This window comes from Spermophilus citellus, assembly GCF_964194105.1.
Source record: "Spermophilus citellus genome assembly, chromosome: 4".
NCBI classification, from domain to species: domain Eukaryota; kingdom Metazoa; phylum Chordata; class Mammalia; order Rodentia; family Sciuridae; genus Spermophilus; species Spermophilus citellus.
This window is the reverse complement of record NC_138185.1, coordinates 159,641,859-159,927,052: the sequence shown is the minus strand read 5'-3', so window position 1 is coordinate 159,927,052 and position 285,194 is coordinate 159,641,859. Positions and strand designations below refer to the sequence as shown.

The 285,194-nt window shown below is 38.9% G+C and overlaps 7 protein-coding genes and 1 long non-coding RNA gene across 16 annotated transcripts; 2 read left to right on the top strand and 6 right to left on the bottom strand.

Annotated features, from left to right (window-relative positions):
• Positions 1-9,139: 9,139 nt before the first annotated feature.
• LOC308648372 lies at positions 9,140-18,275 on the bottom strand. The gene is made up of 3 exons (XR_014021804.1): positions 18,217-18,275; positions 17,614-17,688; positions 9,140-9,249 (listed from the first exon to the last, which is right to left on the bottom strand). It is a non-coding gene; the product is annotated as an uncharacterized lncRNA (long non-coding RNA).
• A 20,710-nt stretch (positions 18,276-38,985) lies between these two features.
• On the bottom strand, positions 38,986-67,355 carry PPP1R36 (protein phosphatase 1 regulatory subunit 36). Of its 2 annotated transcripts, XM_081291810.1 has the most exons (11): positions 65,258-67,355; positions 64,600-64,664; positions 58,357-58,443; positions 57,436-57,533; positions 57,273-57,339; positions 54,889-54,987; positions 49,647-49,781; positions 40,519-40,561; positions 40,023-40,201; positions 39,746-39,937; positions 38,986-39,241 (listed from the first exon to the last, which is right to left on the bottom strand). In XM_081291810.1, the coding sequence occupies exons 1-11, from the start codon at positions 65,573-65,575 to the stop codon at positions 39,094-39,096; spliced, it is 1,431 nt and encodes a 476-aa protein (XP_081147936.1). In that variant the 5' UTR covers positions 65,576-67,355; the 3' UTR covers positions 38,986-39,093. The 2 variants fall into 2 exon arrangements, with proteins under 2 accessions (XP_081147936.1, XP_081147937.1); XM_081291811.1 differs by lacking the exon at positions 58,357-58,443.
• Positions 67,356-71,456: 4,101 nt separating this feature from the next.
• On the bottom strand, positions 71,457-73,946 carry HSPA2 (heat shock protein family A (Hsp70) member 2). Its single transcript, XM_081289692.1, has one exon. The coding sequence runs from the start codon at positions 73,808-73,810 to the stop codon at positions 71,906-71,908; it is 1,905 nt and encodes a 634-aa protein (XP_081145818.1). The 5' UTR covers positions 73,811-73,946; the 3' UTR covers positions 71,457-71,905.
• A 5,678-nt stretch (positions 73,947-79,624) lies between these two features.
• ZBTB1 (zinc finger and BTB domain containing 1) lies at positions 79,625-105,684 on the bottom strand. Of its 8 annotated transcripts, none has more exons than XM_081289999.1 (3): positions 104,659-105,682; positions 87,834-89,749; positions 79,625-82,505 (listed from the first exon to the last, which is right to left on the bottom strand). In XM_081289999.1, the coding sequence occupies exons 2-3, from the start codon at positions 89,729-89,731 to the stop codon at positions 82,502-82,504; spliced, it is 1,902 nt and encodes a 633-aa protein (XP_081146125.1). In that variant the 5' UTR covers positions 89,732-89,749; positions 104,659-105,682; the 3' UTR covers positions 79,625-82,501. The 8 variants fall into 8 exon arrangements, with proteins under 8 accessions (XP_081146125.1, XP_081146124.1, XP_081146119.1 ...); XM_081289998.1 differs by having other exon boundaries at positions 79,625-80,358; XM_081289993.1 differs by lacking the exon at positions 79,625-82,505 and adding an exon at positions 97,767-97,896 and having other exon boundaries at positions 84,273-89,749; positions 104,659-105,684.
• Positions 105,685-105,942: 258 nt separating this feature from the next.
• ZBTB25 (zinc finger and BTB domain containing 25) lies at positions 105,943-131,561 on the top strand. Its single transcript, XM_081290004.1, is given in 4 exon segments — positions 105,943-106,381; positions 126,136-126,315; positions 130,097-131,169; positions 131,172-131,561. Coding segments are annotated over 3 exon segments (1,305 nt in total). The 5' UTR covers positions 105,943-106,381; positions 126,136-126,142; the 3' UTR covers positions 131,231-131,561.
• A 14,500-nt stretch (positions 131,562-146,061) lies between these two features.
• AKAP5 (A-kinase anchoring protein 5) lies at positions 146,062-148,093 on the bottom strand. Its single transcript, XM_081291485.1, has one exon. It carries the CDS (start codon positions 148,016-148,018, stop codon positions 146,711-146,713), a length of 1,308 nt encoding a protein of 435 aa, XP_081147611.1. The 5' UTR covers positions 148,019-148,093; the 3' UTR covers positions 146,062-146,710.
• A 6,547-nt stretch (positions 148,094-154,640) lies between these two features.
• Positions 154,641-224,495, bottom strand: MTHFD1 (methylenetetrahydrofolate dehydrogenase, cyclohydrolase and formyltetrahydrofolate synthetase 1). Its single transcript, XM_081289991.1, has 28 exons — positions 224,417-224,495; positions 207,935-208,019; positions 197,565-197,624; positions 197,107-197,160; positions 194,587-194,723; positions 194,341-194,441; positions 192,285-192,421; positions 190,774-190,885; positions 184,973-185,100; positions 184,455-184,552; positions 184,105-184,278; positions 182,451-182,587; positions 180,902-180,948; positions 180,170-180,277; positions 179,979-180,053; positions 176,942-177,044; positions 173,145-173,221; positions 172,405-172,545; positions 170,718-170,786; positions 170,322-170,433; positions 170,088-170,227; positions 167,143-167,184; positions 164,170-164,270; positions 163,165-163,342; positions 160,407-160,514; positions 159,828-159,980; positions 156,920-157,013; positions 154,641-155,415 (listed from the first exon to the last, which is right to left on the bottom strand). The coding sequence occupies exons 1-27, from the start codon at positions 224,455-224,457 to the stop codon at positions 156,924-156,926; spliced, it is 2,808 nt and encodes a 935-aa protein (XP_081146117.1). The 5' UTR covers positions 224,458-224,495; the 3' UTR covers positions 154,641-155,415; positions 156,920-156,923.
• Positions 224,470-271,939, top strand: LOC308646705 (uncharacterized protein). The gene is made up of 13 exons (XM_081290000.1): positions 224,470-224,706; positions 228,337-228,365; positions 229,706-229,898; positions 230,366-230,423; positions 232,937-233,247; positions 234,462-234,590; positions 249,672-249,928; positions 257,855-257,990; positions 260,258-260,569; positions 261,678-261,878; positions 267,077-267,286; positions 268,283-268,498; positions 271,691-271,939. The coding sequence occupies exons 5-13, from the start codon at positions 233,131-233,133 to the stop codon at positions 271,850-271,852; spliced, it is 1,740 nt and encodes a 579-aa protein (XP_081146126.1). The 5' UTR covers positions 224,470-224,706; positions 228,337-228,365; positions 229,706-229,898; positions 230,366-230,423; positions 232,937-233,130; the 3' UTR covers positions 271,853-271,939.
• The last annotated feature ends 13,255 nt before the right edge of the window (positions 271,940-285,194 follow it).

Genomic DNA, 285,194 nt, shown 5'->3' with positions numbered 1-285,194 from the left:
TGCTTTGGAATGCTTTGATTTAAAAAAGAGATTGCATCAAAAAACTAAATTCTGATAAACAGTGATACCTCTATAAAATGGAATGTTATTCAGCACTAAACAGATATGAGCTATCAAGTCATGAAAAGACTTGGAGGTCCTAGTGGAGTGCTTGGTGGAGTGCTTGCCTCACAGGCACAAGGCCCTGGGCTCCATCCTAGCAACCCCCTCCCCCCACCCCGGAAAAAAAAAAAAAGACATGGAGGAAACCTAAGTACATAGTACTAAGCAAAAGCCAATCTGGAAAGAATCCATACTTCATGGCTTCAACTATATGATATTCTGGGAATCGCAAAACTATGGGTACAGTGAAAAGATCAGGGATTGCCAGAGGTTAGGGATGAGGAGGGATGAATAAGCAGAGCACAGAGGATTTTTAGGGCAATGAAATTATTCTACATGATACTATAATGGTGGACACGTGTCCTCTATGGTCAAAACCCATAGAATGTGTGCCAAGAGTGAACCCTAATGTAAGCTATGGACTTTGGGTGGTAATGATTCAGAATGTCAGTTGTCAAGGGTAATACACTGGTGGCAAGTGGACTCGGGTGAAGCTGTACATGTGGCAATATGGAACTCTCTGCACTTTCTGCTCGGTTTTATTAAGAATCTAAAACTGTTCTTAAAAAATGACATTTAGCAGGGTACTGTGGCACACACCTGTATAATCCCAGGGGTTTGAGAGGCTGAGGCAGGAGTTTAAAGCCAGCCTTAGCAAATTAGTGAGGCCCTAAGCAACTCAGTGAGACCCTGTCTCTAAGCAAAATACAAAAAAAAAAAAAAAAAAAAGGGACTAGAATGTGGCTTAGTGGTTGAGTGCCCCTGGGTTCAATCCCCAGTACAAAAAAAAAAAAAAATCTGTCACGTGCAAAACTTTGCCTTGTAATCATTTGCAGTATTCTGTCCATGATGGACATAAAAATGAGCCCAATGACACCTATGTTTCTGTGATTGTTAGAATATTGTTGAAATCAAACATACCCCACACATCTCTTTAAGACCTTTCAAACTATATTACCCACTCTGTCCCACCTCTCATTTATATTATAATCACCCAAAGCTGAAGACATACATAAGTAATCTATGCCAAAGCCAGTTTCTTAGTTTTTGAATGACCTGGTTCACATTATGTTGCAATCTCATGTTTTATTTAATTGCTGTTACAAAACACAATCCATCTAATTTGCTTATAAAATGACATAGGAGCTAAGCCCATGGTTCTGTCACCAAATACAGATGGCCAGTGTTGAATTCTGCTGAGTTCTGATTGGTTGGATTCCAGGGTAGTCTTTAATCTGTCAACAATGCCTGTTCATGAGCGTACAGAATATAGTTAACTGTGTTTATAGTGATATGATGTACCCTGGCTTTATATTTACACAGAAAGCAATTTATTGTTCTGAGTACACACCCTCAATGCTTGATTCAGTGGATCCCAAAGCTGATATATTCCAAAACACACTCCCTTCAAACAGCATCGAAAAATATATATGCATTTCTGCTGCATGGTTTGTGTATATGGTGCTTCTTTGAACAAAGTAGAAACTTTAGTGTGGAATGTTCTCCCATCAGACCAGGCTGATATTTGATGAAACTTATCAAGATCTGAATTCAAGTACAGTCTTGCAAGGGTTCGAACCTCAAAGGAGGAAGCACCTCATTATGCTCCGTGAACCCTACCCCAAGTCCCCCAAGTCTAGCACAGAAAGGGGACATGGGAAGTATCCATGGAATGAAGAGTGCACTCAGCCAGGTGCAGGTGGATTACTTGCCTGTTATCCCAGAGGCTTGGGAGGCTAAGGGAGGATCACAAGTTCAAAGCCAGCCTCAGCAATTTAGTGAGGTCCTAAAGCAATTCAGGGAAACCCTGTCTTTTAATGAAATATTAAAAAAAAAAAAAAAAAGGCTGGGGATGTAGCTCAGTGAGTAGGCACCACTGGGCTCAATCCCTTGTACCTGCACTCCCAAAAAAGTGGGCTCAGGCAGTGTTTCCTGGCTCTGTAGAACTTTCTTTCAACTTTACTTCCTCCCTCTTCTCTCTCTCTCTCCCTGGCTTTGCAGATGCTGAGCTGTTTCCTAACAGTTCTCACCTCTCACCCCGCCTCTTCCACTCCCACCCACCAGCACACAGGGCCTTTTCCTTAGGTGGCCTCTCTAGTTTGATTTGCTTTGTTTCAATAATATTTCAAAAGTGTTCTCCTCCCTTCGCCCACTTGCTACTGAATTGCATGCTTTAATCAGTGACTTAAATTAAAATGCGAAGGCGAGAAATGGAAGTTCTGAAGGCAAATTGGCCTCTAAGGGTCCAAGAGAAAGAATCCCTTCTCTTCCTCCCCTGCGTCAATTGTGGTTCTTCTGGCACATTCTGGTCAGAATTCTTGCTGTGTGTTGGAGAGCATGTGGTTTTTTGTTTTTGTTTTTCAGGAAACCCAGGACAGTGGAGCAAGGTAGCCCTAGAATAACAGGGAGAGTAGGGCTGGGTCAGAACAGTCCCAAATTCAGTGCCTCACTTAGAACTGGACCTCAGCCAAAGAGAACCAAGAAGCTTAGTAAGTTAGTAGAGGATCTACATATTACCATGTTTTTAGATTTCATATAATTTTAGAATCATATTAAGAATAATAAAAGCACTCTTTATTGATCATTTACTATGTGCCAGGATTTTTTGTTTGTTTTATTTTTAAGATACTGGGGTGTTTTGAACCCAGGAGTGCTCTACCACTGAGCTACATCCCCAGCCCTTTTTATTTTGAGACCTGTCTCATTAAGTTACCTAAGCCGGCCTTGAACTTATGATCTTCCTGCCTCTGCCTCCTGAGCCACTGGGATTATAGGCATATCCATCATGCCTGGCTTGTGCCAGGATTCTAAAAGTCTTATAATAGTCCTATGGGGTAAATATTACTACTGAATATAACTATTGACTTGAGGCTTGCTCCATGTCACATGTCTGGTAATGGTAAAGCTAGGAAAAAGGACAGTTTTGCTAATCTAACCCAATATAATTTGATTGTGTTCATTTTTATGAAGGCAATTTGATTGTAAGACAAAATAGATTGTTTCAGGAGGCAAGTATTGGAATTTTCATTTAGCACAGTTCTTTTAAAGCTTAAAAATAAGGTCTAGATGATTATGTTTATATTCTGGTCAGTTGGGTAATTTCTCCCTGGGGCCACTGGAAAAGTCAGTCACAGATCTGGAATCCTATATGCTCCCCTTCTGGCTGCTGAAGGGAAGGTGGAACTGAGTTTGAAGGGCAGGGCCCACTGACATTCTCAAAATGCCCCAGTAGGTGGCAGTGTGTCCCACATCAGCAGAGCCCAGAGAGGCCTAGGAGCTTTGAAGTACAAGGCAGAAAGACCAGACCATCTGCTTGCTTCTCTTTCGTTTGTTCTGTTGTTTTGTTTTGCTGGGGATGGAACTCGGGGAGTTGCAAGGCAAGTGCTCTACCACTGAGATATACTACCAGCCCTCATGTTTTGTTTTGTTTTTTAATTTACCTTTCTATACACTTTATTTTATTTTATTTTATTTTATTTTGTGGCACTGTGAATTAAAACCAGGGGTGCACTAACACTGAGTTACATCCGTAACTTTTTATTTTTGAGAGAGGGTCTCACTAAGTTGCCCGAGCTAGCCTCAAACTTGTGATCCTCCTGAGCTGCTGGGATCGTAGGCATGTGTACCGTTGCACCAACTTTATACACTTTGAAATTTTCTTGGTAGAAACAATCAGGGTAAATTTAGTGAAAATTTTTAGAAATAACAGCAGGTGCCTCCTTCCCCGCATGTCATCAGCTACCATCGGCGTTGCTCCCCACAGATCTGTCCATCCAGAAACAGACCCAGAGGATTAGTTCCAATCTCCACTTTCACTCACCTGTCCCAACCCCCACCCCCACCTACCTGTCCACTCCTAGAGCATCCTGTGTGCATCTGGTGAGCAGCTCTAACCCTTCACGCCCTGTCATCTGTCCTCAGCTGTGGTTCTTCTGGGGGATCCTTGTACACTTCCAGGGAGACCAGGAGGGAAGCTGTCTGGGAACAATTCTGGTGCCCAAATGAGTAGAGTAGCTCAAGGTGTCAGTTGTTTGCTGTGAGAAAGGAACTGTACAGGCTTTGCCAGGTCTGTGCCCGCATATCCAATAGAAAGCTACCCCAAGTTCAACCATAAGCCACCGTGAGAAACATCTCCCTCCCATCCGTAGGCTTTTTAAATTTTTTAAAATATTTTTTTAGTTGTCAATAAATCTTTATTTTTGTTTTGCTTATTTATTTATATGTGGTGCTGAGATAAAACCCTGGGCCTTACACATGTTAGGCAAGCGCTCTACTACTGAGCCACAGCCCCAGCCTCCATCCGTAGGCTTTTTGTAAATATTTTTTCTATTGTCTGTCACATAGCCTGAAGTCCCAGTAAGGGTGACATGCCCCTTTTGATTTTGAAGATGATCAGGTTTTCAAGAGCTTCTTACTAAAAACACAAATGTATGTGGGCTAGGTAGCTTCGAGATGGGATATAAATACTATGGAAATGGGGAGAGTGACTTAGGAGATGGGCGATGTGACAGAATGTGGATGACGATGCTAGGAGACTCTTGGGCAATTTTTCTAATAAAAACCTAAAGCATTTTCACATGCAAAAATCATTAATTTGGACTGGGGTTGTGGCTCAGTGGTAGAGAACTTGCCTAGCATGTGTGAGGCACTGGGTTTGATTATCAGCACCACATACAAAAATAAATGAACAAAATAAAGGTCCATCAACAGCTACCAAATAAATTTTTAAAAATCTTTAATTTTCAATTGGAATGTTACTCATTTCTAGAAGTTTTGTTTCTAAAACAGACCACTTTAAACAACACCTCCAAGTTCTGGTTGGAGGGGCAGGAATTTGGTAGTTAGGATCTCACTCAGTTGTTGAGAGTCTTGCTAAGTTGCTGAGACTGGCCTTAAACTTGAGATCCTCTGCCTCAGCCTCCAGGAGCTGGGATTACAGGTGTGAACCACCATATCTGCTTTGATTTCCTTTTAGATAAGTCTAGCCTTTATCTGTTATCAGCAACTTTAATGAGGATTGCTAAATGCCTACTATGTGCCAAGTGACACAATGGACTCTATTATGCATTATGTTCTTGTATTGGGACTATTTTATTAATAGGAAACCAAGGCTTAGTGCAGTTGAATTTCCCAAGGTCACCAAATGTGTAAACAGTCTCCAGGATTCAAGAATTTGCTGGAGTGATCTTGGCCACTTTAGTTAATGCCAGAGTAAATTGACAACAGACCTTGGGTAAGTGACCAGTTACTGGGAATCTCCAAATGACCCTTAATCTTTGTCCCAGGTCTATATTGAAATGGAAGAACAGAATTCATGTAGCCTATTCTCTTGACTTCCTGGGTTCTCAAATGTTTCCATGTGAGAAATGCTATATTTGCAAGGATATCATATTTCTGTACCCACAGTCAGGACTGGGGTTCTGACAGGGGGACCTCCAGGTGGAGTAGCATTCACAATTCAAGAGCAGGATTTTCTCAGTTCCTGGGACACGTGGTCATCACAGCCAGGCTCTGATTCAGATTGCGTGTTCTTTTCTATCCCCAGCACATAGACCTTGGCGCTCTTGCCTTGTCCTGCACGGACCTCCTGGGGCTCCCTCCTCCTGCAGGTTTTAGGGCCCACCCACTTTTGCTGACAGGACAGCACCTGTTGTCATTCCAAGTAGGGTTGGGGATGATGAGCATAGCACATCAGTCTTCCAGTGATGACAAAGGACATGTTGTGCCCAACCAAGAGACAGCTTGTCCTGCTCTGAGCAGCAGGGGCCAGCCCATTGCAGTTTGTTTCCACAGAATGGAGACGACTCTTCTGAATACATTCTACTGGTGTATTTTTGTTTCTGCTTAAATCATGATGCTCAGTGGCTCTCCACCCACTTAATCAACAGGTTTCTATGCTTCAGGGTGAGAGAGAGGCCGCTGAGAACAACCAGGCCATTGCTCAGCTCTGGCTGCCAGATTCTTTTTTTTTTTTTTCCTCTTTTCTTTTAATCCCTTGGAAGACAGTAGTATTGAAAAGTGGTCTCCAAAGTGGGGGGGTGTACCCAAGACAGCACAATGGGGTACGGAAAGAGAAAATAGGGCATTTATTTTCATTTTTGTCTATCCTTTAAAGTACCTATTTGTGGATATATGCTTTATAATACATGTACAATATTAAATGTATAATGTTTTTTAAAAAGGTAGGTAGTTTTGAGACTATCCCATATATATAGGCTGTCCATCCAGAAACAGCCCCAGAGGAAACTGGCTCAGGGCACACTGGCTCACTGCCTGTAATCCTAGCAGCTTGGGAGGCTAAGGCAGAAGGATCTTGAATTCAAAGCCAGCCTCAGTCACTTGGTGAGGCCCTAAGCAACTCAGAGAGAACCTGTCTCAAAATAAAACATAAAAAAAAAAAGAGCTGGGGATGTGGCTTGGTGGTTAAGCAATATCCCTGGATCCACCATATATATATATATATATATATATATATATATATATATATATATATATATATATATATGTATATATACACACACACATGTTGTTGCCATATATCTATTCATATATGTTATACATATACGAGTTGGCTGTCCATAACCATGCATTCTTTAAAAAAATGTGCTTTGTACTGAATATGTGAAGACTTTTTCTTGTCATTATTCTCTAAACCATGCACTATGACAACTCTTTATATAGCACTTACATTTTATTAGGTATTACAAGTAAACTAGAGATGATTTAAAGTATACGGAAAGATGTGTATCGATTAGATGCAAATACCATGACATTTTATTTAAGGGACTTGAGTATCCACAGATTTTGATATCCAAGGAGAGTCCTACAACCAATCTCCTGCAGATACTGAGGACAGTTTTATGTGTGTGTGTGTATATGCGTGTGTGTATATACATAGAAGCATATATATGCTCAAATTTTTTATAAAGCATGAATATATATAGTTTGAGACTCTCATATGTATACATATCCATATATATCAAATATATGTGTAAATGCTCAATTGTTGTCATTAGGATACATGATAAAAAACTAAGGCCAGGGGCTAGAGTTGTGGCTCAGGTGTAGAGTCCTCGAATAGTACATCTGAGGCCCTGGGTTTGATCTTCAGCACCACATAAAAATAATAAAATAAAGGTATTGTGTCCAACTACAACTAAACAATAAATATTTTTTAAAAATGAGGTCAGTGCAAGCCCAGCATGTGTAAGGCCCTGGGTGTGATTCCTATCACAATACACACACACACAAAATCAAGGCCACTGATCTTGAAAAGCAAGACTTGATTGTTGTTGTTGTTGTTTTGTTTGTTTGTTTTTGTACCAGGGATTGAACCCAGGGGTGCTTAACCACTGAGCTACATCCCCAGCCCTTTTTTTGTATTTTACTTAGAGACAGAGTCTCACCGAATTGCTTAGGACCTCACTAAGTTGCCGGCTTTGAACTTGCGATCCTCCTGCTTTAGCCTCCAGAGCCACTGGGATCACAGGCGTGCATGACTGCGCTGAACCCATGGCTTTGAGAGCAGCCTGGACAACACAGGGAGACCCACATTGCACACAGGCAAAAGTGCATCACCTTTCACTACAATCCCCAGGTAGAGATAACTTAAATACCTACCCTCTGGGGAAAAAGCAGACCACATTTCCAGTGGAGGAAACTTGGAGAAAGAGGAGGAAGAGAGGCCCATGGCGGCCGGTGTTGGGGGAGAGGGGTCGCGTCCCACTCCACTCCAGGTAAGTCTAGGAGGCTCCCAGAGCAGGGGCCTGCTGCTTCTTTCCTTAGACTCCTTAAGAAAGGTCCTCACTGGGGACATGGGCCACGTAGTCTGAAGGTGGGTGGTGTCACAGAGTCCTCCACCCTATGGTAGTAGTGTAGAGGGGACTGAGGGTCCTAAGTCCCCAAGTGGATTGACACGAGAGGTCAGACAATGTGGGAACCAGACAACCAGAGGGGCTCCAGACACAGGGGCCCAAAGAGCTGGGTGGGTCCAGCTTTGCCAGTGAACAACCTGGCTCAGGAGGCTGAGTCCGATCGGCCTCTCTACCCTGAAGGCCCAGAAGGACACGGAGCATGGCCCGCAGACCTTCACCCCCATGAGGACACAGGCATTTCCCTTTCTTTCCAGATGTTTCTGCAGCCAGATACCATTGGTGATGGGTTAAATTGTCCCCCTGCCCCCAGCCCAAATTTATATGTTGAATTCTTTTTTTTTTAAAGAGAGAGTGAGAGAGGAGAGAGAGAGAGAGAGAGAGAGAGAGAGAGAGAGAGAGAGAGAGAGAGAATTTTTAATATTTATTTTTTAGTTCTCGGCGGACACAACATCTTTGTTGGTATGTGGTGCTGAGGATCGAACCCGGGCCCCACGCATGCCAGGCGAGCGTGCTACCGCTTGAGCCACATCCCCAGCCCTATATGTTGAATTCTTAACCCTTAGAACCTCAGAAGGTGACTTTTTTTAACAGGGTGGTGGCAGATATCATGAGTTAGGAGGTGGTCAGTGGAGTAGAGTGAGTCCTGATCCAATTGCTTGGGTCCTTCTAAAAAGGGAAGTTTGGAGCCAGACACTATAGGGAGGACACAAGTGAAAGACAAGGAGGAAGATGACCTTCTACAAGCCGAGAAGAGTGGGCCTGGACTAGATCTTCCCTGCCTGCCCCCAGGAGAAACTAACCCTGCCAACATCTTGAATCTGCATTTCTGGATTCCGGAACTGAGAGACAATGAATTTATGTTGTTCCAGCTTCTCAGTTTGTGGTGCTGTTACATTAACATTGCCAACAAATTGACCATCTTTGTTAAAGAAGTGAAATGGTTGGGAGAAATCAGAATTTCTGATTCAAGAGGGGCTGGGATAACCCAGAAAAGATCATTCTAAACTGAGAGAAAATGAGTTGTCCGGAGAAGTCTTTCATGGACCAGTGGAGTCCTTTGCCCCAGTAGAGGCAACTGAGGTCTCAGAGGAAGGTAAATGTCATGATCCATTTTCTGTCACTATAAAAAATACCACAGACTTGGTAATTTACAAAGAAAAGAAGTTTATTTGGCTCACAATTCTGGAGGCTGGGAAGGCCTGGGGCATGGCGCCAGCGTCTGTTCAGCTTCTGGTGAGGGTCTTCTGGCTGCTTCATAAAAGGCAAGAGAAGGCTGAGGAAAATAAACTTGCTTTAATAACAACTCACTCTTAAGAGCATGAACCCGCTTGTGAGAACTCACTCACTCTTGTGAGAATGGCAGCAATCCATTCGTAAGGGTGTTCCTCATCCCCTAACCCCCTCTCAGGAGTCCAGCCCCCAACACCAACCCATTGCAGCTCAAGCCCCCAATATATAAGTTTAGGGGGAACTTCCAAGCCATGGCAGTAAGATAATCACCAACAAAGCAGCATGCCCTTTCTTGCACATTCTAGTAAACCAAATAAAATGTCATTCCTGCAATACTTGAATCTTTCAGAGATACAGGCCTACCCTGCCCCACTCTCTAAGTGTGACTAGAACTCACTTTCCTGAATATTTTAGTTTCCAGACTGGTCACTGTCTTATAATAGATAGTGGCCTCCTCATGCCTTGCCTGAGGTGGGTTGCAGGCATGTTGAAGTCTACTTGTTCTCAGCTCACAAGAGTTGGCTGTTAAAGTCTCAGGAACTCTGTAATCCTGATGTTAAGCATAACCATTACCAAAAATTTAATTATCTTATTATAATTACTTATTATAACAACTTACAATCAAATAAATTACATTTTTAAAAAGTAACAGGCTGATTCAGGAGAGGTGGCACATGCCTGCAATCTCAAAGACTCAGGAGGCTGAGGCAGGAGGATCAAAAGTTTGAGACCAGCCTCAGAAACTTAGCGAGGCCCTAAGCAACTTAAGGAAACCCTTTCTCAAAATAAAAAGTAAAAAGGGTTGAGGATGTAGCGCAGGGGTAAAATGCCTCTGGGTTTAATCCCCAGTACCAAAAAGAAAAAAGTAGTGAATGCTCAAAAATCATTACCTAGCCAGGCACTGTGGCACATGCCTATAAATAATCCCAGCAGATCTAGAGACTGAGGCAGGAGAATGACAAGTTCAAAGCCAGCCTCAGCAAAAGTGAGGCACTAAGCAACTCAGTGAGACCCTGTCTCTAAATACAATACAAAATAGGGCTGGGGATGTGGCTCAGTGGTTGAGTGCCCCTGAGTTCAATCCCTGGTCAAAAAAAAAAAAAAAATCATTACATCTTAATTATTTATTTCCATCCATGTTGTAGAAATACTTGATAATGAGTAGATACTGCATCTCTTTCTAGTTCCATGCTCTGTGAATTCAGGCTGGTAGCTTGAAATCGCCTGTGTTGTGGGTAGGCATACCATGGAAATTGGCAAATGCTATTTCCCAGCCCCTGCCCCCAGGAGAGCCTGTTGTGAACTCTGACGAGCACACTGCTCAGTGTAGACACTGCCCTGGGCTCCATGTTCCGCAAATTAGTAGACTAAGTGCAAAAGCTTAAGAAACAACTAGTTCAGCTGTGTGCCGGTCTGAGCTGGAGTTTAGACCATCGAGGAATGAAGAAAACAAATCCAGTCCCCCACACTTACACAGAGGGACACACCCAGTGACAGCGACACCAGGAAAGCCTCTCGCATCTTCCCAGGGTTGAGGTTGGACACTAAACAAGTAGTGACTCACCTTGATACCCGTGACACCTGCGATACCTGCATTGTCTTTTGCAATTGAGTAACAGTGCTGAACAGGGAACATCTGAGCAGGTTTCCACCTAACTATCCCCATGGCTATAAAATACCCCAGAGTGACTTTTTGCACTGCTTCCAAGAAAATGAGAGACTTCACCTGGGCCCCAGGCCTCCAGGACTGTGAAATCTATTCTGTAAACACTCTTTCCACCTGCTCATGTGGTTTTGTTGGGGGGTGTACTGCGGATTGAACTCAGGGGCACTCGACCACTGAGCCACATCCCCAGCCTTTTTTTGTATTTTATTTAGAGACAGGGTCTCAATGGGTTGCTAGTGCCTTGCTGTTGCTGAGGCTGGCTTTGAACTTGAGATCCTCCTGCCTCAGCCTCCCAAGCGACTGGGATTTCAGGCGTGCACCACCACACCCGGCTTAATGTGGCCTTTTAACTCTCTGGTAGAACCAAGTCCTTGGGGCAACAGCTCTTTTTGCACAGTAACAGGTATAAAAATAGCAGGCGACCCCACTTCAGCGATAGATGACAGGTAAAAAGTGTTTCAGGGACCACAGCAGTTACGCTCTGTGCTGTAGTAGTTTGGAGTTTGGGGGCTGACCTGGGCCGGCATCCAGCACTACCACTTATCAAGTGCGAGGCCTGGACCAGGCATGACTTTCCCAAGCCTCCACTTTCTCATGTGTACAGGAGGGAAAGAAGAAAGATTGTCACGGTTGAAGGAACAAGAGATAGAGGTTTAAATACATATATTAAATCTCAAAATTACAATGTTAGCCAGGCTGGTGATGCATGCCTGTAATCCCAGCAGCTCAGGAGTCTGAGGCAGTTTCAAAGTTCAAACCAGCCTCAGCAACAGCAAGGCCCTAAGCAACTCAGTGAGACCCTGTCTCTAAACAAAATACAAAACAGGACTGGGGATGTAGCTCAGTAGTTGAGGGCCCCTGAGTTCAATCCCTGGTACCAAAAATAAAAAATAAAAAAGGAAAAGAAAGAAAGAATTTTGATGACATTATTTCATTTCCCCCACTATTAAAATGTCTGATGCTATTATGATTCTTTGATTTTTTTATGTGACCTCTTTTCTCCATGGACATATTTATGCATGTATGTATTTCTAGTTTTTCAGTGCTGGGGATTGAACCCAGTGCCTCACACATGCTAGGCAAACTCTCTACCACTGAGCTACATCCCAGCCCTCCTTGGACACTTTTAAAATCTTTCCTTTTAAGCCGGCGCAATGGTAAGTCTGCTTGTTCTAAATAAAATACAAAATAGGGCTGGGGATGTGGCTCAGTGGTCGAGTGCCCCTGAGTTCAATCCCCAGTATCCCCGCCCCCCCTCCCCAAATTACAATGTTAACCAATGCAATAAAAGGAAAATAGTCATTTAACTACAAAGAAGTTGGGGTGGGGGTGTCACAGGGATGGTGACGACTCTAAATCCTTGTTATTTAGAGCAGAGCAATAGAAATCATACAGATTATTTAAAGATGAGGAGGTAGCCCCAGAAACAGTAATAGAACAAAGAGCAGTAGTTATCTTTAGGGTATGGGAGTCAAGTTGGGGGGAGATGTGGCCATTCCATTCATTGCTGGGCTTTCCAAATTTTTTACTTTCACATCCTGTTCACGTATTACCCCAATTCAATTTTTTAAGTAAAGAAAATAGTTCTACGTTACATGAGCTAGATTTCTAATATGTCTCCCTCTAGAAAATTTAGTTGATTTCTTTCTGCTCTTTTTTTTCTAAAGTTGAGTTTACATGCCTTGCCATGGGGACATTGGAAATAGTTCATATTTATAGCCCGATGTCTCTGTAAGTCTCTGTAGCTCTTTGAAGTCTGTCCTGTGTGTCTCTTGATTTATAAGATGCTGGCGAATCATTCCAAATAAAGCCTTCTTTCCTTGCAAAAATATGTAAAGAAATAGCAACAGATGATTCAGAGTTTGAAGCAAGTGTTTTAATCTCCAGAGCCTAAGCTGCCAGCCTGAGCAACCTGCCATGGCTTCAGAGCCAGGCTGCTTCCTGCTTGGTCCTCTCCAGCAAACCCAGCTCTCTCCCCCAGCCTCAGCCCCAGCCCCAGACCCGCCCCCAGATGGAAATCTTGAACCTGTCATTGACCTACTGATAAGCTTCAGGGGTCCCACAGATGCCCAGAATAACATTTGCAACCATATACTTTCCTGGGGAGATGGTACAGACAATCTCCAGAGCCCTAGAATTGAGGTCTCCAATCCTCCTAACAAAGCAAATTTAAGTGGTTTTTATACCCAGAGAAATAGTAAAATTTGTGGTTCTCTACCATTTATGTTTCTAATGTAGCATGGTGGCTAGGAGTATCTACTCTGGACCTGGATGTCTGGCTTTGAAGTCTAATTCCATTATCTCCTAGCTGTGTGACCTCAGGCAAATTACTTAACTTCTCTGTGCCCTTTCTTTCCCAAATATAAAATGAGACAAATAATGGTACTTACTTACATCATTGGCTTGTTATTAAATGGGTTAATACAGGTGATGTGCTTAGAACAGAAGCTGGTACCAGGGCAGTTTTAGTTGGTCTTTGATCCCTTTCTTGCTCAGACTGACAACTCATAAGTGGTCACTCTCAATTACTGTGTGACTATTTTCAGTGTGCTTGGGGTATGACTGAAGCACATCCTGGGTGGCAGTGCAGCACTTTGGGGGGTCCTAATTCATAGATGACATTGCACTGATCCTATGGATAACAGCAGAACCTTTCAATGGCTCTGTGTGTGTGTGTGTGTGTGTGTGTGTGTGTGTGTGTGTGTCTGAGGATGATCCTGGTGGCTTGTGCACTGAACACTCACTCCCCCGAGGGCCTCCTGGGCCTCCTTCATCTGCTGGGCCTAGAAGGACCGTGTCATCCTTCGCATCACCATCCCCTGCCGTACACTCTCCTCTCTGCCCACTTAGCCAGATCCACTCATCCTGGAGGACTTAGCTCAAGCCTCTCCTCTGAGAGCTCTTTTGTGCACCCCCTACCCCACATGGAACACAGTGTTCTTCCTTTGGGACTTGCAACCTTCATGCCTTAGCTCTTAATCACCACAACAACCCTTATAATATACCAAACTGATCATTATCTCCCAGTTACAGATAAGAAAATTTAGGATAAGAGAAAAAAATTTGACCTGTCGGAGGCTCTGATCCACTCCTCCAGACTTCCTCTCTGACTCTGCCCAACTCCTGGCCCATCATTTGGTCTTTCATTTATTTAAAGTCTCCCGTGACCCTTGTGATCATCTCTGTATCTCAAGCATCTATCCTTGTGCCTGGCATCCCGTAGGTGCTTAATAAATGTTAAATGGACAGAGCGATCTCAAATTTAGGCTCTGCAGAACTTTTACCATGGCTTTCCCCAGATTGCAACCTTTCAAGGAGGCTTCTAGCCTTGACCAGGTGGTTAGCAAATGCCTTATTAATCTGATAATCAAATATTTCCCTCATGGCTACTATGGGACAAGCACCAATATTACACAGTAAACAAAGTGGCAAAGTCCCCTGCCTCTTGGAGTGTATACTCCCCTTTCATTGAAGAAAGCTTCATGGGCCCCTCCCCCTGGCAGTACCACTGTGATGCCTCCCGCTGGGGAGATAGGACAGACCTCCTCTCAAGAGTTATATTCCAGGGCTGGGGATGTGGCTCAAGCGGTAGCGCGCTCGCCTGTCATGTGTGCGGCCTGGGTTCGATCCTCAGCACCACATACCAACAAAGATGTTGTGTCCGCCGAGAACTAAAAAATAAATATTAAAAATTCTCTCTCTCTCTCTCTCTCTCTCTCTCTCTCTCTCTCTCTCTCTCTTTCTCTCTCTCTCCTCTCTCACTCTCTCTTTAAAAAAAAAAAAAAGAGTTATATTCCAGATGAATAGATACATGGCTACTCCCACACTACAGCCAAAATGTAACTTCCAGCACCCAGGCCAGCTGACAGCCCAGGGCCTCTGTCTCAGGTGCACAGTGACCTTGCAAGTGTGAGCAGCTCTTGTGTCTGGCAGAGGCCCTCATTGAGCAGGTCAGGAAGGGCTCCTGGCTTCCTCCTCTGTGTTCACCCTTTGCATGTGCCCCGCTGTGGCCTCCTCCTCCTCCTGGCTTCTCAAGCCAGGGCAAGAGCCTGGGCAGGCCCCGTGACACTCCTATCTCGCCTGGGCTGCTGTTAGCTTGGGGATCAAAGAGGCAAGTGCAGCCAAGTTTACAGGGTGGGAAAGCTGGAGGGTGAGGCTAGAGCTGGCTCAGGGTTGGCAGAAACTGGAACACCCAAGGTCAGGTGCAAGCAAGTGCTGTCAAGGTTCTGACACTGACCAGGGGCCCAAGGTCACAGAAGGCATGACACATATCCTTCCTGTCCTTTTCCCTCCATGCACAGATTTTTAACTATGAAATCCCTTGTATTCTAGAAGGGTGGAGAGGTGTATCTTGCTGCCTCAAAGAAAATCTTGCTATTAGATTATGAAGGCTCCACACAGAACTCAGAGGGTGAACCCAGAACTGTAGTTTGATCTCGAATGTCTCCAAAAGACCATATGTTAAAACATTGCTTGGCACTACTAGTAGTCAAAACCTTTAAGAGGTGGGGCCTCGTATGAGGTTTTAGGTTGTTGAGGATGTTCCTTTGAAGGGGACTGGAACATCAATCTTTTCTTTTTTTTCCTCACCCCATAGTTAGCCATGGGGTGAGGGCTTCCTCTGCCACATGTTCCTGCCATCAAAGGGCCATTCAACCACAGACTGAAACCCCCAAAACTAGGAGCCAAAACAAACTTTTTGTTCTTTTTAAGTTGGTTATCTCAGGTACCTTTTTGCAATAACAAAGAGCTGAGTATAACACCATGGGTCACATTAGCCCTTGATTCTGTCCTTCCAGTTGCCTCTCTGCCCACCCTTCTAGCAAACAGCAATCTGTTTGTCTGACTGTCTCGTACCACACACAAATCTGGGCACTGATCTTCAGCATGCTTTACCAGTCCTTTCTGGGGTCTCTCCTAACCCCTCACCTTCTCCCCTGACCAGCTTGGCACCCAGTGACGTCTCCCTCTGCTCCCTCCACCCCTGCCACGCCAGCTCCCACAGCTAGCTACCCTTACTTCAGGGATTATGTACATGTGCTGGGCTACTTGTGACAGAGGCTCCTTCACCCTCAGAATTCTGGATTGAACTTTGATTTAGGAGCAGACTTGCGGCACAACAGGATTCTCTTTCTTGGTTAAACCAGATGAAGGGGAAAATCTGGAAGAACTTCAAAGTGAAGGAGGGGACGCAGCGTCAGGGCTGGGAGACCTTGGCTCACTTCACTTTTATGCACCATGGAGCAGCTTTATGGTCCCCCTCGACCCCCCACCTACATAATTTGCCTCAGATTTTGAAGATTCGGTTCAAACAGCCTCCCTTCTTTTTCTCCTCCCCTGAGCCCTCAGTCTACAACTACCTCAGGCTGCTCTGAGTCTCTAGAGCTTCACCCAACATGCAACACATCAAATTCCCACTACCTGAGTACTTCTGGCTTGAGTACTGACCTGCTTGTCACCAGCACGTGGGTGTGTGCTGAGCTGTTCCCAGTGCACAGCCTAGGTGGTGACCTCCGGGGCAGGCTGTACCCCTGGGAGCCTCCCACGGCCTCTTGGCATCTTCAGGGGTGGGGGTGGGGGGCATTTGCTTGCTGATGGATGGATCATTAAAGATGGAAACTTGCTCCGTCATCTGATTCACCTTCCTGATAACAGGCAGGTAGGTGGCACTTTGGGCAAGGGGCCCATATCTGGTCTGTTCTTTGCCAATTGTGCTGTCTCAGCAAAACCCAAGGTTGAACAGAGCCCCAGAGGAGTGGAAATACAGGGAAAGCTCTCCTTTTCTAGGCCTGTGTTCCAACGTGATGATAAAACATCCAGCTACACTTTCATTCCCAGCCTGGAAACCACCGCACATGGAAGTCAGTGTGGGCGGTCATCAGAGGCCAGGGAGAGTGAACAGAGGCATCTGCAGGCTCGGGGAACCTCATCAAAGGAAATCTGCCCAGAGAATAAAGGCTCCTAGGTTTGTTTTGAAAGAAAGGAGGGGGAAATATATCCTGGCTCCTTCAAGTACAAGAGACCTGGCACCACGTTGGACCATCCAAATATGAAAACTAGTAATTATGTGCTGTGGGCAGGGCCGGGCTGGTTTCTCAGTGCCACATCCATTTCCCGTGGTGGGCGGCAGTTGTACAAGGAGCAGCGATGCCAAGTTTCCTCAGCTTTCTCCTCTTCGTGGGGAGTTTAGAGCATGGCCAAAGTGTCAGGTTTGCAAACACAAAGTGAGCCACTGGGAAGGTGCTGCGAGCACAGGAGGCCAGGCTGCAACCAGAATGGCCAGTTTTTGTTTGCTTGCTTCTGGGTTTTTTTTTTTTTTTTTTTTTTTTTTTTTTAGTTGTAAATGGACCTTTATTTTATTTATTTATATGTGGTGCTAAGGATCAAAATCAAGGCCTCACACATGCTCGGCAAGCGCTCTACCACTGAGACACAACCCCAGCCACTGTTTCTATTTTTTTTTTATGGATATTTAGCCAAGCCATAGAACATTCTCCCATGGTGGAAGCAGGGCAGGTGAAAACAGATCTCCTGGATAAAGAGGCACTGAAGGCAGGCAGGGCATGAGGAAGCACCTACTCAGATCTGGCCAGTGATTCCCACAGGAGCATCCGGGGATTTCTGAACCCATGGCCCTGGCCCTCTCCTGTGGCCCTGCCATTAGCAGTCTATTAAGGGAGAGGAGCCCTGCCAAATCGACTGAATAGAAGCAACCTAATGGCTGGGTGCTGCAGCACACACCTGTAATCCCAGCCACTGGGAAGACAGGAAGATTGCAAGTTCAAGGCCAGCCTGGGTAACGTAGAGAGACCCTGTCTGAAAATAAACAATAAAAAGGGCTTGGGGTGTAACTCAGTGGTAGGGCACCCCTGGGTTCAATCCCTAGTACTAGGAATAAACAAAAATAACCAAATATAGTAAAATTAGCCATTGGGTACCTTCATGTGTAGACCTATGGGACAGGGAGGTACTAAGGAGGAAGAAGCTATGGTCCACAGGGTTTGGAGCTCAGAGGGTGAGATGGCCACTGGTATGCCAGTTTAGCCAGTTTGTCCCTTTGAAAAGGAGTCCTTCCCAGTCATTACCTCAGGTCATCCGTCTCCTTCTGCTCACGCGACTGGCTTAAGCCCAGGGGAGGAGATGGTCCTCACAGAGTTTCTTTGAGGTCAAGTTTCCCAAAGGACCTCCCCCCCCCCCCCGCCCAAATCTCTTCAGCTTCACTTCCCAGAAGGTTCTGGAATAGGGCCCTGTTGATAGCTAGTGCTTGGTGATCTCAGTGGGAAGCTTGGACAAAATGTGCTCACCTCATCTAAACATCCACATTTTTAGGAGGCACCCACTTACTGAGATGTGTTGTTCAGCACTGTGGGAGTTCCTTCTCACACTGCGATGGTTGGCACGGACTTCACTGCGTTGGGAAAGAGAGAGGCCAGTTAGCTGGGGAACAATGCGCCTCTCTTGTTCTCCTCTTTCTATGGAGCTGAGTCACCAAATAGTTCCTGAATTTTTTAAAGATGGAAAATAACTTTTTAAACAACTTAAATAATTTAAACAATTATTTTAAGATAGTACTTGCTAACATAAAAATATTTGTCCACGGGATACAGGTGGAAGGAAAAAGCTACCAATTTATTAAAATAATTTGTAATTGCACAAACTAAGGACCCTTCAGGAAACATGCTTCCACTCTTCTTTCTCTGCCCCATCTTTTTGTTTTTAAAATTGAGACCCATGGTGTATGAATATATGCATCACGTCTTTTATTTTGTCACATTACAAATAGTAATAACAAATTTTTCTTTATATACTCATAGAACCACTATCATATTGAAGACATGGAATATTTCCATTAAGAAAAAAAAATCCCCTTGTGCCCTTTCTGAGTCAATACTCTCAATCTCCAGCTCTAGGCAAACACTGGTTGGCTTTCTGTCATTATAAATTACATTTGTTTTTTGAGTGTTCATATAAATGAGGTCACACAGGATGCATTCCTTTTGTGTGTGGCTTCTTTTAGTCAGCATGTTTTTGAGGCTCATGCATGTCTTGTCAAGTGTAAGTGTAAGAACCTCACTTCTCTTGATGGCTAAGTAACATTCCATTGGATGGCTATACCACAATGTATCCATTCACCTGTTGATGAACATTTGAGTTGTTTCCAGTTTGGGGAAATCATAAAGCTACTATGAACAGATTTTTGTGCAAACATATGTTTTCATTTCTCTCTATTTTGGGGTATGTGTGTGTGTACCAGGGAGTAAAATTGACCACTGAGCCACATCCCCAGCCCTATTTTGTATTTCATTTAGAGACAGGGTCTCACTGAGTTGCTTAGTGCCTTGCTTTTGCTGAGACTGGCTTTGAACTTGCAATCCTACTGTCTCAGCCTTTTGAGCCACAGGGATTACAGGCATGTGCCAGGGTGCCCAGGATATGTCTTCATTTCTCTTGAGTCAAGGCCTAGGAGTGAAATTTCTGGATCATAAGGTATGGATGTATTTAAATTTACATATCTTACATATGAAAAGTGAAGTGTTTTCGAAGTTGTTGTACCATTCTACAGTCCTACCCATTGTGTACGAATGGTCTAGTTCCTCCACATCATCACCAACACTTAGTATGATCCATCTTTTAATTTTAGCTCTTTTATTGGGTTTTCCATTACATACAGTCTTAAATTCTACATTTTAAAATTTATTATTAGATCATGCGTGTTTATAGTATTTGTAAATGTCCTTTTTAATAGATGCAGTATGTATCATTATATGGATGAACCATCGTAGTAATTTCCTAACGGTGAACATTTAGGTTGTTTGTAGTCTTCTTTGTAAATAATGCTGTTAAAACATCTTTTTCAGAATAGGCATTTTTTTTGGTAGAACAATAGATAAGAAAAAAGAAAAAAATCTATAATTTTAGCATCTAGAGAAAATCATAACTTTTGGATATGCCCTTCTAACCAATTAGCTGTCTAGTAACATTTTTTTTTGAGTCTATGTTCTTATTCACTGCAACAAACTGATAAACCGCATTTTTTTTTCTGTAATGGGACTTAAACCCATTAAAGTGGGTTTAAGAGCCTCACACATGCTAAGCAAGTGCTCTACTACTCAGTCCTTTTTATTTTATTTTCTCACTAAATTGCCTAGACTGGCCTGGAACATGAAATCCTCCTGCCTCAGCCTTCTGAGTTGCTTGGGATTACAAGGCACATGCCACCATACCCAGCTTGATACATTACATCTTGAAATGTGACATGTATATGTTTGTGTTTAAAGCCATCTCCCCTTTTAAAGGAGAGGGATCATAGTGCAACGTGAATCTTTTTAGGGCTCTTGATACCAAGACTTTCTTTCTAGCACCGTGAGCCAAGAGGAATTCTAGTGTTTCAACCTGTCCAGTGGGCAGCTGCTTCCAATAGAAGGAGTCAGAACTTCAGGATAATCTCTTGCAGACCTCAGGAAGACTCCAGAGAACCTTAAGAACCTCAAAGATAGCCCCTGCTTGTCCACCTTCCCTCTGGCAAACACAGACATATGCAAACTCTTAAGAGCATTCTGATGCAATCCTCCCATTTGTGAATTTAGGGGAAAAATGCATTGCTAGACACACCCTCTCTGGATCAGGGAGGAATTTTCTAAATGCTGGGTGTGTGTTAAAAGGAAGGAGCTGGTTTGTTAGGACAAGCCCCAACAGGCAAATGTCTCCAAGCTCCAGGCTGGTGAGTACCTAGTGAAGACAGAGAGACAGAAACCACCAGTCTCAGGAGGGCAAAGAAGGGAAGAGAAAACCGCAGCTTTATTTTTGTCCAGAGATTATAGTGTAGGAGTGAACGACTACTTCCCAGGAGGACTCAAGCAGCAACACCTGGAAATGTGAGATGACGTTGTTGTCATGCCTCCTATGTGTCAGACACAGGATCAGGTGCTTTATGAACAGCAACCCCTTGAATATTTGCAGTGACCCTATGAGGTCATTGGTATTATCAGCCCAATTGTAGAGAAATTGAAGTAGATGAATTAAGTAACTCCTTTGAGGTCACACATACCCATATATGGACCCACATACCCCAGTAATGCCAAGCAGCTTCCACAACAGTACTACTACAGTGCTCTGGGAATGATACCTCTGCTCTGCTTATAATATCCAGACCTGCCTCTCTAGCTGATCACACTGGTGCTTTGGAAAATGTGTACTTAAAGAATGTGAGTGATTCTCCTGGGGCACCCTGGGAAGGACGTAGCATCGTCTTGAGAAAGGGCACTGGCCTGAGGTCTGCCTCAACTGCCCATTATCCACTGGCAAGTCACATGACCTCTCTGGGCCTCTGTTAACCCCCTGTGACACCTTCTGTACCCACTTTCCCATTCAATCATAAGGGTCCTGGTGAGGGTTCGCTGAGACCAAGTATTTGACCTGCTAGGGCAGACTGCCTGCATGGAATCCTAGATCTGCCGCTTGCTGGCTGTGGGACCCCAGGTCATTTCTTTAACTTATGATGCCTCAGTCCTTCCTCTGCAGAATGGATCTACCGACCTCATAGGGTTACAGTAAGGATTAAAGAGTGAATGCCTGGGACCGAGAAAGCAGTACATAATGTTATGATTACCATTGATAACATATAGCCTTCCATCCCCACGTGCCAGATAGCTTCTCCTCTTTTCTTGCTGTCTCAACCATGTCACACGGGCCTCTGGTTCTCTTCAGAAGTTTGCAACAGAGGCCAGATACACGCTTGGTGTTGTTCTTTGAAAGTGTCTAACTCGGGGCCAGTGAGAGAGTTTCTCCTACTCACGGAGGAGAGAACTTCCTGGCTCTTGGTTCACTGCAAGGGCAAGGGCAAGGGCAAGAAACACCCAGAATCAGTTGCCACCAAGTCTGGAGTGAGATTCTATTGTGTGTATTCACAAAAATGCACTTGTACTCTGAAACCAGGACCCAATAAGGGATGCAGGAAGAAGGGAAGAGGAGGGTCCTGTGGACACAACCCATCTGCTCTTCATTTTAGAGACTGATGAGAATGCAGTGTCCTTGTTTCTGTATTTTAATAAAATCTCTCCAGTGGTACACTGCTTTATAACCAGCAGACAAACCACATTAATTCAAACCAGGTGGACTTTATACAATTTTAGCATTTTAGAGTAGTTTACTCAATTCAAAATGTTTTCTAATTTCTCTTTATGATTTCTTCTTCAACCCATGAGATATTTAGAAGTGAGTTGTTTAATTTCCAAATAAGGGATTTTCTGATATCTTTCATTTATTGATGTCTGGTTTAATTTCATTATGAATGGAATTGAATAATGAGAGAACATACTTTGTTTTCAGTTCTTTAAATTTGAGAATGTTTGTTTATGGCCCATATTATAATGGGAGCTCTTCCATGTGCATCTGAAAATCATGGGTACCTACTATAGTGGAGTAGAATGTTCTATAACATTCAGTTATGGAACAGTTGTGGGTGGTGATGTGGGGATCTTGTCTATCTGTGATCCTTTTCTATATACTTTGTCCACTTATTGAAATCTCCATCTATATTTATGGTTCCTCCTATTTCTTCTTTCATTTCTACCTGATCTTGTTTTGTTTTGGTACCAGGGATTGAATCCAGAGGCACTTAACCACTGAGCCACATCCCTAGCCCTTTCTAAATATGTTATTAGAGACAGGGTCTCCCTGAGTTTCTTAGAGCCTTGATAAGTTGCTGAGACTGGCTTTGAACTTGTGATCCTCCTGCCTCAGCCTCCAGAGCTGCTGGGATCACAGGCCACCAGGCCCAGCTCCGATCTTTCATATGCATTTTGAAGCTCTGTTGTTAGATATATACACATTTAGAATTGTTATGTCTTCTTGATACAGCTATTACTTTATCATTATGTAATGTATCTGTTTATTCAGGTAATAGTTCTTGTTTAAAATCCACTCTGGTATTCTTTCAATTAGTATCAGCCTGATTTAGCCCTTCTCCATCCTCTTACTTTCAATCCATTCCTTTTTATATTTAAAATGTGTTTCTTATCGACAGTCATAAATGGGTCTAGTTTTTTAAATATTCAATCTGACAAATTCTACCTTTGAATTGGGGTAGTTTAGACTATTCACATTTGATGCAATTATTGATATGTTGGATTTAAGGCTACCATCTTGCTAGTTGTTTTCCATGTGTCACATAATTTTCTCTTCTGTCTTCTTTTGAAATGAGTATTCTAATTATTCGATTTTATCTCCACTTTAATTGTTTTAATTGAAAGTGTTTCCCTGCCTACTGAACCCAAATTAATGATCCTTTTAATGTATGGCCAACTACAGTTCCATTTTATTTTAATTAAAAGAGTATGGACTTTGGAGTCAACCAACCTGACTTTGATTTGAAACTCTCCGACAAACTGGTTATGTGGCCTTCGTCAGTTTAACCTCCTTAGAGTTCAATTTATCCATTTGTACAAGTAAATGACCAATACTGCTTTTCAGAGTACCATGAGAATCAAATGAAATGTTTATTTAAAGTACTAGCATAGGTCCAAAACATTAAAAATAATTTTACTTAATGTTATTTGCTTTTATTTTATCTATGTGTTTGCTTTCTATACAGCTCTCTTTCTAAATCTACTTGAGCCATTACCAGGAGGCACACACCTGGCCTAACAGCTAACCAATCTTGTACCTTCGTTCCTGAGCCTAGAGCAGACATTGCTAATCAATCACAGAGCTGTTTCTAAATAAGCTCAGATATAATGTCTCTTCCTTTCCCATTCTTTCTTCTTTTTTCTTTTTATTAATGCCATACTGTTTCTCAGTGTTTTGTCAGCCAGTTGTAGATTGACCATAAGAAAACCTAAAACATACTTGAAGTCTTTTTAATGCATTTATTATTTAATTGAGTTAAATACCTCCTTTCTCCAATAAACTTTTTACTTTGTTCATTTATGTGCCAAACCCTTCTTGAAAAGGTACTGCAAAAGGAGAACTTCAGTTTCAGTTTTTTCAGGTCAACGGTCCCAATTGCTGAATCAATGAGGTTTTTATTTTGTATCTGTGAAACCAGACACCAAGGAAGGGAAGGGGTTGGAAGAAGGGGGGGGGGCAGGCCAGAGGTTAGGGACAGAGCCTTAGGGCTGTCTCATCACATTCTCCTTTTAAAACCACCCTCAGGCATGTGACAAGGTCATGGTGTCTTGTGACAGGTACCAACTATTCCTCATGGAGCCTTGGGTATCATTTAGCTATGGATGGACAAAGGAGGATCTGTCTTTTGCTTGGAATGAAAGCCCTGACCTTGTACCATGGGAAAGCACTGAACATTCTTCATTCAGCTGCCTCTCCCCAGCCCTGCTCTGGAAAAAATGACTTCCTGTTAATGATGCTGGGGCTTTTTCCACTTCCAGAGACTTGCTGGTGCCCAGGAACATTGGGAAGCTTTGCACTCTCAGATCCTGAGCCCTCTGGGCTGGGACTGATCTTGTCAGTGGCACCACCACCACCTCCTTGTGACCCCAGGAGAGGCTGATTTATAATAGAATTCACTTCTTATCACTTAGGAAATCATCACGAGAGAACAAACGTGTTGCCTGAAGGAAATTAAAAAGCGATCCCCTCTCCACTGCCAGCCTGGATCCGCAGGGATGCCGGGTGCCCTCGGCCTGAGCTCTTCCTCCCCCAACCTCCTCTTTCTCTGCTTTCTCCCTCTTTCTGGTAATGAAAAATAGTAACAATATTTAGGGGCTTGGAACTTCTTGAACGTTCCCACATTACTTGAAGAGAGTTCATGACTTTTCACCAATTTGGAACATAGATTAAACTGGAACGAGTGTCTACTTATTTTTTTCCCATATTTTTAATTGATGCATTATAATTATATGTAAGGGTATATTCATTGTTACATACTCGCATGTGCACACTATATAGCAATATAATTTGGCCAATATCGTTCGCCAGTACTTCTCCTTTCCTTCCTCCTGGTCCCTTTCCTCTACTTGTGTCCCTTTAATTTTCATAAGACCCCTGTAGGGGCTGGGGTAGAGCGGTAGAGTGCTTGCCTAGCACATGTGAGGCCCTGGGTTCAATCCTCAGCACCACATAAAGATAAATAAGTAAAATAAAGGTATTGTCTCCAACTACGACTAGAAAAAAAATTTTTTTTTAAAAAGACCCCTCTACACACTTTTATTTTCCCTTTTCCTCTCTAGTTTCCACAGATGTAAGAAAACAGATGACCCTTGACCTTCTGACTTTGACTTATTTTGATTAACATAATATTCTCAAGTTCCATCCATTTTCCTGAAAAAAACAACTATCCTTCTTTGGCTGAATAAAAATGAGTGTCTATTTATAGTATATTTGTGTGATTTTGGGTGACACTACCAAAGCCTTTAGAAACAAAGTTCAAGGAAAGAGTTTCCTTCTTTTTCATTTACTACCAAGGGGACGGCTTGCTCTGGCATTTTCTGTTTTACTATTTAGAAAATGGTCTTATTCCAAATGTAGAAAAATGGTTATAAACACACACACACACACACACACACACACACACACACACGTACGATTCTTATCCTGAAATCTTTCTGCAAGGCAGGGAGAGGGGTACAGTTTAAATCCATGGCCTCTGAGTTCTCATTGCCTCAAATACTGCTTCATGTTCAAGTGTATCCAAGAATGTCATAGCTCTATGCCAGTACTACTTAGGCAAAATAATAACAACAAAAATCCTCCCAACGTGAACAGAGCACCTCCTTAACGCAAGCTGCTTTCCTTTGACATACAATCTGTTTTCATCCTCATCACATACTCGGAGCTGGGCATTTCCAAGCCCTGTTGGAAAACTTGAGCAACCTACCCAGGAAGATGCTGCTACTATGGCGGAGCTGGTATTTGAACACAGATCTGGAACCTCATTCAGCCCTCATTCCACTACCTGTGATACATAAAGAGACAGGTTACTATCCAACACCACAATTATGAACTAACTGTGTATGTTTTTGTCTGCTGGAAGATGGAGTTATTCATATAATTTACATGAATAATTTCCAGACACAGAAGGTAGGAGAGGAATTGTAAATCCTTCTTAGAGATTACCTACCAACCCTAGGAGAACTCTAGCAGAGCCAGGAAACATGGCTCACCACCATCAGCTCCTGGGATACCTGGTCCTTGTCCCCTGGTGTGTCTCCTCTTCCCTGGACTCCAGCCCTACTACGTAGTTCCTGGACCTGGCAGAAACTCTCACTTCCTGGCTGTCCTCTCAGCTTCACCTTAATAAATTCTCCTCTCTTGACCTGCTTTCTTCCAGGCTTGCTTATGTGTCTGGGCTTATGTCAGCCTTTGGTGATTTCCCCAGGCAAAAATCATCAGTCAAGCTCTCTGCTTCCATAGCCATTTGCACCTGAAATAGAGCATCTAGCACATGATATTAACATGAATTATTTCTGTTTCTTTTTCTTGTTAGATAATGAGGTCTCTAACTGCAGGAAACTAGAGTTATTTGTCTTTCTAAGGGCCTACCAAAGGTCCTCAACCATGGTTAGTTGAACTGAATAGGGCTTAGGACGTTGCTCAGTGGTAGAGCGCTTGCCTAGCCTGCATGTGGCCCTGAGTCACATCCCCAGTCCTGCAAAACAACAAGCTGGCTTACCAGCACAGAATTCAGGCATGAATATATTTGAGGACATGTTATGGAGACTATTTGTTTATACCTCTGTAATATCTGTTTTAGTCAGCTTTCTCACTGCTGTGACTAAAAAACCTGGCAAGACAATTTTAGAGGAGAAAAAATTCATTTGGGGGCTGTGGTTCAGAGGTCTCTGTCCATAGCCAGCTGATTCCATTCCTTGGAGCTCAAGGTGAGGCAAAACATCATGGCAGAAGAGTGTGGTGGAGGGAAGCAGTTCACATGATGATCAGAAAGCTAAGTGATAGACTCCACTCCCCAGATACAAAATATATACCCCAAAACCCATCTCCTCCAGCCACACCCTACCCACTTTCAGCTACCACTCAGTTAATCCTATCAGGAAATTAATTTGCTGATTGGGTTAAGACTCTCATAACCCTTTCTCTAAACCTTCTTGCATGGTCTCACACATGAGCTTTTGGGGGACACCCAATATCTAAACTATAACATATTGAAAGGCAAAGGAATACATATTCTCAAGAGCCACATCCAATTTGAAATCCATGTGATGGTACATGGGTGCCGTGTATGGGACAGCCATAGCTGCGTGTGCACAGTTTATAATTTTGGGATATAAATGATGGGATAGAATGAGGCAATTTTGAAATTATAACTATAATTTTGTGTCAGTGAGATGTTTAATATAAACATCATGTTTTGTCAGAGTTGACTCAAATAAGAACTATGAATTTAACTGTGAGTTTAAAATTGTCTTTTTTAAGTGTTAAGAATGGACTCAAGGATCTCTTCCAGGGGCCTATTTTACTTTTTTGTTTTCTGTACTGGGATTGAACCCACAAACCCTTAACCACTAAGCCACCTCCCCAGCCCTTTTTATTTTGAGGCAGGGTCTCATTAAGTTGGTTAGGGCCTCGCTAAGTGCCGAGGCTGGCTTTGAAATTGTGATCCTCCTGATTTGGCCACCCGAGTCCCTGGGATTACAGGTGTGCACCACTGCACCTGGCCACCCATTTTACAATTTTTATCATCATAGATGATCAAGCCATAATCACCGTGTCCTCAGAGCTTTCCAAACATTGTCTTAGACCCATCTCCCCTTAGGAGGCAGACTTTATTAATCTCTCCACTTCTCTTATGAGGAAACTGAGGCAGTTTGAAGTGAAGTAATCTACCAGAGGCCTCGTAGGTGGTAAGTGGAGAAGCTGTGATCTGAACTCAAGCAGAATAGCCCCGGAGTCCACATCCTATATACCTGCACGTATACTAAGTTAGCAATACTCAACTGGACCTCAGGCAAACACGTCCTTGGATCTTGTGTAACCTGAATTGGTATCACAGATTTGGTTCTTTCTTTTCAGTTGTACCCTCTGTAGATGACAGAATATGATATTCAGCTCTCTCCTGATAATGTCACCATCAACCCCTGAAGATAGATTTTTAGTTTGTGAGTTTTCCTTCTATGTTTGAATAATTCTAGTTAGCTTACAATTTCTCCAAAAAGGTGGGCACAGTGGCACATGCCTAGAATCCCAATGACTAAGGAGGCTGAAGCAGGAGGACAGCTTGGGCAACGTGATGAGAACTTGTCTCAAAATGAAATTTAGAAGCAGGGCACAGTGGTGCACACCTGTATTCCCAGTGCCTTGAGAGGCTGAGGTAGGAGGATCTCGAGTTCAAAGCCAGCCTCAGCAACTTAGTGAGGCCTTAAGCAACTCAATGAGACCCTGTCACTAAATAAAATACAAAATAGGGCTGGGGATGTGGTTCAGTGGTAAGCGCCCCCGAGTTCAATCCCAAGTCCAAAAAGAAAATAATAATAATAATAATAATTTAGAAAAAGGGCTGGGGATGTATCTCAGTGGTATAATTGAACCCCTAGGTTCAATCCCAGCACAAAACAAAACAAAACAAAAAAGTGTCTCTAAGATTCTCTCCTCCCTATAGCTTAAGCCACCCACATTTTTCTGTGCATACTTTACTCTGGGAGGTAGACTTCTCAAATTATAAAGTCTAAAAGTGGAGAGGAGTATTCTCCAGTTAAGACCTGACCCATGCCATATGTGGGAAAAGAAATCAGGACTTTTGCTAATATTTTCTCATTAACATTCCAGAATTACATTCTTTTGCTGTCCTGCTGGTTCTCTATTGCTGACTAATTTTGTACTTGTGACAAAATTGCTAACTTTGAAAACAAGACCACATTTTTTTCTTTTTGATGCTAGCTCCTTCAGGCCACTTCTTGGATTTGCGGTATGGATCTTGTTCTTTCTAAATTTGTCAAGATCCATCTGAAAGGGTCGAACTTAGTTCTCATCGTCTGTGATGTTAGCAACTCCACCTAATTTGGTATCATCCACCAAACACAAGATACTTGTTCTCAACTCCATCATGTGGGTCACTGAAGAAAGTATTTATATAAACCTCTTTTCCCATAAATATACTTTTGTGGCTTCCAGATAACTTGGGAGTGGTGAGCTGAGTTCACAATTTAATCCTTTCCAAGAACTGCAGTTGATTATCTAAACTGTATGCCTTCTTACAAAAAAAAAAAAAAAAAAAAATCAAGATTCATTTCCAAATCTGAAGAAATGCTGATGTTTGGCTATTACTCAGTTCCTGGAGGACAACCAAAGTTGAATTTATTCTAAATACAGGAGAGACGAGAATGTGCTTTGGAAGCAAAGCTTGGCCTGGATATCTGGAACCTACTCTCCAGACTACCATTCTTTTTTCTTATTATTAAGCAGAGCAAAACTCAGGGAGGGCAACTGTAAACTGAAGTACTGGGCATCTTTAAACACAAGTTTCCATAACATTTATTTTGTATCTTGTCCCTTAGAAAAGTAAAGACAGGGCCTTTTTAAGAAAAAGAAGTCCTGGGCTGGGGCTGTAGCTCAGTGGTGAATGGTTTACACAGCATGTGTAAGACTGGGTTCAATCCCCAGCACTGCAAAAAGAAGTTCTGGGTCTTTCTATTTTCTTTCAAATTTTTAGGGAAATCTGGCATTGTTCATACCAATAGATCTCAGTCCTGGCTGAGATGATCAGGGCCACCAGGAGAACTTGGGAAAATGCACATGGTTGACCTTCCCCAGACTCCCTGAATCTCCAATGTTGTGCCACTGACTGGAGGTGGGGGCAGGACATCTCCATTTTTCAAAACCTCCCCTAAATGCTTATGTTAATTATGTTTAAATCCATGTAATGAACCATGTAAAACATATATTTTTAAAATGAAGTGAATTGTTGGGTGTGGGGACACACACTTGTAATCTCACTGAATCCAGAGGCTGAGGGAGAAGGTTTGAAGGTATGAGGCCAGCCTCAGCAACTTGTGAGACCCTGTCTCAAAATAAAAAAAAAAAAATTAAAAGGGCTATGGATATATCTCAGTAGTAAGACACTCTAGGTTCAACTCCTAGCATCCAAAAAAGAAAAAGAAACAAATCTAAATATGTTAATTCAGAAAGATCTCACATTGGCTATACAGAAAGTATAGTAAGTTTTCATTTGATATGAATTCATTATGAATTTGAAGAAATTTATGTAGACTTATACCTTAGGTACACATACACTGTATCATTTGGAAGTCTCATCCCCAGGTCATGACAGGCACCAATCAGAAAGAATGTCATGTGTAGTGCGGAGCACCTGTGCCTGTGGGGTGTGAGCCCTTTAGGTGATGGATTGCAGGAGAGAGGATCTCTGGGAGGGACCAGAGTAGATGGGTCATGGGGGGCTGGGGAAGTGTCTGCTTACCAACTGCTGTGGAAGTATTTCAACATGCTCACAACCTATCGAGGATTCCTGAATTTATATGCAGGAAAAAAAAAAAAGTCTGGGATGAACCTCAATCAACATTGGTAATTAAAGCAGAAAGATGATTTGGGTAAAATCACCAGGAATATTTGGGAAATAGCCATGAGTATAGGGAGAGTGGATAACCAGCCATTATCTACAGGCAAGACCCCTTTGCTGAGCCAGTCCAATGAGCCCACTGCTGCCACTGCCCCTTGCAGACCCTGGAATACCAGTGTATTATCTTATCACTATTGAGATGTGCATCTCCCTCCCTCACTGGACTATGAGCCCCTTGAGCACAGGAATGGGATTCCTATTAATGTTTGGATTTCTAGTGTCATGCCCTCCCCCCCCCCACACACACACACTCCACAGGTCCACAGTTCTTGCCACAGAGGAAGCAGAATGCTGAATGAAATAAATGAGCAAATAGAATTTTCTGGATACACTAATAATAGGCAGAAAGAGTGAGAGCTGTATATAACTGGATGTGTCATTCCTGAACCTCAAAAACAAAAACGAAAAAAATGCACACTCTTTCTCATTCTCCATTCCTCCACTGATGAATTGTCAGATGTAACTTCAACCAAAAACATGTGGCTTGGCTTTCACGGAGGACTAGCTTTGTCATTTTCTCTGAATTAAGCATTGTTTTTAGCAGAGATCTGTATAAAACCATGATTTCATAAAATGATTGTCTTAATTTTAAATGGTAGATTCTGATGAACCAAACTACCAACTCTATTGGGATTCCCTTCCCCCCACCCTTTGCAGTTCTAGAGATGAAACCCAGGGCCTGTGCACACTGGGCAAGTGCTCTACAACTGAGCTGCACACCAGGCTTGGGCTTTTTGTTTTAATTACCCATACCTTCAAAGAATTCCAAACACATACCTTAAACAAACAACTTGAAACCAAACATGGTTCATAATGACCAGGATTCTGGAGCAATAAAGCAAAAATAAACTATATATTCAGAATTAGTTTTCATAATAAGCCAGGAGTCAGGAACACATAAGAATCTGACTCCACCACACCCACAAATTATGTAACAGTCTCAGATTTCATCTGCTTTTTCTAGGCCACAGGGAAGTTAGAGACTGGGAAGCTCTTTAAAAATGAAGGATAATGGCATTCTAATAACAATCATGATCCGAAGAAAGTTGGTTGTCTTTGCTTATTTATGATCATTTATGATCCACCTCATACAATATACTATAAAAGGCAAAAGCTCAGAGAAATAAAAACTGATGTTCACACCACAACCTGTACATGAATGTTTGCAGCTTTATTTGTAATAGTGCAAATCTGAAATCAATCCAAATGTCCTTCAAAGGATGAATTAAACTGTTCCATCGGCATCATGGAATACTACTCAGTAATAAAAGGGAACAAACTATTTGATATGTGCAATGAACTGGATACACTTCCAGAAAATGCTGAAAGTCAATCCCAAGAACTTACATACTGTATGAACCCATGTATATGACATTCTTGAAATAATATGTGTGTGTGGCTATAAAAGAGAGACAGGAAGGATTCTTGTGGTGATGGAATGTTCTGTGTCTGAGCTAGATCAATATTATGATCAATATCCACTATGAAATTATACTATAATTTTGCAAGATGTTACCATTGGGACAAGCTAAGTAAAGTTTTCATAGGATCTCTGTATTATTTTTTACACTTTGAATCTGGAATTATCTCAAAATTATCTCCAAATAAAATGTTTAATTAAAGAAGGAAACAAACAAGAAAAGGTATAAGCAGCACAAAAATAAAAATAGGAAATATGTATAAAAATGGGAAATAAAAATCTGAGCAACCAACCTCAAGCTCTGATGATTAAGTATTAGTTTTAAATTTGTGTGTTTTCTTGCAGTAAAATGAAAAGAAGAAAACATGATAGATTGAATACTATCATTCTCTGATGAAAGTAATCATAAGGAGAGGTGATTTTTCCCCCCCGTTTAGCAGTCAATTCTAAAAGAGAAATTAACAGTTTAAAATACAACCCACTGAGCTCAGCCAGCTGAAAACTCAGGTGCTGCTTAATTTAATGATTATTAATCCATGACTTGGTTATTTGAGATCCTAGGGAAAAAAAGAAACCCAATTTTCAGGCGGAGTCCTACACAGATGTGGAGCAGATGAACACCCAGAAGGAGTGGCTTTGGGGAAAACAAAACAAAAACACATCATGCCCAACTGTCTTTTCCTATGCACGGTCTGAAAGCCCGCCATTTGGGATGAACTTCTTTGGACTAAGAAATTTTACTACCTGGATTTCTGAAAATTCAGGGCCTAGTTGTTGCTGAAGTGATGCTCACAGAGGAGCTACTGGGCATTCAAGAGCCTCAAGAGAACATGGAGAGATTTATACCCTGAGCTTTCCCATCCAGGGCAGCCCCCAGCCCAACCCTCTTGCCTCCTCAAGTCTCACCTCTCCAAGTATCCCCTGGCCCTCACTGCCTCATTGGTTTTCCACCTAAACTGGATCATGCCTATTAACACACACACATGTATTCCAGTATCTCTGAAAAGCCAAAGCCAAAACAATTCAACAACAAAATAATGCCACCCCTTTGGCCCACTGCGCTGCCTATTGACTGTATTCCTTTCCTTTGCTTCACAGCAAATCTCTCCTTCTCATAGTCCTGGTCTCCACTTTGCCCTCTGCCTTTCCCCACAGAACCTGTTTCGAGAGGGCGCCACACCTCCAGGCCTGCACAGCTGACTTCCATATTCCCAGATCTAAGGTCACGTCTCTGTTCTCATCCTACTAGTTCTCTCTGTGGCATTTCTTCCCAGCTTCCCACTCCCTACTTCATGACATGCTTTCTCCTTCCACGATTCCTTGCTCTTGGTTTTCCTCTTACCTCACAGGCTATTGGCACATTGTTGATCTATGTTGCTGGAACACATAAGGGATTTACTGCATTTTCCAGCTCCTCTTCTGCTCTTTCCAACATGTGGAAAGCTCTACAGCTGGGTAAGGACCCAGTGTCTTTTCTACTTGCATTAAATCTCTCCTTAGCCAATTGTATCCAATCTCAATGGCCACTTACTTCCAAATCTACATTTCCAGGTCTGATATCTACCTCAAATCAGTAGCCTCTCACTGATCTCCCAGCCTTCATTCTCCATTCCCCACTGCCTTCAACTCCAGCCCACTTTCCACACAGTAGCCAGATGAATCATTTTGAAAATAAATCGAATCATGTCACTACTTTACCTAAAACCCCCATCTGCTCCTCAGCCCTATTAATATAGAATCCTAACACCCTACCCACTTACAAAGCACAAATCATCTGGACCTTGCTAACTGCTCCTCATTCATCCAGAAAGACATGGACGACATCTGCCTCATCATGGGAGAATTTGGAGGTCATAGCATAGCAGGTGTACTATAAATATATATTTCTTTGTGAATCAGTAAACTAATAATTTAGTAAGACAAACTTGTAATTCTAGACTGGTAGCAATAACTCAGTTCCTCAGAGTTCTGATTTGAAAAGTTAGCATCCGTCACCAGCATTCTTCCTGGTTTGCTGTAAGAAGTCATGGGGGTGGGGGAATTGTCTAGTTCTAAAAATCCACGCAATAGGCCTTTAATGGGTACATGTTACTACGGGAGTCCTGGGATGACACTTAGGGCTCCTCCCCCCTTGATTCTTGGTGTGAAATGACACAAGACTCTTGGATTCTCAAGCAGATGCTGCCTTTGTGTCTGCATCAGTGTGTGACTGTCGGCACATATTAAAGGAGGTGTGAGAAGAGAGATGGTGAGTGTGGGGGAGAAGATAATTACCCCAAGGGAAGCAACAGCACATTTATACAGTCAGAGGCTCGGAGAAGCAACACAAAAGAGCATGGAAATCCACTGCACTTCCACCCAGGCCTCAAGCCAGCTGCTTACCCATCTATAGGATTTGCTGCATTTTGTGATTTTCTTTTCTTTTCTTTTTTTTTTTTTTGAGGGAATCTTTTTTTTTTCAAACTTTTCATGCATGCTTTGGTCTGTGCTTGTTGCAAAGCAAAAGAATAATTGGGGGGGGGGCGGTGTTGTGGCTCAGTAGTAGAGCGCTTGCCTAGCATGCATGAGGTACTGGGTTCGATTCCCGGCAGCACATAAAAATAAAAACAAAATAAAAGTATTGTATCCATCTACAACTAAAAAAATTTTGAAAAAAAAAAAAAACTGGGGAGGGTGCAATTTTCACCAATCACATCCTGGTAGTTCATGGAGAGCTGATACCTACTTGTTTTTAATCTCCCAGTGTCCTTTCCACTTCTGCTCCCCCTGCAACTGTAAATATTTAAGTCTTTGCCTCTATTTTTTTTTAAAAAGAGCAAAAGCTTAGAAAACCACAATGACATTATTATACCTAACAAATTTACCAATAATTCCTTAATATCAAATATCCTCCCAGTATTAAATTTCCCTGATTGTATCACAAACATTATATATGATATGTATTACATATATATCATAAAACAATTATTAGCTTGTTTAAATTAGGATCCAAACAAGGTCCACAATGTATTTGACTAATATATACCTTAAGTCTACTTTTCTCACTTAAAGATTCACCCTTTATTATTTGTTGTGGAAACCAGGCCACTTTTTCTGTAGATTCCTCCCTTTTTAAAATTTTCCATCTGCATGCCTGCAGTGCTATGTAGCATTTTCCTCCTTTCTTAGGTTTCCTAGACTTAGGCTTAGAGACTCTGTTCTATGCAGTTTTAATTTTTTGGAGGGACTTCTTTAGAGGAACTGTTGTAGACTCCCTACATGATGCCCAGGATGTCAGCTGCTACTGGCGATCAATGCCTGATCCGTTATTCAATTTATGATTTACAAAATGATAATATTCTAGCTCTATCCCTTTGTGGGGGTTGTTTTTGTTAATTTTTTTAGTTGTTGATGGACACACAATACCTGTATTTTATTTATCTATTTATTTTTTGGGGTGCTGAGGATCGAACCCCATGCCTCACACATGCTAGGCAAGTGCTCTACCACTAAGCCACAACCCCAGCCCTATCATTTCCTTTTAATTTATTTCCTGAAATAGTTCTGCAGAGAAAAATTGTCCCTCATCCACTATTTGGGTTGCACTGTTCAGTTGGAAAGGGAAATTACTACCTGTCATTTGTTGGGTAGAAAGAGCCAAGGAAAAGAGAAGCTCAGAAGAACAGCTGTGCTGTTTTATCAAAGCACTGGTGCAGGAGGAGGAGGAATGACTGATGGAAAAGAAATGTTCATTCCCCTCTCTGTGTCCTCATCACTTCTGAGGGGGTGATTTCGAGTTGGCCAGCTGCTTGGTCCGAGCCTCCACTTCACAAGTTAGCCTTACCCGCTTGCTCTCCCGTTCTGTCACAGAGTTTTGCTCTTGACTTCCTAGTTCAGCTCTGAAGGCTGGAACCCTCTTGATATGGTTTAGATCTGAAATGTCCTGCAAAAGCTCATGTGTTGAAGGCTTGGTCCACAGTGCATCGGGTTCACAGGTGACCTTTGGGAGGTCATTGGATCATGAGGGCTGTAACCTCGTTAATGGACTAATCCATTTATGGACTGAGAGCTTAAGGGGCTATTGGGAGGTGGTAGAAACTGTAGGAGGTGGGACCTAGATGGAGTAAGTCACTAGGACTGTGCCTCTGAAGGGTATGATCTGTCCCTGTTCCCCCTCTCTGCTTCCCATCAGCCATGAGGTATAGTTTTGCTATACCATGTGCTCCCCATCATGATGTTCTGCTTCGACACAGGGCCAGAAACAATGGAGCCAAGTGATCATGGACTAAAACCTCTGAAATCTTAAGCCAAAATAAATCTTTCCTTCTTTAAGTTGATTTTATAAGGTGTTTTGTCACAGTAATGGAAAACTGACTAACACACCCACCTTATACTTCTTTTTTTTTTTTTTTGGTTTTGTTTTTTTAGTTGTAGTTGGTCACAATACCTTTATTTTATTTTTATCGAACCAGTACCCTGCACATGCTCAGCGAGTGCTATACCGCTAAGCCACAATCCCAGCCCCTCCACCTTATACTTCTTAAGTGTCTCATAAACCTAGCAAGGTACTGAGCACTGAGTAGGTTATCAATAAATTACTTTTTATAAGGTAACAAAATATTTACTTTATCATTGTTCTAATCATTCTAAAAAGAACTTTTAAAGTGCTTATTTTGTTACTGGGCTGAATAGAATGATACATTTCCACCCTTCAATGAGTGGTAAATCAATAATGGACATCTTCAGAGATCAACATGAACAAGCCAGATATTTGAACTAGCCCTAAATGAATACACAAATATGCTTGAAAGGTAAAATATGTTACTGCCAAATTTCCTTCAGAAGGGTCACATCAGAGCATACTGCCACTCCCTCATTCATGTGTGAGAGTGCCTGGTTACCCACCCGCTTGCCAATGTTGGTCATTATTTCTTTCAATCTTTGCAAATTCTATAGATAAAGAGTGAAATCATATAATCTAGTTTATTTTTCCAATTGTTTAATATTTTTTTACTGGGCACTTTACCCAATGGTGCTCTACCACTGAGCTATGTTCGTAGTTCTTTATTAGATTTTATTTTGAGACAAGGTCTTGCTAAGTTGTTCAGGCTGACCTTGAACTGGTGATCCCCCTGTCTCAGCCTCCTGAATTACTGGAATTACATGTGTGCACCACTAGGCCTGGAAAAAATTTGATTCTGGAAAGAATTTGATTCTAAATAGTGTCAATGTTCTCAAACTAGCCAGTGGAGGTGGGAGAGGTAACACCTCTACAAAGGTCCTAGTTGCCACCCACCATTATGCTGGGTTTCAGAGTGACCTGACTGAGGTTCTCAGACCCAGCACATTTTTCTTTTGCTTTGCTTAGGACTCTGGGTTTGAGTTAGGAGAAGTAAAGGAAATGAGAATGAATCTTTGCCCAGAGAAGAAAAGGGAGATTATTTGCAAAAGAAGTGATCTGCCATACCAAGCCCTTTGACATGGATCACCTAGACTGCCTTAGACATTATCCTGAGGGGGGGGGGAGAGAGAGAGAGAGAGAGAGAGAGAGAGAAAGAGAGAGAGAGAGAGAAAGGGCATGCTAGCAGTATGTTGCTAGCAAACTCTGGACACAGAACAACTTTTTGAACCTACTGCCAATCAGACTGCTCTGGAGATGGAAGCACAACAGCCTGTCAATAAAACAAGGGGGGAGTTCACTGGGCTCTCAGCCCCAGAAACTTTCTTTTGCAACCTAAAACTTGTTTAGAGGGAGGTCCATGAATGGAGGAGTCAAATCTACTTTTCTTTCTTGGTATGGAGATTAGCTGAGATCAGAATGCCACATATTAAGTCCTAAACAGGAATGGTTTGTATCTATGATGGAATTGAAGCCCAAAATAAATGCAAAGACAGAAATGTTGACACAGATAGGTATCAGAAGCAGAACCAGGGAGTAGGTGGCCTTAAGACGATGGCCAAACTAGAAGACAGTTCTGCAGCCACTGACAAAAGCTTAAGCAATAAAATAGCTCCATCTTTCCTAAGTGCTTACTACCCCCACCAACCCCACAGCTCACCTCCACTAAACAAGGCCTGGCCACCAGGTTTTCGGGTCTGAGCCCTGGTATCTTCCACCCATAGCTGCCTGTTCAGGCTCCACACAACTTCAAGAGCCATCTCCATATCCATCCCTCCATCCCCAACTTGAAAACCTCTCTCCTTTAAGCTGAGTAACACTGTTTCTCTTTATATCTGACTTCTAGCCTTCTTTTCCTTGCCCTGCTCAGGGAGAAACCTGAATGAAGACTGCATGTCAATCATCTCTACAATACCAGGTGCCACCTAGGTACTGGTTAAACTTTTTTTGTGTGTGTGTGCATGTATGGGATAGTACTCAGGGGCACTTTACCTCTAAACTACATCCCCAGCCCTTCTGATTTTTATTTTGAGGCGGGGTCTTGCTAAGTTTCCCAGGCTGGCCTTGAACTGAACTTGTAATCCTCCTGCCTCAGCCTCCAGAGTTGCTGGGATTAGAGAGGGTGCTCCATCATGCCTGGCTTAGTGTTAAATTTTTAATTTGCCTTTTTTGTTTCTGAAATTTTATTTACACACATACCAAAGATGCTTTTTCATAAGGCAAAGTTGGATTTAGAAATGAATGCTTGGGCTGGGGATGTGGCTCAAGCGGTAGCGCGCTCGCCTGGCATGCGTGCGGCCCGGGTTCGATCCTCAGCACCACATACCAACAAAGATGTTGTGTCCGCCGAGAACTAAAAAATAAATATTAAAAATTCTCTCTCTCCTCTCTCACTCTCTCTTTAAAAAAAATAAAATAAAGTGCTGCAAATTTAAAAAAAATTCTCTCTCTCTTTCTCTCTCTCTCTCTCTCTCTCTCTCTCTCTCTCCCCCCTTAAAAAAAAAAAAGAAAAGAAAAAAAAAATAGAAATGAATGCTTCTTCACCAGTCAACTAAAATACTATTTAAGTGGCCTAATACTCTTGAAGAGTCACACTGAAGTAGAGGAAGCAAGAAAGTAACAAAATAAACTAATAAAAATAAGAAAATGAGCTTTCAAGAGATTTCTGGAATTATTTAATAGTCTATTGAACTTTTAACAAAATAACTTGAACAAACAAAATTAACTTGAATAACTTAAAAAGTTTAATAATAATAACACACATATTGATCCTATATCAAGCAGTTAAGTTGAAGTAGTTTACCTCAAGTGCTGGGACTTGATTACAGAAGTGGAATATACCAGATTATTTAGGGCATATTTAAGAAGACAATGTTTTCATGACTCCAGTGCGTCCTGAATCTGGTTGTTATTTCTCTCTACCAGGGATGGAAGTCTTTTAGATGATTTTGCATTTTCTTTTGGTTCAAGGGGGAGAAGGGTATGAGGGTTGAACAGACATCGTGGCTCCCCCAAAATGCCAACTCTGTAAAAAGAATTTTTGGTATAGCTGAGGTAGTATACTAAAACTAAGACAGACACAGACAGACAGACAGACAGACACACACACACACACACACACACACACACACACACTTTTTTGAAAGTTGTCTCTATTTCATGAATAACCACTGTGGTCTGACATATGAATCCAAAACTCAATCCACAGCAAGATTTTGTATTGACCCTTCCTAAATTTCCCAAAGATGATTCTTACAATACATAACCATCAGCCTTAAAGAATCTGTTACTTACTTCTCTAAGATACAACTATTTGGAGTCTAGCACAACTTTCTAATGATTTTTTTTCTAATCTCAATGGATATAACTAGAATTAATCTGGACAGGAAACAGACAGCCAGGAGCAGGGGATTCATGGAAACACAGATGCCTTGTCTTCATTCAGTTCTCTGCAGAGGCCTGGTGCTGAGCCCCTGCCCCTTCCAGGTCCAACCCTCAGGCTGTCCGGCCTCCCTCCTGAGTCACTTACACTGACATAGGCACAGAGTCCAGACTTTGCATGTGTTTTTGTACCCGGCCTGGGAGTTTGATGCCTACTAGATGATACTTTTTCTCAACGATATTCTGAGCTTTTTCTCTGAGAGATGGCAGCAGAGTAGACAGGACTGGAGAACGCATGTTAACGGCTTTTTTAATGGCTGGGCGTTTTGCCATCATTCGCCTGTGGGAGAAGAAAGATGCCATTTAGATCACCTTATCCAGCTGTCTAGAAACAGCCTCAAGTTTACAAAAGTCAAAGATCAAACCTGAATTGTACAAAAGTCATGCGTTTCTTCTCCCTTCCTGATTCTTCATCCTTCCGTTTCCTTCGAGGAATGTTGAACATATTAGAGCGGAAGAGCCTTCCTATTTCTTCCTCGATTTCTGTCAAGTGTTGACGTTGGAAGACAATCCATGCTACATATGTACAGAAAATGAATAAGGACTATGACAAAAAACAGACAAGAATCACGATTTTTCAGAAATCATAAGAAAAATTCTCAACTGTTCATATAACATTGCAAAGTAGCTACAAACCCAAATGACCCAATTTCTCAATATCCCTGAAAAGCCATGAAAAATTGGACATGTACTCACCTTCATGGGAGAAAAATAAGACCAAAATCCTAAGGTGTACTATGTGGCTTGTTAGCATTTTTTTAGAAAGAATATTCACCAAAATAAGTGCCTAAGAAATGACTATTCATCATTGCTATGCACTATGTATCACAGCACAAAGAAAATCCCTAAAATGTGACTCACCTCGAAGAATTTCCAGTCTTTTTGTGTGTCTGACATTTTCTCCCTGCAACATAGCACATTATAACAATAGGCTGAGAGGCAAGTTTAGTCTTTAATATTCTAGCTCTTATCTTTCCCAAAATGTAGGCTCATGACCTGTGGCTCCAAGACAATTAGCTACATGAATGCTAGCAAAAGGCAAAGAGAATACAAATGCCTTCTATTCAACTTCCTAGGTGACCCAGGTCAAAACCTCTGGAGTGTTTGGGCAAAAATTAACCAAAATCACCAGGCACGGTGGTGCATGCCTTCAATACCAGTAGCTCTGGAGGCTGAGGCAGGAAGCTTGCAAGTTCAAACCCAGCCTCAGCAACTCAGCAAGGCCCTAAGCAACTTAGCAAAACCCTGTCTCAAAATAAAAAAGAGTTGGGAATGTGATTCAGTGGTAAATGCTCTTGGGTTCAATCCCCAATTCCCAAAAGAAAAAAAAAGCCAACATAAATTCAGAATAAACAAGTCAATGAGAAATTGTATATTTTCAAATGCTTCTGGTGATGTGAGTGTTGGGGACATGATGAGAGTGGGAAGGTGGTAAACAGGTTATGTGAAGTGATAAATAGATGTGGTTGCACAGAACTAGAGAGTAAGTATAGAATGAAGAAAAACAATGGTTTTGGCTGCTGGATGCAAAAAAGAAAGAGAAACAAAATTAATAAAATCAACACCACACAATCAACAGACTAAGAATTATATTGTGCTCCTCCTTCTTCTGAGTAACATCTGACATTAAAGAGTCTAGAGCTTTTTCTCTCTTGTTAAACCACACACCCAGACCTGAGCCTTAGCTCTTAAAGGCAGATATTTGCCCAGCAGTCCTTGCAACACAAATTCATTGTTAAGGCTATTGTACTGGGATGAGCATGCTTAGTAAACCTGACCTTGCATCTTACACAGGTTGTTTTGATTTTGACTTTCAGCTTTAGGGAAGCAGACATGTTCTGAAGAGTTCTTGAGAGTTGACTGTGGGGGCTGTGTACCTGCAGTCACTCCATCAGTCATGGGGAAGGAGGTCAGACCCAGGGTGCTCCAAGGTTGAAGCTGGTTTCACTTCTGCTTTTCCTTGTGCCTTCCTTGGAGTAACTGTGATTCCTAGGATTCTAGGATTGGTCCTGGGACCAGGCTTTCCAGAACCATCCTGGAAAGTCTAGGGAAGATAATCCCCAATCCTCAGGACCTCCATCCTTCTTCCAGGGACTTTGGTTTTTACTGGCCCAAAGCGGCCTTCCACTGGGGCATGAGGCCAAAGACCTGGTTCATCTTTTACAGCTCTTATCCTACCTGCTTCTTTGTATACTGGATTCCTCATGTACAAGTCTTCAACACAAAATTAAGGCAACAATAATTACATTAAGTGCAGACTATGTGCCAGATACCATGCTGAAACCTTTATGTTGACTACCATATTTAGTCTTCATAATACCCATATGAAGTAGTCAGCACTATTATTCCCACTTACAACAAAAAAAAAAAAAACTAAATTTGAGATTAAAAACCAAATATATATGTTTAAGTAGGGACAGATCTTATGCTAAAATTCATGCCTGTAAGATATACACATCTGTCCTCATAACCAGAATGCTTGGGAAATGGCTTTTTCTTTAGAATAGTTTGCAGATAAAAATATTGAACAACGGAGTCCAGCAGAAACTTTTCAGGGAAAGAAGCTTCCATGTTTCTTTGCTTTATTCAGAAATTCAGGTATGAATTTCTGCCCTTTCATACCTCTACCAGATTGAAACTAGAGCCCATGCAGACCTGCCAAGCTGAAGCAGAAAACCAAACAAACTGTTTTTGGAATAATGAGTCAGCTTATGTTCTGGGAGAAAGTTTAGAGAGACAGCATCTTGGCAAGGTTTTGAAATTAGAGAGTGACATCCATGAAACACACATTCTCCCACTCTCTCTCTCTCTCTTTCATTTTTTAGTTTAGAAGGAAAGGTAACATGAACGTCCTTCACTTTCCTTCAAATTGGCATAAATACCTGAACTCTTATCTCTCTTAAAACCTAAAACAAACTGATGTGGCCCACACCTGGGAAATGAAGAATGGAAGACTGGGTCTTGCCATTCTGATTTATCTCTATGAAGGAAACTGAAATAAGTCCAGGAAATGGATGTGTGGCAGGGGCACTGTTTGGGATCTCACAGTTCAATCTCTGTAAATTCATCTGTTGCTGGTGAACTGTGGATCATTTTCTCTTTTTTTGTATTTTATAATTTCTATATTAAGTACATAGAACCTAAAATCAATTGATTTAAAATTTAGAAATTTTTTGATTAATAGAATGTAAGACACTTTCCCCTCTGCCAAAATCACCTGCAAAATTAAACAAGGTTTGTAATAGCACAATCCAATAGTAACATAAGGTAAGCCATAAATATAATTTTAAAATTTCTAGCAGCTATGGTTAAAAAAAACCAAACAGGTGGATCTGGAGGTATAGCTCACTTGCTTAGCAAGCACAGAGCCCTAGGTTTGATCCCCAGCACTGCAAAATAAAAAAGTAAAATAAAATGGTGATGTTAATTTTAACAATATATTATTTTATCCAAATTCCTGAAATATCATTTCAATATATACTCAATATTTTAAATTGATAAGGTATTTTATTTACCTTAAAGCTTTTTGTACATATTTTATATACTACATATATTTCACCCTTATAGCATCTCTCAATTTGAAGCTACATTTCAAATGCTCAGTAGCCACATGTGGCAAGTGGCTACCATGCTTGTCTGCAAGAGCACTGTATAATCCACCTTTGAGGGCACAATCCAAAGGAAAGAAGGGAAAGGTGACCTGATGGTAAATCTAGAGATTTTTTTTTGCAGTGGCCTATTAAGATTCTTTCTTATTCCTTGTTTCTACTTTAGATTGTTAGCTCTAAATCAAAATGAAGAAAGTATACTATTAGTTATTGTGAAAGGATATAAAGCCTAGAGCCAAGGTTTGAACCTAGGCTCTAGGCTGGGGAAAAGAAAAAATTGTGTTTTCCCATTTGCCCACTATGGCTTTAGGTGAAATCAAGTGTGTTAGTAAGTTTCCATCACCATAACAAAATTTCCAAGAGAGTTAACTTATAAGAGAAAAGGTTCATGGGGCTGGGATTGTGGCTCAGCGGTAGAGCGCTCATCTAGTGTGCGCGGGACCCGGGTTCAATTCTCAGTACCACATAAAAATAAAGTCATTGTGTTATGTCCCTCTACAAAAAAAAAAAAAAAAAAGTTCTCTCTCTCTCTCTGTTTGGTCCACAGTGTTGGAGGCTTCAGTCCATCATCAGCTGCCCTATTGCTTTGGGTCTGCAGCAAGGTAGCACATCATGGCCAAAGCACATGAACCAGAGAGCAGAGGAAGAAGGGGCCAGGGCCCCACAATCCCTTTCAAGGGCACAACCATAATGACCTAAGGATTTCTCATTAAGCTCCACCTCTTCAAGCCTCTGCCACTTCCCATCCTGGGGACCAAGCCTTTAACTCATGGGTCTTTGAGAGACATTCAAGATCTAAACTAAATGAAGGTCAAATTCTGCCCTATACAAGGAAAAAGAAGCTTCAAAGATGTGTTGGTGGAGAGGGGAAAGAGTCCTTAATGCATGTGACTGAGCTGGGAGGCAGGTTTAAGAGTGATTTAGAGCTGTGTGTTGTGGCATGCATCTGTCATCCCAGCTATTTGGGAGGCTGAGGCAGGAGGATAATTTGAGACCAGGAATTTAAAACCAGTTTGGGCAATATAGTCACACCCACCACCCAAAAAATTTTTTTAAAGATGATGTTTTAAAAGAGCCTACTTTTCTCTCTATCTCTACCTCCACCACCAGCCTCTTTGGTCCACCATGAGGTGACAGCCACACTGAGAGTGTAGGAAGAAGGTTCATATCCTAGGATGGGGGTGAGGATGAAGCCTGTACTAGCTACAACCAAAGAACAGATCTAAGTCTATAGTTTACACCAAAAAGGAGGCTTTTGCATGTATCTCCAACACACAGATAAATTTTACTGAACACATTCATCAAAATTTTGCTGATTTATGTGATACTGGATTTTCACAGATGTGTTTAGTATAGAGAAGCATCTTCTCTTACTTCTCAAGCAACATGAAAGCACTAGATTAACAGCCCCAAATTATTGGTTCTAATCTTCTATAATCTTCACTTTAACTCCAGAGATAAATGGCATGAGGTATTCTAGTCCAATATTAGCCATGCATGTATTAGAGGGAAAAAATCAGAAAACCCACATGAAAATATTAGCTTATTCAAATTATAGTGAATAAGACATGTTAAAATCAGCTAATTACTTATAACTGAAAAAAATGACTGTCCTCATTTTCTACATAAAACCCACCAATGCCAGGCACGGTGGCACAGGCCTATAATACCAGTGGCTCAGGAAGCTGAGGCAGGAGGACTGTGAGTTCAAAGCCAGCCTCAGCAACTTTGCAAGATCCCAAGCAACTCAGTGAGACTCTGTCTTTAAAAAAGAGGGGGGGCGGGGCTAGGGATGTGGTTCAGTAGTTAAGTGTCCCTGAGTTCAATCCCCAGTGCAAAAAAAAAAAAAAAAAAAAAAGCCCACCAAAAAGAATACTATAAATTCCTGAATCAAGGACATAATCCATGGCCATTAACAACTCACTGGCAGAACTATCCTGCAATCTGCTTTCCTCTAAGTCCTTTGTTCTATACATGTCAGTCCTTTGACATGTATGGAATTTGATACATAAATGGTGCATGGTGAGCTCTAAGCCTGTTCTTCTCCAAACTGCCATCCAATGGGCAGAAGAAAAGCAAGTGATGCTGCAGATGGTGGAAAAGGGACCAGGATCTTGTGATAACCAGAGGCATTCACCTACTTTCAAACATCATAGTTTCCTTTAAAAATCGTATTGTAAGAAGGAAAAAAGAGGATGGGGAAGGAGGAAATATTGGAGGACAATAATGACCAAATTATATTGTTATATCATGTGCATATACAAATATGTAACAATGAACCCACTATTGTATATAATTTTACTGCACCAAAAAAAAAAAAAACATGGAAAAGATTGTAGCTGGGAGCAGTGGCACACACTTGTCATCCTAGGTATTCAGAGGCTGAGGCAGGAAGATCCCAAGTTTGAGGCCAATCTGGTCATCTTAGCAAGACCCTATCTCAAAATAAAAAACAAAAAAGGGCTGAAGATATGATTCAGTGGTAGAGCACTTGACTAGCATGTGCAAGGTCTTGTCTTTTGCAATCAAACCCACATTTGTTCTACTTTAGTCCTGAGCATTTGAATGCAGCTAAAGATTCTCCAGATGCTCAATAGTTTCTAGATTTGAATTAGCAGTAGTTGATTTTCCAATGTTCCACTTATCTTTTTCTAAAATATAGGGGAAATTCAATAGTGTATTCAAATGGCCCAACAAATTAACACAACTGTCTAAATTGAACAATTAGCTGACAAACAACACTATGGTATAATTGCTTGAAAGGCTGAGTAAAGCAAAATTCTTATGAAAACACAAGAGTGCGTGTGGTACAAAAAGGATGCTGTAACGCAGTGGCTTTCAAACTCTTTAAATTGTAACTCACAGCAAGAAACATACTTAATATTGAGTCCCTAGAATACACACATTGACTGCTATGGTGTGAATCTGGTTTGTCCTTGCTGAAATACAAGCTGAGGCTTACTTACCCAAGGTGACAGTATTGAAAGGGAGTGGGACCTTTAAGAGGTGAGACCTAGTGGAAGATGGCAGAGTCACCACTGCCCTCTACAAGGGATTGATGCTGGTATTATGGAGAGTTGGGTTGGGTCTCATAGAAGTGGATTAGTTTCATAGCAGGTTATTAAAGAGAGAGCCTGGCCAGGCACAGTGGCACATACACGTGTAATCCCTGGGACTTGGGAGGCTAAGTCCAGAGGATCACAAGTTTGAGACCAGTCTTGGCAAATTGGCAAGATTCTGTCTCAAAAAATAAAAAGGACTGAGATGTGATTCAGTAGCAGAACACCCTGGGTTCAATCTCTAGTATTAGGGGGGAAAAAAAAGAGCAAGCCTGCTTTCTCCCTGATTTCTTGCTTCCTTTCCCACCATATGATCTATCTTGTACACTATGTCACGACACCTGACTCCTCTGTCTTCTCTATCTTCACTCTCTCTCCACTTCCCACCTTTGATGCTATCTGCCATGAGGTCCTTACCAAAAGTGAAGCTTGGTACCATGCTCTTGGACACCAGTTCTATGAGCTCATTAAACCTCTATTATTTAGAGAATAATAATAGAGAACCCAGCCTCGAGTATTTTGTTAAAGCAACTCAAAACATACTAAGACATAGACACAAAAGTATCCTGAAAAAAATACTTATCTTTATTTCATATGATATACTTGATTTTTAAAAAAAAAATTTTTTAAATTTTTTAGTTGTCAATGGATTTTTTTACTTTATTTATTTATTTATTTATTTATTTATTTATTTATTTATATGTGGTGCTAAGGGTTGAACCCAGGGCCTTACACATGCCAGGAAAGTGCTCTACCACTGAGCTACAACTCCAGCCCCAGATATACTTTTTTTTTTTTTCAGTTGTTTATTAAAGTATCCCTGGACTATGGATTTCTATTTATTACTTTTATGCCAGATATACTTATTTTTTAAAACTATTTTATTCTCTTCACAACTACATTGATTTCAAGATCTACCAATATGCTATGACTTATAATTTTAAAAACAAATTGGTTTAGGAGCATTACCATAAGGAAAAGCAGGCTGTGGAAAGCCGAATGTGTAAGGACTATCTATACTTTTAAAAGATACAGAAAGAAATAATGACTGCAAGCCAGATGTGTTGGTCCATACCTATAATCCCACCTACTTGGAAGGCTGAGGCAAGAGGATCAAAAGTTCAAAGTCAGACAGGGAAACTTAGTAAGACACTATATCAAAAAATAAAAAGGGCTGGGAATGTAGCTCAAAGATAGAGTAGCCCTGACTCAATTCCCAGTACTGGGGGGAAAAAAATCAATAGGAATTTACCAAATTGGGTTAAAATGTTAGAAAAATTCAAAATATAACAAGACATGTTACTGTGGAGAAAAAAATCACTAATAGATATTACTAGAAAGTTTGATATTAGTTAAAAAAATAAAAAGCTTATATTCATAGTTCATCTGATATGTTGTAACAGATTTCAAATGGAGCAAAGTCACATTTCTTTAAAATGCTAATTTTAAAAAATTAAAAAGAAAGATAATAAGTTTAACCCAGGAACGGCAAGAACTTGTATGACTATCAAATATCAGAAAAAAGGTGGACATGTTTGAATAAAACATTTTTCTAATGTTTAAACATATAAATATTCAAAAGAAAGCAACAAACTAAAAAATACAAATGATCAATCCTTGGTTTAGGATGTAAATAAAGAAATTAAAAAATTTTCCAACTCCCCCTTGGAAAATGGTTGAAACTAAATGAGTAGACAGTGAATAATTTTAAAAAGAAAAAGAGCAGAGACTCTAAAAGCCTGAAAAATATTCATTCATGTAAAACATCTTTAAGCTTTTAATACACCTTTAAACTATCAAAAATATTAAAATAATAAAACCCAACACAACCAAATATGCTTATTGCTGAGGGCAATACAAAATGTTTTAATTTTTTTGAAATCACTTTTCCCAGCCTCCCATGCAGGAGGTCTGTGGAGGGTTCTGGATTCTTTTCAGTTGGTTGGTCTTGGTTGGTTGTTTGGAGATGGTGTCTCCCTATGTTGACCAGACTGGCCTCAAACTCCTGGGCTCCAGTGATCTTCCTGCCTCAGCCTCCCAAATGCTGGGACTATCGGCACATACCACTACCTCTGAAATGAACATTTTTGGAGCACAATCTGGCAATATGTTATGAAGAGCTTTTTAACAATCGTTTGCGCCCTATAGGTAAATACATTCTGGGTAATAAGCCATAAGGAAATAGTCCACATGAACAAAGTAATTTATGTAAAGCAATACAAACTACAATAAAACAGAAAAACTGAAACCATATAAATGTTTACAAAAGGGATGGTTAAGCAATGGATATACTATACAACAGGATAACTACAGCTGCTATGGAAAGTGATAAGTGAAATTACGTATGCAGAATAAGAGAGGAGAGCACACAGGAAATGTAGAACACAAAAAATACATAGGAACAACTGGGTTAAGTATGTTCATGGACAAAGATATCTTTGAAAACATGGGGGATTTAGAGAGAGGTATATCATGTATTGTGTTCTTTTCCTATTGAGGGTTTTGTTTTTTTTTTTTTTTTTTTTTTTAAAGTTCTAGCTATGGCCATGGGATGGCTCTTGGGCTTGTCATGAAACTGTTCAGGGGGAGATTTGGGGTTAAGGATCAAAGTTTTTCTTCCTGTGATCTCCAACTTTCTGGTGATGAGACCCCCTTTTTAAATTTCAATTACAATTATGCAGACATTGTCATCCTAAGACAAAAATTGTATTCCCATAGACAGTGTTATTTTATAACCCCCACCTCTGCAGCTCTTCCTGGCAGTTGCAAAACAAGCAGACATTCCATCCCCCACCAACATTGGTCTATCACTCGGTATGTGCTAGAGGCCACCAGTAGCCCTGCCTAGCATAGGAATCCCTCCTGGTTGAGAGCAAGATTCCATTGAGAAATCAAGTCATTTAATCACAAGCAGGGGAGAATTTTTGAATATCAGCTGAGCCGGGTGTCACGGCACACACCTATAATCTCAGTAACTCTGGAGGCTCAGGCAGAAACACGGCAAATTTGAGGCAAGCCTTCAGGAATTTAGCGAGACCCTGTCTCAAAATAAAAACAAAGGGCTGGGGATGCAACTCAGTGGTAAATACCCTTATGTTCAATTCCGTACCTAAATAAATAGATATTAACTGAGATTCTGGGATGTCTTCCATACTCACTTGGCTCTCTCAAAGCAGACAACCCCCAGTGCTTGGGGCAGATTTTACCTGAGCCCAATTATTCTGGACAACAAAAAGGAAATGCTTTTCTCCCCGGTACCAGAAGTCAAATGCAAGGGTCCTAAGGGTGTCATGATCTACTGGCATCTGGAGTGCACACTTACTTTCCACAGCACATGTGATGCTTATCAGGCATGCCCAACCCCAGCACGAGGACACAGTACTTCTGAGCCAAATATTTCTGTGCTGCTTCTAACTTACTTAAAACCAGCTCCATCTCTTTTTTCTCTACAAGGCCCCTAGAGGGAAGAAAAAGACAATATGGATTAATTTGAGTAAATGCCTATTAATTAGCATTTTAAAAGTCTGAATTATAAACTTTTTTGAAAGATATACTAGTGAGTCAACAGACCTGACTTACCAATTCATTTGTTTTATTTGAGCCATGACATAGGAAAATCCTCAAAGTCCCTTAAATCATTATTAATCACTAGAATCAGTAACTCAAAGTTTATGGTCAATTTTCACTTGTTTATAGATAGATTCTTTTTGCTATCTATGGAGCCTCTATTTTATATACAGCTAGTCCTAATATCTATAGAACAGCTCAACTAACAAGTGACCCATAACTGGTTGCTGAGGCAGCTGGCAGCTTTTCTTTCTACTGTGTTCTCAAAGCTGCTGTAGAGACTCCCTGCCACCTCAGCTTTCCCAGTTCCTGGTGTTTCTATTAAGCTTGGGGGCTTCAAGTACAGCACTGGGCCACTCTCAGTTCTGAGTTTAGGTGTGTTGCTAAAGAGGCATTTGTGGACAACTATTTTGGGAACTTGGGTGTCAATTATAATAACATTGCTTCCCTGTGAAAACACAGCCCCAGCTCCAACTGAATTGCAAATGATCTTTGTAAAAGTCTTTTCTTAGGTTGCAACATGTCTGAATCCTAATTTAAAATTTTTTTTTGCAGCACAGTAGGGAACTATATTCTTGACAATACATTCCAGTGCACTGTTAGTCACTAGATACCAAATGAAATGCACAGTACACAAAAACAAATTACTATCCCTTCTGAGGTTAACCACTACAATGACTAGATGAAGATATGCTGTGAGGGGAAATGGTGACTTTAAGGATAATATGGCTGTTTCAGAGCACAAAACATTATTACACATGATAAAAGGCTTGGAAATCACTAGAATAAAATGAGTTTCTTGAATAGATAAAGTGGGCTCCAACTATTTAAATTTTGTTTTAAATTTTTAAGAGAGAGAGAATTTTTTAATATTTATTTTTCAGTTTTTCGGTGGATACAACATCTTTATTTTTATTTATGGGGTGCTGAGGATCGAATCCAGCGCCCGGCGCATACCAGGAGGGCGTGTTATCACTTAAGCTACATTCCCAGCCCTAAATTTTATTTTTAATTTGTTTTAATTAGTTATATATGCCAGTAGAATGCACTTTGATACATCATATATAATGGAGTATATTTTCTCATTCTTCTGATCGTACATGATGTAGAATCACACTGGTCATATAGTTATATACAAACATAGGGTAATAATGCCTGATTTGTTCTATTATCCTTTCTAACCCCATACCTGCTCCTCTCTCTTCACTCCCCTTTACCTAATCTAAAGTAACTATATTCTTCTCTAGCTGCCCCCCCCATCATGGATTAGCATCCACATATCAGAGAAAGCATTTGGCTCTTTTTTGGGGACTAGCTTATTTTGCTTAGAATTAAGCTCCATCCATGTACCTGCAAATGCCATAATTTCATTCTTCATTAAGAATGAGTAATATTCCATTTTTTAAATCTATTCATCTGTTGAAGGGCATCTGGGTGGTTCCACAGTTTAGCTATTATGAATTGAGCTGCTATGAACATTGATGTGGCTGCATCACTATATAAGCTGATTTTAAGTCCTTTGGGTATAAACAAGAAGTGGGATAGCTGGGTCAAATGGTGTTCATTCCAAGTTTTCTAAGGAATCTCCATACTGCTTTTCATAATTCTTGCACCAATCTGCATTCCTACCAGCAATGTATGAATGTATCTTTTTCCAGTAGGCTCCAATATTAAGTGTCCAAATGCCATGTAACCCAAACACACCCCTCCACATGAGCCCCAATGGCCACATCACAGCCTCTCTCCCTGCTTCCTGCACCTTCAAACTTCCTTTGTCAAAGCTGCCAGTAGCTTTTGCTGTAATCCCAGCAGCTTGGGAAGCTTAGGCAGGAGGATCTCAGGTTCAAAGCTACTCTCAGCAATGTAGCAAGGCTGTGGGCAACCTTGTGAGACCCTGCCTCAAAATAAAAGGCTGGGGATTTGGTTCAGTGGGTAAGTGCCCGTGGGTTCAATCCCTGGTACACAAAAAAAGAAAAAGAAAAATTCTATATCTGAAAAACCATTCCCTATAATGTTTCAGCCTTTTTACTTCATTCTGTAGCACTGCCTTAGACAGCCCTAAACACTAAATTAATAGTTCACCTGAAATAACGAGTATATTCTTTAAAAATGCCAGGGTGCAGTTTAATGGTGGAGCATTTGACTAGCATGGCCCTGGGTTCCATTCCCAGAACTATTAAAAAAAAAAGTAAATGACAAGAATGACAAATTTTGCTGAAATTGATGCTTCAGTAAGAGAAAAATCAGCATAATACTGTGAAATAAACATCTGAAAAGAATTTCAACTGGAGTGTGGTCGTGTACATCTGTAATCCCAGTGGCTCAGGAGGCAGAGGCAGGAGGATAGCGAGTTCAAAGCCAGCAAAAGCGAGGCATCAAGCAACTCAGTGAGACCCTTCTCTAAATAAAATATAAAAAAAGGTTGGAGATGTGGCTCAGTGGTCGAGTGCCCCTAAGTTCAATCCCCTATACCAAAAAAAAAAAAAAAAAAAAAAAAAAAAAAAGATTTAAAGAGCCACAGAAATGATCATATTAAACCTATGAGATTTAACCCAGGCACCAAAATATGCAACCTTAACCACTGTAATAAATTACCCCTTAATAGCTAAAGTCAAGTCATTTACTTAATGGAAAGTTATGCCACCATTAAAAAATCATAAAGGAGGTCATAACTTGAAAAATGTTTATGGTACAGTGTTTATAAACTCAGGCAAAATTGTGTCTTGTTCAGAGCTATAAATCTTGATTCTGAATGGATGAACTCTGGAAACAGACCCATAGTTGATCAATAGAAGGTGCTGGGTGTGGTTAAGCACAGGCTTTTGAGTTAGACCTGGGTTCTAGCCTCATCTCTACTACTTAGTAGGTATGTCATTTCAACAAATTACTTCACCTCTCTGAGCCTTAATTTTTTCATCTTTAAATGAGGGAAGAGCTTTCTTTTTTTTGGAATTAGGGCTTTTAACCATCTAGTATCATCTAAATGCATCTCCCCCTGCCCTTGGTTACACAATTTACTTTGCTGTATTTTTAAATTTTTTTAAAATTTTAATTTGTTATATATGACAACCAAAGACATACGATTCATATAACCCATATACAGCACAATTTTTCATATCTCTGGTTGTACACAAAAGTAGAGTCACATCCTTCGTGTCTTCATACATATACTTAGGGTAATGATGACCATCGCATTGCACCGTCTTTCCTACCCCTCTGCCCCCTCCCTTCCACACCCTCCCTTTTTCCCCTTTGCCCTTTCTAGAGTTCATTTAATCCTCCCACCTCCCCCCACCCAAAATGCATCTTTGACATCTTTCTCCATTTCTTTCTGCCCTCCTCTCACAGGATGCAAGCTTTCTTCCCAAGTGCCACCACTGGGTTAAGACAAGACACTATCTCGTTTATTTCTGTGCAACACTGTGAATTAGGCACTATCATTATCCCTATGCTAGTTGGACTGAAATCAATTTTTTTCTGTGCTGATATCACATTGCAATCTATGTTTAATTCTAAATAATAAGTAAATGGACTGACTACTGGAAAGCCTGAAAATGAAAGGTTATAATGCTTTTTTAGAATCAAACCCCAGAATCGATCATTTTAAGGCCTACTTTGCTTTTGGTCATTTCTGTAATTGATTCCTTCTAAGAAACAGTCTTACACCTCCATGTTTTAAAGAGTTTTCATGCATTTTAAAAATAACTAAGGAATCTTTCTTCTCTGTTACCTGTTAATTAAGATATAAAACAAATTTCTTTGCTAGATTAGCAATAAGCCTCAAAATGAGAAAAGACCACACAAAATAAGCCAAAATACCACCAAAGTCTAATAAGTTTCTACTTGGGAATAGTAAGAATCCTTGTACCTTTGAAGCTCACACTGGCTTTAGCCCTTTTGCTCGCTACCATAGAAACACTGCATGCTCTGGCTGTCTTACTGTGAAAGGTTGCCCTGAAACAACACCAGCATTGCACATTATGATAGCTTTATGGTAGCAGCAGTGTTTGAATTATTTATTTGGTCCTTTACAAAACTGCTATCCAGAAACTATTTCTCTATCCATAAAATGTTTTTCAAACTGCTTGATTATATACAGGAGTTTTGCATTTCAAAATACTCTGTAGCAAGTTAATGGCTCTATTCAACATTCCTAACAGCTAAGTCACTGGGTTGGTTCCACATGTACGAGGAGGGCAGCTGGGCACTTGGAAAGTTCCATGCTTGTGAAAGGTCATGGCCAAGTCTGCAAGGCATTGTTCTGCTGTGGACTCCAAGTTCCCAGAGCTTGCCCCTGGGTGTATATCTCTAAGCCACCTCTGTGTAAAGCAATTAAGTTCTTTACAAGTAACCTAAGAAAGTTTGGGGTTTTTTCCTGTGATGACATTTTGGCCAATTCTGTTATTTAAAAAAAAAAAAAATCTTAGTTTTTTTATTAGATGCTTACAAACCCTTTAGCAAGAACTTTTATTAGCATAGAAAGCATAACAAAATAAATCTATTTCTGCACTACTGGATATGGTAGCTACTAACTACATGTGGCTGTTGAGCATTTAATGTGGCTAGTTTCAACTGAGATATATTGTAAGTATAAAAGACACCAGGCTTCAAAGACTTATTTCATAAAAAAAGTAAAATATCTCATTAATCACTCACTTCCTAATATTGACTACTTGTTATAATAATATTTTCCAGTCATAGGGTTAAATAAAATAACTTTTAAAACTAATTTAACCTGCATCTTTTTAAAATATGGTTACTAAAATTTTTTAAATTACTAATGTGGCTTTCATTAAATCTCATTATTGGGTACTGTTATTCTTTATTAGTTGGAATATTTTGTTGTACGGAATACCCATTATTCAATGAGCTTTAAAAACAGGAAAACTTCTCCCATGTACACCCAAAAGATTTTTAAAATTCCATTATCTCTTCACCTTAGGTAAAAGTTACTTTTAAACTGGCTGTGATAAAAAGCACTTACAGAACTTACTTACACCATATAGCTTTGGGGCTTCTTTTCCAGCGAGTTTTTTTCCAAGTAATGAGATAAATAGTACAATAATGCCATGAGGAAATTGTCAAGATTCTTATTTCTATGAAGAAATTTAGAAAACAGAAAGAAAGAAATCAACACTAACCTATTTCAAATATGAGGTTTTTCTCTTTTTTTTTTGAGAGAGAGTGAGAGAGGGGAGAGAGAGAGAATTTTTTTTTTTTTTTTTTTTTTTTTTTTTTAGTTCTCGGCGGACACAACATCTTTGTTGGTATGTGGTGCTGAGGATCGAACCCGGGTCGCACGCATGCCGGGAGAGCGCTGCTACCGCTTGAGCCACATCCCCTGCCCCTCAAATATGAGGTTTTTCATAAAAAATATGGGCATAGGACATGAGTAGAAATACATGTTATCATGCCTATCACACAACTAGTTTACTTACCATTTAAGATTCTATCTATTACACTACTGAAAGTTAAGAAATTCACTTTTTGTAAAAAAAAAAAAAAGATTTATTTTTGGAAAGTCAGACACTAAATTCTTTTTGTTTCTTTTGTACTGGGAATTGAACCCAGGGATGCTCTTCCATTGAGCTACATTCTCAGTCCTTTTTTTATTTTTTATTTTGAGACAGGTCTCACTAATTTGCTGACACTGGCCTCAAACTTGCAATCCTCCTGCCTCCGCCTCCCAAGTCCCTGGGATTACAGGCTCCATTGTGCCTGACTACTAAATTCTTACAATTGTGCTTATTAATTAAATTTTTAAGAAGTTCTTACTATACAAGTAATATATATCCATTGTTTAAAAAATGTACAGAAATTGGGGCTGGGGCTATAGCTCAGTGGTAGAGAGCCTGCCTTGCATGTGTGAGGCACTGGGTTCGATCCTTATCACCACATAAACATAAATAAAGATATTGTGTCCAACTACAACTAAAATATTTTTTTAAAATGTACAGAAATATATAAAGTAAAATATTCTCTCTTCTATCCTACTCCCTGGTGATGGCCACTATTAAGTCTTTGGAATGAATTCTTCCTAAATGTTCTAAAGCATAGGTGTTTACATATAACATCCTCCCCCACCAACATGTATACATATGTATAAATATATGCCTTAAAGTATTTTTTTCTATAGACATGGTTTATTGCCACTTGCTTTTGTCACTTAAATGTGTAGTGTGGACCTCTTTCTATGATGCTATGTATAGATGTCCCTTATTCTTTTAAACAGCTGAATATTCTCTCTTCAATTACTTAACTAGTCTTCTGTTGAAGGATATTGATGTCTTTTTAAAATATTATAGACAGAAGTGAAATTGTTAGAACACAGTACACAAGCATATTAAGTTTTCATGTTTTGCTCTCCAAAAAGAATGCACTGATTTACAATGCTATCTCATTTTTCAATTAGAAGTTATTGTTTCTTTATATTTTTATCAGACTTTTACTACCTTCTTTCTAGCCCCCAAAGGACATTCTTACTCTGACATGCTTTCTTTTAACTGCACCTTTAGAGCAGAATGAAGGTGACTATTACAGATTTTTTGTCAAGATATTAATAATTACTTATCTAACTTTGGGTTTCCCCAGAAAAAGATCCTGAAGCAAGGAACTGAGAATAAGCAGATGATGTGGGACGTGATCTTAGGAAACATCCTATGGAGAGTGGAAATGAAATAGGAAAAGGAAGGAAGCCAGTGAATGGGGTGTTATCACCGTGACTAGTATAATTCAGTTCTGCAGGGGCTCTGGGAGGTTGTATAGAAAATATCATGTAGAAAACAACTCTAAGGAGTTGTCCTGCTTGCCAAAGTCAGTGCTCAGGCCAAGTGGGCCCCTGCAGTGGAGCAAAACCTGAGGGCAGAGTCTCAGGTATTCATCACAAGCAACCTGCACTGGAAATCTGAGGGGATGTAGGAGAAGTGCCTATAGGATTGGGTGCCCAACTCTAATAGACCAGTCATATGTGCAGATGCCAAGAGAAGCCCAGGCACAGGCGGCCATAGAAAGGAGACACTATTCTTAATTTTGTAGCTAAGAGAACTGATGCTTAGAAAAATCAAGAAACATTCTACAGTAAATGGGTACATTCTGTGAATGGTATATAAATATAGTGCAGTCTGCATGGAACTCTGGCAACATGCACTCTGTACTCCTTGCCCTGGGACTTTGTTGGGGTTTCCTGTGGGCTCCTGTGACTTTTGGATTCCTCTGCCAGACTTTTTGATTTCAGTCTTTGTGACTGAGTGATGAGTTGATGGTTTACATAGAACCTGCTTCCTGCTGTTTCTCTAAAGATCAGATCTATCAGCATTTATCAGATGAAATTACTGCAAAGTAAAGGGGAAAAGACTTACAATGTCTTGCAAGTATTACACACCTCATAAACGTTGTAAAAGAACAGATCTTCTGCATCTCAGTATCTTGTAGCAAAAGCAAAGCAACAACTGAAAGGAGAGAAGATGGTAATTGAAGGAGAGACAAAGTGCTGCCTTAGAGGTTCATACCAGGTAGTGTGTAAGGAGGAGGGAACAGCTACTCACATTTAACATCATCCAGTGTAACGTTGCCCTGCTGACCTCGTTTCTCTAAGGCTTTCGCTGACTTATCCTCTCTTGAAGAGAGCCTTTTATCTGTCAACCTGTTTTGGAACAATAGCATGTAGTAGTGGGTTTTTTTTTTTTGTTGTTGTTTATTTTTTGGTACCAGGGATTGAACCCAAGGGCATTTAACCACTTAGCCATATCCCCAGCCTTTTTTATTTTTTATTTTGAAACAGGGTCTCACTAAGTTGCTAAGGCTGGCCTTCAACTTGCAATCCTCTTACCTCAGCTCTTGAGCCACTGGGATTACAAGTGTGCACCACCATGCCCAACCCCTAGTGTTTTAAAAGGTTTTAGTTGTATCTACTCTATCTTGCAGTGAGTGAATCATTTACTATAAAGTAAGGAGATCCTCAGAGTTATGCATGGGTTTCATTTAAGGAAATATCATTTGGGGATGTATTTTATTAAACATTATATTTATTATGCTAGATGTAAAAGGAATGCACACTGTCTGATATAAAATGTACACATAGGGCTGGGGATGTGATGCAGTGGTAGAGTTAGTTGCCCAGCATGTGCAAGGCCCTGTTCAACCCCTAATATCATATGTATGGTACACACACACACACACATATTCCATCCAAAAGAGATCATTTCAATCATCTATTTCTGGATAGTTACAATATTCAGATTAAAAGAAAACTAAAAAATTGAAATGTACTAACAGCCAAGTTATCACAGATACATTTATAGGGATGATTTGTAACTCCCACTATAATTCTGAGGTAGTGCCTCATTTTTCCTTTATTGATACTGCATTTCAGCCTGAGATAATGGAACTTAGAGTTTGTAAAGACTTAAGTGATTCCACTGAGAGGCACCATTGGCAGAACTGGCATGGATGAGAAGTGAAACCACCTTTCTGAAGCGGGGCCATCAATTTCAGCAAAGTGAACGGCTTTGCCTTTCTTTCCTTTTTCCTTGAGTTCTACTGAAGATATAAAACTGCAATAGAAATGAGATGATTAGGAACTTGATGTTTTCCCAGGGAAAAAACTAATCACATCATGATCATAACTCATACAACCTTAGGATGGCATATATTATGAGCAGAGGCCAAATATTTTTGGGCACAACAGTGTTCCGTTTATGTATTTATACACAGAATGATTAAAACTTCAGATTTTACATTAGGCTCTCAGCCTCAGCAGCCTCCACAATACTACCATACACAAAAATTTCTATCTAAAAATCTTGTAGTAACTTCTCAAGAAGCAGAAACCTCACTAAGTTTGGAGGGATTTTAAAAATTTATCAAGTACTTGTTATGGGCCAGATGCTTTTAGGAAAAATCTTATTTATTTATTTATTTTTGGTACTGGAGTTTGAACCCAGTAGCACTTTACCACTGAGCTACATCCCCAGTCCTTTTTATTTTTAATTTTGAGACAAGGTCTTGCTAAGTTGCTTAGGACCTTGTTAAGTTGCTGAGGCTGGCTTTGAACTTGATCCTATTGCCACAGCCTCCCTAGTCGCTGGGATTACAGGCATGTGCCCATGCCAGGCAGCACAATCTCATTTAATCCTCATAGCAACTCTATGAGAAAAATAATATTAACACCATTTTTATATCTGGGAAAAACTGAAGCTTAGAAAGAGATTAAGTAACTTGATTGAGATCACATAATAAATGGCAAAGCCAGGATGGGCACCCAGGTTCTCTAGCCACAGAGCTATGGGCTTAGCCACCAGGCAATCCTGCCCCCAAGAAGTCATCTTGGTAATTTTGAACCCCTCTCAAGAACTTGCCTGTCTCCAGAAGTTTTCAGAACCCTTTACTTGACTCAGGGTTTCCTTACAGGCAGTATAAGACTTATTAGGCAATAATGGATCTAATTAACAAGAGACCTCAAAAAACAACAAGTTTATACTGAGGCCCCTGAGACTCTTGTCAGCAATTGCTGACAGTGAACATGAGATGGTATCTGATTACAGCCAACACACGCTCTCAGAATATCAGCGAATGCTAACAGGAAAATAGAAGTCTTTCAAAGATCAATAGGATATGGTTCCTACCTTAGAGAGAGTATATTTTCCACAACTGTGGTGTTTGCTACATACATTGGTTTGGTGGCCCAGTGTGGGTTATGAATTGCTTTTCTGCTTGGAAACAATATGGCATTGATAACCCAACCAGTAGCTTTATCTCTGCCCAAAGTTGTATGTGCCTCTGTTAAGCTGAAATGTAGATACAGTAATGGAAGTACTTTTCCCCCAGTTTTAGTCATTCTCTAAAGATGAATATCAATCATATAGATCCTTATTGCCTCCTTATCAAATCTCAGCAAGGAATTATTTTGGAGGAATACCTCCCCAGCAGCTTTGGCCAACCTCCTAATGTCCTGTTGTATCATATGTCAGCTCCAAAAAGTGAGTACATGATTTCACCTCAAGAGAATGGATTACTTGTATTTTTCCACCTTTCTTTTCCTTTCCTTTTTGAAGACACTGGCACCATGCTGGCCAATGGATGATTTCCACGCTTTTCATTCTTTCTGATGTTCCTCTTATCATTGGTCTCCAAGGATTGGGATCATGGGGGAGGGTGTACTGAGTTATTAGGGTGGGGGAAAGGCAAGAAAAATAAATAAATTTATGAATACCAACTGTTAATGGTGGCTATTCCAATGAGGGGTGGAGGGCTGGGGCAGACACGAGATAGTGGTAAAGAAATCTGTCTTCCACATCTGTATGCTTCTGCATTATTTGAATTGTTTAATAATAAGAAGGTATGTTTATTACCTGTATAACTAAATCTTTCATCCCCTCTACATGCTTACTGACTCACCTACTGTCCTAATCTCTCTATTCTGTTAGAATTCATGGTCCTACCCCCTCACTCTAAGATTATTCACCTAATTGGAATTTTGCTCCTCAGTGCTCCCACAGGAGGGGCTTTCTAGAGCAGAAATGTAGCCCATGTACTCAGTAAGGGTTCCTGGACAGGCCTGCCACCTCTGCAGCTTCTACTCCGACCACTGCCCACTCAGATATGTTCAGACTTTAATAAGAAATCAGCACCTATATTTCCACTGAACCCAAACACTAACTCTGGCCATAAAATATACAAAGGTCTATTTTCCTCCACCTTAGTACTGTCCCTAATAGCAGGACACTTAAGGTAACCTAAGGCTTGCCAAACTGAGTTACTTAAACATGAAACAGCTTCATCATATTCCTTTCTACATCTCCTCAAACTGTCCCAGAATGTATGTGTGTAGGCCACATAATACTTGGGGTATTTACTTTTTTTTAATTGAGTTGTAACTTATAAGTACTAAAGCAAATAAATCCTAAGTATAAAGCGTGATCAAGTTTTTAATATGTATATACCCACGTAACTACCACTAACACATAAAAACCATTTCCAGTACATGGGCAGGTTCCCCTGTACTGTCCCCCACTATATGCCAGTTGATAATACCCCTAAAGGTAACTGCTATTTTTTACTTCTAACATGGCAATTCCTTTTGTTTTAAAAAGTTTTACACACATATAACCATTCATTCAACCATTTACTTTTTCATTGGGGGGCTTTGGTGTTTGGGGGGAATTTATTTATTTTTGGTACTGGGGATTGAACCCAGGGGCATTTAACTACTGAGTTGCATCCCCAGCCCTTTTTCATTTTGAGACAGGGTCTAGCTAAGATGCTGAGGCTGGCCTAGAACTGGCTTGAGGCTCCTGCCTCAGCCTCCCAAATTACTGGGATTATAGGCATGTCCCACTGTGCCCAGCAGTATTTACACTTTGTATCTAGCCTTTTTGGGACAATATTATACCATGTGACTTAGATATTATTTTTAATACATTTAATCAACATATAGTAACTGGGGTACAGTGTGATATTTCAATACATTTATATAATATCATGATCAAATCAGGGTAACTGGTGTATCTATCACCTTAAACAATTATTACTTCTTTGTGTTGGGTACAATTATAAACCTCTCTAGATTTTTTAAAATAGACAATTACAACCAATATTTTAAGTCATACCATCTCTAAAACTAGGGGAAATCAAATCAAGTCATATTTTAATAACAATTTGGTAACAAAAGAAACTTTAGCTTGTGAATATGAATATTTTATAAATATGAAAAACTATGAAACTGATTATCTGTAAGTTTACTAGTAGGCTCAAATATGAAATAGTGCTACCTGGATTAGCACTGAAGATTAGTTTGAAAAGTACTGCTAACTGGGCTGGGGTTGTAACTCAGCAGTAGAGTGCTCACCTAGCATGTGTGAAGCCCTGGGTTCGATCCTCAGCACCACATAATAATAAATAAATAAAGGTATGATGTCCAACTACAACTAAAAAGAGTAAATATTTTTTAAAAATACTGCCAATTAACTTCATTTATACAGAAGTTCAGTAAGTATGGTACAATTTTCATTAGAGAAGAGGGCTAAGATGGCCTTTATTTATATTTATTTTATTTTTCATTATTGAAGATCAAACCCAGGACTTCACATGTGCTAGACAAGCCCTCTACCACTGAGTTACATCTCCTTACAGCCCTTTTGTAATTTATATCTTACAAAAGGGCTGTCCCTATCTATTCTTCATCATGTTCCTTTCTACACCTCCTCAAACTGTCCCAGAATGTATGTGTGTAGGCCACATAATTTTTTAAATTTTGAGACAAGTTCTTGCTAAATTGCCCAGGCTGGCCTCAAATCTGGATTTTCCTGCCTCAGCCTCCTGAAGCACTATGTCACTACCTAAGATAGTCCTTAAATATACATGAAGAGGGCTGGGGATGTAGTTCAGTGTAGAGTACCTGCCTAGCATGCTGGGTTTGATCCCCAGCACCTATATATATCTATATCTACATATAGATACATAGAGATATACATATGGTATGAAGAATAGATATGTATATCTGTATGTATCTATATGTAGATGCAGGCATATATAAGAAACTTTTAGACCCACATTCTATTTTGATTCCTGTGACTAGTCTTTCATTTAATAACCACAGCTGTCTGTCTCACAGTCACCAAGTGTAATGCTTTAGAAGCTGCCAAACAGAATCTTCTATGACATTTCTGAGAAAAAAAAAAAAAAGCAAAACCAAAATTACTACTTTGAACATAAAAGATTCCTTAATCCTGGAACAAATATATTCTATGAAACTTGATTTTGATGCTAATAAAATGTGAAGCCTTTTAATTATTTGTTTGACCTCTATGTCATTACATTTATAATGTAACTATATATACTTAGCAAAGTTCTTCCTGGCCTGCAGCCCCATTTGTCCAACAGCTGAAGAGTCATATCCATGTGAACATGTCATAGCAAACTCAAACACACATTTGTGTCTTTTAATCTGTATTTGAGTGAAGGGCAAGCCTAGCCACTCACTTTCTCCACTCAGACACCTGGGAGTCAATAAAGACCCCTATTTCTCCCTCTCCTTTTATATCCAGCCACTTGTATTCTATCAATTTTATCCAAACATTCTGTCAATTACACCTTTTAAATATTTCTTTGTCCTTCACCCTTCTGTTTTTAACTGCATGGAGTTAATTCTGCTACTTACTATAACTATCTCTAATCCTGCAATCAATGGCCTTCTGATTGGTCCCCTACCTCTAGTATTCCTCCACTTGAATCCAGCTGGTTAACTGAACATCTCAATAAACATTTGTTGAGCACCCATTCTGTAAAGTTCTGTAGACAGATCCTGGGACATAAAGATGAGTAAGGCATTTTCTGCTGCTGAGGGGCTTACAGTCTAGTAGAGGGAGACAGCTTGTACGTTGAAAGGGTTTTGGCATCACACTAATTTTGGTTCAAACTATCAGTTGTGCTACTCAATGTCTATATGACTTTGCTTAATCTCACTGACCCTCTGTTTCTTCACCAATAAAATGAGAATATTTTTAAAAATTTTTAAAAATATTTATTTTTTAGTTGTAGTTGTTTGGACACAATTCCTTTATTTATTTTTATGTGGTGCTGAGGATGGAATCCAGGGCCTTCCATGTGTAGGCAAGCACTCTACTGCTGAGCCACAACCCCAGCCTCCATAAAATGAGAATATTAATGCTCACTTCACATAGCTATTTATAAGAATTAGAAAAATATGCACTAGATACACAAGTAGTGGCTAGTATTATCAGTTTAGTTATATAGTTTTAGAGTCAGTATTTATTTTTTCCATTGATAGCAGGGTACTTAACCACTGAGTAACATCCCCAGACCTTTTTTGTATTTTAATTTGAGACAGGGTCTCACTGAGTTGCTTAGTGCCTTGTTAAATTGCTGAGGCTGGCTTTGAACTTGTGATCCTCCTACCCGAGCTTCCTGAGCCACTGGGATTACAGATGTGTGCCACCACTCCCAGCTAGATTCAGGATTTTAGATTAGTTTTTCTAATCTAATTATATTTCCTTATAAAATGTACCATCATTGTAGGAGGTGTAATATGATCCCACTCATGTAAAACTATTTCTATAACTTACAAAGGCAACTTTATACAGTATTAAGAATATGGACTCTGGAGCCAAACATGCATACATTTAAATCTTCTTAGTCACTTATGAGCTATGCTATTGGACCAAGTTACTTAATTTTCAAATCACTTAGCCCTTTGAAATCTCAGTTTCTTTATCTGTAAACTGGATAGCAGCTGTTTCAAAGGGTTTGTAGACTGATTAATAGAAAGGCTGGTTCATAGGAAGCAGCTGGTAAGGGTTAATTAACAGAAAGTGATGTCTGCCAGGCTGTTCAGTAAAACGATAATCTCCAGATAGTTGGACTTCACCAGATATTTATTTTATTCTCTATACTTTTTTTTCAATACAAATTGTAATGTTACATATTTGAAATTGTTGTCAAAAGAATGAGAATTAGGCAATAATTCCAACTAGTAATATAAAATATCATTTTTGTAGAATAATGCTAAATAACACTATAAAGGGAACACACTGGTTAAATATTTATTTTTCTAGCAGTAGGGAAGATATATATTCCTGTGTATTTCTTAGCTTCCAGAATCTCTATACTTTTCTTCATTGCTTATTGCTTATTTTTTATCCCACACATATGTAATTTTATAAAACTGCTAATAAAGTTTTATTAAAATTTACCTTCTGAATTCAAGAGTTTTGGTTTCATCTTTCCAGTACCACATCCCTAACTGTAATCCTGATTGCTGCAAAATGAAATGATTGAAGCAAAATTAAAAGTTCAATTTTCAATCCACTTGTTACATAAACCTTTAATAACTCACACATCTTTTTTTAACTCTAGTCAATAAAGATGTAGAATCTTAAAAGTGTATTTTTAACTTATCCTTTTTGATTGCTTTTTGGTTTGGTTTCAGTAGGAAGGGAGGGAGGGAGGGAGGAAGGGAGGGAAGAAAGTAGGAAGAGGAAGGAAGGGAGGAAGAAAGAAAATTTCAACTGCACCTAATTCAAGATTCATCGGACAAAAATATTTGGGACAAAATAAATTGATGCCGAGCATAACCACAACCTTTGACCTGATTTGGACACAAAACAGCAGCCTGCTCCAAACCCTTCGCCCTCGGTTCCGAGGCAATCGCCAAAACCCTTTCAGGTAGTGGTAGAGAGCAACCCACCAGCTCTTCCTTGCCCCGGGTCCTATCCAGAACAGGGCTGCTTCTCTGCCCCCACCCCCGACGCTCCCCAGCTGTTGGGCTACTTTGCAACCCTCCAATCAGAGGTGGGCTTTCACATCTGCGAGTGGAGCCAGAATTCAGTTCCTACCGACTGCTCAATGTACCTCTCTAGGTCTGTTTTTGTGGGCAAATATGCCGGTATGTTTTTGAGAACTACCGGTCCCGGAGGAAGGCGGCGACCCGCCTGGGGAGGAGGTCACGGAGCGCAGCAAAGGACGAGGGCGTGCGGGTGCCGGTAGGTTGTTGTCCCGGGCACCCGCCGAGCCTGCGACCGTCGCCCGCGGCGCCGATTGCCGATCCGGGAGAGCAGGGCCGCCTTCACCAGCCCCCGGAGAGGGGAGGACACAGGCGGTTTGTACGTCCTGCCGGGAAGGGGCCTGCTTGTCCCACCGCTTCCTCTTAGACTCGGGCAGCCGGTACATGGCTGCACCCTGGCCGCCTCACAGCGTCGCCCAGGCCACCGGACGCGGGCGCTGGCTCACCGGACGCGGGGCGGGGTCGGGAGCTGCTTCCGCCGCGTGTCGGCTGGACTCGCGCTTCTCTCCAGGTCCCTAAAGCCCCACCCGGTGCCCCGTTAGCACCTTGCAATCTTCGCTGGATCGGTTTACTGTCTGACCCAGTAGTAAAGCTGCGCAGGACTTGAGGGCATTCCCTCGGTGATAGTACACTTCTGCGTTGTTTCAAAGCAGCAACTATATTCCCTCCTATAGGGAAGAACTGTCTGTTCCCACCTTTCTACATTAAGTAGGTTGGACCTACGTTGATTTTGAGGTGTTGCGGGGGAAGAAGCAGTGTGGCCTAGTGATTGAGACACCAGAGGAGATTTTCAGAACATTTCTGCCTCTTCACCAGTTGTGGAACCTAGGGTAAAACAGCTCCCATCCTGCTTCTGAAAATACCCAAATCAGAAGTTATGAAGATTTTCATAGTTGTGTGCGTAAAGCACCAGCCTTAATAAGTACTCAAAATTAGTGTTGCTCAACTCAGAAAACGTGCTCGGTGTCAATGTGTAATTAAGTTGCTATTTTTACATATATTTTTCACTTTTCAAATCACATATCTTGTAATTTCCTTTTGCAATTGAGTTGGTATGCAGATTTTGGTTGATATTTTCCCCTTCCAACACAGAAGCAAACAATGCAACATGATTAGGAATACCGAATAGTATGCTTTTGTATCCCCATAGTTTAAATGGCATAAAAGATACTCAGTAGCTTAGGGATTTTTATGTTCCCATAAACTTTAAAATTGTGGCTAGAGATACCCTGCTGATTCCTACCCCTACCCTCCCATCTCACTACTTGGTGACAATTACTGATTATATCAGGATAAACTATAAAATAGTAATCATCTAGATCCATTCTGGTAGCTGTTCAGGTTGGCTCGATATATGGAAACCCATCTATACATTGGCAGTGCTGTTTTGAGACTGAGGATAGGCTTGCTTACTACCAGATGACTACCTTGAAAGGACAAGAGAAATATTCCAGATGCCAAAAGTCTTTTTTTCAAACAATGTACATAACTTGAGGTGGGGAAAACAGGGAGAAAAAAATGAAGAAAAGCTCCCCGGAAAGTCTAAGAAATCTGGATGGAATCTGGATGGAATTCAGTCATTTCACAATCATACTCAGAGTGTGGTCATTAAACTCTTCAAATTGCTCCCCCAAATGTGTGAAGTTTTAATGAAAAACCAAAGATCTTATATACCATACCATAATGTAACTCAGGCAGTGTAATATACAAAACTAAGGTAAAAAATGTTATTGAGAATAAAATTATGGTATTTTCAGGTAAATGGGTAGAGTTGGAGAATATCATGCTAAGCAAAGTAAGCCAATCCCCCCAAAACAAAGACAGAATGGTCTCTCTGCTAAGTGGATGATGATCCATAATGGGGAGGGGGGAGGCATGGGGAAAATGGAGGAACTTTGATTGGGCAAAGGGGAGGGAGGGTAGGAAGGGTGCATGCAGAGAGGAAAGAGGGTAGAATGAGATGGTCGCCATTACCCTAGGTACATTTTGACTGCACATATGGTGTGATGCTACATCATGTACAACCAGAGAAATGAAAAGTTATGCTGCAATTGTGTACAATGAATCAAAATGCATTCTGTTGTCATATATGCCAAATTAAGATAAATAAAAAAAGAAAAATTATTTCCAGTACAAAAGGCATTTAAATAAATCTATACATAATTTGAATGCTAAAAAATAAGTTATTGAGAACTCAAAATATCTACACAAGTTATTTCACATGTTCTAGAAGAACAATGTTTAAAGAGAAACTTCAGTAACTCTGATGGACCATCTTAGAATTCTCTATCACTTTACCTAAGAATTCTTTTTAGATTTTTATTTTTAAAATAGCACTAGAAATTTACAACCTACACTAGAAATGTATTTATTTAAAGAAAAACAATTTGTGACCTTTAAAATAGGAATATAAAGATGACTTATAAATAGCTAATAATTCCAAGTGCCCTACAAGACTTTTTTTTTTTGCCTAATTAAAGGAATAAAGTTATACTCCTCAAAGTATAACTAAGAGCATATAACACAGAAGTAAGCTGTTGGTCTCAAACTTTAGGCTCAAGATATTAACTGAATACAGTGTATGCTTATACTATGAAAAAGTCATAAGGGAAGACTTACATAGTTAAAATTCTACCTTAAAAATTAATTTTCCATAAAAGAAAATGGCAATACCAAATTCTGAATAACACCACTTTGGGTTTCTTATTTCCCTACCCATCAATTCACAAACAACCTGATCTATAATGAAAGGGGTCAAGGAAAGGGCCTATGACTTCTTGATTTGTTCTAAGGGAAATATAACATTAAGTATCACACTATACAATTTTAAAAATGCTAAACCCCTAAAATATTTCCATTCCAAGAGTCAATTAAAAATAAAAACTGGGGGCTGGGGCTGAGGCTCAGCGGTAGAGCACTTGTCTAGCATGTGCAAGGCCTTGGGTTAAAATAAAGATATTGTGTTAACTACAACTAAAAAAAAATGTTTAAAAAAATAAAAACTGGTCTGGAGTTGTATGGTGCAGTGGTAGAGCACTTGCCTAACACGTGTGAGGCACTAGTTTCAATTCTTAGCACCACAAACAAAAATATATATATATATTGTGTCCATCTACAACTAAAAATATTTTTTAAAAAACTGCACTCTTTCTGAAGATCAATAATTTTTCTCCAAGGAACAAAATTCTGCCTCTAATTTCTAATTCTGTAATTAATTCAAAACAGTTTACTCACATATTATAAGCTATATATTAATTCTCTTAGCAATTGTCTTGTGGCATATGATTTTTTAAAAAATTCTAGTATTCAAAAATCAAGGGAATATCTCTCTCAACAATTTTTTTTTTTTTTTGTACTGGGGATTGAACTCATGGGTACTCTTGAGTACCACTGAACCACATCCCCAGCCCTATTTTGTATTTTATTTAGAGACATGTCCTCACTGAATTGCTTCGTGCCTTGCCTTTTGCTGAGGCTGGCTTTAAACTTACCATCCTCCTGTCTCAGCCTCCCAGCCATTGGGATGACAGGCATGTGCCACCAAGCCCACCTCTCAACACAATTTTTATAAACTATATTCAATTTAAAGTAGCAATTTCTTATAGGCCCCATTTAGCTTCATAAAAAGACTTTTGATTTCATCCAGAGAGAGCCACTGTATTCCTGGTTAATACATAATACCAATAATTAAATTATCATTTAAAATCTCTGACATACTGAACAGGTGGTGTATTAAATATCCTATTTATGCATGTAAATTTAAAGATGTCAATAGCATTAGTATCTCCTAATGTACAAGTTTTAATGCCTTTCCATTGACTAGTTACTGTACAAAACAAAGTGAGATTGTTTTTGAAATTTCACACATCTCAAATTCTGTAAATAATCTGTTGTGTCTCATTGTAACAGATGTCTAGATTTATCACCTTAAAACAGGGACAACCTTTAATTATACATTCAGATAAGAATGTAAGTGCCTGGAGAAATATATCTTTCCAATCTCTTAGCATCTATATATAGTACATTTGCTTTAATCGTGATCAGTAGTCTCTACTGTAATTTACTACTTTTGAGTTCAAGTGATGTTAATGATTCCTTAAACTGTAATTTAGCCCTATCCTAACTTCAAGTACTTTTTCCACTGTTATTTGACTATGGCTGGCCTTATATCTTCTAAGGAGTTCCCAGGAGTTCTTGGGTTACCAGTTTCAACTAACTCCTGGGAAACACTAAATGGCCACTTTGGTGCCTTTATCTTAGTAATATTTGAATTCAGGTAAATTTGAGAAGAATTAAATTTAAGAACACTCAAGGCAGCTAAAAGTTGTATAAATTACTTTTTAAAACAACAGAAAATAAAGCATCTAATACATTAAGGTTAGGACAATAGCTGGTTGCACGACGCCAGGCCATATGATCAAGGACTACCAAAGGTCAGTTTAAGACTTTAGAAACTAATTTCTATGATGAGGTTTAAAATAGTCATACTAATACCAAATTGCACTTAAAAGATATTATTTTTTGAAGTCACAATAAAAGAGCAACGCTTTCAGCAAAGAACTGGAAAAGGGCAATAGTATGAGTATTAACTTGGTAAAACTCACGTAAAAAAAGTCATTTTAGGGCTGGGGATATAGCTCAATTGGTAGAGTGCTTGCATTGCTTGCACAAGGTCCTGGGTTCAATCCCCAACACCACAAAAAAAAAAAAAAAAATCACTTTAAAGCCACTGTTCACCTGATTCTGTCAGTACTATTTTGTCAAACATTTATGTGATGCTGTGTGTAGACAAAGAAACACCCATTGCCAAAAACTTTCCACCACTATAACACTAACACTAATAAACCCAAGTTACCATCAGCTTTTCTAATAATCACCTTTAAATTTCTTAAGAAGTATTCTGAAGTAATTTCACAATTGCCTATTTATCTTCTTCTCTCTCCCCTGACCCAAGTGAGACTAAAGTAAAAATTATCTGCATGTAAGGGTCAACTATTGTGTGAGAAGCCCTAAATTATTACTCATACTATTATTCCAAAAATTAATCTCTTCATGGCCCCAAAGGGTCTGCTGCTAGATTGAAAATAAAGTTTTTATAATTCATAATTTATATAATTTATAATCCAATTATCTTTGAACAACATGAGGAAAATCTTTTCACTTGGAAAGAGATAAAAGGACATTTATACAGTGAAAACATTGGGTTAAAACTATGAATTTTTTCCAATAAGGTTTACTGAATTTCTCCTAAATTCCCTTTAAAGGAAATGAGAATAAAGCAGAAGTGTCATCCCATTTAAAAAAATAATAAAAATCACCTCCCAAGGATGTGGATTTCCAAAGGGTTTGAAATATTCTATTTGTAACAATCTCAAATCAGAAAGATAAATGGTCATGTTGTATATTAACAATATACAGTACTATCTTGTAGTTTGCCTTTTAAAAAAGAAGTTTATGGGTTGAGGCTGTGGCTTGGAGGTAGAGTGCTCGCCTACCATGTATGAGGCACTGGGTTTGATCCCCAGCACCACATACAAATAAAATATACTGTGTCCACCTATAACTAAAAAATAAATATTAAAAAAGAAGTTTATTATAGTGATCTGTGAGGCAAGTACTGCAAAAACATTATGAGCTTCAAATGGGGGAGGGGCCTATATATCATCTTCCCCTATCTCCCAATAGTTACAACTGCTGGAAACATGTTCTTATATAATTTTCCACAAACTCAGAAGTTGAGCTGTTTTACTAGAAAATTAAAGTTAAAACAAATTTGACTTGATTTGTACTTAATGTTAAGTCACTTTTAAACTTTAAAGCAGGCAAGCTTTAAAGTGATTTACAGGCACCTGTATGTCACAAAATACAACTTTTTTCTATACTACCTTTGACTATTATGAGAAGATAACTTCTGCCTCCACTAGGTTAAAAAAAATCAATCATTTTTATACTTAACCCCAAAATATAGCTTGTATTTTCCTTGAATAGTCAAGTGGATTTTCAGTAGAACACTTAAACCAGGTCTTAGGAGCCTGGGTATACTAGAAAACCCCAGTCATGTTAAAAAGGGAGAAGAAAAGTTTACCCAGATTCTTCTCCCCTTAAGTTGTTGATAATTCAAGGCGGGAACTTCATCTGAGAATTAGAGAAGATTGGATTAGATAAATTTCACATCACACTAACATTTTAAAAACCAACATGAATAAAACATGGGAAGGAGGTAAAATTGAAAAACTCCAAGACAATAAGTTTGAGATTAATTTCAGCTTTACTTGAAATTTGCATTTATTTGCAAAATATACCTGTCCTTAAGATCACTGTGTTGCTTAGTCTTAAAGTAGTACATAAAAATAAACAATTTTAAGCATTTATGTATTTTGTTACTAAGCTTCCATAGGACAGGTGTGCAAAGGCCAGGTTTCCCATCTCAAACAAATCTTCATGCACAAACTAAACCAAAAAATGCTCAAATCAGCAATGACACAAATGCATTAAAGAGAAACCGCAAATCTTTTTTTCCTCAAAATTAAACTTTAGAACTAACCTTTTATAGTTAAACTTAAGTTGTTGTACCTTTCCTTTCATATGCATACACCAGGCTAAAGACTTTCAACAATAGATTTCATACTTGGCACAAGGACATTTCAAAGAAACCAAAACAAAAGGGGGGGAAAAAGAGAAAGGAAAAGAAATTTACGCTGATTTAAGTGCAAGCCTTAGTCCACTTCCTCAATAGTAGGTCCCCCGGACGCTCCAGAACCGCCGCCAGGACCTCCTTGGTAAAGTTTGCTGATGATGGGGTTGCACACTCTTTCAAGCTCTTTCTGCTTGTGTTCATACTCGTCTTTTTCTGCCATCTGGTTTCGGTCAAGCCAGTTGATCACCTCCTGACACTTGTCGAGGATCTTGTTTTTGTCCTGCTCGCTAATCTTGCCTCTCAGTTTCTCGTCTTCCACTGTCTGCTTGATGTTGTAGGTATAGGACTCCACCGCATTTTTGGCTGCGACCCTGTCGCGATTAGCTTCATCTTCCGACTTGTACCGCTCCGCCTCTTGAACCATCCGGTCAATGTCATCCTTGCTCAGACGACCCTTGTCGTTGGTAATGGTGATTTTGTTTTCCTTACCAGTGCTCTTGTCAGCAGCGGTGACGTTGAGGATGCCGTTGGCATCAATGTCGAAGGTGACCTCGATCTGGGGGACCCCACGGGGTGCCGGGGGAATCCCAGTCAGGTCGAACTTGCCTAGCAGGTTGTTGTCCTTGGTCATGGCCCGTTCACCTTCGTACACTTGCACCAGCACGCTGCTCTGGTTGTCTGAGTAGGTGGTGAAGGTCTGCGTCTGCTTGGTGGGGATCGTGGTGTTCCTCTTGATGAGTGGGGTCATGACGCCGCCAGCCGTCTCGATGCCCAGCGACAACGGAGTCACGTCTAGTAGTAGCAGGTCCTGCACGTTCTCCGACTTGTCTCCGATGAGGATGGCCGCCTGCACTGCGGCGCCGTAGGCCACCGCCTCGTCGGGGTTGATGCTCTTGTTCAACTCTTTCCCATTGAAGAAATCTTGCAGCAGCTTCTGGATCTTGGGGATACGGGTAGAACCACCCACCAGCACAATCTCCTGGATCTGGCCCTTGTCCAGTTTGGCGTCGCGCAGCGCCTTCTCCACCGGCTCCAGGGTCCCGCGGAAGAGGTCCGCGTTGAGCTCCTCGAAGCGGGCGCGGGTGATGGACGTGTAGAAATCCACGCCCTCGTACAGCGAGTCGATCTCGATGCTCGCCTGTGTGGACGAGCTCAGCGTGCGCTTGGCGCGCTCGCAGGCGGTGCGCAGCCGCCGCACCGCGCGCTTGTTGGGCCCAATGTCCTTCTTGTGCTTGCGCTTGAACTCTTCTGCCAGGTGGCTGACCATACGGTTGTCGAAGTCCTCGCCGCCCAGGTGGGTGTCACCGGCCGTCGACTTCACCTCAAAGATGCCATCCTCGATGGTCAGGATGGACACGTCGAAGGTGCCGCCGCCCAGGTCAAAGATGAGCACGTTCTTCTCACCACCTGCGCAGCCTTTCTTGTCCAGGCCGTAAGCTATGGCAGCCGCCGTGGGCTCGTTGATGATGCGCAGCACGTTGAGGCCCGTGATAGTGCCCGCGTCCTTAGTGGCCTGGCGCTGCGAGTCGTTGAAATAGGCGGGGACCGTGATGACCGCGCTCTGCACCTTGCCCCCCAGGTAGGCTTCGGCGATCTCCTTCATCTTAGTGAGGACCATGGAGGAGATCTCCTCGGGGAAGAAGGTCTTCATCTCCCCCTTGTACTCCACCTGCACCTTGGGCTTCCCTCCCTCGCTCACCACCCGGAACGGCCAGTGTTTCATGTCCGACTGCACCGTGGCGTCCTCGAACTTGCGACCGATCAGCCTCTTGGCATCGAAGATGGTGTTAGTGGGGTTCATGGCCACTTGGTTCTTGGCGGCGTCGCCGATGAGGCGCTCGGTGTCCGTGAAGGCCACGTAGCTGGGGGTGGTGCGGTTGCCCTGGTCATTGGCGATGATTTCCACTTTGCCGTGTTGGAAGACCCCCACGCATGAGTAGGTGGTGCCCAGGTCGATGCCGATAGCCGGGCCGCGGGCGGACATCCTGACTGAAAGATAAATGAGCGATGTCAGGACGAGAAAACCAGGGAGAGGCAGTCCGCGGCGGCGTCAACTAACGGTCACCTCGCACTACTCTCCGCGAGCGCAACCAGTCTCCCCGCTCCCCCCTCCGGGTTCCCCGCTCTTATAGCCGCCTTCTGGAAACTCCCAGAGCCAATCCGCTCCCGGGACCGCCCGCACAAACTCTTCCAGCCCAGCCACAGGCTTGCCTGGGTCGGAGTGACCGACCTGAAGCCCAACAGATGTCTAGTTGGGTGAGGGGCGGGACCCCGACCCTCGCTAGAAGACCCAAGGATGGCCGTTATGCAAATGAGGCTCCTCCCAGTACCTCCAGCTGCTTGGGGGCGTTAGGCTCGTGCCCTGGCCCCCCGGCCCCCCGCCCCCGCCAGGTGTACGCGCTTTTTCCGCGGTCTTGGCTTTCCAGAAGCGGGATTCGTCGATGCGCAAAGGATTGGCAGGGCACGCGGCCAGTGAGCAGCGCGGACTCCTCAGTGAGGGCGGGGAAGGAAGGGTTGAGGCGTGGCGCCGGGAGGAGGTGCGGAAGGGGAGCGGGGTGTGGGGATTATTTATTGGTCCCGAGGCCGCAAGTGCTTTTAGTGCCAGGTGTCCAGACTGACCTAGCACGAGGAAGAAGGGGAATTCATTTTGAGTTCGTTGTACCAAATAAATACGGCCAAACCCGGCCCGTTTGGCCCAAGCTGAGGGGATTCCGGTCTCTGCATGACAGGGGGGTGGGGGAGGCTCCCCTGGACGGAGACAAAAATGAGGTTCTTTTGAGTCGGTGGTCAGCGACTTGAAATTTTATATAGCGTGTTTCGTTGCAGCTCCGTGGCTGTAAAGCACTCGGTGAAAGCTGCGTGGCGCGGGGGAGGACGAGCCCGAGAAGGCCAGCCGTTTTCCTCGCTGCGCGCGGGCGGTTAGCTGGGGCGAGACGGGAGTGTCGTCAGCCCGCCTCCCAGGAGCCTAGGGTTGCACTTTCTCGACCAAGCTTTTATGGTTCCTTGCTCGTCCTGTCGCTGTAAACCTCCAGGTTTCCCCTTCCTGTTCTCTGCACTGTTTCCCTCATTTTCAGCTTCAAGTGCTTTGTCCATCGCTTTGAGTCCTTTAGGGGAAAATCAACAAATTCACGAAACCCCGCACGATCCCCGCATCCCTGGCGTTCGTACACTGCAGAGTTTATGTCTGAGCCCAGTGAGATAATTTTCTTTACCTGTGATGAAGTTACAGGTAACTTCAGGTGAAGGTAGATGAAAAAGTTCAACAGGAATGTGGGGATAGCTCAGGGAAGCACTGCCCGGCCCCAGGTGACTGGAGTAGGAGCTGAATCCTGGAGTAGAGAGCGGTAGCTTCTCGGGTGGGCGGGGGCGGAGAGGACAGTGATTCCTGCCTTTAACAGGTACCTACTGTGGAGAGGAAAAACACAAACGGCCCCCCATATGGAGTTGATAGTCTGATAAGGAAGTAACACAACTGGAGAAAAGTGCTGGAAAAAAAGGGTGCTGTGAGAACCCAGAACGATGAGTGAGACTGGTGTCGGTGAGGGCTTCCTGGAGAGGCCACATGCCCTAGCCAGGTGCTGAAGTTTGCCAGCAGAGTTGGAAAGGCAACGATGAGACCAATATATGAGCTTTGTACTGGAAGCTTACTGTTACTAGAAGTAGAGGGGTACAGACAAGAAAATCTCTACAGCTAGGCAGGATACTTTTAGGAGTCTTGTGCCATGGTCTTTCCTGGGGTTACAGGAGAGGGGAGCCATCCTTTGAAGCTGGCTAAATGCTGGTGTAGCCTGGAAAAAAGTTGAGTAAGACAGTGTGGGAGAAGAATTTTGGCCTGAGAAACACAAAAGCTATTTATATCTAAAAGGTAACGTTGACAGAATTCTATAAAATCAAATCAATGAACACCTTAAGGTTTTTTTATTTAGTTATATATGTAATTCCCAGTTTTTAATATGAATTTGTTAATCTCACTGGTCAAGCAGTACTGGTTTTAACCATCATACCCATATTCTTTTCCATGAAAGCAGTTGAAAAAAAATAGAAATAGGAAAACATTTAGAGAAAATATTAGGAAAACGAGGGGAAAAAAATCAAAACATTCTAATTGAAGCTGGCATAAGTTGTGAATACAGATTTCTTGGCTTTATTCTTAGAAATTCTTGTTTTTTATTTTTATTCTTTTTTAAGATAAGAGGGAATTAGTGGCCTGGAAAGAAATACTAATTAATTCTTTGTAGAACCTGATGAAATAATGTGATTTGGCACTAGGGTCCTACCTACATTTGAAAGAACCTGATGAGAAGCACAAGCTCTTCCTATTTCTTGTACTCACACGTTTACTTAAAGCAAAGCAGGACTGCAAAAAAACAAGCAGGCCCAGAGTTCTCCACACAAACGCTAAAATTAGAGTTTCAAAAGGAGAGGTTCTTTTGCTCAGTAACTATGTTTTACCTCTGTGCACAGTTATAATAAAGAAATATTGTTATCTAATGACCACATTCATCTTAAACACAACTTTCTAAACCAGAGTAGCAATTATAACCATACTTTGATTAGCTATAACTATATATTTTTTGCTCTAGTTTTTTACCTGGTAAATTGATTTTCAAATGTTTTATAGTTTATATGGCATCCTGAACTTTTCCCAAAATGATACAGTATCTGCCTGTTGATTTTATATGGAAGACACTTTTGCATTCATAGACTATTTTTAGCACATACTGATTATTCTTGGAATTTTTATATTTTCCTTATTTGTATTGGTTTTTTAAATATCTTATTTTTCTTTTTGATAATTGATTCATAATTTTAAAAACTCTTAAAAATTATCAGATTTGCAAATTTATGATCAAATAATATTCATCCTTGCCATTAATGGTGTAGCAAAACAGATAAGCCCTACCAGTGAGGATGTCAGATATTACAGTCTTTCTGAAGGCTATGTGACAACTTTTTTTCTTAAATACGACCATACTTTTCATTTAATATTACTTTTTATGGCTTCGCCCTAAGGAAATAATAGAAAATGCAGGTTTTTATTATTTAAGTTAGCAACATAAATAAAAGGAAATGACTTAAATAGGTAACAAGAGAGTGATTATGTAAATTATAGAACATGCATATGATGAATTATTATACAGCCATAAAATTGTTAACAAGGTTTTTAATGTTACACAAAATTATCCTTGATATAAGTGAAAAAAGAGGTTGCAAAACTTTTTTATCTTTTTATCCTACACAGTAATTTACTAGCTCAATATTTTGTTTCTGGCTAGTTTTTGTTTTGGTTTATTTTGGTTGCTGAGGATCAAACCCAAGGTTTTCGCATGTAAAGCACAGATGCTACATTCCTAGCCCTCTTCCTGTTTGTTAGAAGGGACCTGCAGCACATCATTTAACCTGAATCTTGTAGATAATAACTTCATTTTTCTCCTGTCTTAGAGAAAGATCTTCTGATTACCTCTCCTATTTCTATTTCAAAAGTTGAAGACAACTTTGCTGTCTGAAAATATTTGTACTAGAGATACAAAGATGAAGAAAATGAGGCCTAAAACTATGTACATGCCCAAGTAGATTGAAAAGAATAAAATTTCCCAGAATTACTATGAGAGAAAAAACTTGTGTATTTTCCAGCAACCCTTCTCAATCCTTAATCCCCACCCACTCACAATCTTCCTAAAGATTGTGGATTGTTTTGAGGAGGTAATGGTGGCAGGAAAAAGATAGAAAGAGTAACGCCCTATAATTTGAGGACCTTTGAGCAAACTGGAGTTCAGCTAATGATTATATTTAAGATCTTTATAAATACTGCCATTTTATAATCCTTTGAAAGTGTCCTTTCTTGAAATAATTGTTTAATTGTTCAATGACCTGTTGCTTCAGGAAAAAAAAAATTGCCATTTGTTTGAGTCTTAAAAATCCAGTCTTTTAGTTACAGTTAAATTGTAGATACACAATAAGCTGGTGTAGGAAACAACTGTGTCTGGTATGGAAGAACTGAACCTGGAAGAAATCATTCTGTGACAGTAGCGGACAAATTGTTCCTCTTCCAGTTTTGAGGGCTAATTTTAAGGTTGAGGAATAGTCTTGAAACAATCCAGGAAAAGGGAGACTATTCTCCTGTACTTGGGGAATCAGACTCAATATGCCATTATTTTTAATACTTATTAAAATCTTTGAACATAAACAGGATTAATTGCTGGGAAAGAAGTCGTTTTTCTGAATAGTAAATTATGTTTGCTATTTTGAGAAAGAAATTAACACTCTGAAAGGACTTTGTCAGTGGATTTTTTTTTTTTTAGTTGTAGATGGACACAATACCTTTATTTTATTTGTTTTATTTTTATGTGGTGCCAGGGATTGAACCCAGTGCTTAATGCATGCTAGGCAAGCGCTCTGTTGCTGAGCCATAACTCTGGCCCCTGTCAGTGGATTTTTTTTTTTATAAAATATTCTTTTTATATTATGAGGAAACCCAATTTGTTGTCATCTGTGTTTGCCATGAAACAACATTTTTCAATCATTATTCTATATTCAAAGAAACCAGGATTTGTCACAAGAGTTTTAGCTAATTCTCTTTGTGCTTTTAAAAAATTGTGCAGAAACACCATAATTAAATATATTGTTTATTCTGTTATTATAGTATAAGAGAATGAGAGGAATTGATAGCTTTTCAGACTAATTATTTTTTAATGTACAGGGCACTGTACATTAAAAGATCCAGGTTGAAAAACATACAGTACAAATAAAAGTAATATACAGACAATTTAACTTCTGAACATAAAGGAGTAACTTTTATTAGGTAAAAGCATGTATTTAAAAATGTAACAAAAGTACTTTACGTAATCCAAAAGTTCCATTTTATACTAATATACAGAAAATAATCATATCATAGAAGGCATTTATACCATTTATAATGATTATAATCCATGACACTTGTAGTTAATACAGTCAAAATTTAAGCCATTTTTCTTTAGTAAATCTAATTCAATAAAAATTTAGTTGATCAAATTACTTGTTGTCATTTTCATATTGATCTGGCACCTTTAATTATTGGTAATATTCTTTTATCTTTTGTTTTCTGTTTATTTTTAGAAGCCTGCAGTTGTTTCTTTGTGTTCCCAAGAGATGAATAGTAGTGTTTTTTAGACTCTAAAACTTCTGTAGACTTATTTATGTCTCTTGAAACATTTTCATGTTTGATCTCATTAATGGAGTTCTTTTCTCCCTTCTCCCATCTATTCCTACTATCCCATTATAATAAATTCTTTCTGATTTTCAGCTAGTCTAATTATTATAATAGATATTCAGTTACCTCCTACTTTGCAGCTAAGGTTTTTAAGTGACTTAATCCCTGCATATATACTCTTAAGTATATTTTTAAAGTTAGATCTCTTTGTGCAATTTCTTACAATATTTGAATAAACATAAAAATAAGACAGCACTTCTAAAAATATATAACATCTTGGTATTGCACTAAAAACAATAAAGATCTGGTTACATAATTAATCAAAGGTAACAGTATAGTATATTCACAATAAGGAAATAATATGGCCATAAGTCATGTGGTTAAGAATGTGTATGTATGTGTATATTGCAATGCATTTGTATCCAGGTTAAAATCTCAAGTATTTCTGCATGAAAGTTTTTTTTTTTAAATGTTAAATGTTAATCATCATTTCACTCAATACTTTGTTGAATTTTATTTTGAATTTTGAAGTTGAAGAGCAGGGCACTGTACATTAATATTGAGAATATTTAACAGAAATTAATTCTACCTTATTAGATTATATTGCTAAATTCTACCACTATTGGGATTATACTACTCCACTCTTCGAGTTAACAGACTTAAAGAGGAGAGTATATTAATAAATAACCTTGTATGTGCCTGGTAAGCACAGAAAGGAAGGCAAGTGTTACAGTGAGTAATAACTAGATTGTCTTGTTATAATATTGGCCTTACATTTCCTTCTCTGTACTCCTGTCTTTTTACTTAACACTTAAACTACATATTTTTCAGTGAATTTTTAAAAACTGCCTAACTACATTTCTTAATATATAAGCTATGATTCTGGTTATTTTAAGTTTAGAATTATATGTGTTCTTTAGAGATATGTGATTATCTCTTTGTTTTATATTTACAGTAGTCTACAAAGCCCTTTTATTTTAGAAGGGACCACTGAAGATAATTAGCATATAAAGTTTCATTTTAGTGCAGCTTTAACCACTGATGTCATAAGAATTTTACAGTAACTTTAGCATATTTTTCACAACTACTAGGAAAGTCACCATGAATCAATTTTGTTATAACAAAGTGATTCCAAAGTGATCTTTATTTTCTTGGATCTTTGCAACTGGAACTTTTGGGGCTGATGAAGTTTGTCAGGAAGACAGAAAAGATGGTGCCACTTCAGATCTGATATTCCTGGGTCTGCACTTAAAGATTATCTGTTGAAGATTGATTCTTCCCCATGTCCTCTCCAAATTCAGATCTGTCACTTCTCCAGAGGTTTAGAAGGCCCTATTTCACCACTGCCACACAGAAAAAGACAAAACTCAAGAAAAAAAACATTACAAGTTGACTGTCTACAAGATACAACATATTTTTAGGTCAGAATTTCTTAGCTTTTGGCACCAGGCCAGCACACTGTTAAAAAGAACAAAGAATAGGAAAAAAAGAATAGTTTCTAGAATTTAAATTTACCCAATTACTTCTTGAATATAACTCATTGCATCTTTCAAATATTATTATTACTAATACAATTCTGCTATATTTATTTAGCAGAATTTTATTTTTGTCTTGCATGTATGGTCTGAACTAAATGGTTGGGCACAAAAACGTAACATAAAAAAGGAGGTCAGACAAATAGAAGAGTAGGAAGGAAGAAGACACATTTTTCCTTCAAATAAAAAGTTTTACAATGTATTTTTTAATGACAAATTTCTGATTGAAACAAATTTAAAAATTCATGTTCCTTTCCCTCTCTTCAGCCATGAAGCTAACATTGCCTTCCTCAAATATTGTTATATATTCTGCAAATGAAAGGAAGTACATACATACACAGAGAAAGAAGTTTTCCTTCAAATTCCTAGGCATATAACTGTCTTAACCAGCCCCAGTGATTCTGGGTAGAATTATATTTTTGCCTAGAATTATAATGCCTTGTATAATTGTAACTCCATAATTAAAAAATAAATTGTCCCTTAAAATGATTTTTTTCCATATTAGGGAACATAAACATTTGAAAGGTGATTTTCATTATCAGGGTGCTTAGAATTGTTTCATCAGAAATTGAGCTGAGCCTATTCAACTGCTATAAACTATTGGTTTTAAGTAGAATATAAACATTAACACGTTTGAAATAAAGGATAAACCAGGCTTTATAGCCTGAATGCTTGTCTGTTCCTTTCTCAGGTAAGTAGAGTATTATACAAATTTTCTCACAAAATTATTATTATTCCTGGCTGAAATGAAATCATGTTTTTTAAAAATTTGTCATTCTTTGACTCAGAGCTATTGTATGATTTCTTACTTAGTACAATGATTAGTACATTGAATATTCAATTCAGAGCCAAGTAATCTTTATATCACCTTTTTTTGGTCAGTTCATTGAGTAGGCTATTAAGATATTATAATAGTTTCCTGCCCCCTAGTGATCTGTGTGGATTCTGATAGAACAATTTAGTCACTATTGAATGACCTCAATGATTTGGTTCTCCTAAATACATTAAGGGAATAGCTTAAGTAGGATTTAAACTTAATGCTGAATTCTACTAAGTGTATGTACATAAATATGTAAGCAATATTACATTGGTTCACAACTAGCTTGAATTTACAAGCTGTTATTTAGTTTATATTTACTAATTGTCAGTTACAGACACAAACATTCTAAACCCTTGTCTTTTTGCCTCTTGCCTTTCATATAAACTTATAAGTAGTTAACTTTCATCTGTTTTTTGAGACTACACCCATGTTACCAAATGATATGTCCTTGAATTTGACAGCAATGAAAAGCAGGCCACTTAAATGATTATATAGACATTCACAGAATCATCTGCAATTCAATCTTCTCATTTGAAAAAAATGTTTTAACAGATAAGTCATTCTAGTAGTAGCATGGAAACTATTGTATAGAAATCAGGTAGTAGATACAGAAGTTAGAATCAGATTGGAGGGGTTCTTTCACTTAAATGTTTAAATTTGCTGCTAGGTTAGGGTGGTTATGCAAGCTGTCATTTCCTGAGATTATTTTTCCTCTTATTTATAAGACTATGTAAGTTCATCTAAAATCTATGCTTTCATAAGTTGAATTATACACTCTGGAATAACCAACTTTTGTTTCTTCTTTTCTTTTTTGGCTGTGCTGGGGATTGAACTCAGGGCCTCAAGCAAGCTAGGCAGGGGCTATACCTCTAAGCCATATCTGCAGCCCTCCAATTTTTGTTTTTAAGCAAACTTTGATTGCTTTATAAATCTTAGCAATCACAATACAGTAATGGGAGAGTTTTTTTTCATATTTTTATTGGTGCATTACAATTGTACATAATAGTGGGATTCATTGTTACATATTTGTATATGCACACAATATAATTTGGTAAATTTCATCCCTCAGTATCTCCCTTTTCAGGGGTGTTCAGTTTTTTGATCAAAGAAATGATGACTTTCTTATCCACATCATCTGTTAAGGCAAAAAGAGGAAACTGGTTATTCTGTCATTCTGCTTTTTCTTGGGAGCATTTGTTTTCAAATGAGTTCTTAACTCATCAGTGTCAAAACAAATAAAAGGAAATGGAGATTGATGGAAGAGATTAAAACAAAGGACAGCAATAGAGAAAATAAAGGGGGGGGAGTCACAGACATAGAAATGTAGAAGTTGAATTCAAAGTAATTTTTAATTGATTTCTACCACAGGCCCCCACAAATGGCTGACATACCACTAAATGTTTCAAGTTTTAATGAAAGAAAATCAAAACATATCAGCATTTAATATTTATTTCTAAAACATCATTCTGAATGACTCATTCAAATAAAATTTTGTTTTCCATTCTCATATTTTCACATTACTCAGAATGTTCATTAGGTACCATTACTAGCCCCCTTACCAGGCATTGCAGATGAGATGAACAAGGAGCACAGCCTCACAGGACCTTTATCACATGAGCCTGAAAAGGCCCATCTTTGTACTTCTTGATAGGTGGAGCAAGTAGCTTAGTGGTTAAGTATAGTTATGTAGGCAAAGTTGGGTCTAGATTCAAACTCCAGGTCTAATACAGTTTCTATGTGATTTTAGGAAACAGCCCTTCTGGACCTGGGTCCCCTATCTAGAAAATTAGTATGATACTTACCTCAAAAGACTGTGAGGCTTAATTAAAATTATGTATGTAAAGCATTTGAGTATATAGCCCTAAATAAATAGCTACTGGGATTATTGAGAACCCTATTATGAATGGATAATGGATTTCCAAATCTGTGATGTAGCTTCAAGTTCTAAACACCAAATATAACTCCACTTGCTTGAGTTTCCTACCATCCAACCTATCACCCTCAGACATTAAGGATATAGGGAGAATCTTACAAGGATATGTTTTCCCACAGCTTTTTGGTGCTCTGCAATGCTAGAAGTTGTTGATGCTAGGATGCCTTCAGAGCACTAGCATTTTATCCCTGGGAAGCATTAGTTACAACGGAGAAGGGGATGGTGAGGAAAGTTGACTGATCAAAACAGATTAATGGAAAAAAAAATTTCAATTTTAATTCATGATAAAACTCAGTTAAATTAGATATACCAAATTTCTTTATTCTTAACTATGTATGCACAGACATATCCAGGTTTTTTTCTGTTGGTACTTATTTAGCTTTTTGTTAATGACAAGTTTTATACTTAAATATTAACAACTGTTACACTGGTTCTTTGGCAGATTTTCCAGAGATGCATTAAGTAGGAAAAGTTTCGTAGTGATATAGAGGATTGAGTATCGTGTTACCAGTGAGAAGTTGCCAGCTATCACCAGCCTCTTCCCATTGTTTAGAATATAAAAGTATCTCAAGTATTCAGGCATAGCCTTGATATGTTCATCACTCTTATTCAGTTAGGCAGCCTATAATTATTTTAATCTGATCAATTTATTTTAATCTCTATTCATCTCACCTATAATTTTCAAATGTTTTATTTACTTCAATTTTTATATCCTATTCATATTTTTTTGCTTTTAATTACAGTACAACATCTTTCTTGCCCATTATTTTTCCTTTTAATTAGTGTCAGCTTTAGCAAACACCATCCTTATTTTAATTCTTATTATTGTAACTAGCCCCTCTGGAAGATTTTTTTCTAATTTAATTTTTGTCCATAGTCAAACTGTTAATTACTTTGTAGTAATTAAACATTTGCCAAATACCACTTACTCATATGGCTCGTTTCTCTGAATATTTTTACTTTAATAATATGGGAAATTAAGACAAACTTCTGAATCCTAATCTACTATGGCCTTGGCTATGTTTTATTAATCTCTGGGTGTGAGGGTCTTATTTACTAAAAAGTTATAGAACATCCAAATTGCACTGTAATTAGTGGCAAGTTTGTTAAAAGCTGATTATTCCTCCAGGATTTCTTGTTTTTTAGAAAAAATAGGCCTGGGGATGTAGCTTAGTGTTAGAGCACTTGCCTACATGTCTTGCAAGGCACTGGTTTTGATCACTAGCACCACAAAATAAAAAATTTAGTCTGGGATTGCTCATTATACATAAAGAAATCCAAAAAACTAGCCAGGCACAGTGGTGCATGTCTGTTATCCCAGCTACTCAGGAGGCTGAGGCAGTAGGATGACAAGTTCAAAGTCTGCCTGGGCAACTTGGTGAGACCCTGCTTCAAAATAATTACAAAGGGCTGGGTATATAGCTCAGTGGTAAAATGCCCCTGGGTTTAATCCCAGTATGGAAGAAAAAAATGAATCCAAGAATTGGTAGTGGTAAGAACAAAAGGTCTTTTCAAACAAAATGGTGTCAGGATGAAACGGGAAGATCCTACTCCATCTATCTAGATTTTCCTTTTTTTAAAATTTGGAGCTTAAAGACGTGTGTTTTATGAACAGCAGACAACTTCCAGTCTTCATTCTCTTCACAGCAACAGGAGAGCAAGAAGCAATAGCAAAGGAGTTAGAGCTCTTTAGCTCCATGCTAACAGAGGATGGAGGTAAAAGGAAGTTGAGTCTGGCTAAGGTGTTGGGCATTTTTCATTTCCCCTAACTTTGTTTTATTTTGATATGGGATTGAACCCAGGGGTGCTCTACTGAACTACATCCCCAGTGCTTTTTATTTATTTTGAGACAGGGTCTCACTAAGTTGCTAAACTGCCGAGGTTGGCCTCAAATTCGCATCCTCTTGCCTCAGCCTCCCAAGTGACCAGGACTATAGGCATGTGTCACTGTGCAGAGCTTCCCTTAATTTTAAAAGCCACGGAGCCTTTGAATGAACTGTTTGATAAGGAAAATTATACTTTCCATTTGGAGAAGCCTGTACTACCTTGTAGCTAATTCCAAAACAAGTGTGTCCTGTGACATATGAAACAAGAAGAAAACATCATGAGGTGTGACTTTGTGAAACTATAAACATCTCAGTCATGTAAAATTAAGATAATGTTTATATATTTGGTTGCTAATTGTTGGCTATTAGCACATGGCAAAGTACAAAATCACACAACCCCTCCCCAATGGAATAAATAATCCTTTCTTCAAAGAGGTAGTATTTAGAAAAAAGCCCCCCCCACCCGCCACCCCAATAGTGGGGAAAGCCATTTCAACAAAAATTTTGATGAGGGTAGAAAAAAGTGACCCTGAAGATCATGTTCACTAAGAGATCATGTAGTTAGGAAATTTGGTTTATTTTATCTCTTTACACTACTTTCTGAGAGCTTTTGGTTATCAGGTTCCTAACAGTAATATATACATGCATCTTATATTTCATTTTAAGTTGCATTTCCAATTTAAGTATTTGATAAACAACTAAATCTAAGACTAAGAGGAACTCATTTTTCCTGCATTCTCTGTTAACTGTGTGGCTTTAAAAAAAATATTCTTGATTTCTTGTTTTATCTTCTTGTGCCTCTCTACTTCACATTAATTCTGCCCTGGCTCCTGTGCTATTCCTAACCTCAACAATTTGAACATATCCCTGTAAGTCTCTGTACTCACACTGCTCTAATACTTTCAACTAAATCTTTACTAGCCAATATATCTCTCAATTCTCTTGGCAACTTGTTCTTTTATGTAAACTGTACAAAAATTACTTATTTAAAAATCTGATGTGAAGAAAAAGCAATGCCATTAAACTATTGCTCATAATCACAAAATTATATTTTAAATATAGGAGAGTTAACTAAAATCCTTTTAATTATAAGAAGGGTATTATGTTACAAGTAATTCACATTAATAGGCATTCTATTCAGTAGATGTGTTTATTGGTGGGTCAGGTTTGCCAGTGTTTTAATTCACATGTAAATGATGTAGACCCTTGGTCAATAACAACTAACAAACTACTTTAATTGAAAATGATAAACTATTTCCATTTATATGCTGATTATTTTATAATCTTCAAATTTTGTATCCTTTACAGAAAATAATAATAAAGCATGGTGATAAACTGCAATTTGCCACGACACACTTTCTCCAAATCTTAGTATAAAACACAACACATTTTTTGTGCACTCTACTTTTATAGAACAACCAGATTTATAATTGATTTATTTTATTAGATTTATCAATATACATGGCAACTTTCTTGAATCTCAAAGTTCCAAAAGTATGTAATTTTAAATCATATTTTCCTTTAGATGTCATACTTCTAGAGCGCTATTAAAGTCTATTTATAAACAAAAATAATTGGTAAACTAACACACTTTAGAAAATCAAGAATATTTTAAATTAAAAATATTTTTAATGAATACAAGATGTCTTTTTAATTAACTATCATAGTTAAATTTAATATCATAAAACAAAATGGCTTATCCCCACAAGTTTCACAAGTGAGGGAAAGCCATTGGGATTTACACTTAATATAAGTTTTTAATGTGATTATTAAATGATAATATTTTATCAGTTATAGGAAATGTTCATTTATAGGAATTTCCTCAGGTCCATCAATCTTTTTAGGCCAAGTTTGAGCCCATGTCAACCTTAAAGGTTAGATTCAGTGCACCTAACTTGCCTAATAAGCTTGTCAATTTAAGAATATGAATTTCATTGATAATAAGGGAGAATAAACAGTAGCTAACCCACTGTTCAACTGGGAAAAGAAGAAAGAAAAAGAAAAAATGCTAACAGTGAAATAGGGCAGTTTGAAATAAATACTTTCTAAAATTTAAACAGGAATGGCCAATTATATTGGGTTTTAAATTTCACACGATAACCTTAAAAAAAAAAACCACATAAAAATAGTGAAGTCATCACCTTATTGATAAAAAAAACTAAAGTTTAATAGTTATTGAAGGGGTAACAGCCACTTATCGTCTACATGTAAAAGTAATTTTAATCCAAGCTAAGAAAACTAGAAACAAAGAATGCTATTAGAAACAACAAAAAATGATAAAAACATTTTAACGCCTAAAATGTAGAAACTTAATATCCTAAACAAAAATATTAAAGATAAAAGGGACTTGAATTTTTTAAAACAATTCATCTTATAAAATCAATTTCTAAATAGCTCATATCCTTTTTGCTTTGGTGTTTTGTCTGCTATCAACTAGACATTAGTACAGTAGAAAATCACTTAGGTTCTTTTCAAATGCTTGGCATTATAATGTGATCTCATATCTTTCCTCAAATTAAATTTTGCTCCACATATTCCACATGTATACAGATGAACATCCATGTGCTGCTCCAATTGTTCATTATTTGGGAATATCTGAAAGCAGACCTGGCATATAGTCTCACCAGCAGATAAATGAGAAATCATATGCCGTACATGGTCATGTTTTCTGAAGTTTCCTTGATCACAAATGGAACAGACATACCTGGCCATGCCTTTGTGCATATCATTGTGCAGACGCAACTGACGTTCTCTTAAAAACTGCTTTCCACATGTCTGACAAACAAACTGTTTTTCCTTAGTATGAACAGTATAGTGTTCTCTTAAATGACACCGCTGATAAAATCCTTTTCCACACAGATTACAGAAATGCTTTCGCCTGTGATCTCTTTCATTTTCTTCCATGATGGCACTCTTAAACATATCTTGGTCTAGGCAGCTAGACATATGTTCAACCACTAGATTTTCAGTTTCAAAACGCTGGCCACAGTTAGGACATCGAAAAGGACAGGCAGAATGCTTAAATAACTGCTTTTTTTGGATACTGTTTAACTGGTAATGACTGTCCCTAAAATCATCCAACATTTCAACAAACATATCTCTTATTTCAGACTGCTCATCAGGATTTTCTTCCATGTCCATTTTCTCCTCAGTATTTCCTAACCCATTCATTGTCAGATCTTGGGGTTCTCCACATCTTTGGGCATGTTCCTGAAGTTGTCTACCCTTGACAAGGATTTGTCCACATTTACCACATGCACAGATATTTTCAATGTGTTTGGCTAGGTAATGAGATGACAGGTCCTCCTCAGTTATTGTGAGTCCACACAGCTCACAAGATGCATTTTCAGTATCCTCTCGAACTGGACTGCTGTTGTTAGGGGGTCTCATATTTTCTAAACCAACTCTTTCATCAGCATTTATTGACATCCGAGGTTTTAGAGTTTTCCTACCACTTTTTTTAATGCTGACGTCTTCTTCAACATAGTATCTATAAAATGGCTCTTCGGGTTCATCTTCTAATTCATCGTTGTCAGTGGATTCGTTACAGTCTTTATCATTAACTTTAATAATGTTAAAATCTTTCAGCTCATCTGTAGGAATATCTTCTGGTTCCATCTTGATAATGATTCTTTTCCTCTCAGCAGCTCTGCTTTTTTCTTCAGTGGCTATTTCAGACTCCACTGTGCTACTTTTCCTGTTTCCAGTGGTTGAAGCTGAATCATCAGGAGCCTGGCTTGTGTCTCCTCTGTATTTGTCGGTCTGTGCAGAAAATGTTTTAGAAGAATCCTTTTCACCAAATTCAGCTTTGATGTTACTGTCTTTTTCGTCTCTAATATCTACTATTCGGTGGTAAGATCTTGTGTTTTGGTATGAATGTCTGTTAGTACAGGTCAACACATGCTCATCTAATAATTTTTCACAACTAAAGCCAAATCCACAGCTGTCACAGGTAAAACTCCGTCCAAAGCGTCGTGATACACGTTCTTTTGGAGCAGATAATTTGGACACAGAACTTTTTTTACATACATCAAATAGTGGTTCAGGAAAATTACCTAATTGTAAAGATTCTTCATCAGGCTCTCTATTATGTGGTGTATTTACTGTTGAACTTGGCTCTGCACACCACCTATTGGCTTCACTTCCATTTCTAGCCACAGTGTCTTCATACATTCGTACTCCAAATATCATTTTGCTGTTCTGTTTGCTGGAAGCAGAAGATGAACATTTTGAACTAGAACAATCTGCATCCTGTATATCTTCTAAGCAGTCAGGAACATTATACAGCTGTAGGTAGTTCATTGCCACTTTAAACTGCTCAAAACTGGAGGGAGCTGTCATAATTTTTCCTAAATACATAAATTGCAAAATGAGATCAAAACACTCAGCACTAATTTTCATATTGCTGAGATTCAGTTGTGCAGTACTATGTTGATGGTTCATGAAAAACATTCTAAAATAGGAGCTGCAGGCAGCTAGAACGGCTTTGTGGGCTTGAAAGTAAATGTCATCAATTGCAATACAACAGTCACAGAGAAAACCCCATTCTCTTTGGTTGTTTAGCTGCTGAAGAACGTAGCTGCTGTGGCTGGGTTTTGCCATCTTCTATTAATTAGAGACCTATGTAAAACAAAAATATTAAGTCAGATGATATAAGAAAAGCATTAAAATAATTTTTACCATTATATCAGACTTGTCTGACTGCTATTACATTCAAGGTATGAATAGATTTCCACCCTAATGTAGTAAAACCTGCTAATACATTATGAATAATTTTTTAAGTTTGAAAATGAAAACAGCCATTTATTCAGGTTTCCCACATTTAAAAAAGTCATCAAAAACAAAAACCTTAATTTTGGTTTCAGGAAAAATGTATACATTAAATATGAAAGGAAAAATGACATTCTTTTTCCCTTTACTTTTAAAATGCACTGGCTTTCAAAAACTGTATTTATGAAGATAACAGAAAAAAGTGGGAAAATTTTCAAGATTTAGAATGGAGTACTTGAAGGAAATGAACAACAAAAGAAATAAAAGATTAATCTGAACATCAGTAACTAGATTATTATTAAAAATTTCTTAGATGATTGACATTAAGGAACTATTGCTCATTTCTAAGTGTGATGAGGGTTTTTTGATTGTTAAAAATGAGTGTATGTGCATATATGATTATACAACCAGTGTAACTTTACATAATGTACAATCAGAAGAATGAAAAGTTATACTCCCTTTATGTATGACATATCAAATGCATTCTACTGTCATGTAAAACTAATTTAAAAAGATATGCTTTGCCATTATAGGACTTAGTATGATAAAAAAATATAACTCGCTGTTCTATTTTTAAAAAATTAAAAAGTACGCCTATATCTCAAGTATAATATAACTATTAAAAATCTTTATCTTTTATATATATGTATTGAAGTGTTTGTAGATGAAATGAGATATTCAAGATGAATGAAGTGGGTGAAGGGACTATATATGATACAAGATTGGCTATGTGTTGATACCTATTGAAGCTGGGAGAAAAGTAAAATTCTATTTTTGTATATTTTTGGTTTTGTTTTGGGTAGTAGGGATTGAACCAGGGGTGCTTTAACACTGACCTAAATCCCCAGGCCTAAATAAGATCCAATTTTAGCCTCAAATTTTAATCTGTATACATAAAGGTTCAGAATGTATCTGCTACTAAAAAAATTCCTACGCAATTTTACTGAACTTAAAAAGAACATTTAAACAAGCTGTTCAGAAAAATAAAATGTTCACTCTTCAGTCCCCAAACTCTTTGATCCCTGCTATAGTAATTAAGAGTATCTAAATTTACTTACTTTCTTCTTGCTTTTATCTGTTCCTCATAGATCAAATATGGATTACATACCCTTTCCCTCTACAGGCCTAAATTACATCTTCCTTCCTATTTCCCTGCCTAAAGCCAGAGTTCCATGGGTAGGGAACTCTGTGAGTTCTGTGGAACTCTGTGAGTGGGGATTACATATTTTCAGATTTGTTGTAAGCATACATGCATGGCATACTGAATACTTCCTATGTGTCAAACACATAGTTTTGCTTTTGTAGTGTGAAATGAAGGTGATGACATGTGATGGCTTCTTAAAATGGCAACCAGTGTGCCTTCTGGAAACCAGATCAGGTGTATCAAGTAGGTACAATATTTCAAACCACTGTAACTTGAAACTCTGTACCAAACCATGAGGACTCCTGTTTTCCATGGATCTAAATACAAAAGCAGTTTATGCCAAAGATGCTCATCAATGTGTTATTTATAATTTGGGTGCCTGATAAAAAGGGAATTTTTAGTGACTCCCTAGAGTCACTCTTAAAATTCACTGACTTTCGAAAATTGTATTTTTGAATGAAGACAACAGAAGTGAGAAATTTTTTTAGGATGGAGAATGAAGTAAACAAAGTACAAAATTCTATTACAATTAGAATCATATAAAACAAATCCAAACAATACAGTCTTATTCAAAAGGTTTAAAAAAAAAAAGTCTACAAAAATGTGGACCCAAGCTCACTTAAGTAGGGCGAGATTTCTAGTGTACAGTCATTTTTGTAGGATTCGGAGAGACCCTAAATGAAAACAAAGTAGAAGGATTGAAAAAAATTGCTTTCTAGTAATAAGAGTTGTTCAAAAATTAAACAAACCTGTTTGGAGGATAATAAGCACCCAAATTAAAGAAGAAGCAAAATGTTATTGAGGATATTACAGTGAAATGAGCACAAGCCTTGAATCAGTCAGACCTGGGTTCCAATCTAAGAGTTTTAAACTTGCTTTCCTAGTTCACCCTTAGTTTCAAGGTGGGGATAACACCTCAAATAACATTAAAATAAGCATTCACAGAGGTGTCGTATAAAATGTATAGTGCTTGGCAGGTAATCAGTTAATGGAAGTAACCGTAACTACTGTCACAGCAGTGGTAATGCTTACTTAAGCATCAGGAAGTAAGTCTAAGTAGATAATCTTCAAGTTTCCTTCTAAATAATACAGTCGATTAGAAAGCTATAAATCTATAACAACTTTCAGGCATTAAATAGTCCACACTTGAAATAAAGACAAAGAGTTCCAAGAACTCTTATCTGTATGAAAAGCAGTTTTATGGCCATTAATTCAAATTAATACAATTGCATGTAAGTCCAATTACATATGACATCTGAAGCTATAATCACTATTCAATCAAAGTAGTAAAAATACATTCTGTGTTAACATAAACACTGAAACAAATAATGGTACTTAATGGTATTTAATGTATATTTATTCATTCAAAAAAAATTTTTTTAAAGAGGAGAGAGAGAGAGAGAGAGAGAGAGAGAGAGAGAGAGAGAATTTTTTAATATTTATTATTTTTTAGTTCTCGGCGGACACAACATCTTTGTTGGTATGTGGTGCTGAGGATCGAACCCGGGCCGCACGCATGCCAGGCGAGCGCCCTACCGCTTGAGCCACATCCCCAGCCCCTCATTCAAAAATTTTACTGAATACCTTTGGTGGACCAGGCACTATTAAGTACTGAAATGAGCAATAGCATAGGCATTCCATAATCTCAAGGTTAGATCATTGAGGATTTTGATCATTGAGGATTTTTCTAAATTAGTGATTTCATTCAACATAAACTGAGTAAAGTTCCTACTCTATGGAAGAAGGCATCATGCTGTAGTAGAACACAAGGGCTCTGGGTTTAAATGGGTATGAATCCCTTGCCTCCATCTGTCTGTCTACATTCTCTCTCATCACAGAGGTGGAAGCTGAACAAGGGCTGTCTAATTTTTGGTGCTAACCAATTACTAGGCTGACCTACAGTTTAAGCAATGGTATTAAGCAATTGTCCAAGTTCTGGGTAAAACTGATCTTAGGTAGAATAACTTCTAATAGCTGTAATTTACATTGTACCAGCAACTGTATTCTTGTTCTCTCTCATTCAGAAAAGCTTTAAGAAGGCTTAATACATTAAAAAAAAAAAAGTAGGTATGGAGGATGAGGGATCTAATCCCTAAATCTCTTTTACATTACATTTTTTATAATGCATTCACTTTTTTTTGGGTGCTGGGAATTGAACTTAGGGGCTTCACACATGCTAGGTAAGCACTCTACCACTGAGCTACACATCCTTAGCCCAGTGCTTTTGCTTTTATTACAAAATAATTTCAGCTGAGTGCAGTGGTGCACAGCTATAATTTCAGTGACTCAGAAGACTGGGGGAGGAAGATCACAAGTTTGAAGCTGGCCTCAGCAACTCTGTGAGACCCTGTCTCAAAAATAAAAATGACTGGGGTTGTAGTTCAGTGGTAGAGTACCCCTGGATTCAATTATCAAAACAAATTTTAAAAAAAGCCACAAAAAATAATTTCACTTGAATTCCAAGTTTGATCTCTTTTCAATATTCTGACCCTCTTTAATGATGCTATTAAAAAAAAAAACTTAGTGAACTTTCTTATAGTAAAACCTATAGAAAGTTTCACATAAAAGTATTGCTTATATTTCAGTTGCTCCTGTTTTTATGACTGAAATCTGTGGTTGCTTTTGTTTGTGTTACTTAGCTGCATCACTGGAAAAACAAGTTTATCACAGCTAGAAGTCAAAGGCTGGGCTGACAGCAAAAGGACTTCATGTTTTTTGGATAAGGACTGCTCCCCTAAGGCTAGGATACCCAATGTGTAGTACTTCAGCAAGAATTTAAAAATTAAAAAATTATGCTGGATTTTTAAGATTTTGATTTGAAAAGCTTATTAGCTCCAGCTCATCTCAAATTCAAAAACAGCCAACACATTAAACATATTAAGTAATTTAGATAGTCACAGACATGTAGAGCTTAAAAAGATCTACTCCAAGTCCAAATTCTTATTTTATAAAAGAAGGTTAACAATCTAGGGCCACTAAACCATCTCTCTCAGGATATAGTTAGCTGTGGTGAAGTAAGTAGCAGGACTATAAAACAAGGACTCCAGTCTACCTAAATGGTACTAAACACTTCTTTGGAACTATGAGGCGTGGCCCTCTGCAAAGAACACTAACAAAGACTGGGCGTGGGGCTTAGAGTTTATTGGCTATGTGCTACTGCACAAGTGACCACCCCCATTCTGAACACTATTTGTAATGTGATTTTACCTGCATGTGTCCACTTAGTCTTATTCAACAGATGTGTTCCCTAAGATATACTATGTAAGCTGTTTCAGTAAATTTCTTATTGACACTAAGATTTCAAAAACACCCTCCATGGCTAAATCTCTTAAATTGGAAATAATAGTATTGCTGGATTACCTATTTGCAGATTTGTTTATAAGCAGACATCACAGTCAGCACACTGAGTACTTACTATGTGCCAGGCACATAACCTTTCTTTTTGCAATGTGAAATGAGGGTAATGACATCTTTGGCCCCATCACTGGATAAATGAAAAGGGTCTACAAAAAAGCATGTAAAGCAAATAAAGTAACTTAAAGTAATTTTGAAGTGTCTCCTTCTGTAAGGCAAATAATAATTCCAAATTGTGACACAGACTTGCATTACCACTGAGAAACTTAAGGATGATTTGCACAGCCTCAGGAAAGTCTGGAGGAGAGCCTAGCATCAGACTCCCAATTCAACACCCCATCTCTGCACCTATTACAGTTACCTCCAGATCTCAAAGGGTTATTTAAGTACAGGTTGAACATACCTAATCCCCAAATTCCAAATGTTTCAAAATCTAAAATTTTTAAAGTACTAACATGCCAATAAAAGTCATAAAAATATTCTACAATCCAGGAAAATTTTGTCTGAAAGCTGAAACAATTCTGGTTCCAAGCATTTCAGATAAGGGATACACAACTTGTATATACTTTACTCTCCTTTTATCTATTTCTGTGTCTTATAAGATCGAATGTATGTGTATGGATTTAATTAAGGACTGTAGATTACTTTTTTTAAAAATATTTTTTAGTTGTAGATGGATACAATACCTTTATTTATCTTTATGAGGTGCTGAGGATTGAACCCAGGGATCATACATGCTAGGTGAGTGCTCTACCACTGAGCCACAACCCCAGCCCAAGATTACCTTTTTTGAAAGCCTAAAATGTAATGAAAGGGTTCCCTCATGTTTTATAATTAGAGTATCAGAATGTATTGAACACCTACTGTGTTCCTAACACTGTATAAAGCATGGGGGTGCAGAAAGATGGTGTATAGCTGAGCTAATTATATATGAGGGATTAAATTTGAAACTAAAAAGCAATTTGAGAACAACTAAATGCTAACTAAATTATATTGACTAAAATACAGCAAGAGTTTAGAAGGAGAAAAGCATGAATTATACCAGAACAGTAGGCTTTAGGAAGGATGTAGGATTTGAGTGGAAACTTGACAAAGGGGTAAGTGGAGAAAAACAGAGAGCAAGGGAAAGACATTTCTGGTATTTGCATAGGTATGTATATAAATAGTTGGGGGGGGGGAACTATACAATAGTTTGAATGGAAAGGAAGGTAGATTTGCTTTATAAATGGAAGGTGAAGGATGTGAGGTGTGGTAAATGACAACTATAATACAATAATAATATGAATAGCTAATATTTGTTAAGCCTTACTATAATGTCAGGCTCTGCTCTAGGCAGATATTTGTGTGTGTGTATATCTCAACACATACTACATACACATACATAGGTTAAGAAAACTAGATTAAAAAAACAGAGGTTGCTATGGTTTGGATGTGATTTAAGTGTGTTCAAAAGTAGTGCACGTGCTAGAAGCCTTGTCAGACATGGTACTTTTTTTTTTTTTTTTTTTTTTTTTTTTGTGGTGGTGGTGTTGGGGATTGAGCCCGGGGCCTTGTGCCTGCAAGGCAAGCACTCTACCAACTGAGCTATAGCCCCAGCCCTAAGATGTGGTACCTCGTGGGAGGACATAAGATCACTGGTAGCACCACCCTTGGAAAGGATTAAGACCAGGTAGCTCCTAAGAGGGAGTTTGTTATAATGAAAGCAAATATGGGGGCTGGGGATGTGGCTCAAGCGGTAGCGTGCTCGCCTGGCATGCGTGCGGCCCGGGTTCGATCCTCAGCACCACATACCAACAAAGATGTTGTGTCCGCGGAGAACTAAAAAATAAATATTAAAAATTCTCTCTCTCTCTCTCACTCTCTCTTTAAAAAAAAAAAAAAAAAAGAAAGAAAGAAAGCAAATATGCCCCTTTATTTTATCCTTACCTTCCCTGCCCATCCTGAGTTATTGTAACAGGTTACTTAATGTGCTCCTCAAATATATCCTTCACTCCCAACATATGATCTAGCCAAGAGGTGACTTTACCAGAGCCGGTGCTATGCTCTTAGGATCTTTGGCATTCAAATTGTGAGCTAAATAAACTTTTCTTTGTAAGTAACCCAGTCTTAGTTATTTTATTATGGTAATGAAAAACTGACCAAGACAGAGGCATATAGTATCACATGTATGCCATAAAGAGAGAACTTCTTTGGATTAGAGCACAAGCAATATAACTCTCCAATCTAAGATCACAACCTTAGAGATTTTGCCACCTAAAAGAATATCGCATCAGCAAAAGTTTTTTTCTTTGAATACCATTTTCCAGGGTATACAGTTCAATCTCTGAAACTGATTAAATTCTTTAGGTTTTCTCCTTGAAACTTCTGAGAATAACCAGTTGTAGAGGGTCCTAAAGATAAAAGGTTTTACTTTAAGCCATTTAAATGATTAGAAAAATTTATTAGAAAAATTATTAGAAAAACTTATTCACTATTTAGACCAAACATTCTGGCTGGTTATTAAATTCCAAATTCAGTACTCAGTACAGGAAGTTCTGAAATTATAATTGGGTTATGTTCCAAAACTTATTTTTAAGTTATTTGGAACCTAAAACACATATTCCCATAGAAACAATGCTATAAATGGTAGCTTGGTTTCATGTTCACACCCTCAAGTCTTTTAAAAACACAACTCAGCTTTACATTAATGCTAACAATGCTGAAGTATTACTTGTATCGTTAGCACTGACAGAGACCCAAGGAACAGTCTGGTTCAGTAATGCCTACTATTCTGAACCCTCAAGGACAGGGCCGAAGCTTAACAGCCTGGGTGTTCCTGTGTCTAGCACACTCTTCTCACATAGTTGGCACTTAGTATAGCTTGTTAAATGAAGGAATTTTTTTAAAAGCCCAGGAAGCACACCCTACTAGATTTGAATACCAGCTCTACAACTTATGTAGGTATGAGGAAACTTTTTTTATCTCTCTAGTTCTACTTTTCTCAACTATAAAATTGGCATAATTAATACTCATCAAAGAACTCTTATAAAAACTAGAGATGGCAAATGTTTTTTGCCTTTTCAATCCAAGCATAATCCAATTTTTAAAAATTATTAATGTCATCATTGCACATTTTATAAAATTTTATGAAATGACAGGTTCAATCTACTATTCTACAGGCCCACAAAGCAAACCAAGTGATATGCTCACAGCCATTTGTAGGTTTAGTGGTTGTCAGGATAACCCTGGTCTCTTCAGTCCTGGTCTAGAGTTCTTCGCTACTCTAACTGCAGCTCCACACACAGCACCACCTGACTATGTTCTCTACATCAATTATGTTTTGCTGAGGTGCAGGAGCTGGTGAAATTTGCAAAGTTTGTTTATACCTACACCTGCTTTTGGAGATGGTGGTTTGTTGGTTGGTTTGCTGGTATTTTTCTGTCCCCTTGTCAAGCCAACAGCTGTTACTTCTAAAAGGTATGCTGACCTCCTTCTGTTCACCATTTCAGTCTCTTATAGGCTGTGAAACAAGACAAAAACTCATTGAAACTCAATTTATAATAAATTAATTTTCTGTGAGAACCTAGGGAAGGGCTCTAGGAGTAAGATATAAGTTTTCAATCCCTAACTGGGTCTAGTGGTCCATGCCTGTAATCCTAGTGGCTCAGGAGGCTGAGGCAGGAGGATCACAAATTCAAAGTGAGCCTCACCAATTTAGCGAGGCCCTAAGCAACTTAGTGAGATCCTTTCTCAAAATTTAAAAATGGCTGGGGATGTGGCTCATTGGTTAAGCACCCCTAGGTTTAATCCCTAGCACCCCCCCCACACACACATACAAATTTCAATTTCTGTATTTTGTTGATAGGCACTCAAATTGCCTTCTTCTGCTTCATGACAGGGATTAGGTAAGATTGCCAACCAAATAACTTATGAAATACCTTTGTAGTTCAACCGAATTACAGGTCTAGGAAATCAATTCAACCCAAAGGCAGAGGACACAGTGGCTTCTAAAATAGTCTCTTTCCTCCAGGAGTAAAGTATTTAATCCAGGCAGTTTCTACACTTTCATCCTTCATCTTGAAGTGGCAGCATAACATATTTTGACCACCAGAGGGCACTGCATAAACAGTTGGCTTTTCTCCGCTAAAAGTGGTTTTACCAGGAAGTCCCTTTTTGCACATGGCATTTGTATTCACTCTTAGGGTTCATTTTGTAGGATTCCTACCCATTCCAAAGTACTCACTTTATGCACTCAGACTTTGTCTGAGGCCCACCTAAAATTGCTCCTCCCCCTGCATTCTGTTTCAGTTGCCACCACTGTGCACCCCCAGGCTACTTACAAATTACCTGGAACTTCTGGCAATCAATTTGCCAAGTCTTGCCAATTTTCCCACTCAGTATTTCTCAAATATGCCCTTTATTTTACCCATACCTTCCCTGCCCTTGCGAGGCCTCTATTATCAATCCTGAGTTATTGTAATGGGTTCCTTAATGTGCTCCTCAAATACATCCTTCACTCTCAGATGATTCACAAATAAAATTAGACCTTGCCATTCTCCTGCTCTAGGTGCCCCCTCACATATCCCCAGGCCATATAACTCCTTGGCAAGGCATACAAGACCCTCTGTGCCCACCCATCTGTGGCTGCTTCCTAATTCAAACTTCAAAATTCAAGCAATAGAGTACTGCTTGTAGTCAGGCATCCTTAATATACAGGACTTCATGTCTTACCTCCGGTTTTACTGAGGCTGATTGATTCTGCTGTATGACCCTCCCACATATTAGGGGTTACTACCTCCTCCTAAAAGCATTTTATAACTTCCTCTCCCATTTTTAACTGTGTATTATCACCTTATCTTGCACTTTACATTTTAATAATTAGAATAGCAATATATATAGTGGGCATTAAAGTACTGATTAACCAGATGGCCTGAGATCGGCCACTTATTAGGTGTGACCTTGAGTAGGCTGCTTACCCAATTTGTGCCTCTTTCTTCAACTGTGAAGGGATGGTAGCTTTTAGAGTTACCATAGGCATGTCAGTCACAAAGTGCTAAATAGGAACTGGCTACAATTACATATGTATTGGTATGCCTCAGTAGATTGTGAGCAACTTGAAGGCAAGGACTTTGGCTTATTCCTTTACGTGGAACACAACTATTCAGTGAACAGTTACTGAATGAAGAACCAGTAAGGTAGATCTCAGCAATGATGGCAGGGATTACCAGTTTCCTTCTTTTAGGAAATCTTACACATTCAACACTTTTCAACTCTGTGGCCCCAGTGTTTTTTGTTTGTGCATAATTCTTTTTTAAAAAAAAACATTTATTTTTCAGTCATAGGTGGATACAATACCTTTATTTTAGTTTTATGTGGTGCTGAGGATCAAACCCAATGCCTCACACATGCTAGGCAAGCGCTCCACCTCTGAGCCACAATCCCAGCCACTTGTTTGTGCATAATTCTAACCATACTCCTAATTAAAATTCAACAAAATGAAGCTGAAAATAGTGGCACACCACTCTAATCCCAGCTACTTGGAGGCAGGAGGATCACCAGTTCAAGGCCAGCCTCAGCAACTTAGTGAGACCTTCTCTCAAAATACACAAGACCTAGAGATCTAATTCTTGTTCTTTATGAATCATTTGAGAGTAAAGGATGACCCTGTCTCAAAAAATAAAGAGGGGTAGGGATACAGCTCAGTAATAGAGGACCCCAGAATTCAGTCCCCAGGATGGTGGGGCAGGAAATTCAATGAAATGAAACCAATAAAGATTAGCATAAAAGTTAAGAAGCTTAGGAGCTGGAGTAGCTAGAGTGCTAGAGCTCAGTGCTAGAGTGCTCACCTGGCATGTGTGAGGCCCAGGCTTCAATCCTCAACAATGCATATAAGTAAATAAAAGATCCACTGACGACTAAAAACTATTAAAAAAAAAAGTTAAGAAGCTTAAACTTAACTCCATTTTAAGTCATAAATCTATTTAAGATTTTCCTTCATCCCAAATCACCTAACACCGTGAAAGCATTCCTACCTTCACACCATTGCTTAGAATCTTTTCCATGTCCAGCTCACATTCTCTGGGGAGTTCTTTCTGATCCCAGGAAGAGGCAGACCACTCTCTTTTATGCTTCCCAAACTCTGTATACATACAACCATAGGGTGGCCAAAAATTTATCTTCTAAACTGGATGCTACATCTATCACTGCGCTTAAGGTAGGTATTATAATTATTTAGTTCCTCTGCTTTATTGTAAGGTTTAGAACACTGTCTTAGTCATTACTGTAACCTCTAAGCCTCCAGTTGCCTGACATTTAGTTGATATTTGATGGTTTTTAGATGAATAATTGTTGAAGTAGGTTAAGTTTTATTTTGCTTACCAACTTTTTGCTTTGTCACATGGCTGACAATTTACAGATCATTTTTCATGCATTATACAACTAATTCTCACAACTACCCAAAATAGGGTTTTTACAAAAAATATTTTTTAGTTGTAGATGGACACATACCTCTATTTTACTTATTTATTTTTAATTAATTAATTAATTATTTGATAGTTGGACAGCATGCCTTTGTTTATTTTTATGTTGTGGTGCTGAGGATTGAACCTAGTATCCCATACATGCTAGGTAAGAACTCTACCACTGAGCTACAGCCCCTACTTATTTATTTTTATGTGGTGCTGAGGATCAAACCCAGTGCCTCACACATGCCAGCCAAACGCTCTACCACTGAGTTACAACCCCAGCCCCCAAGATAGGTATTTTTATTACCCTCATTTTGTGAATGAAGAAACAAGTCCTGTGGTTGATTTACCCCAAACTGCTTGTCTTGTAAGTAAAAGTTCTAAGTTACAGTTTCTGTAAGCCAACCAACACTTTCTGGACATAACTATCAACCACACTGCTCTTTTGGAACATTCTAAGCTTCCCAGAATCTCCCCCCCACTTTTTTTTTTTTTTTTTTACAAATCTAAAAGTTCGCATCATTCTCATACTGCTCCATCTTACAGGCAGGCAGAATGCCCTGCCTTTTCCCTAACCAGATTCTTGCTGCCCACTATAGAATGTCCTCCCCAAACACTAGAATTTTAAAGTGGGGATGGACCTTCTTCAGTTATTTCTAAAAAAGAAAAAAAAATACATCTATCTTACATACACAACAGAAAATTTCGGCAACTATTTCTTTAATTTTCACATTTTATTTTAAAACAGTTATAAATTCAAAGACAAAGTAGTGTTTACAAAACAAAACATGTTCCCAATACCCTCAAATAACTGATATGAACGATCTTGGGTCTTTGTTTTCAGAACAACTTCTTCATAGGTTATTCTTCAATACACCAGGCTAAGGAGTGATTCTGTACTTTGACTAATACAGTTAATGTAAAAATAACTATATATGCCAAAATGTAAGTTCATTACAAGTCTCTACCTTAAATATATGCCAAGATGCCAATTATTAGTAGCACTCAGGTTTGAGTCCCATCCACCCTTCCCCAATGGGTCCTTCTCATGCCATACCTGAAAACAGACTACTAACTTCTCCCTCTTTCTTCTCATTTCCTTTCCGTAACATTCAAAATTCAATCTCTGGATACTGATCAGGAGGAACCTCCATCATCCACATCAGCACAGGGATACATTGGGAGTGGTCTTTATCCCAATTACACCCACTCATACCCAACTATAAATAAGGAAACTTTCTACATGTGAGGGGTTTGTCTTGTTTTAATGCATTTGGCTTGGATAAAACAATCCATCAGAGACTAGATAAAATTCAAAAAAAAAAAAAGTGTGAGAACCCACCCACCAAGGTACACTTCAGGAGAACAAAGCGAAGACAGCAACTCTGATAAGTCTAAACTCTCATGTTTGCTACTTGATCATAGAATTTAAAATCAGCTCAATTCAAAACACTCCCTTTTTCCCTACCTGGCAATTCTCACCAACTCAAGCAGTGAACAGAGAACATGAGCCCAAGAATCATGACAGGCCATCCCTAGGCAGGGTAAGGCACATGCAGCAGCACAGCTGTGATCAAATGTTGCCTTCTTTCCTTTTTAAAACAAGGAATTGACTGTTCCTGGTGATTATCTCTGAGGAGTGGGAGTCAGAATGACTTTCATTTCTGTATTTTATGTATTTCAGCATAGATCGAATGTTTACAAAGAGTATGTATTTTATAATTTTAAAAAAGTATTTCCATTTTGAGGAAAAAATAGACATGAATAACACTTGACTTGGTTCACATTAGAATATAAGAAAAATTACAAAGCAATCTATCATAAAAGGTACTGGCACAAGAAGAAAATATCAAGAGAAAACATAAAGTAAAAAGCTAAGGAAAAATTTCTGAATTTCTGTCCCAAATGGTTTCTTCCCCTTTGGGCCAGAAGGTCAACAGTGAAGACTTAATGTCTTTCCTGGCCAGAGAAGGACAGGCCTGAAAGCAGGCACTTCTCTTCTCCTGCACATTTAAAGAGAGAAATGGTGCTGCAAAGAACATGGAGACACTTTGAAAAAGGTCCACTATCTTCCCCATAGCCTGGCAAAAGAGGAGAATGAGGAAGCAGTACAAAAATAAGCAGTGTTAAAGTGAAATCAAAACACAAGGTCAATAGCAAATGGCTGTGACTGTGCTCATGCCCTGCTAAGGTCCTGGTTAAAACATGGTTTCTCTTCTCTGACAATGATGCACACTAGCCTCCTCACCCCCTCAAAAAAAAAAAAAAAAAAAAAAAAAAAAAACCACCTAAAGAGTACGCCATCATGTTAGAGGTGTTAAGAAATAGACTGCGTGGCCTGAGTTACTGAATAGCAGGAAAATTTGGTCTTAATGAAGAAATCCTGCTATAAAAATCAGTGTGTTAACTGAAGGCTTCCTGTAGATTTTCTGTTTATTAACCTTTGGAGAAAAGCATTTCACCTCCACTATGCTTCAGTTTCTTCTGTGTAAGAGGAGGACGCCCCATCTGGCTCTCAAAGCCATTCAGTTTTACTGAGACTTAGATACTTAGCAAGTGATTCAAAATAAAAGATTTAATTCTGAGCAAATGATGGCTTGCCATTAGTCAGGTTCATCTTCCTATATCTACAAATCTCCCGTTTCTCCAGATCATGTCCAATTTTACCAATAAGATTCCACAGAATCTAATTTCTTCGTTTCAAAGCAAATCATGAGTGCTTTGAAGTTATCATATTGCAACCTTCAACAAATTTGCCTTAGAGTGCCTCGACCTTCACTCAAGAAATTGATTCTAAGTTGCCTCAAAAAGCCTCGGACCGCTCCTTTGGGTTCGAGTATCAATGGGAAAATTGTTCCCGTCGTAATACGGTATGAAAATACACTTTGGCCAACGCAGAATCTGCGTGTACCTGAAACTGCATGTACGCTGAAACTCGACTTAGGAACATTATCACGACATACAAATGCCTTAAAGCACCGAAAACAACGACTTTTATCAACCTCTTCCAGACGCGCCCAACTAGGAAAACGTCTTGTCAACCGTTCAGATCATGTGGACGCGTTGCTTAGGTGGAAAGGGAGACAGAGCGGAGCGCAGCTCAGTCAGACCCATGCCTACACACTCCAGTGGCAACAACTCCGGATCTACAGCCAACAACACATTCACCGAAACTAACCGAACTTCTAGTAAGCGGCCACCACTGGAGGCGAAAGCACTTTCTTCCCAAGAAACAGATCTTTCCCACTGAAAATTCCCGATACCCAGACCTACCACTTTTTACTGAACAAAAAAGCGTGTGTGCCGGCGAGAGCGGGTGGGAAGGCGCGTAGGAGAATTTGCAAGGCTCTTTTGCCTCCTCCCTCGGAGCGCGCCCAAGTCTGCGGCCTCGGGCTCCGGGACACTTCCCCTCCCACCCGCCGAGGAGCCGCAGCTGTAAGTTGAGAGAAGCGGGCCCTGGGCCCGTCAATCAACCGGGTCCTCCCGCCTCCCGTCTACACCTCCCCTCCCCCCCCTTAAAAAAAATAAAATAAAGGCAGAGAAAGAAAGGGAAAAGATGATAACTATTTGGTAACTACTCTCCACCCGGGCTTCGCCTCCCACCCAGGGAGGCCGCACGCTCGGGACCTGGAGCGCCGACATAGAGCAGGCGGCCCAGCAGTCGCCGGTCTCCAGTTCCTCCCAGCGCCTCCGCCTTGCTCCGGCTTCCCGCACGGGTCGGCGCCCTTCTGGCCCCGCACTCCGCCAGGCCCGCGGCCCGCCGCCCTCAGGCCCGGGCCAAAGTTGCGCAAATAGCCCCACAACTGGCAAATACTCACCCGCCGCAGCAGGAACCCGGGCTGCGGAGATTTTAGGTAGTTTAAGGCAAATCAGCCGCGGGAAAGGCGGGCGGAGGCGAAGGGGCCGCGAGCTGCAGTGGCGGCGGCGCGCTGAGCTCGGGCTGGGCTGCGCGGAGAGACTCTGGCTCTGCCAGGGACTGTGCTGCAACAAAGGACTTCCGCTGCCGCACAGCCGCGCCTGCCGCACCGCACTGAGCCGGCCCCGCTTACGCGGCGACTCCGGGTCTGCCCACCAGTTCGCTGCGGCGTCCGCCAGCCTTCCCCTCCCTCTCGCCCGCCCACCCACTCCGCCGCTGGCTGCTAGGGGCACCCGCGGTCGCCTGTTTGTTGCAACAAGTTTCTGCGTCGGGCTCCGAGGAGGCTGGCACAACCCGCACCGCGGGGGCCGTCGTGGCGGCGGCTTGACCACCCCTCTCGCCCCTCTCCCAAGGGTAGGCTTGGGACCTCCTTCTGTTTGCACAGCTGGATGGGACTGGGTTCCTCCCGACTCCCCAAGGGCAGGATGATGCTTTACCACTCGTCCCAGATGTTAGACCCCCGCCCAGCAGGGCCCAGCTGCTGGGCCCTCTCCCTCGCGGTATGCCCGGGGCGTTCTGGGGGGCGCCGGTACCCTCGCCCCATCCTGTCCGCGGCTCATCCGCTCTGGGACGCCCATTCCCCGCGTTCCCCGCACCCTGCCTTCGTTGGGCCTGTCCGCCTCTGGCCTTGAGTCACTTCCCTCGCCATGCTCCACCCCGTCCAGACCGCCTCGCCTCCCAGGCTCCCACGGCTCGGCCTGGCTGGCCCCGCGCCCTCACCCGCCGAACACGCGGGCACATCTTCTCCGCCCCCACCCCAACCTCAGAACTGCGGGGGTGCCCGTGCTTTTGCACACCCTGGGGAAAGTCCCCAGGTCACGCGGTTGTATGTGGGGAGCCTGTGACGCTCAGGCTTAGCCCCACGCTTCCGCTAACAGAGTCAGGACTGAGGACCGTGGCGGCGCCCAGAGCGCGGGCCGACCCCCGTCTGGCCACTTAGGCGGGCGGGCGCACACGTACGCACGCAAGCACGCACACCCGGCCCCGTCGTCGCTGGTTCCCCAGAAACTAGGCGCACGATCACGTGGGCCCATCGCGCGGCGGCCGACGCGGGAAGCCGCGCGAGAGCCCGGGCACCGGGTGCGTGAGCCGGCGCTGCCGCGTGCAGTGCGCGGCGCGGAGCCCGCCCCTCCCGCATAGAGAAGCCAGCCCGCCGCCGCGGCGGCGTCTGGGTAAGCGTCGCGGCCCAGCCCCTGTAGGCTGCTCTGGGTTCAGTCCCTCCCGCCGCTAGCCACTGGGGCTGTGGCTGCAGCTGCATCGGCCGTGAGACAGATGCAAGTAGCTGGGGAGAGGGGTGTTTTTGATCTATTTGAGATGTCATTCGGGGCGCAGGAGGAAAATGGCAACCTTGAATGAGCGCTGGGTGGATGACCAGAGCTGCCCTTTGGTGCCACGGCTGGGGCCTGACGCAGTCGGGTGTGGCGCGCGGTCACGCCGCGCAGGCCTGGAACCCTCCCTGCTGAGGGCCTGGGTGCGACCCCGCGCCAGAAGCCGCGATACTCATGACGAGTCTCCCCCTCCCGCCCCCGCCTCCCGCAACTGGGCCCACCCATCTTACAAGCGGGAAGGTCTGCAGGTGCAGCTGCGCGGACGCAGCGGCCAATATCTCCTCCCCATCCCAGTTTGTGAGTACCCAGTTTCAAGGACAGAAAGCTAGGTCCCTAATCCCAATAATTTCTCTCTCTCTCTCTTTAAAATGTTTACGTCATTCTAAGCAAATTCAGTTTTTCTCTTTGAAGTTGGCCCCATCTTATCAGCGCCTCCCTAGCACTTACTTGGAGAAATCAAGTGCTAATCAATTCCTTGGGCAGCGAGCAGCGCTGTACCTAGAACCTGGCAGTAGCTAACGTGTTTTATAAGTTAACGTTTGTATTTCCCTGCAAGAGGTTAAATTTGGTATTCTTCTCTTTAGACTCAAGTCCTTTTGGCAGAACTGTTGATTCACTCAGGATTCTGTCAAGTATGTGAAGGACATTTCATAATCTCAAACGTTTGAGCTGAGAGAAGCCTTACATAAAACTCAGTTCCGGGCTTCAGTAGTAGAGCGCCTGTCTACCATGCACGAGGCTCTGGGTTCCATCCCCAGTACAGCAAAATAAGAAAACAAAAACCACATATTTACAAGGACACCAAGCCTAAAGGGCATGGTGTTTCTCGATCTGCTTGATCTAGGGCCTCCATCTCTCAGCTGGAGTTCATAGTTGCAGACATCTCGGACATTGCATCCTCCACCATGCCAGGACTGCTGTGCCAGTTTAACCCGCTCTGTATGTATCAACCAAAGGAGATTACACTTGGCTTGTACGATTTCTCAGGTGTATTGAGAAATCAGTCTTGGCCAGTATGTGATGGCTCTGCAGTAGGGAGATAGCACTGTTTCTAGGCGGGTTAGGCAGCAGGTGATGCTTTGGGGCCAAAAGCCCATTCTCCCTCCCAATACCTCCCACCAAAACCAAACAACAACAAAACCCTTTAGCTCTATTCTCTGCAAGAACTACAACATTGTGGCATGGGTTGGTTTTTAGGTTTGGGCATCAAAGCCTCTAGGAGTCTGAATGTGTTAGTTAAGGATAAACTATTAATCCATTATGGGACAGAATACTAATGACATGAAATAAGTTAGTTCTGATGACTGGGATGAAACCAAGAGGCAACAAAACATCAAGGGATGGTTAACAAGAAAGTTGGAAGGGACCTCACCTTACCTGCTGTATCTTTTTGCTCAGTCCTATCCTGAATGTCTTTTTTGGATATAGCTGAGATGGATCCTGCTCAAGTTAGGTTTATTGAGTACATTTAGTGGGTCAGGTCCCATACCAGCCGCTTTCATAGATGAATTCTGAATTCTTCCCAAGAAGAAGAAAATACTGTCTCCATGTTATAAATGAGGAAATGGGCTCAGAGAGATTTACCTATGATGATAAAGTCATTTACGGAGGAATTTCAATCTAGATCCCTTATCTTCCAAGTCTAGTCTGTACTCTTTTGCATTATATGTTGCTCCCAATTCAAGCCAGGAAGGGGATGAGAGAATCGCCTGTGGCTGATTTATTGGCGCCTGTGGTTGCCCATAGAGGCCAAGCAGGACTTTCAGCTGCCCTCTATGCCTCAGAAAGTGGAGCTATGTGCTTCTACCCTATCTCCTGAGGGGAATGCAAAGGAGCCAGGCTGTCTAGCTGGGGAGGAGGGGCCCAAGTGTCTTGGTCATAAAATAATTCTGGTCAGGGCTATGCTGGGAAATATTGCATAATGCCCTCCCTACCACTGAACCAAAGTGATTTATTTACTATGGTCCGTAGGTGGTGCTTGACCAACTTGTCCATCTTAGTAATAACAGACCAGAAAGAGTTGGGGTCTTAAATGACTGCAGATTCCCCCCCCCCCCATCTTGTTTTAAAAAAGCAGTGCAGGTGCTCTTATCTAGATAAATTATAAAGTACTTCTATACTACTTCTGTGCTCCCTTTCTGTTTTATTCACAGAGCATGTGAATATCAGTCCTTTGAGAGGAGAGATCTAACAAAACTACTGCTCCAGTTTATAGTGACCAGTATAAGCTATGGAGTGAGACCTGCTAGTTGTTTTGTTTGTTTGTTTGTTTTGTTTTTTAACTTTTTTTTTTATGTGGTGGTGCTGAGGATGGAACCCGGTGCTTCACACATGCTAAGCAAGCGCTTTACCACTGAACATCAACCCCAGCCCAAGACCTGCCTTTTTTGATCTCCATGTTGTACTACTTGCTAGTTATGTATCCTAAGTTTAAATTTTTTCCTCATCTCTAAAATGGAAATGAAAATAATAAACATTAGTCACAGGGTTAAGAGAGAGACCGGGGAGCACTAACATACAGCCTTACGTATAGTAGTATAGTAATAGTAGCTGTGGGAAGTAATCTGGATAGTATTTATTCTTCCTAGAAAAGGAAGGATGTTGCTTCTTAAACCTGCTTAGGGGGGCTGGGGATGTGGCTCAAGCGGTAGCGCACTTGCCTGGCATGCGTGCGGCCCAGGTTCGATCCTCAGCACCACATACAAACAAAGATGTTGTGTCTGCTGAAAAACTAAAAAATAAATATTAAAATTCTCTCTCTCTCTCTTAAAAAAAGAAAAAACCTGCTTAGGGAGAGTGGAGGAAGAAGTGGTGTTAGAAGCAAGCAGTTTCAGGATTATTAATTGATTTTACTTACATTCTGCTTTCCTTTTTTATTAGGAATTTCATTTTTTTTCTTTATTTGGAGGAAAAGTATTTATAGTGTTAAGTCAGTTATTTTTGAAATTTTTCTAATTCAGTTTTTCCCTAGTTACAAATCAATTATACATGGATGTTTTATTTCTTCTGGAAAACTCTAGGCAATAGTAGCAAAGAATTTCATGGTTATGTGGATTATATGTTCATGGAACTGTAATTCCTTGGCAAAGAAAGTTGTTTCACTTATATTTAGAAGTTATAATCACTCTTGTCTGTACTGTATTCCAGGTCTATACTAGCATTGTCCTTTTCAACTTTCTCTGATTCTTTGAGGAACTTTTTTTTTTTCCCTGTCAGAAATTCAGTTTTTATGTTTTTTTTTTTTTTCCTTTTCTTTTTAATGGACTAAAAAGAATCTTTTTCTTCACAGGGTTCTGATTTTTTTTTTTTTTTTTTTGTAAAGGTCCATTAGCAGTTTGTACTCACTGCTGTTAGCATTGTTGTTGGCCTAATGCTGTGGCTTATCAGGCATCCCACAATGTTGTTTAGATGGGGGTTAGAGGTGGAGAAGCCTGGCTGTGTCTGCCAACTGGCAGGAGGCCCCAAACTGACATTTGCCCATTCTGTTAAAGGTTTCTAGAGAATAACTGCTGTTTCTTTATCATCAACAATGTCTATTTCTCCTAACATTCTCTGTGGATTTCATAAGCCAATATCAAGAATTTATGCAGAATTTCGTCAAACATTTTCAGATTTGAAATTTCTGTATCATTTTTAGATATTATGAAAGTAAATATAACGGAATATGAGAAATTTCTAGTGTTTTTTTTTCCCCCTTCTTGATACGGGAAAGCTACATCCCCAACCCTTTTTGTTTTTTGTTTTGGGGCAGGGTCTTGCTGAATTGCTGAGGCTAATGTCAAACTTGCATCTTCCTGCTTCAGCCTCCCAAGGCTCTGTGTGCACCAAGCCTGGTTTTCTAAATACTTCTTTTTTTTTTAAAGATATCAGAAAATAATGTATTCTTCCTCTTTCCCATCCCTAATCACCTTACTAGTTTTAGAGCCTTTTGTTTCTTATTTTGGCCAATTTTTAAAAAAAGTTGCAACTGGAATTATGGTTCATTTAATATACACAATATCATTCCCATACTTTAAACATAAGATTGCTACTTATAAGTAACTAGTATAAAATTGTTCCATTTTACTTAGTTTGAATTAATCCAGAGTTACTATAATCTAGAAAGTAAATAAGATTTTGTTAGTCTCCTAAATAACATGTAATTTTAGAGTATGAAGTACTTCCTTGGTTCTGTGCTCTTCCAAGGCAATGGTTGTTAATTGTGGTGTCATATGAAAGATTCCTGGGAGCTTCTTTTAAAAGAAGGGACCTATGCCTCCACCCCCAGGAATTTTTTGGGTGGCCTGGGATGGGTCTCTGGCATTAGTCAACTTTACATAGAAAATTTTATAGTTAGTGATAACATCCATTTTTTCAGGATAAAATAGTTTCTAATTTCCATACCTTTTCTTTTGTTCAGTGCTGGGGATTGAACATGGCCTTGTGGGTGTTAAGCAAGCAGTATACCACTGAGCCACACCCCCAGCCCTATTCTTTGATTTTTCTGGGTAATCAAATGTCATACCTCTGCAATCATCTTAAAAGTTCTATTAAAAAGTTAAAATCGTTGTAGAAAGTATTTTGTCACGTAGCACTTGGAATATTTTGTTTTTACGTTTGTATTTATAGCCATAAGTAAGGAGCTCAAAAAAACTGCGAACATTTCTCTGCCAACTTTCTGTCTTCTTGTCTTAATGCTAATGGTAAAGTCTCAGTGATAGAGACCTACAGGAGAAGTAAGACTATTTTCTTTCAGAAATAGATGTCCTAATCCTTTTTTCCTTTCTTATTAAGGATTGTACAGCCTGGAGAAATAGGAGTTGTACGGTCTGGGATCTCATTCTGGCTACTATAGAGATGAGAGTGCAGTCTAACTAACAAAATATATTTTTCTAAATAGAAAAAATTAACATCAAGCCAACTTAAAAAAATATATATATATATATATGTTATAGATGGACACAATGCCTTTATTTATTTATTTATTGATTTTTATGTGGTGCTAAGGATACAGTCCAGTGCCTCATACATGCTAGGCAAGCGCTGTACCATTGAGCCACAACCTCAGCCCTCAAGTTAACTTTTAATTAAACAAATATATGGTATTAAACTTCCTTATCTTACTTAGTTTGAACTAATCCTGATTTAACTACAAAGTTTAGAAACTAAAAAAAGTTTTTATAGTCTCTTAAATATCATGTTAATCCTGTTATTTTATTACTTTGATAACAAAGCTTGATTTATTTATTTTTTTGCAGTACTGGAGGCTGAACCAAGGAGCACTTTACTGTTGAGCTACATCCCCATCCCTTTTTACTTTTTATCTTGAGAGAGGGTCTTGCTAAGTTGCTAAGGCTGGCCTCCAATTTGCGTTCCCCTGCCTTAACAAATCGCTGGGATTACAGGCATGGGCTGCTTTGTCCAGCATATAAAGCTTTAAAATGAAACACTCTTATTGTTTCTAGTATTTACAAATATAATAAAAGGATAACTTTTTTGCATCCTTTCTGCCATCTTAAAACTTCCACCAAAAATTCTTAAATGCAGCTTCTAAGATTTTTTGTTTGCTTGGGAAACTGATTATTTTGCATATCAGAAAGTAAAATGGATGACAAAGAAATGATGAACAAAGTCTATATAAAAAGCCTAGGGCTGGGGCTGGGGCTCAGCGGTAATGCACTTGCCTGGCATGTGTGAGGCACTGGGTTTGATTCTCAGCACCACATACAAATAATTGAAATAAAAGTTTATCAGCAACCAAAAATATTACTAAAAATAAAAAATGCCTGACTAGGATCATACATGATGTGCATGTCTGTAGTTCCAGCTATTTGGGAGGCTGAGGCAGGAGGGTTGAAATTGAAAATAAGCCTAGGATTTCATAAGGCCCTGTCTCAAAAGAAAAACTTAAAAAAGGGCTGGGGTAGAGTGCTTGCTCAGTATGCAATCTCCAATACAAAATGGAAAAAAACAAAACTCAGCTAGGGCTAGAGTATAAATCAGTGGTAGAGTACATCGAAGGGTGTATTAGAAAATATTGTAATAACTTTGCAGTGGATTGGCACTGTTGACTAGATATAAAATATGCTGCCTTAAAATATTAAATGTCTTTTATTATGCAAGCAAGCTTGTATGAACCTGTTATGTGTGTAAGGTATATGTATGTATATGTGTGTGTATCTTATCTTTTTAACAGTTCTGAATTTATTTCATTTTATAAACTTGGAGAATTTACCTCTGTTTGCAATTTGCAATTATATTTCAACATAATGGAAAGATCTGCTATCAATCTAAATGTTTTAAAGTTCTAGATGGGGGTTTGGAGAAAAGGCACTGGATTTAAAATGTCAGAACTTGAACTACCATTAGCCTTACTTAACAGCTAGTTTTCTGACTTTCCTGCCTTTTCTGATTTTAAAGTTTTTCAGTTAAAAATTGGAGCTGATAATACCTGTTCTACTACCTCATGGGATTTAAAAAAAAAAAAAAAGTGTAGGTTAGTAGTTCTCGAAGTGTAGTCCAAAGACCCTTGGTGATTCTGAAACCCTTTCATTGGATCTACAAGTATCTTCCTTTGGCAAGATTTTCAGTATACTTGAACCAAAACAACACACAGCAACCCATTGAATGCAGAAGCCAATAAGTTGCTTAGGTCATCATGAAGTTGCTGAGGCTGGCTTTGAACTTGTGATCCTCCTGCCTCAGTCTCCCAAGTCAGTGGAATCATAGGCATGTGCCATTGGACCCAGCTCCAGCTGTATTTTTTTTTTTGGTACTGAGGATTGAACCCAGGCGTGCTCAACCAGTGAGCCACATCCCCAGCCCTTTTTTGTATTTTATTTAGAGATGGGGTCTTGCTGAGTTGCTAAGTTCCTTGCTAAGTAGCTGAGGCTGGCTTTGAACTTGCAATCCTCTTGCCTCAGCCTCCTGAGCCACTGGGATTACAGGTATGCGCCACTGTACCCAGCTCATTTAAACATTTTATACTTTTCATTTCTTATTTTTTTTAAGTTGTAGGTGGACACAATATCTTCATTTTATTTATTTATTTTTATGTGGTGCTGAGGATCGAACTCAGTGCCTCACACATGTGAGGCAAATGCTCTACCATTGAACTACAACTCCAGCCCCTGTACTTTTAATTTCTAACATGGTAAATATGGATAAATATTATCCACATAAATAATATCTTCATAACCATTAGTCCCTTTTTTTTTAAAGTGTGTAAATATACGTTGAGATCAGAATTTTTAGAGCAGCTGATAAAGAGTAATGGCTAATTTGTTCCTGTTGGGACAGTTCTGCAGATTAAAAACTAAAAACTAGGGGAACCTTTTTTTTAATTACCAGATGACATTTAATAGTTACAAAAACGGGGGTAAAATTTGCAACTGGAAGAGGGAAATACCAGTGGGTAAGTTTACACTTTAATGAGTTTTAGCATGAGGGTAGGCTCCAGTTGGTGACACAAGGGGATAGCTAAAACTGGGGAAACAAACCTGTACTCTTGCTTAAGGAAGAGGCCAGAGTTCAGAATGTCGGTGTATCTGGAAAGTGAAGGAGAAATCCTAGAGAGGATATTGGGGTGGTGGAATCATAAATGCTGAATATAAACTTGCTGTATATATACTTGCTGTGTATATATTTTTTGCTGATTCAGGGTTGAATCTCTTGCCCATTCCTGATATGCACATGTATAGAATACCTTCCAAACAGCACACATAAGGCTAAAAAATCTAAACAGGTATTTTCAACTGTTACCCAACGTTGGGGAGGCCACACATGGAGTTTAGTTCCAACCAAGTTAATTGTCTACAAAAGTAGCACTCTTTGAGGAATGTGACAGATTCTGAGAATCTCTTGTATTCATCACAATTTTTAGCATATGATCTAAAATGACTACACATGGGAAAGAAAACAACAGGGAACCATCACCCTAATCAATGGACCCCCACAGCAACCCAAAGCTAGATTGCAGAGAAGATTTAAAACGGATATTATAACCATGGTTAAGGATATGAAGCTAAGTAAGGTTGTAAAAAATAGGAAATCTCAGCAGAGAAATAAGAAACTTCCAAAAAAGGAATGAAATGAAAATGTGAGACCTGAAAATACAGTATCTGAAATCTTAAAATCTCATTGAGTGGGCTGGGGTTGTGGCTCAGCTTGCCTGGCACACATGAGGCACTGGGTTTCATCCTTAGCACCACATATAAATAAATAAATGGTATTATGTCCATCTACAACAAATTTTTTTAATTAAAAAATTAATATAACACCTGTGAAATAAATCCTGTCATCTGTATTTTATGAGTGAAAACTGAGACCCAGAGTGCTGAGTATGTTGTTAAAAATCACAGTTTAGTAAGTTAGCCAAGCTGGAGTTTTAAACTGGCTTTCTAGAATCTAAGCTTTCACTACTGTGCTATTCTTCCTGCAGAATAAGTAACTGATCATGCTGTTCTCACTCAAACATCTTAGCTTATTGCAAACACAACTGGGGTAACTTATACTTATATTCAGTCTCCTCTGTGAACTGACCCCATCTTTCTTATTTCCTTTTGTTTGTTCTATGCCAAATGAATTCTTCTGTTACATAATTATTCATATACCTCTCAGTATTTTTTTTTTCTTTTTTGATACTGGGGATTGAACCTAGGGTACTTTTATCACTAAGCTATGTCCTCAGCCCTTTTTATTTTTTATTTTGATCTTAGGGCTCCCCTGAGTGGTCGGAGCCTGACCTTGAAATTGTGATCCTCCTGAGTCACTGGGATTAGAGGCATGTGCCACTGTGTTCAGCCTTCCCAGTAATTTTTATCATTATAATTATCATCATCATCATCATCATCATTATTTTCCCTATTTATGTAAGACCAGTTCTCGTGCCTTGTTTTCCATTAAGTTACCTGTACTTATCTCCCCCTCAAAGCATGTTCATAGCATGTTTTCTGAACTGTTCTGATGGCACCACTTAACGGTTTTTTTTTTTTTTTTTGTCTCCAGGTCTTGAACAGTACATGCTTTCAAATATTTTTTCTCTATTAGGCTTTTCTTTAAGAGTATTTGTTGAGTAAATTAAGAGTAATGAGTAAATGTTACTCGGACTATTAAACACAAGATATTTGTATGTGCGGCTTTTTAGTGTAGTATTCCTCATTTCCATATGGTTCAATAGTTCATTACATTAATGCATTTTATATATATATATATATATATATATATAGAGAGAGAGAGAGAGAGAGAGAGAGAGAGAGAGAGAGAGAGAGAGGGAGAGAGAGAGAACTGATGAAAATGTTTAGGATCTGAGGCTTTTTTTTTTTTTAAAGCAGTTTGTAAGGCTGGCTTAAGGTATTTCAATTTGAGACATTTCAATGATTTTCACATAATAAAATTTCTAATAGTGTTTTTTTGTGGGGGCAGTACTGGGGATTGAGTCACATCTCCAGCCCAATTTTGTATTTTATTTAGACTGGGTCTCACTGAGTTGCTTAGTGCCTCACGGTTGCTGAGGCTGGCTTTGAACTCTGGATCCTCCCATGCTGCTAGGATTACAGGAGTAAGCTACCGTGCCCGGCTCTAATAAAGATTTTTATTTGTTTATTTTTTTAAATCTCCCTGATGGTGTTTTGAAATTGGGAAAATGTGGGAAATACAAGTAGTGGTTTTTGGTGAAATAACTTCTTGGAACAGTACCTACAATTTAAATTTTTGTTTATATTTTAGAGGATTGAGTTAAACTTCTGTATTTTCTGTTACCTTGTTGATGCTTAAAGTGTTTTAAAAATGATATGCGGGCTGGGGGTATAGCTTAGTTGGTAGAATGCTTGCCTTGCGTGAATAAGGCCCTGGGTTCAATCCCCAGCACCACCAAAAAAAAAAAAAAAAAAAAAAGAGAGAGAGAGAGAGAGAGAAAGAAAGAAAAAGAAATGGCAAGGGTTAAGAGGTTTTGTTTTAATTGGGGGATAAATGGGCACATGTTTGAATAAATAGGGTTTAAAAGTAATGCCTAGTGTCACACACCTATAATCTCAACAATCTGGGAGACTGAGACATGAGGATCACAAATTTGAGCCCAGTTTCAGCAATTGAGCAATGTCCTAAGCAACGTTATGAGACCCTGTCTCAAAATAAAAAGGGTTGGGTATATAGCTCAGTGGTAAACTGCCCCTTAAATACCAAATAACCACCCCCCACACACCAAAAGTAATGCATGAATGTGGAGTCAAAAGAATCAAGTTACAGTATTCCTAAAGAACAATATTATTTATATAAAATTTTAAGACTTGCAAAGCAACAGTATACCTTGTTAAAGAATATATACCCTTAGAGTGGAAATGTGCAAGAGAGCTGTAAACACCAAGTTCAAGATCGTGGTTATCTTTAGAGGCAAGGAAGATGGGGGGACAGACTGAGGGAGAGATGCCAAGGAGTATCTACTGTGCTTGTGATATTTAGTTTATTTCTTATTTCTTTAATATTTAATTTTTAGTTGTAGTTGGACACAATATCTTTATTTTATTTATTTATTTATTTATTTATTTATTTATTTTTTTATACTTTATTTTTTTTTTTGAGAGAGAGAGAGAGAGAGAGAGAGAGAATTTTTAATATTTATTTTTTAGTTCTCGGCGGACACAACATCTTTGTTGGTATGTGGTGCTGAGGATCGAACCCGGGCCGCACGCATGCCAGGCGAGCGCGCTACCGCTTGAGCCACATCCCCAGCCCTATTTTATTTATTTTTATGTGGTGCTGAAGATCAAATCCAGGGCCTCGCACTTGCTAGGCATGCACTATACCGCTGAGCCACAACCCCAGTGCCCCCGTGATGTTTATTTTCTGTGTTTTGCAGTAGGTGGGTAGTTTTTTTCCCTCTGTATCTACTTGTCCATCTGAAATATATTATTTTAAGTTCAGATCTTATAGTTCCCTATCCATCCTTGACTTCCCCTACTCCTTAGTTTCTCTCCCAGAAGTAAACATCTTACTGGTTTCTTGGAACCTTCCCAGAGATGTGTAGTAGACATGTATAAAAGAAAAAATATTAAATCCTCTTACAGATAAAAAGCTGAATCAATACAGAGTTAAGTAAGTCATTTACACAAGGCCATAATGCTAATAAGTGTCAGAGGATTCAAACCCAATCTCTAGAGCTCAAATTTCTGGAGTCCAAACTTGTGTATAAATAAATATTTCTCCCACTTTTTCAAATAACCAGCAGCTGGTGAGGCTAAGGCAGGAGGATCACTAGTTCAAAGCAAGCTTCAGCAACAGCACGGTGCGAAGCAACTCAATGAGACCCTGTATCTAAATAAAATACAAAAAAGGGCTGGGGATGTGGCTCAGTGGTTGAGTGCCCCTGAGTTCAACCCCTTGTACCCCTCCCCACAAAAATAAATAAAATTACCATCCATTCCTTTTATACAAATAGTCTTCTGTATACATTTTACACTATGCTAGATTTTATTTTACTAATAAGAATAAGCATTAATTTTGCTGTATCACATCTGCTTAACCAGCAGAAAATTTGATTTTCTCTCTGATTCCTCTTTCCAAATACTCCCAAGGATTCATAGGGGTGTTTTTATGTGTAATCCTTGTGTTTTCTTGGCTCTTCCAGTTTGTAAACTCTGGGAGGTGGGGAGGAAGGAAATTTGGACTCTAGAGTTTGGGTTTGAATCTTCTGCTCTGCCATTTACTAGCAGTATGACCTTGGATAAGTGATTCAAGTCTGTTGATTTTTTTTTAATCTGTAGGAGGCATTTAGTATTATTTCTTTTAGAGTTGTATTAAGAATTAAATGAGTGGAAGGTGCCTAACACATAGAAAGCATGGTAAAATATCAGCTATTTTTATTATATTATTGATTATCAGCTGTCTACTGCTCAAACTATTGCCAGTCCCCAGACAGCTAATCCAGACCTCCACCATTGACCTCCTTTGACCTTGATCTATCTGGCTAGTGAGGAAACTTCATTCTCTTTTTCAGGATCTGCTCTTTCAAAGGGTGTTCTCTCAGTCATCTGGTGATGCCCTTTATAAGTTCCAGAACACTCTGCACAGCTAGAACAGAGAAGGTGGTGAAGAATATCCTTCCGCATGCCTAGAATGATGGCACTTCTGAATATCCTTATGCTCACAGTAGGCCTCTTGGCCAGAATTTTTCTTACAATTTCTTCCTTATGTAGGACTTTGTCCCTTGAGACTCATTTGTCTTATCCTGCCTTTCTTTTCTTCTTCTTCCTCCTCCTCCTTCTTCCTCCTCCTTCTCTTCCTCCTCCTTCTTCTCCTCTTTACCACTGAGTTACATCCCCAGCCTTTTTATTTTTTTTAATTATAGATGGACACAATACCTTTATTTATTTATTTTTATGTGGTGCTGAGGATCAAACCCAGTGCCTCACACATGCCAGACAAGTGTGCTACCACTGAGCCACAACCCCAGCCCCACTAACCCTTCTTTTGAGATGGGTTTTGTTAAGTTTCTTAGTGCCTAAGTTCCTGAGGTAGACCGAATACTTGCCATCCTTCTGCCTCAGCCATCTGAGTTTCTGGAATTATAGGCATGAGCTTCTGTACCTGACATCCATCCCTGCCTTTTCTTACCTTCAGGCATATATGCTTATCTGTTGGAGTCCAGTTGAGAAGAGATCAGGAGTTAGTTTCTTTCTCATGGGGCTCCTGGGCTCCCATGTAAATCAGGGAATGTGGCGTGACATCTTTAAGAGCTCCTAAACTTAGTGTTACTGATCATTCCCCACAAACATTTTAGGATAGGTGGGCAGCTATGTCCCGAGTGCCAGAGGATCCATAAGGAACAATGGCAGCTCTACCCCAGACAGTATTCCTTATGTTATTCACATTTATAGCTAACATTTTTTTTATTGGTTGTTCACAACATTACAAAGCTCTTGACATATCATATTTCATACATTAGATTGAAGTGGGTTATGAACCCCCAATTTTACCCCAAATGCAGATTGCAGAATCACGTCGGATACACATCCACAATTTTACATAATGCCCTATTAGTAATTGTTGTATTCTGCTACCTTTCCTATCCCCTACTATCCCCCCTCCCCTCCCCTCCCATCTTCTCTCTCTACCCCATCTACTGTAATTCATTTCTCTCCTTGTTTATTTTCCCATTCCCCTCACAACCTCTTATATGTAATTTTGTATAGCAATGAGGGTCTCCCTTCATTTCCATGCAATTTCCCTTTTCTCTCCCTTTCCCTCCCATCTCATGTCTCTGTTTAATGTTAATCTTTTCTTCCTACTCTTCCTCCCTGCTCTGTTCATAGTTGCTCTCATTATATCAAAGAAGACATTTGGTATTTGTTTTTTAGGGATTGGCTAACTTCACTAAGCATAATCTGCTCTAGTGCCATCCATTTCCCTGCAAATTCTATGATTTTGTCATTTTTTATTGCTGCATAGTACTCCATTGTGTATAGATGCCACATTTTTTTTATCCATTCATCTATTGAAGGGCATCTGGGTTGGTTCCACAGTCTAGCTATTGTGAATTGTGCTGCTATGAACATCGATGTGGCAGTATCCCTGTAGCATGCTCTTTTAAGGTCTTCAGGGAATAGTCCGAGAAGGGCAATAGCAGGGTCAAATGGTGGTTCCATTCCCAGCTTTCCCAGGAATCTCCAAACTGCTTTCCAAATTGGCCGCACCAATTTGCAGTCCCACCAGCAATGTACAAGTGTACCCTTTTCTCCACATCCTTGCCAGCACTTGTTGTTGTTTGACTTCATAGTGGCTGCCAATCTTACTGGAGTGAGATGGTATCTTAGGGTGGTTTTGATTTGCATTTCTCTGACTGCTAGAGATGGTGTGCATTTTTTCATGTACTTGTTGATTGATTGTATATCCTCCTCTGAGAAGTGTCTGTTCAGGTCCTTGGCCCATTTGTTGATTGGGTTATTTGTTATCTTATTGTCTAATTTTTTGAGTTCTTTGTATACTCTGGATATTAGGGCTCTATCTGAAGTGTGAGGAGTAAAAATTTGTTCCCAGGATGTAGGCTCCCTATTTACCTCTCTTATTGTTTCTCTTGCTGAGAAAAGACTTTTTAGTTTAAGTAAGTCCCATTTGTTGATTCTTGTTATTAACTCTTGTGCTATGGGTGTCCTATTAAGGAATTTGGAGCCCGACCCCACAATCTGTAGATCGGAGCCAACTTTTTCTTCTATCAGACGCAGAGTCTCTGATTTGATATCAAGCTCCTTGATCCATTTTGAGTTAACTTTTGTGCATGGCAAGAGAAAGGGATTCAGTTTCATTTTGTTGCATATGGATTTCCAGTTTTCCCAACACCATTTGTTGAAGATGCTATCCTTCCTCCATTGCATGCTTTTAGCCCCTTTATCAAATATAAGATAGTTGTAACTTTGTGGTTTAGTCTCTGTGTCCTCTATTCTATACCATTGGTCCACCCGCCTGTTTCGGTACCAGTACCATGCTGTTTTTGTCACTATTGCTCTGTAATATAGTTTGAAATCTGGTATCGCTATACCGCCTGATTCACACTTCCTGCTTAGAATTGCTTTTGCTATTCTGGGTCTTTTATTTTTCCATATGAATTTCATGATTGCTTTATCTATTTCTACAAGAAATGCCATTGGGATTTTGATTGGCATTGCATTAAACCTATAGAGAACTTTTGGTAATATCACCATTTTGATGATGTTAGTTCTGCCTATCCATGAACAGGGTATATTTTTCCATCTTCTAAGATCTTCTTCTACTTCTCTCTTTAGGGTTCTGTAGTTTTCATTGTATAAATCTTTCACCTCTTTTGTTAGGTTGATTCCCAAATATTTTTATTTTTTTTGAGGATATTGTGAATGGAGTGTTTTTCCTCATTTCCGTTTCAGAAGTTTTGTCACTGATATACAGAAATGCCTTTGATTTATGCGTGTTGATTTTATATCCTGCCACTTTGCTGAATTCATTTATTAGTTCTAGTAGTTTCTTTGTAGACCCTTTTGGGTCTTCTAGGTATAGAATCATGTCATCTGCAAATAGTGATAATTTAAGTTCTTCTTTTCCAATTTTTATGCCTTTAATTTCTTTCGTCTGTCTAATTGCTCTGGCCAGTGTTTCGGGAACTATATTGAATAGAAGTGGTGATAGAGGGCATCCCTGTCTTGTTCCGGATTTTAGAATGATGCTAGCCTGAGGCTTAGCATAGATAGCTTTTACAATGTCAAAGTAAGTTCCTGTTATCCCTAGTTTTTCTAATGTTTTGAACATAAAGGGATGCTGTACTTTGTCGAATGCTTTCTCTGCATCTATCGAGATGATCATATGGTTCTTATCTTTAAGTCTATTGATGTGGTGAATAACATTTATTGATTTCCATATGTTGAACCATCCTTGCATCCCAGGGATGAATCCTACTTGATCATGGTGCACAATTTTTTTGATGTGTTTTTGTATTCAATTCGCCAGAATTTTATTGAGGATTTTTGCATCTAGGTTCATTAGAGATATTGGTCTGTAGTTTTCTATCTTTGAGGTGTCTTTGTCTGGTTTCGGAATCAGGGTGATGTTGGCCTCATAGAATGAATTTGGAAGAGCTCCCTCTTTTTCTATTTCCTGAAATAACTTGAAAAGTATTGGTATTAATTCTTCTTTAAAGGTTTTGTAAAACTCCGCTGTATACCCATCTGGTCCTGGGCTTTTCTTGGTTGGTAGTCTTTTGATGGCTTCTTCAATTTCATCCATTGATATTGCTCTGTTCAAATTGTGTGTATCCTCCTGACTCAGTCTGGGCAAATCATATGACTTAAGAAATTTATCGATGTCTTCACTATCTTCTATTTTATTGGAATATAGGTTTTCAAAATAATTTCTAATTGTCTTCTGTATTTCTGTAGCATCTGTTGTGATATTGCCTTTTTCATCCCGTATGTTAGTAATTTGAGTTCTCTCTCTTCTTCTCTTCGTTAGCATGGCTAAAGGTCTGTTGATCTTATTTATTTTTTCGAAGAACCAACTTTTAGTTTTGTTAATTTTTTCAATAGTTTCTTTTGTTTCAATTTCATTGATTTCCGCTCTGATTTTAATTATTTCTTGCCTTCTGCTACATTTGCTGTTGTTTTGCTCTTCCTTTTCTAGGGCTTTGAGATGAAGTGTGAGCTCATTTATTTGTTGGTTTTTTCTTTTTTTGAGGAATGACCACCAGGCGATGAATTTTCCTCTTAAAACTGCTTTCATTGTGTCCCATAGATTCCGATATGTTGTGTCTGTATTTTCATTTATCTCTAAGAATTTTTTGATTTCCTCCTTTATGTCTTCTGTAACCCATTGATCATTCAGTAACATATTGTTCATTTTCCATGTGATGTAGGATTTTTCCTTCCTTCTTTTATCATTGATTTCCAGTTTCATTCCATTATGATCAGATAAAATGCATGGTATTATCTCCACCCCTTTATATTTACTGAGGGTTGCCCTATGGCATAATATATAGTCTATTTTTGAGAAGGATCCATGTGCTGCTGAGAAAAAAGTATATCCATTTGATGATGGTTGATATATTCTATATATGTCAGTTAAGTCTAGGTTATTGATTGTGATATTGAGTTCTATAGTTTCTTTATTCAACTTTTGTTTGGAGGATCTGTCCCATGGTGAGAGAGGTGTGTTGAAGTCACCCATAATTATCGTGTTGTGGTCTATTTGATTCTTGAACTTGAGGAGAATTTGTTTTATGAATGTCGCAGCACCATTATTTGGTGTATAAATATTGATAATTGTTATGTCTTGTTGGTGAATGGTTCCTTTTAACAGTATATAATGACCTTCTTTATCCCTTTTGATTAACTTAGTCTTGAAGTCGATTTTATTCGATATGAGGATGGCCATCCCTGCTTGCTTACGAGGACCGTGTGCGTGGTATATTTTTTCCCATCCTTTCACCTTCAGCCTGTGTATGTCTTTTCCAATCAGATGTGTCTCCTGGAGGCAGCATATTGTTGGATTTGTTTTTTTAATCCATGATACCAGCCTGTGTCTCTTTATTGGAGAGTTTAAGCCATTAACATTCAGAGTTACTATTGATATATGGTTTGTACTTCCATCCATGTTTGATTATTTATCCTTTTTTTAAAAAATTTAGTTTGTTTCTCCATGATTATCCTTCCCCTAGCCCTCTGTCTTTACCGAGGCACTTCCTATTGATGGTTTTGGTTATTGTTTTTCATTTCTTCCTCGTGTAGTGTTTTGCTCAAAATGCTTTGCAATGCTGGTTTTCTGGCTGCAAATTCTTTTAACTTTTGTTTATCATGAAAGATTTTTATTTCGTTGTCATACCTGAAGCTTAATTTTGCTGGATACAGAATTCTTGGTTGGCATCCATTTTCTTTCAGTGTTTGAAATACATTGTTCCATGACCTTCTTGCTTTCAGTGTCTGTGATGAAAAATCAGTTGTTAACCTTATTGGTTTACCCCTGAATGTAATCTGTCTCCTTTCTCTTGTAGCTTTTAATATTTTCTCTTTGTTCTGTATATTGGATATCTTCATAACAATGTGTCTTGGCGTTGGTCTACTGTGATTTTGTGTGCTCGGTGTCCTGTATGCATCTTCAATTTGTATATCTGTTTCCTTTTTTATTTCTGGAAAGTTTTCTGTAATTATTTCATTCAGCAGGTTACTCATTCCCTTGGTTTGAATCTCTGTACCTTCTTCTGTCCCAATGACTCGTAAGTTTGGTTTTTTTATGTTATCCCATAACTCTTGGATGTTTTTCTCGTGATTTTTTACCAGCCTTTCTGAGTTTGCTAGACTCTTTTCAAGATGGTATATTTTGTCTTCATTATCTGACGTTCTGGCTTCTACTTGCTCCACTCTGTTAGTGATACTCTCAATTGAGTTTTTAATTTGGTTTATCGTTTCCTTCATTTCTAGAATTATTGTTTGATTATTTTTTATAATCTCTATCTCCTGATAAAGATGCTTAATTTCTTCTTTTATCTGTTTATGTAATTCATTCTCAATGTGTTCTTTCGCTGCTTGAATTTGCTGTCTTGTATCCTCTTTAAGGTTCCATTCCATCTGTCTAAGGTGTTCCTTGAGTTCTTTATATGACCATTTTTCTGATGACTCTAGGTCCTCCTGAATATTTAGGCCGTCCTGCATTGTTTGTACTCCTTTTCTTCCTTGCTTTTTGAAGCTGCTCATGTTACTTCTTGTTCTGTTTGACTGCTGAGTTACTGTTTACTCCTATAAATTTATTTGATGCTTGGGAGGAAAGGTATTAGAAGGGAAGGGAAGAAGTCACTAAAGAGAATGAGAGTAAGCAGGTAGAATTCAAGGAAGGGGGGATAAGAGAAATGAAAAGACAAAAGAAGAAAAAAATAGGAAATAAAAAAAGAAAAAAAAATTAAAAAAAATAATTAAAAAAAATTAAAATTAAAATTAGAAGAAAAAAAATTTTAAAAATTGTAAAAAAAAAATTTAAAAAATGACAAGAAAGAAAAAATGAAAATGAAAGAAAAACCCAAATCAAAAAAAAGAGAAAAGAAAAAAAAGAAAAAAAACTAATAAATGCAGTCTTAGAGTTTGATTAACTTCTCTTCCAGTAGGTGGCGCTGTGCCCACCAGGCCAAGTTTCTCCTGTTAATACGCGGGAACCAATCACTGTACAGCAGCTCCTCCCAGACTGGGCGAGTCTCCAATCCTGAGTGCCTTGGGCCTCCTCTTGTGTCTAGTCACTTCCCACTTTTCCTCTAGCCAGGCCCCTCTCACGGGTGCCGCTCACCACAATACTGGCTACACGCCAGGTCTGCTGCTCCCGGGAGCCCTGTTTTCATGAACGACTGGGCACACACTTCCAGTTTGCCATTCCCTCAGACCCTAAGTTTGTAGAGCTTGGGGCTGAGAATCCTCAGTGAATTTTACTTGCCCTCCGGTAGCCACGCCCCCGGTAGCTGGTACAAGAGGCCTCAGCAGTCAGCCCTGGTGGGAGCGGTAGTTCCGGGTCGCGGGTCCCACGCCACCTCTGATTCCCTCGGGCTGGCTATCACGCTCACGGGACAGCTGGGAGGGGCCCTTAAGGTTTCCCCGATGTGTGGAGAGGGAAGGCTAGGGAATTACACACCCGTAGCCGCAGGTTTCAATGAAGTTATCTCCTCCGCCGCAGTCTGATGATGTCAGTTCTCTGCCATGGTGGTGTCTCTTGCAAATGGTGACAGTTCGTTTCCCTTTGCCGGGTGACCAATGCAACTGGTGGGTCCTTACTGTCTCTCCCAAGCCCCGTTTCAAACCTGTGGCCACTACCTATGAAGGCTCGCTAGGCATTTACCTCCGTAGGATGAGAAGGGCTGACCAGTTGTTTCAGCCGGATGGATTAGTGCTGAGTCACAGCTGTTTGTCTGTGGGAAGCAGGCGAACGGGAGCTTGAATTGAGCCGATCCGGGCTCAGTGTGTGTTCTGAGAGGCCCAGACTGTTCGCCCCAGATCCACGTCAGCTCAGCATTGCCTAGTGATCCTGAGCAAACAGATTTAGGTTGTTTACGACTCCCTATGCCCGCACAGCTGAAGAGGTCAGAGACTTGATCTCTCCTCGCCCGCCGCCACGTTGGAATCCCCTTATAGCTAACATTTGTATAGCAGTATCTATTGCAACATGATTTTCATGTAAGTTAGCTCATTTAACTCTGAGGCAGGGATAAGTATCTCATTTCCATTTTTCCATTGAGGAAACTGAGCATTAGAAACATTATGGTTGCATAGATAGAAAAGAACAGAACTTCCTTTTGCTCATGCGTCATTCATATCAAGCTACCGTCTTATAAGGTGATCAAGGGCCTTGTTTACTGTTCAACAGATATCAGTTATCATAATGGAGGAAATTAATATTAGCAAGGTTTGGGGTGAAATTAACAGGATTGAAAATCTATGATTTCATTTATATTTAGGAATCCTTGCTGCTCTGTAGGTTTGTGTCAACTGTAAACAGTTTTTATAACATATATATATACACACACACACACACACACACACACACACACATACAAACATATATTTTTATATTGCTCTTTTTCTCAGAGCCACAATGGATACTGCTAGCCATAGCCTTGTCCTTCTGCAGCAGCTGAACATGCAGCGAGAATTTGGTTTTCTATGTGATTGCACAGTTGCTATTGGAGATGTTTACTTCAAAGCCCATAGAGCAGTGCTTGCTGCTTTTTCTAACTATTTCAAGATGATATTTATTCACCAAACAAGGTAAGGATGTGTTTTTGTATATTGGAAGAAGATTATGTATATTTCTCACATTACAATATTGAAAAAAGTATGTCTTATACTATCATTTTGTGTGCTATCATTATAGTGAGACCCCCCTTTTTCTTGGTACTGGATCATCATGTATTATCTATCATTTTATCAGTATACTATCATTATACTCAATTATACATTTTTATCTAAATGTTCATTCATTCAAATATATTAAGCAATTTTATAATTGTCTTATATATCAGTAATTAAACTCAATATGTAATAGATCTGTGGTGGAAGGTCAGAATGAAATTATAACTTAAATGTATTGAAGGCTTATCCCATATTCAAGTGCTAAATCTTATAATGTAATTCTACAGTTACCCCTATATTAGAGAAAAGAAGCAAATTGAGTTGGTAAGATCGAGTTGCCCAGCCAGGATTATATAGCTAATATGTTAGACTCAGGTGCAGATCTATCTGAAGCTAAAGGTCTATGCTCTCTTTCGAAAAAATATTTTTAGTTATAGACGGATATAATAACTTATTTAACTTATTTTTTTATGTGGTGCTGAGGATTGAACCCAGTGCCTCACATGTGCTAGGCAAGCACTGTACCACTGAGCCATAAGCCCTGCTCAGGTCTTTGCTCTTAATCATTGAGTTGTTGATTTCTATTTCATGATACTTTCATAGCAAGATTTTGGTGTCATAATTCTACCTACCATGAACTCCATATTACAATTCAAAGGTCTTTTGTTTAAAATATTTTTTCAAAGACTTCCTTTGTGTTTTTTGAATTTATATACAAGACAAATTTAGATATTCAGATTCCGGGGTTGAGGGATACTGGGGATTGAACTCAGAAGTGCTTCACCACTAAGCCACATCCTAGTGGGTTTTTTTTTTTTTTTTTTTTTTTTTTTTTTTGAGAAGGGGTCTCACTAAATTGCTTATGGCCTTGATAAATGCTGAGACTGGCCTCAAACTTGCATCACCTTGCCTCACCCTTCCAAGTCACTGGGATTACAGGCATGCACCACTGTACCCAATTTAGATATTCAAATTTGAAGCTCTGAATAGAGAGTAATTTTAGTCCATTCTAGATTAAAAGTGATTCAGCAGTCTGTTTTTCTTTAAAGAACCTTACATAAATACTTAGGAATCCAACCTCAATTATACATTTGTATCTAAATGTTCATTCATTCAAATATATATTAATTATTTGTTGATGTGTTGGCACAGGCCTATAATCTCAATGACTCAAGAGACTGAGGTAGGATTTGAGGCCAGCTTCAACAACTTAGTGAGACCTTGTCTCTAAATGAAATAAAAAGCTCTCGAGATGTAGCTAAGTGGGTACCACTGTATTCAATCTCTAATACCAAAAACAAAAAGCAAAAAAACCAAGCCTGCATGTTATGTATATTAAGTACCTATGTGCCAGGCACTTAACTAGACCCCAGTAAGTGACGTTATACGCCCTGCCCTCAAGAAATTCGTAGTCTTGAAAAAAAATAGTCCTATAGATAATGCATGTAAAACAAATTATTACAATGTAATTTACTTCTCTATACCTCTCTTCTGTCTTGCCTGTAAAGTTTTAGAATAGAATGATCACCCCCTAGGGTATTTGAGGAGATTAAATAGATCAATATAGATTAAAATGCTTAAAACAAGAGCTTTGTTGTTACTAATAATACAATGTCTATCATAGAAGAGTGTACAAGGTAAAATAGTATTTCAGCAGCTGTATTGTGAAGAGACTTTACAGAGGTCCTAAATCTTGAAAGATCAGGAGTTATTCAGATAGAGAGGCATATAAGAAGGTATGTAGCAGATAGAAGGGGGAAAAAACAGCATGAAAACATATATATATACACACACACACATACATATACACACACATACATTCACATATATGTATATGTGTGTGTATATATGTATATACATATGAACATTCAGACATTCTGAGTAGATCAGAATGATTGGAATGCATGGCACAATAGGGAGAGCAAGTTTGAGTGTAGAACAAGTAATAGGCAGCTTTTTCTGCCAGTCTAAGGAGTTTCTTCTCTGACCTAAGTGTCACAGTAGATTGCTTTCACTGCTTCAGAAGTGGCACTTTGTCTTCAGTCTCCTGAGAGCCATGAATTGGTTCAGCCCCTGTTGTGTGCCAGGTACAATGCTAAACTGAACCTAGGAATTATGAAGGTTGCAGACCTGCTCTGTATTGAGCAACTAAAGAAGCCCCTCAGTTAATAGAGTTCTTAACTGGTATTTAAAAAAAAAAAAACTTGCCACAGGCCATGTCATTGGGTAGCTAGGTCAGAACAAAGAATGAAGACCAAGAGAGGAAGAGGGAATCCTGAGATATCAGGACTAAAGAAATATATTGCAAGCATACTGACACCCAGTGCATTCTGATGCATTGACAGTGAGCTTCTGCTTCCGAAAGGTAAGTCCATTGACTGATTTCCATTTTCCCTTCATATTCAACAGTTTCCCTTAGGTTGTCTCTTTTCCAACTTTATAGGGATTTTCTGATCTCTTTTTTACTGTTATTTCCGTCTATTAACTAAATTCTAGATTCATATCTAAGAATCAGGTTTAGGGTTACCTTAATTAAAGTTTTCCAGAATTGTACCTATGTTCATTTGAGATTTAAAAAATAGAATATTAATGTATTTTGGAAGCCAAAATAAGGTTAACATAATTTACATTTTAAATATTACCAATTTCAATAGACTTTTTTAAATTTTAAAATATTATTATTGTGCATGGAGATGGTACATATCACTTCTATGTGTATGTATACCACCATTTTAACCATTTTTAATTAAACAATTCAGTGGTAGTAAATACATTCACAATGTTGTACAATCATCACTGCTATTTACAAAACTTTTTCATCACCCTATAAACAGCTTGTTGTAACTTCCAATTTCTGTGTTTCAATTTGCCTATTCTAGGTATTTCATGTAAGTGGCATCATATAATAGTAGTCTTTTTGAGTCTGGCTAATATTACTTAACATAACATTATTCCTTTATATGGCCGAATAATCTGTTGTAAGTATAAAGCTGCATTTTGTTTATCTATTCATCTTTTGATGAGCACTTCAATTGTTTACACCTTTTGGCTACACTGAATAATGCTGCAGTGAACATTGGCATGCAGGTATCTGAGTCCCTATGTCAGTTCTCTTGGTTATATACTCAATAGACTGTTAAATTCCTTAAGAACAGAACATCTGGGCTGCGGATGTGGCTCAAGTGGTAGCGCGATTGCCTGGCATGTGTGCGGCCCGGGTTCGATCCTCAGCACCACATACAAAACAAAGATGTTGTGATCACCAAAAACTAAAAAATAAATATTAAAAATTCTCTCTCTCTCTCTCTCTCTCTTAAAAAAAAAAAAAAAAAAAAGAACAGAACATCTATCTTACTCTTCATTTTTCTACCTCCTGGCATCTAGTGTAGTATTTATCACTTAAGAGTCACTGATTAATGTCCAACTAATCAGAGTATCTGTCTGCATTTCCTAATTTTAGCCAGTAGATGAAATATATGAAGGCTTATTGTTAGACCATAAAATTGGTGTAAAAGGAAGTGTAAGCTTTTGTTGTAGTGTTTTATCAAGACAGATTGCTAAATTAATTTATACTTCGTAAGAAGAAACTGCTTTAGACTAAGATTGCTGTTAACTGAAAGGCCAACTAGGTTGTGTTTTCAATTTGCATGGTTCTCTCTCTCTCTCTCTCTCTCTCTCTCTCTCTCTCTCTCAACAGTGAATGCATAAAAATTCAACCAACTGACATTCAACCTGACATATTCAGCTATTTGTTACATATTATGTACACCGGGAAAGGGCCAAAACAGATTGTGGATCATAGTCGTTTGGAGGAAGGGATTCGATTTCTTCATGCCGACTACCTTTCTCACATTGCAACTGAAATGAATCAAGTGTTCTCACCAGAGACTGTGCAGTCCTCAAACTTGTACGGCATTCAGATTTCAACAACCCAAAAAACAACTGTGAAACAAGGGCTGGAGGTCAAGGAAACTCCTTCCAATAACAATGGAAACAGAGCTGCTGTCCAGGGTGACCACCCTCAGTTGCAGCTGTCTCTTGCTATTGGGCTTGATGATGGCACTGCAGACCAGCAGAGAGTTCATCCTGCTGCCCAGGCCTTGGAAGAGCACCAGAAACCCCCAGTGTCCATCAAGCAGGAGAGATGTGATCCAGAATCTGTGATCCCCCAGAGCCACCCCTCACCCTCATCAGAGGTAACAGGTCTCTCTTTTACAGAAAACAGTGTCAAAATACATTTATGCCATTACTGTGGGGAACGTTTTGATTCCCGTAGTAACTTAAGACAACATCTCCATACCCATGTGTCTGGATCCCTTCCATTTGGTGTCCCTGCTTCCATTCTGGAAAGTAATGATCTTGGAGAAGTACATCCACTTAATGAAAATAGCGAGGTTCTTGAATGCCACAGGCTCAGTTCCTTTATTGTCAAGGAGAATGAGCAGCAGCCTGAACACTCAAATCGTGATACCTCAGAGCCTTTGCAGATTAGTCAAGTATCTTTGATCTCCAAAGATACAGAGCCAGTAGAATTAAACTGTAATTTTTCTTTTTCAAGGAAAAGAAAAATCAGTTGTACCATCTGTGGTCATAAATTTCTTAGAAAGAGTCAATTGCTGGAACACATGTATACACACAAAGGTAAATCTTACAGATATAACCGATGCCAAAGGTTTGGTAATGCATTGGCCCAGAGATTTCAGCCATACTGTGACAACTGGTCTGATGTACCTGTGAAAAGTTCTTGCTTATCACAAGAACACTTGGACTTGCTTGTGCCTTAGAGTCAGAGCTCACACAAGAAAATGTTGACACTATCCTTGTTGAATAGCAACTCCTCCTACAGAATTTTTATACCAATCCTGAAAAAAAAAATTAATGTGGTATTTTTTGTTTATGAATTATTTTCCTTCTCAAGTGCTTGACTTTTTTTGTAATCCAGTTTTTAAGGTTGTATATATTAGGTTTTACAAGACATATTAGTACATGCCTATTAAAATGTAACCTTCGGTTAATCCTATGAACTTCTCATAAATTAAATCTCAGTTTAGAAATCAGAAATCAGTGTGGAAATTTATAGAAACTTAGAATCTAAGTTTTTCCAGGTTTCAGAATCATTAAAATAGAATAGAATATGAAATCTGTTTTAAAGAATATTCTAGGGGGTGCTGGGGATGTGGCTCAAGCGGTAGCGCGCTCGCCTCAAATGCGTGCAGCCCGGGTTCAATCCTCAGCACCACATACCAACAAAGATGTTGTGTCCGCCGAGAACTAAAAAATAAATATTAAAAATTCTCTCTCTCTCTCTCTCTCTCTCTCTCTCTCTCTCTCTCTCCTCTCTTACTCTCTCTTAAAAAAAAAGAAAAAGAAAAGAATTAAGTGTTTAAGAAAAAAAAAGAATATTCTAGGGGCTGGGGATATAGCTCATTGGTAGAGTGCTTGCCTAACATGTGCAAGGCCCTAGGTTCAATCCCCAGCACTGCTAAAAATAATATTCTAAACTATCATTCATGGCTTATGTTTCATATGAATTTAGTCCCTTTGAGGATTATTTTAAAATATTTTCTGCCATGTAGGGAATTAGTAGCTATTTTAATACATAATTATCAATAATACATATATTTGTCTTTTTAGAATATTTTTCCCCACTTTTTTTTTTAATTAGTGCATTAGAGTTGTACGTAATGGTGGAATTTGTTGTTACATATTCATACATGCACACAATATAACAATATAATTTGGCCAATATCACTCCCCAGCACTTTCCCACTTCCTTACCATCTCCCACCCCTTAGTTCTTTTCCTCTACTGATCTCCCTTTGACTTCCATGAGATCTGCCCCAACCTTTCTTTTCCTTTTTCTTCTCTAGCTTATGCATATGAGAGAAAACATAGGTCCCTTGGCCTTCTGAGTTTGACTTTACTTAACATAATGACATCTAGCTCCATCCATTTTCCTTCAAATTACATAATGTAATTTTTCTTTATGACTGAAATATATAGTATATAGGATTAAGACGTGGCTATACTGAATCATGAGTAATTTTGTTGTTGTTGGGTATTTTTGTTTTTGTTTTTTGGTACCAGGGATTGAACCCAGGGGCACTTAACCACTGAGCCACATTCCCAACCCTTTTTTTTGAGACAAGGTCTTGCAAAATTGCAAAAGCTGGCCTCGAATTTGCAATCCTCCTGACTTAGCTTCGCAAGCCACTGGGATTAAGGAGTGTGCCATGCCTGACTTGTTTGTGTGTGTGTGTGTGTATGTGTGTGTGTGTGTGTGTGTGTGTGTGGTACTGGGGATGGAACCCAGGGCATTCTGTCACTGAACTACATCCCTATTCTTTTTTTTTTTTTTTTTTTTTTTTTTTTAAAGACAAGGTCTCCCTCTGATTCCAAGGCTGGCCTTGAACTTGTGATCCTGCTTCAGTTTCATACGTAGCTGGGATTACTACAGGTGTGTGTCACCATACCCAGCCAAATTTTACTAGGTTTGCAACATCTTTTATTTACTAAACATTGAGTATAGCTCTTTTAAAAAATATATTTCATTTAAAAGAGTAGTTGAGAGGGCTGGGGTTGTGGCTTAGCGGTACCACTCTCCTAGCACATGCGAGGCCCTGGCTTCGATCCTCAGCACCACATAGAAGTAAATAAAATAGAGGTATTGTGTTCAACTAGAACTAAAAATAAAAATAAAAAATAAAAGAGGAGTCAGATTAAAAAATAATCTTAAAGAGAAATACATAAGCAGATCTACCTTAATCTCTGTTTTTATATGCTTAACCTGGGGTTGTAACCTTCATCCCAAGCATTAAGAACAATTTGAGATATTTCTGAACATAGATTTACATGAGTTTAAAGACAAAAGTGATAAAATACAAATCATCTTTCTACTCTCTTCTGTCAGGATTTTCTAGGCTACATGGGTTAATGTTAGTTTCTAAAAATCACTTGACATTTTTTAGAGGCATAATGGTCACTTTTTCTGTTCCTAAAACAAGCAAAGTAGATAAATTCAGTAATCTAGAACCACATTGAAAATCTGTGATGGTAGTTTTCCCTGTGTGAATAACTTAGTTTCCTTTTATAATGGTGATATAAAGCTAAAATCCCAGAAAAATTAAAGTTTGTAGAATAAGTGATAGATACTGCTGCTCTCTATACCTGAGAAACATCTGGTCAAATTTCACCATAAAAGATGTATTTAAATTGTTTCTGAAGAATTTAAATTTCAAGTACTAATAGTGAAGAATAATAAAGGAGAACTGGGGTTGTGGCTCAGTGGCAGAGTGCTTGCCTTGCATGTGTGAGGCACTGGATTCGAGCCTTAGCACCACATAAAAATAAACAAATAAAATAAAGGCATGCTGTCCATCTACCACTACAAAAAAAAAAAAAAAAAAAAAAAAAAACAGAAGAGACTCCAAACAGTCATCATTTTTGTGTATTGCCCTGTTAAATTCTAAGCCTCACAGACATTTGAAGAACATTTAAGAGTTCCTACTCTTATTTTTATTTTATTTTATTTTTTCCTTTTGAGATGAGATTTTGCTCTGGTTTCCCAGGCTAGCTTTGACTTCCTGGGCTCAAGTGGTCCTCCCATTTTAACATCCTGAGTAGCTAGCCAGGACTACAGACATATGCCACCGTGCTTCAGCCTTACAGACATTTGAATATATCTCATAAAATTGATTTGTAAGACTTGGAATTTAACCACATTCAAAAAATCTTTTTTTTAATGACTTTTGTCTTTTTTTATTGGTTGTTCAAAACATTACAAAGCTCTTGACATATCATATTTCATACATTAGATTCAAGTGGGTTATGAACTCCCATTTTTACCCCGTATACAGATTGCAGTATCACATCGGTTTGAGCTCCTTCCTAACTGCACACTTCTTAGGACATTTGGTGACGTACTCAACAATCTTGATATTCAATCAGGAGTGAGCTCAGAATAATCCACCTAATTAGAACATGAAGATTTTCTCTAGGTAAACAGTTTAGGTAAAATTACAAAGTGTTAACTTTTTCTTGAGGTCTGAATGAAGAATACTTCTAGGCATTGTATAAGGCAGTTGAATTTCTGCTGAAGGTGAGAAAAACCTCTTGGTGTCAAGAATGATCTGTGCTGAGAGCAGATTTCTTTGTTAATATGATCAATTGTATTGGGAATTGTTAAAAACAAATGTGTTGCTCTTTGGATTCAGAACTTCATCTAATCTTAAAATTTTTTCTACTAATTCACATAAACAATTACTCAAACTTATACTGCCCTTCAAGATTTCAACTCACAAGAAGAACACAAATATTAACACTGATTTTATGTATTTTGGGCTATTTGTGATATATTTTGTGATCTTCTATGTATTTTGGGCTATTTGTGATATATTCTGTGCTCTTCTTAAAGTAAATTTTTTATTCTCATTAAGTTTTCTTATAGCTGATTAGCTATGCTAGACAATACTTTAAAATTAAAGTACAAATAAATCTATGTGAGTGTTAAGATGATAGTGGTCAACTGGATTTCTGTTCTTATACTTTCTTTTTAATATTAAGAATTCAAAGCATTGGGGTGTTGTGGTACACACTGTAACCCTATTAACCCCAATTACTCAGAAGGCTGCAGCAGGGGCATTACAAGTTTAAAGCCTGTCTGTGTGATATAGCAAGATCCCATCTCCAAAAAAAAAAAAAAAAAAAAAGGCAAGCAAGCAGATGCTCTTTCCTTGGTCCTTTTTTTTTTTTCCTCTTTTTTTTTTTTTTTTCCCTTGGTCCTTTAATATTCTTACAGTGTGGAAAGTGTTGTTGACTTCATTTTATTGGAAAAAAAAATCCCAAAAGCTGAATTCCAGAGAGCTAGTAACTTTTTTTCTTTTTTCATTCATCAGGCATTTTTAAAATAACTGTCATAAGCCTAACACTGGGCCCTGAGAGGTTTTTTTTTTTGGGGGGGGGCGTACAGGGGATTGAACTCAGGGGTACTTGACCACTGAGCCACATCCCCAGCCCAATTTGGTATTTTATTAGAGACAGGGTCTCACTGAATTGTTTAGCATCTCACCATTGCTGAGGCTGGCTTTAAACTTGGGATCCTCCTATCTCAGCCTCCTGAGCAGCTGTGATTACAGGCGTGCACCACCGTGCCTGGCTGGTTTTTTGTTTTCTTTAAGACATGATTCCTCACTAAAATTTTTAAAGTTCTTGTATGTAAAGCTTTTTGTTGTGACTATATCATCTGCAAAATAGAACTATGTTTTTAGAAAGTATTCTAATAATGTAGGTTTGCTTAATGATTATCATTCTTAAAACTGGAAAACTAACTAGGCATTTTCCCCATGGGTCAGCTTTAAATTTTCTCTTCTTTTCAAATTCTACATATAGTTTTTTTTTTCTTGGAAAAAAAATAGACAATTTCAGTATTTGTCCTTATGAGTGTATTATCAAAACTTAATGTCTAATAAGTAGTCTGCCTTATAAGAAAACCAAAATTCTTGATCTGTAATTTTTGAGATTGTTCCTTCTTGCTCTGGCTTTCTGATTTCCTACCTGTAAAATAAGTACAAGTAATACCTACCTCATAGGGGTGTTGTGAGGATTTGTATTAAAGTTGTGTTAAATTCTGTTAGTATTAATGATTAAAAACCAACCATAAAGAGAAAACTACATTTATTCTGTGACTAAAAATATTAACCAATATTTCAGCTTATAAATTCTAGAACATGTTAAAAGCAGTCGTGTACTATTTAATATTCAATAATTAATTGACAAAACTCATTTTTTACAAATAACAAAATTGCTTGAATTCTTATTCTACTGTAATTATAACAATTTTTCTTTAGCCTTCAGCAAAGAAGATAGGCTTTTGGCATTATTGGGAATAAAATCTTGGCCAATTTCAGCTTTATTGGAAGTTTCTCCAAATGTGTTGTTTTCACATAGGAAAAGGAACAAAGACAATGAAGAAATAACCATTCATTTTTTTGATGAAGATGATTTTAATAGTAAATAGGAATAGAAAATGGAGTAAGGATATCACATAGTACTTCATTAATATTACTTTAAAACAGTATTAAAATAATTTTCACTAAAAACTAAAGGAAATATATATTATGGAAAAAGATAATCTGGAGAGTGTATAACTCTATTAAAATTTATTTGTACAGGCAAATGTTTGATGTTGTAACTCAGATTCTTGATGATCAATATCTATTTTTTTGTAGTAATTGAGGTAAAAATAGGCCATGTCAGAGTTTTTATAATGTAACTTGTGTCTTTGTATGTTTTAAACTGAATGTAGGTCTTTGGCATTGTATTACAATTAATTTTTAAATTCTTAAGAGTGAAATGTGTAAATATGCTCTGCTATACCTACTTTTTTTTTTTTGAAAACTGGTAAGGTTTTACTGTCCCATGCCTGGATGTCTTAGATCCGAAACTGTGATTATCATCAAGACCTGGAAAAATGTTTTGTGCTTCAACATGTGTCTGTACCACACTTGATTACCTAGTAGATATTGCTCCAGTGCAATTGACATTAAGTGTCATCAACTATATTTTGTGCCAAAAAACTCATTTAGTCAAATCAAAATATAAATAAAATATTTTAAAAGAAAGTTGAACTGTAAATGTTTTCATAATAATAAAGGGCATACTGAAGAAATCTTAAAATTATAGGTAATTTATAGCAAATGCAGGAGACTAAAATCAATAATACATTGTATGATTAACTCTTTCAACTAATGTACTATGAATTTGCTTCAGAAAAATTCTTTTAGAAAGTTTTGTATTCTCCAGTTGGAATAGAAACAATAGATTCTATGTACTTTATCAAGACAAATTAATGTAATTTATAAACAAAACCTTTTATTAGCTCAGCTTATAGATTGTGTTCTTATTTTACAGCAGTCCTGCCAAATATTGTCTTCCTAGTATTGAGGTAAGTAGTCTTTGTGCTGGGTAACATTTTGGAGGTGTGATGCAAAAAAGTATCAGTGGACCCTGTTCTTCCCAACCATAATCTGTGGTAAAAGAAAAAGGGTATCCTAATCAAATAAGTGCCTTCCAACTGCCATTTCTGGAAAGAAAGGTAATAAATGTCTAGTCATTTCCCAGAAGTTTCTTTGCCCCTATCTTCCCTATTTACATTATATCTCCTTGCCCCCAGTAACATAATCTACATCAGTGGTTCTCAACCATATGTCAGTCAGGATGGGATTCTCCAGTGAAAAGGAACCAACAGGAGATAGAAAGATGAGATAGATATATAGATGTGTTACAAGAAATTGGCTCATGCATTTATGGAATTGAGAAGTCCCAACATCTGTATTTTGCAAACTGAGAAACAGGGGAGCCAATGGTGTAGTTCTAGTGTGGTCCAAAGGCCTTGAAACCAGTAGAGCTAATGGCAGAAGTTCCAGTTCAAAATTGGGCAGGTTTGAGACCCACGCCAGTATTTCAATATTCATCCAAAGACAGGAGATCAGTATCCTAAATTTAAAAAAAAATGCTTACAAACACCCAGAATACTGTTTGACTACATATATGAATACTTCATGATCCAGTCAAGTTCAGACATTAACCAGCACACAGAGATATCCCCCTCTCCATGGTAACATCTGGCAGTATGGAGATGGTTTTGGTCATCTACTGAATAGGAGATAAGGGAAGGTTGCTACTGGCATTTAATGGGTGTCAATCACGGATGCTGCTAAAAATCTTACAGTGCAGAAGATAGTCTCCCACAATGAAGAACAACCCAGCTCAGTGTCCGTGGAGCTGAGGTTGACCAACCCTAGTGTAAAAGCCTAATGTAAGTTTTGTGGTAGTTGTCAGGAATTAAAGGATGCAAAGAAACTTATTTTAAGATTTATATCCCAATTATTTTTGAAGTTAATTATTATTTTAATGGAGTATGTGATATGTTTGTTGTGAAGTGAATTGTATTTGTATTATCCTATCCCCCAGATTATAAAAAATTAAGAATGTGATTATTTAAAAATCAGAGGTGTATTAATTGGGACAGTTTTAAATCTATTCATATACTATTTGAATGAAATAATTGTGTCTCTAAATTCTCTTGGTGAAATTAAAATGGGATTGTAGGTTATAATTTTGTAAATCTTGGGGGCTGGGGTTGTGGCTCAGGGGTAGAGTGCTCGCCTACCATGCGTGAAGCACTGGGTTCCATCCCCCGCACCACATAAAAATAAAATATTGTGACAACCTATAACTAAAAAATAAATATTTAAAAAAAATTTTTTTGTACATTTTCAGTTGGCCAAAAGGTGGCACCAGTGTACTTTTTAAAAATGCACCAAGTTTGGTGTTACTCTTAATTGTTAGCTACTTCTGGATTTGCCTTTTACTTTATAGTCAGGATTTTCCTAAAATTTCAAGTTAGGTATTACAATATCTTAACATCCCTCTTTGATTAGGATGCCTCCACTTTACATGTAAATATCATATCAGTAGATAACTTTTTAAAGCATCCCACTTTTATTTTAATATTGAGCATTTCTGAGGATTTTTACAAGTCATTAACCAAAGGTCATGGAATTTTGGTCCAGTCATGTTGGCTCTTCTGATCAGGTGTCAAATTCAATTGATGTTTTGTCTGGTGAAGGGATTTGAGAAAATGGAGACATTTGAGAAAATGATTCCTTGCTTTTTTTTTTTTTTTTTCACATCCACAATCTGAGGTAGACCATTTAATTTCTTTTACAACTATGGTTCAGCTGCTCACTACAGTGGTATTTTTTTTTATTCTTCCTCATTTCCTTCCATCTAGTTCTAGTCTGAGTAAGCTGAGAATTCCTTTCTCTTTAATGGAATCCTCTTACCCTCAGCTCTTCTTGCCTTCCAAAAATTAGTGAATGTCTGTCTTTTAAATTTGTTCCCATTTCTACTACAAGGTTATTGTTAGTTTTCTCCTAGAACTTAATACCTAGCCACCAATTGCTTTCCTCAGTTTTATTTCACAGTTGATGAGCCAACTTGGAAAATGAACCCATTTCCCTCAGATAAATTTTCTTCCAGTGTTTATACAATGTTATACTTTTTCCATTGAAACAACTTGGTGATATCATATTAAAATAACAGAAATAAAGTAACCCTTTACCGTTGTCCTTTACTGTCAGAAGTCTGAAGGAGTGAGTAGCAGTGCACTGGGAGGGATTCCTTGTACACTGCACTAGTCCCTTCCCTTCTCAGAGCCAGGGAGAGGCTTATGGAAGGAGGCAGCTAGAGAAGGTGTCCCTCACCAGCTATAGTTGTGTTTTTACTGAGTTTCAGGAAGTCCCACATCAGATTTGTGTGTACCTAGTGAGTCTTTGAAGAATGAGACCTTATGAATTTAGCCTGTTTTTCTGAAGACATATGATACTTTGTTCTAAATGTGTAGGTTAAAAACAAAACAAAGGAATGGGAGATGGGAGGGACTGAGATTTGTAGAAACTGCTTTGTAGGGAAGGAAATCTAAATAAACTGTAATGGTTCTTCAGCAAATATTCATCTGTTAACTTTTTGAATGAGAAAATGAAACATTTGCATAAGGAAGGGGAAAGGTCTTTAAATGAAGACCAAAGATTCCAGAGAAATTATATAAAAATTTTTCTTAGCCAGTCAGTTCTCATTTCCGAACACTTCCCCTTTCTCACAAATATGCAGTCTCATACTATGAGTGAAGTGGTTCCTGTCCTCTTTTTTCCAACCACAGTATTTTAAAGTATGGGAGGAAAGGCATATAAAGGGAAGACTTTTTTTTTTAATTTTACGCATCTCTTTGTAGACCTCTCAAACTTTGATGGCTACACTCAGCCACCATGATGGCCCTGCAGATTATGTGTAAATACACAGATGGTATAGAGGTCATAATAAGATTTAAGTTTAAAGACTTGTCAAAATTTGTTATATGCTACAAATAGGTGGATTTTTTTTTTTTTACTGTTTGTAAAGTATGGCTTAATGAAAAAAGATGCATACCACTCAGATAAATACAGAAAAGTCTTATTAGAGTTTAACAAAACTTAATGTTTGCTATTATTCACAGTTATTCATCATCTTTCAGGAGAAACGCATCAGCCAGATATTGAGCACATAGAGAGAACTCAGAAAATTAGAGATAATTCTATGCAAATTCATGCTGAAATCAGGGAAATAGCTGACAAGGCTATTTGTGACATATTTGGATAAAATATAGAAAATCCAGTTCATTTTTTTTCATCTGAATTGTGTAGTGACCATTTGTTTTGGCATTCTATACATCTCAGCCTTCTAGCATTTAAGGGCAATTCTACTTTAGTCATTCTGTTAGGAGGATAGAAATACTTCAATTTTGTATGACACTTAGAGATATTCTGCCTAAATACCTGATTTTGCAAATGACAATTACACATGAAACATGTGTCCTGAAATTTATACGTGAGGCTATTTGATGAGCACACATATGCATGCCTATAGCTGCGTTAGCTATGGTGATGGATCACCAGGGTATCCCAGAGTCCCCCTAGTGACCATATTGGCCAGACATTTCTGTGTGACCCAAAGATACAGATGTTAAAGCAGGGATTTGGGGATAAAAGATTTAGATACAGGGCTGGGAGTGTGGCTCAGGGCAGAGCGTGTGCTTAGCATGCATGAGGTCCTGGGTTCAATCCCCAGCACTTAGGAAGCATATGCAGTTATTTGCACCCAATCTCCCAGGAGGGCAGAAGTGGAAGACCCTGGTTATGGCCCCAAGTTCACCTATGAAAAATATATGAAAGGCTTAATCCTGCCCCATAATTGCAGTGTCATAAAGGTCAAGGCTGAAAGTCCTTTTTAAGTTTAGTTACAAAGCAAATGGTGAGGAAAGTGTTTAGTCTTGCTAATGTACAGAAACCTCTAGGGACTGCTACCATGGTTATAATAGGTTGAAAATCAGTTTTAAGGCTGGGAGTTTTCCAAGCTAGGAGCTATCACCGTCTTCTCTAGGTTTTACTTTTTTATGGTGCCTGCACCCAACATTGCTGAGAATTCACTGCAGTTCTGACTGTGTGTCATGTGTACATGTACAAACACACATGTATTTTTAGTAGAGCTCAGGAACAACCTTTGGTAAGCTTAAACTGGAAGTGGAGAAGGAACTCACAAAACAGTTGGAGCCAAGGTGGCTTTAACAGGGATTAGCAGAGTTGCCTGTGAGGACAAGTTTGCAAAAGGTAGTATATATTTCTAGAAATATGTAATTTGATGAAAATTTTAAAAATTTGATAACTGAGCCAGGTGCAGTGGCGCAGTGTGTATTCCCAGTGGCTTGGGAGGCTAAGGCAGGAGGATCGTGAGTTCAAAGCCAGCCTCAGCAAAAGTGAGGTGCTAAGCAACTCATCGAGACCCTGTCTCTAAAAATATAAAAATTACAGCTGGAGGGGCTGGGATTGTGGCTCAGTGTTAGGGCGCTCACCTAGCATGTGAGAGGCCCTGGGTTTGATCCTCAGCACCACATAAAAATAAATAAATAAAATAAAGGTATTGTGTCCAACTACAACTAAAAAATAAATATTTTTTAAAAATACAGTTCAGTGTAAAGTGCTCACCTAGCATGTGAGGCACTGGATTTGATCCTCAGCACCATATTAAAAAAATAATAAATAAAATAAAGGTATTGTGTCCATCTACAAAAAAAAAATACATTAACTGGAACTAGGTTTAGTTTTAGGACTCTGAAGGTACCATCAACTTTTAAATGGGTCCAAGTCTTTCATAGAGCCCAAATATTATTATTGGGCTGTAATTAAGAAAAACCAGCATTATGTTAGCAAAATGAATCAGTGTCTTAGTAGTCACAGAACTTTTGACACACCCAGCCTTAACTGGTACTACCTGGATAATTTAAGCATTTTTTACATCAAGATGGCTTGATTATTTGGGAAACCATAAAGATCATTAAGAAATCAGATTAATATAATTCAGAAAAGACAACTAATGAGTATATAGCAAGAAAGGATGAAAACTGCCTTTTTGTTTCTATTATTGTTTTGTTTTGTTTTGCAGCACTGGGGAGCAAACCCAGGACTTCTTGCATTGCTAAGCAAGAGCTCTTACCACGGAGCTACTCCCCCAGCCTCCCAAACAGTTTTCATTAAATTCACAGGTGGCATCACATTTAGAACTTCCCTTTAGGTTGAATTAGTTAAGAATTCTAGTTCTCTTTTTATGTCTCTTGCTGAAAGTAGACTCCTTCAGGCACATATATAAAGTCTGTCTGATGCCCAATCAGCTGAGTGGAACTTTTGGTAAGGCTAACAAAGTGGTTTTATCAGTATGATATTTATAGTTTTATGAAGTGAACATAATTTACTATTTTTTAAAGCTGTGGATAAATAAACATTCTTTATTAATAATTAGTATCTAAATTAATTCAGCTTGAAACCTTTTTCTCATAGTATTATTTATTTAATACTAACATCTGATCCACAGTAATACAATACCAATTTTAATGAGAAATACAAAATGGAATTCTTAAGACTTTCAGAATAGCTCATCCACTTAACATTTTTACAGACAATGAACTACTATAAATATGTAACGTTATGCAGGCCTTTTTCTGTACCTAAGCACAATTCAGAATGAGTATACTGTTTAACTATTTTGAAACTGCTAGTGTATTCAGATGACACTTTCCCCCACACAACCCAAAATTACTCTCTATGCTTCCCTATCTGGCCTCATGTTGCTGCACTGTCTGTGGCTCTTTGCCTTAACCTCTGTCCCAGCTTCTGCTGTCCTGCTCCCTAAACTGAGCTCTTGGAAAGCAGAGAGCCTATTCCATTATCAAAATGTTTGGTACGTGTAATGCCTAACAGAGGCTGAATCAAATAGTATTTAATCTGCACACATAAGTTTTATGTAGCTTCATTCTAATAAATGTAACTAAATAAGGATCATTATTTTAAAAATCTTTCATAAAATGTACTATAGAGGATATTTTGAATTGTGTGTAAGAAACCTCATGTTACACAATAAAACAGGAATTTGAAACTAAAGAACTCTAAAACTTAAGGGATTCAGAAATAGCAGGCAGAAAAATCAAACCCTGATGTATTTAATAGCAGATGAAATTAGAAAGTAGACTTTTTTCAGTAAAGTTGACATTAAAAGGATGTTTTCGAACAATAAGATTCTAAAGTCTCACAATTATTTTTTAAATTCTGTAAAACCCTAAAAAAATCTTAACTTTAAAAAGTAAGGCAACTTGAAGTTAGTTAGAAATTTATGGATAAAATTAACTCTGGAATGCATGCGGATTTGACTGGAGCCCTCTCATGATCTCTGAAACAACCTTTAGCAAGATGCTTCTTCACATATACTGGTGAAATAATACAAGTTCTCAAAAGTAAATTAGAAAGTTTCTAAGACTCCACTGCATAGTAGCCCAATTAAGATCATTGCAAACTCTGTGCTGTCAAATATATTACCTTGAAAGAAAATTATGCAGACAGCTTTTATATGAAGAACTCCATTTGTGCCACATGCTTATTATTCTTTGAGATGGAGGAGGTGGCAGGGAACATAATTTCTGTTTGAAAGTTCTTTTGTTTTCTTCTACCTTTACTGGGTACTATTTTTATATCTTGTAAAGTGCTTTAAAAAATGTTAGGTGAATAGTGCTATATAAAATAGAGGAGAATTCTAATATCCTGTGTTGTAAGAAGCAAAGTGAATAATACTTGACTCTTAAAAGGGGGAAGATAATATGCTGAAAAGATTAATAAGAATCTGATAAACTCCCCCAGGCTTGCAAAAAAAATCTGAGTTCAAAGTGAAGCTAAATCCTAGCTAATAAATGTTCATTAAAAGCAATATTTATACCATAGCAGATTTAAATGAAAATATGGTGTTCTTAAATTTAAGCTTTTTAAATGATCAAATGGATGTGAAATGAATCAGAACCTATTTATATTCACACAGTATTTTGCATATGTGGTAAAATTACTTAAAATAAATACTATTATAATAAAAAATATTTTATGAGAGACTTCTAGGCCATCCAATTCCTGCTTATTTCTATAACAAAAAAACAATTTGGATCCCTTTAGAAATTCACTATAATAGGATTTGGCCATGTAACAGATATAATAGATTGAGACCAATTAATTTGAAGATTGTATTTTCAAATAAATACTAGTTATTTAATTCACCAGAAAAGATTGAGGAGAAACCACTTAATAAAGAACACAAGTAAGAGTATACATATTATCATAAAAACAATCATAATGCATTCTAACCAAAATTACATTTATCAAACAACAGTGTGAAACCTAGATATTTCACTATACATATTTAGCTTGTATCTGTTTTTTTTTAAATCCTAAATAAATGTCTAAACCTTCCAAACTGCTTTAAATAATTGATGAATGCTATACTTTTGCTTGTTCATAAGAGATTACTGGAAAATTATAATGCAAGTATATTGGCTTGGAGCAATCCTTGTAATAAATGAAGACAGGATTCTTCAAAATACTATACAATGCACCAACCTTAATCAGGTTTTTAAGTTGTTCATTTTAATATGTGATATTTGCTGGTAGCTTTCTAAGTCTATTAGCACCACATATAGAGAGTTATAGAGTTTTTCAAAGAATATGACTTAATCTTTAAAAAATATTGGTAGAAGTTGTATAATTAAAAGACAAGGATTTCTTGGGTCATTTTTTATCTTGCTACTAAAGGAAACTTCCCCACCAATATTATAAATATGAAGGTAGGAAAATCTGGGAGAAATATTTTTGTACTGCAGCAAAGAATCTTACTAATAATATCCATTATTTGGTTTAATTCCAAAGTCAGACTAACTTTCTCTGTCAGAGGTCTCAAAACTTATTTACCAAAAAATGAATTATAGGAAAAATTAGCACATAACTTTGTGTAAGCAATCTTGAAATGACGCCAAGTCGTCACCCAGATCATTTAAAATCATCTAATGTGCATCCTTCCTCTAAGGTGGTCTTCAACAAACCTTACCATTCATACTTCCATTTCTTCATGTGTTTCAAGTAGTAACACCATAACTCAGTTTAGAAAATGGGAGACTATACAATATGAACTCTAACCTGTGAGGCAAGGAAGTATGTTAGGGTATCGTGGCCATTTCATACAAGAAAACATAGAGGATAGAATTTTCTCCAAAAAACATGGCAATCATTAATGTGATTGAATGCTTCTCTTTAAATAACTGAATAAAATGCAAATGAGCCCTTCTCTTTTTTGTAAAATATTAGCTGGACTGGAAATTGTGATGAAAAGTTAATTTTCAATATCCATGTAAAATACTTTTTACTGGTTTCTCTTAACATATAGACACGCTGAAAATATGTACCTTATAAATAACTATACATGGCTCATTCTTAGCCAAGAATAAACAACATTTTCACTAGAATATTATAATTTCCTAGAATCTTTACCATCAGATCTCTCCCCTCCTTGAGGAGAGGTTGGTAAATAGGGTCTTTAAAGAAGAAATTCTTCAATAAGAACTCTGTGCTGTGATCATTTGTTACTTCTCCTGGATGAAAAGTAATATTCCCCTCATTTTGTTTTCATTGTTTTGTTTTACACTTTTCAGCAGACCAGCCGGTATAAAAATGGATATATACAGATCTGCTGGGGCTAAAGCAAGGTGGAAAGGGAAACTGTATCCCTTGTTTCCACACTATTTGCCTATTTGAAGGATCTCATATATGGTTTTTGTAAGGGACTTGAGCAAAATGAGAAAACCACCTATGTTTAATTCCAGTATGCATATTATGCATACCCTCTGCTGAAATTAGAAATGCAATATATTTTTTGAGGTAATACTACTGCTGAGGAATATAATAACTATAAAATACACATTCACAAAAATAACTCACCTTATTCACCATTTTAAACAACATAAAAGTGCAGTGTAAAAAAAGTTTTTGAAAACTGAATTCAATGTTACACAGCATTGAACTATTAAAAAGAAATCAGACTTTGACATCAGAGAACAGTAAAGAGCTTATGGCATACTGCAGTGCTCAATAAATATTTCCTTCCCCAAACAATCTCCATATGCCATTTTAGTACTCCCTGTATGTCACTTTGTGTTGCAATCTGTGCTGACTTCCTTCAATCCAGAAGTGACTGCATTTCAGTGGTAGAGTTTTATGAACTTGATTTACTCTTTAGCACTTGTAGGCCGGGATTTTTACCTTTAATTCCACAAGTGATAAATCTTATTTGTTTCTGAACAAGAAATGCCACAAATGTGTAAATGGTTAAGCTTTTCTTCCTTGACCTGGAAATTAAGTCACTGTAGGAGAGTGTTTATCTTATTATCATCGGAGGCCATTTCATTAACCAGCTGTTCTATAGACAACTGGATAGCATTCCTGACAAGAGAAGAAGCTGTTTCTATTAAGAGTGTTTCATATTGTTCTGGAGTTCTACCCTCAAAACCACTATCATTAGCGAAAACCCCTACTTGCTCATTTTCTATTGAAATTAAGAATTGCTTAGGGACATTTTTAGATTTCTTAGCATCAAATTCACTGATTTCAGTGTCTGTAATAATAATAGCAATTGGCTCCATTCTTTTGCTTTCTTCTGATTTGGGTTTCTCTGCATTGATCCCATTTTCTTTCAGATCTGATTCCTGGCTCAATTCAGTATCTTTTGACTTATTCTCTTCAGCTGCCATCTCTCTACTTTCATAGTCTTCACAGTATGGTCTGCTTTCTAGGACACTGTTACTGGATTCTTCCACAGTTTTCTGATCTGGGATTGCAGGTGATGGAGGAACATCAGAAGCCACTAGTTGCTGGTTGTCTGTTTCTGAATTTGCAAGCGGGCTTGCTTGTTGGGGTTGAACACTTTGTTTTTCTTCAATCATTTCAATTTCCTTTTCAAGGATTAGAGTTCCTGTTTGAATAGCAGAATGCCCATTATCTAATTCAAGTTCTACTGAAATCACGTTCTCTCCAGATGTTACGCTGCTGTTCACATTTGATTCACAGACCTCATCACCATCTTTGTGCAGGACGCCTTCACTTAGGTCCTGGGCTGACTTAGCCTTTGTTGCCTGGTCATTTAATTGGGTCTGAGTTTGTATATCCAACCCTTCAGCCTCTTTTTGGACTTTGATGGTGCAGTCTGAGTCTTCTGTAATTCTGGAATGATTACTTCTTTGTGCACCTTTTGAGAATTTTATGCAGGGAATCTTAATTCTGGATTTTACCTTTTTCTTAGGAAGATCAGCATCCTCATCCTTTATTTCAGGTTGCACTTCAGCCTTAAATGACTTTTGCTGCTTTGAAGAATCTGACCTTTTCCTGTGTGTTACTAGACGTTTGATTGAGGCCCAGGTGCCCGCTGGGTGCTGTGGCTGATCAGAAGCTCCTGCTTCTACCGGACACTCCCTTGCCACATTGGCAGCCTCAGAGACAGCTTTGGGCTTCACTGCCTTGACTGCTTTCTTTCTTCTCTTGAAGCAAAGCATGGATGTTTTTTCCTCATGTCTTTCATTCTGAGGACTGACTTCTGCTAATTTCATTTCATCCTTATTTTCTACTTGAATTTCAGAAACTGTGGTCTCCATATTTACACCACACTCTTTCATTCTCTAGAAAACTATATTATTTCTTCCTTAGGCAGCCTTTTAGGGCAAACTGGTGGACAAAAATATTCACACTGAGTAAAATCTCTCCCAGGTATATTCATTCCTTTCATCCTACTTTATACGGTTGTTTTAGGGCTTTCTCTAGTATACAGATGCCTCATTTCTCTATTGGTTGCAATTTCTTTTTTAATTTCTTCATGAAAGGTCTTCTATTTCAAGACCAACCTGATGAGAATAAAAAAAATGGTATTTTATTTGACCATGAGAATATTATTTTCTGTGAACATTATTTCAGTTGAATGTAGATTCTACTGGGCATGTTTTCCATATAGTAACTTCCTAAATGACTAAAGAGTAGAAATTGGGGTCTACTTTTGCCCTATTAAAAATATTTTGATATGAATATATATTTTCTTTTTGTGAAAATTTCATTTTGGATTACTCTGCAAGTCTGATATTGTCAATTCTTTAGTTGGGCTTGTCTTCATGAATTATTAATGATTGTAAATTGTAAGTTTAGCAAACAACAACTACAAACAACAAAAAACAGTGAAGGGCAGGATGACAAATAATCTAATATAAAGAATTTTGAAGCTGCAAAGGACATCAGAGATTACTTGAGGTCATTCAGTCCAGCCAGATGACAAAATTGAGCTCCAGAGGGGGCACTTGGCAGATAAGATCATAGCCATAGTTAGATTTTGACTCTCTAGAGTTCTTTCCATTGTACCATAAGGTTTCTGTTCTAAAAGTGTATGTTCTATCAAGAAGGTGCTAGTTTTCATACATACTCTTAGGAAAATTTAACATCACTGTCAATCTCCACTCTCAAATTAGTTCTATAACTTTGGTGTTTCACTTAAGTGTTTGCTGTTCATACTTTTTCCACTGTGGTATGCACGTAGTTGGAGGTTGGTACAAGTTAATGATAATAGCTGACATATGTTCAGCAACTCTTGTGTAGTAGTCCATGCTGAGCACTTTTACATACATCTCTAACCTGAACCAGGATATTACCAAATGAGTGGGTGGTAGTATCTCTGTCTACAGATGAAATAGCTTTCCTAAGATTACAAAGTTAGGTAACAGGCTCACATTCAGCCCAGCACTGCCTGTTTCTAAAACCTATGCTCTGAAACTGGGCTTTAAGAGTTTCATCAGAAAACTATTTTTTTTCTTATCTTCAATAAATCCATTAGTCAAATTTTAAAAAATTGTTTAATGGTCATTTAATTAACCATAATGCAGCCCATCAACTCATAATTGAACCTAGACTGAGTTCTTACTATTTTAAAACCAAGCTTTTGAAAGTCTTTTTATTTTTTGGTTCTGGAACCAATTTAAAAGCCAAATATAAATTGATAAGCCATGCAATTGGCAAATTGATAGGCTAAACAAAAATATGAAGGAGTATTTAAAATTAATCCCACAGAGTAGTATGATAGCATCAAAGAATGCAGATATAAGGTGATTACCTAACAAAAAATCCTATAAATTTTAGTTGGTATCTTAAAATAGGCAAGTGAATTCTTTTCTCATAACTGTTTTTTATGTAAATCCTAAATGAAGTTTCATTTGGGTAGCCCTTGGTTTTGTGAACTGGAATTCTGGAAAATCAGTTTATGATCTAAGGAAATATATTTTTAGGTTCAGTATGGCATACTTCATGCTTCTAAGACAAAGTCATTCTAGAACGATGGCAGAAAATATGAACATTTTACAGTATCTTTCACACATAATGCTTCAATCAGCACCAGAACCTCAGCTGATTGTAACTCAAGTCTTCTCATCTCTTGTGCATTCTCATAGCTTAAGCATTTTTAGTAAGCAGAGGATGTATTACTAATAAAAATATTGAAAATGGATTATTTTTAAGAATGTATCATTAGAAACTAACCTGAATTGCCCTAAGACAACTGCTGGTAAAGCTCACTTGAATGTATATCATGCTGTAGAAACAAACATCCAAACAGAAGCCTAACAGAAATGGAGGTGGGGTAGGGCGGGAGGCAGTCTGTAGACATTAAAACTTAGAAGAATGTTAGATTGCTAATGACTCGTCCTTAACCTGCAAGGGTAGCTTCACTGACTCAGGAAACCTTAAAGCCCCCGTTTTTCACCGAATCTTATGTCTAATGCCACAGAAAACACCACCTCCCTTCTATCCCTTGCAGCAAAGAGCAACCACTACCTGAGGAAAGCAAAGCATCTTTCCCGAACACCAGATATGGACCACGAAGCTTCCTTCTGGAGGAAGGAATCTCTCTGGCTTGATACCCTTTATGGCAGGATATGGAGCGCGCAGGATAAAGTACTCAAAAAGGAAAATGTCGGGGGCGTGGAACAGATAACCAAGCTTCAAGCTATCTGTAAAATTATAATGGTCAGGAATCTCAAGTCACATTTTCCAAAACAGGGTAAAGGAGAGGGGAAAAATACCGTAACCCATGCTTCTGGTACTAGCGGTAAAGCCAAGTGGGTAGGTGGGAGACGCCTGCGGACTAATGACCTTCTAGGTTCTCACTCCTGGCCATCTCGGAGGACCCGGGTCCCGCTTGTAGTGAGGGCACCTCCCACCCACTTTGCCGCACAGGAGGTGAGCGGACTTGACACTTCTCCGACCCACCGCCTCCGCAGCCTTCTAACCTGCCTTCACTTACCGTTAGCGCTGGCGTGAACTCCACTGCTGAGGTCGGGCAATCTTGCGCAGCAATGCGCCCAGACAGCCTGGGAACCACCTCACACCCTGAGCAAACAGCCCTCTGCAGAGGGACTGCAGCCAGGCTGCGCCCCTTCCCCAGCAGCTTGGAGATTGACAGCCGGCCTCACCAATGCGCGAGGAGCGGCGGGGCGGGGCCGGAGGCGAGGCGGGGCAACCTTAGGAGCGGGGGCGCTGGGAATGGGGGATCCACCTGTGAATAGTTTGCAGCCAGCTGGAGAGCTCCCTTCTGGGTAGCCGGGGATGCGAATTCTCCCTGCGGTCTCAAATCAGGGCAAGGGCAGAGGTACCACCGAGAGAGTGGGAAGATGGGGGAGGTGACCAAAGAAGAGAACCCCGCATTTTTCAAAGTAGCAAAATCCTTTTTTAAATTATAGGCACTCCCATTAAATTACCTCCACGAATATTTAAAGACAAGGCAGACGTCTAATTTTAAAAGCAGGATTCAAAGTGCATAGAGTAGTGAAATGTCAGTTGGAAAGAAAATTACATATAAATCCAAACAAAAAGAAACAAAACTTTCCCAGCAGTGGCTTTGAATATGAAGTTGTCATGGTTCTTGCCAGATAGGCTCTCAGACCTGACTCCCAGTAGAAGGAGGTGGAGATGACGATGCATAGCAACATCTAAGCCAACAAGGTGAGAAGGGCACAGATCGCAGTCCCACAACTACTTCTTCTTTTTTTTAATAAATATTTTTAAGTTGTAGTGGACACAATACCTTTATTTAATTTATTTATTTATATGTGGTACTGAGGATCAAACCCAGGGTCTCACATATGCTAGGCAAGCACTCTACCCAGAGCCACAACCTCAGCTTCAAGTCCCACCACTTTTAATAACTTACATATATTTCCTAAAATAAGTTGAAATAGCTTTAAGTTGCTTATGTTATAAGCATATAATTCATTATGTGATTAACTTTGTCTCTCTTAATTAAGCAGGAGTGGAAGAGAGGACATTTCATTTTCTACCTTCCTGCCTGATGGCCTGTTATTTTCATGGATTTTCTGAGCCTTTACCTAAAAATGGTTCTAGTTGTGGTTAAAAACTGCACAAGTACTTATTTGTAAACACAAAGCATGAATGTAACACCCAATGAAAGCTTAGGATGACTTGCTTTGGGAGCACTCCTGGGAGCTCCAGCTGTGAGGTCCAGCCTCCTCCCTGAACCTTTCCAGCAGAACCTCCAGATGGTGGAAGGAAGAACTCCTGAAAAACAGCAGCACTTCTTTTTTCAATGGGACCATCATCTTAGTGTGTGTGTCCATTTTTGAATGTTTTCCCAGGAACACATTTTACCTTTGTAAGATTTTTTAAATTCCTTTTTCCCCCAGGGCTGAGGACCAAACCCAGGGCCTTGCATGTGCTAGGCAAGTGCTCTGCAGCTGAGCTAAATCCCCAACCCCACTTTGTAAGATCATTCCACCAAGACTTATTAAGGAACAAACTGAAGCTGGGCACAGCAGTCCACGCCTGTAATCCCAGTGGCTCAGGGGGCTAAGGCAGAAAGATTGCAAGTTCAAAGCCAGTCTCAGCAACTTAATGAGGCACTTAGCAACTCTGTCTCTAATTGCAATATAAAAAAAAGGGCTGGGGATGTGGCTCAATGGTTGAGTACCTCTGGGTTCAATCCCTAGTACCCCCCCCCCAAAAAAAAAAAACAAATAATCCAACAAAGCTGAATTGAAGTTGTCAGGATCTTAAATTTGCAGATAAGAGCTGTAAAGCAGGAAACCCATAAACATCTATAAGCATGTGAATTAAGAAATTCAGTTTAGCGCTGTTTATCCAACAATCATAGGTGTGTGAAAATGGCTTTGATATCTCCTTATGGGCTGCTAACCCCGCTTCTGCCAGTTTTGAAGCTTAAACAAGGCAAAAAAACTGAACTTAGTGGCCCACACCTATAATCCTAGTGACTTGGGAGGTTGAGACCAATCTCAGAAACATACTGAGATCCTGACTCAAAATAAAAAGACTGGGGATGTAGTTCAGTGACAAAGTGCCCTGGGCTCAAACCCCAGTTCTGCACAAATAAATAAATAAGAGCAAAAAGAAATTCATGCCACTTATAAGCAACTGAGGTTCTGTTACTCATACTCAAACTCCAAGATTCTTCAAATCTAGTGGACCTGAGAATCTGCAGCAGTTTTAGGCAACAAATAAGGATGGTTTACCTAGATGAGGACAGGGCAGAATAGCTGTCTTAGTAGAGAGCACTGGGAAATGAAGAAAGATTCATGTTGAATGATATAAAGTCCACCTTAATGACTCTTATTCTACTTGCTTAAAAAAAAAAAGTAAAAGGGAGCTGAAAAGCAGTTTGAAGTCAGAGGTAAATTTATCTTGTATTTGAAAGACAAATTAAGAGATTTCTTTGAGGTATATTACAAATAACTTGTCCCTGACTTCTACCACACATAGTCATTCACACTGAGTATAGTACTATAAATAAAATACTGCACTGTGGTTTTTCTTTAGGATTTGACTAGAACCCAATGCCAGATCTATTTTTAAAAAAATGTATCCAGTACCTCATACAGGAAAAAAACCTGTCATCCCTGAATGCACTTAAGTGACAGTTAAGACTGTTGAAATTATTACCCATATCATTGTCTAGTACTCTATTAGTAGCTTTGCATTATGTAATAGGAAATGGGCTATAAATGTGTCTCCAATTTGATGAGAAATTACCCTACTTACAGTTTATCATGTAATATCACCAGATACAGTGTGACAATAAAATAGTTTACACATTTATCTGAATCATACCATCATACCATTTCTCCAACTCTGGTCACTACCCACCCACAGTCCAGGCCTGAGCTGTGGAAGTAGGTAAGCCCTTCAAGAGTCTTAACATTTCAGAGGTCTTCTGAGAAGAAGTCCTTCAGCCCCTTTCCCTAGCACACCATGAAGTGAAATTGTAGTTCCAATTTGCTGATGGTTGATCTGCCTGGGGGCAGCATGAAAGTTGCAGAGAGCCACCAGAAACCCAACAGCAGTTCTTCTGGAATCTGCTTTAATTGGCAGCACATAAATGTTGCTGACTCTCTTGAATTAAGTGTCTATACATTTTCAACTCACAGCAACAGCCTAGCAGTAAGATGACTAATATGGGAAAGGAACGCAGTCACAGCCCAGAGAACAGTAAGAACAGACACAGGGAAGCAGTGATCAAAAGTAACTCCCAACCCCAAGGTGAAAACACTGGGCCTTCTCTGGTGACACACATAAGCACTCCACGCACCAATGCTTCTATGGTCTTTAATACAAGTCTTCACTTGACCTGCTGTTATTTGGCTGCTTGTGCCTTCTTTCATTGTGGAAATAGCATCTGTAAGCTGGTACGTGTGACACATCTTCTTTATCAAAGACTGAAAAAGCAATTCCACAAAACCCATGCCATCAGGACTGCTCAACAGCCTTCTAACCTCTATTTCCTCTCTTAGCTTCTTCTACCCTTATCATTCCTTCCTTCTGGAGGGATATGAAAAAGGCACAGCTTACCACCTCTCACAACCTGGCAGGAGTTGCCTTCTAGGTAGAGCTTGGAGAGACGGACTGATGGTAGAGAAAAGACTTTGGAAACAAAACAACTTACAAGTTCATGGTGCAGGCCCTGGCAGTGCAATCTTGCAGTTTGCCTTTCTGTAAAATGGGGATACTAACTTAATTTAGAGATCTATTCTATCATAGTTAATATTTACACTTTTTTTTTAAAGAGGAGAGGGAGAGAGAGAGAGAGAATTTTTTTTTTTTTAATATTTATTTTCAGTTCTCGGCAGACACAACATCTTTGTTGGTATGTGGTGCTGAGGATCGAACCCGGGCTGCACGCATGCCAGGCGAGCGCGCTACCACTTGAGCCACATCCCCAGCCCTATTTACACATTTTTAAGCAAAGGTTAGCTCTTACTTTGCGATGACAGGTCTCTCACAAGAAAAGTTAGAATATTCTAGGAAAAATGAAATTCTATAGAAAAGCCCAGACATTTAGTAGCAATTCAATAAACAACTGCTGAACCAGCAAGAGTAAAAAGGGTTAACCTATGTCTAGTGCTATGACCATCCTTCCTAAGGACTTAATGGTGCTAATGCTATGATAGAAATGGGAATTCCAAGGAAGCTCAGGGCGAAAACCTATATACGCAATACTTCCCTGGGATGGGGGTGGGAAATGAACAATATAGAAAGGTATTAGATAAAAAGGCAAATCTTCCTCCATACCCTACTTCCACTCTGACCTTCTTAGGTCTCCTGAATCATGTGTCCTTGCAGAGATACACAAGCATGCACATATTCCCCGCTTTAAACACAACTGATCACAAAGTACATACTGCAATTTGCTTCTTCAGCCCCAGGGGGCTGCCCAACAGATGGGTTCAGATAGGATGGCAGTGATACTGCAGCACAGTCTATCAGTGCTATGATTTACATTTTAACACCAAGATAGCAAAATTATTTTCTTTTTATTCTGTAGAACTTCATTAAAGTAAATAGGTACATGAGCTATGTTAATTTGTACATAATCATGAGAATTAAGGCTGAAAAAAGGCTTGTAGACAAACTCCCATTATTCATTTCATAAGACCCTCCAGGCAGGGGCTGACTTCTCACAACTTCCCACCACAGTGGGCCAAACTTTCAAAGTGGCTTCTTGGAGAAGGATGATCTAGAAAGAAAAACAAAGAAATAAATGTTTTCTCTTTGCACCAAAATGTTTCTTCTTTCCTTCCACACTGCATTATTCTCCACTCATATTGCTAAAGCTGTTGACATTTACACGCTCTCCCACCAATAGTCTTCTAGGGTCTGCCCATAATAGGTTGGAGAATAATGCATGGCATTTACATGAAGGTTATGTTAATACTACTCAGGAACACACCAAGCAGTAAGCCAGGACCGCATTTCCAGTAGTTCACATGCCCTCTCAAAGAACACAGTCTCCCTGGCATTGAGCTCAAAGTCTCTTTTCTTAGCATCCTCACCATGACTTAAATGGTTACATTTTGCTTCCATCTGGACCTTTACTTTCTCAAATGATATAAGAGCTTTTATTCTGCCCTTTGATGCCCTTGTCTTTTCTAGCTCTTTCCATCCTTTCTCAAGCCATCCCTCCTCTGGTTCCAGTTTGGATTTGTAACCCGAGATCATTTACATAGTCGTCAGTACACCTGTTACTGTCAAAATCAGGACTCAATTTCCTAAAACTCATCTTCCTCTTTTCTTGGTTTATTTCCTCATTTTTACAGGGTACATTGCTAAATAATTTCCTAAGAGAAGATGTGGAAGTGGCAAATCTGTGCATATCTGAAAACATCTGGACAGATTTGAATGGGTTAACATAGAGGGAAAGTTATCTTTCCCTGAACTTGGAAGATATTGGGTTGCCATTGTTAAAAAGCCTCTTATTGATGATAAGACAGGTGTTCAGTGTAATTCTCATTTTTTCACAGGAAAATCAGGTTTTTTTTTTTTTCTTTTCCTTACTTGGAAAAGATTGTTTAGGATTTTCTTATTAGATGTTTTTGAAATTTCAATTGGATGTGCCTAGGGATAGTTCACTCATTGTGATTCACCTAAGAACCCAAGAACTCCTGGACTGGTCCTGTTTTCTTCTTCTTCTTCTTCTTTTATTTTTTTAAATACTTTTTTAGTTGCATATAGATACAATACCTTAATTTTATTTGTTTATTTTTATGTGGGATCGAACCCAGTGCTTCACGCATGCTAAGCAAGTGCTCTACCACTCAGCCACAACCTCAGCCCCATTTTCTTCTTTACTCTGCTTTCTGGGACATTTACTCAACTCCTGCCTTCTGTCTGTTCAAACTTGTTGATACAGATCTCTAGCTGGTCTGGCCTCCAACATGCCATCAACTTTTAGCTCAAGCCTAACCTTCTCTGCTGGCCCTCCATAGTTCATTACAGCAACACTCTCCCCTGCACAGCCAACCCAGGACAAGCCTGCTCTTTTCCTAAAGATGTGTTGAAATACAAATATCTTATTCACTGGCTATTGCTAACTCTCATTCTTGATCTCCTCCCCTCAGTGAAGTCCAAAAAGAAATGTTTTGAAAGCATTAAAATTTGAATTTTTACAATTGTTGATTTCTGTAATACTAAATATAGTATAGAGGGAAAGAAAAATAAAACTCTATCCAGTAACAACTTACCTGTTTAAAAGAGTCCATTCACCTGTTCGGTTTCAGGGTCCAAGTCAATGTCATAAAAACAGGGCCGGGTAGGGAGCCCAGGCATTGTACTCATCTAGGATGTAAAACAGCATGAAAAATGAACTTAATGTGATTTTTTTCTGGGGGGTGTGCAGAGTACCATGGATTGAACCTGGGGCACTTTACCACTTAGCCACATCCCCAGCCCCCTTTTTTAAATTTTGAGACAGGGTTTCACTAAATTGCTTAAGGCCTTGCTAAGTTGCTGAGGCTGGCTCCAAACTTGCAATCCTCCTGCCTCACCCTCCTGAGTAGCTAGGATTACAGGAGTGCACTACTATGTCCAGTACAATCATTACTCTTAAACTTATAGTGCTTATATGTTTATTCTTGCTTCTTTTCTAAAGTCTTGACTTTAATAAATACCTGCTTAGATGCAAATTCACATGGATTGTAAGTGTGAACTTGGTATATTTTTATGTGTAACCATACCCTGTATAATGAACACACACAAGTTGCAAATCAGAACCAGACAGGAAAACAACTTAGGCTGAACTTTTAAAATTTAAGTATAAAAACACTGTTAAGTAGGATGAGTCATCTTCTGTAAAACAAAACATTAATACTCAAGAAAATCTAAATTTTGACATGTGAGCACCAAACAATACACAATATAGGGATCTGATAACTGGTTTCTATTCCTGTGTTCTGCAAGAGATAAGGACAACTATGGAAAAGAAAAGGACTAGTTTTTAGACCTAGCAGAAAAATCTAGCAGACTGCATATTATGAAGACAAGAGACATGTGCCCACTGGAATAGATGTGCATGTGCCTGTCAGCAGAAAGCTCTAAAAATGGTTCCCCAAACAGCAGTAAGATTTTCAGAGTTTTTACTCCTTCCCAAAGATGATTTTTTTCTTAAATATTGGTTATTAATAATCAGAAAAAAATAAAATGATGTGTATACATATATATAAACCTAGATATAAAATTCTGAAAAGAAGTCACCATGCTTTGAAGTGATACATAAATAAATCCTCTGAGCACTGCTGAGGCCCCACAGCAACCAAGAGGTATTAAGAACAGAATTATTAAGAGTGTTTAAGTCATTTGATTATGTGTGCAAGTCTTGGTCAAAGTTAAAGCTGAAGGCCCCTGAAGCAAGTTTTATTCTCCATGAGAAAGTCTTGTACTGGGCAGGCTGGCTGTCAAAGCAGGCAGATGTGCACTGGCCTGACCACATCCAGCTCTGCTTTCATCTCTATGATTAACCTTCTTCATACGAACATGGAAAGTAACCAGGCAGAGTGCAGCAACTGCTCTTGTTCTGATAAGTGCTGACAATTTCTCCAAAAGAACAGCATATATTTCTGCAGGTGCTGGTTTAACATTCCTATCAAAAGAAAATTTCTACAAGCCCCAAACTGATAAGCATTACATCACAAGACTAAGCCTCCTATTCTCTGGAGTGGCCAAGGAGGCAATAGTGTGCTGGCACTTGTGCTGATGCCATTGTTCCATGGTGATGTTGACCCATCCTGTGAGCTAGGGTCAATGGGCTCACACCTCTCATACCTTGCCTGAGACCAAAGTCAGCAGAGGTAAGAACTGAATTCAGCTCTGACATCATGCACTTTCAAAAGGATGCATGTCACCCCTATCACTTTCTTACTGTACTGAAAGAATGGCATAGCTTTAAAAGTACATCCATGCATTTCTTTTCTTTTTCTTTTTTTGGTACTGGGGATTGAATTCAGGGGCACTGAGCCACATCCCCAGCCCTATTTTGTATTTTATTTCGAGACAGCGTCTCACTAAGTTGCTTAGCACCTCGCTAAATTGCTGAGGCTGGCTTTGAACTCTCGATCCTCCTGCTTCAGCCTCCCGAGTTGCTGGGATAACAGGGGTGCAGCAATGTGCCTGGGGCATTTCTTTTTTATTGTACTAGTCTAGTTGAATATTTCAATTCTGTTTTGCATGTAAGTACAATTTGTAAATTCAGGATAGCAGGCAGACCTAAGAGGAATCTTAGGCGCAAATCTATGTTAACATTAGGACAACATTTGTCTAAACTACGATTATGTCCTTAATCATCTCTCTACCTTCCTATTATGTGCATAAAACCTGTAAGTAAGCAAATTTGCTTTTTGTCTATCTATGATTCAGTTGTATTTTATGAAGGAATTCCTTACTCAAAGATGATGACCTCCCTGAATTTTAGGCATCTACCCTAAACCTGTCAGTAAAACCCTGGACATATAGAACCTCAGTCCTTACTCCTAGGACTGCTGGGAGGACTGTTATCTAGCATAAGGTGCCAAATAAACACTAATTATGATTATAATTGTCCTTCAGTAACATCAGGGGTTGGTTCCTGGATCCCCATGATTTCTAAAATCTGTAGATGCTCAAGTCCCTTATTTAAGATGATGTAATATTTGCATATAACCTATGCACATCCTCTCCTATACTTTAAATTATCTCTAGATTACTTATAATGCAATGTAAATGCTATATAATTTTATATATTAAAAAGTTTGTATATGTTCAGTACAGACAATTTTTTAGAAATACTTTTGATCCACAGATGATTGAATCTGCAGATACAGAACTCATGGCTATGAAGAGCTGCCTACATATTACCACTGACCCAACCTATCAATAGGTCCATCCTGGACTCAATCAAGGGCAAGTTACCCCTGAATTTTTTATGCAGTAGTAGTCACAGTATCACATTTGAATTAACATCAATATGGTCCATAGCATGAGGATTAATCATAATAGGCCTAACTCCAACTTTCTTCTCAGCAGTGAACTCTGTTAATTTGGCATTTTATTGGCAACTTAACAATACATTTAGGATGAGAAGCACACATAAGTAGGCTCCTCTCTCGTGGCCTCACTTACCGTTCCTACTAAAGGGTAAAGAAAACCAGCCCCGACACTGGCACGGATGTCACGAATGGGCAGAACAAAGCCTGTGGGCACCCCTTTTTGCTCTGGGTTGTGAGACAAGGACAAGTGTGTTTTGGCCATGCAGATGGGTAGATTCCCAAAGCCCTGGGGGGAAAGAGAACAAGAGTAGGACAAATAAAAAGTTGACAAGTACAAAAAAGGATATCAGGGCATTCTGATTACAAGCTTCTTTAATTTATTTGAAATAGCTGATGACCTTCATGTTTATCTCTATTTCTCTATCCTCCTGCTTAATAGAGCATGAGGATAAAACCGGGGAAAGGTTCTTGATATTTCAGTTATGACATTCCTCACATCCTCAGGGCTTTTCTATACATTCACATATGACATATGGGTAAAGGAAGACCCTGGATGGAATCACCTATCCAAACCCAGGATTTCAGAGGTGAGAAGGCTGCTATTCAAAGAAGTGAAGCGGAGGGTGACTGGCAGGGCTGGGAGAACTCAGGGATTCTGACTCCAAGGCCTGCTTTGCAAAGGGAGGAAAAAACAAACTAGCCCAACGTCTACCTGCTTTGTGTAGACTTCAGCTTTCTGCTGAGCTTCAGGGAGTAATTCAATGTCATCGGCCCCATAGATCTTCTGCGCAATGATCCTGATTTTATCCTCAACTGGGAGCTAATACACAAGAAAGAAAAGAGAAACCATGACATGCATGAGAACTCCTCACAGGGACATGGTCACATTCCAGGTCAGTGTCACTAAAAGGGTCATATTTTTTAATATACATATATTGATATGCAAATAATTTGAAGTTTATTGGTTTAGGAACATGTTAATTCCAAGCCCCAGATTTTTAAAAAATTCTTATTTATTTATTTTTAGTCATACATGACAGTAGAATGCATTTTGATATATAATACATAAATGGAATGTACATACATCAATCATATTGTCTATTCTATTCTGCTGCCCTTCCTATCCTCCCTACTCCTCCCCTCCTCTCCCATCCTTCCTCTCTATCCAATCTAATGTGACACACTTCTTTTTTTTTCCTTTGTCTCATTACAACATCATATATGTATTCTGTATAACAATGAGGTTCTCCTTCCATCTTCTGTACAACCCCCCTTCTCCCTCTTTTTCCCTCCCACCTCTCTTCCCTATTTAGTGGTAGTCTTCTTCTCATGCTCTTCCTCCCTATCCCATTTTGAGTCACCCCCCTTATATCAGAGAAGACATTAGGCATTTGTTTTTTAGGGATTGGCTAACTTCACTTGGTATAATCTCCTCTAATGCCATCCATTTGCCTGCAAATGCCATGATTTTATTATTTTTTAGTGCTGAGTAATATTCCATTGTGTATAAATGCCACATTTTTTAATCCATTCATCTATTGAAGGGCATCTAGTTTGGTTCCACATTCTAGCTATTGTGAATTGTGCTGCTATAAACATTGATGTGGCTGTGTCCCTGTAGTATGCTCTTCTTAGGTCTTTTGCCAAGCCCCAGATTTTTAAAAATTTTTAAATTTTTTAATATTTTTGTGATACTGGGGATTGAATTCAGGGGTGCTCTATCACCCCAGCACTTTTTTGAGACAGGGGCTCATTAAGTTGTCCAGGCTACCCTCCAACTTGTAATCCTCCTGCCTTAGCCTCCCAAATATCTGGGATTACAACATGCCCATCCCAAGCCCAAGGTTTGATAAGTAGAGAATGTCCCATGGAAGTGAAATTATTTTGTCTATATATAATTATACGTGAGTGTGTATGTGTGTGTGTGTGTGTGTGTGTGTGTAGAGGGTATGGTTAGATACACTGATAGAAAGGTGCACACACACACACACACACACACACATATAAATACTGTATTAAAATTAGTATTTTAACTGGTTCTCTACTCCTTAGCAACTAAGATTAAAAGAATATATTGGGCAAGTTTTTTTTTTTTGAAAGGAGTAATAAACTTTATAAAATTATACCTTTAAATAGTCATCATTTATGAAGGGGCTTTGTTTAATGGTCATGAATAAAATGAATATTCAATAAAGGTTTTAAAAAGATGCAACAGATTACTTTCATATGCATCTTATAACTGGGGCTTATTAAATGCCAAGGCACACTGAGAACTTCTGAAGCAAAAAGCACTTTGGCTGAGGGGTGATCTAAGACTAGCAGATATTGAATAAGACAAAAAGTAGTAGCTTTGTCTTATGTCAGAGCAGAGAAAAACTCCAAGCAGAAATGGGTTAAAAAGTCCTTGTAACCCTACTTCTTCCATGTCTCCTGCTTGCTTTAAGAACTGTGGTTTCTGACTTAAGTGCTGTGGATAGGGGTTTAGAGAGGGTAACTGTAAGTACTTTGCACTTTGTGTACCATTTTCTAGAATGATGATTGGTTGAAAAGATTTTCAAACCCATCTATAAAAACCAGAGTTCAGGGGCTAGGGAGTAGCTCAGTGGTAGAGCACTGGCCTACCATATGAGAGCACCATGTTTGAGAGCACCAGTAAAACAAAATAAACACAAAATTCCATTAAAAAAAAAAAAGAGTTCAACAGGAGAATGTCTGTCAATAGGAGATTTTTTTTTTTTTTTAAATACTGGGGATCGAACCTGTGTGCTTTATCACTGAGCCATATCCGGAGCCCTTTGTATATTTTATTTTAAGACATAAAGTCCTGCAAAGTTGCTTAAGGGCCTCACTAAATTGCTGAGGCTGGCCTTGAACTTGCAATCCTCCTGCCTCAGCCTCCCAAGTTGCTGAGATTACAAGCATATACCACCACTCCTGGCAAAGAAGTTAATTAATTGGCAGTGTATTATATCTGCAAGTCACAAAGAGGAACAAGACAAAGAGGAATTTGGCAGTGTATCATATCAATATAAATACTGTATTAAAAGCAATCAGTATTTTACCTTTATTTTACAAGAGTAATTGAGTTTCTTCCTTCTGCTTTTTTATGTTTTTAATTTTTTTTCAAAGCCTATGATATCTTGTAAAAACCAAGCCAGGAACTAGCTTATAGAATTACAACCAGAACTGCACCTATACATTCCATATTCCTAACCGAGTTGCCAATTGTGGACATACTACTTAATGTTCGACCACATCCTGAAGTACATGGGACAGAGAACTGAAAACAAAATGCAATCTTACAGTTATCCGGAGCTGAGAGTCCAGTCTTTGGTCCTGTAACTCGCCCATGTAGGAAGTGAAACCACAAGGTTGAGAGGCTGAAGCTGCTACACATGGGCTCTACAGAGATAGCCACACAGAAACCTCACTATACTTTTTTTTTCTTCCGCATATAGCAAGTAACCCACCTCAAGGTCATAAAGGAGCTGGAAGCTGCTGGGCACCTGTGCAGCTCTCTGGACAGCCTGAGCCAGGGCTAAAGCACCCTTGCCCCCTTCCGCCCAGTGAGTGCACTTGATGGCATCAAAGGCCCCATGTTCTCTGGCAAGGCGGCTAATGAGGTCCAGCTCGGCCTCTGTGTCTGTCCTGTAAAGGAGTGCTTCACGTTAAAGCATGGAAGATGGCTGGAAAGGACAAAGTATAACTTTTTTATGCCATTAAAACCCATGTGAGTTACCCACTGATAAATGGAAATCAGTCAATACAAATAATACTGCCTGGGTTTGAATCTTTTCTTCACAACTAACTACCTAGGTAACTTTTGGCCAAAACATCTTTATGTATCTCAAATCCCACATGGGTTAAAATGGCAATACTCACAGCACTTATTTCATTGGAATGTCATGAGGCTTAGATGGAAAGTACTTGGAACATTTCCAGAACACTATCAGGAATCAATAAATACTGGCTTTTCAAAAATTTGCTTTCCATTCTACTGCGGTGAGGCCATTATAACAAAACCCAAACCAGTACCAAAATGCCAAACAACCCACACAAGTCCTCGCATGAGCATTTCCAGCTCAACATGTTCAATTCCATCAAGACACCATCCCACCAGACCTAGAGAAATAATGGAAGACTGCAGGCTACAATCTTATGCTAGTACAAAAGGCCTCTATCAGCCAATGGAGCATTAAACCTCCATCCTGTGTGCTATCTATCTTACTCAGTGTTTGAAAAGGGACCCCACAGGGACTGAATCTCACTTCTGGACCTTCAGAAGGTAAGGCAGTGAGTTTGCCGTGATATATGTGGTACCTGTCAAATTACAGGCTCAACCCGCAGGCTGTAACCAGTAGCAGCAACTGAAGAACAAAATGAAGCTAAAAGCACCTCTCAACAGTTAGCTATTAGGAAATGCTTCCTGGCTATTTTCCACATTCCCCCCCTTTTCTCTTATGCTCTGTACTTACTTGAATGCATTCACAGCCACCACTACAGGAACTCCAAACATTCTGGCATTTTCTATTTGTTTCCTCAAGTTACTGAAGCCTTTTTCAACCAGCTCCAAGTTCTGTAAAACAAGAGTGACAGGTCTGTAAGATCAGAGAGCAGATGGTTGCAGCTTCTTCTTAAAAGGCAAACGGCCTCCTTGAGTGAGTAGCCTTTCATTGCCAGGACGCAGAGGCAAGCCGACAAGTAAGAGAAAGGCCAATGAGGCAACTCACTCCTGGTGAGTGGATGCTGTGGAGGAGGAAGGAGCTGTAACTCCACCTGCAGCACTGGAGCTACGCCCGTACCCTCATCACCTTGAAAACACAAGAGCTGGGGGATTTGTGGTCATTATACCACATCTACTAGCCACATCTTAATAGCTCTGCTGCTGTTTGAAGGGGATGAGTTGCCCCTACCTAAATGATGTTTATGGATTGTATACACACATATGCTACAAAAATACAGACTCTTTTCAGTATAGTATAATCCCTTCCATTAGAAAACAGAGCCTGGCACAAAAGAGGCATTCACTATCCTTTACTGTAGAAGACCTATGACGACATCAGTGATGCTCTCACAGGCTTGCAATCCTACTTATTTGGGAGGCCAAGGCAGGAAGATCTCTCGAGTCCAGGAATTTGAGACCAGCCTGGGCAACATAGTGAGAACCTCATCTCAAAAACAAAAAACAAAACAGACAAAAAAAGGCCAGGCCCAGTGGCAAACACATATAACCTATAATCCCAGTAATTTGGGGGGCTAATTTGAGAGGCTAACGTCAGAGAATTGAAAGTTCTAGGCCAGGCTCAGAAACATAAGACCTGTAAAAAATAAAAAAGGCTAGGTTCAATGTAGTACCACACACACACACACACACACACACACACACAAAATAAAAAATAACCAAATACTAAGGAAACATATCTTTAAATGTTACTGCAGTTCTGCTTGCACCATTGGAAAATTGCAAACACTACTAACCTCTGTTACAGGGGTTCAGGCCACGGAAGTATAACCTCACTAAATAAATATTCATCATGCAGATGTTATGAAAAGTGACACTGATCTGTGTTAGCATAGAGTCCACCCAAGATGTACTAAAGTTGCACAACTAAGGACAGCTTACTTTTTTTTGTACAAAAAGTACTTGAATAATTCAAGAAAAATTTTTAGATATTAAAATTTAAAGAAATTCCAATCACTTATTATATTCTTGTAATGTTTAACTTTTTTTTGTTTTCCTAATAGAGCCAAGATCTCAGGGTCCTTTTCACACATTCTCTCATTAAGTATAAAATGGACTTTTCAGAGATTATTATGTGACACAGGATATCACAACAGGTCAAATACAAAGATGAGAATCCGGCTGTCTTCAGCTAACCAGATACAGAAGTGATCTGAAAATAGATGATGCCCATTTTTTTTTTCAAAAACTATAGTAACTTTCATAGAAGTTCTTTATGTTAATGTATAACTCAATGCTAGTTTCTAATATATTATAGTATTACATAAGTAGAAGCTCTCATAAGCCTTCAACAATCTTTTTTTAAATGCCAGGAATCAAAAGATTATATATTTAAAAAATATATATATAGTCATCATCTCCAAAAATACATATACATAATGATATGTACACATATATACCATGAAAAAAGCCTAGTAGTATTAGTGCTTGATTGTGGACCCCTCAAACAGCAACAGGTTAAAGGTAGAAAACAAATAGGCTCATTATAAATGTGACTTATGGGTTTTTTTCTTTAATAATTGTAAACTAAGATTAGGATTTATCTGGCATTTTAAAAAGCATTGCTAATTCTTAACCTCTAATCACATGAAATCCAATTCATATGTAAGACTGCTTGAGAAGGGTTTAAACAAGTAGAATTTCTTAAATGAAGACACCAGCTGGGCCAGTTTGGGGCAGTCACTGTAATTAGACACAGGAGAGGCTGTGGGGTGGCAGAAGGGCCAGAACTGTGAATTCCCCTCCTACACATGACTCAGCCGAATGACCATAAAAGGCAAATCATCACGCAGAAGACAGGCAGATTCAAGGCACCAACAGTTTTTTTCTAGCCAATTTTGAAATACTTTATTTGAGACCTACATAATGACCCTGTATTACTGGATAATGTAAAGGCCTCCAAAAGGCAGAAAAATTGAATTAACCATGACAACAGATGACCCTGCAACTTATCTGAGGGCCTGATTGTCATGGAGCCACCAAATCTGGCTCTAGAGATGTTTCTTTGATGGTAAACATTATCAATATGAAAAGGTTTGTTCTCATAAATTGTTCTCTGGCTCCTGCTTGATACTATAAACCGAATCAGCTTATGGAAGATGTGCCTACAAAACAACCAGAATATTATTATCTTGGCTCTTTAATATGTGCTTAAATCTGCAGAGGAAAAGGTTATTTCTAAAAGGTTCCTACTTGCTTCTGATTTCATGGCATTAGGGACTCATCCTGCCAATGCAGGGAAGACAGTCCAGGAAACTTCCATTGGGTTAGGGCTGGGTTTTTCAACCTCAGTACGACTGACATTTTGAGCTGGATAATTCTTCACTGGGGGGGCGGGGCTATCCTGCTCACTATAGGATTTTAAACAGCATCCCTGTCCTCTATCCACTAGATGCCAGGTACACTCCCCACCCCCAGCTATAAAAAATGTCCTTAGACACGGCCATGTCCCATATCCCAGGAGATCAAAATCACCCCACTGAGAACCAGTTATGGGTCTGTATCAGTGGTTTACTGATCTCTTCTGTGAGGCAGTTCCACTTACTACTACTCATTTAATACAACCTTCAGCACGCTGCCTTTTAGCATCCTGAACTCCCAGGAGCAACCCTGGATCATAACCACATCCATTTCATTTCCCCATGGGCCAGGTTGATTTGGGATATGGTGCTTTCTAAGGCAAATAAATAGAAATAACAGAAGTTACCTCTTCTATGTAATCCTTCGGAAGAGGCAGTCCAGCTGTGACCTGCAAGGAAAGGACACAAAATCAGATGCACTCCCTACTTACAATTAGGCTCTAGCTTAAAGTGGTGTTTGTCCTGGGTAATGGGTGAAAGGCTGCATGCTTGGGGGTTATACAGCAGTATAGGTTGCTTCCTGCCCCAAGGACTTAGGGCAAGTGACCAAGCACACAGCACAGAGCAAGAACTCCTTTGAGCAAAGTGGGGGACTTTTTGCCTAGGATTTTGTTGTTGTTGTTTAATGCCTTTATTTTTATTTATTTATTTTTATGTGGTGCTGAGTATCGAACCCAGGGCCTCACACGTGCTAGGTGAGCACTCTACCATTAAGCCACAACTCCAGCCCAAGTGGGGGACTTTTGTGAGGTAAAGTAAGAGGTGAGAAATGACAGATCTATGACAGCAGAGGTCAAAAGGAACACGTTCCAGGCAGGACCAGTGTCCTTAGTAAGTGAAGAAAACTGCAGCAGGGAAGGAGTAAAGGTGAGCATGGGAAAGGCAGCAGCCAGGCCTGCAAAGATCACCCTGGGATGTCAGTTGATGGAACCTGTGATGACCCTGTCATAGTTTCAAGAGCTGGTCCACAGGGCCAGCCAATATCTTGGGGGAGCCAAACCCTGGCACAGGTATAATACAAGCGAGGGAAAACAACAGAATTCCATCGTAGAGGACAACTGAAAGCAACTAAATACTTAAGCAGTGGGTTCATTGTGTGTAGATGCCTGGGTACCATGTCCTGATCTCTACAGTGGTTCAGCTCTGCTGCATCCCCAGGGATGAGCAAGGGGATCAAGGTGCTGATTCCATGGACCCAGCATGGTTGGCAGATGGTAATGAAGAACACTCCAGGTCAGTCTGCCTGAGTTCTTCAGGGAGACTACCGCTCCAACTTCAGGGGGCCATGTGGAGGCAGGGCAGGAAGCAAGGAGCTTACACATCTTTCCATCTGTGAGGTCATGTGGGCAGCAGGTCTAGGTCCTTGATAGAGTTGTACATGCAAAGCCCCCTCTCAGGGCTGGCCAGGGTAAGTACCCAGAATTCTTGCTGTTCAGATCACAAGGTCAGGAGGAAGGAAGCAAAGGAGGGACAATGGTATGTAGATGAAAGAGAGGAATATTGGCTATGAAAAGGGGAGCTTATCCTGCACTGCTAGCAGAAAGGGGTGTCCTGGGTCAGAAGTGCCTTTAGTACTCCAGGAGTAACTAAGACCCAGAGCTCTGGGAGGTGTGTTAGAGTGTAGAGGGCACCCACTGTCACACTATGGTCTGAGAAACCTAAGTCTTCAAACAGCCCTGAGACCAAAACTGTTTTCCTAATAGAGCCAAGATCTCAGGGTCCTTTTCACACATTCTCTCATTTCTCATTAAGTATAAAATGGACTTTTCAGAGATTATTATGTGACACAGGATATCACAACAGGTCAAATACAAAGATGAGAATCCGGCTGTCTTCAGCTAACCAGATACAGAAGTGATCTGAAAATAGATGATGCCCATTTTTTTTTCAAAAACTATAGTAACTTTCATAGAAGTTCTTTATGTTAATGTATAACTCAATGCTAGTTTCTAATATATTATAATATAACTCACATAAGCAGAAGCTCTCATAAGCCTTCAACAATCTTTTTTTAAATGCCAGGAAACAAAATCTTCAAAGGATCTGAAGCCAAAATACTTGAGAATCACTACAGTAGGACAATGCTGGTCACCTCACTAAGAAACACTGATTTTATTCAGTAGATGAGGGAGATCTTATTTCCCAAGTTATAATACAAGTTCCTGGAGAATAGGAATTTAATTTCAGTGTTTTCTGAAAACTAGCACCATGTCTTTCTAGATTAAAACATGTTAAAATGCTAGAATAAATAGTGTAATGGCGGGGGGGGGGGGGGTACTGGGGATTGAACCTAGGGGTGCTTTACCACTGAGCATATATATATCCCTAAACCTTTTATTTTTTATTTTGAGAAAAGGTCTCACTAAATTGCTTAGGGCTGGATGTGGTGGTGCATGCCTATAAATCCCAGTGGCTCAGGAGGCTGAGACAGGAGGATCATGAGTTCAAAGCCAGCCTCAGCAAAAGTAAGGCCCTAAGCAATTCAGTGAGACCCAGTCTCTAAATAAAATACAAAACAGGGCTGGGGATGTGGCTCAGTGTCCAAGTGCCCCTGGGCTCAATCCCTAGTATTTAAAACTAAATTGCTTAGGGCCTTTCTAAATTGCTGAGGCTAGCCTCAAACTTGTGATCCTCCTATCTCAGCCTCCCAAGTCAATGAGACTGCAGGCATGCAATACAATGCCCAGCAAAAAGTGCAATTTCTAAGGAGTCGGAATTCAGGAAAACCTAGTACAGGTTGAAGCAGAAGATAAGCTAGTCTAATACCTGCTTCTTTATCACCCAGTAGTCCTAAGAGGCTCTATCATTCTCCTTCACCTGCCCTCACTGACCAGGCCTCTGCCCTCCTGCTGTCACTGGCACTGTCCACCAAGAACTTCTCAAGGAACTGACTTGTGCCTCAGCTAAATGGTGTGATTGGCTGGCTGCCAATGTCCCTATTTAGAAGTAAAATGAGATTCAGATTTACAGAGAACAGGCTGACATAAAGGAGCGTTTTTGTGCGTCGTATAGCTAAGCACATGTCCTTGGAGGAGTTTAGATACTGTCAGATGTTTCCTTAGAAAGGCAGGCCACAAAGCCAATTTCAGCCCTCTTAAAATGCCAAGAGCTGACGACATGCCTATGAGTGATAAGGCAGACAGCACCGAGCTGTGTGACCACCTCTTGCTTTAGCACCCTGTTAACTATGAGGACAAGAGCAGGTTACTGTTGATGCAGGCAGAGTTATCCAACTTCTTTCGAGCCGCTGAACATTCCTGATAATCAGACTCTTCTGACCCTAGATCCTCACCGTGGGGCCTCCACCGTGCATCTTAAGAGCCCTGACAGTGGCAACAAGCACCACCACATGAGGGCGGAGACCAGAATATCGGCATTTGATGTTAAAAAACTTTTCCATTCCAATGTCTGCTCCGAATCCTGCTTCGGTCACTGCAAGGGAGGAGAAGAGCAACTGTAAAAATGCCATCCCAACCCCCCATGTTCCAGGAAAAAGCCTGTTCACTGACATTGCAAAAGTTCTCACCGACAAAGCCCTCTGGGCCAACAAGCTTGAGTGCAATCCTGTCTGCAATGATGGAGGAATTCCCGTGTGCAATGTTGGCAAAAGGTCCCGCATGGACAAACACCGGGGTGCCCTGTGGAAACCAGGACACCATGAGCAGCACCGTCAACCCTGCTTCAAAACGGGATCATGCAGTCAAGAGCATAGAATTTAGTTGGAATTTTAAAGAAAACTTCCCAGAGGGAAAATACAGAGCCACCTCGTATATTTCAGTATTCTCCCAGTCACAACTGTCAAAAAGATAAGAAAGAGATGAGCAGTAGAAAAGCTCTCTGACTGCCCAAGGAAAGCGTACTTCCTAATCACTGCTCTGAAAGTCAAAAACCAATTCTGGAAGACAGGGATTCCTCTGCTCACCTCTAACGTCTGCATGAGATTGGGCTTGATTGCATCCTTCATCAGTACCGTCAGTGCGCCACTCACCCCCTGCAAGACAAATGCAGGAAGTATCAGCTTGAGCCAGCAAGAAAAAAAACAACCTTTGACATTCTAGCTGTTCCCTTTTTAGTCATCTTGGACCAATTAGTAGTTTCAGCTAAACTAGACCATTCATTGAAGCTACCAGTTATTTTAAGCAGGGAAAACAAGTGGAATGAAAATGATATTCACATGCAATTTCTGGAAAAACATGTTCTAGAAACAAGCATCTCAATCAAGCTCTGTTGCTGACTAATGTGAAGAATCCATTTCAGGCTCATTTACAGCACAGAAATGCTAGTTCCTAGAGGAATGCATTATTTGTAACTTTGGTATCTGAACAGAAATTCATTATGTGTTTTCCAAAACTGAAATTAAAATATTACCCAAAAATTCAATACCAATTCTTAGATATCAGGTCCCCCATTTTTTCTTTCAGTGCTGGAAATTGAATCCAGGTCACTCTACCACTGAGCTACATCCCCCAGCTCTTTTTATTTGAGACAAAGTTTCCCTAAGTTGCTGAGGCTAGCCTTGAATTCGTGATCTTCTTGCTCCAGGTTCCTCCTTTAAGCCATCCATATAGCCAAACAAATTGGTGACAATGGGAAATAAAGCAATAATTCCCATTTATACTAAATTTTTTTCTTTTCTTTCGTGGGTGATTGCTAGATATCAAACCCTCATGCATGCTAGGCAAGTTCTCTAATACATAATCCTAAATTCAATATTAATGAGTTTCTAAATTTAAGGCAAGGATGTTAAATTTTTAAATACATATTAAATTCATATATTTGACTATGAAAACAGAAAGTTAATACTTTCTCTCTTTTCTAAATTCTTCTGCCATACCACTATCACAAGTCAACTAATTTGGTTAATACAATATAGGTTTTTAAAAGTTGAACTATAATAAGATTCTCATTCTGCAGGGTACCACAGCACACACCTGTAATTCCAGCTACTTGGGAAACTGAAGAAGGATTTCAAGTTCAAGGTCAGCCCCAGCAACTTAGCAAGATACTATCTCAAAATAAAAAGGGCCGTGGATGTAGCTTAGTGTTACAATGCTTGCCTTACATATATGAGGCCTTGGGTTCAACTCCCAGTACCACAAAACAAACAAACCCCCCAAACAAAAAAAATTCTCATTTCAAATCTCCTATTACCAGACAGTTCAGAAATAACCCTGAAGTAGACAGCCAACTTAGAAGGACCATCAACAAAATGGCTAATGAGTTTTTCCAATGCAGTTATCTGGATAGAAGCAGGGCTAAAAGCCCCAGAGGCCTCTGTGCAGAAAGCCACATGTCATGGGGAGGAGGCCAGGAGTGACTCCAAATTCACTTACTAAAGGCCTCACTTGGCCTCTAGATGTTCTCTGAAAACTGAAGCCATAAACTAACAGGATGAAGATGTTATTAAATCATCTGGAGCATAACACCTATTATTCACTATGAATTACTATTTACAAATTTCATAGTTATCTTATCATTAGCATAATCATACTGATGAGTAGATTACAATGTCTTAAGAAGGGCATAGTTTTTGTTAGTAGTAACCACTGAGAGACCCTAGGACAGTGGGCTCCAATGTGTCATCAAGCCTGGCATGCCTGGGCACTCACCAAATCTTCAGCACTGATGGGCTCCCCTTTCTTGCTGGATGCCACCACCATTTTGCCCAGCCTCTCTCTCATGTCTTCCAGAGAACTGGTGAGAGCCAACACCGCCATGATTTCACTGGCCACAGAGATATCAAACTGCGCCTGTGGGCAGGAAAAAGAGACAAGAACAAAACCTCTGTGTTAAACTGATTTTTTTTTTAAATTGCAAAATGTCATGCTATTTGGTATCCTATGCCTTAAATAAATACACAAAGAATTTCATAAAATGATCCTGTAATAGAAAATTTTTAAATTACTTATTCCAAGTCCTTGAGTAGCCAATTTTTAAAAATAAATGTTTTGAATGACCAGGAAGCTATTGTTTTATCCCTGTGAAGGCAGCTTGGAATTGTGTTTATGGTTTCCCCAAACAAGGGACAAAACAGTCACTTTTATGGAGAGAAATTTTGTCAAATGACCACAAAAGAGGAGGAATTTTAACCAATTTATATATAAGGATATTCACTTGGGCCTCTCCACCTCCAGGAAAAAAATGCTGGGGGAAAAACACAGGTGACACATGAGATTTATTGCAAAAGCTGTCAGGAGTGCTCAATATCACACCTACTCACTTCCATTTTAAAAGGGAGAAGGCAGAACAACACCTGGCAGTATCAGTCGTACAGGGAGGATGGAGGAGGATAGAGCAGCAAGATCTAGTTCACACAAGCTAATTTATTTGGGAAGGAACAAATAGTTACCGTCCGTGTGTGCCCCTTCTCTGTTGGAGCCTGTCCAATGGTGATCTTCCTCAGGAATCTGTCATTGGTGTCCAACACTACAATGGAAAGGGAAGACACAGAATGGTGTTTAGTAAAAGGACCTGCTTAAGGGAGCAGCAGAGCTTTGATGGCAAAGTTAGAGTATGAGTTAAGAAATAATATTCACAAACTAGAAATGTACAGGAATTATTTTTAAAGCAAGTGAATGTGGAGTGGCTATTTTTATTTCATCTAGAGAATTCAAACAACTAATTAGAAATCTGGAATCTATTTTTTTTTTGTACCAGAGATTGAACCCTGAGGTGCTTAACCATTGAGCCACATCCCTAGCCTATTTTATTTTTTATTTTGAGATAAGGACTCACTAAGTTGCTCAGTCTGGCTTTGAACTTGTAATCCTCCTGCCTCAGGCTTCCAAGCCACTGGGATTACAGGCGTGCACCACTGTGCCCAGCTGGAATCTATTTTTAAGCAAATTCTATATTACAAGAAACAGAGCAGTCCACTCTTTAAAATGGTTGAGGTTTGTGTTGCTCTGTGGAGGAACTTGTTAACCTTATTCCATTCTAAGAAACAAGAGACATAGACTCATAGCAAATGCCAATGCCTTTTGAAAACATGCCAGGTAAAAGGCTTGGTCTTTCCTTTAGCACATTCTATTCAAATGACAGAATATACATCTAATTATATAACTCTGGAAAACTCAGCACAGGCCACCCAACTATATATAATCCTACCTCCTAGTACTATGGTAGTGCCTCCCTAACTTTGGCTTTTTTATGCATGATACAGGAAGAGTACATTTGATGTGTGTCCTACATTCCTGGCACAAAACTCCGAGAGCCTTTGGAATTTTAAGGGTGATAGGAGTGTCTTGTTATTCATAAAAAAATCCCTTTTAATCACATGAGTTTATTCTAATAAGATGACAGTCCCCTAGAGAGCAGAAGGAGGGTCCTGGTCACCAGAAAGATTAAATGATTGGAAGTTTGGAAATTCTAGCCCCATCCACCAACCCCAAGAAGAGGATTAGGGGAGAGAGATAAAGGTCTATGAAAAACTCTTGAATAATAAGATATCTTGATGAGTTTGCAGGCTGGGGAACACATCAAGGTGCTAGGAAGGTGATGTATCCTGCCTATCTTCCACTCTATTTTTTTAAAAATTTTTTATAGTTATACATGGACACAATATCTTTATTTTGTTTATTTATTTGTATGTGGTGCTGAGGATCGAACCCAGTACCTCACATGTGCAAGGCAAGTGCTCTGCCACTGAGCCAAAACCCCAGCCCTCCGTTAGACTAGTCTTTTTTTTTTAAATACTTATTTTGTTTTTAGCTGTAGTTGGTCACAATACCTTTCTTTTTATTTATTTATTTGTGGTGCTGAGGATCGAACCCAGGGCCTCACACGCACTAAGCAAGAGCTCTACTGCTGAGCCACAACCCCAGCCCCAGACTATTCTTGAGTTATATCTTTTATAATAAACTGGCAAGCAGGGAATGGTGGCATAGGCCTGTAATCTCAGTGATTTAGGAGGCTGAGGAGGAGGATCACAAGTTAGAGGCCAGACTAGGCAATTTAGCAAGATCCTGTCTCAAAATGATTTTTAAAATACAAAGTGCTAGGGGTATAGCTCAATGATAGAGTTCCCTGGGGCAGAGTGCCCTGGGGTTCAATCCCTAGTACTGAAATAAATACACACACACACACACACACACACACACACACAAACAGATAAACATAAATAGCGTATCCCTGAGTCCTGAATTGGATTTAGCAAATGATCAAACTTAAGGAGGAGGTCATGGGAGCCTCTAATTTACAGCCAGGTGACTTTTTGGGCTTGGGATTAAAGTATGCAGTAGGGAGGGCACATTGAGAGATGGACCCTTGGGCTGGGGAGGTGGCTCAAGTGGTAGCGTGCTCGCCTGGCATGCTGCGGCCCGGGTTCGATCCTCCGCACCACATACAAAGATGTTGTGTCTGCCGAAAACTAAAAAATAAGAATTAAAAAATTCTCTCTCTCTCTCTCTCTCTCTCTCTCTCTCTCTCTCTCTAAAAAAAAAAAAAAAAAAAAAAAAAAAAAAGAGTGAGATGGACCCTTAACTTCAGACTGTGTCAGATGGGGTTAAATTGGGAGATACCCCGTCAGTATCCACTGGAAAACTGAACTGAATTGTTCTGGGAAGAAAAAAACAAAACCTCTAGACATCTGATGTCAGAAGGAAAGTACTGAGAGCAGTGCGGGCACACAGGGGAATAAGAGCAGCCACTTCTGCATGAAATGCCAAGCACACCAACAGCAAAGCCCAAACGGACAACCACCAAGCCAAAGTGGAACCCAGTTCATACGCAAAAGGAGTCAAAGAGGAGAAGCATTTATATTTTTCGAACTTTGAGGACTAAACCCAGGGCCTATGCATATGAGGTAGGAGCTCTACCACTGAAGACCCAAGGAAAAGTATTTTTAAGGAACTCGGTAACGTGAATTAGTTTGTATAAGAATTACAATAGGGCTGGGGTTGTGGCTCAGTGGTAGAGCGCTCACCACGCATGCGGAAAAAAATGGGTTTGATCCTCAGCACCACATGCAAATAAAATAAAGGTATGTGTCCATCTACAACTAAAAAAATATTTAAAAAAAACAAACTATAATAATGTTTGGAGCATGTACTTAGCATACACAAGGCTTTGGGTTCAATCTCACCAAAAAAAGACTAATGACTTAAACACCAAAAGCAGTGTAATCTGCCATACTCAGGAGACACACAACCTTACTCAGTAAGTGCACAAAACAATGTGTTGTTGGAGTTACACCTTACTTTTCAAAATATATACTATCCAGTTCCTTATAACTAATTTTTCTGTATCAAATAGCTAGTTGATATTTGTGATCCATTTTTTGTCTGTCAAGAATAGACACAAAGCAAAAGAAAAGTAAATGAGATATTAAATTTTCAAAATGGATCTTTAGTTTATTCCTGGTAAAACATTATACCATCTATTTAAAACTGCTGAAGCAAAGGCAGACCTACCAGTGTGGTTTTAGATATTAAGCGTGTCATCTTAAAAACACCATTAACAGTTTCCATGCCAATAAAAATCACAAAAACAGCCAATATATTGCCCTTTAGCTGTATTCTGCATGATGATGAGAATTTCTTCTCAGCAGTAATATAAAATAGATGGATGCACCCTTGGTACAAAATAAAATTGTAAGCCATGCTAATTGTGCGTGGAGAAAAGCAACATATGGTGGTATAGCCGGGCAACTCACTAGCTAAATTCCTAAGTATTTAAACCCTGGAGGCTATCTAATTTGCTACAAAAGAATCCAATAAAATGAAGTAAAAATGATTAGGCAAGCTGAAGAGCTACAAGAAAAATAAACTCACTGATGCCAGACAAGAGTTCTAGAATAAAGGGCACACATGATTCAAGAAATGATTAAACATAATTTCTCTATTTCATGACACCAAAACTTTTTGCATAAAATGGAACTTTAAAAACGTTATTTTTGGTTTATGCATGAACATCCTTGAAACCACCCTCATTTCAATCAACACTGAATAGATAGCAAAATGTTCTCCCCATCCAGCCAAGGGGGTTTGATGGCAGCTGATAAGAGGGGGTGGCAAAAAAAATGTCACCATCTTGGTCATGCCTTAACCATGAAAATACCAACCCAGGAGCTTCTGGACTTCACATTTTCACAACTCTCCTGGAGGGTATGGGGCGTGCAGTATAACCGAACACCTTGGGCTTTAGTACCTCTTTGCCAAGTTATGGTTTCCGGATCAATATCCAGTCTTGCAAATCTGTTTATCTCTTCATCTGTTAGTGTGGCAGGGTCAGTCTTTTCAATGCCTAGTCTCTGAAGAGGTAGAAAATTGAAACATAAAATAAGACAAAACAAACATCATAATTAAAAAAAAAATGAATCCTTTTCTTGAGATTGGGTCCCCTTGTAGGAAAAGCAAATCATCTTAAATTCAGAAGAGAATATGATGATGCCTGAGGCTACACCTAGAGGTTATTTCTTCCTTACACATGCACAAATATTGACAGGTTGGTCCCTATGACTGAGTACTAGAGGCATTTCCCTCAACTTAGCTCTAAAAAAGAATAGACCAAGAAGTGTTGTAAGACACTTCCTGATTCGCCAAGCCCAAATATACTGAAAGGAAAGAAAAGCAATATACAAAGATTTTTTGTTTCTTTCTTTCTTTTCTTCTTTTGGTGCTGGAGTTCAGACCCCAGGGTCTCATGCATCTAGGCAAATGCTCTACCAGTGAAATCTACTCCAAGCATTTTTTTTTTTTTTTTTTGATACTGGGGATTTTAGCCAGATATCCTTTACCACTGAGCTACATCCCCAGCCTTCTTTATTTTGGGACAGAGGGCCTTGCTAATCTGCTGAGGCTAGCATCAAACTTGCAATCCTCCTATCTCAGCCTCCCCCATTGTACCACTGAGAGCTCCCTTTTCTTTCTTTTCATGTCAGGGATTGAACCCAAGGACTCATGCATACCAAGCATATGCTCTATCACTGTGACAAAGATTTTTAATCAGACAACCAAGAAGCCCAATTCAAATGAAAATTTTTGGGGATGAGGAGGCAGCTTAGTGGTAGAGTGCTTACCTAGCACATGTAAGAACTTGAATTCTATCACCAGTACCAAATAAATAAATAAAATTTCAGAAAGGACAGAAATGAATAAAAAATATTCATTTTTTCAGAATAAAAAATCAACATGACTTTTACATGCTTTTAATGTAGTGTTGTACTTCTGTTAACTTCTCATCGTTCTCAAAGACACAAAAAGGGTTTTTATTTTTCTCCTCGCAACAGTGTCTACATAGGTCACATCTTCCAATTCATGGTAGTTCAGAGTGGGCCCCAGCAAGATCTGCTCTGCCTCGCAGTTTCTTTCTTGTGTTATGAGGACCTGCTTTGAACCTCAGATTGTTTGCAGAGCTGGCCACTCATTGGCTCGTCAGAGAGCCCCACAAAACCTAGAACATGACATTGCTCACTAAAGCCAGCAAAACCCTTGGTCATCCTGTTCAGAATCTGCTGTTGACAATCTACTCTTCAGCAAGCGCCCAGGGCAGACTATACAACGCAGAATGGCAGGAGAGAGGGACAAGAGGCCTAGGACCAGTTCTATCCCTGCAAGGGGTACTGTCACCTTGTGCATGTCTCTTGGCTTAAGAGCCTTTCCCTCCTCACCTCTGATAGAAATTTCTATTAGCAAAGGTAAAATCAGAAATCGCCTGCTCTTTCCATGGCACCTCTTGCCTCACGGAGCACCACTCTGTTTTGAGTGGAGTAACAGCTGAGCTACCTGATGGACAGCACTGCAGGGTAGGGTACAAAAGCAAAATAAGCTATTGAATGCCAGACTGCGTCATGGTTGGTTGTTCTCAATGGTCCACCAAAAAATGCACATGTATTAATAGTGACAAAGTTGTAAAGCAAGTACAGCAACAAGGCATCTGGTACAGGAGAGCTCCGTGGACTTTTCTTGCAGAATCAAAATATAAAGTACCCAAGAATTAAAAATAAAGTGAGTAGAAGTGTTGTTGGTAATAAAATTTATTAAATTAAATGCTTATATGTACCATGCTATCTAAAGAGCACATATATAAAATGTATCTTCCTTACTTCTTCAATAAAGGAATACATGAATTTACTTATTTATTTTTAATTTTTGGTACTGGGGATTGAACCCAGAGGAGCTTTAACTCTGAGTCACATCCCCAGTCCTTTTTTGCTTTTTATTTTGAGATGGGGGCTCACTAAGTTGCTGAGGTTGCCCTTGATTTTCAATCCTCCTGCCTCAGCCTCCTGAATAGCGGGGATTGCAGGAGTGTGTCATCACACCCAACATGATTTTTTAACTTTACAGTCCTTTCATGATCACACCCTGCCTTGTCTCATGACTCTTGGCACTACTGATGTGTCCTCCATCACTACAGTTTGTCTTACTGAGAATGTCATGTAAATGGAACCACACATATTCCTTTAAGACTGGCTTCTTTCACTCGGCACAATGTCTTTAAAATTCACCCAAGTTGTTGTGTGTACCAATAACTCATTTCTTCTTATTGTGATTCACCCAAGTTGTTGTGTGTACCAATAATTCATTTCTTTTTATTGTATAGATGTACCACAGTTTGTTTATCCATTCATCCTTTGAAATACAGAATATTCTCAGGTTTTGGAGATTATTAATGGAGCCACTAAAGATACTCATACACAGGTTTTTGTGTGAACACAAGTTTTCATTTCTTTTGGGAAAAAAAAACCTAGAAGTGTGGTATAGTATATGCTTATTAACTATATATTTGTTATTAAATTTCTAATAATATTTCAAAGTAACTACTCCTTTAACTATTTGATAGTCCTCTATCTATGCAGGGCAACAAGGCAAGTACAGATGAGTAAACTGCAAGGCAAGTTTTATAACAATTTTGCTTTAAGGTCCCAAGGCTGGGAAAGGCAGGGAATCAAACTACAATGTTACTGCAATGGCATCTTGACTCTTTTCCATGTTAGAAAGGGAGCATCAGTTTTCTTCTTAGCTGAGGGCAGGTTGTCAGTGCTCTCTTTGTTCCAGGACTAACTATTTATAATTTATAAATAAATGAGAAATAACCTCGCCCACCAATCCTTGCCACCCACATCATGACAACAGGACTATGATTGTTGACGTAACTTGACACAAAATAAGATATTTTAAGGAGAGTTTTATATCCTTATCACCAAATTTTAGACAATATCACAAAGAGGGAAAAAACTTACCCGTAACCTTCGAATTTGAATGTCAGAGAATTTTCTTACTCCATTTACTGACGGTACCAAACGATTAAAGAGAGCCTTAAAGAAAAGGAGGGAAAGGGCTTTTAGGTCAGAGGAACCCCTTTGCCTTGCTACCCAAGGGGCCAACACTAATCTGGGTGCTTCAGCCCTTTCAAAAGCCCCTTGCACCCTACCTTGTCTGTCTGGGTCAGCTCATGGAATATCCGAGCATCGATGGCAGCAGCGACGAGGTTATTAGCTGCGGTGATGGCATGGATGTCACCAGTGAGGTGGAGATTAAACTACAACAGAACAGAAGCCACATTGGTCTCCCAGCTGTTCTGTCTTTCCAACTTTCATTCTACTGCAACCAGTCAACCTCCATTTTAACGCCAGGGGAATACCAAGGTCAGCAGTTAGTGGAGAACGCCCAATGGCGGGAGCTCCTAGAAAATGAGTGACTGGCTGTCTTCAAGAGTAACTCCTCCCACACAGTACAGTTTTCTCTTAACAGCACAGAGACTACAAATGCAACACCACTGGAACCAACAGCAACACAGACTGCTGAGGACATACTCAGATCCCTTAACCAAAGAGCAAGAAGGAGCACACTGAGGCGGTACTACCAACTGCATTTCCTCTTCTGTTCCCATTCCTGTTGTTAGTAGCCTGAATTTACTGTGTCCTGGTGCTTCTCAAAATCATGCTCCATTTGATCACTTGCTTATGAACTGAAAGCCAGACTTTGGAACCAAAATGTCACAAGTTTACGAATTAAGACGATTCTTCCATTTGCATTGCTTCTACTGGGAAACAAGTCATTTGTCCACTAACAGTGCTATTTTTTAGGGAAAAAAACCCTATAATCTCTGGAGGTATAAAGATATAAAAAGGGTCTGATTCAGCCAAATCCCAGATTACCTTACCTCTTCCATAGGAATGACCTGGGAGTAGCCACCTCCTGCAGCGCCACCTAGGGGAGAGTAAAGGTTGGGGGCTCCTGTTAAAAACGCTTCTCCATGACTTGGAATCCAAAAAAAAAAAAAAAAAGGGACTTTGTAACCAAGCATATTATTTGTTTATTTTTAATAATCATTTGGACAGATTTGATCAAGTATTTTCTAATTTTCTTTTACCACAGTAAAACACTTGATCATGTTCATGCTGAATAGTCTCTCAATTGAAATCTGAGTCTAAATGACAAAATCACGAACACATACATACATACCTAGTTATTATCTTTAGAAATAGGTTCCCTGTGATTCCTAACACATTAAAAGACTCAGCTGACAGTTACATAAAGGCAAGCCTGTTTAATTTCCTACTCTCATAAAGCTACTCTGGCTTTCAAAATAGGAATTTCCAAAGTATTCACACCTAACACAGAGACTCTAATCCTTCCTGAAGTAGACATATATTAGAAAACAGCTTAACTGCTAGAGTTATGCTGGCCCATTTGGATTATTAACACAAGGCCAGTCAAAAACATCCAGGTTACCACATCATTAGTGAGATAAATGTCAACTTGGAGTATAGATCTTATTTTTGTGAAGCAGAGACCATGCAATGAGGCAATAAGAGGAAAAGGAGAATAGTGGGTTCACTAAATAGAACAAGGAGAAAGGCTCCTTCCAAAGTGGAAAGGGGGCTGTTAAGACAAGCTTGAAAGCAGAACTAAGTCAAAACACATTCATAAAACAGGTAGAAGGGCAGAGGTGTGCCTGGTGTCGACATTTCCAGTAATTACTGAAACAAGAAGAATGGATACCCCTGTCACCAAGCAAATGAGAAAGGTGACTTGAACCTATTATAATTAGTAAAATAATTTTAATTAAAAGAGCAGGTCTACACTATTGCAGCAATCAAACTCTGAAAGATGATTACTGATGTCATGTTCTCATCCAATCAGAAGAAGCATGTGTTAAAGGTAGTTTAGAGCTTGAAATATACATGGGAAGCTGCTCTCGTCCTTAATAACGACGCCTCTGACCAAGTTATTGCTAAAATTCTGTTGCTGCTATTATAAAATGGTGATAATACTATGTCATGTAGAACTATAAAATGAAATAATATGCTTTGCACAATAGCTGACAAAAAAGCATTCAGTAAAAGTAGGCTTTTCTTATTTCCAACAAGACATCTCTAGAGTCTGTCTCAGACTTGTCAGCATGAATCAATAGCTGGGATAACTTTATTGTTACTGAGACGGTAGACTATTAGGGTCAAATAAAACCACCTCCAGCTACATATTACCAATCCCAGAGAATCCCTGTGCAATGTCCAATAGCGACAGGAGCTGCGGTGATCCAAGGAGAGCCTTCACCAAATGCACTTCTTTGGAGGACTTGAACACCAGGTGTTCCTAGTGTCTAAATGAGGTGAAGACCTCAGACATATTCAGGAGTCAAGTGGATCTGAGAGGAGTGAAGGAGAGGTAGGTGCCCTCTGGCCACCTTGGCCTTGCCCCATAAGTACCTTTTATTCCAAAGGTGGGCCCTTGGGAAGGCTGTCGCACACATGCAAACACATTCTGATAAAGATGGGCGCCAAGGGCCTGCACCAGACCGATCGTGGTTGTGCTTTTTCCTTCTCCCAGGGGTGTTGGAGTGATTCTTCAAGATTAAAGCAAAAGAGGAAAAGATTCATTCATAAATTATTTATCTTTCACTAAGTCAGACCTAACAGATACTAGAGAATGACTCTAAATCTAAATAAGGACAAAAGCCCTGAAAGTGATCTTTTCTAAAATTCTTAGCTGTAATTTCCAAAAAGCTTAAAAAAAAAAAAAAGAAAGAAAGAAGGAAAAGCTCTAATTGTAAGAAGCAAATATTCTTGACACTTGATCTTGTAGACAGATGGTATAATTTTACTTTCTTTAATTTCTTCCTTTGGGGCTTGAAATGTGGCTCAGGTAGAGCACTTGCCTAGCATGTACAAGGTCTTGGGTTACATCCTTGGCATTGAAAAAATAAACCTAGCTAGCGTGGTGGCACATGCCTATAATCCCAGCAATTTGGGAGGCTAAGGTAGGAGGATCACCAATTTCGAGACCAGCATCAGCAACTTAGAGAGACCCTGTCTCAAGATAAAAAGGGCTTGGGATATAGCTCAGTGGCAGCACATCCCTATGTTGAACTCCCAGTACTGTTAACAACAACAACAAAAACTAGCTTTAAATATAACTTCACCCAGCATTAAAAAATGACTGCTCAGTGTGAGGATGTGGGGAAAAGTTTCACTCCTACATTGCTGGTGGGACTGCAACTTGGTGTAACCACTCTGGAAAGCAGTATGGAGATTCCTTAGAAAATTTGGTATGGAACCACCATGTGACCCAGTTATCCCACACCTCGGATTATAATACCCAAAGAACTTAAAATTAGCATACTACAGTGATGCAGCCACATTAATGTGTACAGCAGCTCAGTTCACAATAGCCAAGGTACGGAACCAACTTAGGTGCCCTTCAACAGATGAATGGAAATAAGCCAGTCCCCAAAAACCAAAGGTTGAATGTTCTCTCTGACATGTGGATGTTAACCCATAACAAGGGAAGGTAGGGAGGGGATGTATAGAAGTTCATTGGATCAGACAAAGGGGAATGAAGGGAAGGAAGTGGGGATGGAAATAGGAAAGACAGTAGAATGAATCAGACATAACTTTCTTAAGCTCATATATGAATACACGACCAGTGAAACTCCACATCATGTTCAACCACAAGAATGGGATGAAAATTATAATGGGTTGCACACCATGTATGTGTAATATATCAAAATGTACCCCACTGTCATGTATATCTAAAAACAACAAATAAATTGAAAAGACAGAGAACTTCCAAAAAAAGGACTGCTCAGGAGATCTATTGAATTAATGAATTAGGGGTTTAATTAAAAAAAATCATACTCTTCTCTCTACAAGATGGAAAACTAATTTTCTCATCTCTGAAAGACTTCTACTCTTCCCTACTTCAAGAGGTTGCTATAAGGATCAAATAAGATCAGGTGTGTGTGAAAACTCCAAGGCAAAATTAAAGGCACCTCCACACATGCATGCCACATGCAAATGCAAGCCCTGGTAACAGTCAAGATGGCTCTGAAGACTCGAGGGGCAACACAAAGCAACACGGTACCCAGTCACCACCACGTATTTCCCATCAGGCTGGTGCTTCAGGCGTTCCAGTGTCGAGAGCAGGACTTTGGCCTTCGTTTCACCATATAGTTCAACCTCTTCAGAAAGCAGGCCGATTTCCCGAGCCAGGTTACCAATGGGTTTTGGTTTGCAAGATCGTGATATATCAATGTCACTTTAAAAATACAGAAGATAGGCATCAGTGTGAATTTAATCCTATACTGGTAATGGCAATACAACCCCCACCCCAACTGATGGTACTTTTCTTGGGAGCGTTCATGTGCCCTTGGTATCCATCAGCTTGAGCCCAGCAATCCATAACATTCGAGATCAGGAAAATTTCATTTTTACCTTGGAACAGGTGTCTTGAGGTTAAGGGTGTTATACTGAAGTGTCCACTTCCCTGGCTTAAATTTCTCTAGGAAACGCTTTGCACTCTCTACTGTGCTCTAGGCAAAATGACATAAATGAAACTTAGAAGAGGTGATTATTTTAACCCCCGTGTCAGTTCCAAACATCAGGGCCCTCTAGTTCAATCCCAAAATGAGCTGATTCATAATCCTCCTAGGAATGTGCTTTGATTCTAGGTGAGTCCACGTGTACCTGATATGCTCTGGGGCTGCTTGCCTCCCCCCAGACCAGCTACTATGTGTCATAAAGAGCAAGCAAACCAAAACAGATGGAGCCAAGTCAGCCTGTCTGTGCTTTTCTGTTTCTGGAGAGAATTACATTCCAAAGGAAATAAGAATTATGCCATTTCTTCTGTTAATGTGACTGATACTATTTCTCCATTCTTCCATTTCTTTTTTGGGAGAGAAAAGCAGTGTTGACTCTTCAGAACAATCACAGCAACTTTCACTCATCAATACCTGCATCAGCATAGCCACTGTCATGGGCCCGACGCCGCCAGGGACAGGCGTGATGAAGCTTGCACGCTCCTTGGCCTCGTTGTATGCCACATCACCCACAACTTTCCTCCCATTGGGTTTTTTATCATCTGGTTGAGTGGGAATAAATCAAAGCAGAGTCTCAGAATTGAAAGCTAAGTTTATCTCCAAGCTAAATGATCAATTATGACTGTTTGTTCCAAAAACTAAGGCAAATTTTAGGGTGTATAACCCCATGAGGCTCAAGTGTCTAATTAAAAGCCACAGGATAGGGTTGCAGTGTGGCTTGGTGGCAGCATGCTTGCCTAGGATGCATGAGGTCCGGGTTCCATCACCAGCTCCACTGTAGGGTGACAGGTGTCTCCTATTTCCTAGGAAGATCATATTACCAGCAAAAATTCACAAGACAACTAAGTAGTTTTTCAGAACCTGGAGAATCCTTTTGTAGTCCCTCAGGTGGCAAATAAAACACTGTTTTTTATTCTTAAAACCAACTACCCAGTATATAATGAGAACCTTTTAAAATGTTAATTTGCCAAGGCCTACAAAGGAATTTTTTTGGGTGCAAAAAACTCCAACTATGTCACAGCTGCCAGATACCGTTTCTACAGCAACTGTCAGCGTTTTGTAAGCTCCATGCGTGAGCTGGAGGAACAATTCAACATCCAATTCCAAAGACGAGCAGTTACTTAAATGTATGCTGAAGGCAAAGAATATAATTACACTTCCCTTAAATGGATACAAGAACAACTACAAATCTTACCAGCAAAGAATAGCTGTTCAAGAGAACAAAACCCAATGATGCATCATTGCTCACTCACACAAAGAACATCCTACACTTGGCTTGGTGCACTTCCGGGGGGGGGGGCTGGGGCACAGGCCTAGACCTTGAAGCAATGAGGCTGCCAAAGCAAGATCTGGTAGAATCTTAGCCTCATACCACTTCTCCTTCAGCAGATCTTCACAGCTGAGAGAGGAAGCTTTCAGATGAGGCCAAAAAGCCAGAACTATGCTCTAGGATAAACCCTTTAACTATTTGTCCTCCACTCTGTGGTGCCCATGTTCCTTGAAAGTACAAAGATGCAAAGAAGAAACATCACTACCTATCTCACAAGCTTGCTGAGAACCAAACAAGAAAGTGCAAATTCTCTGTGTTGTTTGTGTATGTGCGGCAGTGATACTAGGGATTAAACCAGGTGGCCACTATCACTCAGCTACAACCCCAGCCCTTTCACCCCCCACACTCATATTTTTGATACAGAGCCTCACCAACTTGTTGAGGCTGGCCTCAAGCTTGCAATCCTCCTGGCTCAGCCTCCCAAGGAGGTAGAATTATAGGTGTGTACCACCATGCCTAGTGAAAGTGCACATCCTTGAAACTAAAAACGCGTTCTCTAAACATTAAGGTTCTTCTTCCTAACCTAGATATGTACTAGAGGAAGCTGGTGAACACAACTCCTTGGAGTAGTTCCTGGTTTCTAGAAGATTATGAAGCAGCAAACTATGGTAGAACATTTCCCCTCATAACCCCTGAAATTGTTTCAAAATGCCAAGGAAATGCAGTTATAGGTTTCAACAATCTAACACTGAGATTAGCCTAAAATGCTCCTTTCATTTCTATTTATTAGTCATCTTAGTTTTTGTATTTTAGTTTTGAACAATGTGCTCAGGGGAAAAAGTGACCACTTCTGAGCCTAAGTATACAGCTTCAGTAGCAGATAAACATTGGGATTATCAACGCTGGCCCTAGAATTTCTCTTTCATTGGAAAGTTGCATATACAAAATTCAACTGAGGGGCTGGGGTTGTGGCTCAGCGGTAGAGTGCTTGCCTGACACGTGTGGGGCTCTGGGTTCGATCCTCAGCACCACATATAAATCAATAAAATAAAGGTATTTGTGTCCAACTACAACTAAAAAATAAATATTTGTCAGTACAGGAAACATTATACTGAATGAGTTGAGAATGAATCAGGGTAGGGTGGGAAATCTATTACCTCTTCTTCTATGCCTTTCAAATAAAACACTATTAATCTAGGTCTTCTCAAATTATCTTTAGTAGTAGGTTAAGGAAGAAGAACCTTTCACACATTGCCCTGGCCAATACTTTTTGCTCTGCACGTAAATCTTAATAAATAAATACCTTGTTTGCATGTGCAAGGACCTAGACTCGATCCCCAGAACTATAAAAGAAAAAATTCTTTTTTGAAAAACATAAATTCACCTTAATTCATTCTTAATTTGTCAAGTAATTTATCCCTGTTAACCTTGACTAGGTCATGCAAATGATTTAATTTTATTTTTTTGGTGCTGGGGACTGACCCAAGGCTCAGAGAACCAAGGCTTTACTGAGTTATACCCCCAGGTCCCATACAAACAATTTAAATAAAATATGAACCAAGAAGTGACCTAATTGTAGAATATATTGCTTCTAAAATGAATATTTGCAAAGAATGGTTTTTAGGTCCTGCAGCCCACCCACTGGTCTGTAATGCAATGATTCTACCATCCCTGGGGCACAATAACATCTAGGCTTATCGATATATTTGCCTATATGCACAGGATCACCAAAAACACTGAACAGAAAGGATGATATTGCTTTAATTTTATTCATGTGTTACCATATACACAAAGAATCAATGTGAACAGGATGATAAGTTTCATGTGTAAACAAACATTTCAGTCCTATCTTCCAGATTCCAGATCCTCACCCAGGTTTTTCATCTCCATCTCTCACATCTAATCCAAAAAATGCCCACAGCAGGACTAGGATACAGAAGATGCAAGGACTGAAAGACAGTGAGCTTGAATGTCATGCTGCAAGTGTTCAAATTGAGGAGTTGTAGGAGAGCAATTTCTTTATCACCCATGAGATAATTACACTACCAGAAAATGAGTGATCATTTATGAGCTACTGTCTTAAAATCGAGGTAGGGAGAGTGGGAGGGAGGTTAAAAACAGTGAGGACTTGACAGTGACTAATGCTCCTGGCAGCTCAGTGTCTACATTTCAAACTTGAGATGGGAAGGGAGGAAAAAAAAAAAAAAAAGATTATTCTTGCTATAACTCCCTGAACAATTCAACAGATCTGAGTGCCAGCTGTCAGAAGGCAGGAAGCCAGAGAAGACTCCCCAGAGATGATGACTGGGAGGAGCCTAGCAGGGAGCGTACAGGACACTAAACATGAGACAGACAACAAAAGAAATACCAAGTTTTGTGGGAGGGGAGGGGAGAGAAGGAAGGATTTTCAAAAGAAGGTGAGACCACTCCTGGCTAAGGGGAAATAGGACAAGGTCTGGAAGGAGGAACAGACATCACAAACAGAGAGGAACTATGCAATTCGAAGTGAGGTCTGAGTGACTCAGGAGGCTGAGGCAGGAGGATTGCAAGTAAAACTAAAAGATCAAAGTAGCTCCAGCGGTAGAGTAGTAGAACTCCACTTGCCTGGGATGCACAAGGCCCTAGGTTCCATCCCCAACACCCCCCCCAAAATAAAGTGAAGTTCAAGACTGAATATGTCGCTCAGTGGCAGAAAAGTATAAGGCCCTGGTTTTGATTCCCTGAGAAAGAAAGAAAGCCAGCCAGCCAGCCATAGCCAAGCCCTATTTGGTTGTATAGTCCAAGCCCTGGCATGGCCCTTGCTGCAAAGAAGGAAGCACTCAATTAGAGATTGCTATTTTCTTTTTTAATGTTTTTTAGTGTTGATGGACCTTTATTTTATTCATTTATTTATATGTGGTGCTGAGAATTGAACCCAGTGCTTCACACATGTGAGGCAAGCACTCGATCACTGAGCCACAACCCCAGCCCTAAGATTGCTACTTTCTTGAATCTATGAGGTATGCAACAATACAGGTATTACTGTATTGCTCTTTGAAAATTTTATGTTTGAACAGCCTACTCCGCTAAGGATGCAGCACAGAAATTGCAAAGGACAAACAAGGAACGGGTAGGGAAGGCAAAGTGGTCCACTTCCAACAGCTTACGCCAGGTATTCACTAAGTGCAAAGAAGAAAAAGGACTATAGGGGTCGCTGAAGCTCATGTGAGGAGTCTGGCAAGAGACAAGGGAAGACAAAAGGCACACAGGTCCTGGCCAGCAGGTGGATCTGTGTGGGAATCAGCTGCAGATAGGCAGACCAACAAGAAATGGACAGCAGCTACCCAGCTGAAAGGGCAACTCTTCGAGTGACATTGAAAACAGGGGAGAGAGAAAAACGGTACCTAACATTTAAAAATGAATCCAACAAAGAGAATGATTGGAAGGGAAATGAAAAGGTTTCAGATATGCAAAAAGGAAGGATGACGATATCACTAGCCAAAATAAGAAAATAAGGAATAACCTGGGGATAAGGAAGACACATACAACTTTTGTATTGTTTTGCTTTCTTTGTACCAGAGATTGAACCCAGGGGCGCTTAACCACTGAACCACATCCACAGCCCTTTTTTTTTTTTTTTTTTGAGACAGGGTCTCCCTAAGTTGTTAAGCTAGCTTTGAACCTATGAACCTCCTGCCTCAGCCTTCCAAGTCACTGGGCCACCATGCCCAACCACATAGAGTTTTGGACGTGACTAAAAAGCTGAATTTCTCTCCTCTGAGAAAAAAATCCAGGTTGAACATTTGTTTGTTTTTTTCATTTGGCAGTGCCAAGGATGATACCCAAGGCCCCACATGTGCTAGGCAAATTCTCTACCACTGAGCTACACCCTCAGCCCAAACAACTTTGTAAAACCCTTCCAGAGAACTTTTGGTAGAATGTGTCTCTCTTCTGGACACACACAGCATTTTGCAACAATTATACAATAGATCCACCTTACCTGTTCGGGATAGTTTCAAAACCCCACCTCCAGTTTTCGCCTGAAACCATGGACAGTACCAAATCCTAAATATACTATTTTTTTTCTAAACATCCAAATCTATGATAAAGCTTAATTTATAAATTAAACACAGCATGAGATTAACAACAACAATGGAATAGAATAGTTACAACACTACACTATAATAAAAGTTATGTGAATGTGGTTTCACTTTCTTTCAAAATACCTGATTATACTTTAACGTCTTCACTTAAAGGAAGCACTCTACAGCTTCTCTTTGGCATACCCAAATTGCCAGCATCACTATTCTTGCATTTTGTGGTTGTGATTAAGTGAAGTAAGGATGAGCTGAACGTCAACTCTACAACTCCATGACAGTTCATCTAACAATTGAGATGGCTACGAAGTGACTAACAGGCAGGTGGTATATTCAATGTGGACATGGAGAAGGAAGAGATGACTCATATCCCAGGTGGGATGAAAAGGGACAGCACAAGAGGCTTACCAAGTTACTCAGAACAGTACACAATGTAAAACTCATGAATTGCTTAATTCTGGAACTTTCCATGTAATATTTTCAGAATGAGGTTGAATATGGGTAACTGAAATCATGGAAAAAAAAAAACTGTGGGTAAGAGGGGACTAACTGCACTACATTTTAAACTCACCCATCACCTTTGTTAAAACAAACTGATCTCTACATGAAGACAAACAGCACCACCCTCCCAGCCCCTCTGCCACCCTCTCCCTGGATTAAGTCACTACAATACAGCAATGAAAGTTCCAGGTTCTCACACCAGGTGGGCCTGCCCACAAGAGGCAACTATCTCACCTATAAACCACATGCACCCTCAGGCAAGTCAGTCTCTCTAAACCTCAGTACTTCAAACATAAAATAAGGCTAAAGGTTCTCTCTCAGGTTTCCTGTCCTTCTGGGTCTTTACCAGAAACCACAGCAATACTCACCTGGGACATAGTTGATTCCACAGTCAATGACAACTGCCCCAGGTTTGATCCACTCTCCTTTCACCATTTCAGGCTGACCAGTTGCGACCACCAGAATGTCACCTTTATTTACCTAAGGGAAGGGATTCAGTTTTCAGAAACTGAATAATGATACACACTAAAAAATCTAAAAGTGGGCGCTGGGGATATAGCTCAGTTGGTAGAGTACTTGCCTCGCATGCACAAGGCCCTGGGTTCAATCCCCAGCACCATGAAACAAACAAACAAACAAACAAATAAATAAAGTTGTGTCCATCTACAACTAAAAAACTTTTTTAAAAAAATCTAGAAGTAGAAAGGACACCTTTGAGCTTTATACTAATTTTTTTTTTTTTTTTTTTTTTAGTTTTCGGCGGACACAACATCTTTATTTGTATGTGGTGCTGAGGATCGAACCCAGGCCGCACACATGCCAGGCGAGTGCGCTACCACATGAGCCACATCCCCAGCCCCTATACTAATTTTTTATTATCATCAGCTATTTCAGGATATAAGAGTAAGGCTTCCAATGGAAGCCACATGCCTGTTTCTGATGGCCTTTCACATGCTATGCATTTCTACATATGCCTAGAGCTCCCCTTGCATTGAACAAAATGGGGGAAAGCAATGAGAACCTTTAGGGTGAAGGGGAGCCACAGACTCAGGACAACAACCCTGCATAATATAATGCCTGAAAACTGCATTCTCTCCTACAGAACCTTCCACAGAGCACTGCTTTAGAAAGATTAAAAGAGAAGATGTTAGGCCTCTCTCCTGCTCTCTCCCCATATCTTGCTAAGTTGCCCAAGCTGCCCTTGAACTTGCAATGCTCCTGCCTCAGCCTCTCAAGTAGCTGAGATTACAGGCATGTGCCAGCCACCAGGCCTGGCCATGCAAACATTTTTGGACTCAGGAATCTGATGCGAGGATCAAGAATCAGCTGCCATGGCTGGGTGGGCTGGCACACAGCCTGTAATCCTAGAGGCTCAGGAGGCTGAGGCAGGAGGATCATGAGTTCAAAGCCAGCCTTAGCAAAAGTGAGGTGCTAGTAACTCAGTAAGACCCTGTCTCTAAATAAAATACAAAATAGGGCTGCAGATATAGCTCAGTGGTCAAGAGCCCCTGAGTTCAATCCCTGCTACCTCCCCCCAAAAAGAAGCTGCTGCCATGGGTGTCCGCTGCCCACGACTTTCTCTGGAACACTTCTTCTTCTGCAGTACACACGGGATCTGGATACCAGAGGCCAATCCCAGTGCCTACACTGCTAACCTCTGTTTGCCAGGAGGCAAATTACTGTCAAAATATACAGTCAGAACAAAATCTTAATGTATAAACTTGGGCAAGTTTGTAATTTGAATTTGTTCCTTATCTTGTAAAATGAGAAAAGAAACATATTAACAACATTATGAGGTTAAACAAGACAGTGAGGGTGAAGTACCCACATGCATGTACACACACACTGAACACCTCCTACTCTATCCCAGACCTCCTACCTCCTTGTCCAGATTGGCAGTCTTGGAGTGACAGGTGGTCACTGTGGCATTGTTCCACAGAAGCAAGTCATGCATTGGGGCACCAACTATTTTACTACGCCCGACCACCACCGCATGCCTTCCAGCAATCTGCACCCCTGAAAGAAAAGCCAGTGTGCGTCAGAGTTGGAACAAAGCAGCTGCCCTTCTTCGCCTGCCACCTGAGTGGAAAAACAGAACAAGTGCACGAAAGCAGGTTCTTAGCATCGAACAGAAACCTTCCTAAAAACACTCCTTCTCTGGCAATGAGATTCTTAGCTCTAGGGTTTCACATCCAGATTAGGAACTTGTATACTGTCCTTGTTGTGGTTTTGGAGAGCATCTTAGGCCAAGATCCATTTACTGAGTCATAGGGGAGTGGGAAGAAATCCTACACTCAAAAAGAAAGCCTGAGATACAGCTAAACAACCATATGGAAGAAGTTATCAGATTAAATTACTTGGGAAAAATGGTTATAACTACTTGGGTGTATGGAATGGGGTAAAGAGAAGTGAAGGAAATTAGATTAGTTTTGGTGATTCTTTCCAGCTTCAAGTTTATTCATGCAGTTCCTTGTCAAAGTTTCTCATTTGACTTATAACCTGAACCACAGAGTCATTTGCAGGGAAGCGATAAAGGGGAAATTTTAACTATAGTAGAAAGCTTTCTTTTTGCTTACTAAGCGTCCATTCTTCTGGAAATATACTAACATCCTTTTCAGAACTGACTCCTACTGTGCTCAACAGAGATGACTAGGGTGAGTACCCAGTAGTAGATGAGTGGCCCTATTTCATCCCCTGGCAAAATCCCATTACTATTATGCCCAAGGATGGACAAGGAACCAGAGAATGAGCTGCCCGCATACACTAAAGCAAAGAGAATGTTTTGAGGACTCTGTCTAAGCCATAGGATCCAGTCAAGGTTGAAGACTGTGGATCATTGCTTGAGGCAGTTTTGAGTTTAAATTATGCTTCATTTATAAAATCAATTTTATCAGAAAAAGATCAGATCTTATATAGTATTAACATCATGAATATTCAAAAATAGACTTCTAAGTCTAATATGTTTAAAAGGTTTATCTTGGTCAGGGTTGGGGATATAGCTCCGTGGTAGAACACTTGCCTAGCATATATGAAGCCCTGGATTCAATCCCCAAAAGAGCTGGCTAGCTAAATACATGCAGACATACACACATATAAAAGATACCTCACTATGCTTTTTAGGATTCAGCAAAAGACTTGAAGCTGACTTAGGGCAAATGGTAGCTTCATTATCACTAAGAGGAAGTAGAAAGCTTATAGCTGCTATATAGTTCATGAAATTTGCTTTTATCACATTGTAATAAGCATTTGCTCAGTATGCTGAAAAATATAAATTTAGTTGTAGGACTGAACTGTAATAGCTGTCCCAAGGCTTATGGCTTGATCTTTTCTTGTCAACCAAACAGAATTTTCATTTATGCTGGCCAAACTTTCCATATGAAACTTCTGGCCTACTTTTTTTTTAAATAGGACCCATTTCCTTGCAAAAAATAACCTCTGCTAAAAGTATTCATAATGAAATTAAAAATACCAAGGTACTAACTACGTAATAAGGAAATATGGCCAACTGTTCAAGATATCCATTTCCAGCCATCTGTCTAGTCTTGAAACCACTATCTGTGCCAGTTTCAGGGATGGGGACTTTTCACTTTGTACCCTTTCATACTCTCTGAATTCTTATCACCATACAGGATATTTTTTTCACAAAAATAAATTGCTTTCAACTCAAATAACTCTGAGTTCAAATCATGGTTCTGTTGTCTCTTAGGCAAAATACTCCATCTCCCTGAGCCTATTTTCTTAGCTATTGAGTGATAATAGCACCTACTTCACAGAGTTTTCAGGAAATTGTGACTTTAGGTAAAACCCCCTAGTAAACAGGCCTGCTGCCAATCAAATCCATCACTTATGCCCACAGTGTGTGCCCTCCTCTGCACTCCACATGTCAACACAGGCACTCAGAGACATTGCCATCTTGTTATTTGTTTTGTTTTTACCTGTCTCTTTGATGAGTTCCAAGCATCCTTTAGGTGTACAAGGGATGAAACAGTCTTTGAGATCACCTCTAGCAAGTTTTCCAGCACTGATGCTAGTCAATCTAAACAACAAAGTGATAAAAATGAGGGGGAAACAAAAATCATTAGGTGTCTATTCTTCAGAAACAAATATGCCATTTTCCCCAAACAGAGATGTATTATAAATGGAACCATCCAATGCAGTGTAGGAAGCCAAGCCACACTCACCCATCTACATCCTTTTCAGGTGCAATTGCATTGATAACTGCTTCAGTATTAATGGGATTCTCTGAATCTAAGGGTAGCTGTACTATGAAGCCATGTACAGTAGAGTCTTCATTCAAGGACGTGATGCTCTTTAACACCTAAAAGTAAGATCACACATACATAGTACATGTACATAGAAGTCAAAAGCTGGGAGAAACATGTTTCAAGGGAAAAATCAAGTGGCCCAATTTTCCCAAAGAATTTAATTATAGTCTTCTCAGAATGTAACTCACCCTGGAATGCTGAGAGAAATTCTACTTTAACATAAAATGTACCTGCTATAGTTTAGGCCTGAAATGTCCCCAAATGCCCATGTGTTGAAGGCTTTGTTCACAGTCTGTGGCATTAAAGGAAAGAGGTGGGACATATGGAACAAACTGGGTCAGTGGAGACATGCCCTTAATGAGGATATGAGAATGCTGGCCTCTTCCTCTCTCTCTTTGCAGCCCCCAAAGGTTTAGCAGGCCTTCTCTCTACAGCCCCTGCCATGATGTACTGTGCCACTGCAGGCCCAAAGCAATGGAGCCAAGTGACCATGGACTGAAATCTGAGAACTGTGAGCCAAAAATAAATCTTTCCTCCTTATAGATTGATTAGCTCATTTTACTACAGCAGCAGAAAAGCTGACTAACACAATTCCCCAGGTGTTTGCTAAGAAATATTAACAAAAAAGTTGGGTATCCTCCCAGTGACTCGGGAGGATAACACAGAAGGATATCAAGTTTGAAGCCAGCCTGGGCTTTTCACAAAATAAAATACAAAGGGCTAGGGACACAGCTCAGTGGCAAAGCATCCCTGGGTTCAATTCCCAGCACACACATACACAAAAAAAAAAGTAAGAGCTTTAACAACTCAACTACTGCAACAGCAAGGCCTATGTTATAACCATCAAAATCCAGATACAGAGAAGCCCTTTCTGCTTCTGCTGCTCCCATGGTGCATATTAAAAAACTTGTGGCAAAGTGGGGCAAAAAAGGAAGTAGATTTTGAGGTTTACCCTTAATTAAGCCCATCCTAGAGAAGATGGAATCACAGAAGCTGCCAGTTTCAAGCAGTCTCTCCAAGAGAAAATAAAAAATGGAAAAGCTGGGAATCTCAGTGGATGGGTTGCAACCCTCGAAAGGAGAAAAGGCAAGACCACCATAATAAGGTAACCTGTTCTGAAAGGTAGTTGAAGTATTTTACCAAAAAACATTTGAAGAAGAATATTGGCAACTGGTTGCACGCAGTTGTTAACAAAGCAGTTATAATTTGCATTATTCCCATACTAACTAAATGAAGAAGAGGAGGAAGATGAGGATTAAAATTTATTCATCTAGCATATGAGTTCTGGTACACATTTATAATCCCGGTGACTTGGGAGGCTGAAGCAGGAAGATCGCAACTTCAAGGCTAGCTTTAGCAATTTTAGTGAGGTTCTAAGCAGCTTAGTGAGACCTGTCTCAAAATTATCAAAAGTAATAATAATAATAATAAAGATTTGGGAACAACAACAAAGATATAGAGCAGCAATGCACAATAATCCTGTCAGTGATGACAGGAATGTTCTGTAATTTGTATCTTATAACACAATGACATCTACTGAATACTTGAAATGTAGCTAGTGCAACTGAAGAATTGAATTTTTCATATTATTTCTTTTTAATTCAACTTAAAACAGCTTCCTAGGGTTAGAGGATACAATGTTGGACAGTGCAGGCACAGAACATTTCCCCAGAAAGTTCTTTTTCCTTCCTACCCTTTATAGTTATCCCCCTACAAGTAGGCAACTACAGTTCTGATTCCATTTATTTATTTTTTATATTTTTGCAGTGCTGAGGATTAAATGTAGGGCCTTACATATTTTAGACAAGTGCTCTAACACTGAGCCACATCCCTAGACCACAGTTTTTTTCTTTTCCCTTTTCTCTCTTGAGACAGTGTTTCACTATGCTGCCCAAGCTGGTCTCAAACTTGTAGGTGCAAGCCTTAGCCTTAGCCTCTGGAGTGATTTCGACTACAGGCATGCGCCACCACCCAGCCCACAGTTCTGACTTTAATCACCACTAATTTTTTTGCCCATTCTCGAACATCAATAAATAGAATATGGGACTGGGGATGTAGCTCAGGGGTAGGACACTTGCCTAGCATGCGCAGGACCACTGTTTCAATCCCAGCTCTGCCAAAAGAAATAAACAAACAAACAAATAATACATTTTTGGTTTTTAAACGGAAGGTAATTACAGGTCAAGGATCAGTTTTAATGAACATGACAGGTGATCTAGAGCAAATGGGACTGCAATCAGCTTTGAGTACCAAATATTCATACCATAGGATGCACTATTTCCTCTGTGGGTATTTCTAAGGATTTTCTGGAGGTGAAGTCTATAAAGAGAGATCTACCTGGGGATCTTATGTATCTCAGTCCGTAAAATGCTACTAACAAAAGCCAGAGAAGACAGCACTCTAGCTGCCTCTTCACAATCAGTCCCTAAGGCTCACCTCAGATTCTGTAGCCGTTCTTGGTAATTTAATGTGAATGGCTTTGATCCCAATCTGTAAAAATGAACATTGAAAACAGGTAAATGCCAAGAGAAATTAAGATATGGGCCCGCTTCTTTTAAGGATATGACTAAAATAAACCAGGTTGTTAGTCATGATTTCACCCCCATGTTCTGAAGACTTAGTCCCTCATTCCAACCGCTCATTATTTACTTGTTCACTGTCACCACACATCATATCCATTATTCCTGCTCTTTGGGAAGTAAGAAAATCATGGATGAGAAAGCATTCAAGAGCAAACCAGAGGCTGCCACACTGTCACCCATTTCTGACTTGCAAAAGAAATACTCTAATGTTTGCTGGTGGCAGTAAAAGTCCTATGGGAAGGGCAAAGGGTAACTGGCAGGACCTGGAATGAAGGTGGGGGAGGGTGACAGCACCATTTCTCTAGGCTTTACCTCCTCAGCAGCCTTCAGCTTCACGTTTATATAAAGATTGGAATCATCTCTGTCACCAACCTAGAATAATAAATACATGCAAATCAGACAATTAGGGAAAGGCAAAGTGTACAGAAAAGCTTCTACAATTTTAGTTATGATAAAAGGAACGTTCGAGCATGTCTCTCTTGTTGGAGAGAACTTTTATAGGAGAAAAAGGAGGCTGTCAGGACAGGATGGGGACATGAATGCTGGTGGCATTGTTACGTTTGCCCCCATTCCCCAAACAAGGTTCACCCAACTCTCACCAAAAAGGCCAAACTAAGAGAAAATGTCAAGCTGGGAGAGGTGGCTGGTGCCTATAGTCTCAGCTACCCAGGAGGAGGGAGAAGCGCTTGAGCCTAGTTCAAAGTAGCCTAGGTAACATGGGGGGAGACCTTATTCCAAAAGAAAAAGTAGGGGCTACTTGCATCTGCATTAGAAATGAAGCACTAAGCAAGGGGGCTACAGGGCTACCAGAAACATGGAATTTCTGCTGACATACCAGAATAAGGCATGGAGGGCTATGAAATTATTGTCAGGCAAAAAAGACACCCGAAAGGCAGAGTACCCTGCCTTCCCCCACACGCAGGCCAGTGGAAAGCTCTGGTGCCCAGCCACACAAACAGCAACCAGGAAGAGGACCTCATTCACAGAACAGACAGCCAAGACAGGCAGAGGGCAGTCTGCCACCCTCACAGCAGAAGAAAGTCGGTGCAGGAGCCAACCCCTTCGGGTCACTCTGCTGTGGCTCCCTGTGTTCCCTCCATTTTCTTAATTATGAACATATTGAAAGTTTTCCATTATAAGCATTTATCTGTAAAATTTAATTTTCCACACTCTAGTAGTCAACCTTTCTCCCTTTTGAGGTTAAAAAAACACTACAAGTATGGTTTCTCCCCAAACTGCAGAGGGAAAAGCAGTAGGTGCCTTGATTCCAAAGATGACTAGAGCCCTGCTCCTCTGAACAGGACCACAGAACCTGTGCAACTGTACTGCCAGACCCTGCCACACAGATGCTGCCCTTGCACATTAGGACATGGCCTGAATCCTGGCTTCAGACATTCCTTCCATACGTAGTTCTAAGTTTTCTATAAAGTTAATTTGAGTTTTGAGAGAATCAGAAGAGTCCTGTTAGGGGAAATTGGTTTGGGGGGATTTGTCTGTTTTTTTGCAGGGCTGGGGACTGAACCCAGAGCCTTGCATATTATAAGCAAGTGCTCTACCATCAAGCTACATTCAGTGTACCTACCAGTCCTTTTTAAACCACTTCTCTACTTCAGAGTTTCTTTTCATTTATCTCTCAAGCAGCTGAAATACTACCATAAGTCATGATTCCAGGAAAGGTATGCAGGCATTTTTCTGAGTCTATATATTCCTGAAAATATTTTTTGCTGTCCTTTGTATGTGAAGAACCTTGGCTAAATTTGGAATCACAGTGTATTCCAGAAGAAACTAGTTCTGGTATATGAGGACTGACCCCAAAGTACTGTAAAACTAAAGAATAAGAGGCAGACAGATCCAGTATTGCAGAATGTAATTTATTTGGGGACTTAGTGACAGAAGTGTGTCTTGGATGGCAACACGACCAATTAGATCCCACAGTTTGGGTCAGGAAGAGAGGCATATCTAGGTTAGGACAATGACTTTATCCCATCCGGAATGTACCTGGTTTATCTTATGCTAACATCAAAAGAGTCCGATGAGCCCCTGGGGCAAGGGGCCAGCTGGAAAGCTCCACATAACACTCTAATGATTTTGTCTATTTGTAGCTTGCTGGAAAACTATATAGGAACAACTGGCTAGGGTTATTTTGGGGCAATCATGAGACTACAATTCAAGAATGGCTACAGTCATGTCAAGTTGAATCCATATAGTGTGTTCCTTCAGAGATGTTGTCTTTGGCATCTACAGAAGACAAATCTATTTTCTTTTTTGTTTAGTCCAGGGATTGAACCAGGGGCACTCAACCACTAAGCCACATCCCAGCCCTTTTTTATATTTTATTTAGAGACAGGGTCTCACTTGAGTTGCTTAGGGCCTCCCTAAGTTGCTGCACCTGGCTTTGAACTTGTGATCCTCCTGCCTCAGCCTCCTGAGCTGCTGGGATTACAGGTATGCAACACTGTGCCCATCCAGAAGACAAGTCTACAGTCTTTATATATTAACTATTTTATATATTAACTATTTTCTGCCTTAATATTTATGAAGGAATTTTTCTAAAACTCCAAAACTGCCACTAGTTGCAAAGAAGCCTTAGTCATGAGTTAAAATGCCCACATTTTAACATAATCCAAATGTAAAGGAAGAGATATCTAAGGTATCAATTCAAAGGTTACTCTCAGTATATGCATTTTATTTCATTCTTCTGTTGCTCGGGATTGAACCCAGGGCCTCACACATATGCTAGGCAAGCACTCTACCACTGAACTATACCTCCAGTTTTAGGCATTTTATATGGAAAAGTAGTTACACAATCACTGATGGACTAGGTGCAAGAATATTTAGTTAAAGAACATTAGATTCTTGACTGGCAGTCAAGTGAGTGGGTGGAAGACTGCTGTCTCAGAACAAAATCTTAATCCCATTAGTTTATCAAGAACAGTGCTTCAGCATTTTATCAGGAATGCTAATCTCTTCCTTCAAAGTAGCTATGCATTATATCATCCCCCCACAAAAAAAAAAAGGCCCTATTCCAGAACAGGATTTCTTTCTTTCTTTCTTTTTTTTTTTTTTTTTTTTTACAGAAGGAGTTTGCAAAGGACCAGATAGGGTATATTTCAGGCTTTATGGGGCACATACCCTGTCATAGCTGCTGCTACTTCTTTTTTAACTGGTTACAATCTGGGCAATGTTTAGACAAGGGCCACAGTTTACCAATCCCTATTTTTATACCAGAAAATATCTTGGGTATTGGTCTACTCATTAATTTAAAAAAAAATTTTAGTTATACATGAATACAATATCTCTGTTTTGTTTATTTATTTTTATGTGATGTTGAGGATCAAACTCAGTGCCTCACACGTGCAAGGCAAGTGCTCTGTCATTGAGCCACAACCCTAGCCCCTACTCATTAATTTTTATTTCTGTCTTAGGAACTTTTTAAAGATACTCAGGTCAGTCAAATGTATTACTTTTTCTTTTTCTTGCTTTTTTTTTTTTTTTTTTGGTCCACATATTTTGTGGAAACTGAGTGAATTACTACATATAAAGCACTCAAAATAAATTCTGATAGGAAGCAAGTACTAGATATTATGTTATTAATAATTAAGATTGCCAGGTATGGTGGCACATGCCTATAATCCCAACAGCTCGGGAGGCTGAGACAGGAGGATCGCAAGTTCAAAGCCAGCCTCAGAAAAAGTGAGATACTAAGCAACTCAGTAAGATCACCATCTCTAAATAAACACAAAACAGGGCTGGGGATGTGGCTTAGTGGTCGAGTGCCCCTGAGTTCAATCCCTAGTACCAAAAAGAAACAAACAATATATTTTATGTACTAAAGAATAGAAAGAACTACAACCTTATTTGTATTTCATAAAAATTCAAGTTTGTTTTATTTTTTTTGGGGGGGGAGGTGCTAGGAATTGAACCACTGAGCTACATCCTCAGCCTTTCTTATTTTTTATTTTATATAGGATCTCACTAAATCGTAGAGGCTGGCCTTGAACTTGGGTTCCTTCCTAAGTCACTGGGATTACAGGCAGATCATTAAACTGTAGTAGACACTGGATGATATGTAATTAGTACTGTCATCTCTAGATGTAGTTGGACAGTTGTGATCAGATATGCATTTTAACAAGCACTGCTGCTGTAGCCAAGAGGACAGAGAGGAGTTTACATCAGAAGCTTAGAAGCAGTGAGTGCTGACTGTAATGGCTCATGGGCAGGAGCAGCAAGAATCAAGAGGAGGGTGCAGACTCCCAGAGTTTAAGAGTCAGAATCACAGGGAGTGGGGCAGAGAGACGCTCTAAGAGAGGACCTCAGGCATCTGGCATGGTCATACAGGAAGATGGTGGTGCTAGCAACGCTAGAATTGTGAAAATGAGAGATGTGATTGGAACAGATTACGTAAGCCTTGAAAGTGTCGACTCAGTGCTAAAGTACAAGACTGAAATATCCTACCACTGTTTTATCAGCAAGGCCATGGAGACAAGCTGTAGAACAATATTTATATAATAAAAACTCTTGTAATCAATGCATTTAAAGTCAATTCTGGAAGTAGATTTTTAAAAAGGGGGAAAAATTGCTAAGAAAAGGCTTTGTCAAAGTACAAAATTTCAATAGATCTTAATTGGTTATTTGCAATTCTGGAATTGGGCAATAAAATAACATCAGTGTTCCAATGAGCTGAGCAGAGGAGGCTGGTTTTATAAACAGAAACGAGCTCAAAAGGAGCAGAAACAAAAAAAAAAAAAAAAAAAAAAAAAAAAAAAAAAGGCCTAGCGATGTATCTCAGTGGTAGAGCACTTGCCTAGCATGCACTGGGTTCTGAGTTTGATCTCCAGCACCACTAAACAAACAAATAAAATGTGTGTGTGTGTGTGTGTGTGTGTGTGTATGATTTCAAAATGACTTTCCTTGTAGACTAGGACAGGGAGTTAGAATGACAGAAATGTAGCTGATTGGTTAATTAACATCAGGTTACCTGTTTTGGCAAAAGGATTAAGGCAGAGGGAACTGCAATATTAATCGAAACTGGCCTCTCTGGGAAAGGTCATTACTATCTCTCTAGTCCTAAATTCTCAGAAGATCAGATAAACATCTTAGTTTCAGCTTGGTAGCAGGGAACATCAGCATTAGTGATTCCATTTTGATGTTTAGATTTAACTGATGGGGCCTAGTGCAGGATCTTAGCCCAGATAAAGACCTACTATAATTTTTATTTAACAGTTTACAGAAACAGATTTGGCTTTTGTTTGGGTGGTTGTTTTTCCAGTGCTGGAGGCAGAACCCAGGATCTTACACGTGCCAGGCAAGCACTCTACCACTGAGCTATACCCTCAGTCCAGAAACAGATTTCTCACCTATGACATTTACTTTCTTTTTACAACAAACAATAATAAGCCAAGAAATAACCAGTCCCCAAATGTACCAAGTATACACCCACAACCTATTACTTTCTTAGTAATTTGCAAAAAGAAAAAAAAAAGAAAAACTCACCATAGCAGAGAACACACCACATACTGAGTGACAGGCCCTCTGTGCCTTTTCCCTCACCTAAGGCCTGTGAGATACACTGTAATGGGAGGGGAATTTGAGTAGCATTCACGCTGAAATTCTTAACAAACAAGGAAGGGAAACTTAGCAAGGGGTTAGATGATGTATGTGGAGACATACAAATAGAGAGAACATGAGGCAGGAAGCTGGTGTTTTGAGGGAGTTTCAAAGGAAAACTGTGAGATCCTGTCATCCAAATCAAATCTTCCGACAGTCAATTATACCTTTGCCCATACAAATATTTATCAAATGCCTCCTTTCTGCATGCAATCAAACTCAGGGAAGAAACTCCAGTTAGAGACCTAAATTTGGAAGTATTCCCTCATGAAACTATGGGATTGGGTAAGGTCACTTAGGGAAAAATTAAGATGGAGAAGAGATATGAGAGCTGAACCCTAAGTCATTCATATGGTTTAGGTATCAGGAGAAGACAAACAACAGCAAAGGAGGCTAGAGAAGGAAGGGAAACAAGGGATGTTCTCTCCAGGAACGATGAGTGTGGATCTCAGAAGGGATCCAGAGTTCACAGTTACTGAACCACCTAGGGCAATAGTTCTCAAAGTGTATCCTGCGCACTCTTGAGGGATCCCAATACCTTTTCAAAGATCTGTGACTTTTGGGGGAACATCTATATTCCCCATAATGCCTGAACTAATTTACATTCTCTCTGTCAGGATTGAGAGTTCCCTTTTCTCTACATCCTCACCAGCACTTGTTTTGTTTTTGATAATAAACAATGATCTAGCTACCCCACTTCTGGGTATATATCCAAAGGAAATGAAATCATCATACCAAAAAGATACCTGTTTATTAGCACACTATTCATACCAGCTAAGATGGGGAATCAAGCTGGGCACAGTGCTACACACCTGAAATACCAGTAACTCAGGAGGCTGAGGTGGGAGGACTCCAAGTCTGAGACCAGCCTCAGCAATGTATCAAGAACCTGTCTCAAAATCTAAAAAAAATAAATAAAAAGGACTGGGGATGTAGCTCAGGGGTAAAGCTCCATTGGATTCAGCCAGTACCAAAAAATAAATAAATAAATAAATTAAATAATTAAAAGAGCTGGAGTTGTAGTTCAGTGTTAGAGTATCTTTAGGATCAATCTCCAACACAGTTTAAAAAAAGATATGGAATTGGTTTAGGTGTCTATCAACAGATGAGTAGATAAAGAAAATGTGATAAATATATATGCACAATGGATTTTGTTCAAAAATAAAGAAGAATGAAATCTGTCATTAAATAGTAAAATGGATAGAACTGAAGGACATTATATTAAGTGAAACAAGCCAGACACAGAAAGACAAGTACTGCAAGTTCTCTCCCAAATGTGGAAGCTAAACAAAGTTGATCTGAGTTCTAGAAGTTTGGAAGGGTGTGGGAGTGGATGGATAAAGGGAGATTGAATTTGATTAGTGGATGCTGTATGAATGTGCTAAAATATTACACTAAATCCCATTAATAGGTACAATTAATACAGGATGATTAAAACTAAAATAAAATAACTTAAAGGAGAAAAATTACCATTAAATGAAGATAAATCTAAGGGCCAAATTATTTTCATAATAGAATTTGTATCTAAATAATATTCCATCTAAGTAAAAAATGGAGAGAGAGGGCTGGGGATGTGGCTCAAGCGGTAGCGCGCTCGCCTGGCATGCGTGCGGCCCAGGTTTGATCCTCAGCACCACATACAAACAAGAATGTTGTGTCCGCCAAGAACTAAAAATAAATAAACATTTAAAAAAAAAATGGAGAGAGATTCTCCAAAGATAATAAATTTATTCCAGAATGAGTATTGCAATAGAAATATACCTGCCACAGCAAACTATGTGCATATTCAGAGAAGTAAAGGCAAACAAGGGTTTTTAAAGGCAAACTGAGTGTTCCATTAGTTGTTTTGAAACAATCACCCTTGGCCACAAGGATCAATAACAAAGGTGGCATCTAATGTTGGGTAGGCAGTTGCTGGGTAGATAAACTTGCAGAAGTATTTTCTGGGTGAGGCTATAGTACTTTGGCTTTGTGCAAGTCTGTGCTTTGGGCAGTCTTTGGTGATATTTTTTTTTTTTTTGAGACAGGGTCTTGCTAAGTTGCTGAGGCTGGCCTTGAACTTATGATACCCCTGCCTCAACCCCCTGAGTTGCAAGGATTAAGGTATGTGCCACCACTCCCAGTTGGTGACAGTTCTTATCAGGCAATTAAGCATGAGAACTCTCCCTTCATGGCCTTTCCTGGCTTCATTTGTCAAGGTTTGGCACAGTGACTCCATTTATATTCTGACAACTTCACATACTACTATGTTGTTTGCTGTTTCATTGTGTTAACTTTTATACTGATAGCACAAAAATAATGCTGGATAAGACTGTTGGTGATAGCACAAATTGAGACAAGGGTACCAAACCATACTCTAGTTGCTAAGGTATCTTTCACTGACACATAAATCTTAGTAAAAACAGATAACAGCTTCACTTATGAATGCTCTTGAAGTAATACAAATTACTGATTTTATTAAACCTCAACCTTGAATACATGCCTTTTTATTATTCTGTGTAAAGAATCAAGAAGCATTCATAAAGCACTTCTGCTGCCCAGGGAAGTACAGTGGCTGTCAGTAGGAAAAGCACTTGGGCTTTTGTGCCTTGGCAGCTGAACAAGGTGCATTTTGCTATAGAACACCACTGTTTTTTTTTTTTTTTAATTAAAAAAATTTTTTTTTCTTTTAGTTGTTGATGGACCTTTAATTAATTATTTAATTTAATTTATTTACTTATATGTGGTGCTGAGAATTGAACCCAGTGCCTCACACATGCTAGGCAAGCTCTCTACCACTGAGCCCAAGCCCCAGTCCCTGGAACACCATGTTTACTTATAATGAAAGGGTAAAGTTTCTAAGCTGGAAAGCTTGAATTAAAATGTAAAAGATTAGGTATTATTAAGTTCCTCTGTTACACCCAGATTCCTGAGATAGTTAAGACAACGCCCTACTGGCCATTCAGCCTAGGGCCCTGTGCAGTTTGTCACAGGGCACGAACCAATCAGTTTGAATGTGTACCCAGTTTAGAAGTGACCAATCACCCCTGCCCAGCCTGTTCCCGCCAATGAATGGACTAATCATGTATCAGAGTTGTTGTTCAATTTTCCCGCGCCTCATGATGATTTGTTCTGATGTATACAAAGCCCCCCACCCTCTCCAAAAAGTGTACTTAAGCTCTGCTTGACCTCTGCTCTGGGCTGCTCTCCCTTCTTGAGTGAGCACGGAGCCCCAGCGCGCTGGAATGGATCCCCAATAAATCCCCCTTGCCATTGCATGGAGCTAGTCTCGTGTGGTCTCTCCTTCTCCGACGTTTCGCCGGACCCTTACATTAAGAATAGTTGGAAAAACATGATTGTCAAATATTTTATCAAAACTGAATAAAGCAAGTAAGAATTTCAAGGAGAACAACAAATTGCACTTGTTGCCAATGATAACACTTCTAGGCTAGGGGTTCAGCTTGGTGGTAGAGATGTGCTGAGCAGGCACAAGGTCCTGGGTTCAACTTCCAGCACCAAAAAAAAAAAAAAAAAAAAAAATCAAGCAAAGATTAGAACTTAATCAACCTTTGTGAATTTGACAGCTTTTTAATACTTAAAGACTTTTCTGATGAGCTTGTTGGTGATACCATTTTTTAAAAAAAATATTGAATAATGAAGAATGTTAGCATTTAGAAAATCTGCCTAATTCAGGGAACCATTGTTTTCCAAATGAGGAATGAAGGATGTTACAAAACTAGTCATGGGTCAATATTCATTCCTGTTTGTAACATTTTCATTCTTTGTTACTTTGAAGTAACAAAGCATGAAAATAGGAAAAGAAGTTACAAAACATGAACTGTTCACTTAGAGACTTTCAAATTCCACATTGTGACTAACCTTTGAAAACTTCACTCAGTGAATCCTGGTACAGTTGAAAGGGTAAAGCTTCTAAGATGGAAAGCTTGAATTAAAATGTAAAAGATTAGGTACTATTAAATTCCTCTGTTACACCCAGATTCCTGAGATAGTAAAGACAATGCCCTACTGGCCATTCAGCCTAGGGCCCTGTGCAGTTTGTCACAGGGCCCGAACCAATCAGTTTGAATGTGTATCCCGCTTAGGAGTGACCAATCACCCCCGCCTGATCTGTTCCCGCCAATGAATGTGCCAATCTCGTCTCAGTGTTGTTGTTCAATTTTCCCGTGCCTCATGATGATTTGTTCTGATGTATGCAAAGCCCACCGCCCTCTCCAGAAAGTGTACTTAAGCTCTGCTTGACCTCTGCTCTGGGCTCTGGGCTGCTCTCCCTTCTTGAGTGAGCACGGAGCCCCAGCGCGCTGGAACGGATCCCCAATAAATCCCCCTTGCCATTGCATGAAGCTAGTCTTGTGTGGTCTCTTTCTCCGACGCTTCGCCGGACCCTTACACAGTACCAAAGAAAAATATCTACAATTATCTGGACAACTATATTAAAAAAAAAAAATTCTTCCCTTCAACAGCTACACATCTGAATGAGGCCAGATTCTCTTCCTACATTTCAACCAGACCAGCACTCAGCAAGAGACTGGATGCAGCCGCAGTTGGGAATCCCCCCTCTTCAACTCTACCACATCTTTACATCAGACAGTAGAGCTCTACGAAGCATGTAAAATAATGCCCCTCTTCTCATTAAATTCTATTATCAAAAAGGTTTTTTTTTTTCCATTTATTTTACAGAATAAAAAGCTTCCTATTGGAATTTTAACATGAACGAATATTTTTAAAATGTAGTTTTCATTTCCAATACAGTAAATACGAATAGGTAAGACCATATAAATAAAAGCTCCTTGGGGTCTTAAATTTTGAAGAGCATAAAGGGTTCTATGAAGATCAAAGGTTAAGAGACACTGGTCTGGGGAAAAGGCATCCAGAGAGAGGGGCAGGGGACAGTTTAAACCAGCACATGGAATTTGAGAAAAAAAAGGAGTTGTCTGCTAAGAGAAACTGTAAAGGCATGGGGTTTCACAAAAGCCAATAAAGAAAAAAAATGGAGGAAGAAGTCTGAAGTGCTTTTGCCTGAATTGCTACCATGTGTCTTCAGGGAGGTCATTAGAAGAAATATACTATGATAATACCTGTAAAATTGCCAGGCCTGGGGTGAAGTCAGGTACTTGCTCCTTCATCTGAATGACTTGGTTCTTCAATCTCTCCCTTATTTGCCTAGAGAAAAAAGAAAGGTTGAAGATAACACTTCATGTTTCAGGCATAAATAAGTGACATGGATTATTAGATTATTTCTCTTAAATTAAAAATACTTTCACTAAATGAATCTAGGACATAATGTACGATGATCATCTCATCAATTTTCTAAATTTTAAGTTGATATGGATCCTTTCTAACATCCATTGATGATGACTAGGCTGGGGGTGTGAGGACAGTCAATTTAAAATGTATTAAGTTGGGCCAGCCATAATGATACATGTCTGCAATCCCAGATACTCAGGCCTCTGAGATAGGAAAATCATGAGTTCCAGGTCAGTGTGGGTATCTGTCTCAAAATAAATAAGTACCCTGTCTCAAAATAAATAAGTCAGGCTGGGTTATAGCTCAGTGGTGTTACCGCTGTTGACCGGTGACGAGTTCTTACTTCCCCAATGTTGAAGAATAACACCAGAAAAGACTTCTCCCGGAGGAAGAAGGGGACCCAAGAGGTGGAATCCGTGGAAGTGCTGTTGTTTCCCCTTTTTATAGTTTTGGTGATGGAATGTAGGTGGGAAGGGTTAGGACACAGGTGGGCCAAACGGGCAGGAAGGACTTTTGGGTTGGGCTTATCACTTCTCTGGGATGGGCTATCTCCAAATCTGTTGGGGGCTGTTTCTTTGAGGTGGACTTTGGCCTAGGGCCTTTTCGGGACTTCATTAACATTCCATGAATTGTCCTGTGTTTTCCCTGAGTCATTCCCAGCGTGGCCTCCATTTTAGATTTCACTCGATATTAGACCCAATTTACCTAACTACACTGACTACCTAACTTTAAATCTGGCTTCATTGGTAGAGCACTTGCCTACCATGCACAAAGTCCTGGGTTCAATCCCCATCAACCCTCCAAATAAAATAAAATATATTAATTGATGGCATTCTAAATCATTCAGTGAATAAGTAAAAATCTGAACAAAATTTCTAGAAGGTGCTGGTTCTAATCTTTTTCAGCCTTTCCAGTCACCAGATGCTGTCATGAAAAACTTTTACAGGGAATAACTCAAGCTCACACCTTTTGTTCAACCTACCATAGTAAGAAGACCACAGAGTGTCCACATAAGGCTCAATAATAAATCAGTGAATTCCACGGCAAATTCAACATGAACTTACAAATGGCATTCTAATTCATATAAGAAAAATATAATGCAAGGTTTAAAGAATAACCTCAAATGAAACTCAGATAACCCATTTATCAACATTTAACTTCTCAACAACATACAACATTAAGCAAGTTAAATTACATCCATAAACAAATATTCAAAATAGCTCAACTTTGCCCAGTTATGATACATATAATTACATCTGAACAGGATTTGTCTCTCTTGGAAATCCAGTTTTGCCTAACTTTTTTCATCTTACCCTGAACTGCACTTGACATAACAAATAAACATGGACCCTCATTCTAATTGGGGTACTCCTGGCTCTACTTCTCCATGCTTTACAAAAACTGTCATAAACAGGCATAGAAGTTAAAAGAAAAAGCTCATTTGAACTGGTCTAGGAAACATCAAGATTGTTGAATGGTACAAGAAGTCATCCCCTAGCCTTCCAATTTTTATCTAGTTAGTGACCTTGTTTTTCAAATCCATATTACAAGAATATATTTCATGAGAATTAAGACAGGCATGGTGGTGCATGCCTGTAACTCTGGCAACTTAGGAGGACTTTAACAATTTAGCAAGATCTTGTCTCAAAAAATAAAAAAGGGCTGGGGATGTAGCTCAGTGGTAAAGCACCCCTTGCGTTCAATTCCCCACACTGTACAAAAAAAAAAAAAAAAAAAAAAAGAAAAGAAAGAAAAGGAAGGAAGGAAGGAAGGAAGGAAGGAAGGAAGGAAGGAAGGAAGGAGGAGAAAAGGCACAAACAACAGGACAAGAAGTAAAAGTTCTGTGTCTCTCAGGGCTCTCCAAAAAAAAAGGGTAGGTAAAGGTTTCCACTGGTTCTACTTCACTTTTCCCAGCCGAAACAAAACTCATGAAATAACTTACTAGCACAACATAAAAGGAGCCTAAAAAGTGGAAAGACAATAGCAGATAAAGATGGTGAAAACAAAGAACAATTCTGAGACTCAATCACCTGGTGAGCTAGGAGAGCTTTCTTATTCACAGAAGTCATGTGACTTTCCTTAAGGCCAAGTGGCAGAAAGATGAACAAGAGTGATGACCCTGAGTGAGCAAATGAGTTCCAACTAGAAACGGGAAGCAGTTTAACCAGATCAGGTGAACTGTCTTATTCTGAATGTGATAGGAAGCCATGAGAGGGTTTTGAACAGGTCTGCCATGATCAGACTCAGGTTTTTAAAAGGTTGTTCTGGTTGCTGAATTGAGAACACACAGCAGAGATGAAAGTCAGGTATACCAGCAAGAAACGACTGCAATTGCCAAAGTCCAGGCAGAGATGCTGCTGCTGTTTGGATTACAGTGTTGATTGTAGGTTGGTACAAAGTGATTGGATTCTAGATACATTAACATAAGGCACAGAGAAAATACCAGGGCCACACATAAAGGGTTGAGCTTTCGGGCTGTGAAATGGAAATGGAAAGACTGCCCACTACAAATATCCTAAGGCACTGAGCAGATTTCATTCTGATACAATGAATTTACTTAGCAATTCTTAGAAAGATTCTAGAATAAGTGAGCATTTTGAAACCTAAAGACAAAAAGTAACAACAAAAAATACACCCAGCAGGTGGTAAGCTATGGGAACCTAGAACCACAGGTGGTACAGGTGGAAAGTGGTGTTTTAGTTCAGTAGGTTAACAACAAAGAACTGTTCCATATTTCTATTCTATCATTTAAATAAATCTAACTTTGGAATTTTTTTTTTTTTTTTTGTACCAGGGATTTTTTAAACTAGGGTGCTTTACCACTGAGCCACATCCCCATTTTATTTTTTATTTTGAGACAGTGTCTCACTTAGTTGCTTAGGGACTCGCTAGGATGCTGAGGCTGGCTTTGAATTTATGATTCTCCTGCCTCACCTTCTGAGCTGCTGGGATTATAGGCACAGGCCACAGTACCAGGCGCGCGTGTGTGTGCGCGCACGCACACACACACACACACACACACACACACAAAAGATTACAGCTGGAGGGCTGGGGTTGTGGCTCAGCGCTAGAGCACTCGCCTAGCACATGGGAGATCCTGGGTTCAATCCTCAGCACCACATAAAAATAAATAAATAAAATAAAGGTATTGTGTCCAACTACAACTAAAAAAATAAATATTAAAAAAAAAGATTATAGCTGGAGATCAGTTACACTGAATCTCCTAAACTTTTCCTAAGAAGCAGATTTATCTTTGCAATTGCCTTGATGGGGGAAGTTCTTCCAATTAGAAAGGTCTGTTTAAAAGCAGGCATTCAGGCCCTTTTAAACCATAACCACAAGAACTAACTGTTCATAACTAAAGCAATAGGGTAGAAAGTTTTCAAATCAGGGAGGGAGTCAAGCCCATTGGTTAAGTCCCCTAAAATTTTGTGCCCTGTCTTCATTTTCTGGGTTAGCCACTAACTGAAGAACCCTACCATGAAAAGCAGAATAAAAGCAAAGGTCAACAATGACTGAAATTAAGAAACTACAAAAGAGAAAAATGGAGAGAAAAAGTGAACATTCCCTCATCAGTCTTTATTTTAGGGTCATGAAGCTGTGGTGAATTAAATGGTGAGAAGCCTGTAAATTCCAGAAAGTTTAAATGTTGTAACAGAACAACTTCCTAATCTTAAAATCTTCTAAATCATCCGAAACTTCCTTGAGTTGAAGCTACCGCCAGTTTCTCTCCATCCCCATGAGTTACATATACCTTCTAAGTAAGGATTCCCGAACAAAGTGAGACCAAAATAGATCGCTGGAGGAATACTCACTGTCTCTGAATACCAGAACTACATACATCGAACTAACAGCATCCTCCATCAACATTAACTCTAATATCTAAGGGAAGACATATCTCAGTCTCTATGCAGGAGAAATCAGCACTTAAGTGTTAATGAAAGAAGAAAAAGTAGCAATATACCATTAAAGTCTCTCTGGTTCTGATGGATAGATACTAATAAAATAATTATAGCTACTTAGATATGTAAAAAGCACAAGAAGAACAGATACAGGTGCAGTTTTAACTAAGATGCTACTGGCATCTAGTGGGTAGAGATCAGGGGTGCAACTAAACACCCTATAATGCATAGAATAAGCCCCCATGGCAAAGAATTATCCAGCCCAAAAGTTAATAGTAATAGTGCCAAGGCTGAGAAATCCTGCAATAAAAGGTAATGTTTAGGATTATCTTTTCTAAGGAGCAGAAATCAAGCAGGAATTATTTACTTGACAAAATTTCCTTAAATCTCTGTTAGATAAGAGTCATCTGCCACTATCAATTTTCTCCAAGTTAACCTCCCCCACAACAACTGTAAAACAGCCTCATCAACGAAAGTCAAAAGTGAACATCCCTACAGAACCACATACTACCTCTGGAGAGTCCTTGTCACACAGTCTAACACCCTCACAGTCACCAGTCATCTCTTTGGCCCAAAGGCTTATATAATGATTCTTGACAGTCTATGATGAATTCCAATTCTACCTTTCTAACACAATGGCACAGGTTCAAATCTTTTGACATTTTATGGTGGAGCAGAAAAGCACTGCTGAAATATAAGCTAAAAAGGACATTCAACATGATAGACAAAGGAGGCAGCAAAAGGTATTTAGGGACATGGCTAAGAAATGTTCAGGAAGAAAACAAAGCTGCTGTTAGACAACAAATGCTGAAATGTAGTACAAGCTGACAGTAACTCTCCATTCTCACAAGGTACACAGAAGGTGGCTCAGTGGTAGACTGCATGTTCAGCATGTGCCAGGCCCTGGATGCAAATTCCAGCACCAAAGTGGGGAGAAAAGGTACCCAGAAATGCCTTTAATAACTGTTAGAGAAAAAGAACATTCATGGTCAAAATATAAGTCTTTAGCCAGGCATAGAGGTGGGTGCCTGTAGGCCCAACTACTCAGGAGCTGAGGCAGAAGGACCATCTGTGCTCAGGAGTTCATGGTCATCCTAGGCAACACAATGAGACCCTCCTCTCAAAAACACAAAATATAGAGCTTTTCCTAAATAAGGACGCAAATTTATTTTCCCCTCCAAGGAATAGATTATTCTTAAGATTTTAACAATGCAATTCAACACAAAAAAATTTAATTAATTTGCTTTATCTCCATTTTGTTCATTTTGTTGCTTTTTCATTTGTTCGTTATACTTTTTTGCTAACAGGTACTTCAAATTTCTTTTTTTTTTTTTTTAAATATTCACTTTTTAGTTGGACACAATACCTGTACTTTATTTATTTATATGTGGTGCTGAGGATTGAACTCAGGGCCTTACACGTGTGAGGTGAATGCTCTACCACTGAGCCACAACCCCAGCCCCTCAAATTTCTTAAAAACTTAATAAGTATTTTCTTATAAAAATAATTTTGATTGTGAGGCCATCTAGTGTTTTAAGAACTACATATATCTTTTTTTTTTTTTTTTTTTTTTAAGAACTACATATATCTTGAATTCCTAGTCCTTTAAATCAAATTAAAGACAAAATTACCTTCTTGTTGAAAGAAGTCTGACTGGTCATAAACCACCAACATAGCAAAAAGCTACATTAAATCAGTATATTGAATAGTCAACTAATAACAGTATTTTATATTATTACATATAGGAATATTTATAACAGAAACTCTTAAAATTCAACCCAAGGGTTGGGGTTGTGGCTCAGTGGTAGAACGTTTGCCTAGCATTTGTGAGACTCTGGCTTCGATTCTCAGCACCACATATAAATAAATAAAATAAAGGTCCATCAACAATTAAAAAGTGTATATATAAGTAAAAAATTCAACATAAATATTATTACATTTGACAGATATCTCTCATACATTCTTTTTTAAAATTTTTTATAATTGTACATGGACAGCATGCCTTTATTTTATTTTTATCTGGTGCTAAGGATTGAACTCAGTACCTGACACATGCTAGGTAAGCGCTCTGCCACTGAGCTACAGCCCCAGCCCTCTCATACATTCTTGAAAGTTTAATGTGAAGAAATTATTTTATGCTTCATTGAAAATTTACAATGTCTCAGGAGGCAGAGGCAGGAGGATCTCGAGTTCAAAGCCAGCCTTAGCAATTTAGCAAGGCGCTAAGCAACTCAATGAGACTCGTCTCTCTAATAAAATACAAAATAGGGCTGGGGATATGGTTCAGTGGTTGAGTGCCCCTGAGTTCAATCTCTGGTACCCACACCCTGCAAAAAAAATAAAAAAATAAGTTCTTCCATCCAATTATAACATTTTCAAAGATCTAAGAAAGGAAAAGTAAATTGCCTGATATTTATGATAGGAAAATCAGGTATACATTTTTAATGAATTCTCTCTGAGGTAAAAGACCATCATTTATCCACATACACAATGTACACAACTACTTATTTTAAGCTTCTAGATCAGGGTTTCTCAATCTCAGTACTACTGACATTTGGACCAGATGATTCTTTGTTATAGTGGTTGTCCTGTACTTTGTAGGATGCTTAGCAGCTTTCCTGCCTTCTGCCTTTAGATGCAAATAGCACACAACTCCTCTCCTGTCCCATGTAATAACCAAAAAGGCTCCACTCATGTCCAAATGCCCTGAGGTAGAGGAAAGGAAAACCATTCCTCTTCAAGAACCACTGGCAGAGAAACAAATGGAGCTAAGGAAACAGATTGAAAAGTGGGTTACAAATTCATTAGAGAAGGGTTACAAAGAGAAAAGCACCTTTGGAGTCCTGGGGCATGCAACCCAGGGTGGTAGGATTCCTGAACACTGTGGCCCACCTCCCCACCCCTGCTCCACCCAGGAAGGCAGGGCGGCATTGATCACACAACATAATGGCAACATTAATACAGAGTATGGTTTTGCTAAACTTTCCATCTCCTTTCAAAAAGTGAGGCATCCAGACTTTTATGTGTTATTACAGACATAAATGTGTTGAGATATAATCCAATTTTAAAAACTACTTCTGCAAGTCAAACAAAACAAAACATTTGGCTTCTAGACCACTGTTTTGTTACCTTCTGCCAATAGAAAGAGTTATGAGACAAGAGTTATGGCTCTGAGTATGAGAACCTAGAAGCTGTGCCCAACTATATGCCAACAAGGAAGAGTAGTTGCCAGATGCCTCCCAACCAGGGCCTCCCATCCAGAATCAGTCTTACTGATTAGGATTACCTAACCACAGATCTGGCCATCAGAGCTAGTTATGGCTCCAACAAACAGCTTCAAGTCCCTTGCGAGGCCTCTGAATCATCATCCAGGGGCAGTGTGGAAGCTTGAGCTATCTCCAGTTGGAGGGCAAGAGCAACTCAACAGCTCTTCCATGAGAAAAGCTTCACAAAGAGCAGGCCTTTCTGTTCTTAGAGGAGACTAAAGGAAAATCTTAGGTAGAAAAGACTTTGGTCTTGGGCTGCTTACTAAATAAACAGGGACTAGTGTTTGACACCAAAACCCAAAGGAAAGATCATTTATCATGAAGAAAAGTTCCTGACAGGCTCCAGCAAAATGCTGTACAGAAAAGCTCCTTTATCTTCTGAGACTCAAGCATCAAAAACCCAAAGGTGTACTTCTACTACTCAGACTAGTAGCAAAGACCTTCTCATCAAGGAGGTGGGGAGGGAGACAATCCTTAGCCAACAAAGTAAGATGGTTAGATTCTATAATCAGTCAAAATCCTCAAAAATGACTTTTATTTTATTTATTTATTTTGGTACTGGGTGCTCTACCACAGCTACACCTCTAGTCATTTTTTTTTTCCTTTGAGACAGTGTCTAAGTTGTTGAGGGTTTCACTAAATCGCTGAGGCTGGCCTCAAACTTGCGATCCTCCTGCCCTAGCCTCCTAAGTCCCTGGGATTATAAGTGTGTGCCATCTCACTGAACTCTCTGGCTTCCTGAAGAGGATCAGTTTGAATGCTTCCCAAATAGATTGACTGAGTCATCTCCTAACAGTGGAAAGGCTTCAGGGAGAACCAAACTCAAGAGATCTCTTAGTGGAGATAAAGGTTTGCACTTCCTTTTAGTAAGCAATCCACAACCCTTCCTTGGTAAGGAAGGGAGATGCACTGTTGAGCTTCTGTCACCAGCACTGGAACTCTGGGGCAAGGCATGTCACTTGTGGTTAAAGTTTCATGAAATACAAAATGGAGAGAGAGATGGCTGAGCTGGGGCGGAGGAATCCTGACAATAGCACCACCAGCCACCCACTCCTTCAAGGTCAAGATTTCCAGGGTACCAGTGCCAAGGGGATCAAAGTGCATAGTGCAGGGATACTGGGACCTTCCTCCTGTGCTGTGAATCAGATGTCAAAGAATATAGCTGTAACCACAGTTAGCACATGGGCTTTACACATTCTTTTAGTCTTCCAGACAACCTCCATGACATGATAGTTACCATCAGTTCCACTCAATGGAGAAGACAGAGAAGCCACACACTCCTGCTTAAAACTCCACTGCCAAACTCCCTGGTTCTAATTCTCCTTATAAAGACAAACACCTACTTGCAGACCATATCCCCATTGAAGACTTTTGCTGGTGCCATGACCACAGTAGTTGCTGCCAGCTCTGTGCTCTGCCACATTCCAGCTACAACCTCAACAGCCTGGTCTTAAGGTTTTGCCTTACAACCTAGCAGAAAGTCTCACCTCTCATGAACTCCCACCTGCTTTCCTGCATAGGATCCCAAAGCTGAACCTGCTAGGACCCTCCAGGTTCCATGGAACTTTTTTTTTTCCCTGGTACTGGGGATTAAATCCAGGGGTGCTTAACCACTGAGCCACATCCCCAGCCCCTTTTTAATATTTTGTTTAGAGACAGACCCTCGCTAAGTTGCTGAGGCTGGCTTTGAACTTGAGGTCCTCCTGCCTCAGTCTCCTGAGCCGCTGGAATTACGTGTCTGTGACTGTGCCCAGCCCCATGTAACTTTGAGTGACCTGGAGCACCAAAAATTGGAGCATATTACAGACAAATCTTTTTAAGCATAAAAGGGCATATAGATATTTCATGTATAGGACAAAAAAAAAAAAAAAAAGGCTTATCAATGTTGATTCAGTAGCCAAAAAGACTTGTCCTTTGCCATGATATCAGGGGCTGCTCTAAATGCTTTATAAGTAATAACTCATTTAATTATAACAACCTTGAGTTAGGTATCATTAGTACCCCAATGTACAGATGGAAAAACCAAAACCCAAAAGTTAACTATTATCCAGTGATCCATGGTGGCCATGCATAGGCTTCAGAGCTACAAGGAATTTACAAATGTATCCAACTTCCCTCACTCTACCAACAAAAACTCTGAGCACCTACTCCTGGTGTCTGCCAAGTGGCAAACCATCTGTCTCTTTACAACCAGTCTTTTTTAGAAAAGAGAATAAATAAAGAAAAATGTCCCTATTGGAGAAAACAGGTCTAATTGTAGCAAAGGAAAGTTTAAAAAAAAAAAAATCACAAAACACAGCAGACCCCACTTTGAAATACACAGATAGGGTTTGCTTTCACCTCCAAAATACAAAGCAAGATGGTTTTTCCAACACTGTCTAATATACACCCTTTCCTCCCTATGTATAATCTCTTAAAAGACTTTCACACCCAAGGTATGTGTCACCACCAGTGTTTTCTCTGCTTTCCACAGGGCCATCTGTTAACCCCAAGCCAGTCATTTATTAACTGGTTACGTTAAAGTCCAGGGCACAGGCTGTTTTGGGTCAGGAGACCTCTTCCCCATAACATCAACAGGCTGGTGGCTCCACCTCCTTCAAGTCTTTGTCCATTGGTCACTTTTTCAAAGACTATAACCTTAACTCCCATATCAAAAATTACAACACCCATGCCACAGAAATTCCTGACCCTTTTCCCTGCTCTGGTTTTCTTCTTGGCACTTCTTATACCTCCTGTTGTTTTACCCACTTTATCATCAATTACCCATCGGTCCACACATTCCATGAATTTATAATAAATAAATAATTTATAATAAATAAATAAATAAATAAAGGTTTTTGTTTTGTTTTGTTTTGAAGACTCCGCCTGGTGCCATGGTGCAAGCCTGTAATCCCAGCGGCTCAGGAGGCTGAGACAGGAGGATGGAGAATTCAAAAGCCAGCCTCACCAACGGTGAGGCGCTAAACAACTCAGTGAGACCCTGTCTCTAAATAAAATATAAAATGGGGCTGGAGATGTGGCTCAGTGGTTGAGTGCCCCTAAATTCAATCCCTGGTACCAAATAAATAAATAAATAAATAAATAAATAAATAAATAAAACAGACTCAGGGCTTTGAAGATTGCCTGGCATAGAGAAAACACACAGATATTTGTCAAACAATACTCAAAAAGGACACATACATGTCTCTAACCATGTTATGGTTGGGATAGACAATTCAGAAATGTTCGGAGGTGAAATTATTAGATTATGAGAGCTATGATCAATTAATTGGGTGGACTAATAATTTGAAAGGACTACTGTACTGTACTGTAGGCAGGTGGGGCCATATCCTTGGGGATTATCTCTCTCTCTGGCTCCTCCCTCTCTCTCTCTGCTGGCCACCAAGAATTGAACAGCTCTCCTCTGCCACATCCTTCCGCCATGATGTTCTCTCTCACCTCTAGCCCAGAGCAATGCAGTTGGTGTACCTTGGACTGAACCTCTGAAACCAAGAGCCCCCAAATAAACTCTTCCTCCTTTAAGTTGTTCTGGGCAGTTATTTTGATCACAGTGACAAAACAACAACACAAAACAAAAAAACCTGACAATACAAACCTCAGACCTCCTCCCAATTGTCAAATTCAGGCTGAAATCTCAGAGCTCCTGTCGGGGAGAATCTGGGGTGTTACTTTCAAAGGGAGGTAATTTCACAAAGGGCAGAACAAGCAGAGAAGAAAGCTGGAATGCTGAACTTGGCTTTCACAAAGACATAAAAGCAGACTGATAAGTAGATAAAAGTCAGGGGTAGTGTTTTCAGCAGAGTGGGGAACTGGCAATGAGAGAAGACTGAAGAGAAACAGATGAGCTTATTAAATTCCTTTTAGCAAACAGCCAGTACCTGACAGAGTGAAAACCACCAAGTACTAGGTGAAGACCATGGTCCTAGTTGAGCCTCTGTCATGAAGTAGTCTAGTGGCCATTAGCCAAATCACATTGCTTTTCTGGTCTATTTCCCTATTTGCAGGATGGGGTGGGGGTAATGGACTGGATTTTGGAGAAATTCTGACTGTGAACTCGTGGTCTTTTTCCCACCCTCTCCTCCAATCAAGGAAGAGATTTTTTTTTTATAATTCAAACACTGTATCAATACCATTGATCCAGAGGAAGAAACTGCCCAGGGTACTTGAAGCCTTACAAATGTGACTCCCAGGAAGGCCCAACAGTTGGTGGCAACCAAGGAAGTTGATCTGTAAACTTAGCAAAGAGGGACCCTTTCTCTGGACTCCAGGATCCCTGACTGCAATGGAAGAAGCTTGCTTACCTTTCCTCTCATGAGTGTCCTTGGCCTAGCAAAAGAGAAAAGGTAGGGAAACCTCACCAAAGGTCTCCATCTGCAGCCCAACATGCTCAAGCTTTAAGAACCACCTTCTTGCTGGATACAGTGACACATGCCTATGATCCCAGATACTTAGGAGGCTGAGACAGAAGGAACACAAGTCTGGGCAACTGAGGGAGACCCTGTTTCCAAAAAAAAGAAGAGAAGAGAAGGAAGAAGAAGAGAAGAAGGGGACTGGGGATATAGCTCAGTGGCTGAGCACTTGCCTAACATGTGTGAGACCCTGGGTTCCAATCCCTGTACAGCAAAAATAAAGAAAGCCTTGTTGTTCAGGAGTGCCCGGGGCCATGGCCCCAAGAGTTAGCTTCCTGCTACAGTTTCAACACATGGAATCTAGAAGAACTATGATATCCTATGGGTCCTGCAGGCCACCTCCCCTTTCAGAGCTCCTACATTGTGAAGAATTATAAACACTGTTGCATAGTTCTAGAGTCAAACTCTCTAGGCAGGTCAAAATGCTAAGATACAGTCACCTTATAAGCACATTGAAGAAAATTCTTCTGTGTGCAAAAACAAGCCTTTGTGTGTATGCATATGTGTGTTTTGCTTTCTGTTTTCAAGTCTTCACGCTCCTTTATAAATAGCACTTATAAGAACTGGCCATTCATCAAAAGATGATGCAAAAAGGTCAGCCTGGGTTGGGGATGTAGCTCAGTGGTTATGTGCTTGCCTGGCATGCATGAGGTCCTGGATTTGATCCCAAGCACTACAAAAATTAAAATTTTAATTATTTAAATTTGATTTAGCTATGTTACTTCTGAAAAGACTGGAGAGAGAAAACCTTCTAGTACATGGAACAGGTTTTTTCTAGAAAGTGTCTTCAATACCTATGGCCAAATCATTGATACCTCATTCTTCAATGACAGGAACTTGATTTAGATTTAAGAATTTGGATACATGGTCTCAAACTTCAGGATGCCTGCAGGGAGCTTATGGCAAGTGAATCCAATTATATCAGTATCGTATTTGCACCAAGCACTGATATTTTTCAAAGCTCCTTATGAGAGTAAATTGGTAAAACAATCTTGGAAAGATTGACAATATCAAACAAAACTGATCATTTACATGTTCTATTGTCCTATAATTCTATTCTTTTATATATATATCTCCAATAAAAAAGCATATCACATTACACCAAAAGACATGTAAAAGAATGTGCATGGTACCATTTGAATTGCCAAGACCTGGGAACTTATGCCACTTATGTCCACAGATAATAGCTGTACACAGAACACTATACTGCAATGAGTCAATGAAGTATGAGTAAATAAATTATATGTAACAGAATAATTTCAGAAATGGAGTATGATGCCATTTATAGAAACTCAAAAACAGACAAAACTATCTAGTTTTAGAAGTCAAGATAGCGATTGCCTCTATGAGAATTGGTAACCAGATGGCACTTCTCAGGTGCCAATAATGCCATTTCTTTCTTTCTTTTGGTACTAGGGATTGAACCCAGGGATACTCTACTACTGAGTTATTTCCCCAGACCTTTTTATTCATGTTTTAAAAATATTTTTAGTTGTAGGTGGAGATAATACCTTTATTTATTTTTTTAATGCAGTGCTAAGGATCGAACCCAGTGCCTCACACATACTAGGCAAGTGCTCTACCACTGAACTACAACCCCAGCTCCTTATTTTTTTTATTTCAAGATAGTCTCACTAAATTACTGAGGCTGGCATCAAATGTGCAAAAACCTCCTTCCTCAGCCTTCCAAATCACTGGGATTAAAGGTGTTTGCCTCCATAACTGCCAATACTGCCATTTCTTGATCTGGGTGCTTAGTTATACAAATATGTTCAGTTGAAAAAATTCATTGAGATGTATAGTTATAATAGGTATACTATTTTATATGTGTCCACATTTAATATAAAAATAACAAAAAGTTCCCAAAGTGATTCAAGGCAGCTATCCCTGTCAAAAAGAAAATGATTCTAAGCCAGGCACAGTAATGCACACCTGTAATCCCAGTGGCTGGGGAGACTGAGACAGGAATATTGAGAGTTCAAAGTCAGCCTCAGCAATGGTGAGGCGCTGAGCAACTCAGTAAGACCCTGTCTCTAAATAAAATATAAAATGGGGCTGGGGATGTGGCTCAGTGGTCGAGTGCCTCTGAAATCAATCCCCAGTACCCCCCAAAAAAGATTCTATCATTTATGTATATATTAACTAATTACAGATCATTAATACAGCTAACATATATTGAACACTTATGTGCCAGGAACAATTCTGAATGTTCCTGTTTGGAACTCATTTAATTCTCCTTAGAACCCAGTAGCCTGGACAGTATCTTTATTTTACATCTGAGGAAATTTTAGCACAGACAGATTAAGGAATTTGCTTAAAGTTGCACAAGTAGTAAAGAGAAAAAAAGCGTTTTCCAGGTATTTGGGTTACACACAAAAAACAAAACAATCTATTTGTCCTTATGGAACTTATAAACATATTTAATATGCTCTTTATCCAAATAAAACATGCCCAGTATGCACCAATTTTTGGTAGCCTGCCAAGACAGAAACCTAAATTATCTCTTTACAACCAATCTTTCTAAAAGGACGTTTTTATCAAGAAAAAGTCACTGGTAATGGGATGGGGCTGTAGCCAGGAGCAGAGGGCGTGCCTAGCATGTGTGAGGCCCTGGGTTCAATCCTTAGTCCTACGTAAAAATAAATAAATAAAATAAAGGCATTCTGTCCATTACAACTAAAGAAAGAAAGAAAGAAAGAAAGAAAGAAAGAAAGAAAGAGTCACTGGTAAAATGAATAGGTTTGAATATAAGCAAAAATAAACAAAAAGGAAAGTCAGGCAGAAACTATGCAGTTTAAGAAGCAAGGTATTGAAAAACAAAGAAGATTTTTAAAAATAGCCAACTAGTATATGAAAAGTTGCTAAACATCAATAATTATCAGGGAAATGCAAATTAAAATCACTTCACATCCCTTTGGATGGCTATTATCAAAAAGACGAGAGAGAACCAATGTTGAGGCTATTATCAAAAGACAGAAAAAAGGGAATCCTAGTACACCACTGGTGGGTATATAGATTAGTACTATTATGGAAAATAACATGGAGGCTCCTTAGGAAAGAAAAAATAAAAACTACTACATGACCCTGCAGTCCCTCTCCTAGATATATAATCAAAGGAGACGAAATCACCCCCTTGTAAAGATAGTGCCCTGTCACTATGCACTGAAGCATCATTCAAAACAGCCAAGATATGGAAACAACCTAAGTATCTGCTGATGGGTGTATGGATAAAGTGGGAAATATTTACCATGGAATATTACCAGCCAAAACATGGATGGACCTGGAGGACATTACACTAGGTGAAATAAGCCAGAAACAAAAAGAAAAATATTGCATAATTTCACTCATATATGAAATATTTATACATAAGATTAGGTCAAAGAATAGAAAGTAGCAGTTATATAAGAGGAACATGTCTAGAATTCTAATGCACAACATGAAGACTATAGTTAACAGTTATATTGTGTGAGTTTTTTTTATTAAATAAGTAGATTTTAGCTATTCTTGTCCCAAAAAGTATCTATGAGATAATGTAATTTGCTTCACTATAGAAACCATTTTATTATCTATATGTATACCATGATATCATGTTGTAAACCTCAAATATACCTAATAAAATATATTTTTAAAAAAGCACTCAGGGATTAAGTATTGCAATTTCTAGTGCAAAAATCTGGGGTTCTTCCTCACCAATGTGGAAGATTCACCACCATCTAATTTACATCTCTCCATCTTTGTTCATATTCTCTACCTTTCAGGAAACAATCATTTTGTCCCAAGGTGGGCTTTACCACCAGTTAACTTTCTAATGCACTCAAAAGCCTCTTTGAATAAAGTTAAGGATTAGAGGACAATTGTTATTGTCAGCTACAGCATATACTAAATAACTGGAGATGCCAAAGTTCTCAAATGCAACTTCAGTAAAGTCAGACAGAATAGATCCTTCTCTATTCTTTCTACCCTCCTCTTACCCCACAAATCACTTCTAAAACAAAAAGCAGGGGGCGTGGTTAGGGGGTGTAGAGAAGTAGTAGAGCACATGTTGTATAAGGCCCTGGGTACAATCCTCAGCGCAGTAAAGAGCAGGAGATGTTCCTTTCTGGGAGCAAAGTTGGCACCAATATCCACTTCAAATCTGAAGGGGTAGAAAAGGCAGAGCTCAAATGGAATATGGAATATTGTCAGGACTCATGAGCCAAACTAAAAATTAACTCTAGAGTCAGCACAGAAAGATGGCTGTTAGGAGCACGAGATGGAAGGGAAAGGAAAAGTTAGACTCTGGTGTACTTGGAAAAACCATGGACTGAAAGAAGATCCTCTGTCACCATTCTTATAAAGTGCTGTCACAATGTAATCACCTCCAAATCATAGGAGAAAAGAGTGGACAGGATTTCTGAGTTCAACTGGCGCCCCGGAGCAGTCCCAAATACTCTCTCAGAAAGTTGCCAGCACACTGCACTTTGGGAGCTAAGTCAGGCCAAGACTTGCCTCCCCCACTCCCCCCATTGAGGAGCCCAAGGGCAAACAGACTGGGCCTGGGACCTTTCTTCGCTTGCAGGAGACCGGTCGTAAGGTGATATGGGCCCAGTCAATGTTCTTCCTCCCTACGCAACAGACCTGACACTACTTCTACAAGCGTCCCTCCTGCAAAAATTGGGTCCGTGGGGAACTGCACACCTGGCTCAAAGATCTCGCCAGCGGCCCAATACGCCCTAACAAAAATGACAAGTGCTTACGCAGAGACCACCTTCCCGTTCAGGACTTCCGCCGGTGCCATGGCCTTCAATAGACCGCTGCCCACGATTGACACCACCAAAATCGAGGTTCCACTCCCTTCGCAGCGGCGGGACCCGGGAGCCTAACCCACGTGCTTAGTGACTGCCCACAGAGCTCGTACTACTGCGCCTGCGCCCACCCGCACCCCTCCACCCCCCAGGAGGCGGAGGCGCGTGCGCAATCCAGGAAGTTGACGTTCCCTCAGCTAGCGAAGAGCCGAGGGGTAGGGAACTGCAGCAAAGGGAAGAAAGTAGGTGATGACTGGCTGGCGAGAATGATTGGCTGGTGGAAAGAGCCGGTGCCGAGCGCGCCTCTATCTGGGGCGGGAATCCGCCGAACTGCGATCTGAAACCGACTCCGGAACCCGCCTTTGTTTCAGCCAATCAGGGCCGGGCGGCCTGGCGGGAGTGCAGTTTCGCGGGCGCGGGAGGCGCGTCTCCGCTACCTCTCTGTGCGGTGGGGACTTCGGGCTGAGGCTGAGGCTGAGGCCACCTGGCTTCTCTCGAGAGTTCTGCCCCGCCCCGCCTGGCAGTGGCTGGGGACCCTTGGCTTGTGGGCAACTTCGACTCTCACACCCGCGCTTGTGTGGTCGGGGTCGGCCTCTGATTGCAGGGGACTGAGTTGGCGCCAGCGGCTGTTTCAGCCCCGCTGTGCTGGGAAGGGTGACCGAACTGGAGGGTGCGTGGTTCCCCGCCCCAGACCTGGGGTTGGAGCACGGACGCGGGCCGCGGGTCCGCGAGATGAGGTTGACCCTCCGAGCGCACGCTCCTCCCTGTAGGCGTCCCTCCGGGAGCAGGACTGAGTTTGGCATTTGCTCCCGGAACCTGCGGGACCGACAAGGCAGCTGGGGTGTGGGTGAGGACGGTCCCGCTGGGCGCCGGGTCCGCTGAATCTGCTTTCTCTGCACCAGCACCTGGCTAGGTTCTTACCGAGCCCGGGTTACAAACCCCCCATATAGTTCAGTCGTCCAGATAGATCACTTAGGACCTGACCAGTTAGCTGGGCTTCTTCTAACAACCGTTTCTTTTTCTTTTTTTTAATATTTATTTTTTAGTTGTAGTTGGACACAATATCTTTATTTATTTTTATGTGGTGTTGAGGATCCGAACCCAGGGCCTCACACGAGCTAGGCAAGCGTTTCTTAATGGCAGAGCTTATTTATTGAACTTGATGGGGGCGGGGGCGGTAATTGACATTTGTCTAAATTCTGAGAATTCCTAAATTCTTAGAATATTTTGCAATACCCACTATATGGAATTATAGAATCTTTTTCTTGTTTTATTAACAGTTTTGAGGTGTGACTTACATATCATAAAATTAACCCTTTTTAATATTTTTTTAATTGTAGTTGGACACAATACCTTTATTTGATTTATTTATTTTTATGTGGTGCTGAGGATCCGAACCCAGGGCCTCGCACGGGCTAGGCAAGCGCTCTACCACTGAGCCACAACCCCAGCCCAAAAATTAACCCGTTTTTAAATGTCAATAATTTTTTATATATTTACAGACTTGTACAGCTACCACCATGATACATTTAGGAAATATTTGGCGATTTTTTTTCCAGTGTGTGTATGTGTGTGTACACTTAGGCTAAAGATTGAATCCAGGGCCCCCCATATGTTAAGTGGCTCTGCCAGTAAGCAACATCCCCAGCCCCTAAGTGGACACAATATAATACATAGTGATACAATAATTACCATATAATAGTAATATAATGACTTCTGAGCACACACTCATATTGTTTTGCCTGAACAAATGAAATTAACAAGAAAACTTTCTGATGAATGACAGGTAGTGAATCTTTTTGTATCTTACATTACCAGATAGTGACTGTTTCTGTTGTTTTGTTTGCTGAGAAAGATATCCAAACTCCATTTTACAAAGGCAACTAAACTTTGAAGTATTACTTGCCCAAAGCTGTTGTTGGCCCTAGGACCCAAAGCTGGATGCGTCATCTTTAATTTATTGCCTTTGCTATCTGAACAAGTCTAGTTTTCAGCTGTCATATCTATGACCTGTACAGTTCATTCATTCATTGAACAAGAAATTGTTGAGCAGCCACTATGTGCCAACAACACAGCTCTAGAGGTATATTGCTGAACCAAATATATTAGTAAGCTGTTCCTGCCCTCAGTTCATATTTTGGTGGGGGGAGAGAATGATCAGTTTAAAGAATATACAGCTTATAGATGAAGGCATGCTATTATTTGTTTCCTCCTTTACTAATTTTGCAGTGCTAGGGATCAAACCCAGGGCCTCAAGCATGCTAGCAAGCCCTATAGATATAACCCTAGCCCAGAGAAATGCTATTTTTTTTAAAATAGGCTAGTTAAGAGGATAGACAGTGATGGTGGGGAGGTGGAAGGTGATGGTTGATACATGTTTATTCCTTTTTCCTTTGCTGGAAATTGAACCCAAGGCCTCACACATGCTAAGCAAGTGTACTACCACTGAACCACATCCCCAGCAGTGCAGTTTTGGAATTGTGGTAAGAGAAGTTTCTCTGGGCAATGATTAAGCAGAAACCTAAATGAAGGGAGGAACTTGGAATGTAATACAAAGATAACAAGGACTTGGTCTGAGCTACAGGGAGATGAAAGGATTTTACCTTTCTGTAGAAGGACCAGGTTTTAGGGATAAGATCATGAATTCAACTGAAATGATTTCAGATGCCTCTTCAACATACAAGTGGAGACATATTTAAATCCATGAGACTGGATAAGAGCTCACCAAGAAAATTGGATATAAGTAAAGAAAGAACCAATGACTGATCCCTGGAACACCTAAGAGGAAAGACAAAAAGTGAATCCGGTATGTTATGAGGAAAACTACAAAAGCACATTGTCTTAAAAGACAGTATATTTGGGCTGGGGTTGTAGCTCAGTGGTAGAGTGCTTGCCTAGCATGTATGAGGCACTGGCTTTGATTCTCAGCAGCACATATAAATAAGTAAAATAAAAGTCCATTGACAACTAAAAAATAATTTTTTTAAAGAGAGAATTTTTTTTTGATATTTATTTTTAGTTCTAGGCGGACACAACATCTTTATTTGTATGTGGTGCTGAGGCTGGAATCCAGGCCGCATGCATGCCAGGCCAGCGCGCTACCGCTTGAGCCACATCCCCAGCCCTAAAAAATATTTTTTAAAGAAGTATATTTCATGGGAAAAGGGATAATTAATTCTGTCAAATGTTGAAGATAAGGAGGATTGCAAGTTCAAAACCAACCTCGGCAACTTAGCAAGACTCTGTCTAAAAAATAAAAGAAAATGTTGCACATTGGTTAAAGTAGGGAGTAAGAATTGACTACCTCAGAGAGAACAGTAAGACAAAATTTTATTTAAATACATATAATGGCAGTTGCTAGAAGATATGTGTCACTTTTTTGCCCAAACTTCATTTTTACAGCCTTTTGGAGGAGTGATTTAATAATATATTGATATTATTGTAATTCTACTTCTTGGAATTTATCCTTAATTAATATTCACACAGATACACAAAGATATATAGGAAAATGTTAATTGCAACATCAACTTCAATAGTAAACCTCAATAGCCTTCATCATAATGAATCTCTGTAAAGGCAGGTTATCTGTAAAATGTATATTAGCATTTAATTTATTATTATATCCCCCAAAGGCCTTCTTTGGTTATACTATTAAAAGTTGCCCTCTAATTTACCTCTCCTTTACTTTCACATGAGCTTATTTTATTCATAGCACTTATTACCATAAAAATTATTTGTTTTTAAGTTATTTGTGGACTATCTGCTTTCTCCACCAGAGTCTAAGCTTTATAAGATTTCCTTTGTTGTTCATACTTACCTACCTACTGCCCATGGATATTTTTAATTTTATTTTTATTTTTTGTATTGTCGAGGATCGAACCCAGGGCCTCGCATACAATAGGTAAGTGCTATATCACTAAGTTACACTCCTATCCTCAGTGAATATAATTTTTAAAAAATCTTGTAGAGGGAAAAAATGCTTCCTGTTATCCTGGAGTAGTTATCTATTACTCTCATTTCTATAACTTAATTTCTCCAGCCTCATTTTTATCATATATAGATGAAGACAGTGGGTAGTTATTCTCAGCCCTAAATTTACTTTTTTTTTTTTTTTTTTTTTTTGTACTGGGGATTGAACCCAGGGAATTGTGCATGTAAGGCAAGCACTCTACCAACTGGCTATATCCCCAGCCCCTAAATTTACATTTTAATGACCTATATAGCTTTTAGTAGGAAGTTATGCTTAGGTTCTACCTTTGACTAATAAAGTCATAAATTGGGGTAAGTTCAAGGTATCAGTATTCTTTGAAGATTTATTTGATATTAAAAGATATTTCTGGTTATTTCAAGATCAAGAATACATTATAGAGCCAGCAATGGCTGTGCCTAACTATATTCTCAGGATACTGAGGCAGGAGGATCACAAGTTCAAGGCTTACCTGGGCAACTTAGCAAAACTCTGTTTCAAAATCTTTTTTTTAAAAAGGGCTGGGGAGGTAGGGATGTAGCTCAGACGTAGAATGTCCTGAGTTCAATCCCTAGTACTGAAATAAAATAAAATAAAAAACTAAAACTAAAAAATAATAATACATATCCAGGCATAGGGGCACATTCTATAATTCCAGCAACTCTGGAGACTGAGGCAGGAGGATTGCAAGTTCTAGGCCAGACTGGGCAACTTAGCTAGGCCCTAAGCAACTGGGGATGTGGCTCAGCAGTTAAGTGCCCCTGGATTCAATCTCCAGTCTGCATACACATAATAATTGTAATAGTAATAGCGACCTACTTTCTCTGCTGTGAAAATATTTTCCCAGAATTAGAATCCTGATTTTTCAGACAAAGAATCTTTTGCTTTAGAAATAGTAGATGGGTGACTGGGGTTGTGGCTAAATCGTAGAGCACTTGCCTAACATGTGTGAGGCACTGGGTTCGATTCTTAGCATCACATTTAAATAAATAAAATAAAGGTCTTTCAACAGCTTAAAAAAAAAGAAAGAAAGAAAAGAAAAGAAATAGTAGATGGAATAATTTCCCATTCTCTCAAAATAGTTCTCCTTTGATGAGATATATGTTGGAGTACAAATGTTTGACCTATTCTAAGAATTTCACAAAAGGAAGATCAGAAATATGATTTGCATGATTGCTGGAGTGTTCACTTTTTGGTCAGATCACTTTCTTAAGATTTCCTAAGATTACTAATGCTTGATGAAAATCACTTTGTTTTTTCATTTTATTAATTAGGGAAATAACTACAAGTCTAACTGTCACTTTGGGAGATTTCTTCTCCCTCCTTGAACCTCTGTGATGCGGTTGCCCAGCAACAGCTCCTTTGATGTGCTAACATTCTACTGGCAGGACTGCTGCTTACAGTGGACAATTCAGGTGCCTTCTGGGATTGACCTTGGATTTGGAATTTTCTCTTGTTCTTTATGGGGTAAAAATTTTTGCTTTCTATTAAATTTTACATAGCATACTTTATCTTATGAGTATGTAAAATAGAATAGTCATATACAAAACTAAAAATCCCAGAATAAACATGTCATATTGTTACATTTTATTTTTACTTTAGATATCTCATACATTTTTATTGTATTTTCATGAAATTCATTTTAGGGAACAGTACTAATATCTATTAAATTGACTTTGTATTAAGGATTTTTTTCCTCTTGTTGTTTTCTTTGGTTGTTCAGTTTATATTTTCTGTGGCTGTTGTGAGATGATAAGGACAAACCAGAAGTAGATCCTACTGTTAAATAACTTTTATTTAGCAGGAGAGATGAAAATTTGACATAATACAATAACAAATGAGATAATAATGAAATGAATAGTCTGTGGGGCTAGAACAGAATACCCAGGCTGGGTAATTTATAAAGACTGGAAATTTATTTCTCATGATTCTAGATTCTGGAGGCTGGGAATTCCAAGATCAAAGCACTGGCATTCAGTATCTGGTAAAGTGGTAAAAGCCTTCTTCTTCTTCTTCTTTTTTTTTTTTTTTTTTTTTCTCAGCACCAGGGATTGAACCCATGAGCATTTAACTACTGGGCCCCTTTTTTCTTTTTTCATTTTTAGAGGGGGTTTCCCTAAATTGCTCCAGCTGGCCTCAAACTTGGTAATCCTTCTGCCTCGGCCTCCTGAATGGCTGGGATTACAAGTGTGGGGTACCACGCTCAGCTTGGTGAAGGCCTTCTTATTTCATCCTCACATAGTAGTAGAAGATAAGAGAGTGAGCTCTCTCACTCAAGTCTTTTTTTTTTTTCTTCCTGTACCAGGAATTGAACAACCCAGGGGCACTTTACCAATGAGCCATATCCCCAGCTCTTTTTATTTCTAATTTTGAGACAGGATCTTACTAAGTAACTTGCAATCTTCCTGACTCAGCCTCCCAAGTCACCACCTGCACCCAGCTACCTCAAGACTTATTAAGAGTCCTGATGCCATCCGGGAGGACTTGCCCTCTTAACTTATCACCTCCTAAAGGTCCTACCTCTTAATTCTATCACACTGACAACCAAGTTTCAACATATTAATTTAGGGATACATTCAGACCATAGCAAAATTAAGAGGAAAGAGAGATCACCTTTGCTTTGTAGAAATCAAGGAATCCCCTTAGAGGAGATGGTATTTGAACTGACACTGAAGAATTTTTATAAAAGTTCACCATCTGGGAATGGCCTGCACAATAGCTTGTTTTTTAGAGAATATGAGTGAAAATCAATAAATAAAGTTGTTTTTAATAGAGCACAAGGGGCTAGGGAATAGCTCAGTGGTTGAGTGCTTGCCTAGCATGTACAAAGTCCTGGGTTCAGTCCCCAGAACTGCAAAAAGAAAAAAAAATAGAGGGCAAGATTCATAAGATGGTAAGAAAATAAAAATGAAAGTAAAAACTGAGAATATTAAGAAGAAATTTATTTTCAGTATCATGATTATTCCAGGACTAAGGAGGAATTTATTTTTCCTTCCATGAAAACTTTAGTTCTTTTGATTCTCTTCTTTGGCTTTTAGAAAAGAAATTGATATAGTAATTATCTTAGGTATCAAATAATGAGAATAGGGGAGAGATTAAAGTCTCACTAGACTTATTTATACTTTAATATTTGCTTTTGATAATATTAAATTTAGAATAAATCATTAGATAGATTTTTTAAATATTTATTTTTTAATTGTAGTTGGACACAATACCTTTATTTTATTTACTTTTATGTGGTGCTGAGGATCGAACCCAGGGCCTTGCATGTGCTAGGCAAGTGCTCTACTGCTGAGCCACAACCCCAACCCTATTAGATGGATTTTAAAACAGACTTCAGGGTTAGTAAAGAAAACAGAGGCCCTTATTGCATTGTGTTCCATGCTCCTCAAGTCACAGGGTCCTTGGGGCTAGGGGTGTGGTTCAGTGGTAGAACTCTTGCCAGGCTTTTCTGGTTTCCATTCCCAGTATCACACCACACACACACACACACACACACACACACACACACACACGTACACACTTGCGTGCAAATGCACACACAAGTCACATGATCCTGATTTTTCCTCTTCCCTTGAAAATTCCTATCATTCTGAGACTGTCCAATTCTATGGGAGACAAAACTCAGCAAAGGAAAAACATACCCCACACTTACATGAAGCCCCTTCAGGGCAGTTCCTAAACATCAGAATGCATTCCCTGATTTTGTTTTGTTTTATTTGTTTATTTATTTTGGTACTGGGAGTGGCTCTACTACTTTGATCCCAGGAGTGGCTCTACTACTAAGTTACATCCCTAACCCTTTTTATTTTTTAAATTTTGAGATAGGGTCTCACTAAGTTGTTGAGGCTAGCTTCAAACTTTCTGTTCTGCCTCAGCCCCCCAAGTAGCTGGCATGTACCATTGCACCTGTCTATTTTCCTGGTTTTGAAAAAGGATCCCCTATCCCGTTGCTTGATAAAACATATGGACATTGATCTAGAAGGTCAATTTTTAAAGCTTTCTCTATTCTTTAAGATTTTACTTTAGAAAAGAAAAATAATGTATGGAATTGAACTGGGTAGAGAAAACAGATTTAAGGCAAAGCTGAAACTCTTAAGAGAATTTAATTTACAAAAATTACAATATGAGGTTACATTTTATTTTCCTCTGGGGTATAAAGAGCACTATGAACTATCATATTCTATGTTATCAATTCATATTTGACTTTTATATTTTAGTGGTATCTTGAGGGACATAATATTTCTAACAGATTAAAAATAAGGGAAAATTTACAAGTCAAATAACTAAAAATATGATTAACAAACAACATTGTGGGTATAACTCAGTTCTAAAGTGCTTACCTAGCATACACAAGGCTCTGGGTTCAATCCCCATCACTAAAGGAAAAAAAGGGGAATGATATTATGAGTGTACATACCTACATTCACGTGCTACTTTCACCAGTTACAATCTAAACAGAGTTTGGTCCTGTCTCTAGAAACCAGCTCTTCCTTTTCTCTAAGCAATAGGTTCATTGGGCAGCTTCTTCTGAGGTCGAACTAAGCCCTGAGGATCTGAAGTAGAACCTTCTAGAAGACATTGCTTTTGATGCCCAACAGACCTTAGCATCTCTTCTTGAGTACTCTATGGAAACTTCTCTGGGAAGCATCTGGGGTCACTGTTAGTAGATCCGTTTCATGCTGCTTATATCTCCAGCATGTCAAGCCCTCTCCGATCTCTAAACCACTCACATCCAGGAAGGCTTCCTACTAGGCCCCATGAGGCTAAGTCACCACAAGTCAAGCAGCTATCAGCCTGGAAAAATCATCCAGTGGTGAGTTGTACTCTGGTGTTTATTTTTTTCCCCCATTCTCATAAGGAAGGAAATCAATCTCTCTCACACAACTGAGAGCCTGAAGAAAGGGAAAGTCCATTCTGTTTGTCCATTTGTCTATGCTAGTGCCCTGACCCTTTCTTTGCTAGTGAATGAATATAAGAATGAATACAAGAAATGAGGTATCCCACTTCTTTTGATTTCTGGCTTGATTCTAGAACAAGGAGCAAGGAAATATTAGAATCTAATAAAACCTCAAACGGATTTTGGTTTTGACTGGTTTTGTAGTTCTGGTATTTCACTAATGCCCATTATCCCCAAAATAATATAAAAATAGACTATAAATTGAGTTTGATCTAGTTCAATTATTTTGCAGATTAGGATACTGAACCCCAGAGAAAGGCCACAGTGATTAAGTGGCGGAACTAAGTAGTCTGACTCTCATTATCTTTTTAGTGCACCACATTTTTTTGTTTGTTTATTTGCTTTTTGTAGTACTAGGGATAGAACCCAGGGCCTTACCCATGCTAGGCAAGCATTGAACTATATCCTCAGACTTTTTAATTTTTATTTATTTATTTACTTTGTTTTTTGCAGTACTGGGGATTGAACTTTAGGGTGCTCTACTACCAAGCCATATCCCCAACCCTTCTATTTTTTATTTTAAGACAAGGTCTTGCCAAGTCATCTAGGCAAGGCTTGAACTTGCCATCCTCCTGCCTCAGCCTCCTGAGTTGCTGGGATTATTTTTTATTTTGAGATAGGGTCTCACTAAGACTGGCCTCAATTTGAGATCCTTCTGCTTCTGTCTCTAGTAGCCGTGATTACAGATGAGCACTACCAGGCCTGGAATCAATTACCTAGTAGTTCATGTTTCTATAAACTTTTTATTAGATGCACATTAAAATTTCCCCATTTTCTTGATTCCTATGTTTTCATAAATTGTGTCTGCACAATTTATAGATGTGCAGCATTTCCTCATGGCTCACATTACAAATTGTTTTAGAAAATGTGAAGTAGCTTTTTGGGTCAGCATGTTGTTGCTTGCTGTTTTCTTGGGACCTAATGTGTTTGTTAGGGTAGCACCTCAAAATGAATATTTTAAAGTTTAGTCTATTTAAAACTACTTACTTGAGTTAATATAAGCCAGAATATTGTGGGTTTTTATTCACAGGGTACATGTTTAGTAATTAATGGGCAATTTCTCTTTGTAGGCTTGTTTTGATCTACCTCCTGAGGTGATTTCTACCAGGAACCCAGTTACATGCAGCAAAAGGGCAGCTGACCCAGTCCATCCTGACTTTGCTGGTTTGTTGGTGAAAAACAAGAATCTTTTAGCTGAGGTATAGAGATTATATAAACAAAAAAGAATACTAAAAAATTATATCTTCTGTAGAAGTAGGGAGAGTAAACATTCTGATAAAGAGCTCAAGGTATTATCTATCCCACTTTTGCTTTTTTTTGGTGTGTGTGTGTCTCAATATTGAATTCTTTCATTCCTGAGGAGCAATTTTAATTTAGACTCAAATCTGTCTTTTGACAGAGAATATCCACTGGAGATGACTGACAAATTTGGGATATTAGAACATAGCTTACAGATTACCATGCTTAAAATTTATGTAAAAATAATAATCAATTATATGTACTAAGTTGTTTGTTTGTTTTCCAGTGCTAGGGATTAAACCCAGGACCTTGACCAAGCTAGGCAAGTGCTCTACCACTGAGCTATACTGCCTACCTTAATTTTTTTTTTTTTTTTTGTACTGTGATTGAACACAGTGGTGTACTACTATTGAGCTATACCCTCTGCTCTCTTTATTTATTTATTTATTTTTGAGACAATGGCTAACTAAGTTGCCAACGCTGGCCTTCAACTCACAATCTTCCTGTCTCAGCTTCCCAAGTAGCTGGAATTATAGGTGTGCACCACCATGCCTGGCTCCTAAATATTTTAATGAAAAAAATGAGCTCCTATTTTCAGCATACCACCAAATGGCAAATATTCACTAGTTTAATTTAATACTTGATATATCTCATTGGCATCAATAGATTAAAAAATAAAAACAAAAACAGAAAACACATTTGTAGGAAATCCCTTGACTTTTACTCCCTCTGATGAAGACTAGAGAGCACCTGTAGAAATTCTTTAGTTGAGCCTAACTATTCTCAGGATTTGTTACAAGAAATAGTTCCATAGGTAGCCATGGTTGGAAGCTCAAAGGTCATTGTTAAGGTACTATGATGTAGCCATTTATGTCTATGCTGCCTCTATGGTTACCTCTAGGCAAAATTTGAGGGGCAATGACCAGCCCTTTGAATAAGTAGCAATCTATGGTGGCTATTTCCTAGGGCAGTCATAAAAAAGTGTCATAGACTGAGTAGATTTAACAACAGTTTATTTTTTCACAGTTGTGAAGGCTAGAAATCTGAGACAAAGGGCTAAAAATGTGACTTAGAGGTAGAGTGCTTGAAGCGCCTGGTATATGTGAAGACCTGGGTTTGACTCCCCAGAGTGGAACAACAGCACCCCACCCCCGTCACATCAAAAAAGTCTGAAACAAGATGTCAGTTGGGTAGTTTTTTTGGTTGGCTTGTAGCTGGTGGTCTTCTCCCTGTCTTCACGTGGTTTTTCCTATGTATCAGCCTATGTCCAAGTTTCCTCCTCTTATAAGGATACCCATCATATTGAATTAGGGCCTACCTTAATGATATCATTTTAACATAATTACTTAACATAATTACTCAAATTCAGGCACGTGCTGAGATATTAGGAGTTAGGACTTCAACATACAAATATGGGGGCAGGGACTCAACATAGTCCTATATAGTGGCTTCTTTGCTGCCCAGAACCATATAAAAGTACTTTTCTATTATTTCCTCTATCAATGGCCTAATTGATTCCAGATTTAATTTAAGTAGATACAAGTATAGATACAGATATCTAGGTAAATATATTTATGTATATATATATATATATATATATATATATATATATATATATATATATTTCTTTCCATTTTATCTACATAAGAGTGGTAGACAGAGCTTAGATTTAGATGGAGCTTATATAGACATAGTATATCTTATGAAAGCTTTGATAGAGTCATAGATTTTTCTTTTCTTTCAGGAAAAATGATGCCAATCCCTTAAAACTATAGAGATCTTATTATAACAGTGTAACTTATTATTAATAATCTCAGAAATTTGAATTTTTGATAATTCATATTTGTATTAGATTAAGTTTTATGTCTATGCATAATTCATTTAAAAACTTTTAAACCATCAAGTATAGTGGCAAATACCTATAATCCCAGCAACTCAGGAAGCTGAGGCAGGAGGACCACAAGTTTGAAGCTAGCCACAGCAACTTAGGGAGACTCTGCCTCAAGATAAAATCAACAGATTTGGGGATATAGCTCAGTGATACAGCACTTGCCTAGCATATGCAAGACTCAAGTTCAATCCCCAGCACTAGGAAAAAAAAAAAGCTACTTGTCACGTGCACATAAATCATTTCCTAATTACATATATGTCTTCACCTATTTAACAAGGTAAATATCTGAAAGGCTCTATCTATAAGATCTCATTTTGACATGGTTTTAGATAGCTCCCATTGGCATTGTCTAAATTTAATACAAATTAGTGTCAGCCAGGTACAGCAGCACATGTCTCTAATTGCAGCAATTTGGGAGAGTGGGGCAGGAGGTCGCAAATAAAGAAAAAAAGAAAAGAGAGAAAGAAAAGGGCTAGGAATGTAACTCAGCGGTAAAGCACTCTCAGGTTCAATCCCCACCCCCACACCCAAAATTAGTGACTAGTTTTGCATGGTTTCCTAGTGTTAAAGTCATTTTAAAAAAGAAAAGTTTAGTGATTTCAACAGAATACCTGAGCATCAGCATGAGTCATCTTTCCGTTTTCCAATAACCTATTATTTAATTCCACAGGAACACAACTGTCTTGATAGGGTAGTTCTCTTCTCACTGCATGCATTTAAAAATTTTTATCTCTTTGTGGGACATACAAAAATAATTGTGTTTTTGTCGTTTAATGGAGAAACAGGTGCAAGAGAGCTATATTTGGCTAAAGCTGGATATAGAAGGAATAAATATTAACCTATTCAGTTGGTTATTGTGTTGTCTAGTTAAAGCAGTATGATACTGAGCTAAAACTCTTACATAGTTCTAGGTGGGCTGCCATGTTAAAAAATATGAGTTCAGAACAAAAAGTCATATGAATATGTAATAACAAATCTCACTAATATGTATAATTATAATGCACCAATAAAAAGGAAAACGTATAATGAATTATGGTGTTCTAAATTTAAGATAATTTAATGTGTCTTACCAGTACTTTTTAGTTTGATTCTCATGGAAACTTTTATTTGTAAGGGAATTGACTATATTATGCAGATATTTTTCTTGCCAGAGAATAATAATAAGGCTAATAGTAGGACCTGGTAGATTAAGCCAGCTCTGGAGAGGGTAGATGAGAGTCATAAAATTTTTTCACGTAAAGAAAATTATTAATCTTTCTAATTGAATTTTTTACTGAGATAATCATAAATATACTTGAAATTATTAAAAGAAATGGCAAGCCAGTCATGGTGGCACATACCTATAATCCCAGTGACTTGGGAAGTTGAGAGTCACAAATTCAAGTGGGATCACAAGTTCAAGGCCAGCCTGGGCAACTTAGCAAGACTAAAAATTTAAATAAAAAGTAGGGGGCAGGGGCGGGGAGATGTGGCTCAATGATAGACTGTGGAGCAGTGAGGTCTTGGATTTGATTGCCAAGGTGTACCACAAAAGAAAAACGAAAAGTTACGTTGAGATCTCTGTACACTGTGTCCAATTTCCCTTTTTTTTTTTTTTTTTTTTTGGTATAGGGATTGAAACCAGGGGTGTTTAACCAGTGAGCCACATCCCCAGCCCTATTTTTTGTTTTATTTTGAGACAGAGTCTCATGAGTTGCTTAGGGCCTCACTAAATTGCTGAAGCTGGCTTTGAACTTGTGATCCTCCTGCCTCAGCCTCCCCAGCCACTGGCATTACAGGTATGCACCAATACACCCAGCTTGTTTAATTTCTTTTAATGGTAAAATATTACAGAACTATAGTATAATGTAACTGCCTGAGTATTAACATTGATATAGTCTACCAATCTTATTCAGATTTCCCCAGTTCTGTTTGTACTCATTTGTATGTTTATATATTAAATGCTATCTGTCAGTCAAGATACTGAATAGTTCTAACATCACAAGAATCCTTCACATTGCCATTTTACGTCTACACCCACTTCTTCTCACCCCCAACCCTTGGTAACCACCAATCTCTCCTTTATTTCTCTTTTATTTTATTAATTGTAGATGGACACAATACATTTATTTGTTTGTTTGTTTATATGTGATGCTGAGGATCAAACCCAGTGCCTTACACATGCTAGGAAAATACTCCATCACTGAGCCACAACCCCAGCCCCTTTCTCTTTTATTTATGAAATGTTATTCAATTTAAAGTATATGAGATGATTTTATATAAGGGACTTGGGCATCTGCAGATTTTGGTTATGTGTAGGGAATCCTGGAATTGATCACCCACATATACGCTAAGGACAACTGTACTTTAAATCACCTCTATATTACATATAATTCCAAATTGTAAGTGCTATGTAAATAGTTGTTATACTATGTTGTTGGAACAATGACCAAAAAGTTTGTGTATGTTCAGTGCTGGACTCATTGGCACATGCCTGTAATCTCAGTGACTGGGGAGGCAGAGCACAAGGATCAAAAGTTTGAGGCCAGTCACAGAAATTTAGAGAGAACTTCAGTGTTATGGTTTAATTATGAGGTGTTCCCCAAAAGCTTATATGTGAGAAATGAAAGGTTTAGAGGTGCTTTAAGGTTATGAGAACCTTAAAGCAATCAGCGAATTAATCCCCTGATAGGGATTAACTTAGTGGTAATTGAAGGAAGGGTAGGATATGACTAGAGGGGGTAGGTCATGGGGGTGTGCCTTTGCAGTATATATTTTGTCTCTGGCAAGTGGAATCTCTCTCTACTTATTGATGGCCATGTCCTGACTTGCTTTCCTCAGTCACATTATTCCATCATGATGTTCTGCCTCATCTCAGGTCCTAAGGAATGGAGATGGCTATCTATGGACTAAGACCTCTGAAACTATGAGCCCCCAAATAAACTTTTCCTCCTCTAATTATTCTTGTCCAGTCTTTTGGTCACAATGAAAAAGCTGACTCAAATGTGCAGCAACATAGCAAGATCTTGTCTCAAAATAAAAAATAAATAAATAAAAGGCTGGGGTTGGGGCTGAGATTGTGGCTCAGTGGCAGAGCACTTGTCTTGCACATATGAGGCACTGGGTTCAATCCTCAGCACCACATAAAAATAAATAAAGGTATTGTGTCCATCTACAACTAAAAATAGGTGGGGAGGCCTGGGGATGTAGCTCAGTGGTAAAGTGCCCCTGGGTTCAATCCCCTGTACAAATAAAAAAAAGTTTACACATGTTCAATATATAAACACAATAGTTTTTCAAACATTTTGATACATGGTTGAATTCATGCATGTGGAACCTGAGGATAATAGAACTGAATATTAAAACACTAAACATGGAGTTATCATATGACCTAGTAATCCTTCTTCCAAGTATACTCTCAAGAGAGGTGAGAAACATTCACAAAAAAACTTGTACATAAATATTCCTAGTAGCATTATTTGTAAAGTCAAAAAGTGAAAACTCGGGCTCGAGAGAGAGAGCTCAGTTGGTAGAGTATTTGCCTTGCATGCACAAGGACCTGGATTTTTTGATACAGGGGATTGAAACCAGGGCACTTTACCACTGAGCTACATCCCCAGCCCCTCTTTTTTAAAAACATTTTTTAATTGTAGATGGACTCAATACCTTTATTTTATATATTTATTTTTATGTGGTGCTGAGGATCGAATCCAGTGCCTCAGCAACACACATACACACACGCGCGTGCGCACACACACACACACACACATATAAAAGTGAAAACTCAACCTGGAACATGCCTGAAATTCCAGCAACATAGAGGCTGAGGCAGGAGGATTGCAAGTTCAAGGCCAGCCTGGGCTACTTAATGAGACCCTGTCTCAAAATAAAAAATAAAAAGGGCAGCAGCTGTAGCTCAGTGGTAGAGTGCCCTTGGAATCAATCCCTAATATCTATCTGTCTGTCTGTCTGTATGTCTGTCTGTCTTTCTCTCTCTCTCTCATATACACACGGAAACTCAAATGTCCCTCAACTTATAAGTGAATAATCAAAATAAGGTTTATCCACATAGTAGAATATTGTTCAGCCATAAAAAGGAATTAAGTAGTGATATATGCTACAATGTGGATGAATCTTGAGAACATTACCTAAGGGAAAGAAGAAAACATATACAATTCCATTCATATTAAATGTACAGAATAAACACATCTATGGTTTCCAGGGGAGTATGTAACTGCCATAGTGAGTATGGGGCTTCTTTGGGAGATATGAAAATGTTCTGGAATTAGATGGTAGTAATGATTTCAAAAACTTGTGAAAATATGAAAAAATACTGAATTGTATTTTTCCCCACATTTCTTTCTCCTCTCCTCCTCCTCCTCCTCCTCCTCTTCCTCCTCCTCTTCCTCCTCCTCAGCACTTGACCACTGAGTCACATCCGAAGCCCGTTTTTTGTATTTTATTTAGAGACAGGGTTGCTTAGTACCTCACCTTTACTGAGACTGGCTTTGAACTTGCGATCCTCCTATCTTAGCCTCCCAAGCCGCTGGGATTACAAACTTGTGCAACTGCACCCGGTCCCACATTTCTTATTGGTGCATTATAATTGTACATACTGATGGGATTTGTTTTTACATGTTTATACATGTACACAATACACAATATAACAATCTACTTTGGCCAATATCACTCCTAAGCACTTCCCCCATCTTTTCCCATGAATTGTAATTCTGAAAGGTGAATTTTATGTGAATTACATCTTAGTTTGTAATGGGAAAAAAATGAATCTACTATGATTGCACAATTCTGTGAATACAAAAAACCACCCAACTATATAAACTTTAAATTGGTGAATTAACTGGGTGTGGTGGCATATACCTATAAACCCAGTTACTTGGGACACCGAGAAAGGACAATCTCAAGTTCAAGGCAAGCCTGGACAACATAGCAAGACCACACCTCAAAAACACTCCTCCCCCCCGAAAAAAAGAAGTGATGAATTATATCTCAATAAATTTGTCTTTAAATGTTATATAAATAGAATGTTACATATGTAACATCTGAAGATTGGCTTTTTCACTTAGGATAATTTCATAGAGATTTATCCAATCATTGCATGAAGCACTGATTTGGTTCTTTGCATTGTTGAGTAGTATTCCATTGTATGTATGTACCATAGTTTGTTGAATATTCACCCATTGACAGAAGTTTTAGTTTTCCCACACTAAGACAAAATATCTGAGAAAAACAACTCAGGAGGGAAGATTTAATTTGCCTTATAATTTCAGAGGTTTCAGTCCATGATGGGCTGGCTCCAAGGTAGAGACATGATGGCATAGGAAAGTTGCTGACCTCATGGCAGCTATGAAAGCAGAGCAAGAGGGAGAGGTGCAGGGGACAAGATATGCTCCCTGTTGTCGCAGTCTGTCTGGGCACAAAATAACCGAGCCGCCACAAAGCATTGTAGGTTCAAACAGCAACTCTTTATTCCCAAACACTTCCCGGGAATACGTCCCTCCCTCGGCTCCGTGCAACAATTCTCCCGAACCCGCAAGAACTCAACGGGAACTCCTAACTAGCGGGCACCTGAGGCAGCAGGATCCGCCCTAATCCCTGAGCCACGCCCTATTCCCGGAGCAGGGTCACCTTCCAACCATTCCCTCTAGCAAAATGCCAGGCGTCATTCCGACTAAACTGTGGCTCTCAACACCCTGTGACCTAGTTCCTCCAGTGAGGCCCCACTTCCTACCGTTTCCATCACCTCCCAATGATGCCATCAAATTATTATTCCATCAGTTAATCCATTGATGCAGTTAGAGCCTTCATGATCCATCCATTTCCCAAAAGCCCCAATTCCGAACATTCCTATATTGGGCACAAGCTTTCAACACATGAACCTTTGGGGAATATTGTAGATCCAAACCCTAATAATAGATATCTGGGTTGTTTCCAATTTTTTTGGCTATTACAAATGAAGCTGTTGTGAACATCAATGTTCATATTCTTGTAAGAACATAACTTCATTTCTCCAGGATAAATACCCAATAGTGCAGTATCTGGGTCATATGGTAACTGCATTTTTACTTTTATAAGAAAGTTGTCATACTATGTTCCAGAGAGGCTGTACTATTTTACATGTCTACTAGCAATGTATGGGTGGTCCAGTTTCCCTGTATTCTTACCAGCATGTGGTGTTGTAATTACTTTGTATTTTAGATATTCTGTGTGTGTTGTAATATTTCATTGTGGCTTTAATTTGCATATCCTAATGGATGATGATGTTGAACATATCTTTATGTGCTCATTTGCTATCTGTATATCCTTTCTGGTAAAGTTTCCGTTCAAATATTTTGCCCATTTTCTTTCTTTCTTTCTTTCTTTGCTAATAATTTCTCACTTTCTTTATATCAATTTTAAATTTATTTTAACTTTTTAATTTGTTCTAGTTAGTTATTTTGCCTATTTTCTAATTGGATTGTTATGAGAGTTCAGAGAATTCTTTATATATTCTGAATTCAAGTCCTTCATTGACAGTTTTTATCAATAAGTCATATCTCAGTTTTCACAGTAGCCTAAAGTTAGCTAAGTCCTGAGTATATTTCTGGTTCATGATATCTGAATCCAACATCTGACTCTTCAAGTTTGGATTTTCTTTTTACCTAAAAAGTAATGCATGAATGTTTTAAAATCTTAGAGTTTACAAATCAATGGTCGTGAAGAAAAGGTAAAAAAATTAGGAAATGGGAGTAACAATGAGAAGTACCAGGAAAACTACATGAATATAGGCTTCTTGAAGGTAGTAGCAGTTAGGGTGGACTTGAAGAACACAGAATGTTTCACAGAGGTTGAAGAAGGGGACTATAAAAAGTGATTGGAGAGAATGGGTAGGCAAAATAACTTGCCATTTGAGTTTGTCCTCAGTGGGCAGGGGGATCATCACAGGGTTTTCAGGAAGATCTGAAGTGACAACTGAGGGCAGAATTAGATATCCTTTGTGTTCTCTGTCCATTTTTTTCATACCACTATTACTGTATTTATTAAGGTAAAGTTTTATCTAAAAAATTATTGTCTTCAAATTGGTTTACCTGGCGACCTGGAAAAATCTTGAGAGCATTCTTAATCTTCTTTGGATCCTCAGCACCTGGCACATGCCTGGAAAACAGAAGGCAGTAAGGGCTTATTTGACAATTAAATGAAAGGATGATTCTGAGAAGTGTTAGAGTGGCAGGGCTAGTACTGGCAGCCAAGCCAGGAAAACTGCCTGGATCCCAGTTGGCAGGATTCAGCCACCTGCCCACATGGGAAATAAGCAATGATATAAAAAGGAAAACTTAATTTAATGCAGCTTGATGAAACTGGGGAGAAACAGCTAGATTGTTTCTTCAGTGGCTCTACAGAAGCAGTTACAATTTGTAGAAACAAAACCCAAGGGATATATATAAGCAGACTTAGGTAGGCTATACAAGCTATAGAAAATGTTAGTCTTACCTTTCTTGGCACCCATCAAGGCTGGGAGAAGTTTCTCAGTTTCCCTTCTAAGTATGAGGAAACTGAATGCAGAAAAGCATTTATCAGGAAGTTTCTTTTCATTTTAAAGAGGCTGTTTTTCATTTTCATTCCTTCTAAATAGTTTTACTTTAATGAAATAATTTTTTAAAGGACTTTAGACTGAAAAACTGATTTATGTTAAGATTTTGCCAGAAGGGCCTAAAAAAACCAATTTCATACTCTAAGTTAATTACCATTTTCATTTTATCTAGGATAAGAAAGCTGTACTTAGCTTAGGAGAATTGCTTAGGGATAAAGACTATAAATCCTCTCTTTAAAATTTCTTTTCTTTTTTTCTTTTTTGAGATGGGTCTTGCTGTGTTATCTAGACAGGCACACTCCTGGATCCAAGTGATCCTTTCACCTCAGCCTCCAGAGCAGCTGCGCCACCACAGCCATTCCCAGCTTGTAGGGAGTTTTAATAGGCATATGGTAGAGGAAATGGAACAGTATTTTTAAAAGATTGGTCATGTGCTGGGAATGGAATTAAAAAGCACTCTTGCTGGGCATGTTGGCATGTACCTGTAGACCCAGCTGCTTGGGAGACTGGACAGGAGGCTGGGCTTGAGCTCAGATGTTTGAAGCCAATCTGGGCCACATAGTGAGACCCTGTCTCAAAAAAAAAAAAAAAAAAAAAAAAAAAAAAGAAAAGGAAAGAAAGCTCTTTCAGTGATGAAATCAGTGTAGGCCTGACTTTGGGGTAATTGGACTGACCAGAAAGTGTTTATTGAATTCCAGAGACTCTTCTTTTCTGGGAAGCTTCATCTACTTTTCAAACAGAAAGATATATTTAAAAAAAATTTGTACATATTTTATGATTATTTAAACAGGAAAAAAAAAAAGAACCCTGCACCCACAATATAGGGTGTGTCATATCCAGCTTAGCACTGCTCAACAGCAGCAAAGCACTTTCTAGAAACACTTACCTAGATTTTATAAATATAGATTTAGGAAGTTTTACATATTACTTTCATGTATGATGTGTGTGCAAGTTAACTTTCCTTAAACTTTTTTTGGGAGGTGGGGGTAGCAGGAATTGAACTCAGGAGCACTGAACCACTGAGCCACATCCCCAGCCCTGTTTTGTATTTTATTTAGAGACTTAGAGTCTTACTGAGTTGCTTTGTGCCTCGCTTTTGCTGAGGCTGGCTTTCTACTTGCGATCCTCCTGTCTCAACCTCCTGACACTGGGATTACAGGCATGCACCACCGTGCCCAGCTTCCTTATGTTTTAATGCTCTTTCAAGGATAACCCCTATAAATATCAACTACTGAAAATAAGTCATCATATTCATATTGTCTTATTTCAGTTTACTATCCAGCCTCAATGAAACAATTTAAGAAATAGTGTTCTTGGTTGTTTATGGTAATCTTGGATGCCTCTTTTTCTTTTCATAATAAAAAATGTTCAAAGTTATTCAAAGGGTGGCAGTACTATTTATTTTTTATTCTTTTTAGTTAAATATGACAGTAGAATGTATTTGACATACATACAAGGAGTATAACTTCCCATTCTTGTAGTTGTACATGATGTAGAGTTACACATTTCCTATATGAATATAGGAAAATAATGTCCAGTTCATTTTACTATCTTTCCTATTTCCATCCCCCTTCCATTTTCCCCCAATTCACGTACTACTTATTGAAGTAAGGAACATAAGAATTATTATTAGAGCTGGGGATGTAGCTCAGTGGTAGAGCTGTTCAATAAAAGGGAATTGAAAGCATTTCAAAATCAATCACTCCACATAAATATGGCCAAATATGAGTCTGATATATACCATAATCTCTTCTTATGGTCTTACCCTTTGCTGCACATTTGTTTCAATAGGATTCCATATTTTGGGTATGCATATCAAGAGATGACACCAAACAGAAGTTGGAATCATTATGGTTAACCTGAGTATGTTGGAAACGAAGGAGAGGCTGAACATTATTATACACAGGCCATGAATCAGAGTGAATGTTAGCTACACTATAAAACAGACAGCAAAGTTTGGGTGGAATAGTCACCAGCAATTTCTGAATAACCAATAGCTGATTGACAGGTAATATCTCTCGTGTCCCAAACCCATATTTGCTGCATGGCTGCTATGATACTTGATTTTTTGGCTAAAATAGGACTCGTCAATTTGCAAGTAGTGAGCTGTACCACCACCCTATTTCAGAAATGCTTGTATGGGGCTGAGGATGTAGCTCAAGCGGTAGCGTGCTCGTCTGGCATGCGTGTGGCCCGGGTTCAATCCTCAGCACCACATACAAACAAAGATGTTGTGTCTGCCGAAAACTAAAAAATAAATATTAAAAAATTCTCTCTCTCTCTCTCTCTCTCTCTCTCTCTCTCTCTCTCTTTAAAAAAAAAAGAAATGCTTGTATACTTGGAGATAGAATTGTAGATATTCAATCAATGGAAGAATTTGAACAATTTGACCCAGGGAGACAAATTGTTCAATTGACTCAATCTTCTGTTGAAATGCCTCCAAGCAAGATAAAAAGAAACATAGTAGAAGACTGAAAAGAAGTCTTCAGAGAGGAAAAGAAAAAGGAGATAACCAATTTCGTGTGAAGAGGGATAGATCAGTCTTGGATTCACTGTAGAAAACAAACCACTCTAAATCAAGCAGAAAATAATTTATTAAGTCGGGGAATTAGGTGTATAGCAAATGATTGGAAGATCAGTGTGTGGGAGTCAGGGCCAGCACTGAATGGATGAGTGAGCTCAAGACATCTGTAGACACTATCCTGTGGTTAGGAAGTTGCTGCTGTTGAGATTTATTTATATATTTATTTATTATACATGACAGAAGAATACAATTCAATTCATAGTACACATATAGAGCATAATTTTTCATGTCTCTGGTTATACACAAATCATTCGTGTTTTCATACATGTACTTATTATAATGATGTCTGTGGTTGAGTCTTTATGGCACAGCCACGGTGGCCTCTCAACCTCTGCAAGGTCGGAATGTTCATTTTGGCCCCATCCTTCATCTGGCTCACCAAAAGAAATAATAATGGGAAAAACAGCCTCTTCCTATACTCTGTTTGTACCAAAGAGACAAAGTCCAGTTTGCATACAGCCTAATTCCCCAGACCAGCCACATGAATAAAATCTGGGAACTCAGAAGAAAAACAAATTCTCTGTTCCTACATCAAAATTTAAACTCTTGAGGTAGGCCTAGCCATCTGTTTTGCTTCTTTGTGTTATTTGTTTGTTTGTCTTTAGGGGCATATGTTGGGGATAAACCCAGGGCTTCACGCATGCTAGGCAAGCACTACCCGTGAGCTACATCCCCAACCCTAGTAACCTATTTTTTTTTTTAAACAAGCCCTCCAGGTGATCCTAATACATGCTAAATTTGAGAACCATTATCCTAAAGAATCCCAGCCTACTTAAGGGAGTCTGGAAAATAACAGTTTTATTTTTAGTTCTGCAGTACCAGAGGATGACATGGGGGTAGGAATTGGTACCCAAAACCAGTGACCATATCTGGCAAAAGAGAATGGCCAGTGTGTCAGAGGCCTCAATGACAGATGGAATATAATGGTACCTGAAGAGAAATGGTTGAATCTCTCAATTAGGAGATCACTGAAGAGTTTTGGGGTGGGGCATGCAGGATAACTGATGAAATGACATTAAGTCCAATTATGATGGAGTAGGCCTGAACACAGAGAACTCTTATACTTGAGGTGGCTGTGCAACAGAGACAAGACATGGGTTTTCAGCTGGAGTTCAAATCTTCTGCTTCCCCCACGACCAGGTCTGTGCCCTGTACCATCCCGGCTCCATTTCTACAACTTTTTTCAGGATCTAATATGACACTGTACTAGGCCCTATGTCATCTTTAATCCTTACAGCCACCTTGTAGGATGAGTAGGAAAATTTAGCTGAATTGCCTGTGGCCACAGTCTGTCTTGCTGCTCTGAGGTTTGAGGTCTATCCCTATGCCTTCCGTTCTTGCTCTAGAAATTCTCTGGACTCACTGAGATGTGTTTTTATGAAAGATATATTAATATAAGTTTTAAAAATACATGAAGGTATGTTTTTAGTGAGAATATAGAAGATTCAATTCATTTTATTCATTTTGTTTTCATTTCACATGATTTTTTAGACATAGAGGACAAGTACCTTATATACATATACTGATGAAAAACTTAGTTTAAAATGCTTGGTTCTCATACAGACTTCACTATTAGAAAATATAGCTTGTGTGTGTGTTTGGGGGCGGGGGGAAGAAGTACTGATACCCCTGAGCTATATCTCCAGCACTTTTTAGGCAGAATCTCACTAAGTTGTCCAGGCTGGCCTTGAACTTATGATCCTCCTGCCTCAGCTGGAATTATAGGCATGTGCTGATATACTTGGTGAAAATATAGCATTTCTAAGTATTTTTTTTTCATAACAGTATTCCTGAGCTACTTCTGGTTATGAAACTAATGATCTTTCACTATGTAAAAAAGACTAAATCTGGGGCTGAGGTTGTGGCTCAGCAGTAGAGCCCTTGCCCAGCATGTGCAAGGCTCTGGGTTCCATCCTCAGCACCACATATAAATAAATAAATAAATAAATAAATAAATAAATAAATAAATAAATAAAGGTATAAAAACATTAACAGTTAAAAGATCCCTGAATATTAGCAGTACCTCACTTTTCCTTCATCTGGTGAACATTCTCCACTTATCAGAAGAGATGGCCCCCATTCCTTACAGTTCTTTCTGGGCTCCTCCTCCTATTCCACCCCCCCCCCACCCCTGTCCTGATTGGTGGGTGTGGCTTCCCCACTCCCCAACAAGCCATTACTCTTGCTTCTTTCCACAACTTTATAATCTCTTCTTCCCTTTATCTGCCTTATGTATATATAGCCTATTTATACCTTGCTTTTCCTCCTGACTTCCTCTCCGCTTCTCCAATGAGCACAAATAAGACCAGGAACCAAATGTTATAAACAGGCACCTCTCCTGAAGATAGACTTGTGAACTCATTTCTCTTTACAACTCATTGGAGGCCTGGGGTTGTGGCTCTCAGCGGTAGAGTATTTGCCTAGCATGTGCCAGGTGCTGGGTTGTATCCTCAGCACCACATAAAAATAAATAAAGGTATTGTGCCCAATTATAACAAAAAAAAAATCAAACAACTCATTGGAAAGCAAAACAAACATCTAGCTGGATGTGGTGGTGTGCATCTGTAATCCAATGATTCAGGAGGCTGAGGCAGGAGGATCACAAGTTCAGCAACTTAGTGATACCCTGTATCAAAATAAAATGTAAAAAGGACTGGGGTATAGTTCATTGGGAGAGAGCCCCTGGGTTTAATCTCCTGTACTGCAAAAAAGAAAAAAAAAAGGAAAGAAAATACATTTTTAACATTGGAATATATGGTTAGGAGTTGATTGAAAGGCTTCCTTTTAGAGTTGGGGATATAGCTCAGTGTAGGGTAACTGGCATGTGTGAGGCCCTGAGTTTGATTCCCAGCACTAAAAAAATAATAAAATTTTAAAAATTTTAAAAAGCCTCATTTTTTAATATAATGTGTAACTTAAATACTTGTAATTACTTAACATTATGAATGTTTAAAAACCAAATTATAAATGATTTTAATTAGTATTTACTTTCTCATTAGCTAAGAAATCTTCAAAGCAAACTTCTCATAAAGGAAAGTATGTTGCAAGAAATGAAGAGTGAGCTAGAAAGTTATAAAGAAAATAACACCCAACAGTCATTCCAGATAATGTCCCTGAGAGATGATATCCAGGACCTACAGGAACTCATTGCTTCTCTAACCAGAATTAAGTCTTTGAAAAACACCAACATTGAAAGTCTTGAAAGAGGCAACTGGGAACTAACTGAACGAGTTACAGCACTAGAAAATCTTCTAAAGTAAGGAATTTTCTGGTTTGTTTTAAAACAAGTCTTTTGCCATATGTTTGCACATAGTATGTGAACATTATACTCCTGATTAGTCACAGAATTTAAATCTAGTAGAATTTCACCTAATACTTGAATCAACATTATAATAGTTAAAAAAAAAACCTTTTTGCTGATATGTCACATACTATAAGAATCATGCCTTTAAAGTATATAGAATGCAGTAGTTGCACAATCATCACCACTAATTTCAAAATATTTTCATCACCTTCAAATTACCAGCCACTTACCAGTTACCCCCCATTCTACTCTCCCCCAGGCCCTGAACACCACTAATCTTTCTGTCTTATGGATTTGCCTTTTCTGGATATTTCATATGATGCAATTATAATGTATGAGGCCTGTGTCTGACATCTTTCATGTGCCAAAATGTTTCAAGGTTCATAGTTCAGTGTAGGGTAGCATTAATCAGTTCTTCATTCCTTTTTATAGCTGAATAATATTCTATTATATGTATATACCTCATTTGGTTTATTTATTTATGTAGGGGTCATTTGAAGCAAAAAAGTTTTTAATGAAGTTTAAAATTTTCTAGTCACTTATATCTTTGGTGTTATATGTAAGAAATCATTGATTAATCCAGGGTTACATTTACATCTATCTTCCCCCCACCGTCCCACCTTTGGAACTGGGGATTGAACTCAGTGATGCTTAACCACTAAGCAACATCCCTGGCATTTTTTCCCCTAATTTTGAGACAGGATCTCCCTCAGTTGCTTTGGACATCCCTAAATTGCTAAGGCTGGCTTTGAACTTGTGATCCTCCTGCCTCAACTTCCTGAGTCACTTGAATTACAGGCATGTTCCAACCTGCCTGGCTTGGCTAAGTTTTTGACTGGTATGGGAGGTGGCATCCAAATTCATTCTTTTCCCTATAGATATCCAGTTGTTCCCAGCACCATTTGTTGAAAAGATTATTTTTTCCTCCATTGAATTGTCTTGGCATCTTGAATTTTGGTAATTCTCTTGCCAAAAATCAATTGACCATAAACATATGGATTTATTTATGGATACTCAACTCTGTTCCCTATGTCTATACATCAATCCTATGCCAGTACTACACTGTTAATTACTGTAGCTTTATAGTAAGTACATTTAAAGATCATTTCAGCTTGTCAATTACCCCCCAAAAACGTAACTTGAATTTCGACAAAGATTATGTTGAAAAAAAATATATATATATTTTATTTTTTAATTTGTTAGTTTTAGATATACATGACAGTAGAGTATATTTTGACATATTGTATATATATACATATATACATATGTATGTATGTATATGTGTATATATATACTAATATATTGATATTGTCTTCATTCCATGCACATGGGGTGTACTTCCATTTATTTGAGTCTTCTTTATTTTAATAATTTCTTTTGGCACTGGGGATTGAACTCAGGTTTGCTTTACCTCTGAGCTACATCCCCAACCTCTTTTATTTTTTATTTTGAGACACAGGGTCTTGCTAAGTGGTAAGGGTCTTGTTAAATTGCTGAGGCTGGCCGAAAACTTAATCCTCCTGCTTCAGCTTCCCAAGTAGCATGTGCCACTGCTCCTACCTTCTTTATTTGTTTTAGTGTGACATATTATAGTTTTCAGTTTACATGTTTTTTGCTAAACTTATTCATAAGTATTTTTCTTATTTATGAATTATAAACGAAATTGTTCCCTTAATTTCATTTTTAGATTGATCATTTTTAGGGATTAGAAGTACAATTGATTTTTGTTGTTGTTGTTGTTGTTGTTGTTGCTGGGGATAGAACCCAAGGCCTTGCACATTCGAGGCAAGCACTCTACCATCTGAGGTATCTCTCCAGCCCAACAATTTATTTTTTTAATGTCAATCTTCTGTCCTGAACCTTGTTTAACTTGTTTATTAGCTCTAATAGGTGTGTGTGTATGTGTGTGTGTGAGAGAATTAAGATTTTCTCTATACAAAACTTTGTTATCTGTGAGATGGTTTTACTTTTTCCTTTCCCTTTGGTGTGTTTTTTTTTTCCTTGCCGAATTGCTTTGCCTTCCACTATTCAATACAATGTTGAATAAAAGTGGCAAGAAGTCAGCATCTTTGACTTGTTCCTGAAAGCCCAGAAGAAGGCTTTCAGTCTTTCACCAGTAATATGATGTTAACTATGGGATTTTATAGATGCCCTTTATCAAGTTGAGGATGTCCCTTGGATTCCTAGTTTGCTGAGTAGTTTTATCATGAAGGTGTGTTGGATTTTGTAAAATGCTTTTTTTCCGGCACCTTTTGGGATCATCATGTAGTTTTGTCCTTCATACAACTTGTTACTCGTAGACCTATGGTTACTTAGTAGGTTTATAGAGAAAGAAGGCATTTGATCATGTGTCCTTGGCTGACGGGCAGAGAAAAACATCATTAATTTTCAGTCCTATTATATGAATACTATTTTAAAAAGTCACACAATGATGAAAAGATGTTCTGTTCAGATATGAATACTAGTGTAGCCTGTTATTATTCAGGTTGTACTAGGCTCTATTAGCTCACCTGATAGGTTGAAGTTTCTTCTGTGTCTTGTATTTTCCAGATCACTTTTTAAAAGAAAACAGGAATGGGGGTATGTAACTCAGTGGTGGAGCACTTGCTTAGCCTGTGTGAGGACCTGTGTTCAATCCCTAGCACACAAAAAAAAAAGAAAAGAAAAAAGAAAAGGAAAAGGAAGAAGAGGAGGAAGAGTGGAGGAGGAGAAGAGAATTAAAAATGTACAGGGAACTAAAATTGATAGGAAAACAAATCTTTACTTAAAGGCCTGCAAAAAGGAGAACGGGACTTCCACTTTTCTTCTGCTATGCAAAGTGTCTAGAAAAAGAGGACTGACAAACTTTAAGTGAAAGACTGATTAAAAGTAATTCATCATTCAGATATCTACATGAAGTTGCCTATAGGTTGATCCAACAGCTGACCAGCCATGGCAAGCTATTCAACACAACTTTGAATATTGCTATAGAATGTTATGGATTGGATAGAGGTGTCCCCCCAAATCTTCTGTGTTAATGCAAAAATGCTCAGAGGAGAAATGATTGGGCTGTGAAAGCTGTTACCTAATCTGTCTATCCTAGTTTGAATAGACTGGGTGGTAACCGTAGGCAGGTGGGTGGGCTAGAGGAAGGTGGGTCACTAAGGGGGTTCCCTGGAAAGGTGTATCTTTCCTGCAGCCCCTCCCTCCTTTCTCTCTCTCCCTCTGCTTCCTGGCCAGCCATGAGAGGAGCAGCTTTCCTCTACCACACCCTTCCACCATGATGTGCTGCCTCACCTTGGTCCCAGAATAAAGGAGTCAGCTATCTTCGGAAAGAGACCTTGAAACTGTTAGCCCCATAGAAATTTTTCCTCCTCTAAGTTGATCTTCTCAGTTATTTTGTTCACACAACAAAAAGCTTACTAAAACACAGAGCGAGTCACTACTGAGTTGTTTTTTATTATCCTTAGTGCTAAAGAAAAACATGGCTGTATCTACTGTGATGGTTAATTCTGTGTCAACTTGACTGGGCTATGAGGTGCCCAGTATTTGGCCAAACATTATTCTAGGTGTTTCTATGAGAGTATTTTCGGATGAGATTAACATTTAAATCGGTAGAACAAATAAAGCAGATTGTTCTTCTCATGGGTGGATCTCATCTGGCTGGTGAAAGGCCCAAATGGAGAATTTTTGCTGCTTGATGGCTTTTGAACTGGGACATCAGCTTTATTTCTGCCTTTGAACCTTAACTGAACCATTAACTCTTCCTGGCTTCAAGCCTGTGGGCCTTTGGACTGGAACTCCACCATCTGTTCCCCTGGCCTAAAGCCTTCAACATGGACTAGAACTATGCTGTTGTTTTTCCTGAGTCTCCAGCTTGCTGACTCACCTTGCAGCAGATCTTGGAAGTTGCCAATCTCCACAACTGCATGAACCAATCTTCATAATAACTCCCTTTCTATTCATTTATAAATCCTGTTTCTCAAGAAAACCCTGATTAACACACATACTATTTTTTAAAGGGATATCATTATTTTATTAGTGTTTGGGGGACAGGAGGAGTGGAAACAGTTCCCATGGAATGAATTTGGGAGGACACTCTGGACAAGAATTGTTCTTAAGCCATTTCTGGTTCCCAGATCCTTTAACTATTGTCTCCTTGCATTTAGGGAATCTAGAACTAAGATTTCATGGGCTGTGAATGTAGTCAGTGGTAGAGCACTTGCCTAGCATGCAGGAGTCCCTGGATTTGATCTCTAGTATCACAAGCAAAAAGAAAAAAAAAAATTTAGGCCTAGCACTTTTTACTTTTATTCTACTGGTGTTGAAAGAGGTATGAAAATGTCCAATTATGATTGCAGATTTATATTTATTTCTTCCTTTTAGTGATGTCAACTTTTGCTTTATATATTTTGAAGCATCCTAAAGATATTGATATATTTCTATTTAATTGTCCACCCTGCTTTTTTTTTTTTCAGTGCTGGGAAATGAATCCAGGGCCTCACATATGCTAGGCAAGCACTCTACCACAGAGCTACATCCCCAGACTGTCACTTTTTATTATGAAATGACCCTCTTTATCTTTTTATGTACTTTTTCCTTTGTGTGTGTGTGTTGTTGTTGTTGTTGTTGGAGGTCTAACCTAGGGCCTTGCACATGCTAGGCAAGCACTCTGCCACTTAGTTATACCCCAGGCCCTTCTTGCTTTAAAGTCTACTTCGATATTAATAATTTTACACCAGCTTTCCTTTTGTTAATATTAGCATAGAATGTATTTTCCCATTTTAATTTACATTTTTCTGTGTTCCTATATTTAAAGTATGTCTCTTGAAAAATGTTTAACATTGTCTTTTTAAAATTCAGTATAATAATCTTACATTTTAATCAAATGTTTATAAGATTTGTCTCTAAAGTAATTACTGAAATTGTTGGATTTCATCCAGTCATATTGTTGTTTTATATTTTCCCCATCTGTTTCTGTACCTTTATTAATCCTTTATTGCTTTATTTATTTATTTATTTGGTACCAGGGATTGAACTCAGGGGCACTCAGCCACTGAGCCACATCTCCAGCCCTATTTTGTATTTTATTTAGAGACAGGGTCTCACTGAGTTGCTTAGTACCTCGCTGTTGCTGAGGCTGGTTTTGAACTCATGATCTTCCTGCCTCAGGCTCCTAAGCCAAGGGGGATTACGGGCCTGAGTCACCACACCAGTCTCTGTTTTATTTTTGATTCATAAGTTTTTATTTCATTTTCTTCTGTATTGAGCTTTTAATACTTTTTTTAAAATATCACAGTTTTCACCCTAAATTTAGTGATTACAAAATATATATTTGATTTATTATTTTCCTTTAAATTAGTACTTTTACAATATCCCCTCAAATAAAGTATTTATGACAGTTTAACTCCATTTACCCATTTCTTGCTTTTGTTCTACTGTTATATTTTACTTTTCCACATGGTAAATAATATATATATATATATATATTTTAACCATCAGTTTTTTTTTCTGTAAGTATTTTATTTATCACTGAAGAAAAAACACAGCAGCATGTTCTGTGTTGGCTTTAGTAAGACCAAATAGTTAATCTTTAACATAGCTACTACACTCCAAAAATTGAAGTCAACACAGTCATTACTACAGATTACTTGTTGAAAGAATCTATTCTGAAGAGAAAGGAAATTAGGAAAAAGAATTTAAAGAATTCCTCCAAATCACACATTTATAAATATTGTCATATTTAAAATGCTTGAAAGGCATGAAGTCTCCATTAGTGGAAAAGCATTTTGCTATTGGCAACAGAAAAAAAAACAGCGATAGTTTACCAAATGCTTTAAAATTTAAAAGCTGTACTGTTTTGGGTTTGCACTGAACAGTATTGTCATTACAATAATGACTGCAAATTGCTTTATACTCACCTCTTCTTAAGTAAAATCTACAGAAAATCCCACTGTATCCAATGTCTGTAATATTTACTGCACTTAGAGTGAACCTAAAAACTTCCTAAATTTAGTTAATAGTAAATACCTCAAAATACCTAAAGAGGTAGGTTTCAACCGCTAATGGTGTGAAAATTGTTTCGGATCCACTGATTTAAAGGGTCTTGGAATACATTTTAACAGAAACTTAACACCTCATTCCAAATTAATATCAGATATTTCAAAATCAAACAAATATCAGTTCTATACCAAGATACAGGTGTTACCCGATGGGTTTAACCATCAGTTTTAATTTTTGTCTATGCACACATTCCCTTTCCGATGTTCTTCATTCTATTCCACAGTTCTGTGCAAGCATCAGGGATCATTTTCCTTCATCTTGAAAAATTGCCTGTCATATTTCTTATAGAGTGATTCTGACATTTTTCCATTTTATCCCCTCTGAAACTGTTTATTTTATCTTCAATTTTTTAAGTACCTTTAGTTTATTTTTTTATGTGCTGTTGAGGATTGAACCCAGTGCCTCACATGTGCAAGGCAAGTGCTCTACCACTAAGCCCCAGCCCCAGCCCCTCATCTTCAATTTTGAAGAGTAATTTCACTGAGTATAGATTTTTGTGTTGTCTGTACTTTCCTTTCAGCCGCTTAAGATGTTATTCAGTTATCTTTTGGTATTATAATTTCTGTTGAAAAACCAGTCATCAGTCTTACTTTTGTATCTTTGAAAGTAATGTGTGTTTTTCCTCTAGCTGCTTTTAATTGTTAGCAATTGACTACATGGGATTCACAGAGCTTATTGAATCTGAAAATTCATGTCTTTCATTGGGTTTAGAAAATTCTTGGGAATTAGTTTTCCAAATATTGATTCTATTCCATTCTGTCTCTACTTTCATTCTAGGGCTGAAGTTACAGGTTTGTTAAACATTTGGAGTGTGTCCTGCATGTTAATAATATCATTTTTTAAATTAAATTTTTCTCTTTTGATAATTTGAATACTTTCTTTTGGCTGAGTGACTTAAATTTGTTAATTCTGGGGGGGTGCAATTCTTAGAAGAGTCACCTAAAAAATATGGAAGATAGATTGATTGAACTCAGGGGCACTCAACCACTGAGCCATATGCCCAGCCCTATTTTGTATTTTATTTAGATACAGGGTTTCATTGAGTTGCTTAGCACCTTGCTATTTTTTGCTAAGGCTGGCTTTGAACTCTCGATCCTTCTGCCTCAGCTTCCAGAACCACTGGGATTACAGGCGTGCACCACCACACCCTGCTAACCTAGCTTTAGGATAGAAAATATTACCAATATGTGCAATTGGTAATCAAAGAAGTACCAAATTATTAGCTGCTTATATCAAAGAACATGATTTAACAAGTTTTTACATATGCTATTCTTTGTTGTGCATTATTATTTCTTTTTTTTATATTTATTTTTTAGTTTTCGGTGGACACAACATCTTTGTATGTGGTACTGAGGATCAAACCTGGGCCGCACACATGCCAGGCGAGCATGCTACCACTTGAGCCACATCCCCAGCCCATGCATCATTATTTCTAATTCCTTATTTCCTCATCAAACTCCAATTGAAGTCCCACTTAGGGATTGTTAAAATAAGAATGTTTATCCATATGGATCCTCTGGATGATCACAGTATTTCCACAGTGACATATATTCATATCTAAATTTCACCTCAAGAGGATTGTTTCACAATGATGTCCCCTAGGGGAATTACTACAAGGATTAACACTGGATTGTTTTTCTTTCCATTTCTCTACCATTTCTAATCTCTTCCTAGAAATACTTAGATAACTGCCTAGCTCTTTTCATAAGAAATATGTTTTTACTTGATACACTTTTAAATTTATTTTGAATGGAGGCATTTAAAAGTTATTTTTAATTAATTGAAAATTAGTTGAGTTGATTTTACAATATTGTTATCTACTTTTATCTTACACAGAGTACATCTGGTTGAAAGAGAAAAAGCAGAGCGAAAAGCTGATCTTTTGGAGAAAATGTTGTCAGGCACTAGCAGATTCCCTTCTTATATGACTATGAAAGGACAAGAAGATTTATTGGATGTTTTCCCAGTGAAGGTGAGAACAAATTCCAATTAATCTCTAAAGAAACAGGATTTGTATTACCTATTGTTACTCCAGAAGATAATGGGTAGAGTTGAGTAACTTATTGGTTAGTTCTCTCTCTCTCTCTCTCTCTCTCTCTTGGGGATTGAACCCAGGAGGGTTTTACCACTGAGTTACATCCTTTTTTGTTTTGAGACAAGTTCTCACTAAGTTGCTGAGACTGGCCTCAAACTTGTGATCCTCCTGCCTCAGTCTCCCCAGTCACTAGGATTATAGGCATGCACTCCCACACTCAGCTGCCCTCTTCTTAATGGAAGATAAAAGGAAGGAGGAGAGTGTGGCGGGCTGGAAGCTGTTCTGATACATGGAAAGAATATGCAAGAAGGATCTGAAGATCTCTCTGATTCTAAAGAAAAGGTTAGCGGAAATGGGGCTGTGAGATAACTGGGAAAGAGGTGATGGTGAGAGTGAAATATCGGATTTGTTTGCGTGTTTGTTTTTGCAGTGCTTGGAATCAAACCTAGGTTCTCACACATGCTAGGCAAGTGCTCTACCACTGAGCTGTACTCCTAGCCCCCAAAATATTGGAGTTTAAATTTCTGGTATGGATTAGTACCTGTGGCTGACAAAATCTGGGTTAGTGCATGTGAGTGTAGGTGGTTGAAGAGGAGAATAGAAGTGAAAGTCACTGAGGCACAGGAATCATGAAGCTAAATTGGTGGGTCATCTCCATTGGTCATTGACATCTAGAATGATGATGTAAGTTGGGTTTAGAGGAAGGAAGTGAGCCTGGGCTTTAGGTAGACAGTGATTGATAGGATGAGTTGAAGGTATTATAGAAGTCTGAAGGAAAAGAAGGGGAGCCAGATGTTGTCCAGGAAGTGGTGAAAGTTTATTGTGAAATCCTTAGTTTATTATATAATGTGAATCTAGAACCTGGCATGGTGGCACACACCTTAACCTCCCCCCCAGTTACTCAGGAGGCTGAGACAGAAGGATCTGAACTTTGAGGTCAGCCTCAGTAACTTGATGAAACTATGTCTCAAAATAAAAAATAAAAAGGGCTGGAGATGTAGCTCAGTGTAAAGTGCCCCAGGGTTCTCTATCTAGTAGCAAATAAATAAATTAAAATGTTTAAATCTGAATGTAAGACAAGATCCTATACGATCTGATTAATGGGAGGAGTTTCATTAAAAAAAATTCAGCAACTACTTTCAAAGTATTTTGAAGTATTCTTTATTTGCCTCTCTCAAGTAATAGAATTCACAGCCCCCCCCCCTCAAATATTGTTGTAAAACTCACACATTTCTGAAAAACTCTCACAGAGTCAAAGTTCATGCAGTTCTGACCTTTTCTTCCCTTAGTCTTTATTCCTGTGGCTGTTTCTTCCTAAGCTTTTAGTGATACAAACCCACCATTACTTCCACAATTTTTGCTCTTCTTGAATTTCTCAGTTTCATAACAAAAAGCCCAGAAACTGAACTTGCTTACTTAGCTCCCAGAACTGAAGGTGACAGGAAGGTGGGAAGAAAGTCTTGTTGAAGTTATAAGGTGGAATTCTGCTGTGGGAGGTAAGGGAAAGAGGTACATGCATTATCTGTAATTTTTTTTCCTGTCATGTTTACAATGGAAGAAGAATGACTACAGGAGCATAAAGGAAAGGTTAGGGAAAAGAAATATGACTTTCATGTTATCACAGTTGTTTTTATTAAATTATATTTGATAATTATAACTCTTTAGGAAAATATTCAATTCTCTGCCAACTTTTCACTAATGGTCTTAGCATTCATTGATGATTTAAAAAATTTTTTTTATTTGTAGATGGGCACAATACCTTTATTTTATTTATTGTCGTGTGGTGCTGAAGATCGAACCCAATGCCTCATACTTGTGAGGCAAGCACTCTGCCACTGAGCCACAATCCCAGCCCATCATTGCTGATTCTTGCTTAGATCAGTTATTACATTAGGAGTTACAAAATGATGATGATGATTTTTTTACATTCCTATCATTCCTTCTACACTTTTTAGCTCAATTTTTTCTACCTTCATCAACTGGGGATTTTTGGTTAGCTGCTTCTTTAAGCTTAATTTCTACTTTTGCTGTTCCCATTTGTTATTTTGAATATATGCCCAAGTTTCTCTTGTGAGTCTTAATTCTTTCTCTTGAGGGTCTCCTGAAGTTTTGTGCTACTACTATATTTTGTAGTTCAAAAGAAGGAAAATAGAAGTCTTTGTATTTAATTTCAAGTGAGAAGTTTAACTTGTGTGCATATTTAGGATAAGACCGAAGCTTTCCTGGCCAACAACTTTGAGAGAGACATTTTTCATACTGAAGAACCAAATCACAAGCAGAAAATTTGGGATGGATGTCAACAAGATTTGATACAAGAGGATAAACAAGCATCAGAGTTAGACAGACAGCCATATTCATGCGGTTGGGAAACTGAAACTGCACAATCTCAATATCAGAATTTCCTCAGTCAATTGTCTACTCTTCTGAGTGATAGCATTGTTCCCATACCAGCCACAGAGGAAGCTGTGAAAGAAAGGATACTGGAAATCAGTGAAAATGAACTCTCTTGGAAATCTGTAAGTACATCAAAGGAAAAGTTATTTTTTCCTATTTGATTCTTTTAAGATATAGACTTTGCTATTATCTAATTTAGTATACTGTATGGCTCTGAGTTGTAATTTTGATTGTATTTCCATAGTGAAAGAAGAGAAATAGGTCATCTTACGACACTGGAAAAAGTATAGCATAGTCACTAAGAGCACAGAGGCCTGCTATGAATCCCAGCTCTGCCCTTAGCTAGCTGTGTGATCCTGGGCAGATTACTTATTCTCTCTGTGCCTCCATTTCATCTGTAAAATGGTGGAGAGGGGTATAGTTCCTATCTCACAGAGTGGTTGAAAGGATTGAATTGGTTAATACATGGTAAATGCTTAGTACAGTTTGGTATAAGTTCAATAATATTAACTTAAAAATATTGCTATGGGAAGATAGTATTTTCATAATGCTCCAACACTGGTTAGTTTAGTTGGTGCAGTTAAACAACTTGTCAGGTCTGGGGTGTAGCTTACTGGTAGAGCAGGTGCTTAGCACGCATGAGGCCCTTGGCTCTGTCCCAGTATCAAAAACACATTCATAAATAAATTTCAGATCAGTTAGTTTAATTTACTGGTCAAGTCTATCAAAAGATTGAATCAACATGTTCATGTGGATATATCTTCTTGTCCGTGTCCAAATCATTTTAGTAAAATTTTGTGATTCCTCACCCTGGAATTCAGCTGATGATAAGTATTTCTTAAATTCAATGTGTTAGTGAAACTTACTGCACAATAATCTGTGTTCCAATTTTGGGTTTTTTGGGGGTGGGGGCAGGGACAGTGGCAGTGCTGAGGATTAAACTCAGGGCGTTGTGCATGCTAGGCAAGCACTCTACCACTGAATTATATTCCAACCCCATCCATTTTAAAAAAAGCAAAACCAAAAAACCCTGCATACTTAAAATTCACTATACAACTTCCTCAGTACTAAAAATCTCTTAAAAGTATCTCTTAAAAGGCTTCCCTATTCATCTATTTTGTAATTTAATGTCATCACAAAATCAATATAATTAGAACATACAGTTTTGAAATGATGCAGAAAGCATGGATCATCAGGAAGTTTTTGAAAAATATCTCCTTTTTTAAAAAGAGAACGGAAGGCCTACAGCAGGAAATTCAGATGCTCACTAAGCAATTGGAACAGCTGCATCAGATTTACGAAGAAACTGCTCAAGAATCACCTCAGGGTGGAGAAAATTATAGGGAACAAAAAAAACCCTTGAAACGTCTAGATGGAAACATTGGTATCAATGACTTTTTTCAAAGGAAATCAGACTTGGACAGGAATAAAGTAAGAATATACTGAAGCATAGGCATTTCTTTGATAAAGGAAATGATCATATTTTATTTTATTAATGACTTTAACATTATTTAATGTTTAAAGCTATTCATACTATATATACTTCTCCTAATGGAAAAGGGGAGGATTTGCTATAGATCCTTGAAGTTTCTGATTTTATCAAAAAGCCTCTCCTCTTTCTGATTTTATCAAAAAGCCTCTCCTCTTTCCATATCTCCATTTCCTTACTGTGCACATATTTGATGTTTATTATGACAGATATGTTAATAAATATCTTAATACACTTTTAGAAGAGAATTAGAAGGAAAGGAATGCCAAGGAATGATTCTCTAATGGTGGAATTTCAGGCACAGTGACAGCTAAATATGATGAGTGTCAGTGAGGTGCATTGATGATATTCCTTGAATAATTACTGAATAAACTGTTATCTTCTCCAATTTCTGCTTCCCTGAATGTATAAGGAAAAAGGCAGTCCTAAAAGTGGGATGGAAACGAGTAGGTTGCAATTCAATTTGTTTTCAGGAAGTCCTGTTTCTATTTTGCTACCTCTTCACTGAATTACCTGTCGAACCTTAACCTATTTTATACTATTTCTATAATTGCTGTGGCTCAAGGTGTAATATCACTCACTTATTTACTAATGACTCAGTTGGCCTTTCAGCCCATTCATGCATCCAATATATATATATATATATACACACACACACACACACACACACACACACATATGTACATTTTTTTTAATTTTTAAATTTTTGTGGTGCTGAGGATTAAGCCAAGGCCCTCAAGTATGCTAAGTAAGCACTCTATCACTGAGCTATATCCTCAGCTCCAATCCAATATTTATGGAACTCTTTTTTTTTTTCGTTTTGCAGTGCTGGGTGGTAGGCAAGCATTCTACCATTGAGCTATACCTCTGGCTGGAGCTCTAAGTTTTTCTTCCAGCACTTTAGGAAATGGTGTTTTTAAAAAAATACCCATAAACCAATACAGTGGTGCACACCTATAATCCCATCTGTGTACAACTTTACCTCTAAAGAAGCTGAGGCTGGAGAATTGCAAATTGAAACTAGCTTCAGCAATTTAGCAAGACCCTATCTTAGGGAAAAAAAAAAGACAAAACAAAAACCAAAATAAAAAAACTGGGGATACAGCTCAATGGAAAACTACATCTGGGTTCAAACCCAGTACTGGGGGAAAAAAGACATATTCCATAGAATTCAAAGATGAGTGCAGCTTCTATCTCTGCTCTTACGTATGTGACTGATAATGATTCATTTCCACACAAAATTATTTTAAATGCTATATTGAAATTTAAGAATATGCAATCCAGGCGTAGTTGCACGTGCCTGGAATCCTAGCTACTCAGGATGCTGAGGCAGAAGGATCACAAGTTCAAGGGCCAGCCTCATCAACTTAGTGAGACCCTGTCTCAAATAAAAAATGAAAAGGCTAGGGATATAACTTAATGATAGGGTACCCTAGGTTTCAATTCCCAGTAAAGTGTGGGGGGAAGCTAATAACATATGATTTCCACAACCCTTTTAATCATGTTAAAAGATTTTAAGAAAAAATAATAATTTTTTAGCCCTCTTTCTTCCTCTTTCTTATCAGTAACCAATTGTGTATACAAGCATTCTTTGTAGTAACCAAGAATAAATTGTACCAGAAACATATAGGACTTATATAGGACTTATATGAACATTGCAAAATCCTAATGGGGAATATGAAATAAGATCTGCAAATGAAACATACCAAATTATCAAACAATGTCAATCACCAAAATTATAAATATGTAGATTATTAATATCTGAAAAAGTGACCCATCAGTATATTAATATTTATTTATTTATGGGTACTAGAAATTGAACCCAAGATGCTTTACCACTGAGCCACTTCCTCAGACCTTTCATTTCTCTGGTTGTACATGATGTAGAGTCGCACCATTTGTGCAATCATACATTTACCTAGGGTAATGAGTCTGTTTCATTCCACTCTCTAACCTACCCCCATGCCCCTTCCCCTCCTCCTCTCCCCTTTACACAATCCAAAGTGCCTCCATTTTGCCTCCATTTTTCCCATTCTCCCTCCCCCCATTAAGGATCAGCATCCACTTATCAGAGAGAACATTTGGCCTTTGGTTTTTGGGGATTGGTTTACTTTGCTTAGCATGATGATGTTCTCCAACTCTATCCATTTACCTGAAAATGCCATAATTTTATTCTCTTTTAATCCTGAGTAATATTCCATTGTGTACATATACCATAGTTTCTTTATCCATTCATCTTTTGAAGGGCATCTAGGTTGGTTCCACAGTTTAGCTATTGTGAATTGAGCCTCTATAAACATTGATGTGGCTGTGTCATTATAGTATGCTGATTTTAAATCCTTTGGGTATAGACCAAGGAAGGAGTGGGATGACTGGGTCAAATGGTGGTTTCATTATAGGTTTTCTTTTTTTTTAATATTTATTTTTTACTTTTACTTATACAATATCTTTATTTTTTATATTTATGTGGTGCTGAGGATCGAACCCAGTGCCTCACACATGCTAGGTGAGCTCTCTGCCACTGAGCCACAACTCCAACCTTCATTCTAGGTTTTCTAAGGAATCTCCACACTGCTTTCCAGAGTGGTTACACCAATTTGCAGTGCCACCAGCAATGTATGAGTGTGCCTTTCCCCTCACATCCTCGCCAACATTTATTGTTGAGTGTATTCTTGATAATTGCCATTCTGACTGGAATGAGATGAAATCTTACAGTAGTTTTGATATGCATTTCTCTAATTGCTAGAGATGTTGAACATTTTTCATATATTTGTTGATTGTTTTTATATCTTCTGAGAAGTGTCTGCTCAGTTCCTTAATCCACTTATTGATTGGGTTGGTTTTGGGGTATTAAGTTTTTGGAGTTTTTCATATATCCTGCAGATTAGTGCTCTATCTGATGTGCATGTAATAGAGATGTTCTCCCACTCTGTGGGCTCTCTCTTCACGTTATTGATAGTTTCCTTTGCCGAGAAGAAGCTTTCTAGTTTGAATCCATCTCATTTGTTGTTCTTTTAAACGTGTTCTGTGGAACTAATTCTTCATCTGCCATTAAGTGAAATGTAGGACAAGGCTGTGTTTTTTTGTTTTTTTTTAAAGTCCATACATTTTTAATAACAGGATTTCTCCTGGGGATATTTAAACAGACTATAAAAAGTACATAGAAAATTTTACTATTTAGTATGCTTAACTCCTCTTTTGACCAAAATACAGTACAAGAGTTCCAGACTTCCCTAGAGACAAGATAGAACAAGGGCTGTTTATTTTTAACTCTTTTGATTGTTGCTTCTGGTAGTACCTTCATTTCCCTAAATAATTTTATACTACTACATCTTGAATTTTCTATTTCAGACATTATCTGTTGATTTCATATTAAAGTTTTATCTCTCTTATACCACTTTCCCATCTAGCTATTTCCCAAATATAGTTGATATATTGATATTTGGGGAGAGATCCATAATCAATATTTACTTCACTATGACAACTAAATATTTACAAAAGTACAAAGTACTGTGTTCTTGTTACATGTCCTTTCTTGCATTCCATTTTTCCTTGTGTCTTCATATGTGTAATTTTCAACATTCATTTGTTTTTCCCTTAAATATTGTAACAAATGATCCACTAGTCTATAAAAATATGACATTTTTTTCCCTCTCTCTCTCAAAATTTTCATTTTCTTCCTTCAGACTGGGGATCTTGATTTTTACTCTATGGGTCTGGACCCAGCTGTGATACTGTGACTTTTCTTCTCTAATCTCTGAATCTCATATCTTGTTTTTTTTTTTTTTTTGGTTTACTTTCTCATTTTGCTTGGATATATCCTCCAATAACTTCCTAAGAAATGATACCGTGGGAAAGATACTTTTTCTTTGAGTACTTGCATAAATAAAAAGGTCTTTTAAAAAAAATCTTCACATTCGATTGATAATTGACTTCACTAAGAGATTAGAAAACATTAATTCTTCTAATTATCTTTGGGGCTCCAGTGTTGTTATTGAGAAAAATGTGCCATTCTTATTTTTGTTATCCAGTGTTATCTATTTTGTTTCTTTGAATGTTTTAATACATTTGCTACATTTGTCAAGATATTTTAAATAACTATTTTTTTCTCATAATAAAATTAATTCATGTGCATTATAAAGATTTATAAAGCACAGAATAGGAAAAGAATAAGACCAAAATCACCAGTAATTCCACCATTTGGAAATAACTGGTGTTATCATATATCATATTATAATGTTTTCTTTTGATTATTTTCCATACATATTATTTTTGTCTGGTTTGTTTGGTACTGGGAATTGAACCCAGGGGTATTTTGCCACTGAACCACATCCCCAACCATTTTTATTTTTTATTTAGAGACAGTGTCTCACTAAGTTACTCAGGGCCTCACTAAGTTGCTAAGGTTGGCTTTGAACTTGCAATCTCCTGTTTCAATCTTCTGAGTCACTGGACTCACAGGAGTGTGTCACCATGCCTGGCTCTTCATGCATTTTTTAAAAAATATTTACTTAGTTTTAGATGGACACAATACCTTTATTTATTTTTATGGGGTACTGAGGATCGAACCCAGTGCCCCACACATGAGAGGTAAGCACTCTATTACTGAGCTACAGCCCCAGCTCCTCAGTGCATATTTTTAACAACTGAGATAAGCATAGTTTTTCTTAATCCTGTTTCTTTCATTTAACTATACATTATTATTTTCTTTTAATAAATATTTTTAAACAATTTCTAGGGAATGTATTATTACCATATGTAATTTTCCTGACATTTGTATTTCTTTTATTTTTCATTATGAATAGAATAGTAAAGAATATCTCTGTACATGAATCTTTATACAAATACTCATTATTTTCTTAGAATACATTCCTAGAAAAGAAGAATTAATCTACACTATTGCTAAGTATTTACAAATTGTCTGTTTAACTGTTACCCTTGATAGCAATAGTCATCACTTTTATTGTAACATTTTAGTTTCCTGATTATCTTAATAATGTGTATTTATGTTAAAAAGATATTTTACTTATGTAAATATTATTAAGCCTACAGTTTATTGTTCTAGAATAGATTGGTATTATGCTAGTATAGAACATTTTAAAGCCAATTATTTATTTCAATACTGTTAATTTCTGCAAAGGAAAACTTCAGAACTCCGAATTCTCAAGTAGATAAGCATAACAAGAAGTTCAAACAATTAGAGATGTTGTTGAATATTCGGCAAAATTTACAGATTATTACAACGCCAATATTGGAGGAAAAAATTCAGAAACTTCAGAAACAGCTCAGTGATTTGAAATTATCAAATAAAAATATGAAAACTCAACTGACAAAAATAAATGTCCTTAAAGTAAGTAAAGGAAATGAAGTTTTCAAAAATTCATAAAAGTTTTGGTCCATTCCTATTTAACTGCATTAGCTCTCATTGAACTTTTTAAAGAACAAATAAATTAAAATAATTTTATATACAAACAGAATAATATGTAACATTAATATATAATGTTATTCTATAATATGTATTACTATAGGAAAATAAAATTGGATGCCTGTGAATCCATCAATCATTTTAGAAAACAGAATATTACCAATACCACTAAAGCCCCCAGGTATCCTCCTCCCTATTTCTCAAAGGTAACTGGTATTCTGAATGTTATGATGTTAAATCCCTTGCTTTTTTTTGTTTTAGTTTTATTGTAGTTTCTTATTGGGTTAATGGATAATTTTTTCTCTTCTTTGGAGCTAGATTCAGTTTTCCTATATCAAAAATAGACTGAGTTAAGCCAAATGCAAACTAAATAATTGATCAACTGATATGCTATTTTATCACCAATATTTTTCTTACTGTAGAACCAATTATTTTATCCACTTCTGTATTTGTTTAATGTAGGCTGTAAGACCTTTAAGGACATGGAAAATGTGTTAAGTTTCTTTAAATCCATGAATTCAGTTTATATAAATGCTAAATGATTATGAAAGGTAGAAATGCCTCTTAATTGAAAAATTGTGGACTATTTCTCTTTTCCATATGTGGTCATCAGCTTTTCATTGCTGTGACAAAATACCAGAGATAATCAACTTAAAAAAAAGAGAAAAAGATTTATTTTGGCTCATGGTTTCAGAGGTTTCAGACCAGGATCATTGGCTCTATTGTTTTTGGATCTGTGATGACACACCCTTCAACACATGAGATTTTGGAGGAAATTTCAGATCTAAGTCATAATCATACCTCGTTTCAAAGAGAGATGGGAAAAAAAAAAAACCACGAGTTATCAAGCCTGTCTGTTTTTTATAGGAGATCAACTCACAGTCATCTCCTCTCTTTCATTCACATTTTACCCTCTCATAGGACAAAACAATTATGAAGCTCAGGCAATCTTTAACAAAAGTTGAAACAATGAAGGAGAAGGTAGTTATGAATATAGATGATTTGAAAACTACATCGGACTCTGCAGAGCAAGAAGCAAGATCAGACAAAGAGAAGGCCCGTCAGATGTTTGATACTGTCACTCCTGAGCTCTCCATAGCCAAGAATGCGCTTGAAGTGTCAGGACAAGAACAAGAGGTTTTTTTTCTTAAGTTAATTTAGTTGGAATGATAAACACACCCACCTCAACTTACACTAACTTAGACAAAACAGAATTTATTGACTTATGGTATCAAAAACAGGTTAAACTAATCTCTGTGAAGTCAGAGATGAACCTAGGCCCCAGGACTAGCACCAGGCACTTTACAGGACTTTTTTTCACTGTCTTCTTGGCATCTGTGTGACAGTTTGTCTGACTACCAGTGTTTTTTTTTTTTTTCCTATGACAGGAAGTATGGTCAATGACAGCCATGGAGTTTCATATTTAGTTCTTGTAATGGGAGAGAAAAATTCCAGAAGGAATCTTATTGGGCCAGCTTAAATCAAGTGTTTCTCCCTGGAGAATCCCACAATGGCTTAGGAATGGGATATGTGATTATTTTAGTTTGGAGGATAGGGTCATGTTAGAGAATGGAAGCTCAGAGGAAACCATGTATGTTATTGTTTGTGTCACATTCTAGAATAGAATGACACTTCTAAACTTGCTTAGATTTTTCACTATACTTATAAAGCAAATTTGTTTCCTTTTCTCTTCCTTCCTTTTTTTTTTCTCTTTTTCTTGTCCCTTTTCTTTTCAGTGCTTGGGATCCAATCCCAGGGCTTCACTACAAGGCAAATATTTTAACAGACTTTTTAAAAGGCTAACTGATCATTTTGGGCCACTCTTAAAGTATATGTCACATCTCCATATTAGTTGCTTAAAAAATTTGAAACTTTTCCAAATTCTTGATGATATGCTCAAAGCAGACTCAGGAGGCTGGGACAAGAGGATCACAAGTTCAAAGCCAGCCTTGGAAACTTAGCAAGGCCCTAACCAACTTACTGAGACCCTGTTTTGATTAAAACAAAACAAAACAAAACAAAAACACCAAAGTCATAAGATTAGTGTTTTCTTTCTCTCTCTCTGCATCTTTGTCTCTTTCCCTCTATTTTCTGCATATTCATTTTCTTTTCTTTTTATTTTTTTTAGTTGTAGTTGGACACAATACCTTTATTCCATTCATTTATTTTTATGTGGTGCTGAGGATCGAACCCAGGGCCCCGCGCATGCCAGGCGAGCGCTCTACTGCTGAGCCACAATTCCAGCCCCTGAATATTCATTTTCTTTTTTTTTTATATATATATTTATTTTTTAGTTCTCGGCGGACACAACATCTTTGTTGGTATGTGGTGCTGAGGATCGAACCCGGGCCGCACGCATGCCAGTCGAGCGCGCTACCGCTTAAGCCACATCCCCAGCCCTGAATATTCATTTTCTATGTTGTTTTTATCCCTCTTTTCAATGCCCCTTATATTTTCAGTAAAGTCTATTCCCCTTTGGTCACTTTTTTTTTTTTTTAAATGTGCCAGGGATTGAACCCAGTGCCTCACCACATGCTAGGCAAGTGCTCTACCACCGAGCCACAACCCCGGCCCTCCTTTGGTCACTTTGTAGTTCACGCCTCATTTATGAAAAGATTTTCTGTTATTATGCCTGATTTCAATGATCATATCTTCTGTATTCATTAGACATCTTGGACATGGTTTTATTCTGAATTATTAAATGTATAATTCAAAGAAAGGTGTTGTTGTTGTTTTCCATGTCTTCAAATCCTCATTTAATTAAGATTTAATTCACTTCAGGATTTTGTGTCAAACATGTTTCCTGTGCTTTGTGACTGTTTTTTTTTTTTGGGGGGGGGCATATTTTCATCACCTAAACAGTTTTGATAATACTGCTTATTCTTAAAGCAGTTATTTTTGAGGGAGAACTGAGGATTGAACCCAAGGGAGCTTTACTACTGAGCTACATCCCCAGGCCTTTTTATTTTGAGAGGTTCTCACTAAGTTGCTGAGGCTGGCCTGAAATTTGGAATCCTCCTATCCTCAGCCTACCAAGTTGCTGGGATTATAGGCGTGTGCCACTCCACCTGACTCTTCCTAAAGCAATTCTCTATGGATATTAATTTGCCATTTATCTGTTCAATTTGAAATCCTTTTAATTTTCATGTTTCTTCTTTAGTAGCTGTAGGTTGGGTTTACTTACTAGGTTTCTTAACTCAATACCGCCCTCTTTTGTTGAGGTGGTAGATGCAGTTTTTGAAGTTCACTAGAACAAGCCTTTTATTTTGGGGGTAGGAATTTGTGTGATGTATGATTCTGCCATACTCTTCTGTTTGTATATGTCTTTTAATTTCATTGTTTACTTCTTCCTTTTCCTTTATTACCAAGCCACTGAGAAACACTTCACCCTTCCAAACTCTCCAACCTCCCCTTGCCCTCTAGAACTACCATTTCTGGTCTTTATGCTTTCAGGCCTCTTTCTTTTCCTTCCTCACTATCAGGTTTCAGATTTATTCTCTGTATTTCCCCATTTGAGAACTATCCCATTTCCTGGGGGTAAGGCTATCTGTGTTCTACAACAGTGGAAACGAGTAGCACCCTCCTCTGGAGCTGCCCCTACTAGTTTAGGATATTCATTTCCACTCAATGCAGATTGAAGGCTGTGATATTCTTTAGTTGTTTTAAGCATGGATTTATGGGTGATTTTTTTTTTTAGTTTTAGGTGGACACAATATCTTTATTTTTTATGTGGTGCTGCTGAGAATTGAACCCAGTGCCTCACACATGCTAGGCGAGCACGCTACCACTTGAGCCACATCCCTAGCCCCTTATGGGTGGTTTTTATTTGTGCTCTTTCTAGATCACTGTGGCTTTTGGAGTATGGATGGATATATATTTAAGGGACTTCTATTATCATAAAGCACACCAGAAGTCTAAAAAGTGTGGTTGTGCATATGTTGTCCCAGTTCCTTAAGAGGCTGAGGCTGGAGGATCACTTGAGCCCAAGGGTTGGAGGCCAGCCTGGGCAACATAGTAAAATCCCCATCTCAAACAACAGCAGCAACAAAATTTAATTGCCTTATGGGTGAAAAACATTAAGATGTAAAAAAAATAGGTCTAATCTACTAAAGTGTAAACATAAGAAAAATATAAAGGAAATTCTAAAGAATTATTGGAATAGAAGAGACTAATTTTCTAGCTTAAAAATACCATTTGAATGTAGCATATATTACATTTAAAAAGAAAAGCTGAATAAGACCAAATTTCTAATATTAATTTCATTGTGCAAAATAAATTGGTGACTGAAACTAATGACATATCTTGATTTTTGTGGGTGGTTCTTTATAGCTTGGTGACTTTCGAGAAACTATTTTGAAGATGTTGGGATTTGACATGAAAACAGCAGACAAAGAAATCATCAATCAGTTAAAGCTTATTATACAAGTTTATGAAATATCTAACAAATCAAAGATTGCTTCTGATTGTGAGACTGGACAAGATAATGAATAAACAAGTTCTGCCTTTTAATTGCTGCCAAGAACTGAGCAGATATAGCTGTTTCCTACGGCATCTTGAATATGCTGTATCATGAATAAAATGCAGTGGAAAAATTTTACTTAAGTCTCTTCTCTCCTGTGATGTTTGGCACTTAACATGTCTTTGTAAATAATCTTGTTCAATACCTTTATTATAGTCTATTTTGGATTGCTACTTTGTAATACATAACAATTATCTAATGACCTTTAATCACTAGCTATATTTTTAGCAGAATGCGAATCAGAAACTTGTATTCTTAGTTGAAATATTTATATTCATAGTTAACAGTCTGTTTCTAGAATGAACAAGTTATTGGGTTAAAAAAAAAAAAACCTTTAAGAGGGGCTGTGGCTATGGCTGTAGCTAAGTGGTATAGTGATTGCCTTGCATGTGTGAGGCACTAGATTCGATCCTCAGCACTACTTAAAAATAAGTAAATAAAGTATTGTGTCCATCTACAACTAAAAATAAAATCCCCCTTAAGAATCCAGGTAAAGTTAAATTCTGTAATTTGAATCTATCTTATACATTTTATTAACAGAGTATGAATAGCAAATATGAAATGTTGAGGGGTAGAAAGGTCTTTGACAATTCTTGTCAGGCAATAGACTACATTGTTTTTTATTTTCCTAACATTTAATAGTGTCTGTCAGTGTTTCCCTAATGGTAGGTTGATTTCTAAGTTTATGGGCTTTTTAAAAATAGTATAATTTCTAATATATTTCATTTAAAAGTAGGAAATTGTTCATCTTCCAAGGTGGTCTTAGATTTACCCAATATGTCCTCTGTGGGAACAGGTCAGAATTTGAACAAGCATGTGGGATTCAATGTCTGTTATGGTCACTGCAAAGGGTCTCTTGTTTGGCTTAGTTTTGGAGGGCTTCTTAGCATGGGAGGGATCAGGTTATATTGGACCTTACAGAAGTAGCACTTTGGAAGAAAATGATTATATAAAATACCCATTTAAGGAAAAATGAGAATCACCTTCTAAATCGTCATAGTTGTGACTCTCTGTATGCCAAGGAATCTTGATATACTTCAAGAACTACAGGATTTTAAGCAGAATGTGAATCAGAAACTTGTATTCTTAGTTGAAATATTTCAAAATTTAAGGGGAAACAGTGATCTTTAACATCTATCAGGAAAGTACATGAGTACTAGTTTCAAGTAGTTTATAATTTCAACATTTGATCACTTTGTTTCTTTTGATAACATCTTTGTGATAAAAACTGCCCAGAACTTTTGTAAATTTACTGCCAAGTGAGGCCCATCAGTTGGTATCCCTACCAAGGAAGCTGACGTGCAAACCTGAGGAATAAGGCACTCTTTCCCTGGACTTTAGGATACATGGCTGGAACATAAAAAAACTTGCTTATCCTTCCTCCGAAGAATTCCCTTGATCCTTGGTTTAATCCCAGTATATGGGGGTGGGGAGTAATATTCTTGGTCTAGCAAAAGAGAAAATGTGGGGTACACCCTGCCTGGAACAGGAACTGGCTATTCACAGAAGAGGGATTGTAAAAAGTGTTACTGTGTTAATTCTGAGCAAGTTAGGGAGAGTTACCCTTCAAATATCTGGGACAATTTTTTCTAGAAATGCTTTCAATCCAAATCACTGCACATTGTTCTTCAAGGACAGATGTAGATATAGTGTTTAGATAACTGGTTCTCAAGATGCATCAGAATCACCTAATAAACTTTCTTTTTTCTAGTCCTATTAGAGGTTCCAGCTCAGGTATTTTTCTCAAAGCTTCCTAAGTATAAAAATTGATAAAATTACTTGGGAAAACTGTTAATTAATTTCCTGGGTCACCATAACAAATAAAGATTGTTGGCTGAAATAAAAATAGGTAAATATATAGGTAGAAAAATTAAGACAATGCAAATTTTTTATCTTATAGTTTTGGAGGTCTCACTGGGCTTAAAAATCAAGTTGTTGGTAGAGCTGTGTCCCTCAGGAAAGAGGAAAATCTTTTTCTTTATCTTTTCCAACTTCTAGAGGTTGCCAACATTATTGGCTCATTGCCTCCTTCCTCCATCTTTAAATCTAGGGTCAGTAGGGTGCAGTAGGGTATGCCTGTAATCCCAGTGACTCTGGAGGCTGAGGCAGGAGGACCTGAAAGTTTGAGGGCAACCCCAGCAACTTAGTAAGACATGTTTCAAAAATAAAAAGGGGGTGGTGGTAGAGCATCTCTGGGTACAATTTCCAGTACCACAGAAATAAATACAGGGTCATCAGGCCATCCCCAATTTTGCCATACTACTATTTCTCTGGTTCTCCTCTGCTCTACTTGCCTCCCTCTTCCCCATGTAAGAGCCCTTGTGATTATATTGGGCCCACCTGAGCAATCAAGAATGAAGTCCCTTTTTAAATTGTTTATTTTGTCATACTAGGGATAGAACTGATGGCTCACACTTGCTAGGCAAGTGCTCTCCAGCCGTGATGTCCCTTTTTAAGATGATTAACAACCCTCATTCTTTTTTGCCATACAACTTAATACAGGTGCCAGGGATAAGGGCATAGTTATTTATTGTGCCTACCATAGTTAACAACTACTAAAATTGAATACATTTATGCTTTATGAATAGGCAATTCTACTCCTACGTATATAACTAGCAAATGTGTGTATATTATACAAAAAGACATTTACAAGATTATTTATGGCAGCATTGCTTATAATCGTCCCAAACTCTCATCTACCAAAAAAAAAAAAAAAAAGAAAAAAAAAGTAAATAAGTGTGGCAACCAAATGCATTGGTTAAGCATTCAGAACTCCTTTGGGATTGAACAAGAAGTCAACTGAAATGCTAAATTTCTCAGGGTCAGAAACTAGAAGGTGGTTATGAGGCCAGAACCTAAGAGATGGCAAACATAGGTTTGAGGAAAAGGGGTAAATTTATGGGGTTCTCTTAAGCAAGGTGATAAGATTCAAGTATGTATGGGGGAGAAAGTAATGGGATATAAGCCCTTGTTCTTACTGAACTTGACACTAAACAGCTTTGCACACTTGATAAAGTCCTGGCACTTCTTTGAACTCGAATTTTATATCGAAATTAAAGAATGTGACCTGGATTCCTGAGTTCTGTGAGATTCCAGGCAGCCCCAACTACTCTGGCAGAACATGTTCTGGTTAGATTAAAGGAGCTCTTTACCCGCAAAAGACAGGAGCCAGTGGGCACAGCCACTAGGTACATTCTGATACAGGCTCCTTTCCTCAACAGCCAAACAACGTGTCTTCAGGCGTTGACAGTCTGAGATCAGCCTCCTCCCTCAGCCACCTAGCCCCGCCTTTCCCCTACAAGAAGTCCCCTTCCGCAAAGAGGAACACCCTATTCAATATCCTACGGTGCAAAACGTCCCAGCCCCAAGTCCTCCGCTTACGTGGCGACCACGTTCTAGTACATGAGTCCCTTATGGGATTCCCACTGTAGGTGCGGCCAAACTGGCGGAGCGACTTCTCGGAACAGTCCGCTAGCGTCCAACAGTTCAGGGAACCCGCACTACTGCGCCTGTGCGGCGAAAGGGTGGGGTATTCAACTGTGGTGGGTGCTGGTGCTCAACGCTGCTGGCGGGAGAGAGCAAAGAAAAAAACGAAGGCCCTCAGAAATGGCTGTTAGGGGAAATGATAGGTTGGTGGAAAGAGCCGGTGCAGAGCGCGCCTCTGACCGGGGTGGGACCCGCCTCCGTTCCAGCCAATCAGGGCGCGGGGCGGGGCGGCCTGGCGGGATCCGTTTCGCGGGCTCTGGAGGCGCGTCTCCGCTACGAATCTGCGCCCTGGGGACACTTTGCTGTGTCTAGGCTTCTCGAGAAAGTTCTGCTCCGCCCCGTGCAGCAGCGACTGCAGACCTTGAGCTTGGTCGTTTGGACGGCTCCCGACTGTCTCACAGTCGCGCCACCGACAGTGGTCGGGGCTGGCCTCTCATTCCTAAGGTCTGAGATGGAGCCAGTGACTTTTTAAAAAAACTCGTGAGCGAACCTGGTGCCAGCCAAGGTTGAAGCCCCGTGGCTGTTTCAGCCCCGCTGTGCTGGGAAGGGTGACCGAACTGGAGGGTGCGTGGTTCCCCGCCCCAGACCTGGGGTTGGAGCACGGACGCGGGCCGCGGGTCCGCGAGTCCGCGAGATGAGGTTGACCCTCCGAGCGCACGCTCCTCCCTGTAGGCGTCCCTCCGGGAGCAGGACTGAGTTTGGCATTTGCTCCCGGAACCTGCGGGACCGACAAGGCAGCTGGGGTGTGGGTGAGGACGGTCCCGCTGGGCGCCGGGTCCGCTGAATCTGCTTTCTCTGCACCAGCACCTGGCTAGGTTCTTACCGAGCCCGGGTTACAAACCCCCCATATAGTTCAGTCGTCCAGATAGATCACTTAGGACCTGACCAGTTAGCTGTTTCTTAAGTAGCCTGTTTCAACTAATGGCACGGTTTATTATTACTCGGGTTCTTTTTTGGGGGGTGGGTGCTGGGGAGCTCTTTGGGTATTTTTTTTCCTCATACTTAAATTCGGAGAATATTTTACAGTACCCCCGTATATGGAATTAGAAAATTTCGTTTGGTTTCATTGGCAGTTTTGTTGAGGTATAATCTACATACCATAAAAATGCACCCATTTTAAGTGTATGGTTTAGTGATTTTAGTGTACGGTCATGTGTGGATTTATGAAAGGAACACTTCAACAAAATGCGTTCTTAGTCAATTTCGACCATGATAGAGTGTGAACTAAGAGGACTACATGGTCACTAAGCAATATAACTTTTTGGACCCCATTGTAAATGTGGTCAGTCCTTTATTGAAAAGTCATTATTCCACACATGACTATTTCCAGAGTTGTTCAACAGGAAATCTTGATAGCACCCCTACCACCACCACCACCACCACCACCACCACCACACACACACACACACACACACACACACACACACACACACAATTTGACCTTCTACAGATACGATGTAACACAAGGGCCCTTGAAAGTGTATACTTAGGGCTGGGGTTGTGGCTCAGTGGCAGAACACTTGCCTAGCATGTGTGAGGCACTGGGTTCGATTCTCAACACCTATTATCAATAAATAAAATAAAGGTCCATTGACAACTAAAAAATATTTTTAAAAAAGTATATACTTAGATTATGTCATTATCTGAACAAGTGAAATTTAAAGGGTAATTAAAACATGTTCCTGTAAATTGCAGGGAATTAAACTATTGTGTCTTACACTATCTTTTTAAAAACATATACTACTTTTTTTTTTTTTTTTGAGACAGGGTTTCACTAAATTGCTTATAGCCTCACTGAATTGCTGAGGCTAGCTTTGACCCTCCTGAACCTCTGGGATTCCAGGTGTGTGCCACCACGCCCAGCTTGACTGTTTGAACTGTCTCTTATGCTGAGGAATATGGTATAAACCCCACTGTACAGGTGAGAGTGTGAACTTTAAAGAATATTGCCTAAAGCTATGTTTGGACAAGGCCCCAAACCAGATGCCTTCTCTCTAAATTTGTTGCCTCTGGCACCTCAAACACCTTGATATGTCTATGCATGACCTGAGCGAGTACTTAATAAGTGGCCACTGTGTGCCAACAGTACTGCTCTAGATAAAAATACTCTAGTGGCTTTACCACTGAACTACATCCCCAGTCCATTTTATTTTATATTTTGAGACAAGGTCTTATTAAATTGCTGAGATCCTCACTTAGTTGCTGACACTGGCCTCAAACTTGCAATCCTCCTGCCTCAGCCCCCCAAGTCCTTTGGATTACAGGCATGCACCACCATGCCTGACACATTGAAGATTTAACCCCTAATTTGATGATGTTATTGAAGGGTAGGCTTTTATGAGAAGTAATTAGGTTTAGATGAGGTCATGAAGGTGGGGCCTCATGATGGGAGAGAGAGAAACTAGAGCTCTCTGCTGTGTAAGGACATAGTGAAAAAGCAGCCATTTTTAAAATGGGAAGAGAACACTCATCATGATTGAATGGCATTTTGATCTTGAACTTTTCTGGCTCCAGATCTTATAACAAGTGTCTTGTTATAAGTCACCCAGTCTGTATTTTGTTATAGCAGCCCAAGCTAAGACTTATGGCCTTGTTAATGATAAAATCAGGTTATATAATAGAATATATAGTACAATCCCATTTAGCACAGAAGGCCTTTCTAGGCACACTATCAAAAAGTATTCCCTCATTTGATCTCTGATCACTAGTACTTTACTCTATTTTTAAAATCACCACCTAAAAGTATTTTATGAATTTTTATATTTGTTTACTGTCTCTTTTTTAAGTTCCATTAGAGTTCTGCCTCTTTTATTCATCTTTATATACCCAAGGCTGGGAGATACAGTTCTTAACAACATTGTTTCAGGAAAACAAACAAATTCCCACACAAAACAGCATTTGTATTGCTGTTTTAAAAATAAGACCACAAATTATTTGATTTTCTTTTCCTTCAAAAGATGGAATCTAGCTTGATGTGGTAGTGCACATCTGTAATCCCAGCTACTGTGGAGGCTGGGGCAGGAGAACTGCAAGTTCAATGACAGCCTGGGCAACTTAGTGAGACCCTGTTTCAGAAAAATTAAAAAAAAAAAAAGGACTGGGGATATATCTTGGTGGTGAAGCAATTTGCTTAGCATGTGTAAGGCCCTGGGTTCAAACCCCAGCAACACACACACTCACACACACCACACACGCGCGCGCACACACACACACAGCCAATTCCCCTCCTTCTGATTAGAATATGGTGGAAGTGGAATTATGTCAATAGGTCACAACTTCCTTCTTGCTGTCTCTTAGATCATTCACCCTGAGGGAAACCAGCTGCTGGGTCATGAGGACATATCAAACAGAGCTGTTGTTAGGCTCATGCAGTGAAAAACAAGTCTACTCCCAGCCAGTGGGGACTCTGGACTTTTGCCAACAGTGGTATGAATGAGCCACCTTGAAGCTGATTTTTCAGCCCTAGTCAATCCTTCAAATGACTGCCTCTCCAGGTGACCTCTTAACAACAATGTCACAAGGAGGCCCTGAACTGGATCCTTCAAATTCAAACTCTCAAATTCTGTTAGATAATTTATGGTTGTTGTCATAAGCCACTAAGTTTTGGTGGTAGAATGAATAGACAGTGACTACACTCCCCCTTAGGACCTACCATAAAGCAAAATAGGTGTGGCCTAAACAGTAGCTAGCAAAATTCTTTTCTATTAGGAATTGTAGAATTCATTATTTGTATAATGTTCACTTTTTAAAAAGTGGGACAATTTTAATGTTGGGAATGAAATCACATTCTAATCTATATGTACTAATCTGATTTTAAGATGAACACTGGAATACACAGATTTGAAAGGTTTGATTTTATGTATAAGTTAAATATCCATCATGATTTTAAAATAGTAAATTTTTAAAAAATCTACAATTATAAATTTGTGTGTGTTTGCATGTGTGTATGCATGTGTGAAGTTTTATGGATTAAAGCCAGATGCCTGCTACCACTGAGCTAAGTTGCCAAGGCTAACCTTGAATGTGGCTCCTCCTGTTTCAGCCTAGGCAAGAGCTCTACTGTTGAGCTATTTAATCAGCCCTAGAGATTTTAAAATGCATACTTGATTTATTATAGTTTACTTTAATACTTCTATAACTTCTCCCCCAAATTAAGACTCTTATGATAGTTTAATTGAATTTATCCCATACCTACCATGCTATTTTTGCCATATTTACTTTTACACACAATACAAATCCCATGAGACCTTATTTTTAAAAAATATATTTCTTTTAGTTGTTGATGGAACTTTATTTTTATTTATTTACATGCAGTGCTGAGAATCAAACCCAGAGCCTCACACATGTCAGGCAAGTACTCTACCACTGAGCTACAGCCCCGCCCAGACCTTATTTTTATAGTCATTATTTTTTATATAATTTTTTAGTTGTAGATGGACTCAATACCTTTATTTTATTTATTTTTATGTGGTGCTGGGGATTGAACCCAGTGCCTCACATGTACTAGGCAAGTGCTCTACCACTGAGCCACAACTCCAGCCCCTTTATAGTCATTATTAACTATCATATTTATGTCTGTTTCCCAATACCATTATCTGTTCTGGTGCTCTTTAATTAATTAATTTATTGCAGTGCTGGAAATTGAAACCAGGACCTCATGCTTACTGAGTAGTCACTCTACCGTGCACTATATCCCCAGCTGCACTGGTGTTCTTTATTCCTGTAATTCTCCAATGAAATTATTTTCCAACAACCTGAAGAACTACTTTTTTTTAAAAAATATATTTTTTAGTTGTTAATGGAACTTTATTTTACTTACTTATATGTGGTGCTGAGAATCAAACCCAGAGCCTCACATATGCTAGGCAAGTGCTCCACCACTGAGCTACAACCCCAGCTCCTGAAGAACTACTTTTAATGCTTCAGTTCCTATAGCAGTGAATTCTATCAGTTTTTTTTGTTTAATTTTCTTAAAAACTTTCTTATTTAATGTTCACTCATGGATGGTATTTCACTGGGTATAGAATTCTGGGTTTGAAGTTTTTTCTTTCAGCACATTAAGATATCATTCTTTTATTGTCTGATTGCCTTGGTGTCTGTTAAAAAGTCAGCCGTCAGTTTTATACTCTTATTGTTGTGCCTTTTAAGGTAATGAGTCTCTCCACTCTTCCCAATCCCTATGGCTGCTTATAAGACTTTCTTTGTTTTTAATTATAAACAATCTGATTATTATGCAATCTCATTCTTTCTCTCATTCTGGGACTCCAACTATACACACACACACACACACACACACACACATATACACTCTATATCTACATATATATATACACATACACATACCTACACACGCATATACATATATATGTGTGTATGTAAATATATATATATATATTTGTGTGTGTATGTATATATATGATTTTTTTCTGTGTGTATCACATATCTCCAGAGTTATTTTGTGTGTGTGGTGGGGTGGGTACTGGGAATTGAACCCAGAGGCACTTTGTCACTGAGCTATATCCCCAGCCCTTTTTATTTTATTTAAAATTTTTTTTTTAGTTGTATATGGACAATACCTGATTTTATTGATTTATTTTTATGTGGTGCTGATTATTGAACCCAGTGCCTCATACATGCAAGGCAAGTGCTCTACCACTGACCTACATCCCCAGCCCCTGTGACTATAATCCTAAGAAAGGAGGGGATGTAGAAAATATGGAAATACAATTGAAACTATAGATAACTTTAGAAACTGTAGTGTACTTTTAGAACAGAGAGAGAGAGAGAGAGATAGATAGATGAGCATTCTAGCAATTGTAATTGGTATTCAAAGCAAGATCCAAGGCTGGGGTTGTGGCTCAGTGATGCAGCACTTGACCAGCATATGTGAGGCACTGGGTTCTATTCTCAGATCCACATAAAAAAACTAAATAAAATAAAGTTATTATGTCTACCTACAACTAAAAAATATTTAGAAAAATTAAAAATAAAGCAAGATCAGTCATAAAATCAGTCATTTGAGTATCTAAGCTATTTGTGTATAAGATGCCAAATTTTCACATATATTATTCTTTGTTGCAATATAGTTACTTCCAGTTTCCTTCCATTTTCTAAATCCAAATTAAAGGATGCCTTTGGGCAATTACTGAAGTAGTTCAGTCTGCGTGTGATATCCTAAATGTCATAATCATCAAAGTATTATCCTAAATCCCGCATGTATATGTATACACACACACACAATTTTATTTCATGATGAAGATTATAGTAAATTTTGATTTGTTTTAAAAGAAAAAGAATTTTTTGTTAATTTGTATTACTCTACACAGTAATATCGATATGTGTTGATTAATTTGTTCCTTCTCTAGGGAGAATAAAAGGAAACAGTACAGCGTGGTTGACTGGAAGCCTTCCTGCCCTTGGATGTGTGGAAAGAAAGTGCACATCAGGCCTGAAAGTCTCTGTGATGCTAAAGAGAAGGCATGGGGGGAACTAGGACTGTGAGAGAGCTGAGTTGAGGTGGTGGTTAGAGAATGAAATATTGGAGTTTTAAATTTCTAGTGTGTTGACAAAATTCAGGATTGTTTTTGTTTGGATCTGGGTGTAGGTGAAGAATGGTAGAGGCAGTCATGTACTGGTAAACCAGCTCAAAAAAAAAAAAAAAAAAAAGAAGAAAGAAAGAAAGAAAAGAAAAGAAAAGAAAAGAAAAGAAAAGAAAAAGAAAGAAAGAACATTCCAAATTGTAGCATTTATTGATTCACCATGACTGATTTCAAGCTACCAGTATTATCAATATAATATCATTATGCATGGAATATGAAAAAGCTAAGAATAATCAGCTCTCAGGAACTGGAATGAGCTAGCTTCAACAGTGTACCACTGAGTACTATGGTAAGTACTTTAGTCAAGTCTCCCCCAAAGTGCCACGTGTTAAAGTCTTTGTTGCCAGCCCAGGGGACTGTTGGGACTTAGTGAGACATTTTGGAGGTAGGGCCTAGTGGAAAGAAGTTAGGTCATTGAGTGTGCTCTTAAAGGGGATATTGGGATCTCAGCCTTTCCTCTGCATTTCTTTTTGCTTCCTGATTGCCATGAAATGAACAATTTTCTACTACATGCATTTCTACCATGATGTACTACTATCCAACCACAGGCCCAAAAGCAATGAAGCCCACCAAGCACAGACTGAAATTCTGAAATCTTCTTATCAATTGTTTATATCAGGTATTTTGCTACAGTGACCCAAAGCTGACTAACATACTGAACATGGGCAAAGGTCATTGGAATTATAATTTTGTTTTTTGAGATGGGGTCTTTTATATTGCACAGGCTGGCCTCAAACTTGCAATCCTCTTGTCTCAGCTTCCTGGGTAGCTGGTATTATAAGCATGCATCAACATATTGGAATTAAAAAGTTTGTGAATCACAAAACTATATTGTTATACGTGTCATCATCTGTAGCCATTGGAATACAGAATTAAGTTATGTGTTGGTGTAGAAGAATGTGAATTTGGGGTTGGGGTTGTAGCTCTGTGGTAGAGTACTTGCCTCACACATGTGGGGTCCTGGGTTCAATCCTCAGGACCACATAAAAATAAACGATCATTGTAATGTTTTGAGCAATTAATAAAAAAATTTTAAAAAATTAAACAAAAATAAAGATATTGTGTCCATCTACAACTAAAAAAAAATATTTAAAAAAATAATGTGAACTTGTCCCCAAATCTTCGTTAAGTGAAAGAAAGTTGGGGAGTGGTCAGTAGATAAGAATTCTTAAGATGCCAGCCAGGGATATTTTATAGAAGCCTATTGGGGGGAAATTTTTTCAAGGAAGTAGTGGGAGTCCTCTTCAGCTCCAACGGATTGTTCATGTAGTCTGTGTGTAGAGCAAATTTCCACAGATCCAATGTATGTGTGGGGTTCCATTTTTAAAGAACAGTTCAGTTGTTAAAAGTTGTTGACTGTATCCGGGCATGTTGTGGTGTCATGTGGTGTATGCCTGCAGTCTCAGCTACTCAGGAGCCTGGGGTAGAGATTTGATTTGAGAGTTCTAGGATAATGTGAGCAATGCAGCAAGATCCCATCTTAAAACAGGAAAAAGAGAAAAAAAGAAAGAAAAAAGAAAACAACCAGAAAAGGCAAAGATAAAAAGTAGCTAAAAGGAATTTCTATCTTAATTTGCTTCTTTCAAGTAATAAAGAGATCAATTATCCATCATTCATAATACACCTTCCATTTTCCTCACTATATTTTTCACATCCTAAAATCTTTTTTTCTCTCTTTTCCTTTACTCTCAATTTTCTTCAAATCTTGTCCCATATCCAGAACCTATACCACTCAGGACTTTTCTTCCCCATTTCTTATTTTGCCTCTGTTTTTCCCCTCAATTCCTTCTGAGGCAAATTTCATCATTGCTTTTCTTCTCTTTCTCTCTCCAGTGCTAGGGATCAAAACCAGGGCCTAGTTCATGCTAGGGCAGGCACCTTACCGTTGAGCCACATCCCCAAACCTCATCATTTCTTTAATAATTTTTTATCCCAGCTTATTTTCTAGTTTTACTTGATTAAAATCTGGAAACTGAATCTGCTTATTGAGCCCAGAGTTGCATAAAAGGGTGGGGACAAAAGATACAATTTTTAAAAAATATTTATTTTTAGTTGTTGTTGGACACAATATCTTTATTTTATTTATTTATTTTTATATGGTGCTAAGGATCGAACCCAGGGCCTCGCACATGCTAAGCGAGCGCTCTACCACTGAGCCACAATCCCAGCCCCTAGATACAATTTTTTTAAAAAAGGAACTAAGAGCTGAGTGTTGTGGCCCAGGTCTGTAATCCCAGTGGCTCAGGAGACTGAAATGGGAAAATTGTTAGTTCAAAGCCAGCCTCAGCAATGGTGATTGCACTAAGCAACTCAGTTGTTAGACCACGATGCAAGAAAAGACCACTGATTCCAATTAAAATCAAATTAAAGCAAGCTTATTATTTCCACTGGCCGGGCTCCCTCTCCCACCCAAAACCGTGGGAACAAGACAGCAGCTGCATCTTTCCTGCAGCCCAGCTTTATAGCCCAGAAAGTTACACAAAGGGGGGATTACAGATAACAGAACTCTGACAGCATAACACTAATGGTAGTTTACATTTTTTTTTTTTTTTTTGCTGGCCCCAACATCAGAATTTATGAGGATCATTAGAGCCTCAGAGAGGGTCATTGTCTGGCCAGGGAAGGCCAATATTTATGAGGTGTCACTAAAGTTTCAGAGAGGGCTGCTATCTGGTCAGAGAGCCAGGCATGGGTGAGTTAAGGCACAGGCAGGCATTCCAAGCAGGTTCAGAATTTGCAGTAATTTATAGCAAAGCCTAAATTATCTTTTCATGGCTTTGTGGCGAGATGGCTCCCAATTTTAAGAAAAGATTAGGTTTGGTCTATCACAGTGAGACCCTGTCTCTAAATAAACTACAAATAGGGCTGGGGATGTGGCTCAGTGGTCGAGTGCCCCTGAGTTCAATCCCTGATACCAAAAAAAAAAAAAAAAAAAGTAACTGAGGATTTCACATGTAGTTAAAATGATTGGCATAGGTAGGCAAGGAACAAGAATTTCATATATTGCTTGTGGGAGGTTAAATTGGTATAACTAGCTTGAAAATATGTTTGGCAATATCTTCTAAAACCAAATGTCTGCCTAATGACTCAGCAATTCAACTTTATCCATTGTAGAATGTAATGAAGATAGCTATCAAAGTGTTAGCCAAATCTACTACATTGTAATTTATATTTATAGAGATCCATACTCTTTTTTTATGATTTTGTGTGTATTTATATATGGTATTGG

Coding starts and splice junctions, on each gene's coding strand:
- MTHFD1 (XM_081289991.1), bottom strand. CDS start 224,457: ATGGCACCGGCGGAAGTCCTGAACGGGAAGGTGGTCTCTGC. Junction 173,222..176,941: donor AACCATAACTTGGCAAAGAG/GTACTAAAGCCC, acceptor TTTCCATTGTAG/TGTTGGACACCAATGACAGA. Junction 157,014..159,827: donor TTTACCCTTTAGTAGGAACG/GTAAGTGAGGCC, acceptor TTTACATCCTAG/ATGAGTACAATGCCTGGGCT.
- PPP1R36 (XM_081291810.1), bottom strand. CDS start 65,575: ATGTACCGGCTGCCCGAGTCTAAGAGGAAGCGGTGGGACAAGCAGGCC. Junction 57,340..57,435: donor TACACTGGATGATGTTAAAT/GTGAGTAGCTGT, acceptor CTCTCCTTTCAG/TTGTTGCTTTGCTTTTGCTA. Junction 39,242..39,745: donor GACTCTGTGCCTATGTCAGT/GTAAGTGACTCA, acceptor TTCTTTTTACAG/AGTTGGCATTTTGGGGGAGC.
- LOC308646705 (XM_081290000.1), top strand. CDS start 233,131: ATGTCAAGCCCTCTCCGATCTCTAAACCACTCACATCCAGGAAGGCTT. Junction 267,287..268,282: donor CAAAAATAAATGTCCTTAAA/GTAAGTAAAGGA, acceptor ACCCTCTCATAG/GACAAAACAATTATGAAGCT. Junction 268,499..271,690: donor TGTCAGGACAAGAACAAGAG/GTTTTTTTTCTT, acceptor GGTTCTTTATAG/CTTGGTGACTTTCGAGAAAC.
- HSPA2 (XM_081289692.1), bottom strand. CDS start 73,810: ATGTCCGCCCGCGGCCCGGCTATCGGCATCGACCTGGGCACCACCTAC.
- AKAP5 (XM_081291485.1), bottom strand. CDS start 148,018: ATGAAAGAGTGTGGTGTAAATATGGAGACCACAGTTTCTGAAATTCAA.
- ZBTB1 (XM_081289993.1), bottom strand. CDS start 89,731: ATGGCAAAACCCAGCCACAGCAGCTACGTTCTTCAGCAGCTAAACAAC.